At 43.5% G+C, this 285,722-nt stretch overlaps 1 protein-coding gene across 1 annotated transcript; it reads right to left on the reverse strand.

Moving 5' to 3' along the window:
* Positions 1 to 61,863: 61,863 nt before the first annotated feature.
* Positions 61,864 to 187,540, reverse strand: LOC311129526 (contactin-associated protein-like 5; the record flags this gene model as incomplete). The annotated part of the gene is made up of 24 exons (XM_084161820.1): positions 61,864 to 63,754; positions 64,440 to 64,514; positions 64,884 to 65,087; positions 65,735 to 65,822; positions 68,654 to 68,787; positions 70,272 to 70,496; positions 71,314 to 71,553; positions 72,816 to 73,034; positions 82,541 to 82,711; positions 82,923 to 83,050; positions 83,313 to 83,469; positions 94,694 to 94,894; positions 95,456 to 95,575; positions 96,220 to 96,326; positions 107,395 to 107,569; positions 108,185 to 108,328; positions 109,718 to 109,985; positions 111,477 to 111,620; positions 113,149 to 113,333; positions 113,883 to 114,086; positions 116,918 to 117,065; positions 134,240 to 134,433; positions 138,908 to 139,018; positions 187,468 to 187,540. The coding sequence occupies 24 exons, from the start codon at positions 187,538 to 187,540 to the stop codon at positions 63,513 to 63,515; spliced, it is 3,957 nt and encodes a 1,318-aa protein (XP_084017946.1). The 3' UTR covers positions 61,864 to 63,512.
* Positions 187,541 to 285,722: the final 98,182 nt, after the last annotated feature.

The following is a 285,722-nucleotide window of genomic DNA, read 5'->3' on the forward strand; positions in this document are numbered from 1 at the left end:
AGAAACATCCTCTGAGCAGGTTTGAGCTAAACAAGGTGCAGCACTAATCACTGAAATGGAAATGTCCTCCCGATCGGCAGGGGAAAAAATAAATAAATGCTGTGACCGTGGTAAACTGTGGATGCGATATCCATAACTGGGACAAAACAACTACCTCTGCAGAATCTAGACGCACAGGCCACAAATCCATTTGTGGATAAGAAATGCATAGGTTATTCTCCCAATTTATTTCAGCGGTTCTGAAGCCTCTCTCTGCCTGAATCTGATTGCTTTGCGTCACAATAGCCATTAATAATATCATAGTGCCTCTCATTGAAGAGGGAAATTACTGTGGGTGTTAGGGTTAGGTTGCTGCCGCGAGAGTGAAACCTTTCATTAATGATGCACTGCATCCTGGGTAGCTGGTTAACCTTTGGTTGACACCCTGACTTCAGCGTTTAGTCACTGACTCAGAAATCTCTCACGAACGATGGACTGAATGGAGAAATCAAACCAATCAGTCTCTTTGTGATCGCTGTAAACCAAGCCCCCCAAAGTGCTACCTTAAGGTATGTGTGTGTATGTGTGTGTGTGTGTGTGTGTGTGTGTGTGTGTGTGTGTGTGTGTGTGTGTGTGTGTGTGTGTGTGTGTGTGTGTGTGTGTGTGGGTGTGGGTGGGTGTGTGTGTGTGCTGGTATATGTATGATTGTAAGTCGCTCTGGATAAGAGTGTCTGCTAAATGATGCAAATGTAAAATTGTGATCTGACATTTCAACAGGCGATTCCACCATAAGGGAAGCAAACTTGAAATACAGGCAGTAGGGTTGAATGTTTGAAGGGTTGAAGGGTTGGTAGGGTTGAAGGGTTGGAAGGGTTGAAGGGTTGAAGGGTTGGAAGGGTTGAAGGGTTGGAAGGTTTGAAGGGTTGAATGTTTGAAGGGTTGGAAGGGTTGGAAGGGTTGAAGGGTTGAATGTTTGAAGGGTTGAAGGGTTGGAAGGGTTGAAGGGTTGGAAGGATTGAAGGGTTGGAAGGGTTGAAGGGTTGGAAGGGTTGAATGTTTGAAGGGTTGAAAGGGTTGAAGGGTTGAATGTTTGAAGGGTTGAATGTTTGAAGGGTTGGAAGGGTTGAAGGGTTGGTAGGGTTGAAGGGTTGGAAGTGTTGAAGGGTTGGAAGTTACATTGGACGGACAACTCTCCTGTTGCAACATGTCAGCAGGCAGCAGGCAGCAGGAAGCTTCTGAGTACTACCAGGGGTATCATTTCAGCTAAGCCTAGGGTATGGCAAATTGACAGGGATCCCCCCTTTCAAGGACATGTATCAAATTGAAGCTAATTTACTGCATTTCTACACAATTAAAAAAACTATAAAATGCATTTTGGAGAACGGTAAAAACAAGCAACATTGACTCCAGCCAGTTGCTTTAGCTTCATTCACCTCAGTCAATAGGGGACTTAACATTCTACAAACACATGTATTACAATAATTACCTATACCATCTACCACAGCCATCTCTACCTCTGCACTGTCGCGCTGCTCCCTTCAGCTGCGTTGACATGCTCTCCGTAAAGGGAGCCAGCCATACAAACAGCCTCCCACTCCCAGGCGTCCGCATGGTCCTAAAGTCAGCCCCACATTACCGCTAAACTGCGTTGACATTTAATTCGGGATTGGAATGATTTCAGTAGCCTATTTTCAATTGTTGGTGTTGAGCTAGAGTACGGTGACTGCCAAACCCTGCCATACCCATGAATGCCCCTGAGTACTACACGTACTTAGAAAGGAGGGGCTGACTGACTGTGTGTCATTGATTTAAAAGCCCATGGGACCTAAAACCTCCTAGTCTCTTCCTACTCCCTCTCCGCTCATCGATCCATCAGCCGATCAGAGATCCTCTCTGGAGAGACATCTTCCTCCCTCTAATGATTTCAGAAGCACGATGACGGTCTTACCGTGAACACTCCTCGTGGTGTAGGAAGAGAGGTTTCCTTATTGGACCATGAAGCTGAGACAATACAGCTTCTTGTCAAAACAACATCCAATGCATGCGTTCCTGATTACAATTTCTGCTTCAGAGAGCACTAATGAAAAAGTGCGTAGATAAAATAAAAGCTCCACGTCGTCGTCGTCGTCGATTAACATGAAAACACTCAGAAAAATTCATTTTCGAGATCTGCAGTATGACTAAACAGCACAAAGCAGACAGTGTGAAATGTGATTCCTCCTGCCAACCTGCGTGAAAATGGCTGATTCAGTTTCTTCTTTTTTTAAAGCCTGTCTTTTTTATTATTCTATAAGCGGCGTTGATATTAAAGCACGTACCCAAATGAATGGCTGGTAGTGTACACATACAGGTCATGGTGTTATTACCACGGCAACCAGAGAGGAAAATGAGACGTGAGTACATCATTGTACTGTACATTGTACTGTATATTGTACTGTGTTATGAAGGTTGGGATCCTTGTATTTGATATTAAAATTTTTAACTTTTCAATTTTTTACTTAACACTTTTATTTTATTTTCTTAAAACTGCATTGTTGGTTAAGGGCTTGAAAGTAAGCATTTCACTGTAAGGTCTACACCTGTTGTATTCGGCACATGTGGCAAATCAAATTTGATTTGATTTGTACTGTATGTGAGTTATCATGACTCTCTCAGTGGGCTGGCTTTTGGTATTACATCCACCTTTGTGATGGAAGTTGAATAGGTCATGATGACTGGTAATCTCCAGCAGGGGGACGGACATGTGTTATTGGAAAATGATCAATTCAATTTTGCAGAGGTGAGTTAATAATGCCATAGCACTTCCATAACTAGACATGATGAAGCCTGCGTGCATTTTCCTAAATATGGTGTTGACTTTTATATAAACTATATATATAAAAAAAACACTGGATTTTCAGAGTGCTGAACAAGGACATTGCACGTTACAATACCAGCTGAATATCTGACAGAAGACTATAATGAATAATAGATTTCCACTTCAGTGTGGTGTGCCGTTGTACCCGCACTGCATGTTTGAGATGACACCTGTATGTGGTTCAGTGGAAGTGTGACATTTTCAAAGGGCTTTTTTGAAGGGTATGCTATGAACATCATCATACAGATCTAGAATCTTAATTTGAGCCAGTTTACTACCGCAGGAAAATAATCCTGCAGCAACAGGAAATGTGAATTATTATGTGGATTATACACTAAACAAAAAAATTTAAACGCAACATGTGAAGTGTTGGTCCCATGTTTCATGAGCTGAAATAAAAGATCCCAGAAATGTTCCATATGCACAAAAAGCATGTATATCTAAAATGTTGTGCACACATTTGTTTACATCCCTGTTAGTGAGCATCTCTCCTTTGCCAAGATAATCCATCCACCTGCCAAGTGTGGCATGTCAATAATCTGATTGAACAGCATGATCATTACACAGGCCACTCTAAAATGTGCAGTTTTGTCACACAACACAAGACCACAGGTGTCTCAAGTTTTGAGGGAGCGTGCAATTGGCATTCTGACTGCAGGAATGTCCACCAGAGCTGTTGCCAGATAATTGAATGTTAATTTCTCTACCAGAAGCTGCCTCCAACGTCGTTTTAGAGAATTTGGCAGTACGTCCAACCGACCTTACAACTGCAGACCATGTGTAACCAGCCCAGTACCTCCACATCCGGCTGCTTCACCTGCAGGATCATCTGAGACCAGCCACCCAGACAGCTGATGAAACTGTGAGTTTGCACAACCGAAGAATTTCTGCACAAACTGTCAGAAACCATCTCAGGGAAGCTCATCTGCGTGCTCGTAGTCCTCACCAGGGTCTTGACCTGACTGCAGTTCGGCGTCGTAACTGACTTCAGTGGGGCAAATGCTCACCTTCGATGGCCACAGGCACGCTGGAGAAGTGTGCACTTCACGGATTTTAATTGTACTGTACTGGGCAGATGACAGTGAACAGAGTGCCCCATTGTGGCAGTGGGGTTATGGCATGGGCAGGCATAAGCTGCGGACAACGAACACAATTGCATTTTATCAATGGCAATTTGAATGCACAGACAAACCATGATGAGATCCTGAGGCCCATTGTCGTGCCATTCATCCGCTGCCATCACCTCATGTTTCAGCATGACAATGCACGGCCCCATGTCGCAAGGATCTGTACCCAATTCCTGGAAGCTGAAAATGTCCCAGTTCTTCCATGGCCTGCATACTCACCAGACATGTCACCCATTGAGCATGTTTGGGATGCTCTGGATCGACGTGTACGACAGCGGGTTCCAGTTCCCGCATATATCCAGCAACTTCGCACAGCCATTGAAAAGGAGTGGGACAACATTCCACAGGCCACAATCAACAGCCTGATCAACTCTATGCAAAGGAGATGTGTCGCACTGCATGAGGCAAATGGTGGTCACACCAGATTATGACTGGTTTTCTGATCCACACCCCTACCTTTTTTTAAAGGTATCTGTGACCAACAGATGCATATCTGTATTCCCAGTCACGAGAAATCCATAGATTAGGGCCTAATGAATTTATTACAATTGACTGATTTCCTTATATGAACTATTACTCAGTAAAATCTTTTAAATCATTGCATGTTGCGTTTATATTTTTGTTCAGTATAATTAATGGACATTTTTGTAGGGTTTGCTACATTTTTTCTAAGTAAAAATTAAGTCTGAAATTTCAAAGTGGAAAAATAAAAACTTCAGAAGCCTTTTTAAACCTTTAAACCTTCATTAGTTATCCTTCATCTTCCAAATTAGATTAGGTTGGAAATTCTGCTCGGATCTCTAGATCTTCGGAGACAATAATAGATGTTGTTATGTAGTCTTTGGTGACAGACCTGGGTGACAGACCTTCGACAGTAGCCTCTTCAATGGCTCTTAGAATTCAAGGTATGCAAAAGCATCCTGTTCAGCGAATGAGACCTTTCCGCTGGTGATCCCTTGCAGCTTGGGGGCCACAGGAACGGCATGGGCCACAAATCCATGTGCATGGCAGGTTACCTCTGGTGAGGGACCTGAAGGCCAGAGAGCCTTGGAGAGCTGACTCCAACCTGGATGTCAGAAGCAAGTCAATTTCACCGGCCCCGGCCCACTGCAATCTAATTTCATGGTGGTTTCACAATGCAACCTCTTCTTACCATGGTGTTCATCTAATATGTACAGTGAGCTCCAAAAGTATTGGGACAGTGACACCGTTGTTGTTGTTTTGGCTCTGTACTACAGCACTTTGGATTTGAAAGGATACAATGACTATGAGATTAAAGTGCAGACTGTCAGCTTTAATTTGAGGGTATTTTCTTCCATATCGGGTGAACCGTTTAGAAATGACAGCACTTTTTGTACATAGTTCCCCCCATTTTAGGGATCCAAAAGTATTGGGACAAATTCACTTATATATTCATAGCATGCAATGACTACATCAAGCTTCTGACTCTACACATTTGTTGGATGCATTTGCTGTTTGATCTACATGAATGTGGATGTTACCATGATTACGGATAATACTGAATGAATCGTGAATAAATAATGATGAGTGAGAAAGTTACAGACGTGTAAATATCATACCCCCCACAAAAATGCTAACCTCCCCTGTTATTGTAATGGTGAGAGGTTAGCATGTCTTGGGGGTATGATATAAAATGCTAACCTCCCCTGTTATTGTAATGGTGAGAGGTTAGCATGTCTTGGGGGTATGATATAAAATGCTAACCTCCCCTGTTATTGTAATGGTGAGAGGTTATTGTAATTGTGCGTCTGTAACTTTCTCACTCATCATTATTCACGTTTCATTCAGGATTATTTGTAATCACGGTAGCATCCACATTAGTGTAGAAGTATTTAGAAACATATTCTATTCTTATTTACAATAAAAGTGACTCCAAAATGACACAATACATTATTTACCGTTAATTTATATTGGGCACAAAATAATCTGAAACACAACCAAAACAAACAGTAAATGCATCCAACAAGTTTGTAGAGTCACAAGCTTTATTTAATAATTGTGTGCTATGAATATGGGACCAAATACTTAACTTTTGACTACTTAATACACATATTATTGAATTTGTCCCAATACATTTGGTCCCCTAAAATGGCGGGACTATGTACAAAAAGTGCTGGGATTTCTAAATGGTTCAACGATATGGACGAAAAACTCCTCAACTTAGTCATTGTATCATTTCAAATCCAAAGTGCTGGAGTAAAGAGCCACAACAACAACAAATGTGTCACTGTCCCAATACTTTTGAAACTCACTGTAGATTTCTCTATGGAGTTGTTGATTTTATTTGGGATGTTTCCATGTAATGTCGTCATGCAGTTTATATGACAGAACAAATCATATTTTGTATTTTGGAGGGTCTGGCACAGAGTGTCACATTCAGCAGGGCTGTTCTGGTAAAATGATCTGTCTACAGTATCTTGCTCTGAATATTTCACAGATTCAACAACAAAGTAACCGTTTTTGTTTTATCATTATTTATTGAGACAATAACGACTGGGATGAAAAATGAAGACTAGATAAAATGATATACTAAAGACTAGATAGGGGAAGTATTGGTATACAATAAAGTAACTTTATACTAGGAGTGAATCTAGAGGTCATGTGAAAGACAGATCACACAATGGACGGACCAGAATACAATGTGTTCTCTCTGTACCACACTGACGATGACCAAACTCTCTTCAAGTGCACCCATGCTACCAGAGAAATAAAAGCATCACAGGGGGGCGATCAATAGCCATTGATTGCTACAAGATATTTCGTTCATCCATCCAATTAAGTGAGGGTAAAAAAAGCTGAAGTCTGGTCGCAGATCTTTTTTCTTTCATCACAGAGCTTTATAAAAAGACCCTGAAGAATAACCCAGAATATTAAGAATAACCCATTGCTTTGGTGAGAAAACCACCCAGAATGTCAGTTCAGCTAAATCGATTCAGCGTGAAATTCTCTGTAACCCCCTCCCTGCCAAACACATTAAAAGACTTTGGTGAGCATGGGGAAAAATAGTTTCTGCACATGTGCAATCATGGTATTCACAAGTCTGCCTTTCCATTCTATACCCGGGCTTGCTCAGTCCAATTATTATGGTTAGAAGCCCTTGTTATGTGCTGTATAAGTATTGATGTAACACATGGACAGTGAGCTGTGGTCTTCCATGTAATGTTCCCATAACGAAAGCGATCATCTCAAAGTGTAATCATTTTTGGGGGGATTGTTGAGTAACACACATTTTTGTTATTATTACTCAAATGGAATGAAGAACAGTCATTACGTAATTATGTACTGCAGCACTAAGTTAATAGTTCAATATTACCGTGACTTTCCCAGGTAATCATTGTATATTACCACGACTTTCTCTCTGAGAGGAGCGCTGAAGAGTTTATCTTTTATGATAATATTTGTTCAATACTTGCCTGCCTTTAAAACCATGTTGGGGGCTCAACTCTGACAACTCGAAAAAAGTTCAAAGTTAGAGTTTAGCGTGTGATCTAATTTAATTAAACCTCTAAATTGAGATAATTTCAATAACTCTTATAATATATACAGTGAGGGAAAAATGTATTTGATACCCTGCTGATTTTGTACGTTTGCCCACTGACAAAGACATGATCAGTCTATAATTTTTATGGTAGGTTTATTTGAACAGAGAGAGACAGAATAACAACAACAAAATCCAGAAAAACTCATGTCAAAAATGTTATAAATTGATTTGCACTTTAATGAGGGAAATAAGTATTTGACCCCTCTGCAAAACATGACTTAGTACTTGGTGGCAATCACAGAGGTCAGACGTTTCTTGTAGTTGGCCACCAGGTTTGCACACATCTCAGGAGGGATTTTGTCCCACTCCTCTTTGCAGATAATAATAATAATAGTAATATGCCATTTAGCAGACGCTTTTATCCAAAGCGACTTACAGTCGTGCGTGCATACATTTTCTTTTTGGGTGGTCCTGGGGATCGAACCCACTACCTTGGCGTTACAAGCGCCGTGCTTTACCAGCTGAGCTACAGAGGACCACGTCATTAAGGTTTCGAGCCTGATGTTTGGCAACTCGAACCTTCAGCTCCCTCCACAGATTTTCTATGGGTTTAAGGTCTGGAGACTGGCTAGGCCACTCCAGGACCTTAATGTGCTTCTTCTTGAGTCACTCCTTTGTTGCCTTGGCCGTGTGTTTTGGGTCATTGTCATGCTGGAATACCCATCCACGACCCATTTTCAATGCCCTGGCTGAGGGAAGGAGGTTCTCACCCAAGATTTGATGGTACATGGCCCCGTCCATCGTCCCTTTTATGCGGTGAAGTTGTCCTGTCCCCTTAGCAGAAAAACACCCCCAAAGCATAATGTTTCCACCTCCATGTTTGATGGTGGGGATGGTGTTCTTGGGGTCATAGGCAGCATTCCTCCTCCTCCAAACACGTTTTTTTAACAAGTTGAGTTGATGCCAAAGAGCTCGATTTTGGTCTCATCTGACCACAACACTTTCACCCAGTTCTCCTCTGAATCATTCAGATGTTCATTGGCAAACTTCAGACGGCCCTGTATATGTGCTTTCTTGAGCAGGGGGACCTTGCGGGCGCTGCAGGATTTCAGTCCTTCACGGCGTAGTGTGTTACCAATTGTTTTCTTGGTGACTATGGTCCCAGCTGCTTTGAGATCATTGACAAGATCCTCCCGTGTAGTTCTGGGCTGATTCCTCACTGTTCTCATGATCATTGCAACTTCATGAGGTGAGATCTTGCATGGAGCCCCAGGCCGAGGGAGATTGACAGTGCTTTTGTGTTTCTTCCATTTGCGAATAATCGCACCAACTGTTGTCACCTTCTCACCAAGCTGCTTGGCGATGGTCTTGTAGCCCATTCCAGCCTTGTGTAGGTCTACAATCTTGTCCCTGACATCATTGGAGAGCTCTTTGGTCTTGGCCATGGTGGAGAGTTTGGAATCTGATTAATTGATTGCTTCTGTGGACAGGTATCTTTTATACAGGTAACAAGCTGAGATTCGGAGCACTCCCTTTAAGAGTGTGCTCCTAATCTCAGCTCGTTACCTGTATAAAAGACATCTGGGAGCCAGAAATCTTTCTGATTGAGAGGGGGTCAAATACTTATTTCCCTCATTAAAATGCAAATCAATTTATAACATTTTTGACATGCGTTTTTCTGGATTTTTTTGTTGTTATTCTGTCTCTCACTGTTCAAATAAACCTACCATTAAAATTATAGACTGATCATTTCTTTGTCAGTGGGCAAACGTACAAAATCAGCAGGGGATCAAATACTTTTTTCCCTCACTGTATCTATCGTGGGGACTGTTAAACATTTGTCTGGATAGACAAAGTTGCACAGGTAATTTTTCTATTTGATGTTAAAATGTCAATACATTTTCATCTAATAGAACAAGAGGAATCATTAAGAACTAATCTTAGCATCAATATTCTCCAACTAGGCGGACACAATTGTAATATTCCCTCGCCTGTGGGATGCTCACTGTGCTTTAGACAGATGGGTCGCTCCACCAATTAGGTACCTTTTGAGTAGCGTAACTTGGTGAAAAAATATTTGTTTTATTTCACCTAATTTTAACATTCTGTCATAAAGAGCACATGTTCAAGTTAATGAAAACCACTTTGTCCCATCTCAAGAGGTTGAATAAAAAACATGACTACAGTAAGTGCCTAATAAGTGCCAAATAAAGTAACAGGGTTGACCATAACAGGGTTGACCGTAACAGGGTTGACCGTAACAGGGTTGATGACTTAATCTTAAATCAGCCATAAATCCCCTTGTGACTGGGGGAATGGAAGATTGCTGTGTGCAACTGGGAGGGGCAATTAAATGCAAGCTTCACAAAATTGTTAAAAAGCATTTCTAGCCTGTCTATCTATGGGTAACATGGTTGACGTGTTATGCTCACTTTCCCACCACAAAACACCAGAAAATGACCAAACATAGTAGAACCAGCTCACCTGCGTTTACGCTATGATTTGACTATTAGATCTTCAATGTTTCTTTTGAAAAAAAAATATTTAAAAAGGAATAGTTTCACCATATTGAAATGAGAGTTCAGTTCACGTAACAGGGCTGACTTTAAACTGAAGGGCCAGGTTTTTTTTTAAACCTTAAAATGAATCACTAATAACATGAAATAACTTATAATCTTCAATAGTGACTTTGTCAAAGCAGCAACATAACTAGGTTGATGGTGAAAACTTAAGAGAAATGTTGGGGATAAGTGGGTAAACATTTTCCTAGAAGTCACAGAGGGACATGAAAACCATTAGGCTATTCATATAAAAAAAAATCAGATGTATTGAATTTTCCACGTGATCTATATTAAAGGGTCTGTATTAAAGGCACTCATTTTGTGGAACGACCCAGATATGTGTTAAGAATACACAAAATACCAAAAAATACAGTTGAATAGGACAATATGTTGTTGTGTATGAGTCACAACAGACAAGGCCTCTAATGCTGTCATGTTGCTACACAACACTGGGAAATAACTGTCATTAAAGGCAGGAATTTCTGATTGTCAGATTGACATGAGGTGTATTTTCTCCCTGACAATGGCACTTGTCTCCCTCTGCCCATTGGACTATAAGAATGAACACAAGAGTGGCTATCTCAGGAACCACATAAAGTTATCTTCTCTATCAAACTTGTTTTGGAGAGAGCTCACTCCAGTGTTGTGCCTCACAAAAAACATACTAAATCAATAGAAATACTAAAACAAACTGGTGGGAAATGATGTACTCCTTCCTGCTCAGTCCTTCAGCATCATCCCCTTTGGTGGCCTTCAGACAGAGAGGAAGAGGAGGAGGGAACTAAAAGAAACAACCTATCCTTTAACACCTCTCCATGAAGGTGTGAAGACACATTTATAAACCTTTTCTTACTCTGCCCTCGGCGGGTTTGCACCTTCAGTGAGACGGCACCAGAGCTCAAAGTGGTGAGGAGGACATGATGTCGCCCCATGTGATGATTAAACTAAAAAGTGCATGTATAAAAACCTTTAGGTCCTATCTGAAATCATTTCATAGTTTTTTTTCCCTCTGGGAAGCGCCTTCACATTGCTGTGTTGTTAAAGCTCCACCAGGAATGTTGACTGCTTTTAGATTTCCACCCTGAGACCTCAATCAGTCAAGGAAGTTTTCCGCTACAGCTCAGGGGATGAGGGATGTAGAAACACAATTCCAATGAGGAGGTAATACATTTGAGTGAAAATAAACCTCAGCGTTGTGCTGTGACTAGAAATCCTCAATTACCCGATCATTGTTTTTGCTGTAGTATATTTGGAAATCAAAAGAAAAGTTGGACCAGGTGAAGCATTCCATCTTCCACTTAACACCTGAACACTACGTTTGTCCCCAAGTGGCGCAGTGTCTAAGCTGTGCCACTAGAGAGCCTGGTTCAAATCCAGGCTCTGTCGTAGCCGGCCGCGACTGGGAGACCCATGTAGGGGAGGGAATGGCCGGCAGGGATGTAGCTCAGTTGGTAGAGCATGGTGTTTGCAACGCCAGGGTTGTGGGTTTGATTCCCACGGGGGGCCATTATGAAAAATACAAAAATAATGTATGCACTCACTAACTGTAAGTTGCTCTGGATAAGAGCGTCTGCTAAATGACTAAAATGTACATTTAGTCTGTTCTCTGAATCACATTGTTCATGTCTGAGAGAGATCTAGTCACTGAAAATCACTTAGTGAGAATACTTTATATTTACAGGGAGACCAAGTTGTAACACTTACAATGAGATATCAGATTTGCAATAGAGACTTCATTACATTGTTCACACAAGTGAGAACAACATGTGATATCACACAATGTGTAGCCTACTCGACACCTGCCAGTTGAGGCACACTGAAAACATATGTCAAATTTTCTGCAAGGTACATATGGTATAGTTTTGTTGTTATTTCACTCTCTCACATCAGTCTTTATGAATCATTTGGTGCTTGTATATCACTAATTAGAACCACAGTTGGTACAGATCATCACTAAATAGTGCTCATAAACGTTTAGCTCTGTTGATAACACTGCATCTGTGTTCTGAAAACCAATTAAACAGTTAATAGACAGGAAGGCTTCATACTTAAACTGTTTATATTCCAATACAACAAAAAAGTAATGACATTTAATTTCAGCATTTGAAATGAAGTCACAATAGAATCGGACACTTACATAGTGGAAAGGAAATCAATGGAGATGTGTTAACCTACTGTACACCTTTTGGAGAACTAGTTCAGTGCATAATAAGCAATACCTTACTACGTTGCATTAATACCTTTACAGGGTATTCAATTTCAAATGTCTAGAAAACAGGTAGGCTTACATAGTTACCCTCCTCCATACTGTATCTTCCCACTGGGCACACACTGTCACGACTTCCGCCGAGGCTGCCTCCCCTCCTTGTTCGGGCAGGCTTCGGCGTTCGTCGTCACCAGCCTACTAGCCACTGCCGCTCCATATATCATCACTCCATTTGTCTTGTCTTGTCAATTACACACACCTGGTTCTTATCCCCTCATTAGTCCATGTATAAGTGTTTCCTCTGCCCCCTTGTCCTTGTGGGTGATTGTTTTATGTGAGTTGAGTGTAGCTCGGTGGAGCTACCCGTACCTTGTATTGCCGGGGTAGATTATTCCCCTGTGCCTGTATTTTGTTGTCGCTATCCAGTGCAACTGTGTACGACGGAATAAACTCTGTATTCTGTGATTTACCCTCCTGCGCCTGACTCCTTCTAATCACACTCATCACACACACTGGTTGAATTAACATTGTTTCCACGTCATTTCAATTAAATTACGTTGAACCAACGTGGAATAGACATTGAATTGACGTCCGTGCCCAGTGGGTTATTGTTAGTAATGAAAACAGGTCTGGGAACAGTTTATCTCAGGGGTCACTATGCACAGAAACCATAATATTTTTTCCTTTGATTTGCTTTTAGAGCAAATATTACCTACAATATTAGGTTCAATATTGGCTACAAAATTAGCTACAACAGTACCTACAAATCAACGCCACCGCTGAGGGATTGTTCTCTTTGAATTCCCTTTGAATTAGTTTTGTTGAGTATCGCCACGAGGAAGGAGAAAAATAAAACGCGAGGGAAAACAACTTTCTCTGCTGGGATTTCTAGACTGTTCTGCGAGTCTGAAACAGTGAGGAGATAAAGGACTCACCTTGATTTTTTATTTTTTATTTTAATTTTATTTCACCTTTATTTAACCAGGTAAGCCAGTTGAGAACAAGTTCTCATTTACAACTGCGACCTGGCCAAGATAAAGCAAAGCAGTGCGATAAAAACAACAACAACACAGAGTTACATATGGAATAAACAAAACGTACAGTCAATAACACAATAGAAAATCTATATACAGTGTGTGCAAATGTAGTAAGTTATGGAGGTAAGGCAATAAATAGGCCATAGTGCAAAATAATTACAATTTAGTATTAACACTGGAGTGATAGATGTGCAGAAGATGATGTGCAAATAGAGATACTGGGGTGCAAATGAGCAAAATAAATAGCAATGTAAATAACAATATGGGGATGAGGTAGTTGGGTGGGCTAATTACAAATGGGCTGTGTACAGGTGCAGTGATCGGTAAGCTGCTCTGACAACTGATGCTTAAAGTTAGTGAGGGAGATAAGTGTCTCCAGCTTCAGAGATTTTTGCAGTTCGTTCCAGTCATTTGCAGCAGAGAACTGAAAGGAATGGTGGCCAAAGGAGGTGTTGGCTTTGGGGATGACCAGTGAAATATACCTGCTGGAGCGCAGACTACGGGTGGATGTTGCTACGGTGACCAGTGAGCTAAGACAAGGCGGGGATTTGCCTAGAAGTGATTTATAGATGACCTGGAGCCAGTGGGTTTGGCGACGAATATGTAGTGAGGGCCAGCCAACGAGAGCGTACAGGTCACAATGGTGGTAGCATATGGGGCTTTGGTGACAAAACGGATGGCACTGTGATAGACTACATCCAATTTGCTGAATAGAGTGTTGGAAGCTATTTTGTAAATGACATCGCCGAAGTCAAGGATCGGTAGGATAGTCCGTTTTAAGAGGGCATGTTTAGCAGCATGAGTGAAGGAGGCTTTGTTGCGAAATAGGAAGCCGATTCTAGATTTAACTTTGTATTGGAGATGCTTAATGTGACTCTGGAAGGAGAGTTTATGGTCTAACCAGACACCTAGGTATTTGTAGTTCTCCACATATTCTAAGTCAGACCCGCCGAGAGTAGTGATTCTAGTCGGGCGGGCTGGTGCAAGCAGCGTTCGATTGAAGAGCATGCATTTAGTTTTTACTAGCGTTTAAGAGCAGTTGGAGGTCACGGAAGGAGTGTTGTATTGCATTGAAGCTCGTTTGGAGGTTTGTTAACACAGTGTCCAATGAAGGGCCAGATGTATACAAAATGGTGTCGTCCGCGTAGAGGTGGATCCGAGCGTCACCAGCAGCAAGAGCGACATCATTGATGTACACGGAGAATAGAGTCGGCCCGAGAATTGAACCCTGTGGCACCCCCATAGAGACTGCCAGAGGTCCAGACAACAGGCCCTCCGATTTGACATATTGAACTCTATCTGAGAAGTAGTTGGCGAACCAGGCGAGGAGGTCAGTTGATAGGTCCTTTACTATCTCATAAAGAAAGGGCCCTTTAAACCAGGTGAGGAGGTCAGTTGACAGTTCCTTTACTATCTCATAAAGAAAGGGCCCTTTAAACCAGGCGAGGAGGTCAGTTGATAGTTCCTTTACTATCTCATAAAGAAAGGGCCCTTTAAACCAGGCGACGAGGTCAGTTGATAGGTCCTTTACTATCTCATAAAGAAAGGGCCCTTTAAACCAGGCGAGGAGGTCAGTTGATAGGTCCTTTACTATCTCATAAAGAAAGGGCCCTTTAAACCAGGCGAGGAGGTCATTTGATAGGTCCTTTACTATCTCATAAAGAAAGAACAACAAAAACAGTCTGTCTGTGTAACTGTAACTTTTCCCCAAATGTCTCAACCAATGAAATGTTCCTATCTCAGTCATCTTCTATAGTGGGAAAAGTTGTTGAATATAGATGATGTAAAACTGCCATAATGTCTTGGCCTGAATCTGAGAAGGATGATAGGCTGGTTGTTGCTTAATCCCACAAAATAGCCACAATACGAAATCCTGCAATTATGCACCATTGTGCAGAGTGAGACTGGTGGGCTGAAAGTGCTTTGTGATGTTTAGGTCATTAAGACGAAGAGACCATTTTGGTGAGAATATTGGTTGCAATATATTATTCTCTTTAGTTCTCATTGCTCACGCTGCCAGCGATACTGTACAAGTTTAATTAAGCCACAGGCTTTCATTCGTGCTCTGGTTTGCCAGCCAACCATGTAATGGTTTTTAATTGGATAATTAATTTAGACTAATTCAGTTAGTAGTTACTGTTGTGCCTCACTTCCTCCTATCAATGTGTGAGGAACACCACTGATCCGCCATCAGTTTTTTGGAAGGAGCTGTATGTCTCTGTCCATACACATATGGGAAGATGGATTGTGTGTACTTTTTGTTAAAAACATGTTTCCTGAGTGACATTCAAGAAGAAGTAATTGCTCAGTTGAACATTGAACACATGGTGAAAACTGTCATAACCAACGATACAGCACAAACTACGGTTGATACGCCTTCTCCAGTAAGATCACCATTTACAGTGAGGGAAAAAAGTATTTGATCCCCTGCTGATTTTGTACGTTTGCCCACTGACAAAGACATGATCAGTCTATAATTTTAATGGTAGGTTTATTTGAACAGTGAGAGACAGAATAACAAAAAAAAATCCAGAAAAACGCATGTCAAAAATGTTATGAATTGATTTGCATTTTAATGAGGGAAATAAGTATTTGACCCCTCTGCAAAACATGACTTAGTACTTGGTGGCAAAACCCTTGTTGGCAATCAAAGATGTCAGACGTTTCTTGTAGTTGGCCACCAGGTTTGCACACATCTCAGGAGGGATTTTGTCCCACTCCTCTTTGCAGATCTTCTCCAAGTCATTAAGGTTTCGAGCCTGACGTTTGGCAACTCGAACCTTCAGCTCCCTCCACAGATTTTCTATGGGTTTAAAGTCTGGAGACTGGCTAGGCCACTCCAGGACCTTGATGTGCTTCTTCTTGAGCCACTCCTTTGTTGCCTTGGCCGTGTGTTTTGGGTCATTGTCATGCTGGAATACCCATCCACAACCCATTTTCAATGCCCTGGCTGAGGGAAGGAGGTTCTCACCCAAGATTTGATGGTACATGGCCCCGTCCATCGTCTCTTTGATGCGGTGAAGTTGTCCTGTCCCCTTAGCAGAAAAACACATAATGTTTCCACCTCCATGTTTGACGGTGGGGATGGTGTTCTTGGGGTCATAGGCAGCATTCCTCCTCCTCCAAACACGGCGAGTTGAGTTGATGCCAAAGAGCTCGATTTTGGTCTCATCTGACCACAACACTTTCACCCAGTTCTCCTCTGAATCATTCAGATGTTCATTGGCAAACTTCAGACGGGCATGTATATGTGCTTTCTTGAGCAGGGGGACCTTGCGATTTCAGTCCTTCACGACGTAGTGTGTTACCAATTGTTTTCTTGGTGACTATGGTCCCAGCTGCCTTCATTGACAAGATCCTCCCGTGTAGTTCTGGGCTGATTCCTCACCGTTCTCATGATCATTGCAACTCCACGAGGTGAGATCTTGCATGGAGCCCCAGGCCGAGGGAGATTGACAGTTCTTTTGTGTTTCTTGCATTTGCGAATAATTGCATCAACTGTTGTCACCTTCTCACCAAGCTGCTTGGCGATGGTCTTGTAGCCCATTTCAGCCTTGTGTAGGTCTACAATCTTGTCCCTGACATCCTTGGAGAGCTCTTTGGTCTTGGCCATGGTGGAGAGTTTGGAATCTGATTGATTGATTGCTTCTGTGGACAGGTGTCTTTTATACAGGTAACAAGCTGAGATTAGGAGCACTCCCTTTAAGAGTGTGCTCCTAATCTCAGCTCGTTACCTGTATAAAAGACACCTGGGAGCCAGAAACCTTTCTGATTGAGAAGGGGTCAAATACTTATTTCCCTCATTAAAATGCAAATCAATTTATAACATTTTTGACATGCGTTTTTCTGGAATTTTTTTGTTATTCTGTCTCTCACTGTTCAAATAAACCTACCACTAAAATTATAGACTAATCATTTCTTTGTCAGTGGGCAAACGTACAAAATCAGCAGGGGATTTACCTAGTCTGATAATATGGAGACACCAATAGAAGCCATATTTAGAGTCAGTTCTTGACAGCTAGCACATGGAGAGCAGTATGTAAAGACACAAAACAATACGTAGGTGTTTCCGATGTGTTGTTTTGGATTCTTTTGTTCCTCAGCTAGCACATGAAGAGCAGAATGTAAAGACACAAAACAAAACGTAGGTGTTTCCGATGTGTTGTTTTGGATTATTTTGTTCCTCAGCTAGCACATGGAGAGCAGTATGTAAAGACACAAAACAATACGTAGGCATTTCCGATGTGTTGTTTTGGATTCTTTTGTTCCCCAGCTAGCACATGGAGAGCAGTATGTAAAGACACAAAACAATACGTAGGCTTTTCCGATGTGTTGTTTTGGATTCCTTTGTTCCTCAGTTAGCACACGGAGCGCAGTATGTAAAGACACAAAACAATACGTAGGCGTTTCCGATGTGTTGTTTTGGATTCTTTTATTCCTCAGCTAGCACATGGAGAGCAGTATGTAAAGACACAAAACAATACGTAGGCGTTTCCGATGTGTTGTTTTGGATTATTTTGTTCCTCAGCTAGCACATGGAGAGCACTATGTAAAGACACAAAACAATACGTAGGCGTTTCCGATGTGTTGTTTTGGATTCTTTTGTTCCTCATTTAGCACATGGAGAGCAGTATGTAAAGACACAAAACAATACGTAGGATTTTCCGATGTGTTGTTTTGGATTATTTTGTTCCTCAGCTAGCACATGGAGAGCAGTATGTAAAGACACAAAACAATACGCAGGCGTTTCCGATGTGTTGTTTTGGATTCCTTTGTTCCTCAGCTAGCACATGGAGCGCAGTATGTACAGACACAAAACAATACGTAGGCATTTCCGATGTGTTGTTTTGGATTCTTTTGATCCTCAGCTAGTCTTGGAGAGCAGTATGTAAAGACACAAAACAATACGTAGGCGTTTCCGATGTGTTGTTTTGGATTATTTTATTCCTCAGCTAGCACATGGAGAGCAGTATGTAAAGACACAAAACAATACGTAGGCGTTTCCGATGTGTTGTTTTGGATTATTTTGTTCCTCAGCCAGCACATGGAGAGCACTATGTAAAGACACAAAACAATACGTAGGCGTTTCCGATGTGTTGTTTTGTATTCTTTTGTTTTTCAGCTAGCACATGGAGAGCAGTATGTAACGACACAAAACAATACGTAGGTGTTTCCGATGTGTTGTTTTGGATTCTTTTGTTCCTCAGCTAGTACATGGAGAGCAGTATGTAAAGACACAAAACAATACGTAGGCGTTTCCGATGTGTTGTTTTGGATTATTTTGTTCCTCAGCTAGCACATGGAGCGCAGTATGTAAAGACACAAAACAATACGTATGCGTTTCCGATGTGTTGTTTTGGATTCTTTTGTTCCTCAGCTAGCACATGGAGAGCAGTATGTAAAGACACAAAACAATACGTGGGCGTTTCCGATGTGTTGTTTTGGATCCTTTTGTTGACAATCGGGGACATCCTCCGACACACCATCTGTGCTGTATTAGCACTCTGTAGATTGTGTCATGGTTGATAAACCTGGTAACGGTGACACCCATTTCAAACACCTGACTGACTCTGGGTTGTGAAAGATTAAAAGAGTGATGGAATATCACTCACACTCTCAGCATATCCTCTCACTGGGGGCCAGGCTCAGAGGAGAGGGACAAGATGCTAGCTTTGATGTATGCAATGTGGCTGAAAAAGGCTTTCTTGTTGTTTTGCTGTAGAATATAATCTTAACCCATTTTTGATGATACATTTTTTAAGATATGTAAGAAGGAAAATGATAAAATGATTGTAATTCTTTAAAGTAACATTCATGACCTTGTCGTTAGCTACCATAAGTACAGTGGCTTGCGAAAGTATTCACCCCCCTTGGCATTTTTTCTATTTTGTTGCCTTATAACCTGGAATTAAAATTGATTTTTGGGGGGTTTGTATCATTTGATTTACACAACATGCCTACCACTTTGAAGATGCAAAATATTTTTATTTTTTTTGTGAAACAAACAAGAAATAAGCCAAAAAACTGAAAACTTGAGCTGTTTGGAGAGCTCCTTGGTCTTCATGGTGCCACTTGCTTGGTGGTGCCGCTTGCTTAGTGGTGTTGCAGACTCTGGGGCCTTTCAGAACAGGTGTATATATACTGAGATCATGTGACATTTCATGTGACACTTAGATTGCACACAGATGGACTTTATTTAACTAATTATGTGACTTCTGAAGGTAATTGGTTGCACCAAATCTTATTTAGGGGCTTCATAGCAAAGGGGGTGAATATATATGCACCCACCACTTTTCCGTTATTATTTTCATTTCACTTCACCAATTTGGACTATTTTGTGTACGTCCATTACATGAAATCCAAATAAAAATCCATTTAAATTACAGGTTGTAATGCAACAAAATAGGAAAATAGCCAAGGGGGATTTTGCAAGGCACTGTAAGACCTACGGTCCGCTAAATTCATCAGAAAGCTTGACTTTCACAGACAACATTTGATTCTGTCTGTCTTATCTAGTATAATTATCCTGTCTTATCTGGTGTAATTCTCCTGTCCTATCTGGTGTAATTCTCCTGTCTTATCTAGTATAATTATCCTGTCTTATCTGGTGTAATTCTCCTGTCCTATCTGGTGTAATTCTCCTGTCTTATCTAGTATAATTATCCTGTCTTATCTGGTGTAATTCTCCTGTCCTATCTGGTGTAATTCTCCTGTCTTATCTAGTATAATTATCCTGTCTTATCTAGTATAATTATCCTGTCTTATCTAGTATAATTCTCCTGTCCTATCTGGTGTAATTCTCCTGTCTTATCTAGTATAATTATCCTGTCTTATCTAGTATAATTATCCTGTCCTATCTGGAGTAATTCTCCTGTCCTATCTGGTGTAATTCTCCTGTCGTGCTGCTGCTCCAGTTTCAACTGTTCAGCCTGCGCCTATGGAACCCTGACCTGTTCACCGGACATACTACCTTGCACTGTACCTGCTGTTTTCGACCCTCTCTCTCCCTTTCTCTCTCTCTTTCTCCCTCCCTCTCTCTCTCTCTCCCTCTCTACCGCACCTGCTGTCTTGACCTGTGAAAGCCAACTGACATTTACTCCTGAGGTGCTGACCTGTTGCACCCTCTACAACCACTGTGATTATTATTTGACCCTGCTGGTCATCTATGAACATTTGAACATCTTGAAGAACGATCTAGCCTTAATGGTTATGTACTCTAATGATCTCCACCAGGCACAGCCAGAAGAGGACTGGCCACCCCTCAGAGCCTGGTTCCTCTCTAGGTTTCTTCCTAGGATCCTGTCTTTCTAGGGAGTTTTTCCTAGCCACTGTGCTTCTACATACATTATGCATTGCTTGCTGTTTGGGGTTTTAGGCTGGGCTTCTGTATGATGTAAAAATGACTTTATAAATCAATTTGATTTAAATTTGATTGATTCATACTCAAACTTCACACGTAGTGTTTAACTTAGTTTTTTCGTTATCCCATAACTTTGGTGGTAATCTGCCGTTCTCCATTTCTCATTCTGTCTAAAAGTGCATCAGCTCATAAATAAGATTACGGCAACTTTATTTTCGGACTTTCATTCCTCTCCTTTATCAATAGATTGGTATTAAACCTTGTGTGTCCTACACCTCAGGGTCAGATGCCTCTTCAACAGATTCAAAGAAGTCACATTCACAGAGACCTTTGTTGCTTGACATCAGTGTTTGGAGACTAAGCCACTAAGGAATATGCCATGCAGTTCAGTTTGATGAAATGAACAAAGAGAGAGAGAGAGAGAGAGAGAGAGAGAGAGAGAGAGAGCTTTCACTAAACTAAATCACACTTGTCCTTCATGCTCTGCCAGGGAGTTCAATGTGAGGGAAAAACACTTGATGCAAACCACATGCACACAAGGACTTTATTTACTGTCAAAAATATATAATTCCGTCATGTGTTTACTATTTCTCTGTGACATGCAAGTCTTCGAATTAAACACTTGCATGCCAGTAGCTGTATATTGTATACAGTATTAACAAGTGATCTATTAACAGCTAAACGGGCTACCTCTCAGAGGCATTGATCTAAATATTGGATGACCACTGAAAAACTAGAGTGCATTCTGGTGCTCGTGTGTAACTTGGTAGAAACATGTTGCAAACAATGCATCTGCTGCTTCAATCCCCTGGGCTAAACTTTATTAAGTCTCAGAGATAGAAAGACAGGTTATATTCTTGGAGCTAAACTCACAACCCAATAATTTGTATAATCCTGCAATAGGACCAACTTTCCATTTTGGTTTGAAATCCGCCCACAGATCTGCCTAAGCCCGAGGTAATGGGTTCTAGAAGTACAGATAAAATAAATGGGTTCCACACAGCATATTGAACAGCGGTTTTGCTTGTGGTAATGGATGACAAATGCTTGTCACTTTCCCATTCAATGTCCTACATCCTTGCAATAACAATTTTCTAATTCAGGAAAAATCTATTCCCCTGGCTTCTAAAGTACAAGGTGCAAACAAGGGGAGCATGCATCCATTCTCCACCCCCTCCCTCTGAATAATTATATTACTGAGCCCAGAGGATGTTCTGATTGATGTACGCCCAAATTACAAGGATGGTTTCATTCGATTTGCTAGCTTTTGTCCGACATGCTATTTATGTGCATTGCTCTTTGAAATGGATATGCAGCTCAACAAGAAAGGTCAGAATTGTTTGCTGTGGCTGGAATAGGAGCGTGGATCGACTGCCCTGAGGGCATCCACGTTCATCCATGCCATGTCTAGTGAGGTCGAATTGAGGCCTGAGATGAGTCCATGCCATGTCTAGTGAGGTCGAGAAGAGGCCTACATCCATGCCATGTCTAGTGAGGTTGAGTTGAGGCCTACAGATGAGTCATATCTGAACTACAGTGGGGGAAAAAAGTATTTAGTCAGCCACCAATTGTGCAAGTTCTCTCACTTAAAAAGATGAGAGAGACCTGTAATTTTCATCATAGGTACACGTCAACTATGACAGACAAATTGAGAAAAAAAAATCCTGAAAATCACATTGTATGATTTTTAATGAATTTATTTGCAAATTATGGTGGAAAATAAGTATTTGGTCACCTACAAACAAGCAAGATTTCTGGCTCTCACAGACCTGTAACTTCTTCTTTAAGAGGCTCCTCTGTACTCCACTCGTTACCTGTATTAATGGCACCTGTTTGAACTTGTTATCAGTATAAAAGACACCTGTCCACAACCTCAAACAGTCACACTCCAAACTCCACTATGGCCAAGACCAAAGAGCTGTCAAAGGACACCAGAAACAAAATTGTAGACCTGCAACAGGCTGGGAATACTGAATCTGCAATAGGTAAGCAGCTTGGTTTGAAGAAATCAACTGTGGGAGCAATTATTAGGAAATGGAAGACATACAAGACCACTGATAATCTCCCTCGATCTGGGGCTCCACGCAAGATCTCACCCTGTGGGGTCAAAATGATCACAAGAACAGTGAGCAAAAATCCCAGAACCACACAGGGGGTCCTAGTGAATGACCTGCAGAGAGCTGGGACCAAAGTAACAAAGCCTACCATCAGTAACACACTACGCCGCCAGGGACTCAAATCCTGCAGTGCCAGACGTGTCCCCCTGCTTAAGCCAGTACATGTCCAGGCCCGTCTGAAGTTAGCTAGAGTGCATTTGGATGATCCAGAAGAGGATTGGGAGAATGTCATATGGTCAGATGAAACCAAAATATAACTTTTTTGGTAAAAACTCAACTCGTCGTGTTTGGAGGACAAAGAATGCTGAGTTGCATCCAAAGAACACCATACCTACTGTGAAGCATGGGGGTGGAAACATCATGCTTTGGGGCTGTTTTTCTGCAAAGGGACCAGGACGACTGATCCGTGTAAAGGAAAGAATGAATGGGGCCATGTATCGTGAGATTTTGAGTGAAAACCTCCTTCCATCAGCAAGGGCATTGAAGATGAAACGTGGCTGGGTCTTTCAGCATGACAATGATCCCAAACACACTGCCCGGGCAACGAAGGAGTGGCTTCGTAAGAAGCATTTCAAGGTCCTGGAGTGGCCTAGCCAGTCTCCAGATCTCAACCCCATAGAAAATCTTTGGAGGGAGTTGAAAGTCCGTGTTGCCCAGCGACAGCCCCAAAACATCACTGCAACAGTATGTGAAAACCTTGTGAAGACTTACAGAAAACGTTTGACCTGTGTCATTGCCAACAAAGGGTATATAACAAAGTATTGAGGAACTTTTGTTATTGACCAAATACTTATTTTCCACCATAATTTGCAAATAAATTCATTAAAAATCCTACAATGTGATTTTCTGGAAATAAAATTCTCATTTTGTCTGTCATAGTTGACGTGTACCTATGATGAAAATTACAGGCCTCTCTCATCTTTTTAAGTGGGAGAACTTGCACAATTGGTGGCTGACTAAATACTTTTTTCCCCCACTGTATGTCAGCCATCATCTTCATTAGGGCAGGAGAAGAATGCTCTTCAGAGAATCGTCTTGTCTTGTATTAATAGGCAGACAGACAGTTGCTGAAATTGTTTCATCATCCATCCTGCAGTGTTATTGCTCAAGAGCAGAGCTGTCCAAAGTGTGGCCCATGGGCCAAAGTTTGCCCATGACAACCTTTGTTTGAGAAAAGTGGAATGGACGTAGAAAAAAAATGAAGAGAGAGTACAATAAATGTATTCCCTTTGAAAGACCACTAGACATAGGACGATCATCACCTTTGCTACACATCCCATTCATAATGAAATTACTTCTGCCTTGAACAAAAAACAAAAAACAATTTCACAATGTCAGGAATTCTCTATTAAGGTTTGCTTCTCTCCCATGACATCACAGACATACGCCCAGTACTAACTTTTTCACTCCTTCTACTGCCTTTGACTGTCCTCAGGTGTCATGGTTACCATGGAGCCCTGTGATTGTATTGTTTATTTGGTGAAAGTGCACCCAAACGGTAATAAATCATCAAAAGGCGCCACCAGATCAGCGGTGAACGCTCTGCATCCTCCCCTAATATCCTGAGATAATTAGCCACTGTGTTTTCCTCTCCTCCATGGCCGACAACATGCACTTAATTATATAGATCAAGACGTTCTTCAGCGGAGACGAGATTAATCATCGTAATCAGTGACAGATATTTTGGGAAGAACAAATGATGCACTTCCTAGTTGGACCCTGAGTGCAGAGATAAAAAGAGGAGCATTTATTTATTTATTTATTGATATTTATGACAGGTTTTATCATTGAGAGGATGCTCCATATTGCGTGAACTAAAATGATAAATGAATACCAGACGTTAATCCTTCCTTAATCTACAGGTATGCAAAGGATTAGTTCACTGTCTGAAAACACAGTTGGGTTGCAATATAGAGACTTGAGCGGGATAACCCTGCCTCTGGTAGAGTTGGAATACAGATACTGTACATACGACAAGGAATGCAGCACAATGACATGCTGAATTTACATTTTAGTCATTTAGCAGATGCTCTTATCCAGAGCGACTTACAATTTGTGAGTGCATACATTTTTCATACTGGCCCCCCGTGGGAATCAAACCCACAACCCTGGCATTGCAAGTGCCATGCTCTACCAACTGAGCTACAGGAGGTCTTAATGACAGGATGAATGACAGGCTGAATGACAGGCTGAATGACAGGCTGAATGACAGGCTGACATGCTCTTGCAGATGTTGGATCAGACAGTGTGATCTGGTTGTGAGTGGTTTTGATGTACGACCTGGGATGTGGAATGGCCCTTGGCGTATAACAACTGTTAGTGCTAAAATCGTATAGTATCTTTAATATTTTCAAACCCTATGACCATGCGAAATGTGGTAACATATTGTGTAAGCCAATACAGGATAGGGGCATGGTTACAGTGCTATGAAAAAGTATTTGGCCCCTTTCTATATTTTCTCTACTTTTGCATATTTGTGATACTGAATGTTATCAGATTTTCAACCAAAACCTAATATTAGATAAAGGGAACATAAGTGAACAAATAACACAACAATTACATATTTATTTCATTTATTTCATAAACAAAGTTATGCAACACCCAATTCCCCTGTGTGAAAAAGTAATTGCCCCCTTACACTCAATAACTGGTTGTGCCACCTTTAGCTGCAATGACTCCAACCAAATGCTTCCTGTAGTTGTTGATCAGTCTCTCACGTCGCTGTGGAGGAATTTTGGCCCATTCTTCCATGCAGAACTGCTTTAACTCAGTGACGTGTGGGTTTTCAAGCATGAACTGCTCGTTTCAAGTCCTGCCACAACATCTCAATTGGGATTAGGTCTGGACTTTGACAAGGCCATTCCAAAACTTCCAATTTGTTGTTATTGAGTGTAAGGGGGCAATTACTTTTTCACACAGGGGAATTGGGTGTTGCATAACTTTGTTTATGAAATAAATGAAATAAATATGTAATTGTTGTGTTATTTGTTCACTTATGTTCCCTTTATCTCTTTATCTAATATTAGGTTTTGGTTGAAGATCTGATAACATTCAGTATCACAAATATGCAAAAGTAGAGAAAATTAGAAAGGGGGCAAATACTTTTTCACAGCACCGTATTAGACATGTTCATATATAACATCCAGGAAATGTGAACATTGATCATTTTATCATATTCTGAATTCCCTCCATAGCAAAAGGTGCATTAAAGATGGTGAATATGAATCTAAAAACCTGGGCAACATCTTTTGCTGCCATGGAGGCGTGAAAGCAGGCCAAATAGCTGGTATCAAGGGACAGTGAGTGAAGACATCAGACGATCACATTAGAGATATGAGGTTCTTTGACTAAATGGCAGTCCACATAAGGTCTGTCCTGTAATGAGGCATCTATTACTGGGCCTCTGATGGGTTATTTATACACATCGTTCTAATAGCAAATTATCTCTTTCACTGATGATTTATGGTGAACATTTCAAAGTCTAAAACTGAATAAAATAGCAAAGCCAAGATTGTAACTGCTGTCCTTCGTTACTTAAAATATATATTTCTTTTGATTTGTCATCACTTATTTAGACATAGACAATGACAATAGATCTGGATTTTCATCATAGACCGTTTCTTTTCTCCTGGATGTCATCTCCATCAGCAGCCCACTAATGAAATATTGTGACCATAATATTTACGGAATATCTTTTCTACATCACCTGTACCCACAAAAGTAATGTAGACATAGGTGATGTTACAATTAATCATAATTCATACTGTAACCTACTTGACTCATCACCATCCCAAAATATTATTTCTTAAAAAGAATATGTGTATTGTTTATTGTATAAAAAAATTCAGTTACATTTTTCTGCAAAAGTCTCATATTGTGTGCATAATAAATAGTTATTTTCTGACAAGTTTCTTGGTGTTTTTTTCAGTCTTCTGCTGAATAGGCTCCATAACCTTACAATCAAAAACTAACACTGACTCACTGTAGAGGACTTTGACTTAGCTACCTACAGTACTGATGAGCTATTCTTCAAGAGAACGGATTGCATTTTAATAGTTTTCTTCACACACTCAAAAATAACAGCCATCAGTTTGACAGCTTGTTTGTACCCAAAGAATGAAAAAAAAAGTACATGGTTCCAGTGGTGTAAAGTACTTAAGTAAAAATACTTTAAAGTACTACTTAAGTAGTTATTTGGGTATCTGTACTTTACTTTACTAATCATATCTTTGACAAATTGTACTTTTACTTCACTTCATTCCTAAAGAAAATTATGTACTTTTTACTCCACATATTTTCCCTGATACCCAAAAGTACTTGTTATATTTTGAATGCTTAGCAGGACAGGAACATTTTCTAATTCACACACTTATCAAGAGAACATCCCTGGTCATCCCTACTGCCTCTGATCTGGCGGACTCACTAAACACATGCTTCGTTTGTAAATGATGTCTGAGAGTTGGAGTGTGCCCCTGGCTAGAAAATGTGGCGGTCTGCTTTGCTTAATATAAGGCATTTGAAATTATTTATACTTGTACTTTTACTTTTGATACTTAGGTACATTTTAGCAATTACATTTACTTTTGATACTTAAGTATATTTAAAACTAAATACTTTTAGAGTTTTACTCAAGTAGTATTTTAGTTGGTGAGTTTCACTTTTACTTGATTCATTTTCTATTAAGGTATCTTTACTTATACTCAAGTATGACAATTGGGTACTTTTTCCACCACTGCATGGTTCCTTGCACCTTGTTCTGCGCTGTTAGTAACAATTAATTCTGAGTTGCTGCCTAGTCGTAAAATAAGAATCCCCGGACGCCTAAAGGGGATAGAGTACAACAGGGCTTTACTGGTTTGAAGGTCACTAGTATTCACACTACTGCACTGACTGTAGGATCCACACCAATACATTTGCTGTTTGGTTTCAGAGTATAAGTAAGGATAACTTTTAGATGGAAAGATAAGTGTAACTAGCTCAGTTGGTAGAGCATGGCGCTTGCAACGCCAGGGTTGTGAGTTTGTTTCCCACGGGGGGCCAGTATGGAAAAATTAAATATGTATGCATTCACTAACTGTAAAGTTGCTCTGGATAAGAGTGTCTGCTAAATGACTAAAATGTAAATATAGAACGTTCATAATGAAAGGCTAATAGGTCAGGCTTCAACATAAGAAAACAATAACTATGGTTCTGTGAGAATCAGGACCCCACAGAGACGAATTACGAATGCCAACTTGTCCGCTGGCCTGGGCAGGCTGCCCAAACTTGTGCCCGTCCGTAGAAGGGCCCCCTTGCCATTTTAATTATGTGGAAATAAGCTCTTTACAGGTATTTACAACAACAATTATGCTGTTGAATGGTTCATTATGCCTCTTACCAGCAGTCTATTAAAATCAGATTATAGGGAGGTAGACATACATCAATGAGTTTAGACCCACTATGGAGGCCTGGAATAGGACTGATCACAACAATCACTGGGTGATTAATATGCACTGTGTAGACGCAAGTAAACAAAAAAACAGGATTCAGGTCAATCTGTACATTTAGTTTGGCAAAAAGTGGCCTCTCAACTCCTTTGGGTTCAGTGGCCTCTCAAATCCTTTGGGTTCAAAACTCTTTCTCTTTAGTAAGCACTCTCATCCAGAGTGACTAACAGTAGTGAGTTCATACATTTTTGTACGTTCACGGGAATCGAACCCACAATCACAGCTTTGCATGCGCTGCGCTCTACCTACTGAGCCACCCCATTGGACTACATTGGTATTAGTTAAAGGATGAAGCAAGGTTGCCAAACTAGGAAAATCTAAATTAAACCCAAGTAATACTATAAAATGCATAGTTGGTCAAGCCCACAGGAGGCTGCTGAGGGGAGGATGGCTCATAATAATGGCTGGAACGGCGTGAATGGCACGTATTTGATACCATTCCACTGATTCCGCTCCGGCCATTACTATAAGCCCGTCCTCCCCAATCTAAGGTGCCACCAACCTCCTGTGGTCAAGGCTTTTGTGAGAGCACATGCAGCACCTCTGATCTTTAAAGGCATGTTCATTTGATGAGAGAGAAAATAACATCAACACATAAAATGTGACAGCAATCACCATTGCAATAATACCCTGCATCTGAATTTGTGGGTCAGGGTGAATCTACATTAAACTTTGTTCACATTGTTTTAAAGGCATACTGTAACAATGAGATCATCACATACTTGCAGTAGACAACAGACCACAGGGAAGGAAATTTAACAGGAATATAGTGACCCAGACTTTGCAATAATCAATCACCCCCTTCTCTTTTTTCCACCTACACTCATTTCATATTGGAATTATGTTTGTATTTGAAGCATGAGGGTGCTTTACTCAAGTAGTATTTTAGTTGGTGAGTTTCACTTTTACTTGAGTCATTTTCTATTAAGGTATCTTTACTTATACTCAAGTATGACAATTGGGTACTTTTTCCACCACTGCATGGTTCCTTGCACCTTGTTCTGCGCTGTTAGTAACAATTAATTCTGAGTTGCTGCCTAGTCGTAAAATAAGAATCCCCGGACGCCTAAAGGGGATACAGTACAACAGGGCTTTACTGGTTTGAAGGTCACTAGTATTCACACTACTGCACTGACTGTAGGATCCACACCAATACGTTTGCTGTTTGGTTTCAGAGTATAAGTAAGGATAACTTTTAGATGGAAATATAAGTGTAACTAGCTCAGTTGGTAGAGCATGGCGCTTGCAACGCCAGGGTTGTGAGTTTGTTTCCCACGGGGGGCCAGTATGGAAAAATAAAATATTCATGCATTCACTAACTGTAAAGTTGCTCTGGATTTGAGTGTCTGCTGAATGACTAAAATGTAAATATAGAACGTTCATAATGAAAGGCTAATAGGTCAGGCTTCAACATAAGAAAACAATAACTATGGTTCTGTGGGAATCAGGACCCCACAGAGACGAATGACGAATGCCAACTTGTCCGCTGGCCTGGGCAGGCTGCCCAAACTTGTGCCCGTCCGTAGAAGGGCCCCCTTGCCATTTTAATTATGTGGAAATAAGCTCTTTACAGGTATTTACAACAACAATTATGCTGTTGAATGGTTAATTATGCCTCTTACCAGCAGTCTATTAAAAGCAGATTATAGGGAGGTAGACATACATCAATGAGCTTAGACCCACTATGGAGGCCTGGAATAGGACTGATCATAACAATCACTGGGTGATTAATATGCACTGTGTAGACGCAAGTAAACAAAAAAACAGGATTCAGGTCAATCTGTACATTTAGTTTGGCAAAAATTGGCCTCTCAACTCCTTTGGGTTCAGTGGCCTCTCAAATCCTTTGGGTTCAAAACTCTTTCTCTTTAGTAAGCACTCTCATCCAGAGTGACTAACAGTAGTGAGTTCATACATTTTTGTACCTTCACGGGAATCGAACCCACAATCACAGCGTTGCATGCGCTGCGCTCTACCTACTGAGCCACCCCATTGGACTACATTGGTATTAGTTAAAGGATGAAGCAAGGTTGCCAAACTAGGAAAATCTAAATTAAACCCAAGTAATACTATAAAATGCATAGTTGGGCAAGCCCACAGGAGGCTGCTGAGGGGAGGATGGCTCATAATAATGGCTGGAACGGCGTGAATGGCACGTATTTGATACCATTCCACTGATTCCGCTCCGGCCATTACTACAAGCCCGTCCTCCCCAATCTAAGGTGCCACCAACCTCCTGTGGTCAAGACTTTTGTGAAGGCACATGCAGCACCTCTGATCTTTAAAGGCATGTTCATTTGATGAGAGAGAAAATAACATCAACACATAAAATGTGACAGCAATCACCATTGCAATCATACAGAGCTGAAAGCAATGAATGTCGTAAACAACATGGGCAGGGTTCCCCCTGAAACACAAACATTAGAAAACAAGACATTTACATTTACATTTACATCATTTAGCAGACGCTCTTATCCAGAGCGACTTACAAATAGGTGCATTCACCTACATTTAAGCATGTCAGTGCAATTTATTGCATGAAAGCTTGATCAGAAAGATATCCTTGTTATAGCAGGTGAACACTGGCAAGCCCTAAAACGTATAATTTGACCATGGTCTTACATGTAGAGTCAGTTCTGTTAATTGTGTTGTTTTCCAATTCAAACTGTGTTAAATTTAACCAAAGGTCATGTTCAATTGTCAATGTCTAATTCAGGCAATTATATGATGGTAAAAACAGGTTGTGTGGAAAGATTTTTCTCAAATTAATCAAGTTCATGCTGGAAAGTCAAAACAACCAGCCAAAAATGTGGGTTCGATTCCCACGGGGGACCTGTAAGAACGAATGTAAAAACTATGCAGTCACTACTGTAAGTCGCTTCGGAAAAGAGCGTCTACTAAAATGTAAATGTAGTATTCTGTTACTTGGAGTGCATTTCTTTTAACTTTTACAAGGTTACAGTTCATATTGCATCTTACTAATAGTATCACGTTTCAGGAGAAGACCCAGATCCAGACAGTGTCGAAGTACCAAAAGTTTATTAGAAAAACAGGGGTAGGCAAACGATAGGTCAAGGGCAGGCAGAGGTCAGTAATCCAGATCAGAGTGCAAAAGGTACAGAACGGCAGGCAGTCTCAGGTTCAGGGCAGGCAGAGGTCAATAATGCAGGGTGGTGTGACAAGGTACAGAATAGCAGGCAGGCTCAGGGTCAGGGCAGGCAGATTGGTCAAAACTGGGAAAACTAAAAAACAGGAACTTGAAAAAAGCCGGTAGGCTTGATGAAACAAAACGAACTGGCAACAGACAAACAGAGAACACAGGTATAAATCAACTGGGGATAATGGGGAAGATGGCGACACCTGGAGGGGGGTGGAGACAATCACAAAGACAGGTGAAACAGATCAGGGTGTGACAAATAGTTATGGATCTATAATCCTGATTCCTGCCAAATAAATTAATGACTAAATTAATACCCTGCATCTGGGTAGTCCCCTGTAGCTCAGTTGGTAGAGCATGGCGCTTGCAATGCCAGGGTTGTGGGTTCGTTTCCCATGGGGGGCCAGTATGAAAATAAATGTATGCACTCACTAACTGTAAGTCGCTCTGGATAAGAGCGTCTGCAAAAATGTAAATCACAAACTTATATCAACGGCCGTTGTTAGGCTGAAATATTTTACTCACTCAATGCTGTATACTATTCTTAGTACAGTTAATATTGTTGCAGCTTACTTCTAAACAAAAATATTACATCCAGACGTAAAAAGGGAAAGGAGTTGTAAAGAGCACCAAATAAATGGAAAATGGCAGGCTTTTTTAAGCCCTCGGGTCCATCAAACATTTTCAGTGAACTATATGGAAAAGCTACAAATATAAATCTCCAGAACATCACTGAAATGGTCTTGAGGGCTCTTGAGGGCCTTGCAATTTGTATCAGGTTCAAACCTTGTGGAAATGCAATGATGGAAAACATGTTTTCTGTAACATTTGTAACATCAACTGATATTCAAGTAAAGGCTCCTCAGAATATTGATTTATGTTTTATATTATCCTTGATTTATACTTGATTTATCAATTAATATTTATTGATTTAATATTGATGGGGTGGCAGGTAGCCTAGCGGTTAAGAGCGTTGGGCCAGTAACTGAAAGGTCACTGGTTTGAGTCGACTAGGTGAAAAATCTGTCTGCGCCCATATGCAAGGCACTTCACCCTAATTACTCCTGTAAATCGCTCTGGATAAGAGTGTCTGCTAAATTAGTAAAATGTACATTTAATTTGGAGTATATATACTGGACCCACATTATTCATATTCAAGAATGTCACATGCTGTGCTGACATGTCAGTGTATGTAGGGCAAGCCTGTGGATCTGCCTTCGGGGGAAACTCAGTACTGCATCACCCAGTGCAGAGTCTATGTGTGGCTGGAATTACCATAGATATACCTTTGTCCCAGTTTCTCCACCACATCCTCCAAGTTGTGCCAAAGCACACAAATTGGTTTTGCTAAGACATTATGACCTTCAAGTGGGAAATTATTTTTCCACTGACTGTAAATATTGGAAGTGCATGTAATGTAAAGTTAATTTCTAGTAATACATTGAACAAAAACATAAACGCAACGTGCAACAATTTCTACGATTTTACTGAGTTACAGTTCATATAAGGAAATCAGTCAATTGAAATACATTTATTAGGCCTTAATCTATGGATTTCATATGAGTGGGAATACAGATATGCATCTGTTGGTCACAGACACCTTTAAAAAAAGGGTAGGGGTGTGGATAAACAAAAACAGTCAGTATCTGGTGTGACCACCATTTGCCTCATGCAGCACGACACATCTACTTTGCATAGAGTTGATCAGGCTGTTGATTGTGGCCTGTGGAATGTTGTCCCACTCCTCTTTAATGGCTGTGCGAAGTTTCTGGATATTGGCCGGAACTGGAACACGTTGTCGTACACGTCGATCCAGTGCATTCCAAACATGCTCAATGGGTGACATGTCTGGTGAATATGCAGGCCATGGAAGAACTGGGACATTTTCAGCTTCCAGGAATTGTTTACAGATCCTTGCGACATGGGGCTGTGCATTATCATGCTGAAACATGAGGTGATGGCAGCGGATGAATGGCACGACAATGGGCCTCAGGATCTTGCCACGGTATCTTTGTGACGGTTTCTGACAGTTTGTGCAAAACTTTGTCGGTTGTGCAAACCCACAGTTTCATCAGCTGTCCGGGTGGCTGGTCTCAGACGATTCCACAGGTGAAGAAGCCGGATGTGGAGGTCCTGGGCTGGCGTGGTTACACATGGCTGCGGTTGTGAGGCCGGTTGGACGTACTGCCAAATTCTCTAAAACGACGTTGGAGGCGGCTTATGGTAGAGAAATTAACATTCAATTCTCCGGCAACAGCTCTGGTGGACATTCCTGCAGTCAGAATGCCAACTGCATGCTCCCTCAAAACATGAGACATCTGTGGGATTGTGTTGTGTGACAAAACTGCACATTTTAGAGTGGCCTTTTATTGTCCCAAGGAGTACCTGTGTGATGTGTGTATTGTTATTGTATTGCCAGGTATTACTTCACTGTTGGAGCTAGAAACATAAGCATTTTGCTTCACCTGCGGTAACATCTGCAAAGCTGTGTACACGACCAATAAACTTTAATATGATTTGAGAAGAATTTAGAATGCATTGCATCTTCTCAGACCATAATCCCTGGTGAACCCAGTACAACGGTGGGTTCAAGGCAGAGGCTGCGAGGAAACCCTCAGAAAGGGATGGTCATTCCAGGCTCACTACAGTACATGCTCAGACTTATTGATTATGATTCATTTCATATTAAACAAGTAATGCCAAACAATCCAGAGAAAAAAAAGTGTCTGAAATCCACTCTCCTGAGCCTAATTAAGACTTTGGATAGCGTCACCCAGAAATATGATCAGTGCATTATTTAAAGTATATTCGCAAAGCATCATATCCTGTTCCTACATAATATCATATGCAGGTCAACAACTCCAGTTACTAGTTTACTGAACAGTGTATACTTTTATCCCAGGCCAATCATTTTCATAGATTCCATCATGAAGCATATAAACAATAACACGGCACACTTTGAGAAACCAGATGCTTACTCGTTTGGTCCTTTGTATACATTATATGCTGACAATGACAATTATACTCTGAGGATCATCACAAATTTAATATTTTAACACATTTCACATCACTAACAAAAAACCCAGGCATTTGCTAGTCTCGGGAAGGAAATGTCACAGCGGAATGCTAAACTCAGCTGCCTACGACTCGCTGACCTCGTTAGAGAGCGCACCCCTCCCTCCTTCCTTCTCATTTTCATATTTGTATTTATTGATTTGGGGGAATGCTCTCAGAAGGGAAAAATACACGTATGAAGCAAAGCCTAAAACAGCAGAGAAATTGAGGTACTGCATGTCTCCTTAAAGGGGAATTTAACCAGTTTAACTTGAGGTCTTTTTAACTATGTAACATAGAAATGTGCCATTTTCACATATTCATTACCTCCAGCTGGAGGAATTCCCCTTTCAAGTCTCAATCTCTCAATTGGATTATGCATTCCCCTTTTATTAGTAATGCATACTTAACATGGTTTTCAGACACAGCTATAAGCAAGGCTTAAATTAGATTAGGGTGTGGCTTGAATAGATAACTGTAAAAAAGTATATATAAAAAAAAGACCATGGAAAAGCAACCAATGCCAGGGACAGTTTCATCACTCCCAATGCCAGTAACCCCCCCTGAACTCACACACACACATTCAACCCCAGTACCACTCCAAACACACACACGCAAACTCTCACAGCCCGACGCACACAACATAGTTGGCAGATATCTGGCCTACTCTCTACTGTTGCTTCAACAAGTGGAGATTATACAAGGATGTTCTCTTCCCTTTCTGTGATTGACTTTCAACATTGTACCCCCCTTTTATTAGTAATGCATACCTAAAATGGTTTTCAGACACAGCTATAAGCAAGGCTTAAATTAGATTAGGGTGTGGCTTGAATAGATAACTGTAAAAAACAAACACAAAACAAAAAAAAACATGGAAAAGCAACCAATACCAGGGACAGTTGCATCACTCCCAATGCCAGGGACAGTTTCATCACTCCCAATGCCAGGGACAGTTTCATCACTCCCAATGCCAGGGACAGTTTCATCACTCCCAATGCCAGGGACAGTTTCATCACTCCCAATGCCAGGGACAGTTTCATCACTCCCAATGCCAGGGACAGTTTCATCACTCCCAATGCCAGTAACCCCCTTGCCCTTGCATGTACCAAATCCAGGCTCCAAACTGTATCTTGTGATTTCCATAATTGGCCCTTGAACATAATTATATTGTTGAACCCTCTTTGCTTGATAACCCTACTTGATGTCCCACTACATTCAGAGCTGCAATGCAGGGGTTGTCATCTGATCATACATTCAAGGCTTCAGTTACAGCAAACAAAGTATAGAATTTCCTGGCATTGTGTAGTTGTGCGGTCTACGATGGTCAGCATTATTCCAGGGTGGTTGAATAACAGGGAAAGGACCCTTTAAGGGTAGTGGGAGACTTATAAAGAGATTAATTAAATAGTGGTTACTTAGGTAGGTAGGTAGGTAGGTAGGTAGGTAGGTAGCTACATGTTTTACAAGGTTTCACACATTTTCATGTTTCTAACCATGCATGGCAGAATTATGGATTTAATCAACAAACACCAACTGTATAACATGGATCAGTGCCAACAGAGAATCGAATAATGAGAAAATGGTTGTAAATTATTTTACCTGCTTTACGTTTACAAGGACATCCACACTGTCTCTACATTTCAAAGTTTAAGATACTGTACATTGTCCATAATCATATTTAACTAACTGGCCACATTATATAAAATAACCTCTGGAAAGCATCCTGTTATATGTTTGTTGTGGCCACTAACAGCTGGCCACAACAAACATATAACAGAATGCTTTCCACAGGTTATTTTATATAATATTGGATGTGCATCAATATACATGTACTAGTGTATTTTAATCAAGCTGTAGTTACTTTTTCATTCTAAACTTCTTGTAGTTACTTTTTGTACTTACTTTTTAATTCCAAATGTTGAAATCCAGCTTATTAACTGATGTTAGACTCAACCTTTAGTGATTTAGGACAGATCCAGACAAACCCCATTGTAACCTTTTTCAAAATATCAATTGTTTTCCCCCTGAACAGAGGTTGGCCAAACTCCAGATTGACAGTGGTACCAATCGAAAAAGAGCGAAGTAATCACATCACAACACATCTTTATTATAAGCATTGTTTTGGCGTCAAACATGTCTATGACGAGGTTGCAAGCAATAATCCAGAGAGAGAGAAAAAAAAGGTAAGAAATGGTCTGAACAATACCCTCATCTGGCTCTGGAGAAAGAACTGCTGCTCTCCTCCATATGTGTGGCTCCCCATGAGCCTGCCATCTTCACACTGTGGATGTATTGAAATATTTCACAGATGGAAGCCCGCATGTCCACAGTATCATTGTCACCGGAGTATGAGTAATTTTAACCTCAGTCACAGGATGTAAGTATTTTCACATTTAGCAGATGCTCTTATCCAGAGCAGCTTACAGTAGCGAGTGCGTACCTTTTCGTACTGGTTCCCCCGTGGGAATCGAACCCACAACCGTGGCATTGCAAGCGCCATGCTCTACCAACTCAGCCACATGGGACCTAAGTATTGAACGCTACAAAGATCCGGTCGGCTGTCTAGATAACTGTGCCTCCTCAACCAGATGAAGAGCGGTCGCTGGTTTGGGACGATCTTCGAGTAGTAGAAGACACTGAGCTATACGCATGAGGACCTCCTCCAAAATGTTGTGTACATGAAAGAGCAATGTCGATTGTTGTGTTTGGTGGCAAAAAGCTGTCGTAAATGGACCAGAACGTTGCCAGTTGAAGCAGGTCATTGAATCCCAAAAGTTTGTATCCTTACGCGAGCCAGAACGGCTTTATAGGGCAGCAGCCTATCTCTTGATTCTGTAGCATGAGGCCTTAGCCTCCACCAAACCAGGTTTCTATAGTCTTTGCTAGCTAGTATAGATGTTATGTAACCACATTTTGCTTTCTCCAGATGTTGTCTTAAGTGCTTGTCTGCTTTGTTGATTTGTCTTCAACAGGCCGTATCTAGCATGCAGGGTCCATGCAAATCATGTGCTGTGGAAACAACAACAACTTTTGTTTTGCCTAATGGGTATTATGCACGACAATAGTAGACTTTGATTGAAGCTCAATGTTACATTCAAATCTCCCTACCATCATATCTAGCCAATATGACAATGTTGATGAAAAATCGCAAATCATATTGGAAGTACACAACACACTCTCTGCCTCTCATCATGAGCTGCCCAGACGTTACTGAGAACCACAAACCGGATTTTTAACAGGATCGTTAGCATTAGGAAAAACATACTATTTCTTGCCCCGACCTAGCTCAATACCTAGGTGTCGGATAAGAACGAGACTACAGCGTCCATAAAGTGACCGTTAGACTTGCCACCTTTCGGACTGAATAAGTTTGTAGGGACAACAGTTTTGATTACATTTATAATTTATCGCTCTCACGTGCTCATTTCTGTCCATTAAGAACCAACGATGTGCTACCTTTTTGTAGCATTTCTGACAATGCTAACATATTTTTTAGCCGAAGCTCAGAGTTCAAACACTGGGTCCAGCAACTCGGTTGTTCGTCAACACAGCTGCTTGCACCAGGATGCCAGTCATAAGAACTGTATGCGAACAAACCTAGGCTACCGTAGACAGCTAGTTATATGGTGGTATTCAAGCTGAGGTTAACATTCTCTAACTGATCAATTCCTGTCATCACTTCCTGTTGAACACGGAACGAGGGAGAGCTCGGTTTGTTGTTTAGTACATTTTTGAAAGTCTCTGAAAAAGTGTTGTATTGAAAATATTTGGTTAATAGCTAGCTACCTTTTGAGTTTGGATCCCGCGATGCGGTCGGTTGCTGGGACCGCTACTATATGTCCAGGGATCCTTCCGACCAAGGCCGGGTCTGAGGAGCTGTTTGACGTAGGCTACTATATGTCCAGGGATCCTGCCGACCAAGGCCGGGTATGAGGAGCTGTTTGACGTCGCTACTATCTGTCCAGAGATCCTGCCGACCAAGGCCAGGTCTGAGGAGCTGTTTGACGTACATTTTACATTTGAGTCATTTAGCAGACGCTCTTATCCAGAGCGACTTACAGTTAAGTGAGTGCATACATTTTTCATACTGGCCCCCCGTGGGATATGAACCCACAACCCTTGTGTTGCAAGCGCCATGCTCTACCAACTGAGCTACACGTAGCAGGTAGCCTAGCTGCTAGCTAGCTGCCTATCAAGCTAGCATGATTTCCTTGAGGGCTGGAACGCAGCCTGCAATGTGGTTAGCCCTTGTGGCTGGGACCGCGGATTGTCCCGGGCTTGTGACTGTCTAGATCCCTGTTGTTTGTTGCTGTTTCATTTTTCCCTGCGACTTGCCCTGTCTGGAGCTGTGAGGAGTAACAGTGTAGCCTACGTTGCTACCATGACAAAGACCAAAGCCGGTGGGAGTACCATTGAGGACAGTGGTGTCTCTCTATCACAGGTGAAGGATCTTTTAAACAAACAAAAATAGTTCTACAAGCAGTTGTTACAACAACAAGAAAATAGCTTCAAATGTTGTGTGCAAATACTGGTGGAGTCAACTAATAAAATAATGGATGACCTGACCAGAGAGGTCCAGGACCTGAAAAACAGTTTGCAGTTCTCCCAGGGTCAGCTCTATGAGTTTAAACAGGAAAACGGCAAGATGACAGCAATCTGTGAGTCATTGAGAGAAGACATCAGTTCTGTATGTGAATCCATGATAACAATGAAAGAGAAATCAGATTATCTTGAGGGACAATCAAGGCGGAACAACATTGTTGTGGACGGAATTGCAGAATCTCAACATGAGACCTGGATGGAGTCAAAGTGAGGGAAATGATCTCAGAGAAACTGAAGATGGACCACAGGAAGATTGAGGTGGAGTGCGCCCACAGGACTGGAAAATCCACCACCGGTCCAGGTGACAGGCCCAGGCCGATAGTGGTCAAGTCCCTGAGGGTCAAGGACAAGGTAACTGTTCTGGAAAGAGCCAAGAACTTGAGAGGAACGTACATCTTCCTCAAAGAAGAGAAAATAACTTATCCCGGCCATGAAAGCTGCCAGAGCGCGTGGGGACATTGCTTACATCCGCTATGACAGGCTCATTTTCCACCCTCCTTCTCAAAAGCCTGGAAGGGATGAGAGAGCCAATCCAATGGTTTCAACCAATGCGGAGCTATACGGAGCCATCTGCATTGTTATGAAATTTTAGAGGCGCACAGTGATGTGGTACGGAGCTCAATTTGGCCTCTTAGTGCCTCCAGAGGCTCCGCAATTGCGTCACACCATCCATACGGCTCCTCCGACCACATTTTCGGATCAAGCATAAATTGGATCTAACACACACCAACTGATTAATGGACTGCTGAGTGTTTTAATTTTTTTCTCTTGCTTTGTTTGTTATTTTCCATATTATGTCTATCTCTGAGAAGCTACCCGGGGAAAGGGCTGAAAACAGCCCATATTAATATATGTAGCCTTAGAATTAAGGTTCATGAAATCAATAACTTGCTAACATCAGACAACATTCATATATTAGCCATTACTGAGACTCACATAGATTATTCCTTTGATGCTATATATATATAATGCTTAGAGAAGATTGGGGTGTTGCTATAAGCCACCACGTGCTAACAGTCAGTATCTAAATAATGTGTGTGAAATGCTTGATAGTGTATGTGATGTAAACAGAGAAGTCTACTTTCTTGGGGACCTGAATATTGACTGGTTTTCATCAATCACTGTAACCAGTGCCTGTAATCTGGTTCAGGTTATTAATCAACCTACCAGAGTGTTTACAAACACTACAGGAACAAGATCATCCACATGTATTGATCACATTTTTATGAATACTGTAGAGCTTTGTTCTAAAGCTGTATCCGTACCAATTGGATGCAATGATCACAATATAGTGGCTATTTCCAGGAAAGCCAAAGTTCCAAAAGCTGGGTCTGAAATAGTGTATACAAAAGATTTTGCTGTGACTCTTATGTGGATGATGTTAAAAGTATTTGTTGGTTGAGATGTGATTAATAAGAAACATTCAGACGCTGCACTTGATGAATTTATGAAATTGCTTCTTCCAATTATTGATAAACATGCACCTGTTAAGAAACTGACTGTTAGAACTGTTAAGTCTCCATGGATTGAGGACGAATTGAAAAACTGTATGGTTGAAAGAGATGGTGCAAAAGGAGTGGCTAATATGTCTGGCTACACATCTGACTGGCTGACTTACTGCAAATTGAGAAATGATGTGACTAAACTCAACAAAAAGAAGAAGAAACTGTATTATGAAGCCAAGATCAATTATATGGAGAAAAATAAATGTGATTACTTTAAATGAAATTATGGGCAGAAAGACAAATTCAACTCCATCTTTCATCGAATCAGATGGCTTATTCATAACAAAACTATTTGATATTGCTAATTATTTTATTTATTACTTCATTGGCAAAGTGGGCAAACATAGGCAGGAAATGCCAACAATGAACAGTGAGCCATCTTATTCATGCATAAAAGAACAAATAATGAAAGAAAAGCATTGCAAGTTGGAATTTTGTAACGTTAGTGTGGGAGAGGTGGAAATATTATTGTTTTCGATCAATAATGACAAACCTCCTGGCATTGACAACTTTGCTGGAAAGCTACTGAGGATGGTAGATGACTCTATGGACACTCCTATCTGTCATATCTTTATATCTGAGTCTAGAGGAAGGTGTTTGTCCTCAGGCCTGGAGGGAAGCCAAAGTAATTCCGCTACACAAGAGTGGTAAAGTGACCTTTACTGGTTCTAACAGTAAACCTATCAGCTTGTTGCCAGCTGTTAGCAAACTGTTGGAAAAAATTGTGTTTGACCAAATACAATGCTATTTCTCTGTAAACAAATTGACAACAGACTTTCAGCATGCTTATAGAGAAGGGCACTCAATATGTACTGCACTGACACAAATGACTGATGGTTGGTTGAAAGTGTTAAAAAGAAGATTGTGGGAGCTGTTCTGTTAGATTTCAGTGCAGCCTTTGATTATATTGACCTGTTGTTCAGAAAACGTATGTTTGATGGTTTTTCAAGCTCTGCCGTATCGTGGATTCAGAGCTGTCTATCTAATAGAACTCAGAGGGTTTTCTTTCATGGAAGCCTCTCTAATGTCAAACGTGTAGGGTGTGGTGTACCGCAGGGCAGCTCTCTAGACCCTCTACTCTTTTCTTTTTTTTACCAATGACCTGCCACTGGCATTAAACAAAGCCTGTGTGTCCATGTATGCTGATGATTCAACCATATACTTTTCAGCAACCACAGCTAATGAAGTTACTGAAACCCTTAACAAGGAGTTGCAGTCAGTTTTGGAATGAGTGGCCAGTAATAAACTGGTCCTGAACATCTCTAAAACTAAGAGCATTGTATTTGGTGCAAATCATTCCCCAAGCTCTAGACCTCAGCTGAATCCGGTAATGAATGGTGTGGCTGTTGAACAAGTTGAGGAGACTAAATTACTTGGAGCTACCTTAGATTGTAAACTGTCATGGTAAAAACATATAGATTAAATCGTTGTAAAGATGGGGAGAGGTCTATCCATGATAAAGAGATGCTCTGCTTTTTTGACACCACACTCCAAAAAGCAAGTCCTGCAAGCTCTAGTTTTGTCTTATCTTGATTATAATCCAGTTATGTGGTCAAGTGCTGCAAAGAAAGACCTCGTTAAGTTGTAGCTGGCCCAGAACAGAGCAGCACGTCATGCTCTTCATTGTAATCAGAGGGCTGATATAAATACTATGCATGCCAGTCTCTCTTGGCTAAGAGTTGAGGAGTGACTGACTGAATCACTTCTTATTTCTATAAGAAATAGTGTTGAAAATTCCAAATTGTTTGCATAGTCAACTTACACACAGCTCTAACACACACACATACACACACACACACACACACACACACACACACACACACACACACACACACACACACACACACACACACACACACACACACACACACACACACACACTTACCCCACCAGACATGTCACAAGGGGTCTTTTCACAGTCCCCAAATCCAGAACAAATTCAAGAAAGCGCACACTATTATTAAGAGCCGTTATTGCATGGATCTCCCTTCCATCTCATATTGCTCAAATGAACAGCAAACATGGTTTTAAAAAACAGATAAAGGAACACCTCATGGCACAACGCCTCTCCCCTATTTGACCTAGATATTTTGTGTGTATGTATTGATATGTAGGCTATGTGTCCTTTTTTAAATGTATGTAGTTTCATCCTTGAGCTGTTCTTGTCTATTTATGTTCTGTATTACAGTGGGAAAAGAAGTAGTTAGTCAGCCACCAATTGTGCAAGTTCTCCCACATTAAAAAGATGAGAGAGGCCTGTAATTTTCATCATAGGTACACGTCAACTATGACAGACAAAATGAGAAAAAAAATCCAGAAAATCACATTGTAGGATTTTTAATGAATTTATTTGCAAATGATGGTGGAAAATAAGTATTTGGTCAATAACAAAAGTTTCTCAATACTTTGTTATATACCCTTTGTTGGCAATGACACAGGTCAAACGTTTTCTGTAAGTCTTCACAAGGTTTTCACACACTGTTGCTGGTATTTTGGCCCATTCCTCCATGCAGATCTCCTCTAGAGCAGTGATGTTTTGGGGCTGTCGCTGGGCAACACGGACTTTCAACTCCCTCCAAAGATTTTCTATGGGGTTGAGATCTGGAGACTGGCTAGGCCACTCCAGGTCCTTGAAATGCTTCTTACGAAGCCACTCCTTCGTTGCCCGGGCGGTGTGTTTGGGATCATTGTCATGCTGAAAGACCCAGCCACGTTTCATCTTCAATGCCCTTGCTGATGGAAGGAGGTTTTCACTCAAAATCTCACGATACATGGCCCCATTCATTCTTTCCTTTACACGGATCAGTCGTCCTGGTCCCTTTGCAGAAAACAGCCCCAAAGCATGATGTTTCCACCTCATGCTTCACAGTAGGTATGGTGTTCTTTGGCTGCAACTCAGCATTCTTTGTCCTCCAAACACGACAAGTTGAGTTTTTACCAAAAAGTTATATTTTGGTTTCATCTGACCATATGACATTCTCCCAATCCTCTTCTGGATCATCCAAATGCACTCTAGCAAACTTCAGACGGGCCTGGACATGTACTGGCTTAAGCAGGGGGACACGTCTGGCACTGCAGGATTTGAGTCCCTGGCGGCGTAGTGTGTTACTGATGGTAGGCTTTGTTACTTTGGTCCCAGCTCTCTGCAGATCATTCACTAGGTCCCCCCGTGTGGTTCTGGGATTTTTGCTCACCGTTCTTGTGATCATTTTGACCCCACGGGGTGAGATCTTGCGTGGAGCCCCAGATCGAGGGAGACCAGTCCAAACCAGTCAGGTTTCAGGACTGGTCATTCAACTGAGACTGCTCTTCTCTGTGTCACGGAGGCTCTCCGCACTGCTAAAGCTAACTCTCTCTCCTCTGCTCTTGTCCTTCTAGACCTGTCTGCTGCCTTTGATACTGTGAACCATCAGATCCTCCTCTCCACCCTCTCCGAGCTGGGCATCTCCGGCGCGGCTCACTCCTGGATTGCGTCCTACCTGACCGGTCGCTCCTACCAAGTGGCGTGGCGAGAAGCTGTCTCCACACCACGTGCTCTCACCACTGGTGTCCCCCAGGGCTCAGTTCTAGGCCCTCTCCTTTTCTCCCTATACACCAAGTCACTTGGCTCTGTCATATCCTCACATGGCCTCTCCTATCATTGCTACGCTGACGATACACAACTAATCTTCTCCTTTCCCCCTTCTGATAACCAGGTGGCGAATCGCATCTCTGCATGTCTGGCAGACATATCAGTATGGATGACGGATCACCACCTCAAGCTGAACCCTGGCAAGACGGAGCTGCTCTTCCTCCCGGGGAAGGACTGCCCGTTCCATGATCTCGCCATCACGGTTGACAACTCCGTTGTGTCCTCCTCCCAGAGTGCGAAGAGCCTTGGCGTGACCCTGGACAACACCCTGTCGTTCTCCGCTAACATCAAGGCGGTGACCCGATCCTGCAGGTTCATGCTCTACAACATTCGGAGAGTACGACCCTGCCTTACACAGGAAGCGGCACAGGTCCTAATCCAGGCACTTGTCATCTCCCGTCTGGATTACTGCAACTCGCTGTTGGCTGGGCTCCCTGCCTGTGCCATTAAACCCCTACAACTCATCCAGAATGCCGCAGCCCGTCTGGTGTTCAACCTTCCCAAGTTCTCTCACGTCACCCCCCTCCTCCGCACACTCCACTGGCTTCCAGTTGAAGCTCGCATCCGTTACAAGACCATGGTGCTTGCCTATGGAGCAGTGAGGGGAACGGCACCTCCGTACCTTCAGGCTCTATTCAGTCCCTACACCCAAACGAGGGCATTGCGTTCATCCACCTCTGGCCTGCTGGCTCCCATTCCTCTGCGGAAGCATAGTTCCCGCTCAGCCCAGTCAAAACTGTTCGCTGCTCTGGCACCCCAATGGTGGAACAAGCTCCCTCACGACGCCAGGACAGCGGAGTCACTCACCACCTTCCGGAGACATTTGAAACCCCACCTCTTTAAGGAATACCTGGGATAGGATAAAGTAATCCTTCTACCCCCCCCCCCCCCCCCCCAAAACTTTTTTTTTGTAAAGTGGTTATCCCACTGGCTATAGGGTGAATGCACCAATTTGTAAGTCGCTCTGGATAAGAGCGTCTGCTAAATGACGTAAATGTGCCCTTGAGCAAGGCACTTAACCCTAAATGCTCCTGTAAGTCGCTCTGGATAAGAGCGTCTGCTAAATGACTAAAATGTAAATGTAAATGTAAATTATCAGTGGTCTTGTATGTCTTCCATTTCCTAATAATTGCTCCCACAGTTGATTTCTTCAAACCAAGCTGCTTACCTATTGCAGATTCAGTCTTCCCAGCCTGGTGCAGGTCTACAATTTTGTTTCTGGTGTCCTTTGACAGCTCTTTGGTCTTGGCCATAGTGGAGTTTGGAGTGTGACTGTTTGAGGTTGTGGACAGGTGTCTTTTATACTGATAACAAGTTCAAACAGGTGCCATTAATACAGGTAACGAGTGGAGGACAGAGGAGCCTCTTAAAGAAGAAGTTACAGGTCTGTGAGAGCCAGAAATCTTGCTTGTTTGTAGGTGACCAAATACTTATTTTCCACCATAATTTGCAAATAAATTCATTAAAAATCATACAATGTGATTTTCTGGATTTCTTTTTCTCAATTTGTCTGTCATAGTTGACATGTACCTATGATGAAAATTACAGGCCTCTCTCATCTTTTTAAGTGGGAGAACTTACACAATTGGTGGCTGACTAAATACTTTTTTTCCCCCACTGTATATGCAGATGACACAGTGATGTACTCTATTGCTCCAACAGCGGACCAAGCTTTAATGCAGTTGGAGTCTGATTTTAGGATACTACAGGGGTCACTTTTACAGCTTAAACTTGTTTTAAACGCTAAGAAAACAAATGTCATGTTTTTTTCTAGGTCTAAACTCTCAATTAGAAACACTTTTGTAATCACTAGCTTGGATGGTACTCAAATCAAACAGGTCTCTGCATATAAATACTTACGGGTATGGTTAGATGATAGGCTTTCTTTTAAAAAACATGTTACTGAATTAGGAAAAAAGCTCAAATTCAAGATTGGGTTCCTTTACAGAAACAGGGCTTGTCTGTCCTCCGTAAATAGAAAACAAATTGTGCAGGCTACTTTTATGTCCGTTTTAGATTATGGTGATATTATCTATATGCATGCATTGGCAAAAACATTAAAACCACTGGATGCTATTTACCATTGTGCACTCAGGTTTATCACGGGTGATAGTTACAAAACTCATCACTGTATCCTATATCAACATGTGGGTTGGGCCTCTCTATCTGTGAGGCGAGAGCAACATGCTCTCTTGTTTATTTATAAAGCACTTCTTTTAAAACTACCTCCATATATATCATCATTAATTTCCACTAGATATACTAATTTTAAAACCAGATCACAGATGTGGATTACATTAGAGACTCCTGTGGTCTCCACAGAGTTGGGTAGGACTGCCTTCAGTTCCTTTGCACCTTATTTATGGAACAAACTGCAGATCCAACTTAAGTTAAACACTCTGGTGTCCCTTGCCCATTTTAAAAATGTTATGGAGGATCAATATGATGTTGTCTGTGATTGTTTCTGTTGAATTGTGTTTTTGTTTTGTATGTTTGAAATGTTCTTGTCTGTATGTCTAAAACTGTACATGCCAACATGTTTACACAGGGCACAGCCGTAAAAGAGATCCAGGTCTGTCTGTTTTTCCCTGTTAAAATAAAGATTTAATAATAAAAAATAAAAAAAACACAAGGACTGTATAAAATGTTTTTAAAAAATGCAACAACAACACATTTCTCATTCACTTAACTGTAGAAATCCAAGTGCCTGTGAGGCTTTCTCAAAGAGAGCAGTAAACCTTTGCCTGAATACAGACTGAGAGAACCCAAGGCACAGAGAGTTACAGAGGCTAACGGCAGAGGCAACTGTGCACGCTATTAACCCATCTTTATCTAGTTGTTTGTAGAAGTCCAATTCAAATAGGAAGACAACTGTTACTGTCCACATGCAGCTGAGTAGGCAGAGAGAAGACTGTACCGTCGCTGTTACAGTGACCCTCATCTGGCTCTGTAGCTGGGGCTGGGAGAAACGACTGCTACTCTCCTCCATTCTCTTCATGTGCCTTCGCAGGTAGATGTAGGTGCTGCCGGAGGAAAATATGATTGACAGAAGAAGCCGGGCGAAATATAAACCATGTGCTGTGAAAGACACAATATTCAGATCACTCCATTCACCATCACCCAGGGTTACAGTTGTGTTGATGTGGAGGGAGTTGTTGGTGAACCAGCTGTTAACTTCCATCCCATTTGCCATGTAAGCGCTCGACCCACACAGAAGTATAGTTCCATCTAAGACAAGACCGCAGTAAATGACACTATCGATGTGTTTTTTCATCCAGATGGAAATCGCATGCCGCTGTGGGACAATCATGAGGTGGTAAAACACACTAATCCAAGCAGTACAGGAGAAGATGGCGCAGTAGCTAAAGTACCCGATACAGTTCACTACAAAGAAAACCTCAGTGGCACGATTATCAACTAAATATAACCCGATCGAAACCAGATTTTCAATTTGGTGGACTGAATAGTCTAAAACCACCAAGCCCAGCAGGATTCTCAGAGGCAGATGCTGAGTAACACCACTCTCTATCCGTGGAAGCATCAGGCAAACTATTAAAAATATATTTAAAATGGTGGCTGCAGTAGAAACAGGTCCGCAATAAATGGCAAACTCTGTGCCGTCCATCGTTAACCCTTTTAATTATTGTAACACAGCAATCCTGATCGTAAGATACCTGTCTGCACTCTTTTCTTCCACTACAGTGACTTGTGATGGCCAATGTCATACCACATTGGACTTCACTAAGAAGAAAGGCTGGCTTGTTGGGCCCTCTGAAATGGACCATACCCAGTGTGCATAATATATCATGCAAACAACAGTGAGTCAGAAGGAACTCTGCACTTTGGAAAAAATAACATGGTTCCGCTGCTGCAAGAATAGGGTTGTAGGAAATATAGACATTGTAAACGTTTTACTAAGTGAAAGAGAGCTATCTCCAATTTCACAAATTGTATTTAGTTCACAATAATGTCATTCCATTTATTTACATAACTTTAAATTAACTTTTTCACTTCATGCTGCCTGAAGAGAAGACATGTCTGAGAGAAGCCGAGGCACAGGGAGATACCAAGAGAGAACAGAGGGATCACAGTGCCCTGTACGTGTCCACACGGATCCACGTCACCATAGAAGTCCTCTCCATAGACGCATATTACAGTGATCTACAGTGTCTGCATCCTGCATGTCACAGTGAACCTCATCTGGCTCTGCAGAGCTATAGCTGGGGTAGCTGCTACTCTCTGCCATCTTCTTTATGTGCCTTCACGGGTACACAAAGATCCTGCCCCAGGACAATATCATGGTGCCGAAACCCAGGAATAGATATTCTTAGACATGAAGTGAATTCTTTGGGGACTGATTGTGATAAAATAGAATATGCTTATCCAGCCAGGCACAGGATGACAGGTTACCACAAGTTGCTGCATTAAAGACATTGACTACAAGGATTTTCAAGAACCCTCGGGAGAAGTACAAGGAAGAAGTATTGTTGTGTGGTAGATGGTGCTTCACTGTGGTCTAGATATGAATCTCAAAGGCTGGTGTAGTGTCTCCCCTATGCAAGTCACTTTTTGGACACACCAGAAATAACTAAATAAAAACAAAAATGATGTTAAACACAGTGGTCGTAAAATAAATGGGTCCCCAAATACCCGCAAACACACTATAATCCATCTTTGAAAACATTGCCTTTAACTGGAGACTTGAAAACAAATCTTTTCAACCCTATCTTGTGCAACTCAAACGGATCCGGAGCACTCCAGTTTGCATGGACATTAAAACTTTGTTTTCTCAGGTGGTTTCTGCCTCATTCATTTTTTTGTGAAAAAACAACAACATAATCTACTACCTAGCAACATGCAAAGTGGTTTAGGTGAAAGTAAACTTCCTTGACCTACACTACTAAAGCCACTGTACATTTCATGGAGATGTCATGTTATCTTATGATTGACAGAACCATGGGTTAGACCAGGTTATAATATAAATAGGGGAATATAAATGGCTATTCCACTACAGTACAGCTAACATGCAATTCATTAAATACAAATTAAATGTATTTTTGAATTGGAAACTTTAATTGGATGAATGAGAATATCTCCCTGCGTTGTAATATTTGACTAACCTGGGCCCGTTTTACCGATAGCGATGGAAGTTAGGTTTACGAGTGTTTTAACTTTCGCAAGTGCATCGTTGAGGTATGTGTCGATACTGATATGATCGAATCTCCATTCAAATCTTAACCCTTCACACTCGTGGAACTAGGCCTTTATGGATAGGGCCACATTGAAATTTTTCTAACAGAAGAACTGCAAAAAGCATGAACATGGTAGCAATTGAAAGAGAACACTTTGGAGATTATTTGGATTATAGGGAAATTATCAGACCAAAGGTGAGGAGACAACAGTTCACCTGACACAAGACTGAACCCAAACATTACACTGTTGATTTTATGTGCATTTTGCATTTACTGTACATGTCACAGCATTTGTCAGTAACAAAATCTGAAAATACTCTGGATATATTCAGTAACATAATAATAATATTAATTGAAATTTGTTTTTTTTTACAAGGGTTTGAGTTTGGTGTCTCCAAGTTGCCACACACCTCTCTAAACTGTGCACTGTTTTCCTAAGTAATTTCAATGCACTTTTATGACTCAAGGATAGATCCTTCTACTATAAGGTGCCTTTTTGAGCTCTCCTAGCTTTGCCATTGAGGAATTGAATCAAGCGCACTTGTAGTTTTTTGTTTGGAACACAGCCCTGCATCCCCACCATCACACAATTACTGTTGTTGTTTACACAATTCAAAAACATTCCATTATAAATCGCAAATTGGGTCAGGTGGGAATCATTTGAAAGCTTATACTATTGCCAACATGGCTAACTAAATTATAAAATACGATCTTACAGTTTTAGGCTTTCAAAAGTCACTTCAGACAAATAGATTGTAATTGACGTCATTGTATGTTACTGTACAGCCACTGCGTTCCAATTTAGGCGCTTATCAATGACAAAACCTGCCATTTTGAACTTGTATACGGGATGACAGGGGCTGTGAGTGGAAATGGCTACCATTAGAATTACTCCACAATACTGACAAAGGTTTAGCTCCTAGAAAGATATTATAATTGCAGTTCCGGCATTGAAACGCGTGGCCTTGTGGTAACTTTGTTTTGCATAATTACTATGAATTAGCGGACTTGTTTTCTAAAATTGTCAATAGTAAATACCATATTAAGGTGTGGGATGTTCATTGTATGAGACGAAAAACTAGCAGGTCTGTTTCGCTCCAGCAGCTAACATAATCTGTCAATCTCTCAACACCAGACAACAGAAAGAGTAGATGGAGACGGTAAATGAATCCCTCGCATTGCTCACTTCTAAAGTGGAGGCCTATTCAAATAAAGTGGAAAGTCTGGAAAAGGCAGCGGTGCGACAGAGGTGTGCTCCATGACCTGGAAACAGCGTGAGCTAAGCTAGAAGGGGCAATCAATCTCCTAAAAGAGAAAACGGAATCACTTGAAAATCATTCCTGTAAATGTAATGTACGGATCATAGGACTTGAAACTGCCGTGGAAGCGGGAAACCCAACTTCTTTCATTAGCAATATTTTCTATGAACTGTTCAGGCAGGAGAAGCTGGGTCCCATACCGCAAATTAACATTGCACATCGCACAGGTATGATTGTACAGTTTTGAAGTCAAACAGCGAATTGTTCACCTTGCAACGGAATCGGGGCTCTGACCTATGTGGAGAAGAGGATCAGCATTTACCCAGACCTGAGTGCCTAACCGGTGCCCCCGCACATTGACTCTGTACCGGTACCCCCTGTATATAGCCTCCCTACTGTTATTTTATTATATTGCTGCTCTTGAATATTTAGTGATTTTTATTTTTTACTTAACACTTATTTTTCTTAAAACGGCATTGTTGGTTAAGGGCTCGTAAGTAAGTATTTCACTATTGTATTCGGCAAATAAAATGTGATTTGATTTGATTTTAACTGCTAAAACAGAGGGCGATCTACAATGAGGTGAGCAATGCTCTACTTTCCGGCTACCCGGATAAAGCACTAAATAAACTTCAGTTAGTGCTAAATACGGCTGCTAGAATCCTGACTAGAACCAAGAAATTTGATCATATTACTCCAGTGCTAGCTTCCCTACACTGGCTTCCTGTTAAGGCAAGGGCTGATTTCAAGGTTTTACTGTTAACCTATAAAGCGTTACATGGGCTTGCTCCTACCTATCTTTCCGAGTTGGTCCTGCCGTACATACCAATACGTACGCTACGGTCACAAGACGCAGGCCTCCTAATTGTCCCTAGAATTTCTAAGCAAACAGCGGGAGGCAGGGCTTTCTCCTATAGATCTCCATTTTTATGGAACAGTCTGCCTACCCATGTGAGAGACGCAGACTCGGTCTCAACCTTTAAGTCTTTACTGAAGACTTATCTCTTCAGTAGGTCATATGATTGAGTGTAGTCTGGCCCAGGAGTGTGAAGGTGAACGGAAAGGCTCTGGAGCAACGAACAGCCCTTGCTGTCTCTGCCAGGCCGGTTCCCCTCTCTCCACTGGGGTTCTCTGCCTCTAACCCTGTTACAGGGGCTGAGTCACTGGCTTGCTGGTGCTCTTTCATGCCATCCCTAGGAGGGGTGCGTCACTTGAGTGGGTTGAGTTACTGACGTGATCTTCCTGTCTGGGTTGGCGCCCCCCCTTGGTTTGTGCTGTGGTGGAGACCTCTGTGGGCTATACTCGGCCTTGTCTCAGGATTGTAAGTTGGTGGTTGAGGATATCCCTCTAGTGGTGCGGGGGCTGTGCTTTGGCAGAGTGACCGCTCCTGTCTCAGCCTCCAGTATTTATGCTGCAGTAGTTTATGTGTCGGGGGGCTGGGGTTAGTTGGTTATACCTGGAGTACTTCTCCTGTCTTATCCAGTGTCCTGTGTGAATTTAAGTATGCTCTCTCTAATTCTCTCGTTCTCTCTTTCTCTCTGAGAACCTGAGCCCTAGGACCATACGTCAGGACTACCGGGCATGATGACACCTTGCTGTCCCCAGTCCGCCTGGCCTTGCTGCTATTCCAGTTTCAACTGTTCTGCCTGCGGTTACGAAACCCCTACCTGTCCCAGACCTGCTGTTTTCAACTCTTAATGATCGGCTATGAAAAGCCAACTGAGAGACCTGAGCCCTAGGACCATACGTCGGGACTACCGGCCGTGGTGACTCCTTGCTGTCCCCAGTCCGCCTGGCCTTGCTGCTATTCCAGTTTCAACTGTTCTGCCTGCGGTTATGGAACCCCTACCTGTCCCAGACCTGCTGTTTTCAACTCTTAATGATCGGCTATGAAAAGCCAACTGAGATTTATTCCTGATTATTATTTGACCATGCTTGTCACTTATGAACATTTTTTGAACATCTTGGCATGGTTCTGTTATAATCTCCACCCGGCACAGCCAGAAGAGGACTGGCCACCCCTCATAGCCTGGTTCCTCTCTAGGTTTCTTCCTAGGTTTTGGCCTTTCTAGGGAGTTTTTCCTAGCCACCGTGCTTCTACACCTGCATTACTAGCTGTTTGGGGTTTTAGGCTGGGTTTCTGTACAGCACTTCGAGATATTAGCTGATGTAAGAAGGGCTATATAAAATAAAATTGATTGATTGATTGATCCCAGCTACGCAAGCTAAATCTGAGATGTGTCTTCATCCACCCGGCAAAACCTTCCAGAACACAACACACACGTTCTCCACTGCCAAGGAAGCTCAAGATGTGTGTGTATTGGGTATATTTTGTGAAATTGTTAGATATTACTGTGTAGAGTAGAAAGAGGAGTGGGAGGCAAAGAAAAGGTCCAGTGTCTGTGTTCTTTTGCCCATCTTTTATTTTTATTGGCCAGTCTGAGATATGGCTTTTTCTTTCCAACTCTGCCTAGAAGGTCAGCATCCCGGAGTCGACTCTTCACTGTTGACGTTGAGACTGGTGTTTTGCGGGTACTATTTAATGAAGCTGCCAGTTGAGGACCTGTGAGGCATCTGTTTCTCAAACTAGACACTCTAATGTATTTGTCCACTTGCTCAGTTGTGCACCGGGGCCTCCCACTCCTCTTTCTATTCTGGTTAGAGCCAGTTTACGCTGTTCTGTGAAGGGAGTAGTACACAGCGTTGTACGAGATCTTCAGTTTCTTGGCAATTTCTCGCATGGAATAGCCTTCATTTCTCAGAACAAGAATAGACTGACGAGTTTCAGAAGTAAGTTATTTGTTTCTGGCCATTTTGATTCTGTAATCGAACCCACAATTGCTGATGCTCCAGATACTCAACTAGTCTCAAGAAGGCCAGTTGTATTGCTTCTTTAATCAGCACAACAGTTTTCAGCTGTGCTAACATAATTGCAAAAGTGTTTTCTAAATATCAATTAGCCTTTTAAAATGATAAACTTGGATTAGCAAACACAACGTGCCATTGGAACACAGGACTTATGGTTGCTGATAATGGGCCTCTGTACGCCTATGTAGATATTCCATTAAAACCAGCAGTTTCCAGCTACAATAGCCATTTACAACATTAACAAGGTCTACACTGTATTTCTGATCAATTTGATGTTATTTTAATGGACATAAAATTGCTTTTCTTTCGAAAACAAGGACATTTCTAAGTGACCCCAAACTTTTGAACGGTAGTGTATGTTTAAGGTCATATAAACCATATTGCTACTAATAAATGATGACAATGAATTAAGAGCTATTGCTCCTTTAGCTACAGTATTCCACTATTTGACAGTTTAGGCTTGTTATATTTACTTTATTACTTTTCTTAATTTTTTCTTCATTACCTAACACATCAAATCTGCTAACTAAACTGTAAAGGTCTGAAAATGGTTACTTATTGTATGTTTTACTTTATTTATTTTGTAAATAAGACCCAAAAAATATGCTGCATAAGATACTCCATGTGTAAGGCTGCCACTCGCTGTTATACTGCAGCCCTGTAATGATAGTGCAGGGCTGGGGGTACTGATATCCAGAAGCTGTCTTGATATCCAGAAGCAAGAAACACACCTGCTTCATAAGGACGCACATGGAAGGCAGAAAGTTGTACAAACTGGATGCTTTTTCATTAGCCCCAAACATAACTAAAGGTGTAATCATAAGAAACTTAAAATCACCATCTTGGGTAAAGGGGAAGACCAAGAAGGCAGAATCACTTTCCTTAAATGTATCCATAATGGAAGGAAAATTGCCTTTATTAATGTGTATCCTCCAAATTCATATGATCCTACTATTTTGGTTCTCTGAAGAGCATATTGATAGAATTAATTGAATTTCAACTGGCTACTTGGACAGACATGAATGCCATTTTGGACATGCAGGACAAATCTAATAAGACCAACAACAATCCAACCAAGGCTCTCCAACATATAATCTCTGATTACAACCTCATTGATGCCCGGTGAGCACATAATCCAAAAGTTAACGAGTACACTTTCCACTCAAACAGGCAGAAACATTCTCCAGAAACATTCTCCTGGAACATTCTCCTGTAACTTTCTCCTGAAACATTCTCATCAATCTCTTTTATATTATTATTTACACCTCTATTTTCTTTATTAAGAAAATAGAAAAAATACATATGAACTTGTCTGATCACCACGCCTACAACTGTCAATTACACATTTCAGAATCTCCTAAAAGAGCCACAAGATTGCATTTCAATGTTTCATTACTACAAAATCCTACATTCTGTGATACATTTGAAATTGAACTAAATTCATTCATAATTATCAATACAAATTCGGTCGATGACCCCCGGATTCTATGGGATGCCACCAAAGATTTTATAAAAAATAATGCAACTGCATTTGCATCTGGGTTGAATAAATAACAATGAAAGAAGATATCAGATTTGGAAATGTTGTCAACTGCATTAGAGTGTTCTCAACAAACACTTTTTTCAGACCAGGTAGCTATTACTCTTTCCAAAGTCAAGACATAACAAAGTCAAGACAGAGCAGAATTTGCCATCCATTGAGTTAGACTCAACCATTACTTCCATGTTAATCATCCCAGTCGTTTACTGGCCAACAAGCATCGTAGTAATAATCAATTAGCTGATATAGCAACTATTGAATCTGAAACTAGGGAATTACTATCAGAACTCAAATTCATCAATCAAAGATTATCCTGCTTCTATAAAGAACTGTACACCTCTGATTGTAAATCCACACCAAGCCAGACTAAGTCCTTTATAAAATAATTATGAACTCCTCGTCTCTCAAAAAGGAGACGAGGAGACTATCATGGTCCAAACACACCAAGACAGTCGTGAAGAGGGCACGACAAAGCCTATTCCCCCTCAGGAGACTGAAAAGATTTGGCATGGGTCCTCAGATCCTCAAAAAGTTCTACAGCTGCACCATCGAGAGCATCCTGACTGGTTGCATCACCACCTGGTATGGCAACTGCTCAGCCTCCGACCGCAAGGCACTACAGAGGGTAGTGCGTACAGCCCAGTACATCACTGGGGCCAAGCTTCCTGCCATCCAGGACCTCTATACCACGCGGTGTCAGAGGAAGGCCCTCAAAATTGTCAAAGACTCCAGCCACCCTAGTCATAGACTGTTCTCTCTGCTACCGCACGGCAAGCAGGCTTCTCAACAGCTTCTACCCCCAAGCCATAAAACAGCTAATCATGGCTACCCGGACTATTTGCACCCCCACCCCATCTTTTTACGCTGCTGCTACTCTGTTAATTATTTATGCATAGTCACTTTAACTCTACCCACATGTACATATTACCTCAACAACCTCAACTAGCCGGTGCCCGTGCACATTGACTCTGCACCGGTACCCCCTTGTAAATAGCCTCCCTACTGGCTCTAGGGCTGTAGCTCAATTGGTAGAGCATGGCGCTTGTAACGCCAGGGTAGTGGGTTAGATCCCCGGGACCACCCATACGTTAAAAATGTATGCGCACATGACTGTAAGTCGCTTTGGATAAAAGCGTCTGCTAAGTGGCTTATTATTATTATTATTATTTATTACTGTTATTTTATTTAACTTCTGCTCTTTTTTTCTCAACACTTTTTTGTTGTTGTTGTTTTATTTTACTTTTTTATTAAGAAATAAATGCATTGTTGGTTAAGGGCTGTAAGTAAGCATTTCACTGTAATGTCTACACCTGTTGTATTGGGCGCATGTGGCAAATAAAATGTAATATCTTAAATGCCTCATCAGAAACAGCAGCTCCTTGGGCTGTTTTATTTCTCGATGCAGAAAAAGCTTTTGATAGACTAGAATGGTCATATCTCTGGTCTGTCTTGGAACATATGGAAATTGGCTCCAATTTCATTAATATGATTAAAATACTACATGCCAATCCCTCAGCCATAGTTATAACAGGCAATATCTGCTCTGCTCCGTTGAGAATCACTAGAAGCAGCTGACAAGGCGATCCAATTTCCCCTTCCCTATTTTTATTATCCATGGAACCCCTGGCCGAGGCAATTCGTCAATCGAAAGAAATTACACACATTTCTCTTAAACCTACTGATCACTTAATCTCTTTATGCGCGGATGATATTTTACTATATCTAGACAATGTATCTCAATCGCTCAATGTAAAAAACAATGTAAATTCACCTTCATCTTAAGTTATAAAATGTGTCTAACAAAATCAGCCCTACTGCCTCTCAAGACCCCGATGGAGGACTCCATCTCTACTTTTGGAATCCAAATCATTTCCCATTTTAAATATTTGGGAGTAGATATATTTCCTTCCTAAGATATAACCATTGGCAGAAACTTTAACAGAACGCTCAAATCAATTCAATCCAACCTCAGTAGATGGACTAACATCCCAGTTGCTTTAACTGGCAGAATATCTATTGTCAAAATGAATTTTTGCCACGGCTGAATTTCTGTAGTTCAATGCTTCCCATGTCTTCCCCTTCTGGTTATTGGGATAAAATCCATAGTGTGGTTTCGAAATGTATATGGCAAGGTAAGCGATCCCAGGTAAAATTAACAAACTTACGAAGAGGGAAAGGCGTAGGAGGACTATCCGTACCAAACATTAAATTGTATTTTCAGGCACTAGCCTTTCGCCCCAATCCTAAATTGGTTTAGACATGATTATTCCGTCCCTAGTATATAGAGAAATATGGTGTCTTCTATTGCCCTGGAAGAGGTGGTCTTCACTGATATATCCCTTAAACAATGTAATATGGTGTCTCCTATTGCCCTGGATGAGGTGGTCTTCACTGATATATCCCTTAAACAATGTAATATGGTGTCTCCTATTGCCCTGGAAGAGGTGGCCTTCACTGATATATCCCTTAAACAATGTAATATGGTGTCTCCTATTGCCCTGGAAGAGGTGGCCTTCACTGATATATCCCTTAAACAATGTAATATGGTGTCTCCTATTGCCCTGGAAGAGGTGTCCTTCACTGATATATCCCTTAAACAATGCCAACTACGCTTTGGTCCTATTATTGCCCATTTTGCGCATAATTGAAAACCGATGTAAATGGGATTCAAAATCGCATGCCCATACTCCAATATTTCACAATAATGCCTTGCGATCTGGAGGGCGGCCTTTTGAATCCCCCCAATGGTCCAAATGTGGAATCCATACCTTTGCCGATATCATGGACGGTAATGGTTTGAGAATATTCAGAGATTTGAAAGACACATACACATTACCAGGCAACACCTTTTGTCTACAGTACCGATCAAAAGTTTTAGAACACCTACTCATTCATGGGTTTTTCTTAATTTTTACTATTTTCTACATTGTAGAATAATAGTGAAGACATCAAAACTATGGAATCATGTAGTAACCAAAAATGTGTTAAACAAATCAAAATATATTATAAATTTGAGATTCTTCAAATAGCCACCCTTTGCCTTGATGACAGCTTTGCACACTCTTGGCATTCTCTCAACCAGCTTCACCTGGAATGCTTTTCCAACAGTCTTGAAGGAGCTCCCACATATGCTGAGCACTTGTTGGCTGCTTTTCCTTCACTCTGCGGTCCGACTCATCCCAAACCATCTCCATTTGGTTGAGGTCGGGGGATTGTGGAGGCCAGGTCATCTGATGTAGCACTCCATCACTCTCGTTCTTGGTCAAATAGCCCTTACACAGCCTGGAGGTGTGTTGGGTCATTGTCTTGTTGAAAAACAAATCATAATCCCACTAAGCCCAAACCAGGTGGGATGGCGTATCACTGAAGAATGCTGTGGTAGCCATGCTGGTTAAGTGTGCCTTGAATTCTAAATAAATCACAGACAGTGTCAACAGCAAAGCACCCCCACACCATAACACCTCCTCCTCCATGCTTTACGGTGGAAAATACACATGTGGAGATAATCCGTTCACCCACACCGCGTCTCACAGAGACACGGCGGCTGGAACCAAAAATCTCAAATTTGGAGACTCCAGACCAATGGACAAATTTCCACCGGTCTAATGTCTATTGCTTGTGTTTCCTAGCCCAAGCAAGTCTCTTCTTCTTATTGGTGTCCTTTAGTAGTGGTTTCTTTGCAGCAATTCGACCATGAAGGCCTGATTCACACAGTCTCCTCTGAACAATTGATGTTGTGATGTGTCTGTTACTTGAACTCTGTGAAGCATTTATTTGGGCTGCAATTTCTGAGTCTGGTAACTCTAATGAACTTATCCTCTGCAGCAGAGGTAACTCTGGGTCTTCCTTTCCTGTGGCAGTCCTATTGAGAGACAGTTTCATCTTCTTTCTTAAAGAAACTTTCAAAGTTCTTGACATTTTCCGTATTGACTGACATTCATGTCTTCAAGTAATGGACTGTCGTTTCTCTTTGCTTTCTTGTCATAATATGGACTTGGTCTTTTACCAAATAGGGTTATCTTCTGTATAACCCCCCCCCCCCCCCCACCTTGTCACAACACAACACATTGGCTCAAACGCATTAAGCAGGAAAGAAATTCCACAAATCAACTTTTAAGAAAGCACACCTGTTAATTGAAATGCATTTCCAGGTGACTACCTCATGAAGCTGGTTGAGAGAATGCCAAGAGTATGCAAAGCTGTCATCAAAGCAAAGGGTAGCTATTTGAAGCATCTCAAATATACACTGCTCAAAGAAATTAAGGGAACACTTAAACAACACAATGTAACTCCAAGTCAATCACACTTCTGTGAAATCAAACTGTCCACTTAGGAAGCAACACTGATTGACAATACATTTCACATGCTGTTGTGCAAATGGAATAGACAACAGGTGGAAATTATAGGCAATTAGCAAGAAACCCCTAATAAAGGTCTGGTTTTGCAGGTGGTGACCACAGACCACTTCTCAGTTCCTGTGCTTCCTGGCTGATGTTTTGGTCACTTTTGAATGCTGGCGGTGCTTTCACTCTAGTGGTAGCATGAAACGGAGTCTACAACCCACACAAGTGGCTCAGGTAGTGCAACTCATACAGGATGGCACATCAATGCGAGCTGTGGCAAGAAGGTTTGCTGTGTCTGTCAGCGTAGTGTCCAGAGCATGGAGGCGCTAACAGGAGACATGCCAGTACATCAGGAGACGTGGAGGAGGCCGTAGGAGGGCAACATCCCAGCAGCAGGACTGCTACCTCCGCCTTTGTGCAAGGAGGAGCAGGAGGAGCACTGCCAGAGCCCTGCAAAATGACCTCCAGCAGGCCACAAATGTGCATGTATCTGCTCAAACGGTCAGAAACAGACTCCATGAGGGTGGTATGAGGGCCCGACGTCCACAGGTGGGGGTTGTGCTTACAGCCCAACACCGTGCAGGATGTTTGGCATTTGCCAGAGAACACCAAGATTGGCAAATTCGCCACTGGCGCCCTGTGCTCTTCACAGATGAAAGCAGGTTCACACTGAGCACGTGACAGACGTGACAGAGTCTGGAGACGCCGTGGAGAACGTTCTGCTGCCTGCAACATCCTCCAGCATGACCGGTTTGGTGGTGGGTCAGTCATGGTGTGGGGTGGCATTTCTTTGGGGGGCCGCACAGCCCTCCATGTGCTCGCCAGAGGTAGCCTGACTGCCATTAGGTACCGAGATGAGATCCTCAGACCCCTTGTGAGACCATATGCTGGTGCGGTTGGCCCTGGGTTCCTCCTAATGCAAGACAGTGCTAGACCTCATGTGGCTGGAGTGTGTCAGCAGTTCCTGCAAGAGGAAGGCATTGATGCTATGGACTGGCCCGCCTGTTCCCCAGACCTGAATCCAATTGAGCACATCTGGGACATCATGTCTCGCTCCATCCACCAACGCCACGTTGCACAACAGACTGTCCAGGAGTTGGCAGATGCTTTAGTCCAGGTCTGGGAGGAGATCCCTCAGGAGACCATCTGCCACCTCATCAGGAGCATGCCCAGGCGTTGTAGGGAGGTCATACAGGCACGTGGAGGCCACACACACTACCGAGCCTCATTTTGACTTGTTTAAGGACATTACATCAAAGTTGGATCAGCCTGTAGTGTAGTTTTCCACTTTAATTTTGAGGGTGACTCCAAATCCAGACCTCCATGGGTTGATACATTTGATTTCCATTGATAATTTTTGTGTGATTTTGTTGTCAGCACGTTCAACTATGTAAAGAAAAAAGTATTTAATAAGATGATTTCATTCATTCAGATCTAGGATGTGTTATTTTAGTGTTCCCTTTATGTTTTTGAGCAGTGTACAATACATTTTGATTAGTTTAACACTTTTTTGGTTACTACATGATTCCATATGTGTTATTTCATAGTTGTGATGTCTTCACTATTATTCTACAATGTAGAAAATAGTAAAAATAAATAAAAACCCTTGAATGAGTAGGTGTTCTAAAATGTTTAACCGGTAAGTGTATATTTACAACTTAGGTCAGCTATGCTGGCCTACGGAGTCCCTTGGGAAACCCAATTACTGAACCACTTTGGAAAGCTCATATTCTGAGAAAAAAGTATGGTCCACAGATCTAAGTGAATCTGAAAAACCCTTTAACTGGAGCAGAATATGGACAAATTTGACCTTGTCATCCCGTAATCCGAATCATCAACTTATACATTTTAAGTTTGTTCACAGACTGTATATAACACATTTACATTTACGTCATTTAGCACCAAGGAAACGTTTTGCGATGAAATTGTCTCTAACGCCTAACTGGCGACTGTGTCCCCTAAATCAAGTAGACACATTCCTTTATATGATGTGGGAGTGCCCTTCAGTTAAATATTTCTGGGACAAAGTCGCATTCATTTTGAAGTGCATGAATGTAAATATTCACATGTTGGATGGGTGTGGTTGGGAGAACGGGATGGGATGGGAGGTTGGCTCAGTTCTTTTCCTTTACATACTAAATGTATTATTACTTCTCTAACTCTATAATATGATCATAATGATCAATACTTTGTATTTATGTACTTTTTTTCTAAATGTTTTTTCTTCTTCTTTTGGAGTGGCAGCCCACAGGTAAATACGATATGAACTGCATATTAAATTATATGCATTTGTATATTGTACCACAAATACATATACTGTATTCAAAGCCCAAAAACAAACGTGTGTGACAGAGTATCAGAGAATAGAAGAAAGAGAACGGTTGAGATAAAACATCTGGAAAATATCGTTATTTTTCAAAAAAGAATGTTTGGTTTTATTAAACATATATTCATAATATACCTGTACAATTATAGCCATACAAAATTGGCACTCAAAGTAATCACAATATCAACAAGTACAAATAGGAGTCTCAGAGGTTAATTATAACTTGCTGTCAAGGACACTTTAATTTGAAAGAAAAATGTTTTCAGGCAATACTTCTGCCAATCTTATTATTTTGTGATGGTGGGTGTGTATGACTTGTTGCTCATGAAAGAGTTTAGCGTATGCATTTTCATTCTCTGATTTTGTTGTTTATAAACTGTCAAACTGGGTTATTTTGCACTTAGTGCTGATGATCCTTTCCCACTTAATTGTAGGAGGAAAATAAAACTAAGCTAAGCATTAACATCCATCATCCAGTAAATACTAATCACCTTATAATGTAGATCTAACACAGGGATACTGTTGACAATCAGTACCTAACCAATGAATTAAAAAACTTCAAATAAAAAATAAGATATAAAAATTGTCACAAATGCATGACCAGGATCAAAGGTGTGACAGAACAAATGGAAACAATCAAAACGAAACAATGAAAAAATACAAAGAAAATATAAAGAGCTCAGGAGAACATGAAGAACAACTAAAGCTTTGTATATGGCAGCTCTTTGAAGACTCTTCTAACACCTTGGCCGGCAGCCACTTGAGTGGGATGTGATGGGTTGGTTCTCTTGCTAGGGGACAGGTAGCAGATGTTCCAGTTAGCTGGGTTCGTTTTACATTCCCTTCCTTGCAGCAATACAAAGTAGCCTAGCCTACTGCTTAGAAACCTCAAGAACATTGGGCAGAAAAGAACAATGATATTCAATCAAACTTTCAAAGAATAATGTAGGAAACCGGTCCAGGCACCTGTCTCTTGTATTGATGTCATTTTTAAATGGCTTTATTTAGGGATTCATATTTTTTGTTGTTGTTGTAGATTTAGTAAATTTCATCTTAATTAAACAATACTTGTCTTACTCTAACGTGTTATTTAATATTATGTTATCTAAGATGGCCTTTGCATTGAGCCTTTTCAACCATCCCCAGCGCACTGCATTGCGGTACTGTAATTACCATCAAAATGGTGGCTGAATAGTCTCCCTGCCCTCTGAAGGCAAGCCACTCTGTATTGACCCTCTGTATTACATCAATGGCACAGATGTGAAACCTGTTGAACACCTTACCCTTTTCTTAAGTATTTGAAATAGATTCATTGCATCTGTGTGTAGATTCTGTGCGTCAGGAGATTTCTTCCCCACGCGACAGTGGGATAGTTTAATCTTGGCCATATACATCCATTGAGTCACCATTGTAGCTTTTTCCCATAACATTGCCTACTTTTACCATAACATTGCCTAGTCTAACCTTTCCAGGCTATTTGCATTTATTTCATTGGATAAATCCATTGCACCATAGCCATATGCCTCAATCTATTACGGCACTGTTTTCCTGTCCCATCACCAGCATTCGTGAGCCGACCGGTCAACATATTTGCAGCTACAAGTCCTGTCCTATGGAGTATCTACACAGAAATGGGAAGAAATTCCCCACCAGGATATTCCCACAGTTCCCTAAAGGAGAAGGAATTCTTCATTTCTACCCCAGAGGAGGGAGGAAAAAGGTTGCCTCATCCCGTGCAGACAGCTAGACAAAACAGAAGAGAGGTAAGCAACGATGGCTAGAAGGCTTGCCTGGACACTGTGTTCAGATGTAGTACTCCCTGTTGTTCCTGAGGGTGGAGCTATGACTGTCATGGAGGTGGAGCTCTGTCCGATAGGCTAGTTCTGTCTGGTAGGCTGCTTCTCTCCGGTAGGGTGTTTCCAGGTTGGTTCGGTGCTCCTTCTCCTTGATGCTGGCGTCTCTCTGGGCCTGCCGGTGCTGGTACAGGAAACGGGTCATCACCGCCACTACACACAGAGTAATGAAGACCACTGCTGACACCACACCTGCGGGGGAGCAAGGGCAGCCATTTTAGTTATAACATCTGAGGGGGGCTGGGGTCATGACTCATTTCATGGTACCTCTCAATTTATTAGAAATACGTTATCCTGGACTTAAAGATGCACTATGCAGAAATTGCTGCGCCATTACCTGGTTGCTAAAATTCTAATAGTTAACTTAATTTCAGTATATGTGACAAAACAAGCAAGTATAGTGTAGAGAATCATTGTACCATCTACACCGCTGTGAAATATATTTTCCATAATCAAAAATATTGTATTTTCAGCTGTTTGAAGGTGCTATACAAAACTGGAAGTAGAAGACGCAAAAACGAAACTTAAGAGAGGGAAGCATAGAAATAGTGCACATATAACAGATCTACCACTTCTTAGACTTGCTTTCAATGAAAATGACAGATATACAACACACATTTCTATGTGAATTTGGTCAGGTAGCTCAAAAAAGTTACATATTGCAGCTGTAACAATCAGAGTGACAGCCATTGTAAGGTGAGAGAGTGATCGAGAGCGAAAGAAAGAAAGAAAGAAAGAAAGAAAGAAAGAAAGAAAGAAAGAAAGAAAGAAAGAAAGAAAGAAAGAAAGAAAGAAAGAAAGTGAAATAAAGTGACAGCTGGGACTCGTTTTATACTAACACCAGAAAAATAAATTAAGACAAAATAGAGAAACAAACCTCCTATTACTGCCGATTCACGCCGGCTGTCATTACCACGCTGCTCCCGATCTTTGTTTGGTTTCGCAGCTTGATCTGGAAGTAAAGCTCATTCATTAACTTTCAGTAATGAGTGAACGAGCTGTGCAGCAAATGGATGTTCCTCAACAGGGTGTATGTGGCAGAAGATAACTTATTTGTGTAACTGCGTTAACAATGAAAAACCAAAGTTCCATTAGGCTGGCAGGCATTAGCTCATTGTTGACTCGTTCCTGATTCATCTGAAAACTTAATAATGATGCTTTAAGCCGGAGGCGAGACTGTGAACATCCACAGTCGATTCCACATAGCTCCAAATGGCTTCCGCTGTGAAAGCTGAACAGCCGTGGCAGAGTAAAGGATCTCATTTACTTGTTTTATCAGGTTAGCTGAGTGGAGACTGTGTTTTACAACAGCAGCACATACCTGAGAGTGGGTGTGAGGTTGTTGAGTCAGCCAGCGCCCCACAGTTAGACTCCACCAGGTGACCCCGTACACTGACCAATGAGCTGCCACGGTTCAGTAGCGCTGCCTTCAGCGGAGCCACGTGATTGAACTGGACGGATGACAGGCAGCCAATGAAGCCCATCGATCCTGCCTGCATCACTTCCTCATCAAAATTCTCACCTCCTGTTATACAGAATTAACATTGAAGCGTTATAGCTGCAGTCTCCCACTGGAAAGTGATCCACAAGAGAATGGGCCTCTTGAAAACTAAAACAAACAAAACATACTTCATGATGTACAAATTAGTCATTGGGGAAGATATGTTTGCAGAGCATTTTTAATATATCTTCATTAGAGGGGGAAAGCGAGGGAGAGGAGGTGAGAGAGTTTGCTTTCTGTTTAGGTTATTGTTGAAAACCTTTCTATGCTATCTGACAGCACCGTTTTAGGTTCCATCAATGAATCTTTATTCAGCCTGTATTAGATTCAGCCTTATTTCCCTCCTGAATTAAAGATAAAGGTTTCTATGGCAACAGCAGTGAGGGATATAAAAATAATTATCCTTCAGCAATGACGGTCAAATCTTTAAATCTGCAAGTTTGGGATTACAAAAGCTATTCTGAGACAGGGTTAGAACATTTGGGGAAATGGGTGTGAGCAGTTCAACATTAAGTCAAAAACAGCACACGTGTAAAAACCTAAACTTGATTAAATGGCACAGTCCATGCATCTTCAGTATCACTATAGTATGGTTCCACTAAATGGTTCTCCTCATTTCATTATTTAAAATAGCTCCCTGCGTGGCAGTATAATTTCATAGGAAGGCTTACCGATGACTTTGCCCAAAGTCAAGGATCTGATTAAGATCAACTCTGCATCAGATGACAGGGTGTACTTCCTGTGGATGTCCTGGTCGATCTGGGGGAAAGTGAAAAATAATAAAATAATAAAATGAGGATTACAGGAACTACAAATCCATTTGACATTTCAATACATTATGGATTGAGTATCGTGTTCTTTCATCTAAATGGCTGCAGTTTTGCTGTAGTACCAACTTTCATAGCAGTATACATTTGTAAAAAAACAAAAACATTTCACCTTTATTTTATCAGGGAGTCATACTGAGACCAATGTCTCTTTTACAGATGAGTCCTGAATTACATAAATTACAGAAAGTACACACATCAAAATATAAATACAAGATGCTAGCAGAAAGAAAACCAAACGCATTCATCAGTAATAAGGTCCTCAATCAGCTTTCTGAATTGACCTAGAGGCACCAAAACATCACATTTAAGAACATTTTGAAGTTTGTTCCACAAATAAGGTGCAAGAAAACTAAAAGCTGATTTACCTAAATCAGTAGAGACCAGAGTTAACCATCCCTGAGACCGGGTGTGGTAACTCGTATGTCTAAAGTTAGTAAAGATGTTAGGTGCAGTGGGACTTTTTGTAAAAGAGCTTTATAAATGAAAACATAGCAATGTATCAACCTACGTGACATCAAAGATGGCCAACCAACTTTCTGGTAGAGAATGCAGTGATGAGTACTAAAACTGACGGCCATAATAAAGCGCAGTGCGCTGTGATAAACTGCAACTCACGGCTTTAATTAAGTGGCAGATGAAATCGCCTTAGTCTAGGATTGATAGGAATGTCGACTGATTAATCTGCTTTCTACTATTTAGCGAGAGGCAGGACCTATTTCTATAGAAGCCCACTTTAATTCTCAGCTTCTTAACTAACTCATCAATATGCTTTTTAAAAGACTGTTTTTAATCTATCCACATGCCCAGATATTTGTAAGCAGGGACACGATCAATATGGACACCATCCAAAGTACATATGCTTAAATCATCAGTTATTTCTATGCGCTCTAGAGAACAACATATATTTAGTTTTACCTGCATTCAGTACTAATTTTCGGTCAATAGAGTGTTTGTGTAACACAATGAAGGCAGACTGTAGTTCAGATAAAGCCTGGTCAACCACGGGGAAAATAGTATACACAACAGTATCATCGGCATACAAGTGCAGGTTACAATTTTCTTACAGACAAGTCGATGTTGTTAATGTAAACAGTAAAAAGTACAGGACCCAGAATCGACCCCTGCGGGACACCTTTCGTAATATCCAGGAAACCTGATTTAACATCATCAGTAGATACACATTGAGTTCTATCTGCCAAGTAATTTTTAAACCAGTTACATGCAGCCTGGTATAGGCCAATTGAGGAAAGCCTCTGAATTAGCAGTGAGTGATCAACAGTATGGAAAGCCTTTGACAGGTCAGTGAAGAGGGCAGCACAATGTTGCCTTTTATCCATAAAGTTATCCACATCATTTATAACTAGGGATGCAGCAGAGATAGTGCTATGACCTGGTCTAAAACTCGACTGATGTACAGTTAGAATGCATTTCAAAGATAAGAAAGATCTTAGCTGAGAATTAATCAAGGATTCTAATATTTTAGCGAGGCTATAGAAAGTTTGGAAACAGGGCGATAATTAATTAGGTCACAAAGGTCACCACCTTTGTGAAGGGGGAGTACATGGGCTGTCTTCCAAACCTTGTAGATAGTACCAGATATAATCGTCACTTTAAGAATATGGTTTAATGATTCAGCAATCAGAGAGATGCATCAAAAATGGATCAAGCATATCAGCCCCAGTTGATTTTTGTTTTTACATCAATCTTAAGCAAGGTATCTAGCACATCACAGATAGTAAATTGTTGAAATGAAAACAAAGATTCACTAGAAGTTGACGGGTTAACCGCCGAGTCAGCTAGAGGCTGGCAGAGGGAAGAGCAGTCGATTGACTGTCCAGGGTCAATTAAACCACCGTTTCTCTCAGATAAAAAGCCTGCCGAGATAAAATGATGATTAAAAGCATGACTTATCCCATTCTTCTCAGTTATGATACCAGAGTCAGACAGAACTTGCTTAGGCAGGGAAGAAGATGAATTTGTATGCTTCAGTGCATTTACTGTTTTCCAAAATTTAGAAGGAACACCAGCAGAGTCAGAGAAAGAGCTTAAAAGGTGTCTTGATTTAGCTTTCTTCATCAAGATAGTACATCTGTTTCTCAATTGTCTGAATGATTGCCAGTCCAATAGAGAGTCAGTTTCCCTTGCTTTGGCCCAGGCCTGATTATCTCATCTGAATGAGCTCAGATAGCTCCGAAGAAAACCAAGGGTTAGATCTATCTTTGACTCTGATTTGTTCAAAAGGGGCGTGTTTATCAGCCAAAGCAATAAATATGGAGGATACATTTTTTTAGAGCCAACTCAGGGTCAGGAATACAGGAGATAGTGGCAAAATCAGAGTAGAACAGTAGAAAAAAGAAAAACGTTTTTAAATGTCTCTTCTTAATTAACTGAGTATTAGTGTTTTGCTGTTTCGTATCTCTAATACCCTCAAACTCAACTCTGGACCTCGAAGCTAGTTGCACTGCATTTTTTTAATTGTTGCTAATCAGGGACTGGTTTAGACCTGGGACACCAGGTGGGTGCAATGAATTATCAGGTAGAACAGAAAACCAGCAGGCTCTGGACCTCGTAGGGTAATAGTTGAATACATACTCTGGGACAATGATCACTGAGATCATATGCAAATACTTCACTAGACAAATATTTATGGGGGCTATTAGTAAGAATGAAATCAATCAATGAGGATTGACTTGCCCATATGTTGTGATGGAATTACAATGTACAGGATCTACACCTTTTGTAAATGTATCTATTGCTCACCTGTAGGTAGACGTCTTTTCCCTCACGGTGGATTCTGATACGGTGGAGGCGTCCGTCTGCCAGGCTTGTGGGTCTGGGGCTGAACACATCTGTCCTCCTGTCCACATGGAGATGGTACCAGATCTGGAGACTCCCTGTAGACCACAACACAAACTGGGTGAAAACTATGCATTAAAATATCTGAAACCTACCCTAAGTTGTTGACTATTGGACTTGTTTAAGTCATGCATTGAAGTCAATGTGAGGACTGTGCAAATATCTCCAGTTACCATTTTGGCTAAAGTATGCACCAACATGAAAACTTATTTTGAAATAACCATCAGTTGCCCTCATGGTGATTTGTAAACATTATTGCCTTGTTTCTTTGTATACAGGCATTTTCCATGAGCTGTGCCAATGAGATTGTCCCAAGAGTTGTTAATTAATTAAAAACATTTAAATAGCTAAATTTATCTCATGAGGTGGCTCACCTCACCTTCACCTAAGAACCTTTTATTTTATTTTATTAAATGCCCCACGCATATCAATCAATAGAAATGAGTTCGGAATTAAGAGAACCTTATAAACGAAAATAGCATTATGACTGAAATACAATGGAGAGAGTTGGCAGTTTATATATAAATAGACTTCTCTATTGAAGCCCCCACAGTTACCTCTTTAGATATAAATATGTATCCTGGAGCAGCCTAAAGCTCTTTGCCCTGTGTTGAATATGTCAATATGCACCAAATGTTCCTCCCACACACACACCACACTAGATCAGAGAGGCAGAGAGCTTTGCATTATCAAGTGAAGTTGGGTCAATATTACAATTCCAGCTCGGTTGGCAAAGGGATTTATGTTGTGTTTGAGAACCCCCTGACAGTGCCCGGGTGCCCGAGATTACCATGGATGAAGTGTCCTCCTGATCCTCCCATATTTACAAAGGCGTGATTCATCCACACGCTCCGATTGAACAAAAGAGCAAAGACTTAAAGAAACACAGGGCGTCACTCAACACGATGCCGGTGGGCTTTCTGTACAACTTGGACGGCTGTCAGATTAGAGGTCTAAGGTGCGTGATCAAGGCTTCGTTATGGATGCGGCTGAATAGGCTTAGACGCGTCGCTGAACTTGGATCTGTCAAGGTTAAATTCGTTTTTTTATTCCTGTCTGTTATGTGATGGATGGAAATATTCTAAACATGACACATTACTTGTTCCATCCTTGTGAAGGGATTATAAATCCATCTTTCTATGAAACAAATTGTATTCTTTGTGTTGAGAGTTGTGCAAGGCAATGTGGTTCTTTCAGCTCTTTGCTGTGTGGTACAATGAGAGAAAACACTCCGCTGGAATAAATAGTGCCCAATAGTTAGCACTCTCTTCCATATAATGAGATTACATTCTGAATTTAGAGTTGCCCTCTGCCAGTTAATGGAGTCATTATAACACCCTTTGCTAAAGCCTTGGTGGAGTCCAAACTTCTTCCCGTCTGAGGCTAAATATAAATCTGCAAATATGTTCGAAGCATATTGAATTTCACTCACATTACCAAATGCACTGAGGTGTAAATGGACACCTCAGAAAAGATTACATTATTTGTACTACTGACAAATGAGTAGTAGAGGTGTCCATACCGTTGCGCGCCAGGATGACTGCTATGTACTGCTGGCTGAAGGTGCTGACAGTGAGCAGCATGGCAGGGCTCTGTGTGGTCATGAAGATGAGAGCCATGTTCTCTCTGGCCCTGCTGTTCTCTCTGTAGACGCTGGAGGCCTGGAAGCTCCTGTTCTGCATCACAGAGAAAGGCTCCTGGAAGGTGTAGGTCACCGACGACTCTCTGTCAAACGACACAGACACCTCTGCATGGACAGGGAGAGAGAGGATGGGACATTAGGGTAGTCATGCTGTAATACACTGAATTCATAAGATTAACTGTTGAGCGCAAATAATGTTAATCAAAATTGTATAAGTTGTAGCTGCTTTTAGCCCTAACCTAATCACCAGTCAGAATAAACATGTACAAATGTTTTGGCCCAAACATTCTTGACGAATAAACGTTCTGTCAATTTCATTGGACGAAATAGAATGACTTAGTGGAAAGAGAATAAATAATGGAAGGCCACCCACACAAGAGCAGATGCTGGAAATAAAGGAGCATCTTCAGAAAAGGGTTAAGATAGGTCAATATTGCTTTTTTCCTTAAGAATGATTGAAGGCAAGAATTTATTTAACCTGAAAGTGGCTCAGGTACAAGTGTACACAGTGGTTCAGAGAAAAATAAGCTAAGAACCACATCCAAGAATCCAACACATGCGGCGGTGGATACATCAAGATTTTTGCTCAAGAGTTGCTATTTTTGTTCTAGATTGGGAGGGTTTAAAACCTGGTAAGGTTAAAAAAAGACCAGAAACTTTTCGGGAGTGGAGAGGAGAGCTGTACAGTACCGATTGCATATGAATGTCATCATTCCACTGTATAATACATGCAGTATGACAAGGACCTGGGGCGAGTACCAAGTACCAACTGCATTAGATACTTGATCCATCTTTACTTGGAAATGTAAGTCTATTCTTATGTGTTTTAAGTCTTTTTTTTCCATTAAATAATTCATTAAACAACAATATCATGAGTGAACCCATTTACATCTAGTTTTTGGGGGGGCATATCATCGCACACCTTCCTTGCAGGAGGGCCCCCCGTAGGCAGACTGGGAGCAGTCACAGACGTAGCCGGTGTTATTCTCGATGCACCTCCCTCTGTTGTGGCAGAGACTGCTGGAGCCGCTGCAGTGGCCGGGGCAGCCAGCGCTCACTCCCGGGGTCATCTTAGCCCGCTCCTCCAGGTTAAAGGTCACACCGTTTATAGTCAGAGTTCTGATGCAGCCCAAGAAGCCCCTCTGCCTGGCCGCCGTTCCCCCTGGAGGAGGGACCACAGGTTATAACTAGTTCATATGTTTATTACAGTGTTATTAAAGATGTATAACTAGTATATAATGCATCATATTCCACTGAGTACTAGCTGCTGTTCCTCTTAGAGAAGGGAATGCAAGTTATAACTAGTTCATAATGCCTATAACAATGTTATAACACATTTCTAGTCTAGTCTTGATACTGATCGGTTCGGATTTCTAAACTTTAAATATTGTTAATAATCAGTTATACTATAGTCTGGTTTATACACCAGAAGTTAATGGTTATATGTAGGAGGAATGTATATGGTGGGGTCAATGAAGGTTGGATAGGAGCCAGGGGGCTTTGGAATGTACTGAGTAGAGGAGAGGCAATCACATGATTGCAGTCGCTGATACGGGTGGAGAGCTTTGGATTGGAGAGGAATGGGGTTGAGGATAGGTCAGGTCACGTTAAGGGAGAAGGAACAGTTTATTACTTACATCACTTAACTTCCTGCCTAGCAATAAACAATGTAAGGTTTAGAGAGAAGGAGGAGTTTACCTAAATTGGAGTATATATATCTGTGTTGGTGGAAACATGTCTTTGTCTCAAGCAGCTGTGTGACCCAGTGGGTGAATAAACTTGGTTTGAGCTTTAATAGTCGTCCGTCGGTTTTTACATTGTTATTCAGAACCTAACAATACATAATAACTCACTGAGAGGCTAAAGAAGCCCACTGCTTTACTGCAACCCTTGATTTAATTCCAGTAAGCAGACAACTCTGGAACTATTCATGTGTGAGAGGCCTCATTAAGACTAACTATATGCAAATATGGAAGAATAGCTATTAGGATGAAGCGTTGGGCAGACCTTTCCAAACATTATGTGCAGAAGAAACAGTAACGCGCCTGAATGACAAATCAAGATTTATGGCCAACCAAAGGTTTAATCTCAGGGAAAGCTTATAGGTAATGTCTTATAGGAAACCCATTAATGTGTGTAATGCCTTGGTATAACCAGAAAGTGACTGTGAAATAATCATAATGATCATTCATACTTTGACCTACTGTCTATTTGAGAATATCGTAACTCCTGAGATAGCAACTGTACCGAGACAATAGTATATCTCTGGTGGAACCTGTCAGAGGAAAGGCCACTCTTAAAGTCTGTCTAATGAAATAAATGGTTTCCTAAGGGGGGTTATATTACATTACTAAGGCCAGCCCTACCAACACACAGCTGACTGTTGAGACTGAGACTAAGGCTATGAGGCCAGGCCAGTCCTACCCACAAACAGCTGGCTGTTGAGCCGGAGGCGGAGGTGTCGGTCAGACAGAGCTTCCAGGAAGCGCAGGGGTAGCTGGTCCACCTGCAGAGAGGCCTCCTTCACGCTGCGCTCCGCCCTCACGTAGTGCCACTGCCTGTCATTCAGGGGCACGTGGGACTTAATGGCCAGGACCACCGGCCCGTTTTCCACGTCAAAGGAGAACGTCACCATGGACGGAGCTGAGGGAACAGAACAGGGACACAAGCTGACAGTCAGGTCGTAGAGAACTCATCCTTCAAACATGTTGAATTTCCATTTTGCTGACAACAGTTTCTTACATTTCCCCTTCAATAGACAGGCTGATTTTGAAGTAGGTCCTCACAATGAACACTGAGAATTTCTCTCTCTCTCTCTCTCTCTCTCTCTCTCTCTCTCTCTCTCTCTCTCTCTCTCTCTCTCTCTCTCTCTCTCTCTCTCTCTCTCTCTCTCTCTCTCTCTCTCTCTCTCTCTCTCATTTTCTGATCTCCATTTGATTACCTGGTTTTTAGTGAAATTATAAGTTTATTTTCAAAGCTAAGTTGACAGCCTGATGATATAGCGTTGTAGCTAAATTGACAGCCTGATGATAAAGCGCTGTAACTAAGTTGACAGCCTGTTGATAAACCGCTGTAACTAAGTTGACAGCCTGATGATAAAGCGCTGTAACTAAGTTGACAGCCTGTTGATAAAGCGCTGTAACTAAGTTGACAGCCTGATGATAAAGCGCTGTAACTAAGTTGACAGCCTGTTGATAAAGCGCTGTAACTAAGTTGACAGCCTGTTGATAAACCGCTGTAACTAAGTTGACAGCCTGATGATAAAGCGCTGTAACTAAGTTGACAGCCTGTTGATAAAGCGCTGTAACTAAGTTGACAGCCTGATGATAAAGCGCTGTAGCTAAGTTGACAGCCTGATGATAAAGCGCTGTAGCTAAGTTGACAGCCTGATGATATAGCGCTGTAACTAAGTTGACAGCCTGATGATAAAGCGCTGTAACTAAGTTGACAGCCTGATGGTAAAGCGCTGTAACTAAGTTGACAGCCTGATGGTAAAGCGCTGTAGCTAAGTTGACAGCCTGATGATAAAGCACTGTAACTAAGTTGACAGCCTGATGATAAAGCGCTGTAGCTAAGTTGACAGCCTGATGATAAAGCGCTGTAGCTAAGTTGACAGCCTGTTGATAAAGCGCTGTAGCTAAGTTGACAGCCTGATGATAAAGCGCTGTAACTAAGTTGACAGCCTGATGGTAAAGCGCTGTAGCTAAGTTGACAGCCTGATGATAAAGCACTGTAACTAAGTTGACAGCCTGATGATAAAGCGCTGTAGCTAAGTTGACAGCCTGATGATAAAGCGCTGTAACTAAGTTGACAGCCTGATGATAAAGCGCTGTAGCTAAGTTGACAGCTTGATGATAAAGCGCTGTAACTAAGTTGACAGCCTGATGATAAAGCGCTGCAGCTAAGTTGACAGCCTGATGATAAAGCGCTGTAACTAAGTTGACAGCCTGATGATAAAGCGCTGTAACTAAGTTGACAGCCTGATGATAAAGCGCTGTAGCTAAGTTGACAGCCTGATGATAAAGCGCTGTAGCTAAGTTGACAGCCTGATGATAAAGCGCTGTAACTAAGTTGACAGCCTGATGATAAAGCACTGTAGCTAAGTTGACAGCTTGGTGATATAGTGCTGTAACTAAGTTGACAGCTTGATGATATAGCGCTGTAACTAAGTTGACAGCCTGATGATAAAGCGCTGTAACTAAGTTGACAGCTTGATGATATAGTGCTGTAACTAAGTTGACAGCTTGATGATATAGCATTGTAACTAAGTTGACAGCTTGATGATAAAGCGCTGTAGCTAAGTTGACAGCCTGATGATATAGCGCTGTAACTAAGTTGACAGCCTGATGATAAAGCACTGTAACTAAGTTGACAGCCTGATGATAAAGCGCTGTAGCTAAGTTGACAGCCTGATGATAAAGCGCTGTAGCTAAGTTGACAGCCTGATGATAAAGCGCTGTAGCTAAGTTGACAGCCTGATGATAAAGCGCTGTAACTAAGTTGACAGCCTGATGATAAAGCGCTGTAGCTAAGTTGACAGCCTGATGATAAAGCGCTGTAGCTAAGTTGACAGCTTGATGATATAGCGCTGTAACTAAGTTGACAGCCTGATGATATAGCGCTGTAGCTAAGTTGACAGCCTGATGATATAGCGCTGTAGCTAAGTAGACAGCCTGATGATATAGCGCTGTCAACTAAGTTGACAGCCTGATGATATAGCGCTGTAGCTAAGTTGACAGCCTGATGATATAGCGCTGTAGCTAAGTAGACAGCCTGATGATATAGCGCTGTCAACTAAGTTGACAGCCTGATGATATAGTGCTGTAACTAAGTTGACAGCCTGATGATAAAGCGCTCTAGCTAAGTTGACAGCCTGATGATAAAGCGCTGTAGCTAAGTTGACAGCTTGATGATAAAGCACTGTAACTAAGTTGACAGCCTGATGATAAAGCACTGTAACTAAGTTGACAGCCTGATGATAAAGCACTGTAACTAAGTTGACAGCCTGATGATAAAGCGCTGTAGCTCAGTTGACAGCCTGATGATAAAGCGCTGTAGCTAAGTTGACAGCCTGATGATAAAGCGCTGTAACTAAATTGACAGCTTGATGATATAGAATTGTAGCTAAGTTGACAGCCTGATGATAAAGCGCTGTAACTAAGTTGACAGCCTGATGATAAAGCGCTGTAACTAAGTTGACAGCTTGATGATAAAGCGCTGTAACTAAGTTGACAGCCTGATGATAAAGCGCTGTAACTAAGTTGACAGCCTGATGATAAAGCGCTGTAACTAAGTTGACAGCCTGATGATATAGCGCTGTAGCTAAGTTGACAGCCTGATGATATAGCGCTGTCAACTAAGTAGACAGCCTGATGATAAAGCGCTGTAACTAAGTTGACAGCCTGATGATAAAGCGCTGTAACTAAGTTGACAGCCTGATGATAAAGCGCTGTAGCTAAGTTGACAGCTTGATGATAAAGCGCTGTAGCTAAGTTGACAGCCTGATGATAAAGCGCTGTAGATAAGTTGACAGCTTGATGATATAGTGCTGTAACTAAGTTGACAGCTTGATGATATAGCGCTGTAACTAAGTTGACAGCCTGATGATAAAGCGCTGTAACTAAGTTGACAGCCTGATGATAAAGCGCTGTAGCTAAGTTGACAGCCTGATGATAAAGCGCTGTAACTAAGTTGACAGCCTGATGATAAAGCGCTGTAGCTAAGTTGACAGCTTGATGATAAAGCGCTGTAGCTAAGTTGACAGCCTGATGATAAAGCGCTGTAGCTAAGTTGACAGCCTGATGATAAAGCGCTGTAACTAAGTAGACAGCCTGATGATAAAGCACTATAGCTAAGTTGACAGCCTGATGATAAAGCGCTGTAACTAAGTTGACAGCTTGATGATATAGCAATGTAGCTATGTTCACAGCTTGATGATATAGCGCTGTAACTAAGTTGACAGCTTCAAATCAAATCACATTTTGTTTGTTACATTCGCCGAATACAACAGGTGTAGACCTTACAGTGAAATGCTTACTTACAAGCCCTTAACCAACAATGCAGTTTTAAGAAAGAATACCAAAAGAAATCACCCAAAAATACAATATAAAATAATATGAAATAAAAGTAACAAATAATTAAAGAGCAGCAGTAAAACTAACAATAGCGAGGCTATATACAGGGGATACCGGTACGAGTCAATGTTTGGGGGCACCGGTTAGTCGAGGTAATTGGGGTAATATGTACATGTAGGTAGAGTTATTAAAGTGACAATGCATAGAGAATAAACAGAGAGTAGCAGCAGCGTAAAAGAGGGTTGGGGGGGGGGGCAATGCAAATAGTCTGGGTAGCCATTTGATTAGATGATCAGGAGTCTTATGGCTTGGGGGTAGAAACTGTTTAGAAGCCTCTTGGAACTAGACTTGGTGCTCTGGTGCAACTTGCTGTGCAGTAGCAGAGAGAACAGTCTATGACTAGGGTGGCTGGAGTCTTTGACAATTTTTAGGGCCTTCCTCTGACACCGCCTGGTATAGAGGTTCTGGATGGCAGGCAGCTTGGCCCCAGTGATGTACTGGGCCGTACGCACTACCCTCTGTAGTGACTTTTCAGTCTCCTTAGGGGGAATAGGTTTTGTCGTGCCCTCTTCACGACTGTCTTGGTGTGCTTGGACCATGTTAGTTTGTTGTTGATGTGGACACCAAGGAACTTGAAGCTCTCAACCTGCTCCATTACAGCCCTGTCGATGAGAATGGGGGCGTGCTCGGTCCTCTTCTTTTTCCTGTAGTCCACAATCATCTCCTTTGTCTTGATCACCTTGAGGGAGAGGTTGTTGTCCTGGCACCACACGGCCAGGTCTCTGACCTCCTCCCTATAGGCTGTCTCATTGTTGTCGGTGATCAGGCCTACCACTGTTGTGTCATCGGCAAACTTAATGATGGTGTTGGAGTTGTGCCTGGCCATGCAGTCATGGGTGAACAGGGAGTACAGGAGGGGACTGAGCACGCACCCCTGAGGGGCCCACGTGTTGCAGATGTGTTGTTACCTACCCTTACCACCTGGGGGGTGGCCCGTCAGGAAGTCCAGGATCCAGTTGCAGAGGGAGGTGTTTAGTCCCAGGGTCCTTAGCTTAGTGATCAATCAATCAATCAATCAATTTTATTTTATATAGCCCTTCTTACATCAGCTAATATCTCGAAGTGCTGTACAGAAACCCAGCCTAAAACCCCAAACAGCTAGTAATGCAGGTGTAGAAGCACGGTGGCTAGGAAAAACTCCCTAGAAAGGCCAAAACCTAGGAAGAAACCTAGAAAGGAACCAGGCTATGAGGGGTGGCCAGTCCTCTTCTGGCTGTGCCGGGTGGAGATTATAACAGAACCATGCCAAGATGTTCAAAAAATATTCATAAGTGACAAGCATGGTCAAATAATAATCAGGAATAAATCTCAGTTGGCTTTTCATAGCCGATCATTAAGAGTTGAAAACAGCAGGTCTGGGACAGGTAGGGGTTCCATAACCGCAGGCAGAACAGTTGAAACTGGAATAGCAGCAAGGCCAGGCGGACTGGGGACAGCAAGGAGTCACCACGGCCGGTAGTCCCGACGTATGGTCCTAGGGCTCAGGTCTCTCAGTTGGCTTTTCATAGCCGATCATTAAGAGTTGAAAACAGCAGGTCTGAGACAGGTAGGGGTTTCGTAACCGCAGGCAGAACAGTTGAAACTGGAATAGCAGCAAGGCCAGGCGGACTGGGGACAGCAAGGTGTCATCATGCCCGGTAGTCCTGACGTATGGTCCTAGGGCTCAGGTTCTCAGAGAGAAAGAGAGAACGAGAGAATTAGAGAGAGCATACTTAAATTCACACAGGACACTGGATAAGACAGGAGAAGTACTCCAGGTATAACCAACTAACCCCAGCCCCCCGACACATAAACTACTGCAGCATAAATAGTGGAGGCTGAGACATGTGATGAGCTTTGAGGGCACTATGGTGTTGAACGCTGAGCTGTAGTCAATGAATAGCATTCTCACATAGGTGTTCCTTTTGTCCAGGTGTGAAAGGGCAGTGTGGAGCGCAATAGAGATTGCATCATCTGTGGATCTGTTGGGGCGATATACAAATTGGAGTGGGTCTAGGGTTTCTGGGATAATGGTGTTGATGTGAGCCATGACCAGCCTTTCAAAGCACTTCATGGCTACAGACGTGAGTGCTACGGGTCGGTAGTCATTTAGGCAGGTTACCTTAGTGTTCTTGGGCACAGGGACTATGGTGGTCTGCTTGAAACATGTTCGTATTACAGACTCAGACAGGGACATGTTGAAAATGTCAGTGAAGACACTTGCCAGTTGGACAACGCATGCTCGGAGTACACGTCCTGGTAATCTGTCTGTGAATGTTGACCTGTTAAAAGGTCTTACTCACATTGGCTACAGAGAGCGTGATCACACAGTCATCCGGAACAGCTGATGCTCTCATGCATGTTTCAGTGTTACTTGCCTTGAAGCGAGCATAGAAGTAATTTAGCTTGTCTGGTGGGCTCATGTCACTGGACAGCTCGCGGCTGTGCTTCCCTTTGTAGTCTGTAATAGTTAGCAAGCCCTGCCACATCCGACGAGCGTCAGAGCCGGTGTAGTACGATTCGATCTTAGTCCTGTATTGACTCTTTGCCTGTTTGATGGTTTGTCGGAAGGCATAGCAAGATTTCTTATAAGCTTCCGGGTTAGAGTCCCACTCCTTGAAAGCGGCAGCTCTACCCTTTAGCTCAGTGTTGCCTGTAATCCATGGCTTTTGGTTGGGGTATGTACGTACAGTCACTGTGGGGACGACATCATCGATGCACTTATTGTTGAAGCCAGTGACTGAAATGGTGTACTCCTCAATGCCATCGGAAGAATCCCGGAACATATTCCAGTCTGTGCTAGCAGAACAGTCCTGTAGCTTAGCATCTGCTTCATCTGACCACTTTTTTATTGACCGAGTCACTGGTGCTTCCTGCTTTAGTTTTTGCTTGTAAGCAGGAATCAGGAGGATAGAATTATGGTCAGATTTTCCAAATGGAGGGCGAGGGAGAGCTTTGTATGCGTCTCTGTGTGAGGAGTAAAGGTGGTCTAGAGTTTTTTTTCCCTCTGGTTGCACTTCTTTTTTTTTCTTTTTCTTTTTTTTGGGGGGGGGGGGGGGGGTGGTGGATCAGCTTCATATTGCAGATAGATTGTATCTTCCATACAGACCTTCTCTTCCATACAGACCCACTCCTCCATACAGACCTTCTCCAGATCCTTCAGGTTTCGGGGCTGTCGCTGGGCAATACAGACATTCAGCTCCCTCCAAATATTTTCTATTGGGTTCAGGTCTAGAGACTGGCTAGGCCACTCCAGGACCTTGAGATGCTTCTTACGGAGCCACTCCTTAGTTGCCCTGGCTGTGTGTTTTGGGTCGTTGTCATGCTGGAAGACCCAGCCACGACCCATCTTCAATGCTCTTACTGAGGGAAGGAGGTTGTTGGCCAAGATCTCGCGATACATGGCCCCATCCATCCTCCCCTCAATACGGTGCAGTCGTCCTGTCCCCTTTGCAGAAAAGCATCCCCAAAGAATGATGTTTCCACCTCCATGCTTCACGGTTGGGATGGTGTTCTTGGGGTTGTACTCATCCTTCTTCATCCTCCAAACACGGTGAGTGGAGTTTAGACCAAAAAGCTCTATTTTTGTATCATCAGACCACATGACCTTCTCCCATTCCTCCTCTGGATCATCCAGATGGTCATTGGCAAACTTCAGACGGGCCTGGACATGCGCTGGCTTGAGCAGGGGGACCTTGCGTGCGCTGCAGGATTTTAATCCATGACGACGTAGTGTGTTACTAATGGTTTTCTTTGAGACTGTGGTCCCAGCTCTCTTCAGGTCATTGACCAGGTCCTGCCGTGTAGTTCTGGGCTGATCCCTCACCTTCCTCATGATCATTGATGCCCCACGAGGTGAGATCTTGCATGGAGCCCCAGACCGAGGGTGATTGACCGTCATCTTGAACTTCTTCCATTTTCTAATAATTGCGCCAACAGTTTTTGCCTTCTCACCAAGCTGCTTGCCTATTGTCCTGTAGCCCATCCCAGCCTTGTGCAGGTCTACAATTTTATCCCTGATGTCCTTACACAGCTCTCTGGTCTTGGCCATTGTGGAGAGGTTGGAGTCTGTTTGATTGAGTGTGTGGACAGGTGTCTTTTATACAGGTAACGAGTTCAAACAGGTGCAGTTAATACAGGTAATGAGTGGAGAACAGGAGGGCTTCTTAAAGAAAAACTAACAGGTCTGTGAGAGCCGGAATTCTTACTGGTTGGTAGGTGATCAAATACTTATGTCATGCAATAAAATGCAAATTAATTACTTAAAAATCATACAATGTGATTTTCTGGATTTTTGTTTTAGATTCCGTCTTTCACAGTTAATGTGTACCTATGATAAAAAATTACAGACCTCTACATGCTTTGTAAGTAGGAAAACCTGCAAAATCGACAGTGTATCAAATACTTGTTCTCCCCACTGTATTTATTTATTTTGCTCCTGAACTTCTTCTACTCTCAACCTCACTGATCATTTTCATGATGTCCATCCGGTTTGCTTCTATATGCCATATCTTTCTAACTGTGCTCTTTCCCAAAAACTCCCAACATACCACCTATATACTTATTATGGACACAGTATGCTTACAATATTAGCTATCTTTGTTATTATTTGTTGTTATTTGTTATTAGTCCCATCCTTCATCTCTATTCAATACCTCCCATCTATCTCTTAACACCATCCATATAGGATTTCTATTTGCCATATATATTTCAACCGTACTGTGATGTTTTACAAAAGTTCTGAACCTTTCTATTCTCATTGCTTCTACACATTGTGAATTAAAAATAATTTTTTTTGCTAAAAGTATTATTATATTATTGATCGATTGACTATGACTTTTCAGATCACCCAGTAATACTATCTGCAAGGTTAGCTCCAGGTAAATATTGCAATCCTTTAGCCATTCCTGGACCTGTGTCCAAAAACAAGCTACAAATGGACAGAACCAAAACAAATGATCTAATGATTCTGTCTCTTCTGGTTGCACATTTAACATGCTGGTAGAAATTAGGTTAAATGGATTTAAGTTTCACTGCATTAAAGTCCCCGGCCACTAGGAGCGCCGCCTCTGGATGAGCGTTTTCCTGTTTGCTTATGGCCTTATACAGCTCATTGAGTGTGGTCTTAGTGCCAGCATCGGTTTGTGGTGGTAAATAGACAGCTACGAAGAATATAGATTAAAACTCTCTTGGTAGATACTGTGGTCTACAGCTTATCATGAGATACTCTACCTCAGGCGAGCAAAACCTTGAGACTTCCTTAGATATCGTGCACAAGCTGTTGTTTACAAATATACATAGACCGCCACCCCTTGTTTTACCAGAGGCTGCTGTTCTATCCTGCCGATACAGTGTATAACCCGCCAGCTGTATGTTATTCATGTCATCGTTCAGCCACGACTCGGTGAAACATAAGATATTACAGTTTTTTATGTCCCGTTGGTAGGATATTCGTGCCTGTAGTTCGTCCATTTTATTATCAAGCGATTGTAAGTTGGCCATTAGTATCGATGGCAAAGGCAGATTAGCCACTCGTCACCGGCTCCTTACCAAGCACCCCGATCTCCTTCCGCGATATCTCCTTTTCTTTCTACTGCGAATGACGGGGATGAGGGCCCTGTCGGGTGTCTGGAGAAAATTACTCTCGTCTGACTCATTAAAGAACAATTATTCGTCCAGTTCAAGGTGAGTAATCACTGTTCTCATGTCCAGAAGCTCTTTTCGGTCATAAGAGACAGTAGCAGCAACATTATGTACAAAATAAGTTACAAACAATGCTGCTCTTTAATTATTTTTTACTTATCTATTTTTTACTTACCACTAATTTTTTCTTAAAAACTGCATTGTTGGTTAAGGGCTTGTAAGCATTTCACTGTAAGGATCTACACCTGTTGTATTCGCCGCATGTGACAAATAACATTTGATTTGATTTGATTTGTATGTGCGCGAGTGTGTGTTTTGTGTGTGTGTGTGGCCTTCTCATGCTTGTATGTGAGTGTGTGTGTGTGTGTGTGTGTGTGTGGCTCACAAACTCACAGCTGAGCTCCACTCTGATGAAGTCCTTGAGGCCCACGTTCTCCAGGAAGACTCCTGAGGGAGCGCTGGTCTTGAAGTAGAAGGAGATATCAGCGCTGAGCTCTGCCTGGAGGGTGGGGAAGTGCAGGTAGGATGACTCCTGGTAGAAGGACGCTGCATTCCACACAGACTCTAGAAGACAGGAAATACACATATCTTCTTAGAGGAAGGTCTTGACTCACATTAGATGGATTCAAAGATCAGTGAAAATGGGTTCACGTCTTGGACTGAACGGAGTTTGAACACAAACAATATTTAATCAGTATTTTTCCTGGAAAAACAAGGATGTTCAAAGGGACCATCTGTAAGATAAACATTTCACAAAATAGAACAGTTCACCTACTGTCGCCATAACAACGCAGCGGGCCGATTCTGTAGAGCGCCTCAGAGCCGGTTCTGTTGGTGTCTCCAATCACGATCTCACTCACTGGTAAGTGCTCTTTGTAGGAAAGGACTCCTGTGTCATTAGCCCTGCAATACAGAGAGACGAGTATGCTCTCTTTGGAAGGAAACAATCAATGATTAACCCCTCCCTCCCTTGTCATGACCCACTTAAACTGATACATTTGGTCTCTTCCAGAAAATCTCCATCTGACACGAGGTAATATACTGAATACTGCCAAAATGTAGAAATATAGATAGACAAGCACGAGAAGATATGCACACAGATGATTTAGCTAAATCATATTGATGGGCAGTAGATACACAGAGAGAGACATATTTGCCTTGTTACCATGAGTCTGTGTCAGCATCACAGTTGCAGAAGTAGTTCATGTCCATGCAGTTGTCCTCCATGCTGCAGGAGCACTGCTGAACCCCCGGCAGGAAGCCTCCCCAGTAGGTCCGTCTCTCTCCACCCTGGTCCACCCACCAGGACAGGGGGCTGCCATCTGGACCAAACACAGGATTACAATTAGGTCCACATACAGAGTAACAGAATCTGCACAGTGACTGTGATTATAGCCCTGGGCATCTTTTGGCATCCCATGGCAGTGTGTCAATAAGCCCTCAGTGATGCCAGTCAGGCAGGCAGGGCTCATTTCCTGGAGCATCTGTAAGTGGCCCTGCTACAGTCTTCTGTCCCACAACATGACTCTACCTGAGAGACACTACAGGCCTGCAGGAAGCAGCCTCTAAGCTCTCAGCACAGATATAGGCTTCTATCAACACAACATGACGCTGCCTGAGAGACACTATAGGCCTGCAGGGAGCAGGCTCTCAGCTCTTAGACTGTACTTTTAACACAGGAGAATGGTGGGAGGGTGGGGACCATATAATGGGATGTAATGAGTAATGTAATGAGAGTAATTTGAAGTGTGGTCATGGTGGGTTTGTGACAGTGTTACTAGTCAAGTCACACTGCCTGACACTGACAGCGTATTTTGAGGGATAACGGATTACAGTGCATCAAAAACTTGCTATCCAATATTATTCTGTCTTTGTTCATCATGTCATTGTTACTCAATTGAAACAAAGCTGATTAGATCACTGAAAAGAAGAAAAATATTTAGGAAATAACAAATTATATGGAAATAAGGTTAATTGTTGTGGGGGCAATGTCGATGAAAATTAGCAAATCAACTTGATGCCTCTCGTCAAGAGCCGTGCGGCCGTTACCGAAAACCTGATTTTTAACAGGGTCGTTAGAAAGTATAATTGCCTCGACCTAGCTCAATATCTAGGTGTCAGATAAGAACGAGACTTCAGCGTCCATAAAGTGACCATTAGACTTGCCACCTTTCGGACTGAATAAGTTTGTAGGGGCAACAGTTTTGATTAAATGTATCTCTTATCGCTCTCACATGCTCATCTCTGTACATTAAAAACCAATGATGTGCTACCTTTTTGAAGCACTTCTGACAATGCTAACATCTTTTCAGCTAAGTCTCAGAGTTCTAAAACCGGACCAAAGCACTTGTGCAGCAACAGCGCCAGTAGCTAGCTAACACCAGTTGGATGAGAGGCAAGCTACAAGCAAAGGAAGCTAGCTATATTTTGTTATGGAAGTTTTTTCACATGGTTGAAGTCATCTGTGTAAACTGTTGGCCTTGACACTTGCGTGTAATCAGAGCACAAACAAATAAGCACAAATAAAGATAGCGGACGTCCTTGGCTGCTATTGCCAGTTAGATAGCCAACGTTAGCTAGCTAGCTAGCTACAAGGCAACAACGCTCTAACATTATGTCACGACTTCCGCCGAAGTTGGTGCCTCTCCTTGTGCGGGCGGCTATCCGGGCGGCTATCGGCGGTCATCGTCACCGGCTTTCTAGCTGCCACCGATCTACGTTTCTGTTTTCCATTTGTTTTGTCTGAATTGTACACACCTGGTTCCCATCACGTTAATTTATATCCCTATTTAACCCTCTGGTTCCCTCATGGTGTTGTGCGTGATTGTTCTTTGTTTGGTGTTTATACTGCTGTGAGCTGATGTATTTCCTAGCGTGGAAATTAGATTTGTTGTTTTTCGAGTAAAGTTTGTCTATTACTCAGTTCTGTATCCTGCGCCTGACTCCATCCTACCGCTGCACACTGACACCTGACACATTAGCTGTATGGAAAGATATTGCACCGGCACAACTCAATGTTGACAATATCTCCCACATTCTTCCACTAAGAACAGCTAGATAGCTAGGTAGCTAAGTAAAGTTCATAGTCAACACCAAACTTTGGGAAATTGGCACATTGCTAATGTATAATACATGCAATGGGCATTGCTCATCTAACATTACCTTTAGCTAACGTTACTCCATATACTAGTCAACCTGGCTTGCTTAGCAATGAGGTTAGCTAACGTTACAGACCTTCCCTTATGCATTGATTCAGTACGCTCCCTCCTCTGTCAATGCAATTTTCCTCTTCTCATTATAATCCAAATTTGTGCTGACCGATTAACACAGTGTCAAGTTACTTTTCAATGTATACCCGAAAACCTGAAGTCGCCATCCAAGTAAAAAGTAGCCAAGGAGGTGCCGGTGCACATTCTTGCATTCAACACCAACATCGTTGCTTGCTTGTGCGACCTTTGCACATTCAAAAGAAAACGCCATGCTTGCTAACTTGGTTAGCAATGTGACCGTTTTAAACACATCAACTGTTTAAAGACAAAAAAAAAAATACCAAGCAAGATAAATAAACGTTCAATCAGTACTGAGTGAATAAACAACAACAAAAGCTTCCTGTCATCACCAGACTGTCCATTTACAGTAAATAGAGTGTCAAGAAAATGCGTTCATGACAGGGTAAAGCGTTAACCTCACTGCCACGGGATCTGAAGGTCCTGGGTTCACCTCTCGGAGGAGACATTTCGACCACGTTGGGTGCTTATTTTAAAAGAGCATTGTTGAGTGGCAATGGACAGGGAGTGTGATGTGTACTACTGCTCTTATTACTATGGAGGGGAGAACGGTGGAGACTGAAGAGACCCACACTCAACACTCAAGGAATACGTCATTAGCCCTCATCCGTCAGATGCACTCCAACCCTACGGTACATCCCAGGGACACGTTGCTTAAAGGCAGGGTGGCGGATTGTGTTCCCTGAAATGCATACACCAGCTGATTGAGGGAGCGCAGGGCCCTGTCTATGCACTTGTTTATCTTCTGGTTCTAATGGAGAAGACCACTTACTGTACCAGGAAACATTCGGATGACCACCTCAAAGCACTTCTAAATCCGTGCATCTGCCACACCAGTGCCGTCCCCTTGGTGTATTACAAGTCGTTTTCACTGAGGTGGATGACTAGGATGTCAAGAGGAGAAGTAGCATAGGCCCTCTGCTGACGCAAAACACTGATCAATTTGTGCCACTTCATGCATTGCTATCCGAGCAACCTAATGTGCCAGTCAATAATGTAAGTAAATAGTTAATGGGTAGGCTACATGTTGATTATTTGTGTATTTTCCAGAAGCTTGTTCGATTGTCTTGTAAAAATGTTTCCCAGTTTCCTCCAAATTGGCTTAAATGGATTTCTGGTTTTTCTCTTCCCTCTGGAAAACCTGCTGTTTTTCACCCCATGCATACTCCACCCATGCTCCACCAAGGTTTTCACCACCATGCATACTCCACCCATGCTCCACCAAGGTTTTCACCACCATGCATACTCCACCCATGCTCCACCAAGGTTTTCACCACCATGCATACTCCACCCATGCTCCACCAAGGTTTTCACCACCATGCATACTCCACCCATGCTCCACCAAGGTTTTCACCCCATGCATACTCCACCCATGCTCCACCAAGGTTTTCACCACCATGCATACTCCACCCATGCTCCACCAAGGTTTTCACCACCATGCATACTCCACCCATGCTCCACCAAGGTTTTCACCACCATGCATACTCCACCCATGCTCCACCAAGGTTTTCACCACCATGCATACTCCACCCATGCTCCACCAAGGTTTTCACCACCATGCATACTCCACCCATGCTCCACCAAGGTTTTCACCACCATGCATACTCCACCCATGCTCCACCAAGGTTTTCACCACCCTGCATACTGCTCCACCAAGGGTTTCACCACCATGCATACTGCTCCACCAAGGTTTTCCAGCACACAACTTTGACCTACTACAGTAGCTATATTGGTCTATTGTATTCCAAGCTATGTGTATGCAGGTTGCTTAGGATTCAAACCTTGTCAAACAGCCTAATTCATACACTTAAGTAGAATAATGGACTTTACAAGATTGTTTTGATCACGCGGATTTGGATACAGTGCCTTTCGAAAGTACTCAGACCCCTTGACTTTTTCCACATTTTGTTACGTTACAGCCTTATTCTAAAACAGATTAAATAAAAATCATCAGCAATCTACAAACAATAGCCCATAATGACAAAGCAAAAACAGTTTTTTAGAATTTCTTGAAAATGTATAAAATAATAATTAAAAAAATACCTTATTTACAGAAGTATTCCAACCCTTTGCTATGAGACTCTAAATTGAGCTCAGGTGCATCCTGTTTCCATTGACATCCTTGAGATGTTTCTACAACTTGATTGGAGTCCACCTGTGGTAAATTCAATTGATTGGACATGATTTGGAAAGGCACACACCTGTCTATATAAGGTCCCACAGTTGACAGAGCATGTCAAAGCAAAAACCAATCCATGATGTTGAAGGAATTGTCCGTAGAGCTCAGAGACAGGATTATGACGAGGCACAGATCTGGGGAAGGGTACCCAAAACATTCTGCAGCATTGAAGGTCCCCAAGGACACAGTGCCCTCCATCATTTTTAAACAGAAGAATTTTGGAACCACCAAGACTCTTCCTAGAGCTGGCCGACCGTCTAAACTGAGCAATCGGGGGAGAAGGGCCTTGGTCACGGAGGTGAATAAGAACCCGATGGTCACTCTGACAGAGCTCCAGAGTTCCTCTGTGGAGATGGGAGAACCTTCCAGAAGGACAACCATCTCTGCAGCACTCCACCAATCAGGCCTTTATGGTAGAGTGGCCAGACGGAAGCCACTCCTCAGTAAAAGGCACATGACTGCCCACTTGGAGTTTGCCAAAAGGCACCTAAAGACTCTCAGACCATGAGAAACAAGATTCTCTGCTCTGATGAAACCAAGATTTAACTACTTGGCCTGAATGCCAAGCGTCACGTCTGGAGGAAACCTGGCACCATCCCTACGGTGAAGCATGGTGGTGGCAGCATCATGCTGTGGGGATATTTTTCAGCAGCAGGGACTGGGAGACTACATTTACATTTTAGTAATTTAGCAGACGCTCTTATCCAGAGCGACTTACAGTTAGTGAGTGCATACATTTTCATACTGGCCCCCCGTTGCAAACGCCATGCTCTACCAACTGAGCTACACGGGACAAGTTACCAACAACGATGAGACAGCCTATGAAAACGGTTGGCTGGAATGTCCGCACATGTCTGAGCGGTCGGCTGTGAATGCCCTCACCCGCTACTAAAATTATGCTAACTGTGATTTTGGGTTCTGACCCTCCACAGGATGTCCGTAAAAAAAAATGCTGATGCTTCTCTGGGTTTTGACCCTCCACAGGATTTCCGGTAAGAACAATACTGATGCTTCTCTGGGTTCTGACCCTCTACAGGATGTCCAGTAAGATACTGATGCTTCTCTGGTTCTGACCCTCTACAGGATGTCCGGTAAGATGCTGATGCTTCTCTGGATTCTGACCCTTTACATGATGTCCGGTAATATGCTGATGCTTCTCTGGGTCCTGACCCTTTACATGATGTCCGGTAAGATGCTGATGCTTCTCTATGTTCTGACCCTCTACAGGATGTCAGGTAACATGCTGATGCTTCTCTATGTTCTGACCCTCTACAGGATGTCAGGTAAGATGCTGATGGTCCTCTGGGTTCTGACCCTCTACAGGATGTCAGGTAAGATGCTGATGGTCCTCTGGGTTCTGACCCTCTACAGGATGTCAGGTAAGATGCTGATGGTCCTCTGGGTTCTGACCCTCTACAGGATGTCAGGTAAGATGCTGATGGTCCTCTGGGTTCTGACCCTCTACAGGATGTCAGGTAAGATGCTGATGCTTCTCTATGTTCTGACCCTCTACAGGATGTCAGGTAAGATGCTGATGGTCCTCTGGGTTCTGACCCTCTACAGGATGTCAGGTAAGATGCTGATGGTCCTCTGGGTTCTGACCCTCTACAGGATGTCAGGTAAGATGCTGATGGTCCTCTGGGTTCTGACCCTCTACAGGATGTCAGGTAAGATGCTGATGGTCCTCTGGGTTCTGACCCTCTACAGGATGTCAGGTAAGATGCTGATGGTCCTCTGGGTTCTGACCCTCTACAGGATGTCAGGTAAGATGCTGATGGTCCTCTGGGTTCTGACCCTCTACAGGATGTCAAGTAAGATGCTGATGGTCCTCTGGGTTCTGACCCTCTACAGGATGTCAGGTAAGATGCTGATGGTCCTCTGGGTTCTGACCCTCTACAGGATGTCAGGTAAGATGCTGATGGTCCTCTGGGTTCTGACCCTCTACAGGATGTCAGGTAAGATGCTGATGGTCCTCCTTTCAGGGTTTTATTTCCTTTTCCTCTTCACCAACACACTTTTGGTCATATAACATGAATCTTGACTTGGAGTGAATCTTGGTGGAATAGTACTTGGAATAGTACATGCACAACATAACAGCATCAGTAAAGTGTCATAATTATGCAATATAGTTAGGCTATATAAATATGAATAAGCATAATATTACACTATTATAACACAGATATAAACAGGGCTATAAACTTAGTAGCATAAACATTAACCTAAAGATTAACCTCTTGTCGGGTGAGAGAGAAACCAATTACTGAGACTGACAAGATAAAGATCTATGGCACCCTCTCACTCCGGCCTTGTGCAAGAGCCTGCCGTGCTGAGGTCTTATCTGATCTGCCCCAGCGCCACAGGGTCATAAATTACTCTGCGCATGTGCGAGCTCCAAGACCAGTCTAGGAGGGTTCTAGAAGCTCGCCCATGGCAGCGCAACAACCACTTTAACGAAGGCCACTATGGAAAGTGCTGCAGTATCATGAGCATATGAAAACTATGTTTAACAATAAAACAATGACACCTATGGCAACGGGCACAATGCTACATACTATAAACAAAATGCCAAGCAGTATTGGCAACTCCAACATTAAAGAATAGTAATAGCGGTACAATAGAACTTATGGCTGCAAACCTATCAAAGTTACTAAGTAATTTGTGGTAATTACCCAATATTACACAACATGTAAAAAATAAACCCAATAAACCGCCCAGCAACCTACATTTCGATGCACGCACCACATTCAGGTGTTCTTGTTACTGTCCACATTAAAAATAGTGTGTCTTCTTTCTTCGGACAACGACAACACTCTGACCTGAGTGGGTGGGTGCAGTGTCCAGATGCGCCTTTCCAAGCACTCTGATTGGTTGGGAATGGCAGGGCTATGATGGGTAATGGATAACTAATGTAGGCTAAACAGACAAACTAACGGGACTCAAGGGAAACTGAAGGTGCTGTGAGGAACATTTAGATAGAGAGGAGGGGAGCAGGACGGCCTTTTTTACACAGCCTGTGACAGGTGAGGGCGCTGGCATAGTGGTGGCAGGAAAATAACCTTAAGATTCTATGTCAAATGTTATTGAAGTGTTGCGGTTGCAGATTCACTTGGCACATCTAAAGCATTTTTGGAGTGTTGCTATAGTCCCCCAAGTGCTAACTGTCAGTATCTAAATAATATGTGTGAAACGCTTCATAGTGTATGTGATGTAAACAGAGAGGTCTACTTTCTTGGGGACCTGAATATTGACTCATTTTCATCAAGCTGTCCGCTCAAGAGGAAGCTTCTCACTGTAACTAGTGCCTGTAATCTGGTTCAGGTTATTAATCAACCTACAAACACTACAGGAACAAGATCATCCACATGTATTGATCACATTTTTACTAATACTGTAGAACTTTGTTCTAAAGCTGTATCCGTACCCATTGGATGCCGTGGCAATATCCAGGAAAGATGCCGTGGCTATATCCAGGAAAGCCAAAGGTCAAGTTTAAAATAGTTCAAAATAGTTTATACAAAAGATTTTGCTGTGCCTCTTATGTGGATGATGTAAAAAATATTTGTTGGGTCTGATGTGTTTAATAAGGAGCATCCTGCACTTGACGAATTTATGAAATTGCTTCTTCCAATTATTGATAAACATGCACCTGTTAAGAAACTCCATGGATTGATGAGGAATTGAAAAACTGTATGGTTGAAAGAGATGGTGCGGGTTTCTTCTTTTTTTTCTCACCTTATTCAACTCTTACCATGCACCTTCTAAAAAGATAGCTCAGATGTACGAGTGCCTTTTGAATTTTCAAAGAGATGGGACAAAAGGGGTGGCTAATAAGTCTGGCTGCACATCTTACTGGCTGACTTACTGCAAATTGAGAAATTATGTGACTAAACTCAACAAAAATAAGAAGAAACTGTATTATGAAGCCAAGATCAATGATATAAAGAATGATGGAAAATACGGTTGGAATACTTTAAATGAAATTATGGGCAGAAAGACTAATTAAACTCCATCTTTCATCGAATCAGATGGCTTATTCATCACAAAACCATTTGATGTTGCCAATTATTTTAATGATTACTTCATTGGCAAAGTGGGCAAACTTAGGCTGGAAATGCCAACAATGAACAGTGAGCCATCGTACTCATGCGTAAAAAAACAAATAATGAAAGAAAAGCATTGCAAGTTTGAATTCTGTAAAGTTAGTGTGGAGAGGTGGATAGATTATTGTTATCGATCAATAATGACAAACCTCCTGCATTGACAACTTAGATGGAAAGCTACTGAGGATGGTAGTTGACTCTATAGCCACTCCTATCTGTCATATCTTTAATCTGAGCCTAGAGAAAAGGGTTTGTCCTCAAGCCTGGAGGGAAGCCAAAGTCATTCCGCAACCCAAGAGTGGTAAAGAGGCCTTTATTGGTTCTAACAGCAGACCTACCATCTTGCTGCCAGCAAACTGTTGGAAAAAATGGTGTTTGATCAAATACAATGTTTCTTCTCTGTAAACAAATTAACTACAGACTTTCAGCATACTTATAGAGAAGGGCACTCAACATGTACTGCACTGACACAAATGACTGATGATTGGTTGAAAGAAATTGATAATAAGAAGATTGTGGGAGCTGTACTGTTAGATTTCAGTACAGCCTTTGATATTATTGACCATAATCTGTTGTTGAGAAAACATATGTGTTATGGCTTTTCAATCTCTGCCATATCATGTATTCAGAGATATCTATCTAATAGAACTCAGAGGGTTTTCTTTAATGGAAGCTTCTCTAATGTCAAACATGTAAAGTGTGGTGTACCGCAGGGCAGCTCTCTAGGCCCTCTACGGTTCTCTATTTTTACCAATGACCTGCCACTGGCATTAAACAAAGCATGTGTGTCCATGTATGCTGATGATTCAACCATATGTAACTAGTTTCAGGAAACTAGGCATATGTCGCGCGTCACTACTTCACAGGAAAGGCATTTGAACGTACATTAGATTTTTTACCAAAATGCGTGTTTTGGCAGAAATACCTTCTGGAACATGTGAACTTTGATGTGCCTTAATAACAAACTTGTATGCCATCTGTAAATACAAATTAAATTGTTAAATTACGAGCCTTGTTGGTTTAGCCACGGAAAAAGACCGGAACCTTCCCACTAGCCATGATTGTCTGAGATAATGGATGGGCTGGACATGCCAAGAGAGGAGTTTGGATTGGTCTACCACGTAGCATGCTTCTGTCTATAACATGAGCTGCTTAGTATGTGTAGGTAATTCTTTCTAAAGCAGCTTTTTTTTTAAAAAGATATCACAAAGAACTGCACAAGTGTTGCTAAGGCTCTCCACTTTCTGGAGGACGAGTTTTGAAATAATTGGAATGCCCGAGGGAGTCGAAAAGAGAACATAGAAGGCTGTTGTATAAAATACCTGTCTCCAGATTACATCTTCAAACTAAGGGTAACCATGGCATCCGTGACAGAGAGGGAGAAGCGTTCATCCATGTATACGGTTAAGAGAGTCTAGCTAGCTACATTTTCAGATAATATACAGTACCAGTCAAAAGTTTGGACACACGTGGACCATACTTTTTTACTGGCTAGATCAGAATATGAGCTTTCCAAAGTGGTTCAGTAATTGGGTTTCCCAAGAGACTCCATAGGCCAGCATAGCTGACCTAAGTTGTAAATATACACTACCGGTCAAAAGTTTTAGAACACATTCAAGGGTTTTTCTTTATTTTACTATTTTCTACATTGTAGAATAATAGTGAAGACATCAAAACTATGAAATAACACATGGAATCATGTAGTAACCAAAAAAGTGTATTTGAGATTCTTCAAAGTAGCCACCCTTTGCCTTGATGACAGCTTTGCACACTCTTGGCATTGTTTCAAAAAACAGATAAAGCAGCACCTCATGGCACAATGCCTCTCACCTATTTGACCTAGATAGTTTGTGTGTATGTATTGATATGTAGGCTACGTGTGCCTTTTTACATTTAAAGTAGTTATGTCCTTGAGCTGTTCTTGTCTATTAATGTTCTTTATTATGTCATGTTTCATGTTTTATGTGGATCCCAGGAAGAGTAGCTACTGATTTCGCAACAGCTAATGGGAGACCTAATAAAACACAAAAAATACCTCTCCTTCAACGTCAACAAAACGAAGGAGCTGATTGTGGAACCAGCAGAGGGTGCATGCCCCCATCCCCATCGATGGGACTGCAGTGGAGAGGGTGAAAAGGTTCAAGATCCTCGGCGTGCACATCACTGACAACCTGAAATGGTCCATCCACACAGACAGTGTGGTGAAGAAGGCGCAACAGCACCTCTTCAATCTCAGGAGGATGAAGAAATTCGGCTTGGCCCCTAAGACCCTCACGGACTTGAGAGCATCCCGTCGGGCTGTATCACCGTCTGGTACGGCAACTGCACCGTCCGCAACTGGAGGGCTCCTTATGATGTAGCATGAGAAAGCCATCTTTCATACAGCAGGACAGAAAGAGTTTCCCTGTGCCAATATAAGGACCATGTTTTGTTTGTCCAATTACAGTGATCTGTGTTTTTTGTATTATTCTTTCTTTCTTTATAATTATAATAAATATGCCATTTAGCAGACGCTTTTATCCAAAGCAACTTACAGTCATGCGTGTATAATTATTTATTTTTTTGTGTACGGGTGGTCCCGGGGATCGAACCCACTACCTTGGCGTTACAAGCGCCGTGCTCTACCAGCTGAGCTACAGAGGACCACAGAAGTGGTTTCATAATAAACTTGTTTATTGTCTGTGGTGACACTGTATTCACCTCAGAGAGATCTGACTACATAAATTTTTCATAAATGATGAACCTATAGTTGGGTCTCCCCGAGCGATGAGAGAACTAGCTAGATGGAGTTTAACTCCCCATGCGATGGCACACAAACAATGTTCAATAGAACATATACAGCAGGGAATATACAAATGCTATATAGACAAACAACTGGTATTAAATTGGTTGTGCTTGAGATGCCTGCTTAGTGAAATGTGCAAAATATCTGTAACTGAATGTTTCCAACACATTGCAAGTCAATTTTGGAAAGGCTCACCCCACGTGTTGAAGAGGCGGGACTTCCTGCAGCTGTATACTACTTCCTGTTGACACTGCTCTGACCTGGCCACGAGGGCCATCAGTTGTTCAGGTGAGGCGCTGTAGTTAAACTTCATAACGTAGGGCTTCTGTAGTGTAGAACCCTGGACCCTGACTGGATCTGTGCTGTTGTGGGTCACTACTGTCCACACCTTGTTCTCTACAACACAACATGGAACAGATAAGAAACAGGTTTTAGTTTTTAGTTTATTTGAACACTTGGATGTAAAAAGGCACAGAGTCAGAATCTGAAAGCACAGTACTGATTACACACTGCGTTTCATAAAATTTAGACATTTCGAGGAGTGATTTGAATATGATTATTCATGATCCTGTACCTAGCTGGGAGGTAGTTACATATTTGACAGTCCCCTTAATTACCAGTCAGTATCGGTCAACCTCGCTAGAGTGCATTGGGATTTTACGGATATGAAGCAGCCTAATGTGGCTGCTTCCCATATAAAGGAATAAAGGGAAAAGGAAAATTCATTTAATCCAGAATGTTCTGACCTTAAATAAAGCCCCTGAATACTATAGGATGAAGATCAATGAGATATACTGAGATTGATCTGAATTATCACAATACTGTTGGATTATTATCAACGGCAATCCGATTTAAAATATAATTCTGGCTGTAAACCTAGATTAGTCTGACAACAAGATCATAAAGGCCATCAGTGTAAATGTGTATGTAGGGTAGAGGGCCAGGGTGGCAGCTCACCTGTCATGTTGCAGTAGACCTGTGTGGGCGCCAGAGGACCACTGCCATCTGGATCAATGGAGAAGTAGCCGGAGGAGCTGCCAGTCAGCCGGTAGGCCTCACATGATGCCTCATAGATGGCTACAGAGGAACACAGGGATACATCATGCCTCATAGATGGCTACAGAGGAACACAGGGAGAGATCATGCCTCATAGATGGCTACAGAGGAATGCAGGGATACATAACGGGGTGGTCTATATTGACAACAGGGTGGAGTATATTGATAATGGGGTGGTGTATATTGATAACGGGGTGGTCTATATTGATAACGGGGTGGTCTATATTGATAATGGGGTGGTGTATATTGATAATGGGGTGGTGTATATTGATAACGGGGTGGTCTATATTGACAACAGGGTGGAGTATATTGATAATGGGGTGGTCTATATTGACAACGGGGTGGTCTATATTGATAACGGGGTGGTCTATATTCGTATTTCCATTTCAAATGTGTTGCATATCATCAAACACCCTCGAAGTATGCAAAACGATCTATGGCTAAGCATTACAACAACATATTAGATATGGAAATAGTGAGAATAAATTGTTTATTTACACAATAAAACAAAATGGGTATAGTGCAGGGTTGGGGTCAATTCCATTTCAATTCCAGTCAGAAAGTATACAAAATTCCAATTCCAAATCTTGAAAAGCATTGAAGAGAATTGGAATGGGAATTTCAGTGTACTTCTTGAATTGACTGAAGAGCAGGCGGTGACTCACAGTTGTGGCAGGTGGCTCCGGTGTATCCTGTCCCAGAGCAGTCGCAGTAGAAGCTGCTCCAGGACTGGGAACACTGCCCTCCATGTTCGCAGAAGTTGGGCAGACATCTGGAGAGACACGGAAGATCAAACAGTGGGAAGGAGTGCAAGTAACCTGGTACCAGAGAGGCAAAGCCATGGAGACAGCAATGCTAAAACAATGTGGTTGCTCCCACTCTCTGACTGAACTGAACTAGCTGGAGTTAATGGTTATGATGACACTACAACATATACTGGACTGACAATGGCAGGTGTTTTGATATCTGTGACAACTACTTAACAGCAAAACGGCTGTAAAACAGAGAATTGAAATTATTCATGACACAGTCTAATCTCACAGGGAGCGGTTTAATGATCAGAGCATCTGCATACAAAACTCTCTAGTGTCGGAAGATTTTACCAAACAGAATATTGAGTTTTCTACTGTTCGGATTTTCATAACATTTTGGTTATCTTCCTTTTTGGTTGGGGCTCAAATTCAATTGAACCAGCCAAACTGATTTCAGAGTAAGGCAGGTGTTTGTGCAGGCATTAGTTTGTGAACAAAGTTACTGCATAAACATGCATGGTTAACGTAGGTGTCCCAACCCAACCCCCTCTCCTCACCCATCTCCCTCTCCATAATGACATTTTTGCAAATTGTCTGAGGTCTCCGTAAATGTTAACAATATGCAGAAACATTCCCAGTGAAATGTCTGATTGGCTATGGAAAGACACTTCGATTAATAGTTCCTTACTCATGCCCCTAGAACTTCCAAAATGACCACATTTTTAAAGCTTGCATATAGTGTATTATTTAATTCAGCTTTAATTGTGAATCCTGTCCCAGGGGAGCTCTGGTTTAGCGGGTGTTGAGCATACAACACAGCCATTTCAAATACCATTTACCTATTTAGCTCTACAAAGGGAGTCAACTGTTCCCCGGATAACGTTCAGGTGATGGTTTAATTATTGCTGTGCTATTTTTATTCATGCACATAGAAGAGGCTTTCGTGGACCATATAATGATGCTGCTCAACTTGCAGAACTGTTTCTCAACAATAAATCGGTCAGTGAAGTTTTAGTGGTCGGAGTGAATGGCGACGAAAGCTCTTCAACAAAAGGAACAATAATCTCTGAGAGCTTTTTGTGTTACGTAATTAGTTCCCTCGCTGACAAAGACATGAATTGCTTTTGTATAATGTATGTCACAAGCCAAAGTGCTGAGTTGGGTTGGGCATGGCTCTATTGAACAGTCAAGAGGGACCCTTGGCCTCTCCGAGGTGGCACACGAAAGCTGCGGTCTGACAGTGAACCTGCACGGGCTGTTAGGGGACAATCACCCTAAGCCTGGCAGGGTCCTGGAGGATGACAGCTGCTCATTAAAGTGTATTACTATTTTAGAAAGTAGAACATGGCTAATAAAACAGGAAAAGCTCAATAGAAGACCAAGTATACAGATTTGGACGAGATTATTGCAGAAATCGATTGGGAAAGTGACATAGAAGTTGATGAGGACTCAGTTAGTGATTACACTGTAGACTCGCGCTGATTTCTATTGGATGGGAAAGACGTAACTTTAGACAGGGAAGTAAAATACTTTCTTCTCATGCAGTTGTTTAAATGTTTGCATATTATTCATTTGAGATATTTTTATTTGATTGCTATATATATATATATATATATATATATATATATATATATATAAAATCACTATCATGAAATATGTTTACCAATTGTAATTAGGGCACTCGAAAACCACAGGCACAGCATGTGATAGTCAAAATAAAATACACATTGGCTAGGGCTCACCCCCCTGCTAAAATAATTGATGCAGGCTCACCCCCTGCTAAAATAAAGGGTCAATAAAATAAGTAAATAGTCAACTTGAGTTCTTACTGATTTTTTAAAATATTCTATAGTGCTACAGACTCAGTCAACATAAAATACACAATGGCTATGCTAATACATTTTAGGTCTGTATAAATACACTGCTCAAAAAAATTAAGGGAACACTTAAACAACACAATGTAACTCCAAGTCAATCACACTTCTGTGAAATCAAACTGTCCACTTAGGAAGCAACACTGATTGACAATAAATTTCACATGCTGTTGTGCAAATGGAATAGACAACAGGTGGAAATTATAGGCAATTAGCAAGACACCCCCAATAAAGGACTGGTTTTGCAGGTGGTGACCACAGACCTATTCTCAGTTCCTATGCTTCCTGGCTGATGTTTTGGTCACTTTTGAATGCTGGCGGTGCTTTGACTCTAGTGGTAGCATGAGACGGAGTCTACAACCCACACAAGTGGCTCAGGTAGTGCAGCTCATCCAGGATGGCACATCAATGCAAGCTGTGGCAAGAAGGTTTGCTGTGTCTGTCAGCATAGTGTCCAGAGCATGGAGGCGCTACCAGGAGACAGGCCAGTACATCAGGAGACGTGGAGGAGGCCGTAGGAGGGCAACAACCCAGCAGCAGGACTGCTACCTCCGCCTTTGTGCAAGGAGGAGCAGGAGGAGCACTGCCAGAGCCCTGCAAAATGACCTCCAGCAGGCCACAAATGTGCATGTATCTGCTCAAACGGTCAGAAACAGACTCCATGAGGGTGGTATGAGGGCCCGGCGTCCACAGGTGGGGGTTGTGCTTACAGCCCAACACCGTGCAGGACGTTTGGCATTTGCCAGAGAACACCAAGATTGGCAAATTCGCCACTGGCGCCCTGTGCTCTTCACAGATGAAAGCAGGTTCACACTGACCACGTGACAGACGTGACAGAGTCTGGAGACGCCGTGGAGAACGTTCTGCTGCCTGCAACATCCTCCAGCATGACCGGTTTGGCGGTGGGTCAGTCATGGTGTGGGGTGGCATTTCTTTGGGGGGCCGCACAGCCCTCCATGTGCTCGCCAGAGGTAGCCTGACTGCCATTAGGTACCGAGATGAGATCCTCAGACCCCTTGTGAGACCATATGCTGGTGCGGTTGGCCCTGGGTTCCTCCTAATGCAAGACAATGCTAGACCTCATGTGGCTGGAGTGTGTCAGCAGTTCCTGCAAGAGGAAGGCATTGATGCTATGGACTGGCCCGCCCGTTCCCCAGACCTGAATCCAATTGAGCACATCTGGGACATCATGTCTCGCTCCATCCACGAACGCCACGTTGCACCACAGACTGTCCAGGAGTTGGCGGATGCTTTAGTCCAAGTCTGGGAGGAGATCCCTCAGGAGACCATCCGCCACCTCATCAGGAGCATGCCCAGGCGTTGTAGGGAGGTCATACAGGCACGTGGAGGCCACACACACTACTGAGCCTAATTTTGACTTGTTTTAAGGACATTACATCAAAGTTGGATCAGCCTGTAGTGTGGTTTTCCACTTTAATTTTGAGGGTGACTCCAAATCCAGACCTCCATGGGTTGATACATTTGATTTCCATTGATAATTTTTGTGTGATTTTGTTGTCAGCACATTCAACTATGTAAAGGAAAAAATATTTAATAAGATTATTTCATTCATTCAGATCTAGGATGTGTTATTTTAGTGTTCCCTTTATTTTTTGAGCAGTGTACATTGTAGGTCTGCCCTATTTACTATTGGTAAATATATGTCATTATAGTGATTGTGTTCCCCAAACTCTAAAATATGTTTATAGATATGTGTTGTTTATTTGATGTATTGATGCATGGCTCATCCGTAAAAGTATTGATGCAGGGCTCACCCTTGCTAAAATAAAGGTAAAAAAAAATAAGTAATAGAAAACTTGACTTCTTACTGAACTTTTTACATCTTCTATTTTGCTAGAGACTCTGACTCTGAGCCAACACCAAAGAGACCACATTCAAGTCCTCCAGTAGAAACTGGTTCATTCAGTCAGACTCCTGCTACTGTCTCTGGCTCCACACCCACCCCGCCCGGCCATCTAGATGTGTGAAGGTTAGTGTCTTATGTAGGGAAGCTAATGATCCATCATGTATGACATTCTTGGGAGTGTATAAACGTGTATTTTTTATTACCATATCATTTTTGTATGTTCTCTATAGTTATGTACTTGAAAATGTATCAATTGACCAATTCGGCCACTTGGGTGCATTTGGGCAAACTCGTGAGGGACACCTGGGTGACTTCATACTAAATGTTATGTAGCACCCTCATTCTTGAAGGTATCAGTCTGAAAGTTTGCACATACACTGCATCTAAATTACTTCCAGCTTCCTATCTGAATGTATGGCTTTTCTTTTTCATGTCAAAGATGATGCAACAAAAATAAAAATATAATTTTTTTTGTGGGTTATTTGATATTTTACCAGATTCTATTGTGGTATGTTCTCCTACATTAATTTCACATTTCCACAAACGTCAAAGTGTTTCCTTTCAAATGGTACCAAGAATATGCATGTCCTTGCTTCAGGTCCTGAGCTACAGGAAGTTAGATTTGCGTTTGTCATTTTAGGAGGAAATTTAAAAGAAGGGTGTGATCCTTAATAAGCGGTTAAAGCTGGAGAATTGTTGATGGAGAGAGATGGAGTGCTAGCCGTACTATGTAATACTATGAATAAACAGGCAGTGTGTTGAGCAGCAGGAAGGATCAATCAACACTGTTTTGAAACATTGTGAAAAGGTATAGAACGATAGAAAGAACAACTCCCAGGATATTTGAGTGATCTTGTTTGATTGCAGTGATTTGTCCACTACTGCAGAGGTTACACAGTTATAAGTAGGTAAGCATTATGGAAAAGGTTAATGATGGAAGTGGAAACCTGTATTTGATTGTGTTGATTACTGGAACCCAACAATATAAATCACCAGGTCCCCAAAAACACTCCATGTGGCAGATCTTGAAATAGTGACTAAACTACTTACAGTATTGTTCTGCATGTAGACATCAGATTATTCATGTGGTGCTGTAACTAATGTATCGGGTCCTAGTTTCCACATACTGTAATTGACAGAATATATATATATTTTTTTGCTTACAGTTTCTCATGCTGCACTCTTAGAAAACAGGGTTTGAATAGGGTTCTTCTGCCGTCCCCATAGGATAACCCTTTTTGGTTCCAGGTAGAACTATTTTGGGTTCCATTTAGAACCCTATGTGGAAAAGGTTTTACATGGAACCCAAAATAGTTCTACCTGGAAACAAAATGGTTCTACGTGGAACCAAACAGGGTTCTTCACCGGGTTCTCCTATGGGGACAGCTGAAGAACCATTTTAGGTTGTAGATAGCACCTTTTTTTGTAAGAGTGTGGGTTCCCAATTAACACGTGGTGTGAGGTGTCAAAACATGAGATATTTTGCACTAGCCACTTTTGGAAACACAAAAGAAAAACAAGCTCCTCTCCTCATCATGCTTCTCAGTCTTAGGTTAACTGGCTCCTGGGTTCCATGGCAACCCAGTAAAAATTGTGGTCACACTTTATTTGTATAGTCCGGAATGTTCATCTGTAGATGATCTAAAACTGCATTTGATTGTAACTTCCATCAATGTAATTGTCTGCATCACTTCCAATCCCGCATGTTTATATATATATAAAATATACAGTGGGGAGAACAAGCATTTGATACACTGCCGATTTTGCAGGTTTTCCTACTTACAAAGCATGTAGAGGTCTGTAATTTTTATCATAGGTACACTTCAACTGTGAGAGACGGAATCTAAAACAAAAATCTAGAATATCACATTGTATGATTTTTAAGTAATTAATTTGCATTTTATTGCATGACATAAGTATTTGATCATCTACCAACCAGTCAGAATTCCGGCTCTCACAGACCTGTTAGATTTTCTTTAAGAAGCTCTCCTGTTCTCCACTCATTACCTGTATTAACTGCACCTGTTTGAACTCGTTACCTGTATAAAAGACACCTGTCCACACACTCAATCAAACAGACTCCAACCTCTTCACAATGGCCAAGACCAGAGAGTTGTGTAAGGACATCAGGGATAAAATTGTAGACCTGCACAAGGCTGGGATGGGCTACAGGACAATAGGCAAGCAGCATGGTGAGACGGCAACAACTGTTGGCGCAATTATTAGAAAATGGAAGAAGTTCAAGATGACGGTCAATCACCCTCGGTCTGGGGCTCCATGCAAGATCTCACCTCGTAAAATTACCAATGACCATCTGGATGATACAGAGGAGGAATGGGAGAAGGTAATGTGGTCTGATGAGACAAAAATAGAGCTTTTTGGTCTAAACTCCACTCGCCGTGTTTGGAGGAAGAAGAAGGATGAGTACAACCCCAAGAACACCATCCCAACCGTGAAGCATGGAGGTGGAAACATCATTCTTTGGGGATGCTTTTCTGCAAAGGGGACAGGACGACTGCACCGTATTGAGGGGAGGATGGATGGGGCCATGTATCGCGAGATCTTGGCCAACAACCATACTTCCCTCAGTAAGAGCATTGAAGATGGGTCGTGGCTGGGTCTTCCAGCATGACAACGACCCAAAACACACAGCCAGGGCAACTAAGGAGATGCTCCGTAAGAAGCATCTCAAGGACCTGGAGTGGCCTAGCCAGTCTCCAGACCTGAACCCATTAGAAAATCTTTGGAGGGAGCTGAAAGTCCGTATTGCCCCGACAGCCCCGAAACCTGAAGGATCTGGAGAAAGTCTGTATGGAGGAGTGGGCCAAAATCCCTGCTGCAGTGTGTGCAAACCTGGTCAAGACCTACAGGAAACGTATGATCTCTGTAATTGCAAACAAAGGTTTCTGTACCAAATATTAAGTTCTGCTTTTCTGATGTATCAAATACTTATGTCATGCAATAAAATGCAAATTAATTACTTAAAAATCATACAATGTGATTTTCTGGATTTTTGTCTCTCACTGTTGAAGTGTACCTATGATAAAAATTACAGACCTCTACATGCTTTGTAAGTAGGAAAACCTGCAAAATCGGCAGTGTATCAAATACTTGTTCTCCCCACTGTATATATATATATATATATATATATATATATATATATATATATATATATATATATAAACATGGGGGATTGGAAGTGATGCAGACAATTACATTGATGGAAGTGTCACGCTCTGGTTCCGGGACTTGGTATTTTAGCCAGAGTGTGTTAAGTATTGTTGTGTTTGGGTTGGTTGGGTGGTTATTGGTTGTTTCTGTGTTTGGTTGAGTGACTCCCAATCAGTGGTAACGAGTGTCAGCTGTCGGCTCGTTATCTCTGATTGGGAGCCATATTTAAACTGTCATTGTTCACCTTGGGGTTGTGGGTTTTTGTTCATTGTTCAGTAGTTTACATTTACATTTACGTCATTTAGCAGACGCTCTTATCCAGAGCGACTTACAGTTAGTGAGTGCATACATTATTGTTATTTTTATTTATTAATTTTTTTCATACCCCCCCCGTGGGAATCGAACCCACAACCCTGGCGTTGCAAACGCCATGCTCTACCAACTGAGCTACCATCCCCTGCCGGCCATTCCCTTCCCTACCTTAGACGACGCTGGGCCAATTGTGCGCCGCCCCATGGGTCTCCCGGTCACGGCCGGCTACGACAGAGCCTGGATTCGAACCAGGATCTCTAGTGGCACAGCTAGCACTGCGATGCAGTGCCTTAGACCACTGCGCCACTCGGGAGACCAGGATCTCTAGTTGTCACTGAGGACTTCACGATCGTGGTTTGTTTTGTATTCTCGTGTTGAATTATTAAAGTCAAGATGTTCACTCCCAACGCTGCGCTTTGGTCATACTTCTTAGGCGATCGTGACAGAAAAACCCACCACAACGAGACCAAGCAGCGTGTCCAGGAGCCAACGCCAGAAGCAACTCTAGCGGATATCCACTTCGACTGGGTCAAGCCGCGTGAGGAGGAGAGAGGTTGGACTTGGGAGCAGAGGATGGAGAGTCTGGAGAGTCTGGCGAGGAAGATAGATGCCTGGTCCACGGGGAGGAGAGACCCCCAGAAAATTTTTAGGGGGGGGCTCACGACGTCGGGGCAGAAGGTGTACGGCCCGGAGGAGTGCAAGAGGTTGGCAGATATGGCCGCCAGTTTAAGGGGGCCACTGGTTACGAAGGGGAAGGAAAGTGTGGAGGCACGGCGAGAGGTACTGGGGTGTGTTACCAGTCCAGTCCGGCCCGTTCCTGATCCCCGTGTAGGGCCAGGGGTGTGTGTCCCCAGTGCGGTTCTGTCTGTTCCTGTTCCTCGCATTGAACCTACGGTGCGCGTCGCCAGCCCAGCCCGGCCTGTCCCTGCTCAACGCACCAAGCCTACGGGGTGCGTCGCCAGCCCAGCCCGGCCTGTTCCTGCGCCCCGCACCAAGTCTGTGGTGCGTTTCGCCAGCCCAGCCCGGCCTGTCCCTGCTCTACGCACCAAGCCTACGGGGTGCGTCGCCAGCCCAGCCCGGCCTGTTCCTGCGCCCCGCACCAAGTCTGTGGTGCGTTTCGCCAGCCCAGCCCGGCCTGTCCCTGCTCTACGCACCAAGCCTAGGGGGTGCGTCGCCAGCCCAGCCCGGCCTGTCTCTGCTCTACGCACCAAGACTACGGTGTGCGTCGCCGGCCCAACCCGGACTGTTCCTGCCACTCGCACCAGGCTAAGGGGGCGAGTCGTCAACCTGGTTCAGCCTATTCCTGCTACTCGCACCAAGCCAGGGAGGCGAGTCGTCAACCTGAGGAGGTCCGTTCCGGCTCCACGCACCAAGCCGAGGGTGCGTATCGTCGGCCAGGTCCGGTCCGTTCCTGTCTCACGCGCCAAGCTAGGGGTGCGCGTCATCAGTTTGGATCCAGCCAGCTGGGTTGGATTGGACCGGGGCCATTACGGGGGGAGTTATGTAGGGTGGTGGTCAAGCCCGGAGACGGAGCCGCCTCCGAGGAGCAACACCCACCCAGCCCTCCCCTATTTGGGTTTTTGAGGCGCGGTCGCAGTCCGCGCCTTTAGGGGGGGGTACTGTCACGCTCTGGTTCCGGGACTTGGTATTTTAGCCAGAGTGTGTTAAGTATTGTTGTGTTTGGGTTGGTTGGGTGGTTATTGGTTGTTTCTGTGTTTGGTTGAGTGACTCCCAATCAGTGGTAACGAGTGTCAGCTGTCGGCTCGTTATCTCTGATTGGGAGCCATATTTAAACTGTCATTGTTCACCTTGGGGTTGTGGGTTTTTGTTCATTGTTCAGTAGTTGTCACTGAGGACTTCACGATCGTGGTTTGTTTTGTATTCTCGTGTTGAATTATTAAAGTCAAGATGTTCACTCCCAACGCTGCGCTTTGGTCATACTTCTTAGGCGATCGTGACAGGAAGTTACAATCAAATGCAGTTTTAGATCATCTACAGATGAAAATTCATATATTAGAGTTTGGGGAACACAATCACTATAATGAAATATGTTTACCAACAGTAAACAGGGCATGGCCCTACTCCATGGCTATTCTGAAAGTTCTAATAGAGGAGTCGAATAATGGAACACCCAATACTAGGCTCTCTGTAGCTCAGTTGGTAAAGCATGGCGTTTGCAACGCCAGGGTTGTGGGTTTGATTCCCGGGGGGGGCAGTATGAAAATGTATGCACTCACTAACTGTAAGTTGCTCTGGATAAGAGCATCTGCTAAATGACTAAAATGTAAAAATGTACTAGTCATGGTAGGGATTGTAATAATAAAACATATTTATAGTAGGTATAGTAATTTATAAAGGGATAAGACAGTATTACAAGAAAAGATAACAAGCTAAATAATACATCTTCAAATACAACTAAATTAGAACACAAGTACTCAATCAACAGAGTGGAGATAAAACCATAGCAAACAGAAGGCACAGTGTGGGGATATGTGTGGATGAATTGTGATGGAAGGCGTGGTGTGCGTTTTGGTGTTTGAATAAGTGTGGCGTTAAGTAAGTGAGAAAGGAAATGGTTGCATATCCCAGAACCAACATGTGTCTGTGAGCAGGGGTTGTGAGAGAGAGCTTTCAATTTTGTGCAGATGGATATACATTTTAAAGTATAGTATACATCTAATATATTTTTTAAAGTTTTCATAAAACTGCATTGTTGGTTAAGGGCTTGTAAGTAAGCATTTCACTGTAAGGTGTACACCTGTTGTATTCGGCGCATGTGGCAAATATAATTTTATTTTATTTTATTTGATCTACAGATGGTCATGCTATCAACAAACTATCTCTTGATAAGCAACTGCTTGCTAAGGTTACGGTTAGGTTTAGAATAAGGGTTAGGATAAGGGTTAAGGTTAGGGTTAGAGCTAGGGTTAGGGTTTGTAGATAGTTAGTTGAAATGTTACTGACAATCTGTAGATAGTCTGTAGACCATGGAGTATCCAGATAAAGTGTTACCCAAATTGTACAGTAAAACTTCACTCTTGCAATCAGTCACAGTTAATTAGAGACACTGTCGAAAGCAGAGTACCAATCAACAGTTTTTAATGTAGGCATCAAAGGAACCTGTCAAGTTTCTATAATTACAGAACCTTCTCATGAATTACTGTAGACACTGTAGATATGACTGGCAGGTTTCTATAATTACACAACCTTCTCATGAATTACTGTAGACCATGAAGAGATGACTGGCAGGTTTCTATAATTACACAACCTTCTCATGAATTACTGTAGACCATGAAGAGATGACTGGCAGGTTTCTATAATTACACAACCTTCTCATGAATTACTGTAGACCATGAAGAGATGACTGGCAGGTTTCTATAATTACACAACCTTCTCATGAATTACTGTAGACCATGAAGAGATGACTGGCAGGTTTCTATAATTACACAACCTTCTCATGAATTACTGTAGACCATGAAGAGATGACTGGCAGGTTTCTATAATTACACAACCTTCTCATGAATTTCTGTAGACCCTGAAGATATGACTGGCTTCACAGGTCCCCTGCCTTAGTTCATGTTCACTTACTTACACTTGTGAGAAAATGATTTCACAAGCTTCAGGTCCAAAATAAACGACAACGGTTTGTACCAGCACCATAGCATCAAATGAGGAGACAGCAATTATGTGCTTGCACAATCCAAACATAGCTGCTGGAACAAAGTCTGACAATAATCAAATGTAAAATTTGGGGTTAGTTGCAAAAGCTAAAAACAAAAGTCCCATGCATGTGCTTTAAGTGCAACATTGCCACATTGGCACATCACTTCAAAATTCAAATACTGTATACAGTAATTGTGATACCTGTCATGGATGCCACATGTGTCAAACTGCAGCTCCTTGTAGTCTCCTAGCCGTCCTTGGTGCACCAGGTTCAGGTCCATGGGCTGGCTGTTGATGGAGAAGAGACGCATGCACCCCTGGAATGCCAACGTTGAGTTCTCACAGCATGAGTCACTCGGGGACGAGGAGGGACAGCCTAATGGAACACACAGCAGAGGGACGTTTATGTAACCAAACACATCCCAAATCAGCTTCTACTGTAATAATGCAACAAAAGAGGCTTACACAAATATGTTAAGATGCTAAGAGGGTGGTGTGCTGACTGGTTTACTGACTGGAGACATGCAAGCAGAAATTGCGAAAATGAAAATGATCTAAACAGTACATGTACATTAATATTGTTTTATTCTTCTTAAGTGTGACAATCATGTACAGTTTTTTAATCTCTGTTATGGCTGAGAGAGAAGTCGCCAAAAAAAAGAGAGAGCAGAGTTAAACCTGTCAAGACATGCCACTATGCAAGTTGAAGCCTTTTAAAAGCAGCTTAATAAAACGCCAGCTATCAGAAGATTTTAGATTTACATGGCAAGTTCTGGAAGCTAAAGTCTGTACAGGGATGTATTAAGTACATCTTTGCCTACAAGGCAATGTCAATTAAGCTCCACTAAGGCACTGCAGTGACGTTGCCAAAGAGTGAGGCTTCGTAGGTATTACAGTCCCCAGTTTTATCAAGTCGTTGAGTTTCTACTGTAAATACCCAAACATATTTTAAAACCTAATCAACTTTTGGTCATATTATCTGTCCTCTTACCTCCGAAGTAGAGGCTGTCTCCTGCCTCCATGTGGTCCCCCAGCTCGATAGTTGAGGACGGCTCGTTGTCCAGAGTCATGGTGACCTGGAGACCTCGGGAGCTGAGACTCGCAGAGTGCCACAGTCCATCATTCACTTTGTGACCTGTGGACACATGGGGTCAGTTATGAGTTAAACAGTTTATCAAGACCCGATCAATCTCTGCATATGACTGCGGTTTTACAATAGTAACTACACTGTTACAAAAGCTTTTTAAGAAAACAATTTTAGAGTACAGTTTTATATTTAGATTTATAATCTTGTTTGTCTGCAACAAAGCTCTGCAATCACTCTGTTGCTGGTGTTGACTTTCTGGCTCTCCCTCCACGCTACACACACATTTCATATCGTTTCCCTCACACTATCAAATAAACAAAGGATCACCCACAACACGCAGTCTGTTGTGTTTGTGGTTCCATTTTGAGAAGGAACCAATGGAAAAACCTCAGAGGTATAATCTTTGCTTTTTTATTTAATTAAACTCAGGCTTTTACAGTGAAGGGCATCCAAGCTGTGTGTCTACAATCCCCTCTGTGCTTGCCATCTGCCTGCAGGGTTAGAGTGAGGTTGCAGGCTAGGAGAATTACTATGGAATGCGATTAAATGCGCTAGATTTCAGGCAGTAAATAGTTTGAAACAAACAAAAAATGCACACCTGGTGCAAACATTGACTCTGAAAAGCCTCCGACATGCAACAGATGGAGGACGACCTCTGACATGCAACAGATGGAGGAAGACCTCTGTATGTTTTTTCTGATCATATCTGGATTCTGTTGTAGTGATTGAGATCAGTCCAAAATGAGAACACAGACACAGACGGTTCAAACCTAACTATGTCTGTCTGCCTGCCTGCCTGCCTGCCAGCCTGCCTGCCTGCCTGCCTGTCTGCATGCATGCATGCATGCATGCATGCATGCATGCATGCATGTCTGTCTGTCTGTCTGTCTGTCTGTCTGTCTGTCTGTCTGTCTGTCTGTCTGTCTGTCTGTCTGTCTGTCTGTCTGTCTGTCTGTCTGTCTGTCTGTCTGTCTGTCTGCCTGCCTGCCTGCCTGCCTGCCTGCATGTCTGCCTGCCTGCCTGCCTGTCTGTCTGTCTGTCTGTCTGTCTGCGTGGAGGGATTCTGTGTTTTTGGATTTAGTTATTTCTACAGGATTAGCGAGACAGAGCATATTTAATCTCCCCATGGTGGGAAAAATTGACTAAATCAAATGCTTATCTTTGTGTGTGGACTCAGAAGGGAGAAGCACAGAGCCAACTGAATGGATTCTCTCTCATAATCTTTCCTATCACTATCAGACTATCTGTGTGGAAAACCACAAACATTCAGAGTCACAAATGCATTCTCTGCAATAATAAAATGGGTTTCTCATTGTCCGCCTGCTTCACTGGAATAAAGAGCCTTTTATACTCTGAGTCCCCATAGACAGAACCACTGATTCCAGCCTAGTATTGGTCTGGGTCAGCTAGACTAGAGGCTGTTGGCCTGGCCCTCACCGGTGGAGACCTCTTCTTTCTGCTGGGCTGACATGTGGTGGGTCAGGCGCAGCCGACTGTTGCTGATGTGCAGCTCCAGTCTCTGGGGCTCCAGGGCCAGCCGGGTGGAGAGCAGTAGCCCGTCTGGGTTCCACGTTCTGAACTGGAAACGCACCGTGAAGCCCCCCGAAGCAGACGGCGTGGCCGGGAGCGACAGGAAGCTGCTGCTGGAGCTCAGGAAGGTAGTGGACACCAGCTGGGGCTCAGAGCACGAAAAGGTCACGTTGCCCTGGAGACACACGGAACACACAATCTTACAGTCACCTTGCCCTGATCCACATTAACTCTCAACATTTCAGGGTTAATTAAAAAATGATGTCAACTCTGCAAGTGTAGTGCTGCTATTAATTACTACAAACACTCCCTACTGGCCCCCTTTCTAGAAAGGAGAGAAATAGAGAAAGAGATGGAGAAAGAGAGAGAGAGATATTTTAAAAAGAAAAACTATTTTAGTCATTTAGCAGACGCTCTTATCAGGAGCGACTTACAGATAGTGAGTGCATACTGGTCCCCTGTGGGAATCGAACCCACAACCCTGGCGTTGCAAACGCCATGCTCTACCAACTGAGCTACACGGGACTACATGGAGAAAGAGAGAGAGAGATGGAAAAAGAGAGAGAGAGATGGAGAAAGAGAGAGAGAGATGGAGAAAGAGAGAGAGAGAGATGGAGAAAGAGAGAAAGAGATGGAGAAAGAGAGAAAAACAGGTGCAGTATCGATAGAGAGAAAGAGATGGAGAGACATAGTATGAGGGGGAAAAGAGAGAGTAAGAGAGCGAGAATGAGAGAGAGAGAGAGAGAGAGAGAGAGAGAGAGAGAGAGAGAGAGAGAGAGAGAGAGAGAGAGAGAGAGAGAGAGAGAGAGAACGAGGGAATGAGAGAGACTAAATGAAGTCTACAGGGAGCTGGGTTAAATGTCACTGCCAACCCCACTGTGACTCCTAAGGACAGGAAGAGCCAGTACAGAGGACATGAGTTCCTGTACACAGGAAAAGGTCAGAGCAGTGTGGGGATGAACATATCATTGATCGCGGTGACATGGAGTGGCAGCAACTAACCCTTTCAAAGGGACTCTTCCATCAACTCAACCAAACTTGATTTCAGAGTGATTCTGTTTCAATAGGCTGACACTGACTCACACAGGCTTATTGTGTTCAGAAATCATTGATAACTTATGTTAGCTCTATTTCAGTGTTAGCGGATTCGTTTTTAGAGGTAAGGTGATACCCGCTGCGCGTCACACCCCTTGTGTTTGGGGCTGAGCCAGAAGGTTACTTAAGGTTAATATCCATTAAGATGTGTCATTTAGGGTCTGCACAAGACCCTGACATCTACCTTAAATAATGCAATCTGCCTCTATCCTACTACTAATACCTCTATACTGAATGGATCACTGGATACAGCTCCTGCTCCACCTCATCACTGAGCCCGGATCTCTTTTCCAAAATAAGAACAAGAGAAGAACATAGAACACTGTTTTCTGAGCTCAGAGTGGTTCTCACCATGCACTCTGTATCCCCTGTTTCCCTATCTGCAGTCTGACGGTTTATTAAGCAACAACTGTTCTGGTCCTCTGGCTCTCTAAGGTTAGGTGTTGTTAACCTCCACTTCTAACACAATGGAGCATTATCACTTACATAAGTGAATATCTTGGTAACGCAGTGCAAAATAAACCTGGGCCTTGGCCTATACATTAAAAATGAATAGTTGAAAAGCTCTTACCACGCTGTAGATCTGAGGCTTGCGTCGCTTGGCTAGGTCGATGATGTTGATCCCATTGTAGTAGAGGTTCTCGATGCAGCCATGGAAGTTCTTCCTCAGGAAGGTACCAGGCTTACCTGGCAGTGGGATGCCCCCGAAACTGAGCTATGATGAGGAAAGAGAGTGAAATATAGACATGTTAGAACGAAATAGAAGAAAAGTCCTATGAATGTACAGTGTCAGGTGTCACGTTGAAAAGAGATTCTAAAGAGATAGACCAAGGGCTCTATTGTCGGCTGGCGTTAAAGCGACGGCAGTGTCAAACGCTCGCTAGTTTGCAATTTCGTCATGTAAAAACTGGCGCACTGGCATTTTTCAGCCTTAACGCCAGGTTCGGCAATTTACCTGTCTTATATCAGCTCCTTGCGCTCAGATGGGTGGGTGGAAATATTTGAGGTGTGTCCTTAAAAACATGATCCAAGTGCTAATTTCAGGCAGCGCTGACAGGGATATTTAAGAGCAACCAAAAGCTGGTGTTAGCATTAACGCAGTTGGTTATGGCATGAATTTTGACTGCGGAAATGCAGCCTATCCAGCCATGATGCCCACTGCCCATATGCACATGGAACAAGAGTAGCATAATCTGCTTTTGGTGCCTGTATACTTCGTATTTAGAAACATTAAAAAAAGAGACTGTTTTTCCAATTTCGTTTTATTTTATGACTAACCAAGCATAGCCTTCCCTCCTCTCAATGAAGGCTTTTTTTTTGTCTGACCAATGCAACCGCGAAGTAGTCAAGACTGTCGATAAAGGGTTTGGCTCCTGAGACCGCTTGGAAATAAATCTTAATCACCAAAGCTTTATTAAAATATAAAGTTTGAGACAGTGCATTGACATTCCCTTTTTATCTATGCATTGTAGGCAGGCCCACATTATTTTAGCCATGCAGGTACTTCTTTTGGATGTGCGTAAAACCCTCCATAGTCTGCATTGTTTTAATATTATATGCCCACGGGGAGAAATGATGGTTCCTGTAAGTGTGTCATAGCCTATTTGAAACAAGTTGATTTAGAATTTAGAATTTGATTCGAATTATTAGTTCTCTTTTTGACCTTGTCAATAATGAATTGAATCTTGCTTATTGACAATGTTTGGCATGTCCATGCTCAACCATAATGCAATTTACAGTAGGCCCTGTATCAATGTGGACTACAAATGGGTTCAAGTTAACCTATTTAGCAAAGATGGGATAGGTGTACATTGTGTTAATTAGTTTATGTAAGCCATTTAACAAACTATAACAGACTAACATTGGAATTGGAGTTGATTCCCAAGGCAATACATATAAGACCGTGAATAGATAACCTGAAGCAACCACATATTTCGCCATGGAGCATGTTCTGATTGGCCAGTCAGGGGCCAAGTCTCGACACACCCACAACTTGTTTATTCATCATAACCCGGCCCTTTCGTACCAACACCAGCGAGTGCGCCGATAATTGTGATAGTGAACCTATAGCGCTACCGCCAATCACTTAAGATTTACCATCGCGTTAGGTTTGTTAAAATAGGACCCCAAGTATTATTCTTAACTCTCACCATGCCATACGTTCTTTTTCTGACTGAGTGCTGGTGGTGTAATCTATTCAGACCTACTGTAAAGGAATATTCTGGATGTTTGGATAGACACACCTCATAGTCCACCTCCAGAGAGTCTCCTTCCCCCTTGGTCCTGAAGTGCTGTGTGTGGGTGTCCACGGTGAGGTTGACCTGCTTGTTGAAGCGCTCGATGAGGACAGAGTGCCAGTGCTGATCGTCCAGAAGACTGCTGAGAGTGACCGCAACACGACCACTGCTGAACCGCAGCCTGGTATCATCTGAAGAGTATCAGAACACAAACATCCAGTTACCCTCCCAGACTGCTCCCCAGTCTGCTTTTAAATGGTTCAAAAGACTCTTCTATCTATAGCCCGAGCCCCTTGTGTCCTGTTACCCATGACCTCTAACCTCTAACCCCTGACCTATTTGAGCCAAGTTGAGGTATAGGGCCAGCGACTCACCAAGGTTGAGGTAGATGGCAAGCGACTCACCCTTGTTGAGGTACAGGGCCAGCGACTCACCCAAGTTGAGGTTCAGGGCCAGCGACCCACCCAGGTTGATGTAGAGGGTCAGCCTGCCCCGGTGTGACTAACTCACCCAGGATGAGGTAGAGAGCCAACCTGCCCCTGTGTGACTAACTCACCCAGGTTGATGTAGAGGGCCAGCCTGCCCCGGTGTGACTAACTCACCCAGGATGAGGTAGAGAGCCAACCTGCCCCTGTGTGACTAACTCATCCAGGTTGAGGTAGAGGGCTAACCTGCCCCGGTGTGACTAACTCACCCAGGTTTATGTAGAGGGCCAGCCTGCCCCAATGTGACTAACTCACCCAGGTTGAGGTAGAGGGCCAACCTGCCCCGGTGCAGCTCCAGAGTGATGTAGTCGCCCCTCTGACCCTCTCCATGGAGCAGCACCCCCTCAGCCTGGTGGCTCTTGAAGTGTAGCGAGATCACATCCTTCACCGTGCTCATGGACTTCTGATTAAACCGGTAGAGCAGGGAGCTTCTGCCATCAAAGTCTGCCACATACGATTCTAGACGGGGATTGAGAGAAGATCAAAGAATCATTGTGTTTTTCGAAAATTTCCCCAACGATAGCTCTCTCTGTCACGTCTGAGCTGTGAGTGTTCTGTTGCCACTACTTTTGAGGGGAATTCAAGTGGCAAGTCCCATTTCTTTCAACAGTATTGTATTTTCACCACAACTTTTGATTGGAAGTATACGTCGAACTTGCTATTTTTTAACACAACTCTCTGGCTCTGTCTAATACATTCTCTGACACTGTGCCTCTGCTCAGTGCTCAGTTCATGTGGATGGGCCTGAACTGAAGACATGCTTTAGTAAGATACAGCAGCAGGGGAAATGTTGATTTCCTGTTTTTTTAAAGCCTGAATACATTATATTTTCTGATGGGATTCAGTTCGTGTAAGTAAAGCTGTCTGAATAAATATTGCAATCTCTAACATGCACCTGCTATTCCAATGCAGGACAGAAGAAGTGTGAAGTGCCTAGAGAAACAAGGGAAGCTATGAATAGAAGACATGATTGGGCAAGCTGTTCAAATAGCGTTTACATATACATGACAATGCAAATAGTTTTTTGAACTATCACTTATTTAAAGAATGTCTAACACATTCATAAACACACAAACACCATGCTAGAATTCCCCTACCTTTTACTCAATCTAATGAGAAGGTATTGTTTTACAGTGGAAGTCACTGTGAGACATAAAAGGCCAGGATTAATTTAAACTCCAAGGTTTTTACCCATATGGATATACCCAAATATAAACGCTAGTAACATAGCTGGTATGAGATGGATATACATAACCATGCTATCAATTACAACAGGGCACCATGGCAATGCTGGGGAATGCTCAGAATAATAATAATAATAATAATATGCCATTTAGCAGACGCTTTTATCCAAAGCGACTTACAGTCATGCATGCATACATTTTTGTGTATGGGTGGTCCCGGGGATCGAACCCACTACCTTGGCGTTACAAGCGCCGTGCTCTACCAGCTGAGCTACAGCTGGTAGCAAGAACAGAACAAAAGCAAGAACAGTTCAAGTGATTATTAGTGAAAATAACTCAGATGTTTGGACCCTTTATAGATCTGAAGTGTGACTGAAAACCAAAATGAGATAAACATGGGGTCGACATGGACGTGAGTCTACAGAATAGCTTTTCTCCAGATGTTTTATATGAATAAAGACTTGTATCAAAACTCAGCATTTTTACATGTCCATCTGTGCATCCTCTGTGACTTCTAAGAAGATGTTTAACCACTCAATCCCAACATTTAGCAACAGTTTCACCGTCATTGTAAAGCCCTTAGTTACTTTGTTGCTTTCACAAAGTCATTGCTGAAGATTATTATTCATTTAATGTGATAAGCGATTAATTTTAAGGTCAACCCTGTTACGTGAACTGAACTGTAGTTGTAATATGGTAAATATGTTGAACAACTAATAGACAAATCATAGTTTAAAGAAGGTGAGCTAGTGTTACTCATTTTGGACATTTTCTGGTGTTTTGTGGCGGAACACTGAGCGGGTTGAGCGTAACACGTCAACCCTGTTACCCATAGATAGACTGGCTAGAAATGTGTTAACAATTTCAATTGTTTTGTGAAGCTTGCATTCAATTGCCCTTCCCTGTTGCACACAGCAAGCTTCCATTCCCCCTGTCACAAGTAAACCCTGTTACTTTATTTGGAACTTAATAAGAACTTACTATAGTTTTTTCGAGATGGGAAAACATGTTTTTTATTAAGTTGAACATGTGCTCTTTATGACAGCATGTTAGAATTAGGTGAATTATATATATATATATATATATATATATATATATATATATATATATATATATATATATATATATATATAATATATTTGTTTTACCAAGTTACACTACTCAAAAGGAACCTAATTGGTGGAAAGGCCCATAAGTGCAAGTCTGTCATCTATGACATGTTAAACGGTAATGCACGCCTCTTTACTTGCTTGTTGCGAGAGCAACCTGTCGTTTAATTTTTACAGTTAGTTGAAATGAGGTGCTGGTGATGAAGCATGTACTAGCAGATCACACATTCGTCCAGCATTAATACAGGGATCACGCTGTGGAACCATTCGGCATTATGAAAGTGCTCACTCAGGGATAATTCTAACCGTCACAGTGCAGTATTTCACTGGCTGATCCAGTTCATGTGTGTGCAAGGCGTCCCAGTGACTCCCTTTTATTTGTTTAGCATTACCCAGGCAGAGACCAGCTCTTAACTGGCACGCCTGCCTGGCTGTCACTGTCTACCTCTATTAGCTGGTAGGATTGTGTTCGGTCAGCATTTGCTTTGATCTTGTTTGAAGGAAAAATGTCTCTTTAGTTTGCAGATACTCTATACAGTCCTTAAATAGTGTGCGAAATAGGATGGTTACAAGATGGTTACATGATGGTTACACAATGGTTACAGGATGGTTACACAATGGTTTCAGGATGGTTACATGATGGCTACACAGTGGTTACACGATGGTTACAGGATGGTTACAATGACATAATGCTATTTTCTCATGGAAACCACTGTCAAAATGGGGATACAATCAGCCCCATGATAGATGACATGCTTAAACAAGCCTCAATTTCATCCGTAATAGATGTCAGACACAGGTCTGACCAAACTCTTGTTAGAACAATTTTCTATGCAGTCCAGGAGTCCCCAAGAATACCACATGGGTTGGAATCACAGATAGCAGAATATTATGATATTAGCTGAATGTGTTTGTGTTCTGTAAGGGCTGGTGGTCATTTTAATGTAGGCACAGCCTATATGGTCTGTATGTAAGTACTGGTGGTCTGATCACTCACTGTAGGCACAGCCGTAGACCTCCACTCTGAGACCCACCCAGCCACTGGGGTTCCAGTCCAGGGGGACGAAGCGCAGGAAGCGGCTTCTGATAGAGTGGGACAACTTGTGGTGGACGACACCGTCAGCGTTCACGTTCCCCACAAACCTCTGCAGACAAACAGAGAGAGGAGGGAGAGAGGAGGAAGAGAGGAAGGAGAGACGAGGAAGAGACGAGGGAGAGAGGAAGAGAGGAATGAGAGAGGAGGAAGAGAGGAGGGAGAGAGAGGAAGGAGAGAGGAGGGAGAGAGGAAGGAGAGAGGAGGCAGAGAGGAAGGAGAGATGAGGAAGAGAGGAGGGAGAGAGGAGGAAGAGAGGAAGGAGAGAGGAGGAAGAGGAGAGAGGAGGGAGAGAGGAAAGAGAGAGGAGGAAGAGAGGAGGGAGAGAACAGGCAGGGTTAAATAATATGTACGTTTCTCATCATTCATGCAGCGTCACTACAGTTACACTGTAAAAGTCAAAATTACAGTATACCTACTGTAATATCAATACGGTATCAAAGTAATAACACAGTACAATACCGTAAAATTGGCTGTATTATGCTGTAAAAATAAATAAAAAATGCTACCTTAATCGCAATGAATGAATGAATGGATGAATTAAATGCATTGAGGGGAGGGGGTTGTATTTCACATTATTTTACTGTAATTACAAGGGATTGGTGCAAGCAGATTAGCTGTTAGGTAAAGTGTTACACATTAATGAATATTTGGTGTTTTATATCACTTACACTTCTAGAGGCCTTAACAAAGGCTTCCAAACTGGCAGCGACAACAGAGCAAAACAGCTCAACCATTTTAAGGTTTAAGACTTGCTGCCACTCGAATCTGTCCCCTATACACTTGACAGTGATGGGGCACTATAACCACATAGGAGTTAAATTGGTACAGCGTTCTCTCTCACGGGGTGCAACAAATATAGCCACTTACAAGGCACGCCTCCAAATATGTTAATGAGCCAGAAACAATACCAATCACTCAATAGTGGTCAAAAGGTTTTTGGCACTCTAAAGTATTCTATGGGGTGGAATTACAGTACCACTATTGCATAAGAGCGTCTGCTAAATGACTCAAATGTAAATGTAAATGCACCAATGCACCATAATGATCCGTACACAATTTTGACTCATATATAGTTAATATTAATTTGCAGTACGCTGCAGTAAAAAGTGTCAGAGTATTTTACTGTTGATAATACCCCAAATTACCGTATAATTGAAATATATTAGTTAAAGTGTACATTAAGTGCACCTTTAGAGGTAGTAATGTAAAGTGCAAATGCAAGTTTAATTATAATGCTAATCAATTTCATCATGTTAATAACATCATCGACTCTACTGTGTGTGCCCTAACTGTACATTCATGAATTCACAAAGCAAACATTGGAAAGCAACACAAACGGTCAAAAGTAATAAAAAAACGATTTAGAAAGGTCATTCATCGTTATTCATTCCACAGATGGTAGTTCTCAACTATACAACAGTTGTTTTGTTACATGGTCACTCCATAGAGACTAAGGACACTAGTGATGTGGGAAAAAAATCAATACTGTTACATAACGAGATATATTGTTTGATGACATTATATTGATATTTGACTCCAAGTATTATACTTTATTTTCCTACTGTAGGTAGTGTTGGTTAGTGCTAGTCAGCTGTACCTGCGCCAAAACTTGTTTTAACCTCCACCCAAAAACTATCTTTTGAAATGTGTTTAATTGGTCCCTTGTTGATATAGTCCCAAAATGTTTTGCATGTCAGCTATCAAGTTTTCAAGATATATAACTTTTAAAATACAGAAATAAGGCCAGTATGATGCATTTTGCATCATATGCTGCTGCGTTTTGCGTCATAGAGATGCAGCGTTTTGCATCATACTTTGCGTCAGCTTTATTTCATGTCGTTGTTGTTTTGAGCTGGAATTTTCCTTTAAATAGTGAGCCAACATATTTTCAGCACATTTATTCCCTTGATTGACCAAAACTCATTTTCTCACACGCTCTCTTGTCTCTCTGCAGAAGACACATAGAGAGCAATATGTTTGTAACGTCAAATCACAATACAATCACAGTAACGAATCGCAATACATATCGTATCGGCACCTAAGTATGATGATAATATCGTATGGTGAGGTCCCTGGCAATTCACAGCCCTACAGTGAATTGATAATCATGCAGATTCTGTCCTGCACGTTGTGATGTCGTACTGCGGCTTCTGTTGTACACTGTTGTTTACTTAATTAAAACACTTTGACGCCACAATATGAATAACAAGGCCTATTAGCTATTTCCATTTTCCCATTTTCATGAAGTCATTAGTATTCTTGTTTGAATTAGAATACCCTGGAAACATATACTGTACCCTGCAAGGTGCAATTTAAGCATCGTTTTCCCTTTTGCTGTTTTCCGCAGCAGGTGTCAGCTTTCATAGTATTGGATTTTCTTCCCCCTTTCATTAGGATTTATAGAGCAGGGTTTATTTATTGATGCATCTTTTTCAAGGCATTTTTCCCTGACTAATATAAAACTGCAAAACAGTCATTTTATTGCCATCTAATTTATTGATATTAAAATGGCCAATAGCTTTTCATTTTCTTCTCATCAACAGTATATACACTAATGCCTTACTAGAAAGTAGATTATTGAAAATGCAGGTACTAATCAAATGGAATGGATTTATCAGTGCTATCTGCAGTTGTCATTAAATTCTTACATCAATAGGATGGGTGTGCCATACTGATCAGTTATTTTCTCTCTCTAACATTTCTCTCTCTTTTCAAAATGATTTACATTGATTCAACCGAACTGTCAAACCCAAAATGTACGTGTTGAACTGGGTAAGACCTAGAGGCAGCATCTGAAGACTACAAGAATCATGGTTCAACTCTATTCAGTTAGAGAAAGTGAGTAGTAATGGAAGAAGGATTGTATTTTCTTCTATATAACATACTGGCACAATATACTAACAGTTTGAACACATCAAGACTTTTGGAGGTCATACAAATTGCCATGATAAATTACATCGCTTTCTCAGCACACCTAAGACCAATTTTTTGTGTGTTTGGTGTTTGTACCTTGGAAACACATGTACAGAGAGGGAAAAAAGTATTTGATCCCCTGCTGATTTTGTACGTTTGCCCACTGACAAAGAAATGATCATTCTATAATTTTAATGGTAAGTTTATTTGAACAGTGAGAGACAGAATAACAACAACAAAATCCAGAAAAACGCATGTCAAAAATGTTATAAATTGATTTGCATTTTAATGAGGGAAATAAGTATTTAACCCCCTCTCAATCCGAAAGATTTCTGGCTCCCAGGTGTCTTTTATACAGGTAATGAGCTGAGATTAGGAGCACACTCTTAAAGGGTGTGCTCCTAATCTCAGTTTGTTACCTGTATAAAAGACACCTGTCCACTGAAGCAATCAATCAATCAGATTCCAAACTCTCCACCATGGCCAAGACCAAAGAGCTCTCCAAGGATGTCAGGGACAAGATTGTAGACCTACATAAGGCTGGAATGGGCTACAAGACCATCGCCAAGCAGCTTGGTGAGAAGGTGACAACAGTTGGTGTGATTATTCGCAAATGGAAGAAACACAAAATAACTGCAATCTCCCTTGGCCTGGGGCTCCATGCAAGATCTCACCTCGTGGAGTTTCAATGATCATGAGAACGGTGAGGAATCAGCCCAGAACTACACGGGAGGATCTTGTCAATGATCTCAAGGCAGCTGGGACCATAGTCACCAAGAAAACAATTGGTAACACACTATGCCGTGAAGGACTGAAATCCTGCGGTGCCCGCAAGGTCCCTCTGCTCAAGAAAGCACATATACAGGCTCGTCTGAAGTTTGCCAATGAACATCTGAATGATTCATAGGAGAACTGGGTTAAAGTGTTGTGGTCAGATGAGACCAAAATCGAGCTCTTTGGCATCAACTCAACTCGCCGTGTTTGGAGGAGGAGGAATGCTGCCTATGACCCCAAGAACACCATCCCCACTGTCAAACATGGAGGTGGAAACATTATGTTTTGGGGGTGTTTTTCTGCTAAGGGGACAGGACAACTTCACCGCATCAAAGGGACGATGGACGGGGCCATGTACCATCAAATCTTGGGTGAGAACCTCCTTCCCTCAGCCAGGGCATTGAACATGGGTCGTGGATGGGTATTCCAGCATGACAATGACCCAAAACACATGGCCAAGGCAACAAAGGAGTGGCTCAAGAAGAAGCACATTAAGGTCCTGGAGTGGCCTAGCCAGTCTCCAGACCTTAATCCCATAGAAAATCTGTGGAGGGAGCTGAAGGTTCGAGTTGCCAAACGTCAGCCTCGAAACCTTAATGACTTGGAGAAGATCTGCAAAGAGGAGTGGGACAAAATCCCTCCTGAGATGTGTGCAAACCTGGTGGCCAACTACAAGAAACGTCTGACCTCTGTGATTGCCAACAAGGGTTTTGCCACCAAGTACTAAGTAATGTTTTGCAGAGGGGTCAAATACTTATTTCCCTCATTAAAATGCAAATCAATTTATAACATTTTTGACATGTGTTTTTCTGGATTTTTGTTGTTGTTATTCTGTCTCTCACTGTTCGAATAAACCTACCATTAAAATTATAGACTGATCATGTCTTTGTCAGTTGGCAAACGTACAAAATCAGCAGGGGATCAAATACTTTTTTTCATCACTGTATAAGAAGTGATTCAGCAGGGACAGTGACCTCAAGCTTTTCAGCTTGCTTTTCAAAAGCCCCAGCAGTGATCTTGCATCATGTAAGGAACATTGTTCTCCCGTATGAGTGATCTATTTTAAAACACAATGGAAGCCAAAACCCGTCCCAGAACAGCCCTTGTTATTCCAGATCGGAAAAAATGGCGACAACGCATCCATCCAATTACTGTGCAGATGTGAACCAGAGTATTTGTCTGGAACTCTGAGGAGGGCAGAATACCTCCCATTGGACCACAGAGTTTATGTATAGTCACTGTCCACATAAACAGCTCCTAACCCCACAGTGACTTCATTATTTCTATTCCTGTATCCACTCCTGAACCAACGGCCTCCCTCCCTGCTCATTAGGACTCTTTACTCTTCTTCTCTCAGGATGAGGTCCCTAATGTCACGCACGTCAGCTGAACACACACACCCCAATGTGAAACATCCTTATTGAAGGCATGAATGCCAGGAAATCAACATAAATTGGTGGTCTAACATTGATCAAGTACATGTAAATACCTCCCTGATAATCTTCCTAATGTCACGCACGTCAGCTGAACACACATAAGCCCCTGGGTACACCGATTCACGCCCCTGCTGTATGCTATGCTGCTACTGCTAAGATGCTCAGTATATCAGAATTCAAGATAACAAAATGATTAGACTATACACTGAGTATACAAAACATTAAGAACACCTGCTCTTTCTATGACAGACTGACCAGGTGAATCCAGGTGAAAGCTATGATCCCTTATTGATGTCACTTGTTAAATCCACTTCAAACAGTGTAGATGAAGGGGAGGAGACAGGTTAAAGAAGGATTTTCAATACTTGAGATAACTGAGACGGATTGTGTATGTGTGCCATTCAGAGGGTGAATGGGCAAGACGAAATATTTAAGTGACTTTGTTGAACAGGGTATGGTAGTAGGTGCCAGGTGCACCGGTTTGTGTCAAGAACTGCAACGCTGCTGGGTTTTTCACACTCAACAGTTTCCTGTGTGTATCAAGAATGGTCCACCACCCAAAGGACCCCCAGCCAACTTGACACAACTGTGGGAAGCGTTGGAGTCAACATGGGCCAGCATCCCTGTGGAACGCTTTCGACAGCTTGTAGAGTCCTTGTTCCTAATGTTTGGTATACTCAGTGTATCTTGTGACAACATAGGCAAATGAAGACATTTGAAAGTATATGAAAGCTCTCCGAGGTTAGTTTATACTATTTTGAAAAACAAACAGTACATTACAAAAAGGAAGATGTATCAAGTTTTAGAAAATAATGTCCTAGTGTTTCTTTTAGCTACAATCTTTAACTTATATTCTTTCCCCTTGCAGAAAGATGACTTAGCTATGTGTCAAACACAAAGAGCACCTGAGTGCCATGGTTGCTGGGCTTACAGGGGAGGCTAAGACAGCCAAGCTCTCCAAGGGGGTCTACGCCAAGCACTTCGTTATCCCACTGCATCGGATGCTCCGCTACACATCCATATTGGTAAACATCACAGACAATCTATTATTTACTCTGTTCAATGAGGGAGAAAACACAGAATAGCACCAGGGACGGAAAACTTTGACAAAATATGACAAAGGCATACTTGTAAATCCTGTATATTCTCTGATATGCGAGAAATACGAGCTAACAATCACAGACGCTGTGTTCTGATGATTTTTGTATACTTTGTTTATGTAAATGAATATTTTCTGTTTGATTTACTTGAAAGGATGCTGGTAAGCCCATGTCTGGAACAAGAGAAACGGATGAAGCCCATGACTGGAACAAGAGGAACGGATGAAGCCCATGACTGGAACAAGAGGAACGGATGAAGCCCATGTCTGGAACAAGAGAAACGGATGAAGCCCATGACTGGAACAAGAGAAACGGATGAAGCCCATGACTGGAACAAGAGGAACGGATGAAGCCCATGACTGGAACAAGAGGAACAGATGAAGCCCATGACTGGAACAAGAGGAACGGATGAAGCCCATGACTGGAACAAGAGGAACGGATGAAGCCCATGACTGGAACAAGAGGAATAGCTGCCCAATACCATGTTGGGCATGTATAATGTTGGATGCATTGGAATATAAGGAATGGAGAACGATAAAGAGCCTGTAGGATTATAGAGAAAGCAGTTAGGAAATGAATGTTGGAGTTTCAAATATCAAATGTTAAGTGAATTTGAGTATATTTAGGTTGTTTAAATTATTAACTTTCCTACTAACCTTCTAAAAGTTGACGGTGCCAAAATCTTGCCAATCCATTCATTATTCTACTAACTTTGACTGAGTGTGGGACATGTTTTCCATAATGTATGTTTCATGCATATACAGTTGAAGTCGGAAGTTCACATACACCTTAGCCAAATTCATTTAAACTCAGTTTTTCACAATTCCTGACATTTAATCCTAATAAAAATTCCCTAGGATCACCACTTTATTTTAAGAATGTGAAATGTCAGAAAAAAAGTAGAGAGAATGATTTCTTTCAGCTTTATTTCTTTCATCACTTTCCCAGTGGGTCAGAAGTTTACATACACTCAATTAGTATTTGGTAGCATTGCCTTTAAATTGTTTAACTTGGGTCAAATGTTTCGGGTAGCCTTCCACAAGCTTCCCACAATAAGTTGGGTGAAATTTGGCCCATTCCTCCTGACAGAGCTGGTGTAACTGAGTCAGGTTTGTAGGCCTCCTTCCTCGCACATGCTTTTTCAGTTCTGCCCACAAATGTTCTATAGGATTGAGGTCAGGGCTTTGTGACGGCCACTCCAATACCTTGACTTTGTTGTCCTTAAGCCATTTTGGCACAACTTTGGAAGTATGCTTGGGGTCATTGTCCATTTGGAAGACCCATTTGCAACCAATCTTTAACTTCCTGACTGATGTCTTGAGATGTTGATTCAATATATCCACATAATTTTTCTTCCTCATGATGCCATCTATTTTGTGAAGTGCACCAGTCCCTCCTGCAGCAAAGCACCCCCACAGCATGATGCTGCCACCCCCGTGCTTCACGGTTGGGATGGTGTTCTTCGGCTTGCAAGCCTTCCCCTTTTTCCTCCAAACATATCGATGGTCATTATGGCCAAACAGTTCTATTTTTGTTTCATCAGACCAGAGGATATTTCTCCAAAAAAGTATGATCTTTGTCCCCATGTGCAGTTGCAAACCGTAGTCTGGCTTTTTTATGGCAGTTTTGGAGCAGTGGCTTCTTCCTTGCTGAGCGGCCTTTCAGGTTATGTCGATATAGGACTCGTTTTACTGTGGATATAGATACTTTTGTACCTGTTTCCTCCAGCATCTTCACCTTTACTGTTGTTCTGGGATTGATTTGCACTTTTCGCACCAAAGTACGTTCATCTCTAGGAGACAGAACGCGTCTCCTTCCTGAGCGGTATGACAGCTGCGTGGTCCCATGGTGTTTATACTTGCGTACTATTGTTTGTACAGATTAACGTGGTACCTTCAGGCGTTTGGAAATTGCTCCCAAGGATGAACCGGACTTGTGGAGGTCTACAATTGTTTTTCTGAGGTCTTGGCTGATTTCTTTTGATTTCCTCATGATGTCAAGCAAAGAGGCACTGAGTTTGAAGGTAGGCCTTGAAATACATCCACAGGTACACCTCCAATTGACTCAAATTATGTCAATTAGCCTATCAGAAGCTTCTAAAGCCATGACATCATATTCTGGAATTTTCCAAGCTGTTTAAAGGCACAGTCAACTTAGTGTATGTAAACTTCTGACTTCAACTGTACATTAGAACAAAGAACACCATCACAAATATTGTTTCACCATTTATTGAGTACGTTAGACAAATAGCAAAGGTGTCTTAGGCAGTATTTGAAGTATCTAAATATAGTGTAACCTACCAATCAATGTATATCAAGTGCCGCGGAAGGCACAATCTTATAACGTTGCAGCCCAGAAATGAGAGCTTTACCATCTATGCCAAAAGCATGGGCCTCTGATGAGACTGTAGAATTGTCATCAACACATGCTTCAGTATTCCCACTTCTCTCTAGGAGCATTTGTGTGCCCAGGCCCCATAGGCGTATCGAAAGGATCCCACCCTGGTCACCAATGTAGCTGACCGATGTAGAGAGAGAGAGACAAGTGCTTGTGTGGTACAGAGACTATAACTCTACCATATATGGCAAAAAGCCTGGACTTCTGACGGGGACAATAGAATTCTCCCCACCGTTTGTCACCTGTTACACTGATTCTACATTGAATTTAGTCTTCGAGATGCTCAAACAAGCAAGCCTATTTGTAGTTGGCGTTCAACTCTAAAATGAAAATGTTTAAGACAAAACCCCCAAAGCCAAAAGGCAAATGCATATGTGGTCTCAATGTCTAAATAGTGATGGCAGGGCTAGTTCAAACTGCAGTAGGATGGCTCTCCTCACATGTGAGTGAATCAGCCTATGCTTGGTGAATAGAACTGGGTTGATCTCTGGGAGCAGGACACAGAAGAGCTGAATAGATCACATGAGACAAAAGTGAGAGATAAGAATGAATAAAATAAATGATCACAGCAAAGCAATGTAGTTTGTGAGCTGGAAAATGAACATTCTGACAGTCTGAGGCAGGGTGCCATGCAATCATCCTACTCCAACTATTGACAGGGATAATGTGGCATTTTTTATTTGTCAGTATGAATGAAATTAGTGGGTCCTGCCTTGATGACTGTATTAGATTTACACTACTTGTCCTATAGATTTTCGTAGTCTTAAATTATTACTTGGAATAAACTGATAGCTAAAATGCTCCTTGTCCTAGAATGACATGCTAGCTCGTGATAAAGCTATCTGCTCCTGCTAGCTAGCAACAGATCTACTTGTTGTAACTAGCTAGCTAACTAGCAAGATAGCTACATTACTAAGGTTGCTGTGTTCTAAGTTGGGAGTCATTTTACAGCTTGCATTGATGGTATCACATTTCTATAACTAAATAGTTAGATTACAAATAAATCAAAAATACTTTATCTGATAGCAGTTTGTCGGACGGAGATATCTCTCGAGATGTCACCAGCTGTCTACTACCTTAGATACGGATAACGTGATTGGCAGACTTGATCAGCAGAGATAGTACCATGGATAGTACACAAGTTTTGATTGGTTTACAGTTTAATACTCTGCGACATTTGCCTGTCCAGCTAACAAACATAAAATTAAGTATTTGGAAATGTTTTGCAAGAATTGACATGTGTTCAGAAGAAATAAATATACAGCTCCTCCCACGACAGAGATCATCTTTAAAACTAAAGCAGATAGCTTGCTACGGCCCACCACCTATTGCTTACAGAGCAGATGATGAGAGAAGGGGGTAACTGTATCCCAATATGGGCAAGTGGGTGTATCGAAAGGAAAGTAGTGGGCGTGTGGAAAGGAGTGGGTGTTTCGAAAGGAAAGTAGTGGGCGTGTGGAAAGGAGTGGGTGTGTCGAAAGGAAAGTAGTGGGCGTGTGGAAAGGAGTGGGTGTGTCGAAAGGAAAGTAGTGGGCGTGTGGAAAGGAGTGGGTGTGTCGAAAGGAAAGTAGTGGGCGTGTGGAAAGGAGTGGGTGTTTCGAAAGGAAAGTAGTGGGCGTGTGGAAAGGAGTGGGTGTGTCCAAAGCGCTCTGCTATAGGGGTTAGACGGTTTTGATTGAGCTGTGTTTTTTTCCTTCAGTTTCTTACCATGCAACTACCGTACAATGAGCGACCGTACCGCCAGAGTTTGGACTTCTGTTGTTAAGCCAGAGGATGAGTCTGAGTCGTATTTCACTGTTAGTTTTAAACAAATAATTGTACATTTTCAGTTATAATGTCACGATCGTCTAACATAGAGGACCAATGCGCAGCGTTGAAGGTGAACATATTTTATTACTATAAATGATCACACGATCAAAAACACAAACGAAAACGTGACGTCTACGGTTTCACACAAACCGAAATGAACAAGAAACCACAAACACAACGTGAAAGACAGATAGTTAAATATGGCTCCCAATCAGAGACAACGAGCCAACAGCTGACACTCGTTACCTCTGATTGGGAGTCACTCAAACAAAGAAATATAATAACCTAGAACCCACAACAAAACATAGAAACTAACACCCTGGCTCAACATACGAGAGTCCCCCGAGCCAGGGCGTGACAGTACCCCCCCCTAAAGGCGCGGACTCCGACCGCGCCAACGAAACACAACAGGGGAGGGACCGGGTGGGCACTCCGCCTAGGCGGCGGATCCGGCTCCAGTGGAACAGGCACGTGCCGTGCCGGACCGACGACGCACACCACTGGCTTGGTGTGGGGAACAGGCACGGGCCGTGCTGCACTGACGACGCACACCACTGGCTTGGTGTGGGGAGCAGGAGCGGGCCGGACAGGGCTGACGAACCGCCCCACAGACTTGGTGCTGGGAGCAGGAATGGGCCGGACCGGGCTGGCGACGCGCACCACAGACCTGGTGCGGAGAGCAGGAACGGGCAGAGCCGGGCTGACGAGACGCACCACAGACTTGATGCGGGGAGCAGGAACGGGCCGGACCGGGCTGGCGACGCGCACCACAGACCTGGTGCGGAGAGCAGGAACGGGCAGAGCCGGGCTGACGAGACGCACCACAGACTTGACGCGGGGAGCAGGAATGGGCCGGACCGGGCTGGCGACGCGCACCCCCGACCTGGTGCGGGGAGCAGGAATAGACCGGACCGTACTGGGGACACACACCACTGGCTCTACACCGGGATCTGGAACGGGCCGGACCGGACTGGCAACACACGCCAGTACCTCTCGCCGTGCCTCCACACCTTCCATCCCCTCTTCTACCAGTGGCCCCCGTAACCCGGCGGCCTTCTCCGGCAACCCACTGGACCGCTCTATCGCGGCCTCCTGCTGGTCCGCCGTCGTGAGCCCCCCCCTAAAAATTTTCGGGGCGTCTCTCCTACCCGTGGACCACGTCTCCATATCCCTCGCCAGCTTCTCGCCCTTCTGCCATAATGTCAAGCCCTTGTCTTCCTCCCTCGGCTTGACCCAGTCCAGGAGGCGAAGGAGATCTGTGAGGGATCTCCCTGGCGATGGCTCCTGAACACGCTGCTTGGTCCCATCTTGGTGGTTTCTTCTGTCACGATCGTCTAACATAGAGGACCAATGCGCAGCGTTGAAGGTGAACATATTTTATTACTATAAATGATCACACGATCAAAAACACAAACGAAAACGTGACGTCTACGGTTTCACACAAACCGAAATGAACAAGAAACCACAAACACAACGTGAAAGACAGATAGTTAAATATGGCTCCCAATCAGAGACAACGAGCCAACAGCTGACACTCGTTACCTCTGATTGGGAGTCACTCAAACAAAGAAATATAATAACCTAGAACCCACAACAAAACATAGAAACTAACACCCTGGCTCAACATACGAGAGTCCCCCGAGCCAGGGCGTGACATATAAAACTGACTATTTTTTATTTTTTATTAAAAGTATGAATGATGGATGTACTGTTGCTTCATTCGTTGTATGTGTGCTTACTGTGACTGTCACCCTGATATTGGCTACTAGGTAGCTACTTCCCACGCTGTTGCCGGACAGTAGTGCTTGTCAAGCGGGACATACCCTCCCCATTGAGTAGTACACTGTATGTATGTATGTATGTATGAATCAATGTGACATCTAGATGGTTATCCATATTAGTTATTTATTGTGTGGGTTGCTATCCTACTTGAAATAAAATCATGTGAGAGAAAAAAATGGCCACGTTAGCTTCCGCAGGCGACACGACTGTGATACCCAGTAAGAAGAACCCACAGGTCGGCAGGCACGTCGATATAACACCGGCTTATAGACTCATCGTGCAGCCCAATCAGACACGCAACACGTCTTGAGAGGCAACAAATCTGCCCAATTAGCTGATTCGCTTTTCATACACCCACTCCTTTCGACACACCCACTCGCCCAAACTCCGCTCGCCATATTGGGCTGCAGCAAACCATACTTGGAGGATGAGGGCCAGCCCAACGAAACAACTATGCAAAAAGTATTACAAAGTAGTGCAGTGCAAGGAAGGTTTAGTTGCAAAACGACATAAAATAAAACTATTTTACACATGACATTTGCATTGTAACATTATTCTACAAGCAACTAAATTCAGAAATTATTTTTGAGTGACAATGATGTGAATGTAGTGGAAACATAGAGAGTGAACCAATGTGAATGTAGTGGAAACATAGAGAGTGAACCAATGTGAATGTAGTGGAAACATTGTCGGATGGCGGATAGTTCAAAGAGGAACGACTCAGGGGTGTGCTTTATCATAGTGTTGAGGTGTGGTGATTAATTTAGAGAATGCGTGTGAAGTTTTATGCCTTTTGTTTTAATGTTTTGGGCCATGCAAAGTTATGTTAATTAGACGATGGCAGATACTGGGATTTGGTGCTCTTGGAAGAATAAAAGCTGGGTTTAAAACGTCGATCATGGAGTCATTGGTAAACCGATCTCCTGATGTACGTTTGTGTGTCATAGTGGTGACGCAAGGCTGGCAACCTTGGCTATACCCACTGGATACGACTATGGGCCAGATAGTACATCATATTAGGGTCATAGAGGCTCTACATTGACCACCAGACCCTGGTCTAAAGCTACCCAATCTCCACATGGTAATAGACTGCATATTGAATGGCCTGTGGGCTGCTCAAGCCTGCATGTAATGGAAGACTAGAGAGCTGGAAATAAGGGATGAACAGAAGTAGAGGGAGGTTGTGGTCATGTGTTCAATCAGGGGTAATGAGAGCCTGCGAGCAGCACTCAGCACTAATAGGTTTGTTAATCTGTTTATCGTCACACTTTAAACCAAGTATAACTTATGAATGCTTAATGAAGCCTTTCATAAGGCCTAAATGAATGCTTAACAAGTCTCATATTACATAATATGTGACCTGTTTATCAAGGTTCAAAACAAATGTGTGACCTAAACTGTAAGATAAAATACGTATTTTAAGAAGCATAGGCTTTAACGAAGCACAACCTGTTTACATCGAAGTCTTTATTTCCTCCACATGTGTATGCAGCAAGGACAATGTTGCAACTGTTCTGGCCTTTCAGTGTCTTTGATCCTGGATACCTGGTGAAAATTACCAGCAGCATGTCAATAAATACCATAAAAAAATGTGCCCTGTCTGATTCACAGGAGAGACAAATAGTTTCTGAAAAGTGCCGTGTGCCTAGATCAAAAGAGTCACTGACACCTTTCATGGAGAATAAAGAGTGGGTTGAACCTCGGAAACCTTTACAGCACCATGGTTTGCATGAGAGTGACATTCACCTCTTCTTTATTAAGGGCAAAGTCTCTCGGAGAACGGAAGAACAAACCTCATGAGATTTACTGGTGGAATAAAGGTTAAATGAAAAATAAATGTTAATTCTTATGGTTATCAGCACTTTTAGAACTATATGGTATGTAACATAATTGATGTCGCGTTAACCCTTTCAAACATGCCCAGTAGACAGAATTAGCCTATGACCTATGCTACAATGTTAGAATTTAGAAACAAAGTTAATAATTTGTTATCTCAATGTCGGCAGGTAGCTTAGTGGTTAAGAGCATAGTGCCAGTAACCGAAAGGTCGCTGGTTCTAATCCCCGAGCTGACTAGGTGAAAAATCTGTCGATGTGCCCTTGAGCAAGGCACTTAACCCTAATTGCTCCTGTAAGTCGCTCTGGATAAGAGCGTCTGCTAAATGACAAAACAAACCAAAGCAGAACTGTAGTTTGTTTTGTTAGAACGATTTCATTTTCAGCTGCTATGTATGTAATGGTTGACCAAAAATACCAATCATTATCCTGATCTATTTGTTTAAGAGTTAGAAACAAATGATGCGCAATCCAAGTTAAAGCTTTTCATTAATATTAACAATGCTATTATCGTGAAATTATTGTGCCAATTTTCTTGGCCAAAACAAGTTTTATGTTCAACCTGTTTTTGAATGTCAATACTTTCATGAGAGACAAAGTACATGCATTCCCTCCTAGCAAAGTACCTCTGAGTATAGACTATGGCACTATGCCCTTGAAAACTATCCTTGAGATGACAACTTATGAGGCATGAAAGTGTCTAAAATGCATATCTTTGGGGGGCAGATATGCAATGACAGTAATAACTGTGTACTGTCGAGCACTCTAAAAGCCTCTGCGCTCAGCACTTTCCACTAGGAGGAATCAAGGTTCACCTGCCGTTAAGTGACAAAGGCTAGGAGATGAAGATAGATTATCCACTGGGCACAGACGTTTAGTTCAACGTCTAGTTTTGATGTGCATTTGGTTGAGTTGTCAAGTAATGTGAATTCAATGTGAAATCAACAAAATATTTCACCATGTCATTGGATTTAGGTTAAAGTTTGGATGAAAAAAAGTATGATATTACATTGATTACTTTTTGCAAATCTAATCAGTTTTCCACGTTGATTAAACATCATCGGATATGTTTTTGGTTGAAATTACATGGAAACAAAGTTGATTCAATAATTTTTGTGCCCAGTGGGGAGGGTGTGGAGTGATATGTGTCAATGTCAGCTACATAAGAGGCCCAAGCTGGCTTGTCAGCACAGTTATGTCCACTACCCTGAATCTAATGGCTCCTACACCTCTTACACCAACAACAATACTGCAAAGTGTATGTCTGCTTGGTTTCAAGTGACAGAACCTAATAGAAAGGTCACTGGAATTGCTGTGGCATCATCTGCAACACCTCAATGACCAGCAATAGACGTGTTGTCGGTCTGTGGTTGGGCCTGGCCTAGAGCATCAGATAGGCTCAAAATGACTGTACCGGGAGAAATAAAAGGAGTAGTCGGGCTAAACTCTTTCAACCATGTGTTTCTGAGAGTGTGAGTAATGAAAAGTTCACACCTCCAGGGTGAGACACGGCATCCATTTTGATGAGGCAATAAAAGGACTTGATAAGTAAATCAATCTTTCCTCCTCCAGAGTGTGACTTTTCAATGACACTGCATCTGAGGGGGAAAAATGGACAGAGAGCCAAGTGCAACATTTCTGAATCGTGTGTGGACATGAATAAAATTCTTATTCCACACTCTGGAATGGTGTGATAAAGGAACATGTGTTTATGTTTGTCCAGGGGATTCTAGTTTCCTGATGAGTTGCAGCATGTGTTTATGTTTGTCCAGGGGATTCTAGTTTCCTGATGAGTTGCAGCATGTGTTTATGTTTGTCCAGGAGGTTCTAGTTTCCTGATGAGTTGAAGCATGTGTTTATGTTTGTCCAGGGGATTCTAGTTTCCTGATGAGTTGCAGCATGTATTTATGTTTGTCCAGGTGGTTCTAGTTTCCTGATGAGTTGCAGCATGTGTTTATGTTTGTCCAGGTGGATCTAGTTTCCTGATGAGTTGCAGCATGTGTTTATGTTTGTCCAGGTGGTTCTAGTTTCCTGATGAGTTGCAGCATGTGTTTATGTTTGTCCAGGGGGTTCTAGTTTCCTGATGAGTTGCAGCATGTGTTTATGTTTGTCCAGGTGGTTCTAGTTTCCTGATGAGTTGCAGCATGTGTTTATGTTTGTCCAGGAGGTTCTAGTTTCCTGATGAGTTGCAGCATGTGTTTATGTTTGTCCAGGGGATTCTAGTTTCCTGATGAGTTGCAGCATGTATTTATGTTTGTCCAGGTGGTTCTAGTTTCCTGATGAGTTGCAGCATGTGTTTATGTTTGTCCAGGTGGTTCTAGTTTCCTGATGAGTTGCAGCATGTGTTTATGTTTGTCCAGGGGGTTCTAGTTTCCTGATGAGTTGCAGCATGTGTTCATGTTTGTCCAGGTGGTTCTAGTTTCCTGAAGAGTTGCAGCATGTGTTTATGTTTGTCCAGGGGGTTCTAGTTTCCTGATGAGTTGCAGCATGTGTTTATGTTTGTCCAGGGGGTTCTAGTTTCCTGATGAGTTGCAGCATGTGTTTATGTTTGTCCAGGGGGTTCTAGTTTCCTGAAGAGTTGCAGCATGTGTTTATGTCTGTCCAGGGGGTTCTAGTTGCCTGATGAGTTGTATGTGCATCTGCAAAAGCCATCCTTTGTCATGATTTCAAACCACAGGAACAAAAAACAGTCTGACTCTAAAAACCTTGATAACCGTTTGTCTGTCCCTCATGGCAATGCTAAACAGAAGTAAAGACTTGAAAGAGTGGATTAAAACTCCCTCTTATCTGGCAGAAGGAAGATGGAGAGCTCAGACGCTGAGTCAGACGTTTCTTAACCAGAAGTCGTATTTAGCAGTGTCATTCCTCCATATACTTTCTTTCAGTCTGATTCAAATCTACTTCAGCAAACCCAAACATTGCTGTCAGCATTTGCCTCTGAGTTGACAGGTGGGAGGCAAACTAGCTAGCTACGTATATCCCCAAGGATATCTGTCGTTACTGTCAGATATAACGCCTATTCGGACCGTTGTCATGAGGAATGACAGTTATAGAACTGATGCTCTCGCATATAAATGAACACGCTTGGCAAAGTTAACAGCCTGAAAAAACTTTTAAAGGATTAAAATAGAGAACAGAGCCTTGCAAGGTAAATAAATAATCAACGAGGAGACTCACCCCCACCCCGTCCTCCTGTCGGTACTGCTTCCAGGCTCGGCCTGTGTCACTGAACAGCAGCAGGTAGCCGCTGACCCAGTCTGAGCCGCCGTAGCGCCCCTGGGTGGCGATGGCCGTCACCTCCATCCTGTCCCTGAGGTCCAGCTGCAGCCACGGCTGTCTGTCTGTCACCTGGGGAGACCAGCCTCCCGCTCCTTGGGAGACCAGAGAGAGAAAACAGCTCAGAACAGGAAGGTGCAGAAAGTGACCTAGCATGGCTAGGTGTGACACAGCAGGAGTAGAAAGATGCACACACACACACACACACACAAACACACACACAGATGCGTAGTCCAGACAGCTCCAGTGTGAAAGATTGTTTTCCTTAAAGCTCCAGCCGATTCAGAGAATATTGAATGTGTGGGAGAGAGTGGGATTGTGTCTGGTGACTGGTAACTGTGGCAGTTATTATGGCCATAGGGCTGTGATTCTGCTGTGTCAGACAGGAATAATAAGGCATTATTCAGCTGGACATTTGGGTTAATTCATTCAGACTCCCTGGCTGTACTCTACTATAGGTGTTCATGAGCACTGCAGAATTATCTAAACCCTGTCTAAAAGCAGTTTAATGTCGCCTTATTGGAGGTGATTCGGACAGTGCACTGTAAAGGGCTTACAGGGAGCTCAGTGGCAAGTACAATTCTGTATTTCATATTACAGTACACCTGCTGTAATATGAATATGGTATCAAAGCAAGTACTGTGTAATGACACACAGTACAATACCATAAAATTGACTGTATTATACTGTAAAAAAAAACTAAATGCTACCATAATCAGAATGAATGAATGAATACATGAAATTCATTGGCGGGAAGCGGTTTGTATTTCAAAGTATTTCACTGTAATTGGTGCAAGCAGGGATTGGGATTGATGCAAGCAGATTAGCTGTTAGGTAAAGTGTTTACACATTAATGAATATTTGGTGTTTTATATCACTTGCACTTCTAGAGGCCTTAACAACGGCTTCCAAACTGGCAGCAACAACATGACAAAACAGCTCAACCGTTTTAAGGTTTAAGACTTGCTGCCACTCCAATCTGTCCCCTATGCAATTTAAATTGATGGGGCACTGTAACCACATAGGAGTATAATTGGTACAGCGTTCTCACTCACGGATGCAACAAATATAGCCTCTTACAAGGCACGCCTCCAAATATGTTAATGAGCCAGACACAACAACACCATGCACTCAATAGTGGTCAAAAGGTTTTTGGTGCTCTAAAGTATTCTATGGGGTGGAATTACAGTACCATTGGAAATACAGCGATTTTCCCACAATGCACCATAATGCACCAATGCACCATAATGATCCATACACAATATTGACTCATATATAGTTCTGTTGGCTGGGACTCTCTGACTACCAGAAGTGGCCAACATTGGTTATTAATCATGGTTTCATAATTGTCTTAGTGACAGAACCTCAGCACATTGTGATTGATGGGGTTAAGTCAGAATTTCTTGAAGTATGTAAAGGTGTACCACAGGGGTTGATTTTGAGACCTGTTCTCTTCAATATTTATATAAACACCATTGGTCAATCTGTTAAAAATTGTTAACTTCATCTACAGTATACAGTATACAGATGATAGCATTATGTATGCTATTGCCCCGAATGTTGATCTGGCTGTGTCAAAACTACAGTCAGATCTTATAGCTATGCAGGAATCCCTTGCTGATTTAAAATGTGTGCTTAATACGGGCAAAACAAAATAGATGTTGTTTTTAAACTCTCGTAAGAGTGTTTCAGATTAACTACGTTCACTCATTAGATGGTTCTCTAATGAAATGTGTTCCTGCATATAAATACTTAGACATTTGGATTGACATGGATTTGACGTTTAAAAAACATATAGATGAGCTGGTTAAGAAGCTAAGATTTAAAGTTGTCTTTTTTTACAGAAACAGATCGTGCTGCTCTAAGCATTATTTGTTCTTGATTATGGTGATATGTTTTTATCAAAGTGCAGCTGCTACCATACTTAAAGCTTTGGATGCCATCTACCATAGTGCCCTTCGTTTTGTTACAGTCGACAGTTTTCACTGTATCCTGTATCAAAAGGTTGGCTGGACTTCGCTAAAGACCCATTGATCTCTACATTACTCCCTTTTTGTTTACAAGGCCCTACTTCATGAACCTCCATCTTATCTAACGTTGCTGTTGAAGTACAGACATCTGAGTTGCCTAACCCTTTCACAGGTTTGATTAACTATTGAAGTTCCTAGGATCTCCACCAAGCTAGGTAAATATTTTTTACATTTTAGTCATTTAGCAGACGCTCTTATCCAGAGCGACTAACAGTTAGTGAGTGCATACAAATCTGTAAAATTGCTGTAACACAATTCAAAATACATTTAATCTTAATGTTTTGGTGACATTCAGGCAATTTAAAGTATTGATTGGGGACTTATTTGTGGAGGAATGTAACTGTTTTTCTGGGTGATTTGTGATGTTTTATTTGTGCTTGCCATTACTGTATTTTTGTATTTTAATGTGTGTATATATATTGTGTGTAATGTATATTTTATATTGTATTACACAGGGTGCATTTGGAAAAGAGACCTAGGTCTCAATATGTCTTGTTAAAAAAAGGTTAAATAAATATTAAACACTTCTCCAAAAACTCCCATACTACCTCACCTCACTTCTAAATTGGAAATCTAGTAATTATAAGACTCACAACTGGTTGGTTCTAGAGGTTCCGAGGGTCTCCTCTGAGTTAGGGAAGACTGCTTTAAGTTACTGTGTGCCCATCAATCCTGGAATGACCTACAAGTCATTCTAAAACTTGATTCTTAAGCCCCAAAAGGTGAATTTAGGGCTCTTGATAAAAAACATGACCAATGAAAACTGCACGTTTTCATTTATTGTATATATTTGTTTCTACTGCCCTTTTGAATGTAACATAATTTATTTGAAATTTTGTAATTGTAATTTTGTAGTGATCATGTTTGAATTGTTGATCACATTACTTTATATGTTGTTTTCAGGGCACCATTGTAAATGAGACTCTGGTCTCAATGGGTTCCCCTTGTTAAAGAAATAAAAAATTAATAAAATAACATTTACAGTATGCTGCAGTAAATTGTTTCTACATTTTCTACTGTTTATAATACCTAAAATTACTGTATAAATTACAGTTTTTCATTACAGTGTGGTAAAAGGCTTTCCCTTATGTATCAGTCTTGGTAGTGCCCTAGACTGATCCTTCTGAACTAATTAGATTTTTTCTTTCTTGTCTTTATACTAGTGAACCATTAATGGCTTCAATAATGTAGGTCTGCCTTGGAAAAACAGAGAGTAAACATGAAATAAAAACAACTAACGATAGGCTTTGATTCTGGTCTGATTTTCAGCATTCTGTTACACGAAGAGCCATTACTCTAAAATATGGACACAGTCTTGATAAACCCTTAGCCTGCGGCCCTCCCAGATAAACTAACAGAGAAACAGACATGCTAGCAGAGAATGATTAATAGCCTGTCATTGAGATGCAGATATCCTAGTATGTTTTTTCCTAAGCTTGAAATTACATAGAAAGTATATTTTTTACTTAAGAAAAAAAAAACTCTCAATTTAAGCTATGCATCTCCAGTATATGCGAAGCTTGTCGAAGCGTGAGGTGAGAAGTAGATCTATTGTATTTTGGTGATAGAAGCCCCCCACTATTTTGTGTGTGTGTCTGTTCATTGAATTTCTAATTTAATTTCAAGATTTACTGAGGCAAACACATTGGCCAGTCCATCTCCATCATGTATAGCACTGTTATGAATTCAGCGGCTAAGATTCCACAGGGGGTGGAGATTTGTAACGTATTGTGTTTTTTAAAGATGAGTTTAATCCCCACAGCTACTCAGTCGTCGAGCGGAAGAAGACAGATCAGCTCTGGCTGAAAGGTTCATTACTCAGCTGCTCTGGGCTGGGACACACCACCATGGGAGCAGATGAGTGCAGCATATCAAACCAGAGTCTGAGACACAGAGGAAGCATCGTTTACGGATCCCCCCCCCCCAGGGAGCAGGATCATTCTGGTTGTTACAGACACACGTAGGGAGGTTGGCCGTGGCTAAAAATAACCCAGGGTACAGTCAGTGTTTGATGGACAGGGTGTGAAATATAGATGTGCATATCTGCTACCCTGGAAGGTCTGTGGTTGCTATATATTTATACGTATGTTCAAGGCCATTCAGTGAAGAGCAGTTTTGAAGGCAGGCATGAATGTACTGTAACTCCAGCAACTTTACGTTGATGCCACATTGACTACTAACCAGACTGAGGAGTATGGAGTACGTGGGACAATTAGGTTGGCCTTTGAGTTTATCACTGATGTTTAGTGATCAGATGCAGGTGGCTGACTCTAAATGAAACAGCTGGCAATTAATCTAACAACTGCTCACAACCATAGAATTAAATTACAAGCAATTTGTTGTTTACAATCCATCGATCAAATCGATTTATAGCTATACACCGATAATTCATGTTTATTAATTAAGTATGTGGAAATGAAATGTGAGACCAACATACTCTGCACATGGTGTTCATGGGAAGTAGGCTCTGCATCAAGAGGACATTACTACTGATGGATATATCTACACAGCATTGAGCATGGACTTAGTCTTTACTCACCATCTCTTCTGTTGAGCTTGGCGAAGTGTGGAGCGTTACTGATGGAGAACTGTGAGGACCTCTCAAAGGAGGCCTGAAGCAGATTTGATACCAAAGGGCCATCACAGTTATCTAAAAAGACCAAAACCAGAACACTCAGGTTAGCACGATAATAAAGTAGCCTGAAAACTGTAGCAAATATGCTTTCCACATACATTTTATAACATTGAATGATCCTATTTCCTGGGATCTCCTTGAGCATGTCTTATACTGTCTCCAGTGAATGATTGACGACATTCAAGTGAGGTTCACTGGCTCCAGTATCTGCCAAATGACAGTGTATTGTATATGCAGACAAACGTGACAACCATCATTCAATTCTGATGGCATTAGACACAAAAGACGGGAAAGACAAATGGTTCGGAGAAGGGTTACACCTAATTCTTAATTTGCACAGGCTCTACTTCCAGCATGCACAGGCTGATGAAATAACTTGATCTCTTCGTTTACCAAGCTTTACCGTTTTTTGTGGAATGGGAGACTTAACTAATTACATGAGTCATAATCAGTCAGTTATTTGGCATTTGTGATGGAGCACCACAATGAAAATGCATTTACCCATTGTTGTTATAGTCCTTGAGACAAGAATGATGGGAAATAAGTCTTCTCATTATACATTATTAGTCATATGTGTCATTTATCATAGATTCATAATGGATAATACATAGTTTCCAATATGCTCAAGCTAGCCCTCTTCATCTAGGAATGTGCACCATTTTGTTTCTCTAGAGAATGTGGATGGTTTGATGATTGGTTATGCAGAAAGTACATAGACCTTCAAATGACCGACAACAAACCACCTAGCACAGGGATCATCAACCGCGGGCCAATTTTTTCTTGAGTGGATGTTCGGGGGGCTGGAACGTAATGACAAATAATTTGCAAACTGCGAATTGACCGCAAGAAGCCAAAACAGATATAATATTTGACTAAAACATAATCATTTCAAACCTTGCTTACATTTGTATACAATCACGTGTCTCTATATTACGCGTGGGAACAGATTTCCAAAATTAAAATCACTTGGAGCTGATTTCCTGCTGTTTTTACAGTCTTTTATGTCCAACAATGAAAAATAAATGTTTATTTATTTTTTGCTCAGAAAACTGGGGTGGGTGGGGGGGGGGGGGGGGGGGGGGGGGGGGCAAATAAAACCATGCGGGGGCCAAGTACGGACCACGGGATGCCAGTTGGGGAACTTGTTTGAAGTTATCTGTCCTGGTCCAAAGCGGATTCAAGTCTCTTTAATCTCTCATTGTTGGGACAGAGTAATTTTCAGTTCAGAGGAAATCAACAAGCAATCGCCTCCTTGTTCACATAAAAGACCACAAGCACTTTTTCTTCTTTTGTCTGCTTTCTCTTCCTCTAACAATTGACATATTTTTCATCTGTTTAGAATACTGTCAAGAAAACCCAAGAGACAATCCATTAGTGTTTCCTGTTTTCAATTGTGGCTTCAGAGAGCGTCAGCACTGCATTTGATTATGCTGCTGCCGGGCTTTTATATCACATAACGAGCACATATCACTCCTCTCTTCTCACATTCTTATTTTCCCTCCAGTATTACAGTGCATTCGGAAAATATTCAGACCCCTTCCCTTTTTCAACATTTTGTTATGTAAGCGAAAACAGGAAAATACTTTTTTGCAAAATAATTCAAAATAAAAAACAGAAATACCTTATTTACATAAGTATTCAGACCATTTGCTATGAGACTCGAAATTGAGCTCAGGTGCATCCTGTTTCCATTGATCATCCTTGAGATGTTTCTACAACTTAATTAGAGTCCACCTGTTGTAAATTCAATTGATTGGACATGATTTGGAAAGGCACACACCTGTCTACATAAGGTCCCACAGTTGACAGTGTATGTTAGACAAAAACCAAGCCATGAGGTCGAAGGAATTGTCCATAGAGCTCAGAGACAGGATTGTGTCGAGGCACAGATCTGGGGAAGGGTACCAAAACATTTCTGTAGCATTGAAGGTCCCCAAGAACACAGTGGTTCCATCATTCTTAAGTTTGGAACCACAAAGACTCTTCCTAGAACTGGCCGCCTGGCCAAACTGAGCAATCGGGGAGAAGGGCCTTGGTCAGGGAGGTGACCAAGAACCCGATAGTCACTCTGACAGAGCTCCAGAGTTCCTCTTTGGAGATGGGAGAACCTTCCAGAAGGACAACCATCTCTACAGCACTCCCCCAATCAGGCCTTTATGGTAGTGGCCAGACGGAAGCCACTCCTCAGTAAAAGGCACATGACAGCCCACTTGGAGTTTGCCTAAAGGCACCTAAAGGACTCTCAGACCATGAGAAACAAGATTCTCTGGTCTGATGAAACCAAGATTGTACTCTTTGGCCTGAATGCCAAGCGTCACATCTGGAGGAAACCTGGCACCATCTCTATGGTGAAGCATGGTGGTGGCAGCATCATGCTGTGGGGATGTTTTTCAGCGGCAGGGACTTGGAGACTAGTCAGGATTGAGGGAAAGATGAACGGAGCAAAGTATAGAGAGATCCTTGATGAAAACCTGCTCCAGAGCGCTCAGGACCTCAGACTGGGGTGAAGATTCACCTTCCAACAGGGCAATGACCGTAAGCAAACAGCCAAGACAACGCAAGAGTGGCTTTGGGACAAGTCTCTGAATGTCCTTGAGTGGTCCAGCCAGAGCCCGTACTTGAACCCGATCAAACATCTCTGGAGATTCCTGAAAATAGCGGTGCAGCGACGCTCCCCATCCAACTTGACAGAGCTTGAGAGGATCTGCAGAGAAGAATGGGAGAAACTCCCCAAATACAGGTGTGCCAAGCTTGTAGCGTCATACCCAAGAATACTCGAGGCTGTAATCACTGCCAAAGGTGCAAGGGGTCTGAGTACTTTCCGAAAGCACTGAATATCTATCTCTTAGACCACGTGTCCAATTCATTCCACAGAGGGCAGAGTGTCTCTGGGTTTTCCCTCCTCCCTTGTACTTGATTGATGAATGAAGGTAACTAATTAGTAAAGAACTCCCCTCACCTGTTTGTCAAGGTCTTAATTTAAAGGAAAAAACAAAAAACCCGCAGACACTAGGCCCTCCATGGAATAAGTTTGACACCCCTGTCTTAGACTTTCTCTCTTTCCCTGAGGCCAATTAGTACATTACCTCATTGATTCAGTAGTACCTCATTGACCTGCTGAGACATGCTGCTTTCCACTGCACCTTATTGGCCCTCACCATGGTGATGCTGAGAACAGTTTTTATTTTTGTATTTTATTTGTTTCTATTAGGGGGTAGATCAGCTTTAATATTGCAGATAGATTGTAACTTCCATCAATGTAATTGTCTGCATCACTTCCAATCCCCCAATGCTTTTTTTCTTCTCGCAAATATATACAGTGGGGAGAACAAGTATTTGATACACTGCCGATTTTGCAGGTTTTCCTACTTACAAAGCATGTAGAGGTCTGTAATTTTTATCATAGGTACACTTCAACTGTGAGAGACGGAATCTAAAACAAAAATCCAGAAAATCACATTGTATGATTTGTATGTAATTAATTTGCATTTTATTGCATGACATAAGTATTTGATACATCAGAAAAGCAGAACTTAATACTTGGTACAGAAACCTTTGTTTGCAATTACAGAGATCATACGTTTCCTGTAGGTCTTGACCAGGTTTGCACACACTGCAGCAGGGGTTTTGGCCCACTCTTCCATACAGACCTTCTCCAGATCCTTCAGGTTTCGGGGCTGTCGCTGGGCAATATGGACTTTCAGCTCCCTCCAAAGATTTTCTATTGGGTTCAGGTCTGGATACTGGCTAGGCCACTCCAGGACCTTGAGATGCTTCTTACGGAGCCACTCCTTAGTTGCCCTGGCTGTGTGTTTTGGGTCGTTGTCATGCTGGAAGACCCAGCCATGACCCATCTTCAATGCTCTTACTGAGGGAAGGAGGTTGTTGGCCAAGATCTCGCGATACATGGCCCCATCCATCATCCCCTCAATACGGTGCAGTCGACCTGTCCCCTTTGCAGAAAAGCATCACCAAAGAATGATGTTTCCACCTCCATGCTTCACGGTTGGGATGGTGTTCTTGGGGTTGTACTCATCCATCTTCTTCCTCCAAACACAACGAGTGGAGTTTAGACCAAAAAGCTATATTTTTGTCTCATCAGACCACATGACCTTCTCCCATTCCTCCTCTGGATCATCCAGATGGTCATTGGCAAACTTCAGACGGGCCTGGACATGCGCTGGCTTGAGCAGGGGGACCTTGCGTGCGCTGCAGGATTTTAATCCATGACGGCGTAGTGTGTTACTAATGGTTTTCTTTGAGACTGTGGTCCCAGCTCTCTTCAGGTCATTGACCAGGTCCTGCCGTGTAGTTCTGGGCTGATCCCTCACCTTCCTCATGATCATTGATGCCCCACTAGGTGAGATCTTGCATGGAGCCCCAGACCGAGAGTGATTGACCGTCATCTTGAACTTCTACCATTTTCTAATAATTGCGCCAACAGTTGTTGCCTTCTCACCAAGCTGCTTGCCTATTGTCCTGTAGCCCATCCCAGCCTTGTGCAGGTCTACAATTTTATCCCTGATGTCCTTACACAGCTCTCTGGTCTTGGCCATTGTGGAGAGGTTGGAGTCTGTTTTATTGAGTGTGTGGACAGGTGTCTTTTATACAGGTAACGAGTTCAAACAGGTGCAGTTAATACAGGTAATGAGTGGAGAACAGGAGGGCTTCTTAAAGAAAATCTAACAGGTCTGTGAGAGCCAGAATTCTTACTGGTTGGTAGGTGATCAAATACTTATGTCATGCAATAAAATGCAAATTAATTACATAAAAATCATACAATGTGATTTTCTGGATTTTTGTTTTAGATTATGTCTCTCACAGTTGAAGTGTACCTATGATAAAAATTACAGACCTCTACATGCTTTGTAAGTAGGAAAACCTGCAAAATTGGCAGTGTATCAAATACTTGTTCTCCCCACTGTATATACACATACATACATACATACATATATACACATACATATACATTTCCTTTTTTAAAATATATTTCCCTTTATTACTTTCCATAATTGGAGTAAACTAGTGAACAACAATGCTTAGGCCTCTACTTCCAGCTTATACATAGTATTACATTTTATTTACACAGTCAATTTTACAATAATTCTATTTTGTTTGTTTTTACTGCTGAACTTCCTCTACCCTCAACCTCTCCGATCATTTTCATGATGTCCATCCGGTTTGCTTCTATATGCCATGTCTTTCTAACTGTGCTCTTTCACAAAAGCTCTCAACCTATAACCTATATACTTATTATGGACACAGTATGCTTACATTATTAGTTATCTTGTTGTTATTAGTTGTTGTTAGTTGTTATTAGTCCCATCCTTCAACTCCATTCAACACCACCCATCTATCTCTTAACACCATCAATATTGGATTTCTATTTGCCATATATTTTTCAACTGTACAGTGATGTTTTACAAAAGTTCTGAACCTTTCTATTCTCATTGTTTCTACAGATAGTAAATTGAAAATAAACATTTTTGCTAAAAGTATTATTATATTATTGATCGATTGACTATGACTTTTCAGATCACCCAGTAATGCTATCTGCAGTTTTTATTTTTTTTATTTTTAGGGGGTAGATCAGCTTTAATATTTCAGATAGATTGTAACTTCCATCAATGTAATTGTCTGCATCACTTCCAATCCCCCATATGTGTTTTTTCTCGTATATATATATTTATATATATATATATATATATATATACACACACACACATATCCTTTTTTAAATTATATTTCCCTTCATTACTTTCCAACCCCACCACCCCTCCCCAATTGGAGTAAACTAGTGAACAACAACGCTTAGGCCTCTACTTCCAGCCCATACATACTATATACATTTCATGGACACAGTCAAATTCTACAATAATTATATTTTGTTTGTTTTTACTCCTGAAATTCCTCCGATCATTTTCATGATGTCCATCTGGTTTGCTTCTATATGCAATATTTCTGTGCTCTTTCACAAAAGCTCTCAACCTATAACCTGTATACCTATTATGGACACAGTATGCTTTACATTAGTTATCTTGTTGTTATTAGTTGTTGTTATTAGTCCCATCCTTCAGCTCCATTCAACACCTCCCATCTATCTCTTAACACCATCCCTATTGGATTTCTATTTGCCATATAGTTTTCAACTGTACTGTGATGTTTTACAAAAGTTCTGAACCCTTCTATTCTCATTGTTTCTACAGATTGTAAATTGAAATGTAGTGCTAAAAGTATTATTATATTATTGATTGATTGACTATGACTTTTCAGATCACCAATAGTGCTATCTGCAGGGTTAGCTCCAGGTAAATATTGCAATCCTTTAGCCATTCCTGGACCTGTGTCCAAAAACAAGCTACAAATGGACAATACCAAAACAAATGATCTAATGATTCTGTCTCTTCGCAGCAAAATCTGCAGAGCTGGGAAGATTTAATTCCCCATATAAATAACATTCTATTAGTAGCAAGAATTTTATATAATAATTAAAATTTAAATATTCTAAGTTTTGAATCCGGCGTCGTTTTGCATATCAATTCATAAACAATATGCCATGGAATCGATACGTCAAAAATCTCTTCCCAACTATTTTGCAATCTATATGGGACGGCTGTCAATCCTTTGGTCCTTAAATGAAACTGGTATACTTTATTATTTATCACAATTTTGTTTAACCAATTATGTTCTTTAATGCAAGGCCGACAGACAAGTTCCTTACTTTTTCCCCCTTCCACTCACCTTTTCCATTTTTGCGGTAATGCTGCAATTATTTGGTTGTAATTTTGGGTAGAGCAGACATTTCCATTTGTTTTTGTTAGCTGCATGTGCGACATAACTCCACCAGTCCTACCGATAATATAATTTACGAAGATTATACCTTTTTTAAATATTTCAATTAGTATATTTGAGTTTAACCACAATATTTGTTGCATTATTTGTTCTGTCGTTTCTGGAGGATTAAATTGAAATTGCAACCAACTTTCTATGGCTTGTTTTAGAAATAGTGATATTTGGGAGATTATTTCCTTTTCAAATAACTGAAAGTGTGAGGTTGTAATCTGAATAAAGGCAAAAAAGGCCATTGTTGAACAATGGGTGAGACAATTACATTTACATTTACCAGACGCTCTTATCCAGAGCGACTTACAGTTAGTGCATACATTTTTATTTTTTATACTGGCCCCCCGTGGGAATAACCCTGGCGTTGCAAACACCATGCTCTACCAACTGAGCAACATCCCTGCCGGCCATTCCCTCCCCTACCCTGGACGAATTGTGCGCCGCCCCATGGGTCTCCCGGTCGCGGCCGGCTACGAACCAGGATCTCTAGTGGCACAGCTAGCACTGCGATGCAGTGCCTTAGACCACTGCGCCACTCGGGAGACAATCTTACTAATTTGCTAGAGAACCAGTTTGGATTTAAGTATAACTTTTGTATGACTGAAGCTTTTAGTGATAGGTCTAATGCTTTAATATTTAATAATTCCTGTCCTCCGAATTCATATTCATTATATAAATAGTTAATAATTTTGTCTGGCTTGCCGTTCCAAATAAAATGGAATATTTCTTTCTCATATAATTTAAAAAACTGTTCGCTAGGCGTAGGCAAGACCATAAGCAAATAGGTAAACTGGGATAATACTAAATACTTTCCACAAATTGACCTTTCAATTGTAGCAAGATCTTATCTATTTTTGCTAACTTTCTATTAAAATGTATTGGAGTGAGATCATTTATTTCATTTGGGATATGTATTCCGAGTATATCCACATCACCATCAGACCATTTTATTGGTAAACTACATGGTAATGTCATAAAAAAATAAAAAATGTGATCCAATATGTAATATAGTACATTTATCATAATTTGTTTGCAATCCAGAGAGGTTAGAAAATGTATCTAGATCCTCCATGAGGCTGTGGAGGGATTCAAGTTGTGGTTTTAAAAGAAAACATGAATCATCAGCGTACAATGACACCTTTGTTTTTAAGCCCTGGATTTCTAATCCTTTGATATTATTGTTGGATCTGATTTTAATAGCTAACATCTCGATGGCCATAATAAAAATATAGGCCGATAGTGGACTACCTTGTTTCACTCATCTTGACAGTTTAAAACTTTCGGAGAAATAGCCATTATTTTCTATTTTACACCTAGGGTTACTATACATGATTTTAACCCATTTTATAAGAGATTCTCCAAAATTGAAATGCTCCAGGCATTTATATATAAACCCCAGTTGTACTTTATCAAATGCCTTTTCGAAGTCTGCTATGAATAGCAGGCCTGTTTTCCCTGATTTTTCATAGTGTTCTATTGTTTCCAGTACTTGCCTTATATTATCTCCAATGTATCTTCCATGTAAAAAACCTGTCTGATTAGAATGAATAATGTCCGACAATACCTTTTTAATTCTATGAGCTATACATTTTGCTAGAATTTTTGCATCACAACACTGAAGTGTAAGGGGCTTCTAATTTTTTTAAGGGACTGGATCTTTGTATTTTCCACTTGTATCCTGTTTCAGTAATAATGAAATCAGACCTTCTTCTTGAGTGTCTGATAATCTACTATTTACATAGGAGTGGTTAAAACACACTAATAACGGTCCTCTGAGTATATCAAAAAGGTTTGGTATACCTCGACTGGTATGCCATCCAACCCTGGAGTTTTCCCGGACTTAAAGTATATAATTGCATCCAGAAGTTCCTCCTCTGTAATTTCACCTTCACATGAGTCTTTCTGTATGGCTGCTAATTTTACATTATCAATAGAAAAAACATCTCTACAATTTGCTTCAGTTAGAGGAGATGGAGGCGACTGAAATGAAAACATATGCTTAACGTACTTTGTTTCCTCCTTCAAAATATCATTTGGTGAATCATGGGTGACTCCGTCATTTGTAACCAGTTTCAGTAAATTATTTTTGGTAGTATTTCTATGTTGAAGATTTAAAAAATCATTTGGTGCATTTTTCCCCATATTTCATTTCTTTTTGTTTTCCCTCTAATTTATTCTGAGCCTCTATGTTACAGTCTTTATTGCTATCTATCTGTTCTGTTAGACCTTCTATTTTCTTTGTTAGTATGGACTCTTTTGATCAAAATTGCTTTTGTTTTCAAGATGAGTACTGAATTGCATGCCTTCTAAAGGCACATTTAAAGGTGTCCCATACAATAAGGGGATTTGCTGTACCTATGTTATGTCGGAAAAAATCAGTTATGAATTCCTCTGTCCTAGTTAAAAACAAGTTATCATCCAATAGGCTTTGATTAAATTTCCAATATCCTCGCCCACGTGGAAATTCAGTAAGAGTAATGTATATGCCAATTATATGATGGTCCGACCGCATTCTGTCCCCTATCAACACTTTTTAAACTTTTGGTGCCAACGAGAATTGCATAAGAAAGAATTCAAGACGACTAGCTTGATTGAGTCTCCGCCATGTATATCTCACTAGATCAGGATATTTAAGCCTCCATATATCTACTAGTTCTAATGTATCCATGACATTCATGATTTCCTTAAGAGCATGAGGGTGATTGTTTGTAGTGTGATTTCCTTTACGGTCCATTGAGCTATTTAAAACGATATTATAATCTCCCACCATAATAACAGCGTCTTGAATTGCTTGCAGGATTGATAATTTATTATATATATTTTTATTTTTATTTTTTAGTCATTTAGCAGACGCTCTTATCCAGAGCGACTTACAGGAGCAATTAGGGTTAAGTGCCTTGCTCAAGATCACAACGACAGATTTTTCGCCTAGTCGGCTCGGGGATTAGAACCAGCGACCTTTCGGTTACTGGCACAACGCTCTTACCCACTAAGCTACCTGCCGCCCCCATATATATTGTCAAATAAGTGTGGATCATCATTATTTGGTCCGTAAAGGTTAATGAGCCATATCTGTTTATGGTCCAATAACATATTTAAAATAATCCATCTTGCGTATCTGTTTGGACAATTTGCACATTCGGATCGAAATCACTGTTAATTAATATCATCACCCCTTTTGAGTTTCTTTGCCCATGGGAGAAGTATATTTCGCCCCCCCCCCCATTCCTTTTTCCACGCAACTTCATCTAGAATTGTTGAATGAGTTTCCTGTAAACAATAGATATTATATTCCTTCTCTTTGAGACATGTAAATATTGTTCTTCTTTTGTTATTATCTGCTAAGCCATTACAATTATAACTGACTATACTTATTTCACCATATACCATAATGAGATACAAGTTTCAAAACGATTTATTATTATATATGTTTGTAAATTTACCCATAAAAAATACCATAGTGATTGAGTGTCCATATAGCCTTACCATGATATTTGCATTGCTACTAAGTAACCCTCCAATTGTTCTCCACTAATTCCCCCGCTAAAGCCCCTCCCCGTCCCAAGTTGGGCCATCATCCCAGTGATTGGCATACCACCCCCGTCCCAAGTTGGGCCATCATCCCAGTGATTGGCATACCACCCCCGTCCCAAGTTGGGCCATCATCCCAGTGATTGGCATACCACCCCCGTCCCAAGTTGGGCCATCATCCCAGTGATTGGCATACCACCCCCGTCCCTCCAGAACAGTTTGTTTACAGACTGGAGTGAATGCCAGCATGAGACTCAGCTCCGCAGAGAATGCCAGCATGAGACTCAGCTCCACAGAGAATGCCAGCATGAGACTCAGCTCCACAGAGAATGCCAGCATGAGACTCAGCTCCACAGAGAATGCCAGCATGAGACTCAGCTCCACAGAGAATGCCAGCATGAGACTCAGCTCCACAGAGAATGCCAGCATGAGACTCAGCTCCACAGAGAATGCCAGCATGAGACTCAGCTCCACAGAGAATGCCAGCATGAGACTCAGCTCCACAGAGAATGCCAGCATGAGACTCAGCTCCACAGTGAATGCCAGCATGAGACTCAGCTCCACAGAGAATGCCAGCATGAGACTCAGCTCCACAGAGAATGCCAGCATGAGACTCAGCTCCACAGAGAATGCCAGCATGAGACTCAGCTCCACAGAGAATGCCAGCATGAGACTCAGCTCCACAGAGAATGCCAGCAGGAGACTCAGCTCCACAGTGAATGCCAGCATGAGACTCAGCTCCACAGAGAATGCCAGCATGAGACTCAGCTCCACAGAGAATGCCAGCATGAGACTCAGCTCCACAGAGAATGCCAGCATGAGACTCAGCTCCACAGAGAATGCCAACAGGAGACTCAGCTCCACAGAGAATGCCAGCATGAGACTCAGCTCCACAGAGAATGCCAGCATGAGACTCAGCTCCACAGAGAATGCCAGCATGAGACTTAGCTCCACAGAGAATGCCAGCATGAGACTCAGCTCCACAGAGAATGCCAGCATGAGACTCAGCTCCACAGTGAATGCCAGCATGAGACTCAGCTCCACAGAGAATGCCAGCATGACACTCAGCTCCACAGAGAATGCCAGCATGAGACTCAGCTCCACAGGCAGAGAATGCCAGCATGAGACTCAGCTCCACAGAGAATGCCAGCATGAGTCTCAGCTCCACAGGCGGAGAATGCCAGCATGAGACCCAGCTCCACAGAGAATGCCAGCATGAGACTCAGCTCCACAGGCAGAGAATGCCAGCATGAGACTCAGCTCCACAGAGAATGCCAGCATGAGACTCAGCTCCACAGGCAGAGAATGCCAGCATGAGACTCAGCTCCACAGGCAGAGAATGCCAGCATGAGACTCAGCTCCACAGGCAGAGAATGCCAGCATGAGACTCAGCTCCACAGGCAGAGAATGCCAGCATGAGACTCAGCTCCACAGGCAGAGAATGCCAGCATGAGACTCAGCTCCACAGGCAGAGAATGCCAGCATGAGACTCAGCTCCACAGAGAAATCCGTGGTGTAGATCTCCTGTTCACTGTATTATCTCTGGCTCCCTCTTCTATGTCCTTGTATTTATTTCTTACTCCTCTTCTCTCCTATCTGAACTCTTGCCCGCCCCCAGCTCTACTGTCTGTCTCTCTCCCTCTTTCTCATTACAGCATATTTCCTCTCATCTTCTCTCCTCTGTGATTGCTGGGGACAGCTTTTTCCCTCGTCAGCTGGATGAGGCTTTGCCCTCAGACTGCAGTCTGGGATCTGTCACTGACCCTCTCCTTCTACCTCCTCCCCTCAGAGGAATAAAGAGGAAGACTGTGTCTACTCTATACACTCTCTAGAGGCCTGCAGTTTTAGTTGCCAAGCGGTAGCTAAGCTGATTATTCAGCTAATTAACCTTTTCACGAGTCTGCTCAATAAGCCCCACATCAAAAAAGATTGCTCCAGGTTTTATGAATCGATTTCCAACAACATCATGAGAGAGAAAGAGATGAGAGAGTGACAGCAGGAAGAAGAGACATATGATGAAAGCGGGGAGAAAAGATGCAGGGTGGAGAGGGGTCCTGAAGCATGAATGGTGGAGAAGGGACCTGGAGAGTGAAGGGTGCAGGGTGGAGAGGGGACCTGGAGAGTGAAGGGTGCAGGGTGGAGAGGGGACCTGGAGAGTGAAGGGTGGAGAGGGGACCTGGAGAGTGAAGGGTGCAGGGTGGAGAGGGGACCTGGAGAGTGAAGGGTGCAGGGTGGAGAGGGGACCTGGAGAGTGAAGGGTGCAGGGTGGAGAGGGGACCTGGAGAGTGAAGGGTGGAGAGGGGACCTGGAGAGTGAAGGGTGCAGGGTGGAGAGGGGTCCTGAAGCTTGAAGGGTGGAGAAGGGACCTGGAGAGTGAAGGGTGCAGGGTGGAGAGGGGTCCTGAAGCTTGAAGGGTGGAGAGGGGACCTGGAGAGTGAAGGGTGCAGGGTGGAGAGGGGACCTGGAGAGTGAAGGGTGCAGGGTGGAGAGGGGACCTGGAGAGTGAAAGGTGCAGGGTGGAGAGGGGTCCTGAAGCTTGAAGGGTGGAGAAGGGACCTGGAGAGTGAAGGGTGCAGGGTGGAGAGGGGTCCTGAAGCTTGAAGGGTGGAGAGGGGACCTGGAGAGTGAAGGGTGCAGGGTGGAGAGGGGACCTGGAGAGTGAAAGGTGGAGAGGGGACATGGAGAGTGAAGGGTGGAGAGTGGAGAGGGGTCCTGGAGAGTGAACGGTGCAGGGTGGAGAGAGGACCTGTAGAGTGAAAGGTGCAGGGTGGAGAGGGGACCTGGAGAGTGAAGGGTGGAGAGGGGACCTGGAGAGTGAAGGGTGGAGGGTGGAGAGGGGACCTGGAGCATGAAGGGTGGAGAGTGGACCTGGAGAGTGAATGTTGCAGGGTGGAGAGGGGACCTGGAGATTGAAGGGTGCAGGGTGGAGAGGGGACCTGGAGAGTGAAGGGTGCAGGGTGGAGAGGGGACCTGGAGAGTGTAGGGTAGAGAGGGGTCCGGGAGCGTGTGGAGGCCCCTCTTGTTAACTCTCAGTGTGGTTCGTTTCCACTAAGATACTTCAGAGAAAGAAAGTGTAGCCTTTACATTCTGTTAAAAAACAAGAAGAAGAAAGGTTGGAAGATGTGGTTGTGGAGTTCTAAGCTGTGAGGCTGTAGTGGCCAGGGAATGATATGATACCCAGCGGTAATCTCTCAATGAGGGTTCTAAGTACCTAAAGGAAAGGACAGCAGTGAGGCTCCAATCTGCTCAGAAACATACAGGGTGTACTGTAGAATCACTGGGATATCCCCAAGCCTTAACCACCACGGTTTGGAGAGAAAAACATTTTGAACTTCACACATATCACATATTTTGTGGTGTAATTTACTGTACAATATATATATTTATTTTACAAAACATATAATCAGTTTGCCTACCATGTCCTTGTGTTGCTCACACACCGTCCTTGGTGGCAGTCACATCTGCAATAAGCCTCAAGGTTGCTGTCAACACTATTGGACTACACAGTCTTTGAAAGCAAGGAGAGCCTTGAGTGCAATCCAATAGAGTCCTCTTATTGATCTGCATATTGCACTTTAAGTTGTCATACCTTGGTTATATAAGCTCTCTCTCTCTCTCTCTCTCTCTCTCTCTCTCTCTCTCTCTCTCTCTCTCTCTCTCTCTCTCTCTCTCTCTCTCTCTCTCTCTCTCTCTCTCTCTCTCTCTCTCTCTCTCTCTCTCTCTCTCTCTCTCTCTCTCTCTCTCTCTCTCTCTCTCTCTCCCTCTCTCTCTCTCTCTCTCTCTCTCTCTCTCTCTCTCTCTCTCTCTCTCTCTCTCTCCCGCTCTCTAGCTTTCTCTCTTTTGCTCTCCGACTCTCTCTAGCTTTCTTTCTCTCTCTCTCTCTTTCTCTCTCTTTCTATATCACTCTATCTATAATATAATATATAATAAATATATAATAAATAATATCTCTCTCATGTTTACTGTGATCCTCTGTAGCTCAATTGGTAGAGCATGGCGCTTGTAACACCAGCGTAGTGGGTTTGATCCCCGGGACCACCCATACGTAAAAATGTATGCACACATGACTGTAAGTCGCTTTGGATAAAAGTGTCTGCTAAATTTTATATTATTATAATACAAGTGATTAATTGTTTCCACTTCTGAGGTATGAGGTTTAGTCATGCATACTAATTAAATCAGGGCCACCTGCTATGTGTGGCATATGCCAAACTGTATTACATTTATCTGAAATGTAATTCATGCATTACCTACCCCCTTACATTTTCAAAAACATTATTGTAGCTTACATGCAACCGGATTTCCATTCCATTTAAATTCACATCACAAACAACTCTTGAAATGCTGTTGGGTACCAGCTACCGGGCATGAGTTGCTAGTCCATTGTCAAATTTTTGGAGGATCTATGAGAAAAACATGACTGGTTTCAATCGAGGTTAGGTCTAAAGAAGATCTACAGCCATCTTCTCTCAACCGTGACCTTCAGTGCAGTGACTGCAGCCGTTTCTATCAGATGTAATATCGTACGGTACTTCAGGGGAGCATAAACACCTACACAACATAAAACTGGGTTTCTAGAGCCATTATAACAGAGGTCAAGTTCATCTCCATGGCAACAACCTTTAGCCACAAAGAGGGTATAAATGGCCCAAATATGTGTTGTGCACCTCTCCTCTACACCTTGACAGGTCATGTATAGAATATTAGAGGATTGGATTGGCATGTGAATATTGTAGTAACTTGGAAAATAACCGTGAGTTATGAAAGCCCCATCCATGTCAGTGTGAGACAGAGCGAGAACTGCCTGTGGACTTATAAAACCTGGGGGCACACATGGCTTTGCAGGCTCTGACACACGGTGGATCATCAGCTATCTTTAAAACGAGGGCCTATTCTGGCACTGGCAGCCAGGCACTTCTCTCTCAAGGTCTCGGCCCATTCTGAGCAGATAAAAACACAGGCTTTCAGTGACCTTGTTTCCACTGTGTTTTCTGAATGAAAAAACTGCTTCAGAATATACAGTGTTCTGTAGAACAACTCAACGGAGTCAGAATATACAGTGTTCTGTGGAATAACTCAACTGAATCAGAATATTCAGTGAGGGAAAAAAGTATTTGATCCCCTGCTGATTTTGTACGTTTGCCCACTGACAAAGAAATGATCAATCTATAATTTTAATGGTAGGTTTATTTGAACAGTGAATAAATTGATTTGCATTTTAAATGAGGCAAATAAGTATTTCACCCCCTCTCAATCAGAAAGATTTCTGGCTCCCAGGTGTCTTTTAAACAGGTAACGAGCTGAGATTATGAGCACACTCTTAAAGGGAGTGCTCCTAATCTCAGCTTGTTACCTGTATAAAAAACACCTGTCCACAGAAGCAATCAATCAATCAGATTCCAAACTCTCTACCATGGCCAAGACCAAAGAGCTCTCCAAGGATGTCAAGAACAAGATTGTAGACCTACACAAGGCTGGAATGGGCTACAAGACCATCGCCAAGCAGCTTGGTGAGAAGGTGACAACAGTTGGTGTGATTATTCGCAAATGGAAGAAACACAAAATAACTGTCAATCTCCCTCGGCCTGGGGCTCCATGCAAGATCTCACCTCGTGGAGTTGCAATGATCATGAGAACGGTGAGGAATCAGCCCAGAACTACACGGGAGGATCTTGTCAATGATCTCAAGGCAGCTGGGACCATAGTCACCAAGAAAACAATTGGTAACACACTACGCCATGACGGACTGAAACCCTGCAGCACCCGCAAGGTCCCCCTGCTCAAGAAAGCACATATACAGGCCCGTCTGAAGTTTGCCAATGAACATCTGAATGATTCAGAGGAGAACTGGGTGAGAGTGTTATGGTCAGATGAGACCAAAATCGAGCTCTTTGGCATCAACTCAACTCGCCGTGTTTGGAGGAGGAGGAATGCTGCCTATGACCCCAAGAACACCATCCCCACCGTCAAACATGGAGGTGGAAACATTATGCTTTGGGGGTGTTTTTCTGCCAAGGGGACAGGACAACTTCCTTCCAGGACAACACCGCATCAAAGAGACGATGGACGGGGCCATGTACTGTCAAATCTTGGGTGAGAACCTCCTTCTTTCAGCCAGGGCATTGAACATGGGTCGTGGATGGGTATTCCAGCATGACAATGAACCAAAACACACGGCCAAGGCAACAAAGGAGTGGCTCAAGAAGAAGCACATTAAGGACCTGGAGTGGCCTAACCAGTCTCCAGACCTTAATCCCATAGAAAATCTGTGGAGGGAGCTGAAGTGTCACGGGTGCTGAAGGTGGGTGTGGTGCAGGAATCAAGTGCAGGACGCAGAAACTAAGTCCAAAAGACTTTAGTGAAATATTCACGTAGTACAGGCGAAATAAGGCGCACACAGGCGTCAAACAAAAGGCGCACTAACATGTGCGAAAACCCTCTCCAAAACAACGGAGGGAAACACGTAGCTCAGAACACCAAACAGAAGCGTAATCACACACAACACCTGACACACACAACGAGAACTAAATAGGACACTAATGAGCACTAACTAGAAACAGGTGTACAACATCAAGACAAAACCAAACGAACATGAAACATACAACGGTGGCAGCTAGTACTCCGGGGACGACGACCGCCGAAACCTGCCCGAGCAAGAAGGAGGGGCAGCCTCGGTCGAAACAGTGACAGTACCCCCACCTTGACGCGCGGCACCAGCCGTGCGCCGACCCCGGCCTCGGGGACGACCAGGAGGACGCGGAGCAGGGCGCGTGGGATGCCCCCGGTGGAACTCCGACAGGAGAGACGGGTCTAGGATGTCCCTCCGCGGCACCCAGCACCGCTCCTCCGGGCCGTACCCCTCCCACTCCACGAGATACTGGAGACCCCCCATCCGGCGTCTTGAGTCCAAGATGGACCGAACGGTGTACGCCGGAGCCCCCTCGATGTCCAGTGGGGCGGAGGAGTCTCTCCTATCTCACCTTCCTGGAGTGGACCAGCTACCACCGGCCTGAGAAGAGACACATGGAACGAGGGGTTAATATTCTTATATTCAATAGGCAGATGTAACCTATAACACACCTCGTTCAGTCTTCTCAGGACTTTAAAAGGCCCCACAAACCGCCGACCCAGCTTCCGGCAGGGCAGGCGGAGGGGCAAGTTTCTGGTTGAGAGCCAGACTCGATCTCCAGGTGCGTACACCGGCCCCTCACTGCGGTGGAGATCGGCGCTCGCCTTGTGTCGACGGATGGCCCGCTGCAGGTGGACGTGTGCAGCGTTCCACGTCTCCTCCGAGCGCCTCATCCAATCATCCACCGCAGGGGCCTCGGTCTGGCTCTGCTGCCAAGGTGCCAGAACCGGCTGGTAACCTAACACACATTGGAAGGGGGTTAGGTTGGTAGAGGAGTGGCGGAGAGAGTTCTGGGCCATCTCGGCCCAGGGAATATACCGAGCCCACTCCTCCGGCCGGTCCTGGCAATACGACCTCAGAAACCTACCCACATCCTGGTTGACTCGTTCTACCTGCCCATTGCTCTCCGGGTGGTACCCCGAGGTAAGGCTCACCGAGACCCCCAAACGTTCCATGAACGCTCTCCAGACTCGGGAGGTAAACTGGGGGCCTCGATCAGACACTATATCCTCGGGTACCCCGTAATGCCGGAAGACGTGGGTAAATAGTGCCTCGGCGGTCTGTAGGGCAGTAGGAAGACCCGACATAGGGAGAAGACGACAGGCCTTAGAGAACCGGTCCACAACGACCAGGATGGTGGTATTCCCCTGCGAGGGGGGAAGGTCTGTCACAAAATCCACTGAGAGGTGGGACCATGGTCGTTGTGGAACGGGCAGGGGTTGTAACTTACCCCTGGGCAGGTGTCTGGGCGCCTTACACTGGGCGCACACCGAGCAGGAGGAGACATAAACCCTCACATCCCTGGCTAACGTGGGCCACCAGTATTTAGTGCTAAGACAATGCACTGTCCGGCCAATACCCGGATGTCCAGAGGAGGGTGACGTGTGAGCCCAGTAAATGAGTCGATCCCGAACCTCGAGCGGAACGTACTTCCGACCCACAGGACACTGTGGAGGGCTAGGGTCGGCACGCAACGCCCGCTCGATTTCAGCATCGACCTCCCACACAACCGGTGCCACAAGACAAGACGCCGGTAGTATGGGAGTAGGCTCAACGGACCTCTCCTCCGTGTCATACCGCCGGGACAGCGCATCTGCCTTACCATTCTGGGACCCAGGGATGTACGTGATTTTAAATACGAACCTGGCGAGAAACATACTCCATCGAGCCTGGCGAGGGTTCAGTCTCCTCGCTGCCCGGATGTACTCCAGGTTCCGATGGTCAGTCAAAATGAGGAAAGGGTGTTGAGCCCCCTCAAGCCAATGCCTCCACACCTTAAGGGCCTGAACTACAGCTAACAGCTCACTGTCCCCGACGTCATAATTACGCTCCGCCGGGCTGAGCTTTTTAGAATAAAAAGCACAGGGGCGGAGTTTAGGTGGCGTGCCGGACCGTTGAGAGAGCACGGCCCCTATACCGGCCTCAGACGCGTCCACCTCGACCTGAAAAGGTAAGGCGGGATCCGGATGCGCCAGCACAGGAGCCGACGTAAACAGGTCCTTCAGTCTCCCAAAGGCCCTGTCTGCCTCAGCTGACCACTGCAGGCGCACCGGACCCCTTTCAGAAGGGACGTGATGGGAGCTGCCACCTGTCCAAAACCCCGGATAAACCTCCGGTAGTAATTCGCAAAGCCCAATAACTGCTGCACCTCTTTGACAGTGGTTGGGGTTTGCCAATTACGCACGGCTGACACACGGTCCACCTCCATTCTCACCCCTGACGCGGACAACCGATAACCCAAAAAGGAGACCGACTCCTGGAAAAACAGACATTTCTCTGCCTTGACATACAGGTCGTGCTTCAACAGCCTCCTCAATACACGACGCACCAAGGGCTACATGCTCGGCTCGGGTAGGCGAGTACACTAGAATGTCATCAATGTACACGACCACCCCTTGCCCCTGCATATCCCGGAAAATCTCATCCACGAAGGATTGGAAGACTGATGGAGCATTCATCAACCCGTATGGCATGACGAGATACTCGAAATGACCCGAAGTGGTACTAAACGCTGTTTTCCATTCGTCGCCCTCCCTATTGCGTACCAAGTTATACGCGCTCCTGAGATCCAGTTTTGTGAAAAACCGCGCTCCGTGCAATGACTCCGTCATGGTCGCAATCAGAGGGAGTGGATAACTGTATTTCACAGTAATCTGATTGAGACCACGGTAATCAATGCACGGGCGCAACCCTCCATCTTTTTTCTTCACAAAAAAGAAGCTCGAGGACGCGGGAGAAGTGGAGGGCCGTATGTATCCCTGTCTCAAAGATTCGGCTATGTAAGTCTCCATAGCTTTTCTCTCCTCTTGAGACAAAGGATACACGTGGCTCCGTAGGAGCGCTGCTCCTGCCTGGAGATCAATCGCACAATCCCCCTGTCTATGAGGAGGCAACTGCGTCGCCCTAGCTTTACTAAACACGATAGCCAAATCCCCATATTCAGGCGGAATGTGCAGTGCGGGCACTTGGTTTGGACTTTCCACCGAAGTCGCCCCCACGGAAACACCCAGACATCGCCCCTCACACTGAGCAGACCACCCATTGAGAGCTCTCTGTTGCCACGAAATGGCAGGGTTATGGGTACTTAACCAGGGAATTCCCAGCACCACCGGGTACGCAGGAGAGTCGATCAGATATAGCTGTATAGTCTCCTCATGACCCCCCTGCGCACACATCCTAAGTGGCGCTGTGATTTCCCTAATCAACCCCGACCCCAACGGGCGGCTATCTAAAGCATGAACGGGAAAGGGCTTGTCAACAGGCAGGAGAGGTATCCCTAAATCTAAACAAAACTTCCGATCAACAAAATTCCCAGCTGCGCCTGAATCTACTAGCGCCTTATGCTGGGAATGAGGTGCAACCTGTGGAAAACGAACAGGTATACAAAAGTGCACAACAGAGAGCTCTGGGTAAGTGGGGCGTCTACTCACCTGGGAAGGCTCCCCAGTGCGTGGCCTGTTGTCTCCTCCCTCTGGAAACCCTCCCCAGCACCTGGCCGCAGTGTGCCCTCCACGACCGCAATTGATGCAGGGGACAGGCCCCCTCGGGGTCCTCCTCCTCCTTTCTCTAGCGCCAGCACCCCCGAGCTCCATAGGGCTCGGCTCGGAGGTGCTGGAGGGTGGAATGGACGGACCCCACTCGGGACGTCCACGGGTGGCCAGCAGGGTGTCCAGATGGATGGACATGTCGACCAACTGGTCGAAGGTGAAATTGGTGTCCCTGCAGGCCAACTCACGTTGAACGTCCTCCCGTAGGCTACATCGAAAATGGTCGATGAGGGCCCGTTCATTCCACCCTGCGTCTGCCGCTAGAGTCCGGAACTCCAGTGCGAACGCCTGTGCGCTCCTCCTCCCCTGTCTCAGGTAGAATAGACGCTCCCCCGCCGCTTTGCCCTCAGGTGGATGGTCGAACACGGCCTTGAAGCGACGGGAGAACTCCGCGTAGGAGATGGTGGTGGCGTCTATCCTCCTCCACTCGGCGTTGGCCCATTCCAACGCCTTGCCCGTGAGACAGGAGATGAGGGCGGAAACGCTCTCGTGTCCCGAGGGCACCGGGTGTACAGTGGCCAGGTAGAGCTCCACCTGCAGGAGGAACCTCTGACACCCGGCAGCTGTGCCGTCATACGCCCTCGGGAGCGAGAGCCGAATCCCACTTGGTTCCGGACCTGGGACTGGTGGACCGGCCGATGGGGGTGGCAAGGTAGGTGGAGGTGTGGGTACCCCTCTGGACTCCCATCGGTGCAGGGTGTTGATGACATCCTGTAGAGCGGTCCCCAGTTGTCTGATCTGGTCATCCTGGCCGCGGACATGCTCCTCAAGTGACTCAGGTGTGGTTGTTGCTCCTGCTGATTCCATTAAATATGGTGAGTGATTCTGTCACGGGTGCTGAAGGTGGGTGTGGTGCAGGAATCAAGCGCAGGACGCAGAAACTAAGTCCAAAATACTTTAGTGAAATATTCACGTAGTACACGAGCACAACAAGCCCGGAGGCAAAATAAGGCGCACACAGGCGTCAAACAAAAGGCGCACTAACATGTGCGAAAACCCTCTCCAAAACAACGGAGGGAAACACGTAGCTCAGAACACCAAACAGAAGCGTAATCACACACAACACCTGACACACACAACGAGAACTAAATAGGACACTAATGAGCACTAACTAGAAACAGGTGTACAACATCAAGACAAAACCAAACGAACATGAAACATACAACGGTGGCAGCTAGTACTCCGGGGACGACGACCGCCGAAACCTGCCCGAGCAAGGAGGAGGGGCAGCCTCGGCCGAAACCGTGACATGAAGGTTCGAGTTGCCAAATGTCAGCCTCGAAACCTTAATGACTTGGAGAAGATCTGCAAAGAGGAGTGGGACAAAATCCCTCCTGAGATGTGTGCAAACCTGGTGGCCAACTACAAGAAACGTCTGACCTCTGTGATTGCCCACAAGGGTTTTGCCACCAAGTACTAAGTCATGTTTTGCAGAGGGCTCAAATACTTATTTCCCTCATTAAAATGCAAATGAATTCATAACATTTTTGACATGCGTTTTTCTGGATTGTTTTGTTGTTATTCTGTCTTTCACTGTTCAAATAAACCTACCATTAAAATTATAGACTGATCATGTCTTTGTCAGTGGACAAACGTACAAAATCAGCAGGGGATCAAATACTTTTTTCCCTCACTGTACAGTGTTCTGTAGAATAACTAAACTGAATCAGAATATACAGTGTTCTGTAGAATAACTAAACTGAATCAGAATATACAGTATTCTGTAGAATAACTCAACTGAATCAGAATTTACACTATTCTGTAGAATAACTCAACTGAATCTGAATACACAGTATTCTGTAGAATGGTTCTTCTGTGTTGTGTAATACTAAACCATGTTTTACTTTCAGTTCTCCGTCTTAGCATATTACTTTTGTCGCATACAGTGCCTTGCAAAAGTATTCATCCCCCTTGGCGTTTTTCCTATTTTGCTGCATTACAACCTGTAATGTAAATTGATTTTTATTTGGATTTCATGTAATGGACATAAACAAAATAGTCCAAATTGGTGAAAGTAAAACTTGTTTCAATGAATTCTACAAAATAAATAACGGAAAAGTGGTGCGTGCATATGTATTCACCCCCTTTGCTATGAAGCCCCTAAATAAGATCTGGTGCAACCAATTACCTTCAGAAGTCACATAATTAGTTAAATAAAGTCCATCTGTGTGCAATCTAAGTGTCACATGATCTGTCACATGATCTCAGTATATTTACACCTGTTCTGAAAGGCCCCAGAGTCTGCAACACCACTAAGCAAGGGGCAACACCAAGCAAGTGGCACCATGAAGACCAAGGAGCTCTCCAAACAGGTCAGGGACAAAGTTGTGGAGAAGCACAGATCAGGGTTGGGTTATAAAAAATATCTGAAACTTTGAACATCCCACAGAGCACCACTAATACATTATAAAAAAATGGAAAGAATATGGCATCACAACAAACCTGCCAAGAGAGGGCCGCCCACATAAACTCACGGACAAGGCAAAGCTGCACCATCGAGAGCATCCTGACTGGTTGCATCACCGCCTGGTATGGCAACTGCTCGGCCTCCGACCACAAGGCACTTGAGGGTAGTGCTTACGGCCCAGTACATCACTGGGGCCAAGCTTCCTGCCATCCAGGACCTCTATACCAGGCGGTGTCAGAGGAAGGCCCTCAAAATTGTCAAAGACTCCAGTCACCCTAGTCATAGACTGTTCTCTCTGCTACCGCATGGCAAGCGGTACCGGAGCGCCAAGTCTAGGTCCAAAAGGCTTCTCAACAGTTTCTACCCCCAAGCTATAAGACTCCTGAACAGCTAATCATTGCTACCCGGACTATTTGCACTGCCCCCCCACCCCCACCCCCCTCTTTTACGCTGCTGCTACTCTGTCTATTATTTATGCATAGTCACTTTAACTCTACCCACATGTACATATTACCTCAATTACCTCGACTAGCCGGTGCGCCTGCACATTGACTCTGCACCGGTACACCCCTGTATATAGCCTCCCTACTGTTTATTTTACTGCTGCTCTTTAGTTATTTTCTTTTTTTTCTTTTACTTAACACTTTAAAAAAATTAAAAAATAAATGCATTGTTGGTTAAGGGCTTGTAAGTAAGCATTTCACTGTAATGACTACACCTGTTGTATTCGGCGCATGTGGTGAAAAGCTGAAATTGCTTACGACGTTAACTACTGTAAGGTTTGACGTTTCTTGGCCTTTCTGGGGAATTTGCATGTAATTGCAAACCCATTTCCCCTAAGCTCTCAGCAGCTCACAGCGGCAGCTACCTCTGCATCTACCAATCTCACAGGAGTCAATGGCCTTGAGAGAGAAATAATAAAAATATAATATCAATATTTACTCAAGAGAATTCTTGGTCAACCCAGGCCACTGTTGCTGCATGTCATGAAACCCATTTCCATTTTAATATAGTCAAATGTTCCCTTTTCCATTTCAATATAGTCAAATGCTTCCTTTCAAGCAGTAGTTTCTTTTGCAAAGTTCCACAAAATGCCCCCAGAGAGTTACATTTGAAACAATTACTCTTCTGATTAAAAACATCTCTTCGACCCTGAGGTGTCTTTTATTTCATTGCCAAAAAACATTGTTATATCTTCCTGCCTGCATAGATTTAAGACAAAGGCAAACTAATGCTGCTTCTGCCCCACAGTCCAACCAAAGCGCATGAATAGAAGATACAAAATACATTTTAAATAAAAACAAATAATATTTAGCTGAACTTCCATTGTTCTTCAGGAGTAGCTGAATATCTCCTCCATGTGTTTACGAGAACAGAAATATTTGGCTGCATACACATGTTCTAGAACTCAATAGGTAACGTCACAGTAGTTTGTGGATTCATCCATAACTACATCTAACCTTTTAAATCAATGAGCGGTTAAATGAAATCCAACTATTTTCTACACCCATTAAATCCTCAGATTGATTTTCTCCACTGGTTCTACAAATCCCCCACCAGCTTTCATTAGCCTATTACTTGCGTTCTGAGGCATGAAAATCCTCTAGGGATTAATACCTGAAACAGAACCTGATGAGTCGTCCTTATAAAACTCCAATTACCATGGCGATTAGATAAAGACACCATCGGGCCAAAGACAAACAAATGATTACATTCATTGTATCATTCATTCAGATTGTGGCTTGCACATTAACTGAATCACATATCACAATTGAGTTGAGTTATTGGCGAAACCTACACGAACACTTGTCGTGTTCCCTGTAATCCATCAGTGTGAGATTAGAGCACTTCCACCAGGCAGAAGGAGAATAAGAGGTCAGTGATCTGATCATGTTGGCCTCATCTTCCACTGATACAGCCCTGCCTGCCAGGCCGCAGTAAGAGCAGTGAGTGGGGTGCAGCTAGCCCTGCCTGCCAGGCCGCAGTAAGAGCAGTGAGTGGGGTGGAGCTCCTTCACTGCACCACAACTCTTCTATGTTTTTCCACAGAGCAGTGATCACTCCTGGATCATCACTGTGTGGCTGCTGAAGAGGATCCCAGGACATAATAAGAACTGGTAACAGCCTGATTACAATAACCACTGTACTCTGTCCATCAGTGACTCATTCATGGATTTTTCTCTTTATCAAATTTTTTTGTGGATGCCGTCTCCATGTTGGAGCTCTCCTCCTGGAAACATCTGCAGTGGCTAATGACCATGTACTTGGTAGACAACGACGTCATGTTAAAAAACAGACAGCAGCATTAAGCCTGTTTGCGCTACTTTGGCCGACTGGATCTTATCTGACCTGATTTGACGGCACTAAAATCCCTCGCCAGAAGATGTCTCTGATGGTAAGTGGATGAAGACATTTTTAAAGACCCAGATACGGTCGGGCAGTGAGATACACTACAATGACAAAAGTATGTGGACACCTGCTCGTCGAACCGCTTATTCCAAAAATCATGGGCATTAATATGGAGTTGGTGCCCCCTTTGCTGCTATAACAGCCTCCACTCTTCTGGGATGGCCTTCCACTAGATGTTGGAACATTGCTGTAGGGACTTGCTTCCATTCAGCCACAAGATCATTAGTGAGGTCGGGCACTGATGTTGGGCAATTAGGCCTGGCTTGCAGTCGGCGTTCCAATTCATACCAAAGGTGTTCAATGGGGTTGAGGTCAGGGCTCTGTGCTGAAACAGGAAAGGGCCTTCCCCAATCTGTTGCCACAAAGTTGGAAACACAGAATAGTCTAGAATGTCATTGTATGCTGTAGCGTTAAGATTTCCCTTCACTGGAACTTAGGGGCCTCGCCCGAACCATGAAAAATCCTCCTCCACCAAACTTAACAGTTGGCACTATGCATTCGGGCAGGTAGCGTTCTCCTGGCATCCGCCAAACTCAGATTAGTCCGAAGGACTCCAGAGAACGCGTTTCCACTGCTCCAGAGTCCAATGGCAGCTTTACACCACTCTAGCCGACGCTTGGCATTGTGCATGGTGATCTTAGGCTTGTGTGCGGCTGCTCTGCCATAGAAACCCATTTCATGAAGCTCCAGACGAACAGTTATTGTGCTGACCTTGCTTCCAGAGGCAGTTTGGAACTCGGTAGTGAGTGTTGCAACAGAGGACAGACAATTTTTACGCACTACACACTTCAGCACTCGGATGCCTGTTCTGTGAACTTCTGTGGTCTACCACTTTGCGGCTGAGCCTTTGTTGCTCCTTGACGTTTCCACTTCACAACAACAGCACTTACAGGTGACTGGGGCAGCTCTAGCAGAGCAGAAATTTTATGAACTGACTTGTTGGAAAGGTGGCATCGTATGACAGTGCCACGTTGAAAGTCACTGAACTCTTCAGTAAGGCCATTCTCCTGCCAATGTTTTTTCTATGGAGATTGCATGGCTATGTGCTCGATTTTATACACTGTCAGCAACGGGTGTGGCTGAAATAGCCAAATCCACTAACTTAAAGGGGTGTCCTGCCAATGTATATTACGCACATCACTACAGCAAGTTCCAATGTGCTCTGAAGAGATTTTGATGTTGATGCTCTCCTCCTTTATTCTGTGGTATGCTGCAGGCTACTGTGCATGTTGGCTGTTTGCTTTCTCTCCCCATCTCACTCTCTGCCCCTTCATCTCCCTCTGCTACTCTCTAAGCTGAGATGTAAAACCCTGCAGAGCATCTTTACATCAATATTATGTATGGTAAGAGGATCAAGGTTGAAAGATTTAGGGTTGTTGCGTCATCAGGAATGCGTAATATTCCTCTATGATTATCAAGTCCTAGTAAACCAGCAGACGTGGGATGGCACATAGGCCTACAGTTGACCTGAATGGATTACCTAGCTAACAACTTTAGTAAGACTTTATTATTCCTATTATACAAAAGGAATAGGGAACAGTTTCTATTCCGCTTGTGTAATAACATAAAGCATTGTTCATAAAATGTTGTTACAATAGTAATTACAATGTTACTACACAGGTATAAAAGCAAATTAACAAGTTGCTTGTGCAGTGTCAACAACAATACATTCCACATCATCACTGAACAGTGCACGACATGTGTCCAACCATGTGGTTAAACACTCTATTCCGCCCCTGTGGCTTAAGTCGTCAGGCAGGAATAGAAGAGAGTCGCGACTGCAGTGGTGACTCAGCTCAAACGGTCGGTGGTCTCATAATTACATTTCCCTGCAGTCAGCAGATTAAGACTGCCTGCTACTTGTGGAGGGAGACTGGCTGATGGAGGGAGGCTGGCTGATGGAGAAAGACTGGCTGATGGAGTGAGCCTGGCTGATGGAGGGAGGCTGGCAGATGGAGGGAGGCTGGATGATGGAGGGAGACTGGCTGACGGAAGGAGGCTGAATGATGGAGGGAGACTGGCTGACGGAAGGAGGCTGAATGATGGAGGGAGGCTGGCTGATGGAGGGAGGCTGGATGATGGAGGAAGACTGGCTGATGGAGGGAGGCTGGCTGATGGAGGGAGACTGGCTGATGGAGGGAGGCTGGCTGACGGAAGGAGGCTGAATGATGGAGGGAGGCTGGCTGATGGAGGGAGGCTGGATGATGGAGGGAGGCTGGCTGATGGAGGGAGGCTGGTTGATGGAGGGAGACTGAAGCATTGTATTGTAATAGAAGGTTTTAGGCAGCAGCACTGGGCTGGGCAGCACTGGGCTGTCCTATTCTCGTCTGCATGTTTGACCTGGAAAAGGATGCTTGGTATTAATCCAAATCCAAAATTACAATCCCTTCTCTGAATAAAGGCTAATGAGGGGTTTCACTCTAGTCTATTCTGCCTGTTGGATTTTAGCCAGAAAGGGAGTTGTTGAGTTGACATAATCCTAAAAGCAAACAGATGAAATGGGTTGATAGCTGAAGGGGAATTTGATGGATTATTTATGACCAACTTCAGATACAGTATAAGTAGCCTACTTCACCTGAGATGTGATTTTACAGTAGTTGCCGGCAAGTCAAATTCTGATGCAGTCAAACAAATCCCTGAAAACATCATCTCAAATACAGTCTGCTAGCCTGAAAAGAGCTGTCTGAAGTATAATAGACGTATTCCTGAGGGCAAGCCATTGTTATTTGAACTCACCAGTAATGAACCAAACACAGACAGAAGGGCACAGAGAATGCAGGTCGTTTGTGAGCTGAATACTAAATAGATATACTGATCTTAATTTAAGCCAGTTTCCTACAGCAGGACAGTAATCCTGCAGCAACAGGAAATGTGAATTATTATGTTGATTATAATTAAAGGACATTACTGTAGGGGTTGATATGTTTTTCCTAAGGGAAAACCAAGTCTGAAATTTCTAAGTGGAAATTACAAACTTCAGAAGCCTTTTTAAACCTCAAATACACCACAAGTTAAACATTTCCTGCAACAGGGTGATCAAATGTAGATCCTACATATGTACTACATGAATCATTGAGATATACTAGCATACAGTGAGGGAAAAAAATATTTTGATCCCCTGCTGATTTTGCATGTTTGCCCACTGACAAAGAAATGATCAGTCTATAATTGTAATGGTAGGTTTATTTGAACAGTGAGAGACAGAATAACAACAACAAAATCCAGAAAAACGCATGTCAAAAATGTTATAAATTGATTTGCATTTTAATGAGGGAAATAAGTATTTGACCCCCTCTCAATCAGAAAGATTTCTGGCTCCCAGGTGTCTTTTATACAGGTAACGAGCTGAGATTAGGAGCATACTATTAACCAAGAAAACAATTGGTAACACACTACGCCGTGAAGGACTGAAATCCTGCAGCGCCCGCAAGGTCCCCCTGCTCAAGAAAGCACATATACAGGCCCGTCTGAAGTTTGCCAATGAACATCTGAATGATTCAGAGGAGAACTGGGTGAAAGTGTTGTGGTCAGATGAGACCAAAATCGAGCTCTTTGGCATCAACTCAACTCGCCGTGTTTGTAGGAGGAGGAATGCTGCCTATGACCCCAAGAACACCATCGCCACCGTCAAACATGGAGGTGGAAACATTATGCTTTGGGGGTGTTTATCTGCTATGGGGACAGGACAACTTCACTGCATCAAAGGGACGATGGACGGGGCCATGTACCATCAAATCTTGGGTGAGAACCTCCTTCCCTCAGCCAGGGCATTGAAAATGGGTCGTGGATGGGTATTCCAGCATGACAATGACCCAAAACACACGGCCAAGGCAACAAAGGAGTGGCTCAAGAAGAAGCACATTAAGGTCCTGGAGTGGTCTAGCCAGTCTCCAGACCTTAATCCCATAGAAAATATGTGGAGGGAGCTGAAGGTTCGAGTTGCCAAATGTCAGCCTCGAAACCTTAATGACTTGGAGAAGATCTGCAAAGAGGAGTGGGACAAAATCCCTCCTGAGATGTGTGCAAACCTATTGGCCAACTACAAGAAACGTTTGACCTCTGTGATTGCCAACAAGGGTTTTTCCACCAAGTACTAAATCATGTTTTGCAGAGGGGTCAAATACTTATTTCCCTAATTAAAATGCAAAACAATTTATAACATTTTTGACATGCGTTTTTCTGGATTGTTTTGTTGTTATTCTGTCTCTCACTGTTCAAATAAACCTACCAATAAAATTATAGACTGATCATGGTTTTGTCAGTGGGCAAATGTACAAAATCAGCAGGGGATCAAATACTTGTTTCCCTCACTGTATATACAGCATCTTCTGGGGTTGAGCCAATGGGGAACCCAAGTCGGAAGTTTACATACTCCTTAGCCAAATACATTTAAACTCAGTTTTTCACAATTCCTGACATTTAATCCTAGTAAAAATTCCCTGTCTTAGGTCAGTTAGGATCACCACTTTATTTTAAGAATGTGAAATGTCAGAATAATAGTAGAGAGTGATTTTTTCAGCTTTTATTTCTTTCATCACATTCCCAGTGGGTCAGAAGTTTACATACACTAATTTAGTATTTGGTAGCATTGCCTTTAAATGTTTCGGGTAGCCTTCCACATGCTTCCCACAATAAGTTGGATGAATTTTTGCCCATTCCTCCTGACAGAGCTGGTGTAACTGAGTCAGGTTTGTAGGCTTCCTTGCGCACTTTTTCAGTTCTGCCCACAAATGTTCTACAGGATTGAGGTCAGGGCTTTGTGATGGCCACTCCAATACCTTGGCCACAACTTTGGAAGTATGCTTGGGGTCATTGTCCATTTGGAAGACCCATTTGCAACCAAGCTTTAACTTCCTGACTGATGTCTTGAGATGTTGCTTTAATATATCCACATAATTTTCCTTCCTCATGATGCCATCTATTTTGTGATGTGCACCAGTCCCACCTGCAGCAAAGCACCCCCACAGCATGATGCTGCCACCCCTGTGCTTCACGGTTGAGATGGTGTTCTTCGGCTTGCAAGAACCCCCTTTTTCCTCCAAACATAACGATGGTCATTATGCCCAAACAGTTCTATTTTTGTTTCATCAGACCAGAGGACATTTCTCCAAAAAGTACGATCAATTGCACATGTCCCCATGTGCAATTGCAAACTGTAGTCTGGCTTTTCTATGGCGGTTTTGGAGCAGTGGCTTCTTCCTTGCTGAGCGGCCTTTCAGGTTATGTCGATATAGGACTCGTTTTACTGTGGATATATATACTTTTGTACCTGTTTCCTCCAGCATCTTCACAAGGTCCATTTTTTTTCTGAGGTCTTGGCTGATTTCTTTTGATTTTCCCATGATGTCAAGCAAAGAGGCACTGAGTTTGAAGGTAGGCCTTGAAATACATTCTTGGGTACACCTCCAATTGACTCAATTGATGTCAATTAGCCTATCAGAAGCTTCTAAAGCCATGACATCATTTTCTGGAATTTTCCAAGCTGTTTAAAGGCACAGTCAACTTAGTGTATGTAAACTTCTGACCTACTGGAATTGTGATACAGTGAATTATAAGTGAAATAATCTGTCTGTAAACAATTGTTGGAAAAATTACTTGTGTCATGCACAAAGTAGATGTCCTAACCGACTTGCCAAAACTATAGTTTGTTAACAAGACATTTGTGGAGTGGTTGAAAAACAAGTTTTAATGACTCCAACCTAAGTGTATGTAAACTTTCGACTTCAACTGTAAGATTGGTAACATACAGAGAAACTAGTCATGTTCGTTTCATGACAGCTCTCCAAATCATGTTCTATTGGTTGCACAGGGATATTTCAGATGGTATACAATGGTAAACACAGGTAAAGGCTACAATGACTCACGATGATGTTGATATTACTGGCCTACATTCAACCAGGAGAATATTATCAAGTAGTTTTAGTGGCTGAAATAAATGTTGATGACTCCTGATATCATGTCGTCTATCTGACAGTGCTTAAGAACACACCCTCAACTCTCTGTGCTTCATTAGCAAGCTTCTTATGACACCACACAAACATAACTGCCCTTCAATGAAACCAGACTCATTTACGGTAACAAATTGCCCTATATTTCACAGGATAGCTGAGGTTCAAACTGTTGTTGTTGTTGTTCTTCTTTTCTCTACGCCAACGATGCCTTGGGTTTTCAATACTGAAAATGTACATCAGTTCACCCAATCTCAGCAGCCAGGTCACACCAGATTCACTGCAATATTAGAAGTTTGTCCAGGTCCCCAGGACATCAAGAGATGCCTTGTGCCTGCTATTTCAATTGGTCCACTAGGGGCAACGTGAGCACCTATTGCCATCTTGTAGGTTCAATCCCAGTGCTAGGCATTTTTTTTTACCTTATCCCAACCCTTAATCCTTACCTTAACCACTCGGAATTAATGCCTAAACTTAACCGTCGAGTTGAGTTTTGAGTTTCACTTCTCGGGAACAGGTGCAGTTACGTCATAACAGGCCTACTTTCAATTCAATTCACCAATTCCCAAAGTTGCAATACAGCAGGCCTACTCCCCCCTGGACAAACACGGAATACTGAAGTGAGACCGTGAGATCTTGTTGAACTCAGACCTGCCTCAGATATCCACGAGGAGATAATGGGATGGGGGAACGAATATCACAGAAGTTCTATTTATACAATTCCATTTAGCAAACCTTCTCAACCATAGCCACAATGATTCCAGGGTGGTAATTCCATTCATATTAGACACTCCAGGTGATCCTGCCTCACCTCTGCTGAATGGCCCCAGTGCTGAGAAACAATCTGCATCCATGTTGGTTTTAAGTGACCCCACACAGGTTTAGTCATTAGCCCTCACTGGAAGTCAGCAACAAGGGGTTAGGGGCTGATTAGCCCCCACTGAATACCAGACTGAAGGAGAGGGATTCCCATTGGAGGAGAATCATGTATCCCAGCAGCCACAGATGGTGGTTCTGACACTACAGCCCTCTCTGTTTCCTGTAGAAATGTCACCCAGCACACTGACATTTAAATACACTGGAATAATATCAAAGGTATTATCAAATAAATGGTGCTATTAATATGTGGTGAAATCTAAGCACACTGTAAATCACGTATGTGAAGTATTAAGCTGTGAAGTGCACATGTATCTATAGATGAAACAATACAGTGTCTTTCAAAAGTATTCATCCCCCTTGGCGTTTTTCCTATTTTGTTGCATTTTCAACCTGTAATTTAAATGGATTATTATTTGGATTTCATGTAATGGACATACACAAAATAGTCCAAATTGTGAAGTAAAATGAAAAAAATAACTTGTTTCAAAAAATTATACAAAACAAATAACGGAAAAGTGGTGCATGCATATGCATTCAACCCCTTTGCTATAAAGACCTAAATAAGATCTGGTGCAACCAATTACCTTCAGAAGTCACATAATTAGTTAAATAAAGTCCACCTGTGTGCAATCTAAGTGTCACATGATCTGTCACATGATCTCAGTATATATACACCTGTTCTGAAAGGCCCCAGAGTCTGCAACACCACTAAGCAAGGGGCACCACCAAGCAAGCGGCACCATGAAGACCAAGGAGCTCTCCAAACAGGTCAGGGACAAAGTTGTGGAGAAGCATAGATCAGGGTTGGGTTATAAAAAAATATCTGAAACCTTGAACATCCCACGGAGCACCATTAAATCCATTATTAAAAAATGGAATGAATATGGCACCACAACAAACCAGGCAAGAAGGGCATTAATCAGAGAGGCAACAAAGAGACCAAAGATAACCCTGAAGGAGCTGCAAAGCTCCACAGCGGAGATTGGAGTATCAGTCCATATGACCACTTTAAGCCGTACACTCCACAGAGCTGGGCTTTACACAAGAGTGGCCAGAAGAAAGCCATTGCTTAAAGAAAAAACTAAGCAAACACGTTTGGTGTTCGCCAAAAGGCAAGTGGGAGACTCCCCAAACATATGGAAGAAGGTACTCTGGTCAGATGAGACTAAAATCAAGGAAAATGCTATGTCTGGCGCAAACCCAACACCTCTCATCACCCCGAGAACACCATCCCCACAGTGAAGCATGGGGGTGGCAGCATCATGCTGTTGGGAGGTTTTTCATCGGCAGGGACTGAGAAACTGGTCAGAATTGAAGGAATGATGGATGGCGCTAAATACAGGGAAATTCTTGAGGGAAACCTGTTTCAGTCTTCCAGAGATTTGAGACTGGGACGGAGGTTCACCTTCCAGCAGGACAATGACCCTAAGCATACTGCTAAAGCAACACTTGAGTGGTTTAAGAGGAAACATATAAATGTCTTAGAATGGCCTAGTCAAAGCCCAGACCTCAATCCAATTGAGAATCTGTGGTATGACTTAAAGATTGATGTACACCAGCAGAACCCATCCAACTTGAAGGAGCTGGAGCAGTTTTGCCTTGAAGAATGGGAATAAATCCCAGTGGCTAGATGTGCCAAGCTTATAGAGACATACCCCAAGAGACTTGCAGCTGTAATTGCTGCAAAAGGTGGCTCTACTAAGTATTGACTTTGGCGGGTGTGAATAGTTATGCATGCTCAAGTTTTCTGTTTTTTTTTGTCTTATTTCTTATTTTGCATCTTCAAAGTGGTAGGCATGTTGTGTAAATCAAATGATACAAACCCCCCCCAAAAAAATCCATTTTAATTCCAGGTTGTAAGGCAACAAAATAGGAAAAATGCCAAGGGGGGTGAATACTTTCGCAAGACACTGTATATGCAGGTCCATTTTCACCACCAATGGCATTGAGGTTCGGGCTGGGCGATATATCCTGAATACCGGTATACTGGTATGGATTCACATACCGATACTGGTATAGGTTTTTACAGTAACGATATTTTGATACAGTGCTGAATTATATGAAAAGTTCTACAAATTAGACTACTTCACTGTCAGTTTTGTCCTAGTTTGGTTGAGTATAAAACCATCAGAATGTAGAAAGCCCATTAAAACCACTTAGATGTCACACCCTGATAAAGGGGACGCTTATATGTTGAATCAAGGTGTGTATATTCCTTGTTGTGCTTTTTCTATGTGGGGGATCTAGTATGTATAGTTCTATGTTGGCCGGTGTGGTTCCCAATCAGAGGCAGCTGTCGCTCGTTGTCTCTGATTGGGGACCATACTTAGGCAGCCTATTGGCACTGTCTAGTTGTGGGATCTTGTTCCGTGTAAGGTTTGTTGTGTGTTACCTTAGGACTTCACGTGTCGTTGGTTTATTGTTTTGTCGTGTGTTTATTTAGTTTAATAAACATGTACGCATTTCACGCTGCGCCTTGTTCTGACCCGTCCTTCAACGAACGTGACATTAGAATTAATTTACTGGATCGAATAGAAACTCATACAATTTTTTTGGCTTTACCAAAGTCTTTAATTCTGCTTAGATCTTTTAAAACAACAGATTTGTGGGAATTGTAACTCTGCAGCTAGTTATACCATTAATTCATTAGATTTTAAAGCAAATGGATCCACTACTATTTATTGTACATGTGTAGGATTCAATACATGGAGAATGGTGTCCATCAGTTTAGGAGTGATTAGCCCGTAAGACCCCCAAAGACGACCTCTGGCATCACATTTGTCAAATAGATTTTAATAACTGGCCTACTGAATGGCTTCGGATCATGTTTCTAAAGCTTTGTTCGTTTGTGTGTGTGTGTGTGAGCACACTCGGAAGTGGTATTAATGAGATACTATTGTAGCTACATTGAACTGTGATTCTGTTATGTTTTTCTTCCAGAAATGTATCTTATGTGTGGTGATTACTGTCAACTAGGGCTGTCCCCGACTAAAATAAATAAATTGATTGGTTGAAATTTTAAAATGTGTATTTTTCCATATATAGACACACCCTGTGTTTGAATAAAATCAACTATATGTAGGCTACTGAGCTTGTCTGATGCTTTAAGCACTGCGATTAAAAATGATGACACACAAATTACTAAAGAGGGAGCCAGAGATCAATATAGCCTAGCCAGAAGAGCAAAACCTGTTCCTGACCCGACCTTCCTCCTCTTCACAGATTCTGCTGTTACGCTCCTGAACTTGCCTGTAATAGGCTACTCCAGCGGTCGGCAACCTTTTCCGTTTGGAGTGCCAAGTTATCCTACCATTTCTACTGCGTGCCAGTTATGATTTTCATATGCACATTTTCGTGGAACAGTTTTAATTTAATTTATAATAAAGTCTTCATATCTCAAAATGAATGTCATGTGGTTAATCAAAACTCTATCTAAATGAAAATGATACAAATCTAAAAGTAACTTCTATTGCCATTGCCAATAAGTAAAAATAGCCTGCATAAAGCCAACAAATAAAGACATTGCAGCCTGCAGGTAGAAAATATCCGGATAAAAATAAATATATGAATCACATTGGCTACGCATGGCCTGTCTGCAAGGAACTTGAAACATTTGATCAACTATTAACTTGGTCCGGCCCGAAAGCTTGTGCTAGCAAATATGCAACCTATTCTGGAACCTAAAGAGTGAGCTCTGGACATACTGACACAGCTGTAGGCTATTTACGTAAGGGATAAGAAGTAATCAGGTAGGCCTTTTTTATGACTTTTCACCGGATCAGAGCATTACTTTTTTTCCCCCTTTCATGCTGAGTGGTTATCGAAAGGGAGCTAGAAAGATTGTTTAAATAGGCTATGTTGAGAAACTATTGTCTTTCTCAATGGATGTAAAAACAGACTTCGCTTAATTGCTGTTTGAGGAGAAGAAATAATTACTTTGAGAAGCTCCACAGTGATGGTGACAATTAGATCAATCAATCAATCAAATGTGTTTATAAAGCCCTTTTTACAGATGTCACAAAGAGCTATACAGAAACCCAGCCTAAAACCTCAAACAGCAAGCAATGCAGACGTAGAAGCACGGAGAGAGCTAGATCCCCAAATGGGCACGTTTATAGGCCTACATTTGTGTGCAGGCCAGGTAGCCTAGGCCTACTTCTATGCGTAATCAGGTGCGTGTCCTTACTCAAGATTGACAGGAGCGCTACAAACAAAAGACAATGAATAAATTGACAACTCGTAAATGGAATGAAATAAACCAAAACTTTTTTCTCACAAGTGTAGCCTAGGTTGTGCCCTTGCAAACAACGTGTCCACTCCTACAAACAAACATTGTAGATTAGAAATGATGGGAATTAATGGTAAATGTACTACTACTGGTGATACTGGTGAGCCTCCACAATGGATTAGTCCACTCAGACAAGCGTGAATCAGATAGGTGTCTCATGTGCCATCATTTCATTTTATATATTTGCCACTGCTCTACTAAAAAAAAAGATTGTTTTGACCGACAGCCTATCGACCAAACAATCGATCAGTTGGGGTCAGCCCGACTGTCAACACATGCAAATTGCACAAGTTGATGCAAGTGGATAATTTATTTTCAGGTCACTATAATTTGTAGCGATTCATCATCAGACGTTATTAGATGAGAAACACCAGCTTAATGAGAAAACACAACAGTGGGTGAGATGACCTCAGCTGATCTGAGCTGACCTGAGCTGACCTTAGATGACCTAAAATGACCTGAGATGACCTGAGCTGACCTAAAGCGTCATCTTCCACAAATTGGAAGATGAAAAAAGCTCGTCATATATGTACTAATTTAACTGGGAACAGCTCATCTCCCCACTACCACTCTGTACATTACTCAGACTGTGGCAACTTGAAGACACAGCCATTTAATAAAACGGAGTGGCTGCGGATCCGACTTTTCCTGAAGCCTTTGCACATGTGCAGGACCCTCCACTCCACGCACACGTCTCCGATCCACTCGTAGAGAACAGGCTACTCTGGCGAATGGTACTGATTTAATAAAGTTAGATCAAAGCTGAATCAATGTCTGCAAGTTTACATAATGATAGCATTGTACATAACATAACCGAATATATAAAAGCATAGTATAACGTTACCGTAAGACAAAAAACACCACCTCATTTCTTATGAGATTTTAGGATGATTGCGCGAACGGTCACATTTTTCTGTCATGTGGCCACAACTCTAGGCGGAATATGTGCTTTGATTGAAACCAAACACAGGTTTGTTAACACCATCTGCTCTAAAACACACTCACTTGTACATAATTCAAAACAACACTGTAGGCTACTATGAAACTGTAGCCTACAACTCAAGAAGATCTAAATCCATATCCCCATGAAACTGATTGAGATCAAATGGTTGGGATGCTGATGCTGCGTGGACGTTTCATAGGTAAGATTTGCAAGAAATTAGAGGTGATGGGGCTTTTTAGAGGGTAATTCAGCCCATGGCTATCTCTCAAAGTTGCTTTGAGATATAGCCAGACAACCTGGGACCCCCAGCCTCGGATATAAAAGGAAACTAGTTTTAACAAAAAGACACCACACTTATTATAAAATAGCTCACAGCAATGAACAATGTGATTTTGTGTGTGCGGGTCACTGCATTACACAGACAAATTACATTTAGTCTTGACACTTCAAAACCATTAGTCAGACCCTTACCATCCAGTGTGATAAAACAGAAGAACAGAACAGCAATAAAACTCTGCCCTGCAGACCTATTGTAAAGAATGAACAAATTACTTGAGTTGTGAGTCATCTGACATAATGTATCAAACCCCAATCCAAAAGCCTAGGGTAATACAAAGTGGACCAGGCACTAGCAAAAACATAACACTAATTTGATCAAGAGCTCATGGAGAGGAAGAACAAGCTTTTCCCTCTACCTCTCTTTACCTTAGTACTCAATGCAGCCAGAACAGCTGCAGTCAAACTTAAGAAGTGCAAAATAGCCACGTTGTCATTAGTACAAAAAGCTATGGTTTTAAACAGTGGGCGCTGAACCTTTGAAACTGAATAAGTCTGGTAGAGGAAGACATTCACACATTACGGCTGTGTGTTTATTCAAAACAGTTGTGTTTGTAATGAATTCATATAGAAACCCCTTCAGGATAAAGCCAGCTCTATTTTCCCTGTGCCAACTGTATCATTGCCCTATCCTCAGTGTCTTGCCAACGCAAACATTTTAATGCCCCCTAGTCTCACCAGGGCATATCATAATCTGCATTATCTGTGATCCTGGCAGAGGGCTGAGTATGGTGAGGCAGACTATCATGATCCTGATGATGATACCGGTTTATCACAATGTCCTCTTCAGCATCAGGTCAACAGCTGATTATCATTTTGGAAATATAGCATATCAGCTGATAAGAATGCCCCATCGTAATTAAACAACACCACAACAACATCCCTCTCATAAATCCCAGTGACATTTTGTCCTCTTCCTAACTCCCTGATCTCTGAATGGATCTCATCTGTCTTGGAGATCTGGAGAGGGGGACAGGGGGCGAGTGATGGTGCTTTTTAGAGTGCAATTCAGACCATGTCTATCTCTCAAGGTTGCTTCATTCTTACTCTAGATTCACCAATCACTCCCGGGCGGCAGGTAGCTTGGTGGTTAAGAGTGTTGTGCCAGTAACCGAAAGATCGCTGGTTCTAATCCACGAGACGACTAGGTGAAAAATCTGTCGATGTGCCCTTGGGCAAAGCACTTAACCCTAATTGCTCCTGTAAGTCGCTCTGGATAAGAGCGTCTGATAAATGTCTAGAATGATCCCTATAGAAACACCTGGAATAATTTAGCATAGGGTAAAGAGAGAATGATGGTCACATACTATTGTCTTTATCTTCCTCCCAAGGTCATTCATACTGTAATACCCTCATTGTGTGGTCTATCTACAATGAGAGCTATCATTTACATTTTCTAGGGTTTCAACGGTTGGCTGGCTTGTTATGTCTGACAGCCTTGTGTGTGTCCCCATGAACACGCTTTTGTGTGTGTGTGTATGTGTGTGTCTGTAGGAGTGTAGGTGTGTGTGTGTGTGTGTAGGAGTGTAGGTGTGTGTGTGTGTGTAGGAGTGTAGGTGTGTGTGTGTGTAGGTGTGTGTGTAGGTGTGTAGGAGTGTGTAGGTGTGTGTATGTGTCGGAGTGTAGGTGTGTATGTGTAGGTGTGTGTGTGTAGGACTGTAGGTGTGTATGTGTAGGTGTGTGTGTGTGTGTAGGTGTGTGTAGGAGTGTAGGTGTGTATGTGTAGGTGTGTGTGTGTAGGACTGTAGGTGTGTATGTGTAGGTGTGTGTGTGTGTGTGTAGGTGTGTGTAGGAGTGTAGGTGTGTATGTGTAGGTGTGTGTGTGTGTGTAGGAGTGTAGGTGTGTATGTGTAGGTGTGTGTGTGTGTGTAGGAGTGTAGGTGTGTGTATGTGTCAGAGTGTAGGAGTGTGTAGGTGTGTGTAGGAGTGTGTCTGTAGGAGTGTAGGTGTGTGTGTGTGTGTAGGAGTGTAGGTGTGTAGGTGTGTAGGTGTGTGTAGGAGTGTGTAGGTGTGTGTGTGTGTGTAGGTGTGTGTAGGAGTGTATAGGTGTGTGTATGTGTGTGTCTGTAGGAGTGTAGGTGTGTATGTGTAGGTGTGTGTGTGTGTGTCGGAGTGTAGGTGTGTGTATGTGTCGGAGTGTAGGTGTGTATGTGTAGGTGTGTGTGTGTGTAGGTGTGTGTGTGTAGGTGTGTGTGTAGGTGTGTGTAGGAGTGTGTACGTGTCGGAATGTAGGTGTGCGTGTGTATAGGGCTGTGGCGGTCATTACATTTTGTCAGCCGGTCTCACGGTAATTGACCGTTAATTAACATACACACATTTAGCATCTCCTGGCTTCCACGCATAGCCTACAAGACACTGATGCAGACCTTTGGAACATCTACAAGTCTAATAAATCCATGTAATATAGCCTACACCATCACAATAAACCCATTATTTATTTTAGACAGGTCTAAAGAAACATGATATGAAGAAAATGTAGTCTATTTCAGAAGAACAGAATAGCATACTCTGAGTTGTCCTTATGTTAGGCCCTGATCTGCCTATGCCTTATGGCTGTGGGCTACACTACTTCATTTAGCAGACAATATTTGCTTAGAATTCCGTGGCATTATTTTATATTATTTTCTAGAATGAAGAATCCAATTGAACATAGCTGAATAAAATAGAAAGGATATTTTCTCCAAACGATTTGAGGGAGCGGTTAACAAAGAAACAGGTACTCCTATATGCTTAATTTAGAGTTATTTATGTAACTTTAGTTGTGATACAAATGTTGGGCTATATGTTTAGATTTTTAATACATTCTAAGGCTGCATGATGTGACTTGAAAAAAGTCGCATGAAAGGCATGAGCTCTGCTTTGTTTTTTGCCCAGGCTGTACACACTTCATCAGTCTCTCATTCACAATTTGACAAGTACTTGATAATGCCTCGAACTTCCTGGCTGCATCCCCTTTGTGTGGCCATAATCCCCCTAAAAAAATCCATGCCTTTTGCGGCCAATGGCTGTTGTGACCTTGGGCTGAATATAATAATTATAATCATATTTTCCCCATGGTATTGACAGGATCATTTCCCCATGGTATTGACAGGATCATTTCCCCAACGGTATTGACAGGATCATTTCCCCAATGGTATTGACAGGATCATTTCCCCAATGGCATTGACAGGATCATTTCCCAATGGTATTGGCAGGATCATTTCCCCAATGGTATTGGCAGGATCATTTCCCCAATGGCATTGACAGGATCATTTCCCCATGGTCTTGACAGGATCATTTCCCCAATGGTATTGACAAGATCATTTCCCCAATGGAATTGACAGGATCATTTCCACATGGTACTGACAGGGTCTGGAGCAGTATGCTGGAGCCAGACCTTACGGAAGTATGTCATTCTATAGGTATGAGCTTTTGTAATGGGAACCCTCCTGCTGTTCCTTGCCCAAGGCAACCTTCACAACCGTACAATCCCTCCTAGCAGGGTGACTTCATTAAAAACTCCTCACATGATTGACCTCATAAAACACTTGAGGTAAAATACTATATCACACTAATGCTCTGGTCAGAAGTCCACAATCCCCCACAGAGAGTGGGGATGTCTTAGGAATGTGAAATTAGGAGGCCCTTACTGGCCCGGCTGTAAAATATGCCACCAAGAGGGCAATGAATTATGGATGCAAATGTATGTCTTTGATTTATGTAGATCCTCTTGTCATAAGCCCTAATACATGATCTGCCACAGCTCTTGACGGCTGCTTTCATAAATACAGTATATCCCTTTACATATAATGTTTTAACCTTTTGAGTGCTCACTTCTGTCAGAATAAAATCCTCCCGTTTTAACTCTTTAGCTAAACAACTATCATACTACTTTGTAATATTCTAGGCCATTTGCAGTGCAATCAATCAGTACCAGTTCTAGTAGAAATAAGTTAATATGACACGGTTGTTTACTCTCTTGCTAGTGTGGCAGCCCTAAACAAGATAATGTTGGCCTACTCAACCAACACAGTTCATGTTGAGTCCGCATTAATCCCATTACACACAACGATAAACTTGCTTCTATCAAAGCCACAGTAAGAGAGACACTTTTAACTCTCACTCTCCCTCTCTCTCCCTCACCCTCTCTCTCCCTCACCCTCTCTCTCTCCCTCTCCCTCTCTCCCTCTCTCTCCCTCTCCCTCTCTCCCTCTCTCTCCCTCACCCTCTCTCTCTCTCCCTCTCTCCCTCTCTCTCCCTCACCCTCTCCCCCTCCCTCCCTCCCGCTCCCCCTTCTCTCTCTCTCTCGCTCTCCTCTTTCTCTCTCCCTCTTTGTAAATAGCTTGGAATTATTGTTTCTCAAAGGTACAGTTGAAGTCAGAAGTTTACATACACCTTAGCCAAATACATTTCAACTCAGTTTTTCACAATTCCTGACATTTAATCCTAGTAAAAATGCCCTGTTTTAAGTCAGTTAGGATCACCACTTTATTTTAAGAATGTGAAATGTCAGAATAATAGTAGAGAGAATGATTTATTTCAGCTTTTATTTATTTCATCACATTCCCAATGGGTCAGAAGTTTACATACACTCAATTAGTATTTGGTAGCATTGCCTTTAAATTGTTTAACTTGGGTCAAACGTTTCGGGTAGCCTTCCACAAGCTTCCCACAATAAGTTGGGTGAATTTTGGCCCATTCCTCCTGACAGAGCTGGTGTAACTGAGTCAGGTTTGTAGGCCTCCTTGCTCGCACACGCCTTTTCAGTTCTGCCCACACATTTTCTATAGGATTGAGGTCAGGGCTTTGTGATGGCCACTCCAATACCTTGACTTTGTTGTCCTTAAGGCATTTTGACACAACTTTGGAAGTATGCTTGTGGTCATTGTCCATTTGGAAGACCCATTTGCGACCAAGCTTTAACTTCCTGACTGATGTCTTGAGATGTTACTTCAATATATCCACATAATTTTCCTTCCTCATGATGCCATCTATTTTGTGAAGTGCACCAGTCCCTCCTGCAGCAAAGCACCACCACAGCATGATGCTGCCACCCCCGTGCTTCACGGTTGGGATGGTGTTCTTCGGCTTGCAAGCTCCCAATTTTTCCTCCAAACATAACAATGGTCATTATGGCCAAACAGTTCTATTTTTGTTTCATCAGACCAGAGGACATTTCTCCAAAAAGTACGATCTTTGTCCCCATGTGCAGTTGCAAACCGTAGTCTGGGTTTTTTATGGTGGTTTTGGAGCAGTGGCTTCTTCCTTGCTGAGCGGCCTTTCAGGTTATGTCGATATAGGACTCGTTTTACTGTGGATATAGATACTTTTGTACCTGTTTCCTCCAGCATCTTCACAAGGTCCTTTGCTGTTGTTCTTGGATTGATTTGCACTTTTCGCACCAAAGTATGTTAATCTCTAGGAGACAAAACGTGTATCCTTCCTGAGCGGTATGACAGCTGCGTGGTCCCATGGTGTTTATACTTGCATACTGTTGTTTGTACAGATAAACGTGTACCAGGCATTTGGAAATTGCTCCCAAGGATAAACCAGACTTGTGGAGGTCTACACATTTTTTTCCTGAGGTCTAGGCTGATTTCTTTTGATTTTCCCATGATATCAAGCAAAGGGGCATTGAGTTTGAAGGTAGGCCTTGAAATACATCCACAGGTACACCTCCAATTGACTCAAATTATGTCAAATAGCCTATCAGAAGCTTCTAAAGCCATGAAATTATTTTCTGGAACTTTCCAAGCTGTTTAAAGGCACAGTCAACTTAGTGTATGTAAACGTCTGACCCACTGGAATTGTGATACAGTGAATTATAAGTGAAATAATCTGTCTGTAAACAATTGTTGGAAAAATTACTTGCGTCATGCACAAAGTAGATGTCCTAACTGACTTGCCAAAACTAAAGTTTGTTAACAAGAAATGTGTGGAGTGGTTGAAAAAACGAGTTTTAATGACTCCAACCTAAGTGTATGTAAACTTCCGCCTTCAACTGTAAATATGAGAACAGTCATTTGCTTGTTCCTCTAGGACAGTGATTCCCAAAATCTTTCACTCGGGCGGACACGCCACGTCTATTTCTATGCTCACAAGCACTGTTCATGACACAAACTGTTCACACCCCTCTTATTGGTGGAGAGAATTTTGCAGGTTTAAAGATTATTTCCTGCAATTCTACACATTTTGTCATGGGGGGTGCAGAGAAAATGTTGTGTTCTTGCTATCCCTGCTGATAATAGGCAAAACACCTTAAGTCTGGATAGTGGTTACGTTTCGCGCGTTTATGATTATGAACATTTCAATCCCACCTGTGCTAAAGTGTCAATCAGTATCAACACAAACTTTTGACTAGGTTAGCCAAAATGTGTGCTACAAAAGTAAGAAGAAAAGTCAGACTTTACCTGTGAAGGAAACTTGATTAGTTCATGGATATTGGGTGGAATCGCTTTCCTGCAACGGATTACAACCGCCACTGAATCTTTTGGTTCCACTGATGTACAGCAATCTTTAAGTCATACCACAGATTCTCAATTGGATTGAGGTCTGCGCTTTCACTAGGCCATTCCAAGACATTTCCCCTTAAACTACTTGAGTGTTGCTTTAGCAGTATGCTTAGGGTCATTGTCCTGCTGGAAGGTGAACCTCCGTCCCAGTCTCAAATCTCTGGAAGACTGAAACAGGTTTCCCTCAAGACTTTCCCTGTATTTAGCGCCATCCATCATTCCTTCAATTCTGACCAGTTTCCCAGTCCCTGCCCTGATATGTACTTATCCACAACTTTGTCCCTGACCTGTTTGGAGAGCTCCTTGGTCTTCATGGTGCCGCTTGCTTGGTGGTGCCCCTTGCTTAGTGGAGTTGCAGACTCTGGGGCCTTTTAGAACAGGTGTATAAACACTGAGATCATGCGACAGATCATGTGACTCTTAGATTGCAAACAGATGGACTTTATTTAACTAATTATGTGACTTCTGAAGGTAATTGTTGCACCAGATCTTATTTAGGGGCTTCATAGCAAAGGGGGTGTACATATGTACCCACCACTTTTCCGTTATTTATTTTTTAGAATTTTTTGAAACAAGTTATTTTTTAAATTTCACTTCACCAATTTGAACTATTTTGTGTATGTCCATTACATGAAATCCAAATAAAAATCCATTTAAATTACAGGTTGTAATGCAACAAAATAGGAAAAACACCAAGGAGGATGAATACTTTTGCAAGGCACTGTACTGTAAGTATAACACCCTGTAGTATAACACCCTGTAAGTATAACACCCTGTAAGGATAACACCCTGTAAGTAGAACACCCTGTAAGTATAACACCCTGTAGTATAACACCCTGTAAGTATAACACCCTGTAAGTATAATATAACATATGTATAACACCCTGTAAGTATAACACCCTGTAAGTATAACATACTGTAAGTATAACACCCTGAAAATATAACACCCTGTAATATAACACCTTTTAATTATAACATACTGTAAGTACAACACCCTGTAAGTATAGCACCCTGTAAGTATAACATAATGTAAGTATAACACCCTGTAAGTATAACACCTTGTAAGTATAACATACTGTAAGTATAACACCCTGTAAGTATAACACCCTGTAGTATAACACCCTGTAAGTATAACACCCTATAAGTATAATATAACATATGTATAACACCCTGTAAGTATAACACTATGTAAGTATAACACCCTGTAAGTATAACATAATGTAAGTATAACACCCTGTAAGTATAGCACCCAGTAAGTATAACATAATGTAAGTATAACACCCTGTAAGTATAACACCTTGTAAGTATAACATACTGTAAGTATAACACCCTGTAAGTATAACACCTTGTAAGTATAACACCCTGTAAGTATAGCACCATGTAAGTATAGCACCCTGTAATTATGGCACCCTGTAAGTATAACTCCCTGCAAGTATAACACCATGCAAGTATAACACCCTGTAAGTATAACACCCTGTAAGTATAACACCCTGTAAGTATAACACCCTGTAAGTATAACACCCTGTAAGTATAACATACTGTAAGAAGCATTGACCAAGACACTGACATTTTGATATCAGATCCACCAGTCTTTTAAGCAATCTGTGCTGAGTTGAGTTAATTCCTTTCCTTGAGTTTAATGCTTCAAAATGGGGGTGAATGATGGTTAGAATGAACCATAATGATCAGAGCACTGCCTGGGAGGAGGACCGTTGAACAGAAGCTTCACTTGATAAGACTGACCCTAACAGAGGAGAGCAGCAGGCTGGTCAAACTGAGGCACTAACACTGTCGTCTCTCTCTCTGTCTAGCTCTCTCTTTCTCGCTCTCTCTCTCTTCCCTCCCACCAGGCTGCCTTCCAGCACCACGGAGAGCAACAGCAACACAATTACTGTCTGACGGGAGACATTCAACTGCTGATGATGAGCCCTTCAATCCCAGCTAGCAAGTTTATGCTGGCTAGCTGGCAACAGCAGCAGCATGGCGCTAGTTAAAACTTGACATGCTAATTAGCTAACGTAACGACAAGCCAGTGCAAAATAAACGTGAATGACCAATACAACGGTGTTGTATGGAGGTGGTTGCCGACATGAGTTGCTTCCCACCAGGCAGCTCTAGGCTGTCACATGTCGCCGCCGGTAGCTAACGTGGCCAATTTGTTCCATCCCACTTTATTATATTTTGAGTAGGATTGCAGCCTACACGAGAAAAAACGTGTAATATTGGTAGTCATCAGGATGTCACCGTGATACAGTCTACTGCTTAATGGGGAGAGTTTGTGCCGCAAGTCAGCTACACAACAAGACGGGGCAGTGTTGCTCCCGCTTGCCGAAGTAAGGAGAGGGAAGTAGCTGGATTGTGTAGTCAAAATCAGGCCAGTAAGGGAGGGGAAGTAGCTGGATAGTGTAGTCAATATCAGGCCAGTAAGGAGAGGGGAGTAGCTAGACAGTGTAGTCAATATCAGGCCAGTAAGGGAGGGGAAGTAGCTGGATAGTGTAGCCAATATCAGGCCAGTAAGGATAGGGGAGTAGCTGGATAGTGTAGCCAATATCAGGCCAGTAAGGGAGGGGAAGTAGCTGGATAGTGTAGCCAATATCAGGCCAGTAAGGGAGGGGAAGTAGCTAGATAGTGTAGCCAATATCAGGCCAGTAAGGATAGGGGAGTAGCTGGATAGTGTAGTCAATACGGACAAAGGAATCGGCAACAAAGGAGTTTGCTTATACTACAGCCTTCGCTGTACATATATAACGCATTGTGACGGTGCTTCGACTGCCGCTTACCACATTACTGTAGGGGGAGAAAGGAGGAAGGGTACCACGTCACACAGACTAAACAGGTGCCAGGCGCTAACATTAGCAGCAAAGCCCAATACACAGCAGCATTCAATAATGCCATTTAGACAACAACTCCCTGTTTGAAACAAGGTTTCAAAGAATTGCACAGAAACAGTAAAGGGATTTAAAACTCCAGTGCTACCAAATCAATATCAATTGCTAATTGAATAGTGTTTATTACGTTTGAAATAAGCTATGAATTATGAATTGATATTATTTATACTGAATAATGAACCTTTTATGTTGACAACTCATTGGTGACGTCTGGCCATCACCTTCATACAGCAGTATTTTCCAACTCCAGTCCTCAAGTACACCCAACGGTACACATTTTTGTTATAGCCCTGGACAAAAACACCTGATTCAACTAATCAAGGGTTTGATGATGAAGTGGAATCAGGTGTGCTTGTCCGGGGCCACAACAAAAATATGTACTGTTGGGGATACTCGAGGACTGGAGTTGGAAAATACTGCTGTACACTATAATGTTTAGATGAGGCTCTGGTATACTGTACACTATACTGTTTAGATGAGGGACCATGTCATCTTTTTCTTAGCTCTGAGAACATACAGTAGTGTTCAGAACTATCTCATTCCACTTCAAAATGATCAATTCTATCCTCTGTTCAAAGCTAATTCTGACCTCTAGTGACAGTGCAGACATGCTAACACCGATTGTAGCCTACATACAGTATTTGCGCTTGAAAATACACTTGCCATTCGTGGCAAGTGTGATGAGCATGGTATGCTGCAAGTGCTTCTCTAGCAGCATAGGCGTCCAGTCGAATTAGGTACACACCACAGGTAGTAGGTATAGTGCACATGTATTGAGTTCTAGTGTGGTCCCTAAAATAACACTTAGCCTATAACAAAAAACTAAAATTGCCTATGTAAACCGATACAGTTCTGCATTTTCGTAAGGGATTCACAAATCCCGAGGTAGAAAAGTGCTGTTGAAAACTTAAATTCGGATGTGGGCCTACAGCTCCGTTAATACAGAACAATGTGTTTTAACAATGTGAGAAAGATGGATCTATGCGACACATGTCAGTCCATTCGAAATGGCATGTTGCACAACATGTCTCCCAAGAACATGAAGGGTAGGATATTAATTGATCTGAACAATCGATAAGTCGTCCACGAATGCACAAATAATCAGTTTAAATACACTGCAATTGTAGAGACAGACACGTTATGCAAAACCGCTCTGTAGCTTGTGTGACTGAGTAGTCATACAGTATTTTGGGGATGGAGGAGGTGGCATGTTTGAAATTCTACGCTCCAATTTCTGCTGATTTAGGATAGCGAGAAAAAAACGACCATACAAACTTAGAAAATAGAACCACCTCTTTTATGTTGTAGTTTTGTCAAGTTACTTACAGTGACTGGCCGCCAGCGCAGCACCGAGGACGTCGAGCACCGTGAGAATGAAGGCGATGGCCAGAGATGACATGTCCACCTTGTTCGCCACAGATATCCAGGCTTCTGTATATCCTCAGTCTTTGAGTGAAAATAACTCCGATGGTGCCTCCGTGCAGTATGGTATAATTCCAGCTGCTTCGACTTTACCTCTTCACTAGAACCATCAAGAGACAGGTCTGCCAGCGCGCGCACAACATCCTTTCCTAGTGCGCTTATACTCTGCTGCTTCCAAAGCCCAGTCACATCCGTGCGTCTCTCTCTCTCTCTCTCTCTCTCTCTCTCTCTCTCTCTCTCTCTCTCTCTCTCTCTCTTTCCCTCTCTCTCGCTCGCTCTCTAGCTCTCTCTCTTAAAAGCCTTTAATCAATTCGAGTTTATTTTTGCGCATTCTGCACGATTTAGCAATGGTATAGCAAGATTAACATATTTTGCATTAGTTATGACCGTTTTTGAAGGTTTCAAAATATTTCAGAGGGACTGGGGAGAGAGGGACTGGGGAGAGAGAGGGACTGGGGAGAGGGACTGGGGAGTGGAGAGGGGACAGGGAGTGGGGAGGAGAGAGGGACTGGGGAGTGGAGAGGGACTGGGGAGGGGAGAGGGGAGAGGGACTGGGGAGGGGAGAGGGACTGGGGAGGGGAGAGGGGACAGGGAGTTGGGAGGGGAGAGGGACTGGGGAGGGGAGAGGGACTGGGGAGGGGAGAGGGACTGGGGAGGGGACAGGGGACAGGGAGTTGGGAGGGGAGAGGGACTGGGGAGGGGAGAGGGGAGAGGGACTGGGGAGGGGAGAGGGACTGGGGAGGGGAGAGGGACTGGGGAGGGGAGAGGGACTGGGGAGGGGAGAGGGACTGGGGAGGGGAGAGGGGAGAGGGACTGGGGAGGGGAGAGGGACTGGGGAGGGGAGAGGGGACAGGGAGTTGGGAGGGGAGAGGGACTGGGGAGGGGAGAGGGACTGGGGAGGGGAGAGGGGAGAGGGACTGGGGAGGGGAGAGGGACTGGGGAGGGGAGAGGGGACAGGGAGTTGGGAGGGGAGAGGGACTGGGGAGGGGAGAGGGACTGGGGAGGGGAGAGGGACTGGGGAGGGGACAGGGACTGGGGAGGGGAGAGGGGACAGGGAGTTGGGAGGGGAGAGGGACTGGGGAGGGGAGAGGGACTGGGGAGTGGAGAGGGGACAGGGAGTTGGGAGGGGAGAGGGACTGGGGAGGGGAGAGGGACTGGGGAGGGGAGAGGGGAGAGGGACTGGGGAGGGGAGAGGGACTGGGGAGGGGAGAGGGGACAGGGAGTTGGGAGGGGAGAGGGACTGGGGAGGGGAGAGGGACTGGGGAGGGGAGAGGGACTGGGGAGGGGACAGGGGACAGGGAGTTGGGAGGGGAGAGGGACTGGGGAGGGGAGAGGGGAGAGGGACTGGGGAGGGGAGAGGGACTGGGGAGGGGAGAGGGACTGGGGAGGGGAGAGGGACTGGGGAGGGGAGAGGGACTGGGGAGGGGAGAGGGGAGAGGGGAGAGGGACTGGGGAGGGGAGAGGGACTGGGGAGGGGAGAGGGGACAGGGAGTTGGGAGGGGAGAGGGACTGGGGAGGGGAGAGGGACTGGGGAGGGGAGAGGGGAGAGGGACTGGGGAGGGGAGAGGGACTGGGGAGGGGAGAGGGGACAGGGAGTTGGGAGGGGAGAGGGACTGGGGAGGGGAGAGGGACTGGGGAGGGGAGAGGGGACAGGGAGTTGGGAGGGGAGAGGGACTGGGGAGGGGAGAGGGGAGAGGGACTGGGGAGGGGAGAGGGACTGGGGAGGGGAGAGGGGAGAGGGACTGGGGAGGGGAGAGGGACTGGGGAGGGGAGAGGGACTGGGGAGGGGAGAGGGGACAGGGAGTTGGGAGGGGAGAGGGACTGGGGAGGGGAGAGGGACTGGGGAGGGGAGAGGGGACAGGGAGTTGGGAGGGGAGAGGGACTGGGGAGGGGAGAGGGGAGAGGGACTGGGGAGGGGAGAGGGACTGGGGAGGGGAGAGGGGAGAGGGACTGGGGAGGGGAGAGGGACTGGGGAGGGGAGAGGGACTGGGGAGGGGAGAGGGGACAGGGAGTTGGGAGGGGAGAGGGACTGGGGAGGGGAGAGGGGAGAGGGACTGGGGAGGGGAGAGGGACTGGGGAGGGGAGAGGGGACAGGGAGTTGGGAGGGGAGAGGGACTGGGGAGGGGAGAGGGACTGGGGAGGGGAGAGGGGACAGGGACTGGGGAGGGGAGAGGGGACAGGGAGTTGGGAGGGGAGAGGGACTGGGGAGGGGAGAGGGGACAGGGAGTTGGGAGGGGAGAGGGACTGGGGAGGGGAGAGGGGAGAGGGACTGGGGAGGGGAGAGGGACTGGGGAGGGGAGAGGGGAGAGGGACTGGGGAGGGGAGAGGGACTGGGGAGGGGAGAGGGACTGGGGAGGGGAGAGGGGACAGGGAGTTGGGAGGGGAGAGGGACTGGGGAGGGGAGAGGGGACAGGGAGTTGGGAGGGGAGAGGGACTGGGGAGGGGAGAGGGACTGGGGAGGGGAGAGGGGACAGGGACTGGGGAGGGGAGAGGGGACAGGGCATTGGGAGGGGAGAGGGACTGGGGAGGGGAGAGGGGAGAGGGACTGGGGAGGGGAGAGGGGAGAGGGACTGGGGAGGGGAGAGGGACTGGGGAGGGTAGAGGGACTGGGGAGGGGAGAGGGACTGGGGAGGGGAGAGGGGAGAGGGAGTTGGGAGGGGAGAGGGACTGGGGAGAGGGACTATTCTTTACCAGAAACAATAATACCATGCACTCACTAGTGGTCAAAAGGTTTTTGGCGCTCCAAAGATACGGTATGGTGCTGTATTCTGTCGGGTGGAATTACAGTACAATTCAAAATAAAGCAATTTTTTCCCCACCCACAACATTTTCCCACAATGCACTATAATTTACAGTATGCTGCAGTAAAACATTTCAGAATATTTTACTGTTGATAATACCCCAAATTACTGTAAAAATTACAGTTTTCCTTTACAGTGAATACCAAGCCGCTAGCAGGCCTGGCTCAAATCAACACTTCATACTTCAAAACTATGTCTCCCAACTTGTTTGGCTTAATATTGCAGTTTCTTTAAGTTTCCCTCCAGATATTGTGCCAAAGTCTGTATGTTTTACATGTTCAGACTGCATAGACTACAGAGACGCTACAAAGAAACGCGTCTTTTCCCTTCTCACCCTTTATTTACTCCTACCCGCAGGCGGTAACCAAGTTACCACAGCGGCGAATAACATCCAGTCTTGCAGTGATTACTGTCTATTTCAACGTAAATACTACAGTCTATTATTGTATCTAAAAACAGATTTCCTCTTTGGATGATAATGGACAACAATATTGTGGTCTATGGGCAAAGAATGTTCACGACATGGTAGGTAGGGTGATATATGCTCAGGGTCATTAATTTCAAGGTGACACATTGTGAAGCTAATACCTTCAACACAGTAGGTATTTTCACACACTCACACCTATACTGTAGATATACATTGTTCCCCTATGCTTCCATATTGTTGTAAATCCCTCCATACATCTATAAGCAGTAATATCTTCTACTATCACAGTTTAGCTTCCATTGGCCACCTTTTGGACATAGAATGAGACAGTCCTCTCAAATGTTAAATAAATAAATAAACAAAACAAAAAACGATGTTTTATATGAGAAGTAGGCATCGGTATGAAGCTGAAATTTTTTTAAATATCCCATGAGCACCCCAATGCCTACCTCACCCATGCTCTACCAAGGTTTTCCAGCACACAGCTTTGACCTGCTACACTAGCGATGTTAGTCTATTGTACTTCAAACAATGTGTATGCAGGTTTCTTAGGATTCAAACCTCCTCAAACAGCCTTGGCTTTAAAACCCTGCTCCCATTTGTTTTCATATTTATTACATTACATTTACATTTTAGTCATTTAGCAGACGCTCTTATCCATTTATACTGCCATTTATTAATGTGGGAATGAATGTGTGCTCTTTTGCTGGAGTTGGACAGCTGTGGTACAGCAGTGGTCCTCTGTAGCTCAGCTGGTAGAGCACGGCGCTTGTAACGCCAAGGTAGTGGGTTCGATCCCCGGGACCACCCATACACAAAAATGTATGCACGCATGACTGTAAGTTGCTTTGGATAAAAGCGTCTGCTAAATGGCATATTATTATTATTATTATTACTAAGAACACTTGAAGATAAAGGATTTAGAGCATCTATCCAATGTCAGATTTGTAAATATGTATTCTTAAAAGTGTTTTTTACTTCTCCAATGACTTTGTATTTTACAATTTTTATTTGTGATACTCAGAAGTTTCTCATTTGTCAAAGTGTATGTATCAGGTGTGGTAGCACTGGGCTTAAACCAAAAAAAAAGCGTAACGGTCCGTGTGCTTATGGATAATTCCTATTTCCTTTCATCTCGTCAAGGCCAAACAAGAGGGAATGGATCGTCTTATCATTTTTCAATACTAAACAAAATTATAAACGCAACATCTAACAATTTAAAAGATTTTACTGAGTTACAGTTCATATAAGGAGATCAGTCAATTGACATAAATTCATTTGGGCCTAATCTATGGATTTAACATGAATGGGGATACAGACATGCATCTGTTGGTCACAGATACCTTAATAAAAAAGGTAGGTGCGTGAATCAGAAAACCAGTCAGTATCTGGTATGACCACCATTTGACTCATGCAGCAATACGTTTTTTACATTGGATAAAAGTAGAGACTCAGAGCTAGAACATTTTATATCATACACTACAGTTGAGGAACAATGGGAAAGTAATTCTGCTTTGAAAGTCAATAAACTTGTACCCCACTTTTGAGAAAACGGCCCTTGAATGTTTTGGTACACCTAATGGAGAGCTCTTCTTTGTCTACACCCATTCAACATCGTACACATCCTCTTAAGCCATAACCCCACACATCTCTTTAAGGATTCACATGTGTGGTCCTCTGTAGCTCAATTGGCAGAGCATGGCGCTTGTAACGCCAGGGTAGTGGGTTCGATCCTCGGGACCACCCATACGTAAAAATGTATGCACACATGATTGTAAGTTGCTTTGGATAAAAGCGTCTGCTAAATGGCATATTATTATTATTATAAACAACCAAAGATTTCAGGACTAAAGGCTGGTTTACACTACGTCTATCAGCATGTCTGTAGACAGTTGTCACAGTGACTTCATGAACATTCTATTGTCGTCCGACATCAAGCTTGTTGTTGTCGTTATTAAAAAGTATAAACACAAAAACGACAGGCTGCATGACACCAGCAGCCTGGTGGTCCAAAATAGCATAACTGGTTATCCGTCTTCATTGTTTAAGTTCAGATTTTTATTGAACTAACCGTAGGCTACATGGATCGGAATAGAACAATCCAGTTGTTTTTATATTTTGTCCGTTATCAAATCTTTAAATACGTGGAAAAGTGGGAAATCAAAGCATTTTTTAATTTATAATTTGTTTTCAACCAGAATATTTATAAAACGATTAATTTGCTATTAATGAGCCACAGAGTTATGGGTCCGTGTGGCCATAAGCAGACGGACCCATAACTCTGTGGCTCATTAATAGCAATTTTGGTAACTCCTGATACAAACACTGTGACAACTGCTGAGAACTCCAACGACTCCAACACCATCATTAAGTTTGCAGACGACACAACAGTGGTAGGCCTGATCACCGACAACGATGAGACAGCCTATAGGGAGGAGGTCAGAGATCTGGCCGTGTGGTGCCAGGACAACAACCTCTCCCTCAACGTGACCAAGACAAAGGAGATGATTGTGGACTACAGGAAAAAAAAGAGGACTGAGCACGCCCCCATTCTCATCGACGGGGCTGTAGTGGAACAGGTTGAGAGCTTCAAGTTCCTTGGTGTCCACATCACCAACGAACTATCATGGTCCAAACACACCAAGACAGTCGTGAAGAGGGCACGACAAAGCCTATTCCCCCTCAGGAGACTAAAAAGATTTGGCATGGGTCCTCAGATCCTCAAAATATTCTACAGCTGCACCATCGAGAGCATCCTGACTGGTTGCATCACCGCCTGGTATGGCAACTGCTTGGCCTCTGACCGCAAGGCACTACAGAGGGTAGTGCGTACGGCCCAGTACATCACTGGGGCAAAGCTCCCTGCCATCCAGGACCTCTATACCAGGCGGTGTCAGAGGAAGGCCCTCAAAATTGTCAAAGACTCCAGCCACCCTAGTCATAGACTGTTCTCTCTGCTACCGCACGGCAAGCGGTACCGGAGTGCCAAGTCTAGGTCCAAAAGACTTCTCAACAGCTTCTACCCCCAAGCCATAAGACTCCTGAACAGCTAATCATGGCTACCCGGACTATTTGCACTGCCCCCCCACCCCATCCTTTTTACGCTGCTGCTACTCTGTTAAGTATTTATGCATAGTCACTTTAACTCTACCCACATGTACATATTACCTCAACTACCTCAACTAGCCGGTGCCCCCGCACATTGACTATGCAACGGTACCCCCCTGTATATATAGCCTCCCTACTGTCACTTTATTTTACTGTATATATAGCCTCCCTACTGTCACTTTATTTTACTTCTGCTCTTTTTTTCTCAACACTTTTTTGTTGTTGTTTTATTCTTACTTTTTTGTTTAAAATAAATGCACTGTTGGTTAAGGGCTGTAAGTAAGCATTTCACTGTAATGTCTGCACCTGTTGTATTCGGCGCATGTGACCAATACAATTTGATTTGATTTTATTTGATTTTATTTGAGAAAAACCTGTAGAATATAAAGTCATTAGAATACACATATTTACAAATCTGACATTGGATAGGTTCTCTATACCCTTTAGGTACACATGTTCTTAGTAATGAGGTACACAGCTATCCAACTCCAGCAAAGGAGCACACATTCATTCCCACATTTATATATGGCAGTATAAATATGAAAACAGATGGGAGCAGATTTTGAGAGCTGGACCCGGTTTCCCAAGAGCATCTGAAGGCTAAGTTCATCGTTAGAACCTTCGTAGGAGCATTGTTAAATCTTCTAGCTGTTCCCAAAACCATCATTAAAAAAGTTGCACTAGAAAACACTGGTAATACACAGAAGATCTCTGCTAAACGTATAAGCACATGGTTAACTTCCGAACAAGTTGACTACAAATACAAAGTTGCAAATGGTTTTGCAATTGATACAAACAAGCGACGTATAAAAAGATGCTTCAAATGAAAACCGAGAATAATATTGAAATGCATTTCATGTTCAATCAATTGAGTTCTATTTTGCTACTTGTAGGCTACTGTCTGTAATTTGTCTCAATATATTTCAAGATGTGTAGCCTAACATGTGCGCAATAATGTGCCAAATCTGTGATTTAGTGCATTTTAATTGGGTAAGCATGAGAATAAGCCACCTCAGTATTTGCAGCGGTAGATGGTAATATCTCTCTAGGAGCTGATCCGTCGTCAGTATTGTGAAATAATTATAATGTTAAGGAACATTTTGAATGGAGAAAACTGATCCGAGAGCAGAGCTTCCTTTCTTTCGATCCTATCAGTATGACACATTCTCCAATGATGCACATAGCGACATTTCTCTCTGTGTGGGGTTTTGGGAAACGCATGTTACATGTTCGGCTGTTGTAGGAATGATGCATCATTAAAACACTCATAAACCTAAGTTCCATCACTATGGAAAACCGGGCCCTGGTCTTTCCACCGTTCTCTCATCCGTAGTGGCAAGATGAGTGCACTAGTGCTAGTACACATCATCACACTCCCTGTTCCTTGCTACACTCAACGATGCCCAACGAACCCAAAGGCTTTTTTAAGAAACACCTACTAAATGAAAATAAGCACACACCGCGCCAGTGAGTGCCCTGTTACTTTTTACTTGTGGATGGCCACTTCAGGTTTTCGGGAACACATTGAAAAGTAACTTGACACTGTGTTAATCAGCCGGCGCAAATTTGGATTATAATGACAAGAAGAAAATTACTTTGACAGAGGAGGGAGCGTACTGAATCAATGCATAAGATAAGGGCTAGAATTTGCTCTGGATCTTCTAACAGCTAGCGTCTGTCTGGTGTGTGCATGTATTATAAATTAGCAGCATGGCAGTTTTCCCAAAGTTTGGTGTATTTAGGACATTTGCTAACTGATTTGTTTGTGCTCTGATTACACACAAGTGTCCAGGTCAGCAGTTTACACAGATGACTGTCTTCAGCCATATGAGAAACCTTCCATAGCAAAATATACCTAGCTAGCTACCTTCCTTTTGCTTCTCATCCAACTGGTTTCACCATAGTGCCCTCAAAGCTCATCACTAAGCTAAGGATCCTGGGACTAAACACCTCCCTCTGTAACTGGATCCTGGACTTCCTGACGGGCCGCCCCCAGGTGGTAAGGGTAGGTAACAACACATCTGCCACGCTGATCCTCAACACGGGGGCCCCTCAGGGGTGCATGCTCAGTCCCCTCCTGTACTCCCTGTTCATCCATGTCTGCATGGCCAGGCACGACTCCAACACCATCATTAAGTTTGCCGACAACACAACAGTGGTAGGCCTGATCACCGACAACGATGAGACAGCCTATATAGGAGGAGGTCAGAGACCTGGCCGTGTGGTGCCAGGATAACAACCTCTCCCTCAACGTGACCAAGACAAAGGAGATGATTGTGGACTACAGGAAAAAAAAGAGGACTGAGCACGCCCCCATTCTCATCGACGGGGCTGTAGTGGAACAGGTTGAGAGCTTCAAGTTCCTTGGTGTCCACATTACCAATGAACTATCATGGTCCAAACACACCAAGACATTTGTGAAGAGGGCACGACAAAGCCTATTCCCCCTCAGGAGACTGAAAAGATTTGGCATGGGTCCTCAGATCCTCAAAAAGTTATACAGCTGCAACATCGAGAGCATCCTGACTGGTTGCATCACCGCCTGGTATGGCAACTGCTTGGCCTTCGACCGCAAGGCACTACAGAGGGTAGTGCGTACCGCCCCAGTACATCACTGGGGCCAAGATTCCTGCCATCCAGGACCTCTATACCAGGCGGTGTCAGAGGAAGGCCCTCAAAATTGTCAAAGAATCCAGCCACCCTAGTCATAGACTGTTCTCTCTGCTACCGCACGGCAAGCGGTACCGGAGCGCCAAGTCTAGGTCCAAAAGGGTTCTCAACAGCTTCTACCCCCAAGCCATAAGACTCCTGAACAGCTAATCATGGCTACCCGGACTATTTGCACTGCCCCCCCACCCCCCACCCCATCCCCCTCTTTTACGCTGCTGCTACTCTGTTAATTATTTATGCATAGTCACTTTAACTCTACCCACATGTACATATTACCTCAACTACCTCAACTAGCCGGTGCCCCCGCACAATGACTCTGCACCGGTACCCCCCTGTATATAGCCTCCCTACTGTTATTTTATTTTACTTCTGCTCTTTTTTTCTCAACACTTTTTTGTTGTTGTTGTTTTATTTTACATTTTTATAAAAAAATAAATGCATTGTTGGTTAAGGGCTGTAAGTAAGCATTTCACGGTAATGTCTACACCTGTTGTATTCGGCGCATGTGGCTAATACAATTTTATTTTATTTTATTTGAACTTGTGTTAGCTAGCTAGCTACAGCTGCTAGCCTTCTACTAGCTAGCTGCTACTGTTGCACTCGCCCTGTATAGAACTCTGAGATTCGTCTGAAAAGATGTTAGCATAGTCAGAAATGCTACAAAAAGGTAGCACATCGTTTGTTTTTATTGGGCAGAAATGTGCATGTGAGAGTGATAAATTGGGAATTTAATAAAAACTGTTGCACCTATAAACTTGTTCAGTCCAAATGGATCTAATGGTCACCTTGGGGACACTGTAGCCTCGTTTTAATCCGACGTCTGACGACCCTAATGCTAACGACCCTGTCAAAAATCCTGTATAGTGGTTCTCGGTAACAGATGGACGGATCATGAGGAGAGGCGGGGAGTGTGTTGTGGATCTCCAATCAAGTTGATTTGCGAATTTTCATCGACACAAGTGTCATATTGACTTAGATATGATGGTATGCGATTTTAATTTAACGTTGAGCTTCAACCAATGCATACTATAGTCACGCCAACCATTATTATGGTGCATTACTGTCCTGTGAATCATGGAAAACAGCCATTTCAGAGTCATTTACTGCACATAACCTCTCATCTGCCTTCTCTCTGAATTCCCCCTCAATACTCTCTCTGGTAGAATTAACTATTAGCATAAGTACATGCAGCATTCATTTATCTAACACCGATATGGAGGCATTCCTCAATGCATAACCCTGGGTTTCCTGTTCCTGGGTTTCCTGTGAGGCCTACACTAAAGTGATTACAGGGTCATATTTGACACCTTTCTCAGGCCAACACATATGGTACTGGGTTCAACACCATTTTCACTTGACAAGTGCCCCATGAAAAATGTATACTTTCTATTAAGGTCTCCAAGGTTGCAGCAAATGGAATATTTAACAAGACAGAGTAAAAAAGTACCTGCATTCAAAAATCCCTAAAATCAGCACGTGTAGGTCCATTCTAAAATACAATAGACAGGCTTTAGTGTTAAATCAACTCCTTGCTGATCTGAAAATGTTTTTCTCATCTCAAGGAGTTAATACATTACTTTTATTTTAGATTGACTTATTGATTTGTTGACAGGCTGGTTGATTGACTGATTTATTGATTGGGAGATTGCTTGATTGATTAATTTTGATTTTGTTGGTTGATCATTGACTAATGGATAGAGAAAACTAGGTTGATGTTGCAGAAATGTGTAGGACTAATGACAGTGACTCATTTCCTTGCCTGCAATGGTTATTAGCGAGTGAATGACTGTTCTACTGCAAAATAATGTTCTAATAATGAATATAATAACATGGTACCCTGAGTACCAGCCACATAATCCGAGAGATGGCTATGGACGTGATTTCATTTGATCTGCACAATAGTCAAAACATTAATAAACCCATTCATCATTTGTGCCCTGCTCTGGTTGGAAGCAGAGGATGTTGTTGGAAGTGTCGGGAGGATCCATCTTCCCTCTCTTGCTGATGTCGCTGTACCCACTGGGAACAGCTTGTGCCCCACCACCTGTCCTCCACCTGTCCTCCACCTGTCCTCCACCTGTCCTCCACCTGTCCTCCACCTGTCCTCCACCTGTCCTCCACCTGTCCTCCACCGCCCCTTTCTTAGTCACTTTACGGCCTTGCTGCAGATCACTTGAGTCTGGTATAATCAATGCATAGCCAGGAGTAAGATAAGATGTGCTTGACATGTTAGTATGGTGTTATTTAAAGAATAATTCAGCTCCAAATTCGCTCCATTCATTAAAATCACAATTTAACCAACACCCATCTATTTTTGTGACTACCTGGACCTAGCATTTGGTTTTTAAGTATTGAAACCAAACCATGTGGATTTAAATGAAAAGTATTTGAATAAACATGAAAAGGTGAACACCCACATCATTTCAAATAGGCTACATGTCATATTAAACAGCTTATAAACACTCTAAATAGGTCAGGAGCCAGACAGGGAGCCTAAGAAGGAATGAAAATGAATTATTTAGGCTATATTATTTCAATTATTTCAAGACTATAGACTACAAAGAAATACATTGTGAAGCATTAGCGAGTGCAACACAATAAGCTGGTAGGGACATAAAGGGCTCAGCATCTAAACAACATTTTGTTGTATTAAATCATTATAGTCTATAAATTGTGCATATATGCTGTGACTTACTTAGGATTAAATACAAATTAAATGAAAAATGACTTCTGAATTCATGTTTAGAATTCATTTTTAGAAACACGAGTTTGGCCAGTCTGTGGCTTCAGGCTCATGCAATGGTACCTGGAGATCAGGCCAGCAGCGGAGAATATCCTCTCCACATTTGCAGAGCCATTGGGGATGCTAAACACCCTTTCGGCCACTCTTGCCAGACTGGGCAGAGATGCAGAGTTGTTTTTAATGTTTCTATAGGTAGGCCTAAAGGTTTTTAGGCAAAATAACCCAATCAAAACGGAAAGCTCCTTGAACGTGGGAATATGCCAGGCCTATTGGGCCAAAATCAATCATGCCGTATTGTATAGATAATAGAACAAAAACGAACAAAACGTTTAAGAGATCTGATTTTTAGTTTATAAATACTTTGCTACAATGACACACTTAGCTGGCTACCCACCTCTTCCTTTCTGTTAGCAAGTTCACGTAGTAAGTACACCATCATGCTTTCGGGATCCATGTCTTTTCATATTCCACAATGATTCTTTAGTTGTGGACACTACATCACCACACTCCCTCTCTTGCTCTTGGTCCTCATCTTTGTAAGTCACCTTGATTTTGCACCTGTGTGTTTTATCAGTTTCTTTATGAAAATATTTAGCCAACTCCATGACAATAGCTAAAGCAAGCATCACACAAGTAGACTACAAATGTGTGCTGGGCGGGCATGCCCTGAGCTCGTGAAGTGAGTGCTACTGGAGCGAAATTGGAGTGGGAAGGCCGACACTCCAGCCTTTGGGAATCTCGCTCTGTGCTCCAGTCAAATAGGGCACGCTCCGCTCCAGCTCCGCTCCGCTCCAGCTCCGCTCCGCTCACATACTCTGATCCTGGCTTTTCCTTCCAGAGGCAGGCATGATCCTATAACCTATCAGCAGGCAAGATCATATAACCTATCAGCAGGCAGGATCCTATAACCTATCAGCAGGCAGGATCATATAACCTATCAGCAGGCAGGATCCTATAACCTATCAGCAGGCAGGATCCTATAACCTATCAGCAGGCAGGATCCTATAACCTATCAGCAGAAAGAGATAATTGAAATAGACATTTGCATTAAACCTCTATGTAGACTTGTATAAAATCATTGGCATAATCAGGTGAACACGTTCACCTGAAAAATGTATTTCATTCTGGGACTCATAGATACCCTAGAGATTCGACACCTCTCTGATTGCTGCATTCTCAGGTTCTCCTCTCTGTCATATCACTCTTCTGTGAACACCCTCAGATGCAGCCACTGTGGAGAATTTAATTTGGGAATCAGAGAGGCACCCTAAAGTTCCACTCATATGGATGATGGATGAGGCTGAGATCACAGAAGCAAAGAACATTTAGGGCCGAGTGATTCTGATGACGACGCCCTTGAGAATTTCTCAATCACCACAGGCCTCTATTGAAAAGCTCTAGCATTGGGAAAGTGCTTTTTAACGAATGCTGCCATAAGGAGCCACCAAGACCTCTGGCCGCAGTAATACTCATCTCGGTTTCCCAAACGCTCTATCAGTTGTCTGTGTTCCATTTGTTGTCACCTCTGTGTTCTGCTCCTTTGATCTCAATTACATTGTGGATGCATTGTGGCATCCACAGAACCGAAAAACAAATATGGAGGAGAGCTCTGAGTCACAGAGTTCTTAGAACGTCATATTAGCTGCCTTGCTTCAAAACTCTGGCACAATAACCCTTCATTTCTCGCCGTTAGATGTATTTGCAACGATATGAAGGCAATATGAGCTATCTGCTTTTGTATTAGCTAGAGACGGAGGGCAGATTTGTCATTTAATCATGGCTGCATTAGCCTCTTCATATTATCTCTTGTCCTTTCCCTCTGCTGAAGTAATAGTGTTTCCAAGGCGATAACTGAAAGGGTTCACGGTGGGCGTGCATTTCCAATGGCGCTAGGTTTTGTCAAGGCAACCCTCCCGGCAACCCAGACACAGAGAATAAAACTGATAGGTGTCATCAGATGAGAGTGAAGTTGGGAATGTCCTGACTTTGACGTTGATGTCATTGCGCAGCCTGATCAATTTATAACTAAATGTTGTTTTTGTTGCTGTTCAGAAACAATATTATGTTGGCATATATATATAGCCTCTTAATTCAACTGATGTAGTGTACTATATGATGTTTAAAACACGATTGTCAAGATAACAAATAAAACACATTCCTCTAGTACACTTGTTTGTTGATGGTGGGAGGATGGAGTTGACAGATAGATTTACTGTAGTCTACATATAACATATTATACATATAACATATTATACATATACCATATAACTTATTCTACATATAACATAACATTCTACATATCACATAACATATTCTACATAAAACACAATCTACATATAACACATTGTGGTCCTCTGTAGCTCAGCTGGTAGAGCACAGCGCTTGTAATGCCAGGGTAGTGTGTTCGATCCCCGGGACCACCCATACACAAAAATGTATGCACGCATGACTGTAAGTCGCTTTGGATAAAAGCGTCTGCTAAATGGTATATTAATTATTAATAACGTATAACATATTCTACATATAACATATCATATTCTACATATAACATATTCTACATATAACTGTGATTGCGTTATGCCTCTCTCCCATCCAGGCTCTGTCGTAGCCGGCCGCGACCGGGAGACCCATGGGGCGGCGCACAATTGGCCCAGCGTCGTCCAGGGTAGGGGAGGGAATGGCCTGCAGGGATGTAGCTCAGTTGATATAGCATGGTGTCTGCAACGCCAGGGTTGTGGGTTCGATTCCCACGGGGGGCCAGTATGAAAAATTAAAAAATGATGTATGCACTCACTAACTGTAAGTCGCTCTGGATAAGAGCGTCTGCTAAATGACTAAAACGCATGTCAAAAATGTTATGAATTGATTTGCATTTTAATGAGGGAAATAAGTATTTGACCCCTCTGATAAACATGACTTAGTACTTGGTGGCAAAACCCTTGTTGGCAATCACAGAGGTCAGACGTTTCTTGTAGTTGGCCACCAGGTTTGCACACATCTCAGGAGGGATTTTGTCCCAGTCCTATTTGCAGATCTTCTCCAAGTAAGATTTCGAGGCTGACATTTGGCAACTCAAACCTTCAGCTCCCTCCACAGATTTTCTATGGGATTAAGGTCTGGAGACTGGCTAGGCCACTCCAGGACCTTAATATGCTTCTTCTTGAGCCACTACTTTGTTGCCTTGGCCGTGTGTTTTGGGTCATTGTCATGCTGGAATACCCATCCACAACCCATTTTCAATGCCCTGGCTGAGGGAAGGAGGTTCTCACCCAATATTTGACGGTACATGGCCCGTCAATCGTCCCTTTGATGCGGTGAAGTTGTCCTGTCCCCTTAGCAGAAAAACACCCCCAAAGCATATTGTTTCCACCTCCATGTTTGACGGTGGGGACGGTGTTCTTGGGGTCATAGGCAGCATTCCTCCTCCTCCAAACACGGCATGTTGAGTTGCTGCCAAAGAGCTCGATTTTGGTCTCATCTGACCACAACACTTTCACACAGTTCTCCTCTGAATCATTCAGATGTTCATTAGCAAACTTCAGAAGGCCCTGTATATGTGCTTTCTTGAGCATGGGGACCTTGCGGGCGCTGCAGGATTTCAGTCCTTCACGGCATAGTGTGTTACCAATTGTTTTCTTGGTGACTATGGTCCCAGCTGCTTTGAGATCATTGACAAGATCCTCCCGTGTAGTTCTGGGCTGATTCCTCACCATTCTCATGATCATTGCAACTCCAAGAGGTGAGATCTTGCATGGGGCCCCAGGCCAAGGGAGATTGCAGTTATTTTGTGTTTCTTCCATTTGCGAATAATCGCACCAACTGTTGTCACCTTCTCACCAAGCTGCTTGGCGATGGTCTTGTAGCCCATTCCAGCCTTGTGTAGGTCTACAATCTTGTCCCTGACATCCTTGGAGAGCTCTTTAGTCTTGGCCATGGTGGAGAGTTTGGAATCTGATTGATTGATTGCTTCTGTGGACAGGTGTATTTTATACAGGTTACAAGCTGAGATTAGGAGCACTCCCTTTAAGAGTGTGCTCCTAATCTCAGCTCGTTACCTGTATAAAAGACACCTGGGAGCCAGAAATCTTTCTGATTGAGAGGGGGTCAAATACTTATTTCCCTCATTAAAATGCAAATCAATTTATAACTATTTTGACATGCGTTCTTCTGAATTTTTTGTTACCAGTTGTTGTCTTAGCCCTCTCGAATAACACCTGTGATTGCGTTATGCCTCTCTCCTATGTCAATATGCCTAGCCTATTGCTGTTTGGGTTAGTTGTTATTGTACTATTTCTCTGTAAAGCCCCCAGTCCCGCTTAACCTGCCTCAGATAGCTTCTTTGTCCCACCCCCCATATACGCAGAGACTGGCTCAATCGGTACCTCCAGTGATGCTATCTCTTTCATCGTTACCCAATGCTCAGGTGTACCTCCACTGTACTCATATCCTTCCATATCCTTGTCTGTACATAATGCCCTGAATCTATTCTACAACGCCCGGAAATCTGCCCTGTTTATTCTCTGTACCCAACGCACTAGAAGACCAGTTCTTAAAGCCTTTAGCCCCGTTTATTAGCCCCGCCCACTGAGTGGTGCAGTGGTCTAAGGCACTGCATTGCAGTGCTAGCTGTGCCACTAGAGATCCTGGTTCAAATCCAGGCTCTGTTGTAGCCGGTCGCGACCGGGAGACCCATGGGGCGGCGCACAATTGGCCCAGCATCGTCCACGGTTGTGGAGGGAATGGCTGGCAGGGATGTAGCTCAGTTGGTAGAACAGGGTTGTGGGTTCAATTCCCATGGGGGGCCAGTATGAAAAAATAAATAAATAAAATAAATTAAATTAATGTATGCACTCACTAACTGTAAGTCGCTCTGGATAAGAGCGTCTGCTAAAATGACAAATAAAATAAAGTATACTTATTCTATTCCTCCTCTATTCATCTGGTGATGTAGAGGTTAACCCAGGCCCTGTAGCCCCCAGTATCACTCCTACTCCCCAGGCACTATCATTTGTTGACTTCTGTAACCGTAAAAGCCTTGGTTTCTTGCATGTTAACATCAGAAGCCTCCTAACCAAGTTTGAGTTATTCACTGCGTTAGCACACTCTGCCAACCCTGATGTTCTAGCAGTGTCTGAATCCTGGCTTAGGAAGACCACCAAAAATTCAGAAATGTCCATCCCGAACTACAACATTTTCCGTCTAGATAGAACTGCCAAAGGGGGCAGAGTTGCAATCTACTGTAGAGATAGCCTGCAGAGCTCTATCATACTATCCAGGTCTGTGCCCAAACAGTTTGAGCTTCTACTTCTAAAAATCCACCTTTCCAGAAATAAGTCTCTCAATGTTGCCACTTGCTACAGACCCCCCTCAGCCCCCAGTTGTGCCCTGGACACCATATGTGAATTGCTTGCCCCCCATCTATCCTCAGAGTTCGTACTGCTTGGTGACCTGGGATATGGTTAACACCCCAGACATCCTACAATCTAAACTAGATGCCCTCAATCTCACACAAATTATCAAGGAACCTACCAGGTACAACCCTACATTTGTAAACATGGGCACACATAGATATCATCCTGACTAATTTACCCTCTAAATACACCTCTGCTGTCTTCAACCAGGATCTCAGCGACCACTGCCTCATTGCCTGTGTCCGTAATGGGTCCGCGGTCAAACGATCACCCCTCATCACTGTCAAACGCTCCCTAAAACACTTCAGCGAGCAGGCCTTTCTAATTGACCTGGCCCGGGTATCCTGGATGGATATTGACCTCATTCCGTCAGAAGAGGATGCCTGGATGTTCTTCAAAAGTGCTTTCCTCTCCATCTTAAATAAGCATGCCCCATTCAAAAAATTCAGAACTAAGAACAGATATAGCCCCTGGTTCACCCCAGACTTGACTGCCCTTGACCAGCACAAAAACATCCTGTGGAGTACTGCATTAGCATCGAACAGCCCCCGCGATATGCAACTTTTCAGGGAAGTCAGGAACCAATATACACAATCAGTTAGGAAAGCAAAGGCTAGCTTTTTCAAACAGAAATGTGCATCCTTTAGCACTAACTCCAAAAAGTTTTGGGACACTGTAAAGTCCATGGATAATAAAAGCACTTCCTTTCAGCAACCCACTGCACTGAGGCTAGGAAACACTGTCACCACCGATAAATCTACGATAATCGAGAATTTCAATAAGCATTGTGCTACGGCTGGCCATGCTTTCCACCTGGCTACCACTACCCCGGCCACCAGCTCTGCACCCTCCGCTGCAACTTGCCCCCCCCCCCCCCCACCCCCCCCCCGATGTCCTGAAAGAGCTGCAAAATCTGGACCCCTACAAATCAGCTGGGCTAGACAATCTGGACCCTTTCTTTTTAAAATTAGCCGCCGCAATGTCGTAACCCCTATTACTAGCCTGTTCAACCTCTCTTTTGTATCATCTGAGATCCCCAGAGATTGGAAAGCTGCCACGGTCATCCCCCTCTTCAAAGGGGGTGACACTCTAGATCCAAACTGTTACAGACCTATATCCATCCTACTCTGCCTTTCGAAAGTATTTGAAGGCCAAGTTAACAAACAGATCACTGACCACTTCGAATCCCACCGTACCTTCTCCGCTATGCAATCTGGTTTCCGAGCTGGTCATGGGTGCACCTCAGCCACGCTCAAGGTCCTAAATGATATAATAACTGCGATCGATAAAAGACAGTACTGTGCAGCCATCTTCATCGACCTGGCCAAGGCTTTTGACTCTGTCAATCACCGCATTCTTATTGGCAGACTATATAGCCTTGGATTATCAATTTACTGCCTCGCCTGGTTCACCAACTACTTTTCAGATAGAGTTCAATGTGTCAAATCGGAGGGCCTGTTGTCTGGACCTCTGGCAATCTCTATGGGGGTGCCACAGGGTTCAATTCTCGGGCCGACTCTACTCTCTGTGTATATCAATGATGTCGCTCTTGCTGCTGGTGACTCTCAGATCCACCTCTACGCAGACGACACCATGTTGTATACATCTGGCCCTTCATTGGACACTATGTTAACAAACCTCCAAACGAGCTTTAATGCCATACAACACTCCTTCTGTGGCCTCCAACTGCTCTTAAACGCTAGTAAATCTAAATGCATGCTCTTCAATCGAACGCTGCTTGCACCCGCCCTCCCGACTAGAATTACTACTCTCGGCGGGTCTGACTTAGAATATGTGGACAACTACAAATACATAGGTGTCTGGTTAGACCGTAAACTCTCCTTCCAGACTCACATTAAGCATCTCCAATCCAAAGTTAAATCTAGAATCGGCTTCCTATTTCGCAACAAAGCCTCCTTCACTCATGCTGCTAAACATGCCCTCGTAAAACTGACTATCCTACCAATCCTTGACTTCGGCGATGTCATTTACAAAATAGCTTCCAACACTCAACTCAGCAAATTGGATGTAATCTATCACAGTGCCATCCGTTTTGTCACCAAAGCCCCATATACTACCCACCATTGTGACCTGTACGCTCTCGTTGGCTGGCCCTCACTACATATTCGTCGCCAAACCCACTGGCTCCAGGTCATCTATAAATCACTTCTAGGCAAATCCCCGCCTTATCTTAGCTCATTGGTGACCATAGCAACACCCACCAGTAGTAAAAAAATAGATCCACGATAATTCAATAAATCAATATTGGGTTGCAACTTTAACCAATAGTCTAACAAATGAACAACTCTTACAAATAAAGTACAAGGACAACTTTTGATTGTCTTTAAGACATCCTCTATATCAAATTTCAGCAAGACCGCCCAACCAACCCGAGCCGCCTACACGCCCGAACCCCACAAGTCTAGTTAATAACTCAACTCTCTCCACAACACAACTTCCTTCCCATCTTTTTTTTTGTCTCAAGTTAAATGAAAACACACATACACCTACTTATTAACACATTGAAACAGTACACCCTCCATATAATTCATATCATAGGCCTAATAGTACTGTAGAGCTCTTTTCACTTGCACACAACATAGCTGGGTCACACCGTCCTACCCCTAGAAGTCCACGGCCCTGTAGCGCCCCAACCCAACACACCCCACTCAGCTTTAGGACCTTAGTGAAACATTCATTATTGGTTTCAGGTGTGTTAGGTCAAGGCCAGAGTGACAATCGTGCAGCACACCTCCAGGGCCAGGACTGAGCAGCCCAGCAGATAGGGATTTCCTAAAAATAGGTATCTGCCCTGACATGTTTTGTAGTACAGTATTCCATATAAGGCATCCAGACCTTGTGAAAGTTGCACAGTGTACCCTTAATCTTAAAACAAATCTAGTGATACTGTACATAACTTGACATTTCTTCCATACATTGTGGAAGGTTAACCAACCTTCCAATTAATGGCAATGCTTTTATTAGCCACTTTGATTGAGGCAAAAATAATTGCCAACTTTTGGCCAGCTCTCTCTATAACTGGCCATCAACTGGCGAAAGCTTGCCTAGTTCATTTACTTCTGAAACGTGACAAAACAAAGGCTTTTCTGTTCAGTTAAACAGCAGTTACCTTGACAGCTACATCAGTCAATTAAAGAGTAGCCAGTTTCTGTTCTGCTTCCTTTTACAACTTGGTGAAAGAGTGAAACACATACACTGAACTATTCTAAACTCTCCCGTGGAGGTCCAGCCAGCCTTCCAGAAGCTTTGCCTTCACACAGCCTGTCAGCCTGCTCTGTGGTGTCCGTAAAGTCCTAAATCCAGTCGAATAAACACTCCAAACAGCCTACACGCCGCTCGGAGGCATCCGTATGGTCATAAAGCACACCGTTGCCTCATTTTGTATCACATTCCAAGGATAAAACTGGGAGGGGGACCAGTGAATGTTGCGCCCCTAAAATATTCTACATATAAAATACTACATATTCTACATATCACATATTATACATATAACACAAGATATTCTACATGTAACATCTTCTATATATAACATATCATATATTCTACATGTAACATATTCTACATATAACATATTCTACATATCACATGTTCTACATATCACATATTCTACATATAATATAGAACAGGGATCATCAACTAGATTCAGCCTTGGGCTGATTTTACCTTGAGTGGATGGTCAGGGGTCCGGAACATAATTACAAATAATTTGTAGACTGCAAATTGACCGCAACAAGCCCAAACAGATATTTGACTAAAACATAATAATTTCAAACCTTGCTTATGATCACATACACCGTACATATCTCTCTATTTTGCATGGAAATACTTTGTAACAGATTTCATATTTGCTGATTTGCTCGTGTTTTAAACTTCGGGGGGGGGGGGGGGGGGCAAATAAAATCACCCATGGGCCAAATTCGGCATGCGGGCTGCCAGTTGAGGAACCCTGACATAACATATTCTACATATAAGATATTCTACATATAATAAATTCTACATATAACATATTCTACATATAAGATATTCTACATGTAACAAATTCTACATATAACATATTATACCTATAACATTCTACATATAGAATTGAGGTCGGAAGTTTACATACACCTTAGCCAAATACATTTAAACTCTGTTTTTCACAATTCCTGACATTTAAGTACAAATTCCCTGTCTTAGGTCAGTTAGGATCACCACTTTATTTTAAGAATGTGAAATGTCAGAATAATAGAAGAGAGAATGATTTATTTCACCTTTTATTTATTTCATCACATTCACAGTGGGTCAGAAGTTTACATACACTCAATTAGTATTTGGTAGCATTGCATTTAAACTGTTTAACTTGGGTCAAAGTTTTGGGTAGTCTTCCACATGCTTCCCACAATAAGCTGGGTGAAATTTGGACCATTCCTCCTGACAGAGCTGGTGTAACTGAGTCAGGTTTGTAGGCCTCCTTGCTCGCACACGGTTTTTCAGTTCTGCCCACACATTTTCTATAGGATTGAGGTCATGGCTTTGTAATGGCCACTCCAATACCTTGACTTTGTTGTCCTTAAACAATTTTGCCACAACTTTGGAAATATGCTTGGAGTCATTGTCCATTTGGAAGACCAATTTGCGACCAAGCTTTAACTTCCTGACTGATGTCTTGAGATGTTGCTTCAATATATCCATATAATTTTCCTTCCTCATGATGCCATCTATTTTGTAAAGTGCACCAGTCCCTCCTGCAGCAAAGCACCCCCACAGCATGATGCTGCCACCCCCGTGCTTCACGGTCGGGATGGTGTTCTTCGGCTTGCAAGTCACCCCCTTTTCCTCCAAACATAACGATGGTCATTATGGCCAAACAGTTCTATTTTTGTTTCATCAGACCAGAGGACATTTCTCCAAAAAGTACAATCTTTGTCCCCATGTGCAGTTGCAAACCGTAGTCTGGCATTTTTATGGAGGTTTTGGAGCAGTGGCTTCTTCCTTGCTGAGCGGCCTACTCTGTCCTGGATTCCCCACTGTACTGCTCCCTTGGATTCCCCTCCGGACCTGCTCAGCCTGTCTCAACCCTACTCGCTCCAGCCTCTGCCTCCACACCTGGTTTCCAGCAGATTCCCCTGACCTCCACTCCATCTTCCCCGTGTTTCAATAAATACCTTGGTTACTTCATCCCAGTCTCCTCATCTGAGTCTGCTCTTGGGTTCCCCTGTTCCACTCCGCGTAACAGTACGATCTGCCCAGCAGACTCTGCTACTCTCCACCAAACCCCTCGTCGGCCAAGGCGCACTGCTCGAGCAACATGACCAAGCCCTGAAGACCCTTCTGGAGCACATCAAGGAATTTTCACAGAGCCTGTCTGACCTACAGGGCCGACCCTTCGCCCAGTGCTCACAACCAGTTCCAAGACCTTCTCCTCCCGCTCCGGGAGCCGTTTGTTCCGACCGTTACGATGGTAACCTCAGAGCTTGCAGAGCATTTTTGGAACAATGTTCACTAATATTTGAGCAACAGCCCTACTCTTATGCTAGCGAATGGGCCAAGATGTCCTTTCTGATTGGCTGCCTCCGTGGCGCAGCGCTTTCCTGGGCCACGGCAGTGTGGGAGATGAAGAAAGTCTTCGGCCACCCGGTCTGTGGTAAGGATGCTGCTAAACGACTCCTGTCCCTCCGTCAAGGTCCCCATAGTGTTGCTGAGATGGCATGTGAGTTCAGCACCCTCAACGTTGAGAGAGGCTGGAATGAGGAGGCCCTTCAGGTAGCATTCCAGAATGCGATCACTGAGACCCTCAAGGACGAGTTGTTGTCCAGGGATGAGCCTGATGGACTTGATGAACTCATCTCTCTCGCTATCCGCATCAACAACTGTCTCCGTGAGCATCGGAGGTAGAGGGTAGGTAGGGTTGCATGTCCCATAACATCGGCTTCAGTGCCTTGTCCTCCTTCTCCGACTGCATCCATCCCCAGGCTCATCCAGATCCTTAACCCATGCAGCTCGGCCGGGCCTGTCTCTCTCCAGAGGAGAGGCAACGATGAATCGGCGCTAGGAGCTGCCTATACTGTGACCAGGTTGGTCACTTTGTTTCCACTTGTTCCCTGCGTCCAGCAAAAGAGGGGGCTCGGCAGTATTGGGGGATATACTATTGAGTCAAATCGCCTGCCCATCTTCCCCCAGACCCCTGCTTGAAGGCAACCTTGTGTGGCACAGCCAGGCTTTTCCTCTGCCTGCTCTCATCGATTCGGGCGCCGACGAGAGCTTCCTGGACCGAGGTGTTGTTTCCCAGTTGGGCCTGGACACTGTCCCACTCGATTCACCCCTCAATGCCAACGCTCTCAATGGACAGCTCCTCACCCGTGTCTGTGAGAGAACCGTTCCTGTCATTCTATGTCTCTCTGGAAACCACCAGGAAAATATCAGTTTCCACATAATCGACTGTCCTTACTCTCCCCTGGTTCTTGGCCATCCATGGTTAAAGCCACACAACCCACAGATTGACTGGACCACCGGAAAGGTAACCACTTGGAGTTCATTCTGTCACTTTAATTGTTTACATTCTGCCCTTCCCCCTGCCTTTTCTGTGTCCCAGTTCATTCCAGAACATCCGGACCTGTCATCAGTTCCTCCCGAGTATCATGATCTAGCTCCTGTGTTCAGCAAGCACTACGCCCTGTCGCTGTCGCCTAATCAGCCGTATGACTGCGCCATTGACCTCCAGCCTGGAGCTCCTCTCCCCAGTAGCCGGTTGTTTAACCTCTCTCATCCTGAGCAAGAGGCTATGGAGAGGTACATCCAGGATTCTCTGGCTGCAGGTCTTTTCAAGCCATCTTCCTCCCCGTTGGGTGCTGTGTTTTTCTTTGTGAAGAAGAAGGATGGGTCATTGAGGCCGTGCATAGACTTCCATGGTCTGAATAACATCACTGTGAAGAACAAGTACCCATTGCCACTCATCAGCTCTGCTTTTGTCCCCTCCATGGTGCCACGGTAATTACCAAACTCGACCTCCGGAATGCCTACCACCTTGTCCCCAGAAGCGAGGAGGACGAGTGGAAGACTGCGTTCAACACACCACTTGGTCACTTTGAGTATCTGGTCATGCCTTTTGGTCTTACTAACGCCCCTGCTGTTTTCCAGAACCTAGTCAATGACGTGCTGAGGGATGTGATTGGACACTTTATTATTTGTCTATTTAGATTACATCCTGATTTCTTCCAAGGACCATGAGGCTCACCAGCAACACGTTCGCCAAGCTTTTTGTTAAAGCTGAAAAATGTGAGTTCCATGCTGCCACAGTGTCTTTCCTGGGTTATATCATTGCACAGGGACAGTTACGTATGGACCACGCCAAGGTCATGGAAGTCACAGAGTGGCCTGCGCCCTCCAACCTGAAGCAGCTACAGCATTTCTTGGGGTTTGCTAATCTTAACAGACGTTTCATCCGCAACTACAGCCGTCTGGCAGCACCTCTCAACACTCTCACCTCCACCTCCACCTCTCACCTCCACCTCCACTCCGTTCCACTGGACTCCTGAGGCAGAGGCAGTATTCCTGGAACTCAAGAGTCGCTTCACCTCCGCTCCGGTCCTTACTCAGCCAGACCCAGAACTCCAGTTCATCGTGGAGGTGGATGCCTCTGACACCGGGGTAGGTGCTGTTCTGTCTCAACTTTCCCCCTCTGATCAGAAGGTCCACCCATGTGCATTCTTTTCCCATAAGCTCTCACCTGCAGAGAGGAATTTTGACATCGGAAACCAGGAACTCCTGGCAGTTAAGCTGGCTCTGGAGGAATGGCAGCACTGGCTGTAGGGCTCTGTAACCCCCTTCATCGTGTGGACAGACCATAAAAACCTGTCCTTTATCCAGACCGGCAAATGTCTGAACATCCAGCAAGCCAGGTGGCCTTGTTCTTCAGTAGATTCAATTTCACACTCACTTATCACCCCGGTTCGAAGAATACCAAGCCTGATGCTCTCTCTTGCCGGTTCACCACCGACAACACGGGTACCGAGCCAGAAGCCATTGTGCCATCCACCTGCATCGTTGCCGCCGTCACCTGGGAGATCGAGTCCCGTATCCGCCAGGCTCAGCAGAACCAGCCTGATCCGGGTAACGGTCCTAGTAATGCTCTGTTTGTCCAAGATTGTGTTCGCTCTGATGTTCTTACACACCTCACCTGTCACCCTGGTATGAACCAGACCCTCGCCTTCCTGCGTCAGCGCTTTTGGTGGCCCACCATGGAGAGAGATGTCCGGGAGTTTGTCTCAGCCTGTTCGGTTTATGCCCGGAACAAGACCACTAAACCAACTTCCAGTCTGCTCCACCCTCTTCCCATACCCAGTCACCCCTGGTCACACATAGCTCTGGACTTCATCACTGGCCTTCCCCCATCTAACGGTAACTCCGTCATCCTCACCATTAGTGACAGGTTTTCCAAAATGGCTCCCTTAATTCCCCTCTCTAAGCTCCCGTCCTCCAGGGAGACTGCGGACCTGTTAGTATCCTATGTGTTTTGTCTGCATGACATCCCCACTGACATCGTTTCCGACAGAGGACCCCAGTTTACCTCCCAGGTATGGAGATCCTTCTGTCCAGCTCTTGGTATCAATGTCAGTCTTTCTTCTGGATATCACCCCCAGACCAATGGCCAGACCAACGGTCAGACAGAACGGGCCAACCCTACCCTGCGTGACTTCTGCTAACACTACCTCCTGGAGCGCTCAGCTACCCTGGGTTGAATATGCCCACAACAAACTCACCAACACCTCGTCAGGTATGTCACCCTTCGAGTGTGCTCTGGGTTACCAACCCCCGCTTGTTCCCCGCCCAAGACGTTGAGGTTGCGGTTCCCTCTGTCCAGGACCATCTGCGCCGTTGTCACCGTACCGTCGCTGGGCCTCAGCTCCAGTCTACACCCCGGGTCAAAAGGTATGGCTCTCATCGAAGGACCTGCCATTGAAGGTGGCATCGAATAAACTTTTCCCCCGATTCATTGGTCCCTTTGAAATTGACCGTTTCATTAATCCCTCTGCGGTGCGCCTGAAACTCCCAGCCTCACTTAGGATCCATCCTAACTTCCACGTATCCCTGATTAAACCTGTCTGCTCCAATCCCCTGTCTCTTCCTGCAGCAGCTCCTCCACCCCCTCTGCTCATTGATGACCATCTTGCCTATACTGTCCGGCTACTTCTGGACGTGGGCCGTCGGGGTCGTGGCTGGCAGTACCTGGTGGACTGGGAAAGATACGGGCCTGAGGAGCGCTGCTGGGTGCCCCGCCATCACATTCTGGACCCCTCCCTCTTACGGGATTTCTATACCTCACTCCCAGATAAGCCTCTACTGCTCATCCTGTGTCTCCTTGACCTGCCGCAACTCCCCCAGTACTCTCTCCCTCTCTCTTTGTGTGTGTGTGTGATTGTGTGGGCGGAGACAGGTGTGCTGGAGTCAGAGCAGATCCCCACCAGCTGCAACCTGTTCCAATATTCAAGACCTCTACAAATACTCAGTTCTGCCACTTCCACACTGCCAGATTGTAATCTCTGCTCAGTCAGTCTACGCTTCTAGCCGTTTGTTACTATTCAGATCCTGTTATTCTGTTGTGCCTGTTTTCCTTGCCTGACGCGGTTTTCCTCTCCGCAACAGTTCTGCCCGCTCCGACTCTGGTCCCTGTCTCCAGTCCCACGTCTCGTCATCCTGCTACTCTGTCCTGGATTCCCCACTCTACTACTCCCTTGGATTCCCCTCCGGACCTGCTCACCCTGTCTCAATCCCACTCGCTCCAGCCTCAGCCTCCGCACCTGGTTTCCAGCAGTTTCCCCTGACCTGCACTCCATCTTCCCCCTGTGTTTCAATAAATACCTTGGTTACTTCATCCCAGTCTCCTCGTCTGAGTCTGCTCTTGGGTTCCCCTGTTCCACTCCGCGTAACAAACATTATCATATTCTACATATAATGTATGATCATTTTCTAAACATAACATGTCATGTTCTACATATAACATTATCATATTCTACTTATAACAAAGGATCATATTTGACATATAACATTATCATATTCTACATATAATACATTCTACAGATAACATATCATGTTCTACATTTAACATTATCATTCTCAACATATAAATATGATCATATAATACATAATCATATTCTACATATAATATATAATATACTACATATAACATATCATATTCTACATATAACATATTCTACATATAACATATCATATTCTATATATAACATATCATATTCTTCATATAACATATTCTACATATAACCTTATCATATTCCACATATAACACGTGATCATATTCTACATATAACATATTGTTATATTCTAAATATAACATATTCTACATATAACTTGTTCTACATTTAACATACACTGAGTGTACAAAACATTAGGAACAAATGCTCTTTCCATGACATCGACTGACCAGGTGAAAGCTATGATCCCTTATTGATGTCACTTGTTAAATCCACTTCAAATCAGTGTAGATGAAGGGGAGGAGACAAGTTAAAGAAGGATTTTAAACCTTGAGACATTTGAGACATGGATTGTGTATGTGTGCCATTCAGAGGGTGAGTGCCTTTGAACGGGGTATGGTAGTAGGTGCCAGGTACACCAGTTTGTGTCAAGAACTGCAACGTTGCTGGGTTTTTCACACTCAATAGTTCCCATGTGTATCAAGAATGGTCCATGCCCCGACGAATTGAGGTTGTTCTGAGGGCAAAAGGGGGTGCAACTCAATATTAGGGAAGTGTTCCTAATGTTTAGTACACTCAGCGTATGTGGAGATATGTGCACCACGTCATTGCTATGTGTGCTATTCAGAAGGTGAAAGGGCAAGACAAAATATTTAAGCGCCTTTGATCAGGGTATGGTAGTAGGTGCCAGGTGCAACAGTTTGAATGTGTCAACTTGACACACCTGTGGGAAGCATTGGAGTCAACATGGGGCCAACATCCCTTCTGAATGCTTTCAACACCTTGTAGAGTCCATGCCCCGACTAATTGAGGCTGTTCTGAGGGCAAAAGGGGGTGCAACTCAATATTAGGAAGGTGTTCCTAATGTTGTGTGCACTCAGTGTATTATCATATTCTACATATAACATATTCTACATGTAACATATTATCATATTCTACATATAACATAGTATCATATTCTACGCATAACATATTATCATATTCTTCATATAACATATTATCATATTCTTCATATAACATATTATCATATTCTTCATATAACATTCTACATATACAGTGGGGGAAAAAAAGTATTTAGTCAGCCACCAATTGTGCAAGTTCTCCCACTTAAAAAGATGAGAGAGGCCTGTAATTTTCATCATAGGTACACGTCAACTATGACAGACAAAATGAGATTTTTTTTTTCAGAATATCACATTGTAGGATTTTTTATGAATTTATTTGCAAATTATGGTGGAAAATAAGTATTTGGTCAATAACAAAAGTTTCTCAATACTTTGTTATATACCCTTTGTTGGCAATGACACAGGTCAAACGTTTTCTGTAAGTCTTCACAAGGTTTTCACACACTGTTGCTGGTATTTTGGCCCATTCCTCCATGCAGATCTCCTCTAGAGCAGTGATGTTTTGGGCCTGTCGCTGGGCAACACGGACTTTCAACTCCCTCCAAAGATTTTCTATGGGGTTGAGATCTGGAGACTGGCTAGGCCACTCCAGGACCTTGAAATGCTTCTTACGAAGCCACTCCTTCGTTGCCCGGGTGGTGTGTTTGGGATCATTGTCATGCTGAAAGACCCAGCCACATTTCATCTTCAATGCCCTTGCTGATGGAAGGAGGTTTTCACTCAAAATCTCACAATACATGGCCCCATTCATTCTTTCCTTTACACGGATCAGTCGTCCTGGTCCCTTTGCAGAAAAACAGCCCCAAAGCATGATGTTTCCACCCCCATGCTTCACAGTAGGTATGGTGTTCTTTGGATGCAACTCAGCATTCTTTGTCCTCCAAACACGACGAGTTGAGTTTTTACCAAAAATTATATTTTGGTTTCATCTGACCATATGACATTCTCCCAATCCTCTTCTGGATCATCCAAATGCACTCTAGCAAACTTCAGACGGGCCTGGACATGTACTGGCTTAAGCAGGGGGACACGTCTGGCACTGCAGGATTTGAGTCCCTGGCGGCGTAGTGTGTTACTGATGGTAGGCTTTGTTACTTTGGTCCCAGCTCTCTGCAGGTCATTCACTAGGTCCCCCCGTTTCAGTCTTCCCAGCCTGGTGCAGGTCTACAATTTTGTTTCTGGTGTCCTTTTACATTCTACATGTCATATATTATCATATTCTATATATAACACGTGATCATATTCTACATATCATACATCATATTCTACATATCATATATGCTCATATTCTATATATAACATATTATCGTATTCTACAGATCATATATGATCATATTCTACATATCATATATGATCATATTCTACATATCATATATTATCATATTCTACATATAATATATGATCATATTCTACATATAATATATGATCATATTCTACATATCATATATTATCATATTCTTAAGCCCTTGCTGAAGATGCTCTATTCTCTGGGGAATTTTTCACTGCCCACAAGACACCTTTTCTTTCCTCCACGACGCAACCTATTTTCTCACTTTTGTCTCTCATTTCACTTAAGATCCTGTTTATTCTAAATCCATATAAGTTTGGAATTAACTAGATGCCAACATCTTACAAATCCTGTTAATAAGCATGGAAGATGACTGTGTCACGCCCTGGCTCTGGGGACTCTTATAAGTTGAGCCAGGGTGTGAATTTTCTATGTGTCATTTTCTATGTCATGATCTAGTTCGTGTAGATCTATGTTGGCCAGGGTGGTTCCCAATCAGAGGCAGCTGATTCTCGTTGTCTCTGATTGGGAACCATACTTAGGCAGCCTGTTGGCACTAGTTATTTGTGGGATCTTGTTTCCGTAAGGTTTGTTTTGGTGTATTAACCTAGGACTTCACGTATCGTTTGGTTTGTTGTTTTGTTTGTGTGTGTACTTAATAAAAGATGTACGCTTACCACGCTGCGCCTTGGTCCGCTTCTTCCTGTAACGATCATGACAGACTGCCATTATAAGTTATGAACTTTTCATAAGGATCCTTGACTTGATGAATTGATCCATAATTCGACACCTCACCCAGCCCTACTGTGTGACTGGGTATAACTTTAAATTGAATTAATCCTATCAACCTTCATAGCCATCTCTACTGAAATGGATCAAAAGAAAGCTTTGTCAGATGTCCTCATTGTGAACCATGCTGATATCGGTACTTTGCTGAAGGGCAGAAGTGAAGAGTGAATGGGTTATCTTATTGAATAAGGAGTAGGAGGTTTTATCGCTGGTAAAATGGCATGCCTCATCTCCTCTGATGTATCACCCTGAGCCCGGGGGGACTTTGTGTGTGTGTTTGACAATGTCCTCACTGGCTGCGCCCGGAGCTAATGTTGAGACAATGAGCCTGCTCTCCTCCATCTCCTCTTCTCACTTATGTTTAAGAGTCTATTTGTCTTTTTTATTGACGGTCATTCAATCAGTCCAGGCACATTAAATCATGTGATCCTCACTGTGTTGGCTGGCTGTTCTGTTCAAAACACCTTCAGGAGATTATCAATGCTCAGTTAATTCTGTACACATGACTTACTGTAGCTAGCTTGATAGCACTCACCCGGGGCTGTTTTTCCACTGCAGCAGTATAGTGTAGATGTCTCAGTTGGCAGAGGACCCTTGTCCTGTCTGTCGCAGTCTGTTTGAAGTCTGCTGTGTATACCTCTCAGCTCCTCTCTGGCTGTCACAGTGTTCAGGCAGGGCCAGACAGAGACAGGGAGTCACTTTATGGGTATTGAACGGTTCCATCTCCAGCTCTGATGCAGTCAGGGGAGAGGTAATCACTGGGTCACAGAAAAAGAGGGCATCCCTCTTTTATTGCTTGTGTTGTACCCAGATATGGGAAAATATGATAGGTTCATGTGAAAAAACAGTAAGCTTGGGCAAGTACACAATGCTGTAGGAGTAAATCCTTGAAAGAAGCACAGGTTAGCACATTTCTCTTTTCTGTTCCTTGTAGTGTTTTTCTATGAATGCATTGGTGTAGAAATGATTAGTTATTTGACTGAAAATGACTCTTATCCCTAACTAACACTCAAGGGACAATCCTCGTCCCTCACCCACAACCACAACCACAACTATGCCAAATGGGAGGTTCTGGTGCCCCATAAAAACGTGTTTCCCCTCTGAACGCCACACTGCTCCTCCAGGGAGGCCCATCTGCAGACAGGTTAATGGCATATCCAGGCCAATCCTGTAATAGCTGTCTGCCATGGGCGCCACCGCCGCAGCTAACCAATGTTGACTGGAAGGGGAGTGGAGGGGAGGGAGAGAAAGAGGTGGTTGCTGGTGGAAAAGTTCACTTTAAAACACAGGGGTGGGACAACAGAGCCACAATTGAGGAGCCAATAAACTCTGACACTACATCCCTTGGGAGCCAATGGGAGGAAGGTACTATTATCGAGTTTTGACATGGGAGGCACTAACCGCGGCTGACTGGAAGCCCCCATTTGCCCTGGCAGGCTGTTAAACCTCCGAGTCATCACACCAAGGATTAGAACAGGGGATGACTGTCATGGTTGATGCACTCTGATTCAGGCTTCCTGTTAACGGCTATCTTCTGCCTGTGGGCTGAGGAGGTGGGCGGGTTTAGGTTTCATCACACAAATGAAACATTACAAGACTCCCACATTGATGGTGCCTGTGCGTTATATGTGATCATAATGAGGACGTTGGTATTTCAATCTGGGCTAGAGAGGAACTGTTCAAACCAGTGGCGGTTGGTGCCGTTTAAGACGAGGGAGGACGATTATTTTCTTTATTCACGTGGCCTTATTTCTGTTATAGCATATTGGATGACTGTCATTCATATTCCATTCACCCAGCTCAATGTAACATCGATATATTTAGGCTACTACATGATACTCAGTATGAAAAATGTATGCACTCACTAACAGTAAGTCGCTCTGGATAAGAGCGTCTGCTAAATGACAAAAAAAATACTCACATTTTCCCTATACCCATCAGGGGGTTGCTACTACGTAGCCTATGAATGAAACGTAGGTGCACAGGTCGAGAGAGATTTGAGTAATCAAGGTGACAGACATTGACACATTTTTTGCTCCTGTCTACCACAGTTAGATGCCTGCTCCTGTCTCCCACAGGCAGACGCCTGCTCTTGTCTCCTAGAGACAGATGCCTGCTCCTGTCTCCCACAGGCAGACGCCTGCTCTTGTCTCCTAGAGACAGATGCCTGCTCCTGTCTCCCACAGACAGATGCCTGCTCCTGTCTCCCACAGAAAGACGCCTGCTCCTGTCTCCCACAGACAGATGCCTGCTCCTGTCTCCCACAGACAGACGCCTGCTCCTGTCTGCCACAGACAGATACCTACTCCTGTCTCCCACAGACAAACGCCTGCTCCAGTCTCCCACAGACTGACGCCTGATCCTGTCTCCCGCAGACAGATGCCTGCTCCTGTCTACCACAGACAGACGCCTGCTCCTGTCTCCCACAGACAGATACCTGCTCCTGTTACCCACAGACAGACGCCTGCTCCTGTCTCCCACAGACAGACGCCTGATCCTGTCTCCCGCAGACAGATACCTACTCCTGTCTCCCACAGACAGATGCCTGCTCAAGTCTCCCACAGACAGACGCCTGGTCCAGTCTCCCACAGACAGACGCCTGCTCCAGTCTCCCACAGACAGACGCCTGCTCCTGTCTCCCACAGACAGACGCCTGCTCCAGTCTCCCACAGACAGACGCCTGCTCCAGTCTACCACAGACAGAGGCCTGCTCCAGTCTACGACAGACAGAGGCCTGCTCCAGTCTACCACAGACAGACGCCTGCTCCAGTCTCCCACAGACAGACGCCTGCTCCAGTCTACCACAGACAGACACCTGCTCCATTCTCCCACAGACAGACGCCTGCTCCAGTCTCCCACAGACAGACGCCTGCTCCAGTCTACCACAGACAGACGCCTGCTCCAGTCTACCACAGACAGACGCCTGCTCCTGTCTCCTAGAGACAGATGCCTGCTCCTGTCTCCCACAGACAGATGCCTGCTCCTGTCTCCCACAGACAGACGCCTGCTCCTGTCTCCCACAGACAGATACCTGCTCCTGTCTCCCACTGACAGATGCCTGCTCCTGTCTCCCAAAGACAGACGCCTGCTCCTGTCTACCACAGACAGATACCTACTCCTGTCTCCCACAGACAAACGCCTGCTCCAGTCTCCCACAGACTGACGCCTGATCCTGTCTCCCGCAGACAGATGCCTGCTCCTGTCTACCACAGACAGACGCCTACTCCTGTCTCCCACAGACAGATACCTGCTCCTGTTTCCCAAAGACAGACGCCTGCTCCTGTCTCCCACAGACAGAGGCCTGATCCTGTCTCCCGCAGACAGATACCTACTCCTGTCTCCCACAGACAGATGCCTGCTCCAGTCTCCCACAGACAGACGCCTGGTCCAGTCTCCCACAGACAGACGCCTGCTCCAGTCTCCCACAGACAGACGCCTGCTCCTGTCTCCCACAGACAGACGCCTGCTCTAGTCTTCCACAGACAGACCTCTGCTCCAGTCTACCACAGACAGAGGCCTGCTCCAGTCTACGATAGACAGAGGCCTGCTCCAGTCTACCACAGACAGACTCCTGCTCCAGTCTCCCACAGACAGACGCCTGCTCCAGTCTACCACAGACAGACACCTGCTCCAGTCTCCCACAGACAGACGCCTGCTCCAGTCTCCCACAGACAGACGCCTGCTCCAGTCTACCACAGACAGACGCCTGCTCCAGTCTACCACAGACAGACGCCTGTTCCTGTCTCCCACAGACAGACAATTTCTCCTGTCTCCCACAGCCAGACCCTTGCTCCAGTCTACCACAGACAGACGCCTGTTCCTGTCTCCCACAGCCAGACGCCTGCTCGAGTCTACCACAGACAGACGCCTGCTCCTGTCTCCCACAGCCAGACGCCTGCTCCAGTCTCCCACAGACAGACGTCTGCTCCAGTGTACCACAGCCAGACGCCTGCTCCAGTCTACAACAGAAAGGCGCCTGCTCCAGTCTACCACAGCCAGACGCCTGCTCCAGTCTACCACAGACAGACTCCTGCTCCAGTCTCCCACAGACAGACGCCTGCTCCAGTCTACCACAGACAGACGCCTGCTCCAGTCTACCACAGACAGACGTCTGCTCCAGTCTACCACAGACAGACGCCTGCTCCAGACTCCCACAGACAGACGCCTGCTCCAGTCTCCCACAGACAGACGCCTGCTCCAGTCTACAACAGACAGACGCCTGCTCCAGTCTCCCACAGACAGACGCCTGCTCCAGTCTCCCACAGACAGACGCCTGCTCCAGTCTCCCACAGACAGACGCCTGTTCCAGTCTCCCACAAACAGACGCCTGCTCCAGTCTTCCACAGCCAGACGCCTGCTCCAGTCTCCCACAGTCAGACGCCTGCTCCAGTCTACCACAGACAGACGCCTGCTCCAGTCTACCACAGACATACGCCTGCTCCAGTCTACCACAGCCAGACGCCTGCTCTCGTCTCCCACAGACAGACGCCTGCTCCAGTCTACCACAGACAGACGCCTGCTCCTGTCTCCCACAGACAGACGCCTGCTCCAGTCTCCCACAGACAGACGCCTGCTCCAGTCTACCACAGACAGAGGCCTGCTCCAGTCTACGACAGACAGAGGCCTGCTCCAGTCTACCACAGCCAGACGCCTGCTCCAGTCTCCCACAGACAGACGCCTGCTCCAGTCTACCACAGACAGACACCTGCTCCATTCTCCCACAGACAGACGCCTGCTCCAGTCTCCCACAGACAGACGCCTGCTCCAGTCTACCACAGACAGACGCCTGCTCCAGTCTACCACAGACAGACGCCTGCTCCTGTCTCCTAGAGACAGATGCCTGCTCCTGTCTCCCACAGACAGATGCCTGCTCCTGTCTCCCACAGACAGACGCCTGCTCCTGTCTCCCACAGACAGATACCTGCTCCTGTCTCCCACTGACAGATGCCTGCTCCTGTCTCCCAAAGACAGACGCCTGCTCCTGTCTACCACAGACAGATACCTACTCCTGTCTCCCACAGACAAACGCCTGCTCCAGTCTCCCACAGACTGACGCCTGATCCTGTCTCCCGCAGACAGATGCCTGCTCCTGTCTACCACAGACAGACGCCTACTCCTGTCTCCCACAGACAGATACCTGCTCCTGTTTCCCACAGACAGACGCCTGCTCCTGTCTCCCACAGACAGAGGCCTGATCCTGTCTCCCGCAGACAGATACCTACTCCTGTCTCCCACAGACAGATGCCTGCTCCAGTCTCCCACAGACAGACGCCTGGTCCAGTCTCCCACAGACAGACGCCTGCTCCAGTCTCCCACAGACAGACGCCTGCTCCTGTCTCCCACAGACAGACGCCTGCTCTAGTCTTCCACAGACAGACGCCTGCTCCAGTCTACCACAGACAGAGGCCTGCTCCAGTCTACGATAGACAGAGGCCTGCTCCAGTCTACCACAGACAGACTCCTGCTCCAGTCTCCCACAGACAGACGCCTGCTCCAGTCTACCACAGACAGACACCTGCTCCAGTCTCCCACAGACAGACGCCTGCTCCAGTCTCCCACAGACAGACGCCTGCTCCAGTCTACCACAGACAGACGCCTGCTCCAGTCTACCACAGACAGACGCCTGTTCCTGTCTCCCACAGACAGACAATTTCTCCTGTCTCCCACAGCCAGACCCTTGCTCCAGTCTACCACAGACAGACGCCTGTTCCTGTCTCCCACAGCCAGACGCCTGCTCGAGTCTACCACAGACAGACGCCTGCTCCTGTCTCCCACAGCCAGACGCCTGCTCCAGTCTCCCACAGACAGACGTCTGCTCCAGTGTACCACAGCCAGACGCCTGCTCCAGTCTACAACAGAAAGGCGCCTGCTCCAGTCTACCACAGCCAGACGCCTGCTCCAGTCTACCACAGACAGACTCCTGCTCCAGTCTCCCACAGACAGACGCCTGCTCCAGTCTACCACAGACAGACGCCTGCTCCAGTCTCCCAAAGACAGACGCCTGCTCCAGTCTACCACAGACAGACGCCTGCTCCAGTCTACCACAGACAGACGTCTGCTCCAGTCTACCACAGACAGACGCCTGCTCCAGTCTCCCACAGACAGACGCCTGCTCCAGTCTCCCACAGACAGACGCCTGCTCCAGTCTACAACAGACAGACGCCTGCTCCAGTCTCCCACAGACAGACGCCTGCTCCAGTCTCCCACAGACAGACGCCTGCTCCAGTCTCCCACAGACAGACGCCTGTTCCAGTCTCCCACAAACAGACGCCTGCTCCAGTCTTCCACAGCCAGACGCCTGCTCCAGTCTCCCACAGTCAGACGCCTGCTCCAGTCTACCACAGACAGACGCCTGCTCCATTCTACCACAGACATACGCCTGCTCCAGTCTACCACAGCCAGACGCCTGCTCCAGTCTCCCACAGACAGACGCCTGCTCCAGTCTACCACAGACAGACGCCTGCTCCAGTCTACCACAGACAGACGCCTGCTCCAGTCTCCCACAGACAGATGCCTGCTCCTGTCTCCCACAGACAGACGCCTGCTTCAGTCTCCCACAGACAGACGCCTGCTCCTGTCTCCCACAGACAGACGCCTGCTCCAGTCTAGCACAGACAGACGCCTGCTCCAGTCTCCCACAGACAGATGCCTGCTCCAGTCTCCCAAAGACAGACGCCTGCTCCAGTCTACCACAGACAGTAGCCTGCTCCAGTCTCCCACAAACAGACGCCTGCTCCAGTCTCCCACAGCCAGATGCCTGCTCCTGTCTACCACAGACAGACGCCTGCTCCTGTCTCCCACAGACAGACGCCTGCTCCAGTCTCCCACAGACAGAGGCCTGCTCCAGTCTACCACAGACAGATGCCTGCTCCAGTCTCCCACAGACAGACGCCTGCTCCAGTCTCCCACAGACAGACGCCTGCTCCAGTCTACCACAGACAGAGGACTGCTCCAGTCTACCACAGACAGACGCCTGCTCCAGTCTACCACAGACAGAGGACTGCTCCAGTCTACCACAGACAGACGCCTGCTCCAGTCTACCACAGACAGACGCCTGCTCCAGTCTCCCACAGACAGACGCCTGCTCCAGTCTCCCACAGACAGACGCCTGCTCCAGTCTACCACAGCCAGACACCTGCTCCAGTCTCCCACAGACAGACGCCTGCTCCAGTCTACCACAGACAGACGCCTGCTCCAGTCTACCACAGACAGACGCCTGCTCCAGTCTCCCATAGACAGACGCCTGCTCCTGTCTCCCACAGACAGACGCCGGCTCCAGTCTCCCACAGACAGACGCCTGCTCCAGTCTACCACAGACAGACACCTGCTCCAGTCTCCCACAGACAGACGCCTGCTCCAGTCTCCCACAGACAGACGCCTGCTCCAGTCTACCACAGACAGACGCCTGCTCCAGTCTACCACAGACAGACGCCTGCTCCTGTCTCCTAGAGACAGATGCCTGCTCCTGTCTCCCACAGACAGATGCCTGCTCCTGTCTCCCACAGACAGACGCCTGCTCCTGTCTCCCACAGACAGATACCTGCTCCTGTCTCCCACTGACAGATGCCTGCTCCTGTCTCCCAAAGACAGACGCCTGCTCCTGTCTACCACAGACAGATACCTACTCCTGTCTCCCACAGACAAACGCCTGCTCCAGTCTCCCACAGACTGACGCCTGATCCTGTCTCCCGCAGACAGATGCCTGCTCCTGTCTACCACAGACAGACGCCTGCTCCTGTCTCCCACAGACAGATACCTGCTCCTGTTTCCCACAGACAGATGCCTACTCCTGTCTCCCACAGACAGAGGCCTGATCCTGTCTCCCGCAGACAGATACCTACTCCTGTCTCCCACAGACAGATGCCTGCTCCAGTCTCCCACAGACAGACGCCTGGTCCAGTCTCCCACAGACAGACGCCTGCTCCAGTCTCCCACAGACAGACGCCTGCTCCTGTCTCCCACAGACAGACGCCTGCTCCAGTCTTCCACAGACAGACGCCTGCTCCAGTCTACCACAGACAGAGGCCTGCTCCAGTCTACGATAGACAGAGGCCTGCTCCAGTCTACCACAGACAGACTCCTGCTCCAGTCTCCCACAGACAGACGCCTGCTCCAGTTTACCACAGACAGACACCTGCTCCAGTCTCCCACAGACAGACGCCTGCTCCAGTCTCCCACAGACAGACGCCTGCTCCAGTCTACCACAGACAGACGCCTGCTCCAGTCTACCACAGACAGACGCCTGTTCCTGTCTCCCACAGACAGACAATTTCTCCTGTCTCACACAGCCAGAACCTTGCTCCAGTCTACCACAGACATACGCCTGTTCCTGTCTCCCACAGCCAGACGCCTGCTCGAGTCTACCACAGACAGACGCCTGCTCCTGTCTCCCACAGCCAGACGCCTGCTCCAGTCTCCCACAGACAGACGTCTGCTCCAGTGTACCACAGCCAGACGCCTGCTCCAGTCTACAACAGAAAGGCGCCTGCTCCAGTCTACCACAGCCAGACGCCTGCTCCAGTCTACCACAGACAGACTCCTGCTCCAGTCTCCCACAGACAACGCCTGCTCCAGTCTACCACAGACAGACGCCTGCTCCAGTCTCCCACAGACAGACGCCTGCTCCAGTCTACCACAGACAGACGCCTGCTCCAGTCTACCACAGACAGACGTCTGCTCCAGTCTACCACAGACAGACGCCTGCTCCAGTCTCCCACAGACAGACGCCTGCTCCAGTCTCCCACAGACAGACGCCTGCTCCAGTCTACAACAGACAGACGCCTGCTCCAGTCTCCCACAGACAGACGCCTGCTCCAGTCTCCCACAGACAGACGCCTGCTCCAGTCTCCCACAGACAGACGCCTGTTCCAGTCTCCCACAAACAGACGCCTGCTCCAGTCTCCCACAGCCAGACGCCTGCTCCAGTCTCCCACAGTCAGACGCCTGCTCCAGTCTACCACAGACAGACGCCTGCTCCAGTCTACCACAGACATACGCCTGCTCCAGTCTACCACAGCCAGACGCCTGCTCCAGTCTCCCACAGACAGACGCCTGCTACAGTCTACCACAGACAGACGCCTGCTCCAGTCTACCACAGACAGACGCCTGCTCCAGTCTCCCACAGACAGATGCCTGCTCCTGTCTCCAACAGACAGACGCCTGCTTCAGTCTCCCACAGACAGACGCCTGCTCCTGTCTCCCACAGACAGACGCCTGCTCCAGTCTAGCACAGACAGACGCCTGCTCCAGTCTCCCACAGACAGATGCCTGCTCCAGTCTCCCAAAGACAGACGCCTGCTCCAGTCTACCACAGACAGTAGCCTGCTCCAGTCTCCCACAAACAGACGCCTGCTCCAGTCTCCCACAGCCAGATGCCTGCTCCTGTCTACCACAGACAGACGCCTGCTCCTGTCTCCCACAGACAGACGCCTGCTCCAGTCTCCCACAGACAGAGGCCTGCTCCAGTCTACCACAGACAGACGCCTGCTCCAGTCTCCCACAGACAGACGCCTGCTCCAGTCTCCCACAGACAGACGCCTGCTCCAGTCTACCACAGACAGAGGACTGCTCAAGTCTACCACAGACAGACGCCTGCTCCAGTCTACCACAGACAGAGGACTGCTCCAGTCTACCACAGACAGACGCCTGCTCCAGTCTACCACAGACAGACGCCTGCTCCAGTCTCCCACAGACAGACGCCTGCTCCAGTCTCCCACAGACAGACGCCTGCTCCAGTCTACCACAGCCAGACACCTGCTCCAGTCTCCCACAGACAGACGCCTGCTCCAGTCTACCACAGACAGACGCCTGCTCCAGTCTACCACAGACAGACGCCTGCTCCAGTCTCCCATAGACAGACGCCTGCTCCTGTCTCCCACAGACAGACGCCGGCTCCAGTCTCCCACAGACAGACGCCTGCTCCTGTCTCCCCCAGACAGACGCCTGCTCCAGTCTACCACAGACAGACGCCTGCTCCAGTCTCCCACAGACTGACGCCTGCTCCAGTCTACCACAGACAGAGGCCTGCTCCAGTCTACCACAGACAGACGCCTGCTCCAGTCTCCCACAGACAGACTCCTGCTCCAGTCTACCACAGACAGACGCCTGCTCCATTCTACCACAGACAGACGCCTGCTCCATTCTCCCACAGACAGACGTCTGCTCCAGTCTACCACAGACAGACGCCTGCTCCAGTCTCCCACAGACAGACGCCTGCTCCAGTCTCCCACAGACAGACGCCTGCTCCAGTCTACAACAGACAGACGCCTGCTCCAGTCTCCCACAGACAGACGCCTGCTCCAGTCTCCCACAGACAAACGTCTGCTCCAGTGTACCACAGCCAGACGCCTGCTCCAGTCTACAACAGAAAGGCGCCTGCTCCAGTCTACCACAGCCAGACGCCTGCTCCAGTCTACCACAGACAGACTCCTGCTCCAGTCTCCCACAGACAACGCCTGCTCCAGTCTACCACAGACAGACGCCTGCTCCAGTCTCCCACAGACAGACGCCTGCTCCAGTCTACCACAGACAGACGCCTGCTCCAGTCTACCACAGACAGACGTCTGCTCCAGTCTACCACAGACAGACGCCTGCTCCAGTCTCCCACAGACAGACGCCTGCTCCAGTCTCCCACAGACAGACGCCTGCTCCAGTCTACAACAGACAGACGCCTGCTCCAGTCTCCCACAGACAGACGCCTGCTCCAGTCTCCCACAGACAGACGCCTGCTCCAGTCTCCCACAGACAGACGCCTGTTCCAGTCTCCCACAAACAGACGCCTGCTCCAGTCTCCCACAGCCAGACGCCTGCTCCAGTCTCCCACAGTCAGACGCCTGCTCCAGTCTACCACAGACAGACGCCTGCTCCAGTCTACCACAGACATACGCCTGCTCCAGTCTACCACAGCCAGACGCCTGCTCCAGTCTCCCACAGACAGACGCCTGCTACAGTCTACCACAGACAGACGCCTGCTCCAGTCTACCACAGACAGACGCCTGCTCCAGTCTCCCACAGACAGATGCCTGCTCCTGTCTCCAACAGACAGACGCCTGCTTCAGTCTCCCACAGACAGACGCCTGCTCCTGTCTCCCACAGACAGACGCCTGCTCCAGTCTAGCACAGACAGACGCCTGCTCCAGTCTCCCACAGACAGATGCCTGCTCCAGTCTCCCAAAGACAGACGCCTGCTCCAGTCTACCACAGACAGTAGCCTGCTCCAGTCTCCCACAAACAGACGCCTGCTCCAGTCTCCCACAGCCAGATGCCTGCTCCTGTCTACCACAGACAGACGCCTGCTCCTGTCTCCCACAGACAGACGCCTGCTCCAGTCTCCCACAGACAGAGGCCTGCTCCAGTCTACCACAGACAGACGCCTGCTCCAGTCTCCCACAGACAGACGCCTGCTCCAGTCTCCCACAGACAGACGCCTGCTCCAGTCTACCACAGACAGAGGACTGCTCCAGTCTACCACAGACAGACGCCTGCTCCAGTCTACCACAGACAGAGGACTGCTCCAGTCTACCACAGACAGACGCCTGCTCCAGTCTACCACAGACAGACGCCTGCTCCAGTCTCCCACAGACAGACGCCTGCTCCAGTCTCCCACAGACAGACGCCTGCTCCAGTCTACCACAGCCAGACACCTGCTCCAGTCTCCCACAGACAGACGCCTGCTCCAGTCTACCACAGACAGACGCCTGCTCCAGTCTACCACAGACAGACGCCTGCTCCAGTCTCCCATAGACAGACGCCTGCTCCTGTCTCCCACAGACAGACGCCGGCTCCAGTCTCCCACAGACAGACGCCTGCTCCTGTCTCCCCCAGACAGACGCCTGCTCCAGTCTACCACAGACAGACGCCTGCTCCAGTCTACCACAGACAGACGCCTGCTCCAGTCTCCCACAGACAGACGCCTGCTCCAGTCTCCCACAGACTGACGCCTGCTCCAGTCTACCACAGACAGAGGCCTGCTCCAGTCTACCACAGACAGACGCCTGCTCCAGTCTCCCACAGACAGACTCCTGCTCCAGTCTACCACAGACAGACGCCTGCTCCATTCTACCACAGACAGACGCCTGCTCCATTCTCCCACAGACAGACGCCTGCTCCAGTCTCCCACAGACAGACGCCTGCTCCAGTCTACCACAGACAGACGCCTGCTCCAGTGTACCACAGACAGACGCCTGCTCCAGTCTCCCATAGACAGACGCCTGCTCCTGTCTCCCACAGCCAGACGCCTGCTCCAGTCTACCACAGACAGACGCCTGCTCCTGTCTCCCACAGCCAGACGCCTGCTCCAGTCTACCACAGACAGACGCCTGCTCCTGTCTCCCACAGCCAGACGCCTGCTCCAGTCTACCACAGCCAGACGCCTGCTCCAGTCTCCCAGAGACAGACGCCTGCTCCAGTCTACCACAGACAGACGCCTGCTCCAGTCTACCACAGACAGACGCCTGCTCCAGTCTACCACAGACAGATGCCTGCTCCAGTCTACCAAAGACAGACGCCTGCTCCAGTCTACCAAAGACAGACACCTGCTCCAGTCTACCACAGCCAGACGCCTGCTCCAGTCTCCCACAGACAGACGCCTGCTCCAGTCTACTACAGACAGACGCCTGCTCCTGTCTCCCACAGACAGACGCCTGCTCCTGTCTCCCACAGACAGACGCCTGCTCCTGTCTCCCACAGACAGACGCCTGCTCCAGTCTCCCACAGACAGAAGCCTGCTCCAGTCTCCCACAGACAGACGCCTGCTCCAGTCTACAACAGACAGACGCCTGCTCCAGTCTCCTACAGACAGACGCCTGCTCCAGTCTCCCACAGACAGACGCCTGCTCCTGTCTCCCACAGACAGACGCCTGCTCCAGTCTCCCACAGACAGAAGCCTGCTCCAGTCTCCCACAGACAGACGCCTGCTCCAGTCTCCCACAGACAGACGCCTGCTCCAGTCTACCACAGCCGGATGTCTATGAAGTCTGATGGATGGGAATTTGTCCTTTATATTTCAACAGTGCATTGATTAGACATTTAAAAAAAGAATAGCCTTTGTTAAGTTCATAAAGATCCTGATATACTGTAAGTGGATGCAGATGCGTCATTCTAAAATGGCGAGGTAGCGCTCTCCCTACAGTGTGTACCTAAATTCCGTTAAGGGAGTGAACGTTATTCATAATAAGGGTTACATGGAGAAAACTGGACTTCTCTGAAATGAAAATGGATGGCCCTCCCTTCAGCAAAATATATTTGACCTAAACCCTCCCTGAACGCTTGAAAAAATTTAAAGTAACCCTCCCCTATACCCAAAAAAGTAATGAAAACACAGTGGATAGCAGAGAACAGTTTACCCTCACTTCCTGGACAGACCAGAGCATTAGGTGTGCAGTTTTAGAAACTGTTCTTCATCCTGTTAGCGTTACATGGCAATGTGGGAATTTTTATAGCGCACAGGGCTGCGGGCCAGAAGGTTGTGGGTTTGCAGGCCACCGTGGACAGGAGTAGGGGTGGAAGATCTCCTTTATAGTAAAAGCATTGCATGAATATATCATTGTATTTGCAGGTCCAAGAAAAAATAGCTTTTTATAGACATTTCATGCAATTCTACGTAATTTTACATATTAGCGTAATATTTTTTAAATACCACACAAACTACTGAAATTACAGGCTAAGAATGGACAGAGAGATAGGCCTATGTGGTCATCTTATCATATTTCTCCAATGCCAAATCAGTGTCTCCTGTTTGTTTGGTAAATTCTACACTTGTTCTTTTTGGCGCTTGTGACAAATACAATTTGATTTGATTTGTTTGCAAATAACTAAATCTGAGAGGTCATTAGGAATCTGAGCATGGTACTTTCTAAAGTTACCTAAGCAGAAAGCAGAAAAATGTAACCTTTAACTGCTGGCTACTCTCCTTCCGTGGCTTAACCCAACAAGAGAAGGGCACAAGTGCTTCCCTAAAAGCTGTCTGGGTTTAAACATCTTCTATTGTACAGAAAGTGAATTGATAGTGCCAGAATTAGATTACTTCCCAAGCAAAGTCAGCCTCTGAATGTCAAAGAAACTAAAAAATGATATCCCCATATGCTATGGAGTCACGTCTTTCCCGGGTATTTTACAGCTTGTTTCTAGCATAAAGCATCGCTAACGAAAGCGCTGTTATTGATCACTTTATATAATTGGATCTGTTTTATTTTCTTCAAAATCTTAAAATAACAAGTGGTAGGCCTGTGCTTTTTGCCATTTTCTTTAATAAAAAAGGTAGGCCTATGGCATACCCTCTCATACCCCTCAATTTGAGTCTTGGCTTTAACTTAACAGCCCTTCACTGACACGGAGGTAGGCTACTTAAAGAGTGCATGGTGGGTGGAGGAATTGACCAACAAATCAATGGACATAGCAGCCTATAGCCTAATTTCGTCTGTCAAACAGGTAGGCCTACCTCTTATTTCTTAAATCTTAGAAATATAACTTTGCTCTGTGCTTCTCTGAGCATGCACTCATTTGATTGATACCACACTAAATAGCCTATAGGTGCACTTGATATTGCACGCCCAGCAGAGAATCAGACGATATATAGCCTAATAAGCAACTAATTCTAAAACACTGAGAAATATTTACATTTCATCAACTACAAATTACATGACCCTCCCCTGGACTAGGTTTAAAAAATACTAAACCCTCCCCTTGACTAAAATTGTAAAAGCATGACCCTCCCCCATTTTCCTCCAGGTAACCCTTCTGTAAATTTCGATCCATCCCCTAACAAAAGTGCATATTTCTCACTGGGCTGAGTAGCTGTGAATTCTGCCTGGATCCTCTCTGTCTCTCTGCTCTGGAGTGAGATGACAGAGTCAGAGCCACTGCATGCAGCTGCCCGGAGGGGAGGGCTGCAGTCACTCTGATGGATGGGGAGGAAAGCAGGGAGCTGAACTGACGAGACTGGGGATCACATTTCTCCATACGTCTTCCACAGGGTAAATATGATGAATATTCATCCATCCCACGGCACTGGCCAAGCCCTGGCACAGCTCCGCTGCAGAGCCCTGAATACCCTGGCCTCTAAACCCAGGGGGATCGCCATATAGACACTGGCACTGGGAGGCACAGATACACATAAAGAAAGTCTTGTAATTCTAAATCATTAAAGGCCCCCAAAAAAGAAACAAAAATAGCTTCTAAGCAAGAGCAATTTCTCAAGAAAGAATTTTGCTAGTATTGCCTGGGAGTGCTCTGAGTGAGGAGGGGAAGACGGTAAACTAGTTGTTATTGGCAGAGCGGTTTGGAACTCTTCTTCTTATTGGTTTATTAACTAATTTACCATCTGGTGATTCACCAGGCAGGCCAAAACACCATCCCACCAAAACATAATTTTCCCAATTTCATTATTCCAACCTCATAGTAAAAAACAGTCATAGATTTTATGCCCGGCCACTCTGGTATGTATATTGATGTACAGCCATTTCTACTTGACCCACTGTAGCTACATTACACTGGATACTACTCTACTCTGTTTTATTTTCCATTATGTTTGTTGTCCACAATACTGGTGTGTATTACTGAACTGTCTGAATCCATCTGTATATCAATCATGTAATGTGTGTTATCCACAGAAGCCCTCCTGTTTTCCATGGTGTGGCTTCACATTGTTCAATGATTCACATGTTTATTCAATAACGTCTCTGTAAAAGAGACCCATGTCTATGACACCTTTCAATCAAAGATCATACAATAGATCAGATTCTCAGGCCATAACTCAATGAGTTTATTTAACTCTTTTTAAAGAGGGAATAGAGAAACGGTGGAGTCTCACTGCATACACCTGTCAATCAAGCCTTATACAGCCAACGCCATGACGACAGGTTCAGACAGTTACTCAATACAGCGGTCATGTGACCTGTCAAGGGATATGCCATGGGTGACAGGGTGGTAATATCAGTGTTGAGAGAGGTAGAAAGCTGGTTACAGCCTCCAAGGGGGCAAGAGAACAGAACGCACGTAGTCGTAGTCTACACAAACATAGAGTAATGTGCATGTGTTGTCGGCACTGGTTGGAGCTAAAACTAGTTAATAAACTATTGTTTTTTACCAACAAATACATTGAACTGAGTGACAACACAATAAACAAAAACAAAACAATGAATGGTCCCTTTCTTCCAAAAGCCCCCTATCACCTGTGGGATAGCACTTCTTCACTGACATTGTTCCATTTGAAAGATGAGAGGGATTGGTTAATGTTCTTTTTACTAGTGTTTAGCATTTAATCGTCTTAGAAACTTGAAAGAACAGAGAGAGAAAAAACTGTAACTTTAATCAAATTCAGACTTGAAGTGGCCCACTAATCTTTCTCTCAGACTTGAAGTGGCACACTACTTTTCCTCTTCAGATGCATTGCACAGTAAGCTCTCACTGTGAAGGAGATTTGTCATAATACCCTGCTAGGCCAGATCCATTCAGTTGTCATAATACCCTTCTGGGCCAGATTCATTCAGTTGTCATAATACCCTGCTGGGCCAGATCCATTCCGTTGTCATAACACCCTTCTGGGCCAGATCCATTCAGTTTTCATAACACCCTGCTGGGCCAGATCCATTCAGCTGTCATAATACCCTGCTGGGCCAGATTCATTCAGTTGTCATAATACCCTGCTGGGCCAGATCCATTCCGTTGTCATAATACCCTTCTGGGCCAGATCCATTCCGTTGTCATAATACCCTTCTGGGCCAGATTCATTCAGTTGTCATAATACCCTGCTGGGCCAGATCCATTCAGTTGACATAATACCCTTCTGGGCCAGATCCATTCAGTTGTCATAACTCCCTTCTGGGTTAGATTCATTCAGTTGTCATAATACCCTGCTGGGCCAGATCCATTCCGTTGTCATAATACCCTTCTGGGCCAGATCCATTCCGTTGTCATAACTCCCTTCTGGGTTAGATTCATTCAGTTGTCATAACACCCTGCTGGGCCAGATCCATTCCGTTGTCATAATACCCTTCTGGGCCAGATTCATTCAGTTGTCATAATACCCTGCTGGGTCACATCCATTTAGCTGTCATAATACCCTGCTGGGCCAGATTCATTCAGTTGTCATAATACCCTGCTGGGCCAGATTCATTCAGTTGTCATAATACCCTGCTGGGCCAGATCCATTCAGCTGTCATAATACCCTGCTGGGCCAGATTCATTCAGTTGTCATAATACCCTGCTTGGCCAGATCCATTCAGTTGTCATAATACCCTTCTGGGCCAGATTCATTCAGTTGTCATAACATCCTGCCTGGCCAGATTCATTCAGTTGTCATAACACCCTGCTGGGCCAGATCCATTCCGTTGTCATAATACCCTTCTGGGCCAGATTCATTCTGTTGTCATAATACCCTGCTGGGTCACATCCATTTAGCTGTCATAATACCCTGCTGGGCCAGATCCATTCAGCTGTCATAATACCCTGCTGGGCCAGATTCATTCAGTTGTCATAATACCCTGCTGGGCCAGATCCATTCCGTTGTCATAATACCCTTCTGGGCCAGATTCATTCAGTTGTCATAATACCCTTCTGGGCCAGATTCATTCAGTTGTCATAACACCTTGCTGGGCCAGATTCATTCAGTTGTCATAACACCCTGCTGGGCCAGATTCATTCAGTTGTCATAATACCCTGCTGGGCCAGATCCATTCCGTTGTCATAATACCCTTCTGGGCCAGATTCATTCAGTTGTCATAATACCCTTCTGGGCCAGATTCATTCAGTTGTCATAACACCCTGCTGGGCCAGATAAATACAGTTGTCATAATACCCTGCTGGGCCAGATCCATTCAGTTGCCATAATACCCTGCTGGGTCTCATTCATTTAGTTGTCATAATACTCTGATGAGCCAGTCATGCCAAATAATGTCCCCCGGCCAAATAATGTCCCCCTCTGTGTCACAATGGGATTCGATAAACTATTAGCATCTGTTGCTATATCAACATTATGATGACCTAATGATTAGAATTGTGGAGATCATTACAGCCTAAATGACATTATTTTCGGCATCGCTATGCAAACTAGGCTGCTTTACGTGACAATATTGCTGTTTAAACAAGTTTTGTTTAGCTAATAAAATGAAAACATTAATTCGAACTACTTTTGGGTACCTTGTTAACATTACAACATGAAATCCATGTCTTAAACGTTGCTACGTTTCAGAAATGGCAAAGAAAACATGTAATCTGCTTGACACATTAAAGGTGGTTTGGGATGAGTTGGACGGCAGAGTGAAGGAAAAGCAGCCAACAAGTGCTAAGCATACTGTATGTGGGAACTCCTTCAAGACTGTTGGAAAAGCATTCCAGGTGAAGCTGGTTGAGAGAATGCCAAGAGTGTGCAAAGCTGTCATCACGGCAAAGGGTGGCTATTTGAAGAATCTGAAATTGTTTAACACTTTTTTGGTTACTACATGATTCCATATGTGTTATTTCATAGTTTTGATGTCTTCACTATTATCCTACAATGTAGAAAATAGTAAAAATAAAGAAAAACCCTTGAATGAGTAGGTGTGTCCAAACTTTTGACTGGTACTGTCTGTATCTATTGTAGGTCAACGGATACAACAATGAATAATGTGGAACAAATAAATACCATCAAAGGATACCTTACAACTTTGATGAATTAATACAGTGTTATAAATGGGAGATATATACTTCTCAACACTTTTGGAAGGTGTAGTCTACCTCAAGCTGGTCCCCCTTCGACTCAGAGCACAGAGAATCAGACTGATCCAAACTCACTGGTTCTGGTGGATGGGATATCTCCTGGGGGGCTTGGACAGTCGATGGTTCTAAAGTCATTTGGAGAGGTAAATTGAAGAGGTACACTATTTGGCATGACAGGCCCTTTGTAGAAAATTCTGGTGGGGGCTATTGATATGTTAGTATAGTAATACCCTGCTGGTGGGGGCTATTGATGTGTTAGTATAGTAATTCCCTGCTGGTGGAGGCTATTGATGTGTTAGTATAGTAATACCCTGCTGGTGGGGGCTATTGATGTGTTAGTATAGTAATACCCTGCTGGTGGGGGCTATTGATATGTTAGTATAGTAATACCCTGCTGGTGGGGGCTATTGGTTTGGTGGTTGGGGATATCCCTCTAGTGGTGCGGGGGCTGTGCTTTGGCGGAGTGGGTGGGGTTATATCCTTCCTGTTTGGCCCTGTCCGGGGGTTTCTTCGGATGGGGCCACAGTGTCTCCGGACCGCTCCTGTCTCAGCCTCCAGTATTTATGCTGCAGTAGTTTATGTGTCGGGGGGCTGGGGTTAGTTGGTTATACCTGGAGTACTTCTCCTGTCTTATCCAGTGTCCTGTGTGAATTTAAGTATGCTCTCTCTAATTCTCTCGTTCTCTCTTTCTCTCTGAGAACCTGAGCCCTAGGACCATACGTCAGGACTACCGGGCATGATGACACCTTGCTGTCCCCAGTCCGCCTGGCCTTGCTGCTATTCCAGTTTCAACTGTTCTGCCTGCGGCTACGAAACCCCTACCTGTCCCAGACCTGCTGTTTTCAACTCTTAATGATCGGCTATGAAAAGCCAACTGAGATTTATTCCTGATTATTATTTGACCATGCTTGTCACTTATGAACATTTTTGAACATCTTGGCATGGTTCTGTTATAATCTCCACCCGGCACAGCCAGAAGAGGACTGGCCACCCCTCATAGCCTGGTTCCTCTCTAGGTTTCTTCCTAGGTTTTCGCCTTTCTAGGGAGTTTTTCCTAGCCACCGTGCTTCTACACCTGCATTACTAGCTGTTTGGGGTTTTAGGCTGGGTTTCTGTACAGCACTTCGAGATATTAGCTGATGTAAGAAGGGCTATATAAAATAAAATTGATTGAAAATTGATATTGATATGTTAGTATAGTAATACCCTGCTGGTGGAGGCTATTGATATGTTAGTATAGTAATACCCTGCTGGTGGGGGCTATTGATATGTTAGTATAGTAATACCCTGCTGGTGGGGGCTATTGATATGTTAGTATACTGTAATACCCTGCTGGTGGAGGCTATTGATATGTTAGTATAGTAATACCCTGCTGGTGGGGGCTATTGATATGTTAGTATAGTAATACCCTGCTGGTGGGGGCTATTGATGTGTTAGTATAGTAATTCCCTGCTGGTGGGAGCTATTGATGCATTAGTATACCGTAATTCATTTTTATATGGCAATAAACAACAACAACGCAGAAAAGTAAAACGCTAATTTTTTTAAAATTAAAAAACAAAATCCCTTGACTAGATGGATAATGCTGTAAAGGGAAATTATTGTCCGATATTGTTTTTCATTCACACATTTGTGCTCACAGAACCACTCCTGTGGCTGTTTATGCAGTAGAGGCTGCTGGGTAAATTGATATGTTGAGTGGTAGTTGGGGTTTGTGCTGATATCAGCAAGCTTTGTGTGGGTAAAGGAACAGCACTGAGAGTAGAGCAATCCATGTAATTATTTTATTCCCTGTAGCTTTTCAAACACTTCTATGGAGCAGCAATTACCCTTCATGGACATTTCACCATGTTTTCATATTGCTTTTGATTGGAAACGCAAATGACAACTTATGAATTTGGCAATGGTAAAAAAAAAAAAATGTCTTTGGTGATATCTCCATATGCACAACCTGATAACCGTACTTTCACATTACACTTAAATGAAAGCAAAAACATGCTTGCAAATGTGTAATCATTCCAAGTCATTGATGCCTTTCTGTCTTTGTTTTGATTCCTGTTTGAATCTGAGCAATGCTTGTTATGGGCCAGATAAGCCACATGGCTGGATTTAAATGCCAGATTACATCATAAACGGCACATCAGGAGTACTATAGGGGGTACCAAAATTGATTCCCCTACATCAAAAACATAATTACAAAACATTTGGCAAAAATGTTATCTGGTGCTTTTACAGCTGATTGGTTTGGTTTGATAAATATAGATTTTTCAAATGTGTGGATTTTGTGATTACAGACAAATTGACTTTAAAGGAGGTCCACATCAAATGGGGGCAGACTTCTATCATCAGAGACCCAGCTGACTACAGTGTCACCAACAGCCAGTGAGATATATCTCTCTCCTCTCCTAAGCATTCCCTCATTCTTATCCAGACAGGCAGGCTAGCTAATTTCACTCAGGAGAGCCAATACTGCCAGTCAATGAGCTAGTCTTTCTATAGTCCATTAAGGAATTGCCCATCCATGCCCACAGCAGCACTTCCTGGGGGCTAATAAGGATGATATCAGCTTTATTGAACATGTAAATGTTGCCACTGTTCCACTCTTATTCTTCGGACTGACTGTTATGTGCTCTGGGTTCTTGGAACAGCTTATTCCACTGGGCACATAAGTTCAATTGAGGTCCTGAATATTCTCAATACTGAGCTCACTAGTTCCTCTTTAATGGTCAAAACATGAAATATTAATAGGCTTTATTTTATTTTATTTGGATGCAGATAGGACATATTGGCCATTAAAAAAGAGCAGTCATAACAGAACAGCTTTTCTTAAAAGTATCATCTGTGTATGCATCTTAAATAGGAAAAATGAAATATCAAAACCCTTTTACTATAAATGCTGTCTATGAACTATCACTGTGCAACACTCAAAGACTGAGAGTATAGCATAGACTGTGCAGGACTGACAGAGGAGGTTGTTCTTCAGTAATTGGCTCCCTGTATGTTGTGTTGGGAGGGTGGGAGGGAGCTGAACATGTGCTTTGTCTGCTTGCTTCCATTAGCTTAATGTTCCATTTGTTCCTGATAAGTGCTGAGGTTAGTGTGACTCCACGTGAAATAATTAAGCCTACAGTGCACCAGAGAGAAAGGGAGAGAGAGGGAAAGGTGGAGGGAGAGATGCAGTGTGTGTGTGTGAGAGAGAGAGAGAGAGAGAGAGAGAGAGAGAGAGAGAGAGAGAGAGAGAGAGAGAGAGAGAGAGAGAGAGAGAGAGAGAGAGAGAGAGAGACTAATAGATTGTAATTAAGACATTTTAATTTGTTTGTCTTTCAGTTAAACAACTTGATTGTAGTTTTAACAGAATAACAATCTACTTCTTGGATCCCTCTGGGCAAAATGTTGTTAAATAATAACCCACTCTGACATACAAATCCGTCATGAAACTAGTGGATGGAGAGGGTGGGGTCAGCATCTGGCTGCCTCACAGCAACAGCTGGATCAGAGAATACTCCTGCTGCTGCATTGCCCGAGGACGTAAATCACTTCCTAGCATACAGTGGGGAAAAAAGGTATTTAGTCAGCCACCAATTGTGCAAGTTCTCCCACTTAAAAAGATGAGAGAGGCCTGTAATTTTCATCATAGGTACACGTCAACTATGACAGACAAATTGAGATTTTTTTTCTCCAGAAAATCACATTGTAGGATTTTTTATGAATTTATTTGCAAATTATGGTGGAAAATAAGTATTTGGTCACCTACAAACAAGCAAGATTTCTGGCTCTCACAGACCTGTAACTTCTTCTATAAGAGGCTCCTCTGTCCTCCACTCGTTACCTGTATTAATGGCACCTGTTTGAACTTATCAGTATAAAAGACACCTGTCCACAACCTCAAACAGTCACACTCCAAACTCCACTATGGCCAAGACCAAAGAGCTGTCAAAGGACACCAGAAACAAAATTGTAGACCTGCACCAGGCTGGGAAGACTGAATCTGCAATAGGTAAGCAGCTTGGTTTGAAGAAATCAACTGTGGGAGCAATTATTAGGAAATGGAAGACATACAAGACCACTGATAATCTCCCTCGATCTGGGGCTCCACGCAAGATCTCACCCCGTGGGGTCAAAATGATCACAAAAATCCCAGAACCACACGGGGGGACCTATTGAATGACCTGCAGAGAGCTGGGACCAAAGTAACAAAGCCTACCATCAGTAACACACTACGCCGCCAGGGACTCAAATCCTGCAGTGCCAGACGTGTCCCCCTCCTTAAGCCAGTACATGTCCAGGCCTGTCTGAAGTTTGCTAGAGTGCATTTGGATGATCCAGAAGAGGATTGGGAGAATGTCATATGGTCAGATGAAACCAAAATATAACTTTTTGGTAAAAACTCAACTCGTCGTGTTTGGAGGACAAAGAATGCTGAGTTGCATCCAAAGAACACCATACCTACTGTGAAGCATGGGGGTGGAAACATCATGCTTTGGGGCTGTTTTTCTGCAAAGGGACCAGGACGACTGATCCGTGTAAAGGAAATAATGAATGGGGCCATGTATTGTGAGATTTTGAGTGAAAACCTCCTTCCATCAGCAAGGGCATTGAAGATGAAACGTGGCTGGGTCTTTCAGCATGACAATGATCCCAAACACACCGCCCAGGCAACGAAAGAGTGGCTTCGTAAGAAGCATTTCAAGGTCCTGGAGTGGCCTAGCCAGTCTCCAGATCTCAACCCCATAGAAAATCTTTGGAGGGAGTTGAAAGTCCGTGTTGCCCAGCGACAGCCCCAAAACATCACTGTTCTAGAGGAGATCTGCATGGAGGAATGGGCCAAAATACCAGCAACAGTGTGTGAAAACCTTGTGAAGAGTTACAGAAAACGTTTGACCTGTGTCATTGCCAACAAAGGGTATATAACAAAGTATTGAGAAACTTTTGTTATTGACCAAATACTTATTTTCCACCATAATTTGCAAATAAATTCATTAAAAATCCTACAATGTGATTTTCTGGATTTTTTTTCCTAATTTTGTCTGTCATAGTTGACGTGTACCTATGATGAAAATTACAGGCCGCTCTCATCTTTTTAAGTGGGAGAACTTGCACAATTGGTGGCTGACTAAATGCTATTTTTTCCCCACTGTACTTGCAACGTACCGTACCTACGGATGCTGGAAGTAGTAACCAATTAATATCAACCACATAGAAAATGTGCTGTAGGCAGTCAGAGGCGGTGGAACGAGTTTTTGACAGGGATTTTTTTTAGATATGTTTCTGCTGATAATTTCAGATTTTCTTTTTTTGTTAGGCTATTTGTTAGTTAACTTGTCTATAATTAGATACATGCATCTTCTCTTCTATCATTATATGTTGCCCTAGAATACTAAATAAACGCTTGCTCACCAGAATAATGTCATAAATCGATAGAATGAATGCTTCAATCTAGTTGACATTGGTAAAGTTTCTCTGTCATCTCTTCTTCTTTCGCGGAGCATAGACGTTTAGGGACCGGGGAGGAAATACAATAGGCCTAACTAAAAAAAAAACAGGAAAGATTTTCTGTGAAAATGGCCCAACATGTTTCTGATAAGATTTCAGTTGGGCTTGGGTGAATATTTTATGTGGTTGAAATACTATCAGCTTTTATGATGCTGATAAAGATAGCACCTCTACAGACTAACTGCACATTTGCATTCTCTCAAGATGCTGAAAGAAATCATATTTCTCCAATCCTGTTACCGAGTTAAAAATGTAGCCTCCATTTGGTGTATAATTTTACTGCAAGAAATGCTTAATACAGCAGGAGTTAATATTAAGGCTGTTTGGGAGGTTATAAACCTAAAGTAAATGTCCAGATTTCAGTTTCCATTTAACCCATCTGAACAGCAGGCTACAGTTTCCTTGACGTGCCATAGGCCTATTTGAAGTCCAAGTCTTGTGACTGTCGAATTTGTGTAGCGCCTCACAATCATCACACATAACATTCACTGCTATCATCCTCGTTTACTGCTTCACCAACTCTCCATTCTGCAGCTTTTTGCCTCCGTGGATCGATGTTAACAATCTTTCTGCCTGTTTCCCAAAAGCATTTGGTGATTGGTGTGTAGGCTATTGGTCCCACGTACAGGTAGGCCCTAAAGTTTAGGCTGACGCAACAATGCCAGATAGCCTAAAATAATGAAAGAAAAACCTCAGTGTAGCCTACAATATAGATATAATTTGCTGAAGAATTATAAATTTATGGATTTTTTAAGGTATTGTTTTCAGTTTTTTCAACCCGCCCGTCACCCACCCGCCCTTCATCCACACAATATTTCATGACCCTAAACCCACCCGCCTCGCAGATAGGCTATAACCGCGGGGTTGAGTCAGGCCGCGCATCACTACCGTGCAATACTGTATTGGGAATTCTAGTAGTGGTTAGAAGGGATACATTAAAAATGGAGAATGACTGGGTTGGCTTGAAGAGTTCAATCTCAACATGCCAGGGTTCACGACCAACAGGACTGGCATCTAAGACAGGGAAAGACCTCTGCTTCTCTGGCACTAGAGGAGCATAGCCTACAGTATCCAAGTTTGGGTGAAATAACAACATTATTTTCTATGGCGATTAGGCCTTCATGAGGTTTAGCTTCCACACCCAGATGGTACTAACTGCAGGAAAAATATGACCATGTATACCTGTCAATGATGGTGCCAGACTCAAAGCTGCGTTCACACAGGCAGCCCAATTCAGATATTATTTTTTACTATTTGGTCTTTTGACCAATCAGATGAGCTCTGAAAAATATCTAATGTGAAACGATCTGATGTGATTGGTCAAAATGCCAATTATTTGAAAAAATATCAGAATAGGGCTGCCTGTGTAAACGCAGCCAACGTGTGATCGCTTATTGAATATTGTCTGTGTGATTGCTTATTGAAGCTGATGTTGTTTCACTGTATAATGAAATGCTGTCACGACTAAGACCTTTTTTGGGAAGCAGCATCTACAAGGCCTGTCGGTAAATGTCAATCCAGACGTCAAGAAGTTTAGACACAATTATTGATTAGGTTAATTTAGATTGGCTCAGTGACTCATTACATATCTTTTCAGTGAGTTATTAGTGACTAAAGTCTTATCCCACCCTAATTTCTGAGGTATACTTGGAATGTACTAAGGCATTGTATAGTAAAATGGTAGTTGCATAGCTGCAGAAGAGCCACTGAAGGAACACTGACAGTAAATCAAATCAAAATCAAATCAAATCAAATTGCTTTGTTCACATACACATATTTAGCAGATGTTATTGCGGGTGTAGCGAAATGCTTGTGTTTCTAGCTCCAACAGTGCAGTAGTATCTAACAATTCACAACAATACACATAATACACACAAATCTAAAAGTAAAAGGATGGAATTAAGAAGTATATAAATATTAGGACGAGCAATGTCGGAGTGGCATAGACTAAAATAAAGTAGAATAGAATACAGTATATACATAGTAAAGCAAACATTTTTAAATATTATTAACGTGACTAGTGTTTCATTATTAAAGTGGCCAGTGATTCCAAGTCTATGTATATAGGGCAGCAGCCTCTAAGGTGCAGGGTTGCGTAACCGGGTGGAAGCCGGCTAGTGATGGCTATTTAACAGTCTGATGGGCTTGAGATAGAAACTGTTATTCAGTCTCTCGGTCCCAGCTTTGATGCACCTGTACTGACCTCGCCTTCTGGATGATTGCGGGGTGAACAGGCCGTGGCTCGTGTGGTTGTTGTCCTTGATTATCTTTTTGGCCTTCCTGTGACATCGGGTGCTGTAGGTGTCTGGGAGGGCAGGAAGTGTGCCCCCGGTGATGCGTTGGGCAGACCACACCACCCTCTGGAGAGCCCTGTGGTTGCGGGAGGTGCAGTTGCCGTACCAGGCGGTGATACAGCCCGACAGGATGCTCTCAATTGTGCATCTGTAAAAGTTTGTGAGGGTTTTAGGTGCCAAGACAAATTTCTTCAGCCTCCTGAGGTTGAAGAGGCATGAATGTTAAGTTTCACATAGCAACATTGTACCATAAAAGAGTCAAAGCATATATCACAATATTATAGCAATGAAAGCCCTGTGGGCCAAAAATACAGCCAAGAATAAAAAAGTTTTCAGGTCCCCGTGGTTGGTGGTGTGATACCGGAGCAGGTTAATGTAGAGAAAATGAAAGGTCCCTGGGAGTGGACAGAGGAGTCTATGTATCGAGTGTCTAAAGCCTGTCTTAGAGCAAAGTTCAATCAGGTGAAACAGAACACCAAAAAAATCTTTAGAAGACAAAGTTCGGAGAGGACAAAAAGTTTATAATGCCATCAGAGGCCAGACTTCAGAAGCCTGAAGAATTGGAATAAATAAAGAAACACAGATTCCAATGTGTCTGGAAAGCAACCATCTTAATGCATTATTTTATCCAGTTTGTCTTAATTTACTCCAGTATGATCTGATCATTCCATATCAAGCTGATTAGCGAGAGGCACAAGAGCTTTTGAAGCACGGTTTCATGTGGAGTTTCATGTGAATTGGTAACAAAGAACCTCTTACCTAGCTACGAAACTTTGTAAAGAACATAAAAAAAATAAAAACACAGGAAATTAAGACTACAATTATCTTGCGGAGCGGTACGGTGGTTCATTTAATTAAACAGTGTTTAATGATCCGGTGTATTCAGATCATTTGAACGGCTCTACTTTAATAACCATATCTGTTGTTAATAAAATGAGTCATGTTCATTGAAGAAAGAGACCCCTTTGCTTTTGTTGCGGTATTGTCCAGTAAAGCTGTACTTAATTACTTTGATTATATACAGTGCCTTTGGAAAGTATTCAGACCACTTTACTTTTTCCACATTTTGTTACGTTACAGCCTTATTCTAAAATTGATAAAATATATATTTTTTCTCAGCAATCTACACACAATACCCCATAATGACAAAGCAAAACCAGGTTTTTAGAAATTACAAAAAATAAAAAACAGAAATGCCTTATTTACATAAGTATTCAGACCCTTTGCTATGATACTCAAAATTGAGCTCAGGTGCATCCTGTTTCCATTGATCATCCTTGAGATGTTTCTACAACTTGATTGGAGTCCACCTGTGGTACATTCAATTGATTGGACATGAGTGCATACATTATTTTTATTTTTTTATTTTTCATACTGGTCCCCCATGGGAATCGAACCCATAACCCTGGCGTTGCAAACACCATGCTCTATCAACTGAGCTACATCCCTGCTGGCCATTCCCTCCCCTACCCTGGACGACGCTGGGCCAATTGTGCGCCGCCCCATATCCTTGTCTGTACATAATGCCCTCTGTACCCAACGCACTAGAAGACCAGTTCTTAAAGCCTTTAGCCGTATCCTTATTCTACTCCTCCTCTGTTCCTCTGGTGATGTAGAGATTAACCCAGGCCCTGTAGCCCCCAGTATCACTCCTACTCCCCAGGCGTTATCATTTGTTGACTTCTGTAACTGTAAAAGCCTTGTTTTTTTGCACGTTGACATCTGAAGCCTCCTCCCTAAGTTTGAGTTATTCACTGCGTTAGCACACTCCGCCAACCCTGATGTTCTAGCAGTGTCTGAATCCTGGCTTAGGAAGGCCACCAAAAATGCAGAAATGTCCATCCCCAACTACAACATTTTCCGTCTCGATAGAACTGCCAAAGGGGGTGGGGTTGCAATCTACTGTAGAGATAGCCTGCAGAGCTCTATCATACTATCCAGGTCTGTGCCCAAACAGTTTGAGCTTCTAATTCTAAAAATCCACCTTTCCAGAAATAAGTCTCTCACTGTTGCCACTTGCTACAGACCCCCCTCAGCCCCGAGCTGTGCCCTGGACACCATATGTGAACTGATTGCCCCCCATCTATCCTCAGAGTTCGTACTGCTTGGTGACCTAAACTGGGATATGCTTAACACCCCGGCCAACCTACAATCTAAACTAGATGCCCTCAATCTCACACAAATTATCAACGAACCTACCAGGTACAACACAAAATCTGTAAACATGGGCAACCTCATAGATATCATCCTGACAAATGTACCCTCTAAATACACCTCCGCTGTCTTCAACCAGGATCTCAGCGATCACTGCCTTATTGCCTGCATCCGTAATGGTCTGCGGTCAAACGACCACCCCTCATCACTGTCAAACGCTCCATAAAACACTTTAGCAAGCAGGACTTTCTAATTGACCTGGCCCGGGTATCCTGGATGGATATTGACCTCATTCCGTCAGTAGAGGATGCCTGGTTGTTCTTTAAAAGTGCTTTCCTCTCAATCTTAAATAAGCATGCCCCATTCAAAAAATTCAGAACTAAGAATTATATGCCATTTAGCAGACGCTTTTATCCAAAGCGACTTACAGTCATGCGTTCATACATTTTTGTGTATGGGTGGTCCCGGGGATCGAACCCACTACCCTACCCTAGTACCGTGCTCTACCAGCTGAGCTACAGAGGACCAGATATTGCCCCTGGTTCTCCTCAGACTTGACTGCCATTGACCAGCACAAAAACATCCTGTGGTGTACTGCATTAGCATCGAACAGCCCCCGCAATATGCAACTTTTCAGGGAAGTCAGGAACCAATATACACAATCAGTTAGGAAAGCAAAGGCTAGGTTTTTCAAACAGAAATTTGCATCCTGTAGCACTAACTCCAAAAGGTTTTAGGACACTGTAAAGTCCATGGAGAACAAGAGCACCTCCCCCCAACTGCCTACTGCACTGAGGCTAGGAAACACTGTCACCACCAATAAATCTACAATAATCGAGAATTTCAACAAGCATTTTGCTACGGCTGGCCATGCTTTCCACCTGGCTACCACTACATCGGCCACCAGCTCTGCACCCTCTGCTGCAACTTGCCCATGCCCCCCCCCCCGCTTCTCCTTTACACAAATTCAGATAGCTTATGTTCTGAAAGAGCTGAAAAATCTGGACCCCTACAAATCAGCTGGACTAGACAATCTGGACCCTTTCTTTCTAAAATTAGCCGCCGTAATTGTCGCAACCCCTATTACTAGCCTGTTCAACCTCTCTTTTGTAACGTCTGAGATCCCCAGAGATTGGAAAGCTGCCGCGGTCATCCCCCTCTTCAAATGGGGTGACACTCTAGATCCAAACTGTTACAGACCTATATCCATCCTGCCCTGCCTTTCGGATGTTTTTGAAAGCCAAGTTAACAAACAGATCACCGACCATTTCAAATCCCACCGTACCTTCTCCGCTATGCAATCCGGTTTCCGAGCTGGTCATGGGTGCACCTCAGCCACGCTCAAGCTCCTAAACGATATTATAACCGAGATCAATAAAAGACAGTACTGCGCAGCCGTCTTCATCGACCTGGCCAAGGCTTTCGACTCTGTCAACCACCGCATTCTTATTGGCAGACTAAATAGCCTTGGTTTCTCAAATGACCTCCTCGCCTGGTTCACCAACTACTTCTCAGATAGAGTTACAGTGGGGAAAAAATGTATTTAGTCAGCCACCAATTGTGCAAGTTCTCCCACTTAAAAATATGATAGAGGCCTGTCATTTTCATCATAGGTACACGTCAACTATGACAGACAAATTGAGAAAAAAAATTCCAGAAAATTACATTGTAGGATTTTTAATGAATTTATTTGCAAATTATGGTGGAAAATAAGTATTTGGTCACCTACAAACAAGCAAGATTTCTGGCTCTCACAGACATGTAACTTCTTCTTAAAGAGGCTCCTCTGTCCTCCACTCATTACCTGTATTAATGGCACCTGTTTGAACTTGTTATCAGTATAAAAGACACCTGTCCACAACCTCAAACAGTCACACTCCAAACTTCACTATGGCCAAGACCAAAGACCTGTCAAAGGACACCAGAAACAAAATTGTAGACCTGCACCAGGCTGTGAAGACTGAATCTGCAATAGGTAAGCAGCTTGGTTTGAAGAAATCAACAGTGGGAGCAATTATTAGGAAATGGAAGACATACAAGACCACTGATAATCTCCCTCGATCTGGGGCTCCACGCAAGATCTCACCCCGTGGGGTCAAAATGATCACAAGAACGGTGAGCAAAAATCCCAGAACCACACGGGGGGACCTAGTGAATGACCTTCAGAGAGCTGGGACCAAAGTAACAAAGCCTACCATCAGTAACACACTACGCCGCCAGGGACTCAAATCCTGCAGTGCCAGACGTGTCCCCCTGCTTAAGCCAGTACATGTCCAGGCCCGTCTGAAGCTTGCTAGAGTGCATTTGGATGATCCAGAAGAGGATTGGGAGAATGTCATATGGTCAGATGAAACCAAAATAGAACTTTTTGGTAAAAAGTAAACTCGTCGTGTTTGGAGGACAAAGAATGCTGAGTTGCATCCAAAGAACACCATACCTACTGTGAAGCATGGGGGTGGAAACATCATGCTTTAGGGCTGTTTTTATGCAAAGGGACCAGGACGACTGATCTGTGTAAAGGAAAGAATGAATGGGGCCATGATTCGTGAGATTTTGAGTGAAAACCTCCTTCCATCAGCAAGGGCATTGAAGATGAAACGTGGCTGGGTCTTTCAGCATGACAATGATCCCAAACACACCTCCCGGGCAACGAAGGAGTGGCTTCGTAAGAAACATTTCAAGGTCCTGGAGTGGCCTAGCCAGTCTCCAGATCTCAACCCCATAGAAAATCTTTGGAGGGAGTTGAAAGTCCGTGTTGCCCAGCGACAGCCCCAAAACATCACTGCTCTAGAGGAGATCTGCATGGAGGAATGGGCCAAAATACCAGCAACAGTGTGTGAAAACCTTGTAAAGACTTACAGAAAACGTTTGACCTGTGTCATTGCCAACAAAGGGTATATAACAAAGTATTGAGAAACTTTTGTTATTGACCAAATACTTATTTTCCACCATAATTTGCAAATAAATTCATTAAAAATCCTACAATGTGATTTTCTGGATATTTTTTTCTCATTTTGTCTGTCATAGTTGACGTGTACCTATGATGAAAATTACAGGCCTCTCTCATCTTTTTAAGTGGGAGAACTTGCACAATTGGTGGTTGACTAAATACTTTTTTTCCCCACTGTAAATGTGTCAAATTGGAGGGCCTGTTGTCTGGACCTCTGGCAGTCTCTATGGGGGTGCCACAGGGTTCAATTCTCGGGCCGACTCTATTCTCTGTGTATATCAATGATGTTGCTCTTGCTGCTGGTGACGCTCGGATCCACCTCTATGCGGACGGCACCATTTTGTATACATCTGGCCCTTCATTGGACACTATGTTAACAAACCTCAAAACGAGCTTCAACGCCATACAACACTCCTTCCATAGCCTCCAACTGCTCTTAAACGCTAGTAAAACGAAATGCATGCTCTTCAACCGAACGCTGCTTGCACCCGCCCACCCGACTAGAATCACTACTCTCGGCGGGTCTGACCTAGAGTATGTGGACAACTACAAATACCTAGGTGTCTGGTTAGACTGTAAACTCTCCTTCCAGACTCACATTAATCATCTCCAATCAAAAGTTAGATCTAGAATCGGCTTCCTATTTCGCAACAAAGCCTCCGTGAAGGAGGCTTTGTTGCGAAATAGGAAGACGATTCTAGATCTAACTTTTGATTGGAGATGATTAATGTGAGTCTGGAAGGAGAGTGTTGCCATGTTGCCAAACATGCCCTTGTAAAATGGACTATCCTACCGATCCTTGACTTCGGCGATGTTATTTACAAAATAGCCTCCAACACTCTACTCAGCAAATTGGATGTAGTCTATCACAGTGCCATCCATTTTGTCACCAAAGCCCCATATACTACCCGCCATTGTGACCTGTGCGCTCTTGTTGACTGGCCCTCACTACATATTCGTTGCCAAACCCACTGGCTCCAGGTCATCTATAAATCACTGCTAGGCAAATCCCTGTCTTATCTTAGCTCACTGGTCACCATAGCAACACCCACCCGTAGTCTGCGCTCCAGCAGGTATATCTCACTGGTCATCCCCAAAGCCAACACCTCCTTTGGCCGCCATTACTTCCAGTTTTCTGCTGCCAATGACTGGAACGAACTGCAAAAATCTCTGAAGCTGGAGACTCTTATATCCCTCACTAACTTTAAGCATCAGTTGTCAGAGCAGCTTACCGATCACTGCACCTGTACACAGCCCATCTATAATTAGCCCATCCAACTACCTCATCCCCATATTGTTATTTATTTTGCTAATTTGCACCCCAGTATCTCTATTTGCACATCATCTTTTGCACATCTATCATTCCAGTGTTAATACGAAATTGTAACTATTTTGCACTATGGCCTTTTTATTGCCTTACCTCCATAATTTACTACATTCGCATACACTGTATATATATTTTCTGTTGTATTTTTGACTTGATGTTTTGTTTACCCCATATGTAACTCTGTATTGTTGTTTTTATCGCACTGCTTTGCTTTATCTTGGCCAGGTCGCAGTTCTCAACTGGCTTACCTGGTTAAATAAAGGTTAAATAAAAATATGTCGAAAATATGAAATATAAAGAAAAACCCTTGAATGAGTAGGTGTGTCCAAACTTTTGACTGGTACTGTATATATAAAAAAATTTACGGGCGATTGGAAATGGTAGATAAAATAAATAGTATAGGCATTGATTGAAGCTCAATGTTATATTCAAATCTCCCCACCATCATATCTAAGCCAATATGAATATAAAATTCGCTAATCAACTTGATTGAAGGTACACAACACACTCCCCACCTCTCAAAATGAGCAGTCAGGCCGTTGCCGAGAACCAAATACCAGATTTCTAACAATCAAGTCTACATGAAAATGGCTAAAAAACTACACGTTTTACGTTTTGGAATGTCCTAGTCAAAGTCCAGACCTAATCCCAATTGAGATGTTGTGGCAGGACTTTAAACGAGCAGTTCATGCTTGAAAACCCACAAATGTTGCTGAGTTACAGCAGTTCTGCATTGAAGAGTGGGCCAAAATTCCTACACAGCGACGTGAGTTACTGATCAACAACTACATGACGCATTTGGTTGGAGTCATTGCAGCTACAGGTGGCACAATAAAAGTGACAAACATTATTTAAAAACGTACACATCAATTTGGAGATATTCTGCCCCACGCACACACACAGTTCAGCTCCAACAGATTGAATTACACAGGGCCATTCGGAGTTGCATAACTTTGTTTATTAAATACATGTAATAAGTTTGTAATTGTTGTGTTATTTGTTCACTCAGGTTCCCTTTATCTAATATCAGGTTTTGGTTGAAGATCTGATGACATTCAGTATCAAAAATATGCAAAAGTACAGAAAATTAGAAAGGGGACAAATACTTTTTCACTGCACTTTAAGTTCAAAACCAAGCTTTGGGAAAATTGTCATGTTGCTACCTTACAATGCATGCAATGGGCTTTTGCAACTCTAGCTACTCCATAGTCCAAGCTACGGTAAGAGCTAGCCACATTTCACTGTCAGACGGGACACAACTCAAACTGCTGAGAAAACAAATGGCTAGCTAATGTTACATGTAAACAAACAGCACCTCTGGCTCTTTTGTCACTGACTGCAGTGTGCAAATGCATGCTTGCTAGCATCAGTATAAAAACAGTTTCTAACATCCATAAAACATTCTAGCACGCTCCTTCTCCTGTCTTCTTGACATTTTAATCCAAATGTGTGCTGATCAACAGTGCCAAACGAACAACTCTGCCATGTGTTGGATATTCGTCAACAACTCTGCCGTACACACCTGTGTGAAGCTAGCCACAATACAAATGTGCCACAATAGTGGAATTTGCTGTTCGCCTTCAAAATAAAAGTCCCCCATTGAAAGTGATTCAAACGGATACCAATTGTGGAATCATGCCATATTTGGACTAGATAATGCTAAACAAGGTTGGGATGTTGTTATATGAATTCAACAAAAGAGAATAATTAGTTAATTTGACACAAAGTTCAAATCTGTTGAAATCGCACTGCGGGTGTAATAGACTTTAGAATTGGATTTGGGACATAATGTACTTATACTGTACAGCCTAACCTATGAATTGTGCACCCATGAAATGAGGTATCAGCCTACTTAGCACAGGAGGTTGCTGGTCCCTTAATTGGGGATGACGGGCTCTTAGTAATGTCTGGAGCGGAAATAGTGGAATGGTATCAAATACATGAAACACATGGTTCCCATGTGTTTTTTTGTTGTTGTTTTTTTTCACCTTTATTTAACCAGGTAAGCCAGTTGAGAACAAGTTCTCATTTACAACTGCGACCTGGCCAAGATAAAGCAAAGCAGTGCGATAAAAACAATAACACAGAGTTACATATGGGGTAAACAAAACATGAAGTCAAAAATACAAACAGAAAATATATACAGTGGGGAAAAAAAGTATTTAGTCAGCCACCAATTGTGCAAGTTCTCCCACTTAAAAAGATGAGAGAGGCCTGTAATTTTCATCATAGGTACACGTCAACTATGACAGACAAACTGATTTAAAAAAATCCAGAAAATCACATTGTAGGATTTTTAATGAATTTATTTGCAAATTATGGTGGAAAATAAGTATTTGGTCACCTACAAACAAGCAAGATTTCTGGCTCTCACAGACCTGTAACTTCTTCTTTAAGAGGCTCCTCTGTCCTCCACTCGTTACCTGTATTAATGGCACCTGTTTGAACTTGTTATCAGTATAAAATACACCTGTCCACAACCTCAAACAGTCACACTCCAAACTCCACTATGGCCAAGACCAAAGAGCTGTCAAAGGACACCAGAAATAAAATTGTAGACCTGCACCAGGCTGGGAAGACTGAATCTGCAATAGGTAAGCAGCTTGGTTTGAAGAAATCAACTGTGGGAGCAATTATTAGGAAATGGAAGACATACAACCCGGGCAACGAAGGAGTGGCTTCGTAAGAAGCATTTCAAGGTCCTGGAGTGGCCTAGCCAGTCTCCAGATCTCAACCCCATAGAAAATCTTTGGAGGGAGTTGAAAGTCCGTGTTGCCCAGCGACAGCCCCAAAACATCACTGCGCTAGAGGAGATCTGCATGGAGGAATGGGCCAAAATACCAGCAACAGTGTGTGAAAACCTTGTGAAGACTTACAGAAAATGTTTGACCTGTGTCATTGCCAACAAAGGGTATATAACAAAGTATTGAGAAACTTTTGTTATTGACCAAATACTTATTTTCCACCATAATTTGCAAATAAATTCATAAAAAATCCTACAATGTGATTTTCTGGATTTTTTTTCCTCATTTTGTCTGTCATAGTTGACGTGTACCTGTGATGAAAATTACAGGCCTCTCTCATAATTTTAAGTGGGAGAACTTGCACAATTGGTGGCTGACTAAATACTTTCTTTCCCCACTGTATACAGTGTGTGCGAATGTAGTAAGTTATGGAGGTAAGGCAATAAATAGGCCAGAGTGCAAAATAGTTACAATTTCGTATTAACACTGGAATGATAGATGTGCAAAAGATGATGTGCAAATAGAGATACTGGGGTGCAAATTAGCAAAATAAATAACAATATGGGGATGAGGTAGTTGGGTGGGCTAATTTCAGAATGATGCCATTCCATTGACTGCATTCCAGCCATTATTGTGAGCCATCCTCCCCTCAGCAGCCTCCTGTACTACTCAGTGACACTCACAGAACACAACTGTGTAGAGTTTACACAAATATTGAGTATACCAACATAGCTACTGTTTTAGGTCAAAGCTGTGTGTTAGAAAACCTTGGTAGAGCATGGGTGGAGTAGGCATTGTGGTGCTCGTGAATTTCCTTTCTTTTTCAGCGTCAGACCAATGCCTACTTCTCATTTAAAATGTAGTTTTTTGTTTTTAATTTTCTGGTAACTCATACCCAAATGATGTTGTTCACTCATCATATACTGGTATTTGTGGACAAAGCATAAATTGGAGAAAAAACACGTCAAAAACTCCACCTCAAACCTTTATCTCAAACAGACCGTTTTAAAAATGATTGCTTTTTTCTCATAGAGGATGATGTCATCCTCCCGAGGAGGATGAGCTGGCCAATCAGTGTACTCGCATGAAAATGTTTAATGACCGGTATACGCCCACACCATTCTGTTGTTGGGGTACTCCCACACCATTCCAACACAGAAAAGCTGCTTTTTAACATGCTCATTTCATAGCAATCTGGAAAAGCACCCAATCAGCCAGCCTGTCCACTCCTCTCTCCACAGCTTCACCACGACAACACAGGCAGGGCCCCATGCGAGCAGGGCTACTACTCATCTCATACCCTCAGCCTTGGACTCATCTGTCACAGCCTCGGAAGAACTGTAAGATCAGCACAGAACAATACTTTTCACCCACTCTTATTACATTTTACATTTTAGTCATTTAGCAGACGCTCTGATCCAGAGCGACTTACAGTTAGTGAGTGCATACATTCTCATACTGGCCCCCAGTATGTCCTCTGCAATTTGCTTTATAGTATGTCTATGGGGAGGGGGATTTAGAAATATGTTATTTCTAGGTTTCTGACATATTACAGAAAAGTTCTCAAGTGATGATGAAACTGGTATGATATGGGCACCTTTATCTCAAATGGAATGTTGTGAATTGTATATACAGTGGGGAAAAAAAGTATTTAGTCAGCCACCAATTGTGCAAGTTCTCCCACTTAAAAAGATGAGAGAGGCCTGTAATTTTCATCATAGGTACATGTCAACTATGACAGACAAAATGAGAAAAGAAATTCCAGAAAATCACATTGTAGGATTTTTTATGAATTTATTTGCAAATTATGGTGGAAAATAAGTATTTGGTCAATAACAAAAGTTTCTCAATACTTTGTTATATACCCCTTGTTGGCAATGACACAGGTCAAACGTTTTCTGTAAGTCTTCACAAGGTTTTCACACACTGTTGCTGGTATTTTGGCCCATTCCTCCATGCAGATCTCCTCTAGAGCAGTGATGTTTTGGGGCTGTCGCTGGGCAACACGGACTTTCAACTCCCTCCAAAGATTTTCTATGGGGTTGAGATCTGGAGACTGGCTAGGCCACTCCAGGACCTTGAAATGCTTCTTACGAAGCCACTCCTTCGTTGCCCGGGAGGTGTGTTTGGGATCATTGTCATTCTAAAAGACCCAGCCACGTTTCATCTTCAATGCCCTTGCTGATGGAAGGAGGTTTTCACTCAAAATCTCACGATACATGGCCCCATTCATTCTTTCCTTTACACGGATCAGTCGTCCTGGTCCCTTTGCAGAAAAACAGCCCCAAAGCATGAAGTTTCCACCCCCATGCTTCACAGTAGGTATGGTGTTCTTTGGATGCAACTCAGCATTCTTTGTCCTCCAAACACGATGAGTAGAGTTTTTACCAAAAAGTTATATTTTGGTTTCATCTGACCATATGACATTCTCCCAATCCTCTTCTGGATCATCCAAATGCACTCTAGCAAACTTCAGACGGGCCTGGACATGTACTGGCTTAAGCAGGGGGACACGTCTGGCAATGCAGGATTTGAGTCCCTGGCGGAGTAGTGTGTTACTGATGGTAGGCTTTGTTACTTTGGTCCCAGCTCTCTGCAGGTCATTCACTAGGTCCCCCCGTGTGGTTCTGGGATTTTTGCTCACCGTTCTTGTGATCATTTTGACCCCACGGGGTGAGATCTTGCGTGGAGCCCCAGATCGAGGGAGATTATCAGTGGTCTTGTATGTCTTCCATTTCCTAATAATTGCTCCCACAGTTGATTTCTTCAAACCAAGCTGCTTACCTATTGCAGATTCAGTCTTCCCAGCCTGGTGCAGGTCTACAATTTTGTTTCTGGTGTCCTTTGACAGCTCTTTGGTCTTGACCATAGTGGAGTTTGGAGTGTGACTGTTTGAGGTTGTGGACAGGTGTCTTTTATACTGATAACAAGTTCAAACAGGTGCCATTAATACAGGTAACGAGTGGAGGACAGAGGAGGCTCTTAAAGAAGAAGTTACAGGTCTGTGAGAGCCAGAAATCTTGCTTGTTTGTAGGTGACCAAATATTTATTTTCCACCATAATTTGCAAATAAATTCATTAAAAATCCTACAATGTGATTTTCTGGATTTTTTTTTCTCAATTTGTCTTTCATAGTTGACGTGTACCTATGATGAAAATGACAGGCCTCTCTCATCTTTTTAAGTGGGAGAACTTGCACAATTGGTGGCTGACTAAATACTTTTTTTCCCCACTGTACAGTCCCCGTCGAAAAATTGGACACAGCTACTCATTCAAGGGTTTTTCTTTATTTGTACCATTTTTTATATTGTAGAATAATAGTAAAGACATCAAAACTATTAAATAACACATATGGAATCATGTAGTAATCAAAAAAGTGTTAAACAAATCAAAATACATTTTATATTTGAGATTCTTCAAATAGCCACCCTTTGCCTTGATTACAGCTTTGGACACTCTTGGCATTCTCTCAACCAGTTTCACCTGGAATGCATTTCCAACAGTCTTGGAGGAGTTCCCACATATGCTTAGCACTTGTTGGCAGCATTTCCTTCACTCTGCCGTCCGACTCATCACAAACCATCTCAAATGGGTTGAGGTCAGGTGATTGTGGAGGCCAGGTCATCTGATGCAGCAATCCATCACTCTCCTTCTTGGTAAAATAGCCCTTACACAGCCTGGAGTTGTGTTGGGTCATGGAAACTACACATGCGAAGATCATCCGTTCACCCACACCGCGTCTCACAAAGACACGGCAGTTGGAACCAAAAATCTCAAATTTGGACTCCAGACCAAAGGACAAATTTCCACGGGTCTAATGTCCATTGCTCGTGTTTCTTGGCCCAAGCAGTTCTCTTCCTCTTATTGGTGTCCTTTAGTAGTGATTACTTTGCAGCAATTTGACCCCTGTGTAGCTCAGTTGGTAGAGCATAGTGCTTGCATTGAAATGGTTGTGGGTTCGATTCCCACGGGGGGCCAGTAAGAAAAAAAGAAAAAATTATGTATGCACTCACTAACTGTAAGTTGCTCTGGATAAGAGCATCTGCTAAATGACTAAAATGTAAAAATGAAGGCCTGATTCACACAGTCCCCTCTGAACAGTTGATGTTGAGAAGTGTATGTTACTTTAACTCTGTGAAGCATTTATTTGGGCTGCAATTTCTGAGGCTGGTAACTCTAATGAACTTATCCTCTGCAGCAGAGGTAACTCTGGGTCTTCCATTCCTGTGGCGGTCCTCATGAGAGCCAGTTTCATCATAGCACTTGATGGTTTTTGCTACTGTCGTTTCTCTTTGCTTATTTGAGCTGTTCTTGCCATAATATGGACTTGGTCTTTTACCAAATAGGGCTATCTTCTGTATACCCCCCTACCTTGTCACAACACAACTGATTGGCTCAAATGCATTAAGAAGGAAATAAATTCCACAAATTAACTTTTAAGAAGGCACACCTGTTAATTGAAATGCATTCCAGGTGACTACCTCATGAAGCTGGTTGAGAGAATGCCAAGAGTGTGCAAAGCTGTCATCAAAGCAAAGGGTGGCTATTTGAAGAATCTCAAATAGAAAATATATTTTGATTTGTTTAACACTTTTTTGGTTACTACATGATTCCATATGTGTTATTTCATAGGTTTGATGTCTTCACTATTATTCTACAATGTAGAAAATAGTAAACATAAAGAAAAACCCTTGAGTGAGTAGGTGTGTCCAAACTTTTGACTGGTAGTGTATATATTGTTCCTGAGCACAGCGATAGTAGGACGTACAGTATAGATACGTAGGAGAACATATGATGACCTTGTGAAATTAGCTAGATCTGAAATAACAATGCTTTTCTCTTCTCTCTAACATAAAGATGAGAAGACTACCAAGCAGAAGTAAAGTGTATGTTTTTGTATGTGTACTGTATGTCCTGAGGAAAAGGTGTCATTAGCACTGGCGTGTCAGAACACAGATGATCTCCCTTTGTTCAAATCACATTTTATTTGTCACATGCTTCGTAAACAACAGGTGTAGACTAACAGTTAAATGCTTACTTATGGGCCCTTCCCAACAATGCAGACAGAAAAAAAAGAGAAATAGTGGAAAAACAGAAAAAACAAGGAATAAATAGAAATATTATAACAGAAGGAATAAGTACACAATCAGTGACTAACTGAGGCTTCTCTGATTAGTGTGACCAGACTGACGTGCCGCCTCCTCCTCCGCGCAGTAGGCCTACATGCTGATATCTCATGGACAGGCTGTGGACCTCACGCAGAGTGTGGGAGAACACCACATGTGACTGGATCTTTTCTCTGAGTCTAAAAGCTCACGTTATCATGTTATTAACATCATTAAATACACGATAGAATAGAATGACTCCCGTTCCGTTGTCATGATAATAACAGGAAAAATATAAGTTTTTTTTTGCTGAACTTGGAATATGAAGACTTGCAATGTCATTAAGCAAGTAAGGTCGTATGAAATGATGGAGCAGCAGAAAACGCTGCACCCAGAGGATAGAGTGTGCCACCCGGCATATCTGTCATCACTGGAAGTGCTGAGACTGTGCATGCTGCCAATAACCAGGGGACAGGGTGCACCGTCTGTACAATAACATAGTGTCAACAAACATGTACTCTCCCATTATGGGTCAGTCAGAGGATGACAACATTACAACAGGGTGAAAAACAGAGATAAAGTCAAGATAGCTCCACAGAGATGTACTGTATGTCTTTTAACCCTGCTAAAAACAAAACTAAACCAGTAGAGGCTCCTCAGAGGAGGAAAGGGAGGACCATCCTCCTCAGTGAATTTCAGAAAAATAAAAATTGTGAAACATGTAAAAAGTTATCCTTTTTACATAAAACTATACTAAATATTTTCACATGTAAGCAAATAATTTATTAAAACACACTGTTTTGCAATGAAGGTCTACAGTAACGTCAGCAGCACTCTGTCGGGTAGCACCATGGTGTAGCCAGAGGACAGCTAGCTTCTGTCCTCCTCTGGGTACATTGACTTCAATACAAAACATAGGAGGCTCATGGTTCTCACCCCCTTTCATAGACTTACACAGTAATTATGACAACTTCCATAGGACGTCCTCCAACCTATCAGAGCTCTTGCAGCATGAACTGACATGTTGTCCAACCAATCAAAAGATCAGAGAATGAATCTAGTACTGAAAGCTTTTGGTTTTATTAAGTTATTGCCACCGGGGCCCACCGGTGTAACTGCTGAACTGCTTGCTGTACAGTCGTGGTCAAAAGTTGACACAAGTATTGGTCTTCACAAAGTTCGCCGCTTCAGTGTTATGAGATATTTTTGTCAGATATTACGATGGTATATTGAAGTATGATTACAAGCATTCCATAAGTGTCAAAGGCTTTTGTTGACCATTACATTAAGTTTATGCAAAGAGTCAATATTTGCAGTGTTGACCCTTCTGTTTCAAGACCTCTGCAATCCGCCCTAGAATGCTGTCAATTAACTTCTGGGCCACATCCTGACTGATGGCAGCCCATTCTTGCATAATCAATGCTTGGAGTTTGTCCGAATTTGTGTGTTTTTGTTTGTCCACCCGCCTCTTGAGGATCGACCACAAGTTCTCAATGGGATTAAGGTCTGGGGAGTTTCCTGGCCATGAACCCAGAATGTCGATGTTTTGTTCCCCGAGCCACTTAGTTATCACTTTTGCCTTATGGCAAGGTGCTCCATCATGCTGGAAAAGGCATTGGTCGTCACCAAACTGTTCTTGGATGGTTGGGAGAAGTTACTCTTGGAGGATGTGTTGGTACCATTCTTTATTCATGGCTGTGTTCTTAGGAAAAATTGTGAGTGAGCCCACTCCCTTGGCTGAGGAGCAACCCCACACATGAATGGTCTCAGGATGCTTTACTGTTGGCATGAAACAGGACTGATGGTAGCGCTCACCTTGTCTTCTCTGGACAAGGTGTTTTCCGGATGCCCCAAACAATCGGAAAGGGGATTCATCAGAGAAAATGACTTTACCCCAGTCCTCAGCAGTCCAATCCCTGTACCTTTTGCAGAATATCAGTCTGTCCCTGGTGTTTTTCCTGGAGAGAAGTGGCTTCTTTGCTGCCCTTTTTGACACCAGGCCATCCTCCAAAAGTCTTCGCCTCACTGTGCGTGCAGATTCACTCACACCTGCCTGCTGCCATTCCTGAGCAAGCTCTGCACTGGTGGTGCCCCGATCCCACAGCTGAATAAACTTTAGGAGACGGTCCTGGCGCTTGCTGAACTTTCTTGGGCGCCCTGACGCCTTCTTCACAACAATTGAACCTCTCTCCTTGAAGTTCTTGATAATCCGATAAATGGTTGATTTAGGTGCAATCTTACTACATTTACATCTACATTTACATCATTTAGCAGACACTCTTATCCAGAGCGACTTACAAATTTGTGCATTCAACTTATGATAGCCAGTGGGACAACCACTTTTTCTTTTTTTATGGGGGGTGGGGGAAGAAGGATTACTTTATACTATTCCAGGTATTCCTTAAAGAGGTAGGGTTTCAACTGTCTCTGGAAGGTGGTCAGTGACTCCGCTGTCCTGGCATCGTGGGGGAGCTTGTTCTACCATTGGGGTGCCAGAGCAGCAAATAGCTTTGACTGGGCTGAGCGGGAACTGTGCTTCCGTAGAGGTAGGGGAGCTAGCAGGCCAGAGGTGGATGAACGTAGTGCCCTCATTTGGGTGTAGGGTCTGATCAGAGCCTGAAGGTAAGGAGGTGCCGTTCCCCTCACAGCTCTGTAGGCAAGCACCATGGTCTTGTAGTAGATGCGAGCCTCAACTGGAAGCCGGTGGAGTGTGCGGAGGAGCGGGGTGACATGAGAGAACTTGGGAAGGTTGAACCCCAGACGGGCTGCAGCGTTCTCGATAAGTTGTAGGGGTTTAATGGCACAGGCAGGGAGCCCAGCCAACAGTGAGTTGCAGTAATCCAGACGGGAGATGACAAGTGCCTGGATTAGGACCTGTGCTGCTTTCTGTGTAAGGTAGGGTCATACTCTGCGAATGTTGTAGAGCATGAACCTGCAGGATTGGGTCACCGCTTTGATGTTAGCGGAGAACGACAGGGTGTTGTCCAGGGTCACGCCAAGGTTCTTTGCACTCTGGGAGGAGGACACAATGGAGTTGTCAACCGTGATGGCGAGATCATGGAGCGGGCAGTCCTTCCCCGGGAGGAAGAGCAGCTCCATCTTGCCGAGGTTCAGCTTGAGGTGGTGATCCGACATCCACACTGATATGTCTGCCAGACATGCAGAGATGCAATTCGCCACCTGGTTATCAGAAGGGGGAAAGGAGAAAATGGTGTGTCGTCTGCGTAGCAATGATAGGAGAGACCATGTGAGGATATGACAGAGCCAAGTGACTTGGTGTATAGAGATAATAGGAGAGGGCCTAGAACTGAGCCCTGGGGAACACCAGTGGTGAGAGCACGTGGTGCGGAGACAGATTCTCGCCACGCCACCTGGTAGGAGCGACCTGTCAGGTAGGACGCAATTCAAGAGTGAGCAGCGCCGGAGATGCCCAACTCGGAGAGGAGGAGGATCTGATGGTTCATAGTATCAAAGGCAGCGGATAGGTCTAGAAGGATAAGAGCAGAGGAGAGAGATTTAGCTTTAGCAGTGCAGAGAGCCTCCGTGACACAGAGAAGAGCAGTCTCAGTTGAATGACCAGGCTTGAAACCTGACTGGTTTGGATCAAGAAGGTCATTCTGAGAGAGATAGCAGGAGAGTTAGCTAGAGACGGCACGCTCAAGAGTTTTGGAGAGAAAAGAAAGAAGGGATACTGGTCTGTAGTTGTTGACATCGGAGGGATCGAGTGTAGTTTTTTTGAGGAGGGGTGCAACTCTCGCTCTCTTGAAGACGGAAGGGACATGGCCAGCGGTCAAGGATGAGTTGATGAGCGAGGTGAGGTAAGGGAGAAGGTCTCCGGAAATGGTCTGGAGAAGAGAGGAGGGGATAGGGTCAAGCGGGCAGGTTGTTGGGTGGCCGGCCATCACAAGTCGCAAGATTTCATCTGGAGAGAGAGGGGAGAAAGAAGTCAAAGCATAGGGCAGTGTGAGCAGGACCAGCGGTGTCATTTGACTTAATAAATGAGGATCGGATGTCTGTTATGAGAATTTCTATCTCTAATTCAACCTAAGCTTGATTCATTACCAGAGGTTGTAAGGCTCTGGTTTTAATCATAAATGATTCAAGGTCCACAACCAGCAAGAATTATCTGTATTTTTATTCATGGAGAGCTCTGGCGCCAAAACCCATACACTCCTTTTTTATACCTCTTGACACACAAAGGCACTTTGCTCCGCCCAACTTTAGGAGGCTTTCTTAAACAGTTTCCACCTTCTCCTTCACCCTGGAATGTTTAGTCTCGCCCCCCTCTGTTAGTGGGTTGATACTACATTATAATTATAACACAGTTTACACATTTATACTGTATTTGGGGTGAAATCTTTTAGTCATTATTCTTAAAATACAAATTAATCTAACAATGTCGTCAACCTTCTTTTCAAAATGGTTGACGAAGTCATCCACAGAGAGGGAGGAGGGAGGGGGAGGAGGAGGAGGAGGATTCAGCAGGGAAGAGAAGGTGGCAAAGAGCTTCCTAGGGTTAGAGGCAGATGCTTGAAATTTAGAGTGGTAGAAAGTGGCTTTAGCAGCGGAAACAGAGGAAGAGAATGTAGAGAGGAGGGAGTGAAAAGATGACAGTCCGCAAGGAGTCTAGTTTTCCTCCATTTCCGCTCAGCTGCCTGGAGCCCTCTTCTGTGAGGTATAATTACTAGCAGCAATATCCTTGCCTGTGAAGCCCTTTTTGTGCAAAGCAATGATGACGGCACGTGTTTCCTTGCAGGTAACCATGGTTAACAGAGGAAGAACAATGATTTCAAACGCCACCCTCCTTTTAAAGCTTCCAGTCTGTTATTCTAACTCAATCAGCATGACAGAGTGATCTCCAGCCTTGTCCTTGTCCACACTCTGACCTGTGTTAACGAGAGAATCACTGACATGATGGCAGCGGGTCCTTATGTGGCAGGGCTGAAATGCAGTGGAAATGTTTTTTGGGGATTAAGTTCATTTTCATGGCAAAGAGGGACTTTGCAATTAATTGCAATTCATCTGATCACTCTTCATGACATTCTGGAGTATATGCAAATTGCCACCATCAAAACTGAGGCAGCAGACTTTGTGAAAATTAGTATTTGTGTCATTCTCAAAACTTTTGACCACGACTGTACAGGCAGTAAGCAGTTACACGGGCGTACCCCGGTGGCAATAAATTAGTAATACCAAAAGCTTACCTTGACTTGGAAGAGTTCCAGTGTTGTGTTGCAAAGCCATAGCCAGCAAGCTAACATAACTCTGTTTGAGCAGGGTGTTTCAGTAGGCTAAACTAGCTAGCTGCATTTGCTATCATTCTTTCTGTCATTTATGTTTGTTTCATAGTGTAGTTTCTTCTTCTTTTTATTCAGTTTAGTCATGAAAGTGAAAAAAAGACTCTCTCTCTCTATCTCTCTCTTTCTCTCTTGCTTCATTTTGGAAGAAATTAATTTGTTAAAAACTGTTCAACTATCGTCTTTCTCTCTCTTTGAGACAACTACTCACCACATTTTATACACTGCAGTGCTAACTAGCTGTAGCTTATGCTTTCAGTGCTACATTAATTTTGATCCTTTGATTGGGTGGACATGTCAGTTCATGCTGCAAGAGCTCTGATAGGCTGGAGGACGTCCTCTGGAAATTGGTATATTTACTGTGTAAGTCTATGGAAGGGGGTGAGAACCATGAGCCTCCTAGGTTTTGTATTGAAGTCAATGTACGCAGAGGAGGACGGAAGATAGCTGTCCTCCGGCTACACCATGGTGCTACCCTGGTGCTACTACTGTCGACCTTCTTTGCAAAATAGTGTGTTTTAATCAATTATTTGGTGGCGTGATAATATTTAGTATAGTTTTATCTAAAAATGATAACTTTTTTTATGTTTTACAATTAGATTTTTTATGCAATTCACTGCGGAGGATGGTCCTCCCCTTCCACCGCTGAGGAGCCTCCACTGAATGAACGTGATACTGACATTTCAGACAAATTTGGATAAGTATACTAACCCACCCCAATATTTAGCCAGAGCTAGTGTTAAACCTTCTGATTGACAGGTTCTGCCATTACACATATTGCATAATTTCAGACAGTCCACTCAAAATCTATTTAAGTGCACAACTGATATTTCAGACCTGACAGTAATTGGGGATTTTATGTCTAAGCTGAAGGCTGGAGTGTTATTTCAGCAACTTCATCAAGTTTTCCATTCAAGGGATTAGATTGTGATAAAATGTGGCATTATAAACTAATCTAATAAATATGCCTGTAGTCAGTATTCATTTGCCACTCACTCTTACTGCATCTAAGAGAGAGGCCACTCAATTTAATAGTAATTCCTTAATGAAAATTGATATTCTAATGCCTTTAGAATTTGCATCTGTCACTGATTGCATCAGGTTGCCACCCTCTTATAATCTCACAACTAGAAATTACTGAATGTCTTTGCACACCACTTCAATCAAATTGATTTTTGTATTTGTATTAGTATTTATTATGGATCCCCATTAGCTGCTGCCATGGCAGCAGCTACTCTTCCTGGGGTCCAGCAAGATTAAGGCAGTTCATAAAATGTTTAAAACATTACAATACATTCACAGATTTCACAACACACTGTACCCTCAGGCCCCTACTCCACCACTAACACATATCTACAGTACATACATCCATGTGTACGTGTGTGTATAGTGCATACAGTGAGGGAAAAAAAGTATTTGATCCCCTGCTGATTTTGTATGTTTGCCCACTGACAAAGAAATGATCAGTCTATAATTTTAATGATAGGTTTATTTGAACAGTGAGAGATAGAATAACAACCAAAAAATCCAGAAAAACGCATGTCAAAAATGTTATAAATTGATTTGCATTTTAATGAGGGAAATAAGTATTTGACCCCACTGCAAAACATGACTTAGTACTTGGTTGCAAAACCCTTGTTGGCAATCACAGAGGTCAGACGTTTCTTGTAGTTGGCCACCAGGTTTGCACACATCTCAGGAGGGATTTGGTCCCACTCCTCTTTTCTGATCTTCTCCAAGTCATTAAGGTTTCGAGGCTGACGTTTGGCAACTCGAACCTTCAGCTCCCTCCACATATTTTCTATGGGATTAAGGTCTGGAGACTGGCTACTCCAGGACCTTAATGTGCTTCTTCTTGAGCCACTCCTTTGTTGCCTTGGCCGTGTGTTTTGGGTCATTGTCATGCTGGAATACCCATCCACGACCCATTTTCAATGCCCTGGCTGAGGGAAAGAGGTTCTCACCCAAGATTTGACGGTACATAGCCCCGTCCATCGTCCCTTTGATGCGGTGAAGTTGTCCTGTCCCCTTAGCAGAAAAACACCCCCAAAGCATAATGTTTCCACCTCCATGTTTGATGGTGGAGATGGTGTTCTTGGGGTCATAGGCAGCATTCCTCCTCCTTCAAACACAGCGAGTTGTGTTGATGCCAAAGAGCTCGATTTTGGTCTCATCTGACCACAACACTTTCACCCAGTTCTCCTCTGAATCATTAAGATGTTCATTGGCAAACTTCAGACGGGCCTGTTTATGTGCTTTCTTGAGCAGGGGGACCTTGCGGGCGCTGCTGGATTTCAGTCCTTCACGGCGTAGTGTGTTACCAATTGTTTTCTTGGTGACTATAGTCCAAGCTGCCTTGAGATCATTGACAAGATCCTCCTGTGTAGTTCTGGGCTGATTCCTCACTGTTCTCATGATCATTGCAACTCCACGAGGTGAGATCTTGCATGGAGCCCCAGGCAGAGGGAGATTGACAGTTCTTTTGTGTTTCTTCCATTTGTGAATAATCGCACCAACTGTTGTCACCTTCTCACCAAACTGCTTGGCGATGGTCTTGTAGCCCATTCCAGTCTTGTGTAGGTCTATAATCTTGTCCCTGACATCCTTGGAGAGCTCTTTGGTCTTGGCCATGGTGGAGTGTTTGGAATCTGATTGATTGATTGCTTCTGTGGACAGGTGTCTTTTATACAGGTAACAAACTGAGATTAGACTGTGCTCCTAATCTCAGCTCGTTACCTGTATAAAAGACACCTGGGAGCCAGAAATCTTTCTGATTGAGAAGGGGTCAAATACTTATTTCCCGCATTAAAATGCAAATCAAGTTATAACATTTTTGACATGCGTTTTTCTGGATTTTTTTGTTTGTTATTCTGTCTCTCTCTGTTCAAATAAACCTACCATTAAAATTATAGACTGATCATTTCTTTGTCAGTGGGCAAACGTACAAAATCAGCAGGGGATCAAATACTTTTTTCCCTCACTGTATGTTATCGTGTGTGTGTATGCATGTGTCTGCGCCTATGTTTGTGTTGCTTCACAGTCCCTGCTGTTCCATAAGGTGTTTTTTAGTCTGTTTTTTAAATCTAATTTTACTACTTGCATCAGTTTCTTGATGTGGAATAGAGTTCCATGTAGTCATTGCTCTATGTAGTACTGTGCGCCTCCCTTAGTCTGTTCTGGACTTGGGGACTGTGAATAGACCTCTGGTGGCATGTCTTGTGGGGTATGCATGGGTGACCGAGCTGTGCACCAGTAGCTCAAACAGACAGCTCAGTGCACCCAACATGTCAACACCTCTCATAAGCACAAGTAGTGATAAAGTCAATCTCTCCTCCACTTTGAGCCAGGAGAGATCGACATGCATATCATTAATATTAGCTCTCTGTGTACATCCAAGGGCAAAACGTGCTGCCCTGTTCTGAGCCAATTAAAATGTTCCTAAATCCTTTTTTGTGGCACATGACCACACGACTGAACAGTGGTCCAGGTGTGACAAACCTAGGACCTGCCTTGTTGATAGTGCTGTTAAAAAGGTAGAGCAGTGCTTTATTATGGACATACTTCTCCCCATCTTAGCTACTGTTGTATCAATATGTTTTGACCATGACAGTTCACAATGCAGGGTTACACCAACCAGTGTAGTCACCTCAACTTGCTCAATTTCCACATTATTCATTACAAGATTTAGTTGAGGTTTAGGGTTTAGTGAATGATTTGTCCCAAATACAATGCTTTTAGTTTTATAAATATTTAAGACTAACTTATTCCTTGCCACCCACTCTGAAACTAACTGCAACTCTTTTTTTGGGGTGGGGTGGTAGATCAGCTTAATATTGCAGATAGATTGTAACTTCCATCAATGTAACATCCAACCCCGCCACCCTTTCCCTACTTGGGGTAAACTAGTGAACAACAATGCTTAGGCCTCTACTTCCAGCTTATACTTACTATCTACATTTTATGGACACAGTCAATTTTACAATAATTATATTTTGTTAGTTTTTTTCTCCTGAACTTCTTCTACTCTCAACCTCTCCGATCATTTTCATGATGTCCATCCGGTTTGCTTCTATATGCCATATCTTTCTAACTGTGCTCTTTCCCAAAAGCTCCCAACATACAACCTATATACGTATTATGGACACAGTATGCTTACATTATTAGTTATCTTGTTATTATTTAGTTGTTATTAGTCCCATCCTTCAGCTCCATTGAACACCTCCCATCTATCTCTTAATACCATCCATATAGGATTTCTATTTGCCATATATATTTTAACTGTACTGTGATGTTTTACAAACCTTTCTATTATCATTGTTTCTACAGATTGTGAATAAAAAATAAAAAAAATTGCTAAAAGTATTATTATATTATTGATCGATTGACTATGACTTTTCAGATCACCCAGTAATGCTATCTGCAAGGTTAGCTCCAGGTAAATATTGCAATCCTTTAGCCATTCCTGGACCTGTGTCCAAAAACAAGCTACAAATGGACAGTACCAAAACAAATGATCTAATGATTCTGTCTCTTCGCAGCAAAATCTGCAGAGCTGGGAAGATTGTATCCTCCATATAAATAACATTCTATTGGTAGCAATAATTTTATATAATAATTTAAATTGAAAGATTCTAATTTTTTAATCCGGTGTCGTTTTGCGTATCAGTTCATAAACACTATGCCATGGGATCGGTACGTCAAAAATCTCTTCCCAACTATTTTGCAATCTATATGGGACGGCTGTCAATCCTTTGGTCCTTAAATGAAACTGATATACTTTTTTATTTATCACAGTTTTCCTTAACCAATTATGTTCTTTAATGCAAGGCCGACAGACAAGATCCTTACTTTCTCCCCCTTCCACTTTTCTCTTCCATTTTTGCGGTAAGGCTGCAATTATTTGGTTGTAATTTTGGGTAGAGCAGACATTTCCATATGTTTTTGTTAGCTGCATGCGCGACATACAGTGGGGAAAAAAAGTATTTAGTCAGCCACCAATTGTGCAAGTTCTCCCACTTAAAAAGATGAGAGAGGCCTGTAATTTTCATCATAGGTACATGTCAACTATGACAGACAAATTGAGAAAAAAATATCCAGAAAATCACATTGTAGGATTTTTAATGAATTTATTAGCAAATTATGGTGGAAAATAAGTAAGTCCCCCCCCCCCCCCCCCCCCCCCCCCCCCCATTCCTTTTTCCACGCAACTTCATCTCGAATTGTTGAATGAGTTTCCTGTAAACAATAGATATTATATTCCTTCTCTTTGAGCCATGTAAATATTGTTCTTCTTTTGCTATTATCAGCTAAGCCATTACAATTATAACTGGCTATACTTATTTCACCATACACCATAATGAGATACAAGTTTCAAGTCTATTTATCATTATATATGTTTGTAAATTTACCAATAAAAAATACCGTAATGATTGAGTGTCCATATAGCTGTACCATGATATTTGCATTGCTACTAAGTAACCCTTCAATTGTTCTCCACTAATTCCCCCGCTAAAGCCCCTCCCCATCCGAAGTTGAGCCGTCATCCCAGCGATCGGCATCGCACCCACGTCCCTCCGGATCCCTAAGGCCCCGAGAGGCCAGGACCCATCCATCGAAAACAGCACACAGTGCCACCCACAAAACAGAAGCAGATTTACCGCCAAAAGCATTTCCAATGCTGTCACCTCTATATATATATAACTATTTAAAAATATATATATACTCAAATATCTTGCATATCTTATTTTCCATCATTATCAATTAATATGCGTAATAATGTCGGCAGTTCATGCGTAGGATTTTAACATATAACCTGGATTGCCATTATATTACATATAATTTATTGACAAGCAATTATTATCCTAGCAAACAATTACCGCGGTCCATCCCATACTCCCCTCAACATCCCCACCCCCCACTACAGATGCGGGACAAACACACACGCACATACTCACATACTCCAACACACTCAACCCCCTCCCCCACAATCAACCATCAAATTAGATGCTCAACGGTTGTTACATCCCAGAGCCCAACTCAAGAAAGGCCCTGATTTACGGGTGCACATACAGTTACAGCTGATTGAGAAAGCATGCAAGATTGACCAAGAATTGACAACAATGTGAGATTTGATTAATCTATTTAATCTATGTCAAGTCCTAGGTGATGGAGATCAGATCCACCCTCTTCACCTGAGACACAAACACTCTGGTCCCCCGTTGTAACCATTTTCCCCAAGCATCTCCGTTATTTTGTGCCACCTGGGCCACAATGATAAACCCCCTCTCTGATTGTCCAAGTGTGACCCCCTCCCCATGGGTTACTGCAGCCAGTGTTGCCAGCACTGCCACTACCTAAGTGGGGGTACCCCACCGGAATCCCCACTGGCTAGGTACAAGGTCGTCAAGGTTCTCATTAGCAGCTTTGAGAATTTCCTTGTATATAATGCTCTCCCATCAGGGGGCTCTGGCTTTTTAGGACCAACCCTGCCAGGCAGGCTCAGAATCTTGAGGGGGCGATGCTGCTCAAGTAGGTCTCTGACCGCATTTATTTCTCTGTTTAGGTTGCATACTCACAGCAGGTCCATAAAACAGATAGGAACTTCTCTTTGGTGTATGGGTCGCTCAGGTGGGTGTCCAGGATATAGGGTTGGGGATCTTTCCATCATGATAGGACAATAAAAAATTAGATTAGATGTATACTATATTTAAAAATGTATATTCCTCATCTACACAAAATTGAAAGCTCTCTCTCACTATCCCTGCTCAAAGACCTCAGTCGGCTCTGGGATATGCAACCATTTCCCCTCTCACTCACTTAACGCCGCACCTTTCCAAACACAAAAATGCACACCACATGGTTGACTGCTGAGGAAATGGGCCGAGCGCACAAACGCACCCGCATCCACACCTGCCGCAAGGGGGAAAGGACGCCAGGGAGAACACAGGACCAACCACAACAACCGTCCGCCAAAACAACAATTGCCCGCCAAAAAAGCCATGTTCTAATTAGTTGTATTTGAAGATGTATTATTCTGCTTGTTATCTTTTCTTGTTATATCGTTTTTATAAAATACTATACTTACTCTAAATGTTCTTTAATATTACTATCCCTATCATTGCTAGTATTGGGTGTTCCATTATTCGACTCCTCTATTATAACTTTTAGAATAGCCATGGAGTAGTCTTTGTGTCTCTGAACATTTGGTTGTCAATATAGAGTTTATCTACCACCAGTGCAACACGTTTCCCTTTTAATCTATTTTCCTTGAAGATTGGATACAGAACTTTGCACCTTTCTGCAATCTCCCTCGGGAACTGATCATTCATGCCTATTTTCGTGCCAGCAAGTCTTTTCCCTAGGCTTTTTACCATTGCTTTATCCTTAAAGAATGCACATTTGGCAACGATTGGGCGCTCATATTTCTTTCCTCTTTGTCCGAAACGGTGTACACGTTCGAGTTGGATTTTATCGACAGCCTCGCGTGGTATTTGAAGCGCTGTATGCAGGAAATCCTTCATAATATTCTCGGTTATTTTTCCCTCCTTTTCCTGAATACCCGTAAGTACTAGATTTTCTCTCATCTACCTAGTTTGGAGTCTAGTAAGTTTTCTCTCAGAAGGTTGTTCTCCTTTTTAAGTTCCCTAACGTCCATTTCCATCTTAGAGACTGTCACTTTTATTTTTTTGGTTTCTTTCTCCATTAACGCACCTTTTTCGTCACTCATTTCAAGACTCGCTTTCAACTCTTTTACGTCCTTACTGACCAATACTAGTATGCTCAATTTGTCATTTATCAACTTCAACAGGTCGCTTTCCACACTTACCAGACCCATTGGTGAAAAGCATCTACACTGCTCAAAAAAATTAAGGGAACACCTAAACAACACATCCTAGATCTGAATGAATGAAATAATCTTATTAAATACTTTTTTCTTTACATAGTTGAATGTGCTGACAACAAAATCACACAAAAATTATGAATGGCAATCAAATTTATCAACCCATGGAGGTCTGGATTTGGAGTCACCCTCAAAATTAAAGTGGAAAACCACACTACAGGCTGATCCAACGGGCGGCAGGTAGCTTAGTGGGTAAGAGCGTTGTGCCAGTAACCGAAAGGTCGCTGGTTCTAATCCCCGAGCTGACTAGGTGAAAAATCTGTCGATGTGCCCTTGAGCAAGGCACTTAACCCTAATTGCTCCTGTAAGTCGCTCTGGATAAGAGCGTCTGCTAAATGACTGTAAATGTAAAAAAAAAAAATGTAAATGTAATGTCCTTAAAACAAGTCAAAATGAGGCTCAGTAGTGTGTGTGGCCTCCACGTGCCTGTATGACCTCCCTACAACGCCTGGGCATGCTCATGATGAGGTGGCGGATGGTCTCCTGAGGGATCTCCTCCCAGACCTGGACTAAAGCATCCGCCAACTCCTGGACAGTCTGTGGTGCAACGTGGCGTTGGTAGATGGAGCGAGACATGATGTCCCAGATGTGCTCAATTGGATTCAGGTCTGGGGAACGGGCGGGCCAGTCCATAGCATCAATGCCTTCCTCTGCTGACACACTCCAGCCACATGAGGTCTAGCATTGTCTTGCATTAGGAGGAACCCAGGGCCAACCGCACCAGCATATGGTCTCACAAGGGGTCTGAGGATCTCATCTTGGTACCTAATGGCAGTCAGGCTACCTCTGGCGAGCACATGGAGGGCTGTGCGGCGCCCCAAAGAAATGCCACCCCACACCATGACTGACCCACCGCCAAACCGGTTATGCTGGAGGATGTTGCAGGCAGCAGAACATTCTCCACGGCGTGTCCAGACTCTGTCATGTCTGTCACATGTGCTCAGTGTGAACCTGCTTTCATCTGTGAAGAGCACAGGGCGCCAGTGGCGAATTTGCCAATCTTGGTGTTCTCTGGCAAATGCCAAACGTCTTGCACGGTGTTGGGCTGTAAGCACAACCCCCACCTGTGGATGTCGGGCCCTCATACCACCCTCATGGAGTCTGTTTCTGACAGTTTGAGCAGACACATGCACATTTGTGGCCTGCTGGAGGTCATTTTGCAGGGCTCTGGCAGTGCTCCTCCTGCTCCTCCTTGCACAAAGGCGGAGGGAGTGGTCCTGCTGCTGGGTTGTTGCCCTCCTACGGCCTCCTCCACGTCTCCTGATGTACTGGCCTGTCTCCTGGTAGCGCCTCCATGCTCTGGACACTACGCTGACAGACACAGCAAACCTTCTTGCCACAGCTCGCATTGATGTGCCATCCTGGATGAGCTGCACTACCTGAGCCACTTGTGTGGGTTGTAGACTCCGTCTCATGCTACCACTAGAGTGAAAGCACCGCCAGCTTTCAAAAGTGACCAAAACATCAGCCAGGAAGCATAGGAACTGAGAAGTGGTCTGTGGTCACCACCTGCAGAACCACTTCTTTATTGAGGGTGTCTTGCTAATTGCCTATAATTTCCACCTATTGTCTATTCCATTTGCACAACAGCATGTGACATTTACTGTCAATCAGTGTTGCTTCCTAAGTGGAGAGTTTGATTTCACAGAAGTGTGATTGACTTGGAGTTACATTCTGTTGTTTAAGTGTTCCCTTTATTTTTTTGAGCAGTGTATCATCTGTATCAGTCGATGAGTCGCATTTTCTCTTGGAGATTGGTTCTCTTTGTTTATATTCCGCCATGTTTGGGTGTTGCGTGTTGTTGTAATATTTGTCGATATATTTCTCTAGCCTTATGATTTGTTTTGTGTTATTATCCAGATAGAATTTTATTAACTGCAAATATTTGAAATGCTAATATTTAGTCTAACTAACTGATTTTGAATATTATGTTTTTATCTTGAGGTGGTTTGTACCGGTTTCTATTCAATACGCCAGCTCTTTGTTAATTGTTGCAGTCATTTCAGTCGCTGTAGTAGCTGACATGTATAGTGTTGAGTCATCTGCATACATAGACACTCTGGCTTTACTCAAAGCCAGTGGCATGTCATTAGTAAAGATTGAAAAAAGTAATGGGCCTAGACAGCTGCCCTGTGGAATTCCTGATTCTACCTGGACTATGTTGGAGAGGCTTCCATTAAAGAACAGCCTCTGTGTTCTGTTAGACAGGTAACTCTATATCCACAATATAGCAGGTGGAGTAAAGCCATAACACATACGTTTTTCCAGCAGCAGACTATGATCAATAATGTCAAAAGCCGCACTGAAGTCTAACAAAACAGCCCCCACAATCTTTTTATCATCAATTTCTCTCAGCCAATCATCACTAATTTGTGTAAGTGCTGTGCTTGTTGAATGTCCTTCTCTATATGCATGCTGCAAGTTTGTAAAAGTATATAATGATTAATATACTAACTAACTTAAGAACAATTATGTTTATGCTATCAAGCACAATCCTTGCGTTTAAGGTTATACTCAATAAACAATACACAATAAACAATATACACAATAAACAATATTAGTGTTTCTACTCAAAATAATACCAATATACTGTACGTGTTAGTATCCTAACACATTAAAATACATAAAATCATACAACTTTGTTTTAACTATGATCTCTATTTAAGACAGTTATTTTTTTATCATTTAGTCATTATCATCACTAAAGTAATATGGAATAGGATATAAGTCTGGGGGATTCATATCTCCAAGTCCAGTGTGCTTCAGTGTTGCTTGTCCTTGTAGTCATGACAAGCCCATCCTCCTCCTGCCACTACCAGACTTACATTCTAGGTTGCCATAAGGGCAGTTAAGTGGTCATCATTGTTGTGAGGGCCAAGCAGGGCTTTCTTCCGATAATGACTATCTGCTTCTGGGCCTCTACTCCGGGCCGGCGTTGGTCCCTTTTGCTAAGGACTCCTTCTACAAAGATCATCTACTTCTGGGCCACTACTCCGGGCCGGCGTTGGGTCCCTTTGGCTCGGGACCCTCTTCCGTCACTAGGGTCTCGGCCTCCTCAGCTTTCTCATCTCTCGGTCGTCGGTTTCCATGCGGTACAATGGTGCAGTGATTTAGATGATACCAGGTCGAGCTCCCCTCGACCCTTACAGCAGTTAGTGTAGCCTGGATGAAGGTGTACGGTCCCTCATATCTCTGTTCATTCCACTTCCTTCTGAAGACCCTGACGTAGACCTTCTCCCCCGGGACCACTGGTTGTTGTGGGATTCGCCTCTGGTTTTAGAACTCTGCTTCTCTCCTGTTGGTATATAACCTCATGTATGACAGTTAGTTGCCTGATATACCCTTCTAATTCCCTTTCCATTTGCTCTAGAGGCCGACCCTCATATGGTCCCCTAAGCACCGGCCCTGGCATGGGTCGACCCGTAAGCATTTCATGTGGTGTTAGATGCGTTATTCTGTTAGCTTGCATGCGATAACTCATTAGTGCCAGAAATAAGGCCCCAAAAAACAAAGCAACAATGTCTGTTACATCAAAATAACGAATCAAATTAGAATGATAACCCTTGATAACACCTTAACTTAATTGTATCCCATAAAGTAATTCAAGGAATTGTAAAATTGACTAGCGACAGGTGTCCCTCATTCAGGGCTAGTTTTCTTTCTCTGTCCTTGTCATTGTATGAATCATACATAAGCCTATTGCTAAGTTATAAACTTCTTCCTAATTATTAGTGTTTACATACTACATATAAATCTCACACAATGTCTCTAGCTTTCGAGCAAGGGTGATCAGGCCTCGCCAGAAAGTCAGAACAGAGGCCAGAGGTCATTCAACCCCATTCTTTCTATTTCCTTCCCCTTTACCTAAGATATAATTTAACGATATTTCAAACATTTCAAACATGTTGTGTACCAGGTTTACATTGGGTTTTTTCAGTACATTTCTTATCAGGAGAATTTACATGTGTGTAATTAAAACTCTGGCAATAGAAACTTCCAAAAATGTACTTTATGTGCCCTTTAAGGTGTATTATTTCTAACCTGTGAAAAATCCACTAAACCAAAAATAAAACCCTACATAACTACCAAATATTAATAATATGTGTGTTGTGTGTGCTGGTGAAACGTAGGGCAAAAACAAACAAATGGCTAGGCCTTATTTAATTTGGTAGCTCCCTCTTACGGCCTAATTATGAGATTGTTGAGTTTAACTAACTGCTCTCCTCAGCTCACAGTCTCAAGAAACATTCCAAAGAGAGATATTGAAACTCCCATTCTCCTGGAAAAGAAAGTGTACATTTCGTTACCATTCACTATAGTACATCTTAATCAGCAACCGAAACATTTTAACTATAAACAAAACATGAAAATAATTTCACTGTACTCCATCAAATGAGTAATCGTTTGTTTCAATCTAATTCCTCGTTTATATAAATTGCTGTCCTTTATAAATAAATGCAAACAAGTGTCTACTTTCTTATGCTAAAGGTTCACTAAAAAATCTTCCACATAAGTCTCTTACTGAGAACCATTTTGCATCTAGTGGAATGTTTGTTGACAGTGTGTGTGGATTGGGCACCTCTACTTTATCCTGAACTACCTCATTTACTGCTCTCAGGTCATGAACCAATCTCCACTTCTGTTTGTCTGCCTTTAGTACTGGTAACAGTGGCCTGTTACAGTCACTCTGGGTTTTAACCAGTACTCTGGGTTTTAACCAGTACTCCCCCCTTTGGACACATGACTCACATTGTGATTCATGCGTTCAAAAAATGAAACAACAACATTGCCTGTTATCCCTACGCCACTAAAAGTGTTATGAACCAGATCTGTATGATGTCAGATCCTGGAACATCTTGTGCTTCCATTGGTGACCCTTGTTTCCCTATTACAAAATATTGCGATCTCATGGAAGCCGGTTTACCCCATGCCTTCCTTAACCATAGTTGTTCTAGCAAATTATTTTGATATGGATCATATTGCAGTGTACAATGATAGCCTAATTTTGGTACTCTCATTTCTGGAACTTGAGCCCTGATACATTTTCCCCACTTCTTTAATACCTCTTTTATTGGTGATTCTAAATTCTATATTCCCTATCCAGTAAACATTTGTTGTTTTGTCTGTAGCCCTCATCATCTGTGGACGTACACCTTTCTGAACTATTATTAGTCCCTCAGATGTGCATTTAATTTGGATGCCCATTCTACATCTCTTCCTAATAGATTAACTGAAGTTTGTTCTGATACTAATATAGGTATGCATGTAGCTTTTTCTCCTGCTTCTAGTTTGACTGGAACTGTCATATGTATTACCTGCGTTTGTCCCTAAAATCCTACTGTCTTTGTATATTTACCTGATATGGGGAGGTGAGAGGCATAATGTGGACTTATACATGAGTAAGTTGCTCCAGTATCTATCATCATTGGTGTGCCTATATTATTCACCTGAACCTGCAGCATCGGTTCTTCATCAGCCTGCATAGTTACTGCCACTAGCTGACCCTCCCCTCTTGGATTCTCTGGACATCCCTAGTATCCCTGATTTGGTCCTCCCCACGGGTTCACTGGGCCCTGTGGATCCTGTGTCTGAGACTGCCGCCATGCATCCGAACTGGGGCCATTTCTTTTCCAATTACCCTGAACCCTGAACCCTGAACAGTGTTGTCATCAGTGGATCCCCCTCTGGATCTTTTTCTGTTTCTTGTTGCCACCTCTTGAGCTGGTCCTCCAAGTAACCTGCCGGGTTTTCTTTATCCCCCAATGGCTCCCCTCTCAGTGCTTTAGGGTCTGTTTTGGCTGGATACTCTATTCTCAGAGTGTGCCATAGTCCTGGCCAATGACTGTCAAAGGTCACTCCATCCAGTAATGTCCTCCGCACCACCTGTATGAGGCCACCCGCTTGCAACAGGTCCACCATTTTGGCCACTCCCACCACCCTGGCCAGCAATGCCTTCAAGTCTCCCACCAGTAGCTTCCCCATTGATCGTTCTGCAAATGTTCTAATCCATTTTCCTGCTCCTTCATGCAGGTTAGGCAGTCTAGTCACCAGGCCTTCCAGGTCCTGAGATCCCCAGGGCACATAATGAACCCGTGTCCCCTTTACCAAAATGGGATATTGAGCTCCATACTTTTCTGGCTTTTTTATATGTTCTTCTGCTTCTTAAATTTGATTTTTCCAGATGGGCTTGCAATGCTTCCCCTAGTTCTGTAATAAATAATTGTCCTTCTGTCTCACTCTGTTCTTGCTCAGAGTCAGCACACTGTTTTGGTTCCTCATCTTCCTCAGTACTTGCATCATCCCACTCTTTTTGCCCATCATACTCTTGTTCATCTATCCCATAATTTTCCAGTTTCGTTAACATACCCCTCAGTCCCTCATAACAGTCTATATCTAAGTGTGATCCTCTTCCTCCTGTTTTTCCGTTCTTTATTAGGATATCCGTGTCCTCACACACTGTTACATCAAACGTTCCTTCCCTTTGGCCATTTTGTTGCTAGTTTTCTGGTTCTTATCTCCCATTTATCAGAGATTTTTCCAATCTCTTCACTATTTTCTGGGAACCTTCTCTTCATGATTGCTACTGGTGTCCCTGCCATCTCTATTCCCTGTATTCTTGGTCTCCCTGACGCTAGCCTTAGGTTTGGTTCAGTGTCTATATTAGGGTGTAAAGTCAATAATATTTTCCTTACTGTTTTTCTTGTACCTAATTGTTCCCTTACTATTGACGCTCGTTTTGTTATAACCCCCTGAACTCCTCTCATTACTGTAGATACTTCTATTTGTGGTTCCCTTGTTGTCTTACCTGTCTGCCCTTTCCCTCTTTTCAAAACCTTGCTCCTCCCCTAATGTCAGCCAAGGTTCAACCAGTTTATCTATTGGGATTATTATAAAAAACAACCTCTTTTGATCTGCTTATTCTTCAAGAGTTTCTCCAATATTCTGTGCTATGCAATTTCTTCCTATTATTCCCGTCCAATCAGTATATGGCCACTCTTCTCTTGCTTCCACTAAATGTGTTATTTCTGTTATTACTCTCAGCTGAAAGTTTTTATATTCCTCAATTAATGGTATTCTTCTTCCTAATATCTCTTCATACTCTGCTTCTTTCCAAAAATGAGATTTTATCCCTTGCATTTCTTTTAATATTCTTCTTATCGTTGTATAATTCCTGGATCAATGACATAGGTAATAACTGTTTCGCATTAGATTGTGCCTTTTTCTGATAATGTTATAATTGTAGCTGTTGCATCATTTTAGTTAAAATATAAATTTGATGTTTAACAAATCTAGAACCTACATAAAGTTGGTGCTATCCCATCAGCATAATAGTTCAAACTACCTGCCATCCACTGGTCCACATAACGAAAACAAATTATCGTTTTAGAATTCATTAACTATTTGCATACGTCACTGGTGCTATGCAAACTTATAGAATACAGTAATAACATTTAGAATTTGTCAAATAATGTTTCCCATTTAACTATTCAGACTCCTGCTTCAAATGTCTCTTATAGCCCGATACAGTCCAGCAAGTACGACTCTCTTTTACCCACGAACTAAAACATGGCATTAGTAAAATCTATTCACAAACCACCAATAACTAATAGTATATTTGCATTCATATTATTAAAAGACATTTCTTTCATTGCAGTCTATCCAAACAATTCAAATTTGAAATTCAAACTTCCCTATTAAATTACTTTCCTTTGTTATCAATTCAAATCATGGCCACAGCTCTATTGTAATTGCCTGTCCGCTGTTACATTTATGTAACTGTCCTTTCTGATTAGGCTATAGTTAATAAAAGAAACACTTGCTGTAGTTGACAAGCATATATTCTATTCGTATCCATATTTAATAAAATATTCCAAATTACAACCCTATTCACAATAGTTTAAACTATCAAATCATTAGGCAACGCAAAAAATGACTACCTCGAAATCATCCCACTATTCCTGTTGAGTGAGTGAGTCTTTCAATTCGAAAGAAGCAAGCTGCTAAATCGTCCAGTCTTAAATCACAAAATCAAACACTGACTGTTCTATCAATCTAAGCAACCCATAACCATAGTCGAACTGCAATCAGAAAACCTATATTCTAGTCAGTAATGCAGAACCTATGCTTTATTGAAATGACAAGTAAATCCTCCTTTATTCTAATTATAATGGTCTGTAGTTTTAACATCTGGCACGTAACAAAATTATCAGTAAATAGCTTTATAGGACAAAGATCTCACAAGCTCGAAGGGAATGACTTAGCAGTCAACGATTCAAATCTACATTCATTGACTTGGAAACAGATTGAACGAGTTTACTCAAATGGATTATGTTTTTTCCCCTACAATATACTAAACTTCCTTTACTACATCACCTCTGCTCTGAAATGATAGATAGTTATTATAATGCTTAATCTTATTTCTATCAAATGATCTAGGTACTGTCTCCCACCCCTCACGTACGTCTACGTTTCGGGTGCGCAAGTCAGCACCCATACATTATTCCACATATTATTTTATCCAATCTCTAGTAATCAATTACATGCACATAAAATTAATCATATTGTAATGTATTCATATCAACCAAACCATTCGTATTTCTAATGATTCTTTATTACCACAAGTCAGTTTATCATAAATTAGTCCCAGTGGAACAACAACTTTAACTATCTAGACCCTTCCCCTCAGTCATAAAATCCTCCCAGAATCCTATAGACTGGTCACTATTCACTGATCTTACAATTTACTGTGACAGGCAGTGTTGTACAATCTCCAAGATATCATTATATGAAAAGCTTATGGTCAATTTTACCATAATCCTACGTCACTTCTAAAATTCTCAAATATAATGTAACCGTAAAAGATTGGCCAAAATACAATGTGTAGACGTCATATGATCACACCGGTACACGTGACCTGTTCCTCCAACAGGATTTATTCTACCCCTCCTGGTAATGTGAATTTTCCCCACTCTGTTGGTAAACAAATTTCCACATATTATTTATTCTCCTCTTCCTAATGCAAGATTGGGCATGCCCTTTCTCCACCAGACTTAGAAGCTTCAAGCAACCTCAAATATAAATCAAATCAAATCAAATCAAATTTTATTGGTCACATGCGCCGAATACAACAGGTGCAGACATTACAGTGAAATGCTTACTTACAGCCCTTAACCAACAGTGCATTTATTTAAAAATAAAAAAGTAAAAATAAAACAACAACAAAAAAAAGTGTTGAGAAAAAAAAGAGCAGAAGTAAAATAAAGTGACAGTAGGGAGGCTATATATACAGGGGGGTACCGTTGCAGAGTCAATGTGCGGGGGCACCGGCTAGTTGAGGTAGTTGAGGTAATATGTACATGTGGGTAGAGTTAAAGTGACTATGCATAAATAATTAACAGAGTAGCAGCAGCGTAAAAAGGATGGGGTGGGGGGGCAGTGCAAATAGTCCGGGTAGCCATGATTAGCTGTTCAGGAGTCTTATGGCTTGGGGGTAGAAGCTGTTGAGAAGTCTTTTGGACCTAGTCCCTTTTCTGACACTCCCTCCACACCGAAAAGGCTATTATTTGCAGGATTTATTTTTATTGTCCGATCACTCACACAGATAAGCAGCCACTCGTGCTTAAATGAATCAGACAGAATGACCAGCGGAACGAACAAATGAATCAGACGAATTGAACAAATACATCAGAAGAACAACTGAGTGAATTTGACACATTGAATGCACAAATTGAGTCAGACCAGTGGACAAAGATGAAAGAGTTGCTTTCGCAAATCCAAGCAGGTCCAACAAACTAGTCTTGTATATAACGAGTCAGACAAAACAATCGAACCAAACTAATTGATCAATCTAACCAAATGAGCAACCTGAATGAGACAGATGAAACATACAACTTAATCACAATTGAATGACTCACAGCCGCTCAAGCAAACCATTCACCCACATGAGATGAGCAGACCTACTCGATTTAAGACTTTCTTTATATTTTGAAGCCCTTGTGGCTATTTCACAACCGTTCAACTACTTTGGATGATCGGCGCTACTTCCAATTTATGGTGTCACCTACTCAGGATGACCTACTTTTTTAACTGATTGGCCCTGTCTAACTTTTGCATCACCTAACAATGAACTCCACATTAGAGCGGTAACCGTAGGCCCTCTTGGCTAGCCACCTGCCCGTCCAGTCCTCTGGAGTGCTAATTTTAGCTCTCCAAAGTGGTACCACAGGATTTAACTTATTTGTAATTGCCACCAATATTCAACAATCAAAAACATTGCATGCATGCTTATTTCTCATTCCAACAACTCTGTACTTTTCCTAAATGTAGTCCTTAATACAGGAGAGACCCCTCCCGTACCTTACCCTCAGATTCAGCATGATCGAATCACTTAATTTCTATGTTAAAAGTAAGAATGTCGCTTACCTGTGGCCACTGTATTTTTGTGTGTGATTCATCCAAACTTTCTCCGAAAACTTTCTTTCTCTTTTTCCAGTCTCATCTGGGGTGCCAATATGATGTGGAAAATTATCACTATACTTATTAAAAATCAAAGTTCTTCCAGAGTTTTTGTAGAATCAAGATAGACTTTATTACACAGAGTAACGGAAGCCGCGGTGCTCTGCAGATCAGCTCGGCTTCCGTTACTCTGTGTAATAAAGTCTATCTTGATTCTACAAAAACTCTGAAAGAACTTTGATTTTTAATAAGTATAGTGATAATTTTCCACATCACTAACTTTGTTAGCTTGATGGCTAGCAGTTTAGCCCTTTTTACATCAGCAGATGTCACAAAGTGCTTATACAGAAACCCAGCCCCAAAGATCAATGCAGGAAAAACTCCCTAGAAAGGCAGGAACCTAGGAAGAAACCTAGAGAGGAACCAGGCTCTGAGGGGTGACCAGTCCTCTTCTGGCTGTGCCTGGTGGAGATTATAAGAGTACATGGCCATTAAGGTGAGATCATTCTTCAAGATGTTCAAATGTTCATAGATGACCAGTAGGGTCAAATAATAATCACAGTTGTTATAGAGGGTACAACAGGTCAGCACCTCAGGTGTAAATGTCAGTTGGCCTTTCATAGCCGAGCATTCAGAGGTTGAGACAGCAGGTGCGGTAGAGAGAGAGAGGTGGGGGAGAGAGAGGGAGATGGAGAGCGTCGAAACAGCAGGTCCAGGACAAGGTAGTATGTCTGGTGAACAGGTCAGGGTTCCATAGCCACAGGCAAAACAGCAGAAACTGGATCAGCAGCACGACTAGGTGGACTTGGGACGGGGACAGCCAGGAGTCAGACCAGGTAGTCCTGAGGCATGGTCCTAGGGCTCAGGTCCTCCGGGAGGGGAGAGAGAGCGAAAGAGAGTGAGATCTGAAAATTAGAGGGAGCATACTTAAGATCACACAGGACACCAGATAATACAGGAGAATCACACCAGATAGGACAGACTGATCCTAGCCCCCCGGCACATAGACTATTGGAAGCAAAGATACTGGAGATTGAGACAGGGGTGGTGTTTAGAAATTCTAGGACCAATAAGGAGGCCTGTGTCTTGTGACTGTAGCATACGTGTAGGTATGTACGCCAGGACCAAATCGGAGAGATAGGTAGGAGCAAGTCCATGTAATTATTTACATGAATCTCTTTAATTATTGTGAACTAGAACTAGCATCTCTGTTTTGTATGGTTTAAAAGTAAAACATTTGAAGCCATGTTAAAAACACAGGCTTCCAGGGTAGGCAAATTTGGGGCTTCACCATGTTTCATTGAAATGTACAGCTGTGTGTCGTCTGCATAATAGTGAAAGTTGACATTGTGTTTCTGAATGACAAAACCAAGAGGTAGCATACATAGTGAAAACAATAGTGGTCCTACAACGGAACCTTGAGGAACACCGAAACGTACCTTTGACAAACCATCCACAGAGACGAACTGATATCTTTCCGAAGATTTAAATCAGGCAAGAACTTGTCCGTGTAGACCAATTAGGGTTTCCAATCTCTCCAAAAGAATGTGGTGATGGATGGTGTCGAAGCGGCACTATGGTCTAGGAGCACGTGGGACAGATGCAGTACGTTGGTGTGATGCTATCAAAAGGTAATTTACTACCTTCACGAGTGCGGTTTCAGTAATATGATGGGGTCTAAAACCAGACTGGAGCGTTTCGTATACATTATTTGTCTTCAGTTAAGCAGTGAGTTGCTGAGCAACAGACTTTTTCAAAATAAATTTGAGAGGAATGGGAGAGTCGATAGTTTTGTATTTTTCAGGAGAGGCTTTAGGTGAGTTTGGTACACATCCAGAGGATAGGGAGCCATTTATTATGTTCAACATAGGAGGGCCTTGTACAGGAAGTAGCTCTTTCAGTAGTTTAGTTGGAATAAGGTCCAGTAGGCAGTGTGTCCTCTCTGAGGAGACAAGTAAAGGGTTTGAAATCAAAGTGAAATCTAGCGGAGCTACGGAGGAGCACTGGTTCCTATTGGGTCCCTTATCTCTCTGCACAACAGAGTACTACAAGGAAGAACATTGTTGTTTTATCAAGAACAAGCCAAATTGACTGTATGTAATCCTTTTGAGACAGCATGTAGCTAATCTCAGACATTTCAGAAACCCTGAGAAATAGAGGTGCAACACAAGGCAGCCTTTTGTTGCACATGGAAACAGCTGGGTCAGATTGACATAACGTGTAGTTGGCAGATGGGAGGGGAGAAGAAGCCTTCCTGTTTGTTGTCTTGGTGAAACTGTGTTTGCCAGTCATCACAGCATGTTATATGTGATAAGATGTCTGCATGTAATATGGTACACAATATGGTCTAGATTTTTTTTCAAATCATAAGGCTAGAGTCTACAAGCTTCAACATAAATAATTAAACATGGAAAGTTAATAAGCATAACATACACTGAGTGTACAAAACATTAAGAACACCTGCTCTTTCCATGACATAGACTGACCAGGTGAATCCAGGTGAAAGCTATCATCCTTTTATTATTCAATCCACTTCAGTCAGTGTAGATGAAGGAGAGGAGACAGGTTAAAGAATGATTTTTAAGCCTTGAGACAATTGAGACATGGATTGTGTATGTGTGCCATTCAGAGGGTGAATGGACAAGACAAAATATTTAAGTGCCTTTGAACGGGGTCTGGTAGTAGGTGCCAGGTGCATCGGTTTGTGTCAAGAACTGCAACACTGCTGGGTTTTTTACACTCAACAGTTTACAGAGTGTATCAAGCAGTGGAGGCTGCTGAGGGGAGGACGGCTCATAATAATGGCTGGAACAGAGCGAATGGAATGGCATCAAACACATAGCATCAAACAAACTTTGATACCATTCCACTTAATCCGCTTCAGCCATTACCACAAGCCCGCCTCCCCAATTAAGGTGACACCAACCGCCTGTGGTATCAAGAATGGTCCACCACCGAAAGGACATCCAGCCAACTTGACACAACTATGGGAAGCATTGGAGTCAACAAGGGCCAGCATCCCTGTGGGACGCTTTCGAAACCTTGTAGAGTCCATGCCCTGACGAATTGGTGCTGTTCTGACGGCAAAAGGGGCTACAACTCAATATTAGGACGGTGTTCCTAATATTTTGTACACTCAGTGTAATCCTTTGATATTAACACATATGAAATGATTAGCCTCTTTGGAATGTGATTTTAATTGTTGAATTTAGCTGAATTTAGCTCACATCGCAGGTTTTGTGTTTGTAGTTACAGTCATGTCTTTATATTAGCTGACAGCTGCTCTGAGGGTAACAAGCTCGGGTATGCCGTGACTGTCATCAGAGGCTCTGAGCACATAAAGTGTTCCCTGCTTTGTCCCCTGCTTGACCTGTGATGCCCTGAGTGACAGGGGTCT

The sequence above is a fragment of the Coregonus lavaretus genome, assembly GCF_964263955.1.
Source record: "Coregonus lavaretus genome assembly, chromosome: 5".
Classification (NCBI taxonomy): Eukaryota; Metazoa; Chordata; class Actinopteri; order Salmoniformes; family Salmonidae; genus Coregonus; species Coregonus lavaretus.